The sequence below is a fragment of the Pseudonaja textilis genome, chromosome 5 (assembly GCF_049901715.1).
Source record: "Pseudonaja textilis isolate UNSWEBS1 chromosome 5, rPseTex1.2, whole genome shotgun sequence".
Taxonomy (NCBI): Eukaryota; Metazoa; Chordata; class Lepidosauria; order Squamata; family Elapidae; genus Pseudonaja; species Pseudonaja textilis.
In genome coordinates, this window is record NC_141994.1 from 45164124 (window position 1) to 45407916 (window position 243793).

Below are 243793 nucleotides of genomic sequence, written 5' to 3' on the forward strand. Positions count from 1 at the left end.
TAGAACTATGCCGCCTCCGGTCTGATCTAAATATAGTATATAAAATCATACATTGCAATGTCCTACTTGCAAATGAATACTTCAGCTTCAATCATAACAATACAAGAGCACACAATAGATACAAACTCAAGGTTAGCCGCACCAAACTTGACTGCAGAAAATACGACTTCAGCAACAGGGTGGTCAATGTTTGGAATACTCTACCTGACTCTGTGGTTTCTTCCCCAAACCCCAAAAACTTTAACCTTAGACTGTCTACTATTGACCTCACCCCCTTCCTAAGAGGCCTGTAGGGGGTGTGCATAAGCACACCAATTGTGCCTACTGTCCCTGTCCTTATTTTTCTTATAAGTATCTATCTCATGTCTTCAACACTATATTTATTCTTATACCTGTATCTTGTAAGCGATTGACAAATCAAATAAATACTAAAAAATAAATACTAAAAGATCCCCAATTCCAGATAGAAAGTGGCAATTGCCTCTCAGAGTTATCTGCTAAACAGTGAAGAAACAAGAAGTATTGGAATAAAGGTGAATTCTGGTGCTTGTCGTTCAACTTCCAAAGACAGCACAATTAGCAACCCTATTCAGAACTCTCCCAGGACATTTCCCTGCTTACACTAAGTCTCAACAGGAACATGCCCCTGTAACTTTTCTGCCGTTTTTCATTATATTGCCTTCAACTTATCCTCAAATACCTGAGGCTAGCTTAAAGTTGTTCTTAGCTGTTCTGATGTTAAAGTAATGCTTTCCCTTTAAACAAGTAGCAGTTTGTGGGTACAATCTGACTCATATTACCATTTTATTGTCAGTAGTCCTTAGCAAGCAAAATCTGCTTGGCATCCTAGTAATTGTATGCTGATAAGCACATGCTCCCCTCCATCTAATCCCATAGTTCTCTGGGGTTATTCTGCTTAGGCAGCCACAGAATCCATTTTCTTCCCCAAATCAGGTTTTGGACTGGCCTCTGCTTTGGTCCAGAATTTCAGTTTAGACACCTGAATCAGCTGGAAGAGCAACCAACAATTGGCAGCAATCACAGAGAAGTTTTCAAAGTTTAGAGTAGCGTAAGCATGTGTGTAGAACTGAAAATGCCACTACTACTATTGCTGTATATTTCTGTATATATGACAGAAAATAATACTGCTACATGAGAATATGAAAGTGACAATATCTAGTAACTCATCTTACATAAAATTCCTAGTTACTAAGTGGTAAATTCAGGGACTAAGGTTATACATAATAGATGTTGTTATAGTGAATATTTATTAATAAATGGCCTATCCAGTGAATATTTATTGTACATATTTACTTAAAACAAACTAAAAAAATCTAGGAATTCTCTGCCTTAGGAAGGAACTAATGGCAAATCACCCCCCAAATCTTGCCAATAAAGCTGCAGGCTCCAGGCACATTCAAAAATCCTTAATATACTGTATATTTCAGTTTATTTCATAGTGTTACGTATTTATATGCGTATTTAGCAGTTTTCAAGCATTAAACCAACTGACCTATTCTGCTGCACTTGTTCTTTTGTAATGTCCATAAAATATTTTTACCAGAAAAATTTCCAACAAATTTTTGTTTTTTTTCTGAAAAAAAATCAAAGAAAATGACTGAAAGATAGTGAACATTGAAATTATTTGATCCATCCTTTTAGAATAAGTGTCTATTTCTTGGTGAAAATGTTCAAAGCATTCAAATACTGCCCTTTAGATTTCTTCTGGTAATGTAAGACCAGCACGTTTACAATTTTTCCTGGCATTCTTCTTCAACATTTTATTCTTTTTTACTATGATTATGTCCATTTATTGTTAATTTCTTCACAATTTCTGAGTTCTAAACTTCCAGGAACAAATTTCAAGCCTTGGGCTTGCACTATACATTGTTCGAGGTTGATTCCAGCTGTTTGTAAATATTGTTGTATCTAATTAAGGTAAAGGTTCCCCGCACATGTGTTAGTCGTTTCCAGCTCTAGGGGACGGTGCTCATTTCCATTTCACAACCAAAGAGCCAGTGCTGTCCGAAGACATCTCCATGGTCATGGGGCTGGCATAACTAAATGCCAAAGGCGCACGGAGCGCTCTTACCTTCCCACCAAAGTGGTCCCTATTTTTCTACTTACATTTTTTACGTGCTTTTGAACTGCTAGGTTGGCAGAAGCTGGAACAAGTAATGGGAGCTCACTCCGTTATGCGGAGTTAGGGATTCGAACCACTGAACTGCTGACCTTTCTGATCCACAAGCTTAGTGTCTTAGTCACTGAGCTACTATGTCCCTTGTACCTAATTAATCTCATCTACAGCTTCATATCAGGATCATAGGATAATTCAGGAAAGAAAATCACATATAGCAGGGAGCAAAGTCTAAGCCGTTGACTCTCTTTTGTTTTGGGGGATGGGTGGGAAATCCCACAGCATTTCAAAGGTTGATATTAAGGCTTCAGTGTTTATCTTTACTACAGGTGTAGTTTCATAATGAGCAATCCATCTTGTCTGGGAAAGTCTTTTCACATTCAGCTGCATTTTCCAATGATGAGGTGAGAGTAAAAAGAACGAATTGATTTTTCTTCTACGTTCCCAAAAAGTCGCAAAGAAATGCTTCCAAAAGAGTGAATACCACAAAAAATTGCCAACAGCAGCAGCCCAAGTCCAGCTCCATTGTTGTACTTACATGGTACCATTTACCACTATACAAGTTGCTGCACCAAGTTGTTGGTACAGCAACAACTTCACCTCTTTGGCATCAGCCATATGGTGTGAGAAAAATGACAAGAGAACGGGGCATAAAACTCCTCATCACCTTTGGCCTACATTATTGCCTACATGCAGGATGGACTAAAATCTTTTAAAAAGTATTTTAATGCAGGATTATTCATTTCTAACACTTCATGCAGTTTTGGAAAGCTGTGGTGAAAGCTGCTTATAAATACTTTTTTAAAATTAGGAGATATGGGGAATATACTCATACTCCGCTTTCTATCTATCATTCATAATTCTTAAACCCATCTTTCTTGTCTTAAATTCATTATATTTTTCTCAATAGATTTCATAGAATATCTGCACAAACCTAGGACAGTTTTTTTTTAATTAAAATGAAAACATACCAAGAAAATCAGCTTTTGCAACACTGTCCCAAATCCACAGAGAACAATGAGTAGTCTAAAAGACCAAGGGAAGGTGTTGACACAGAGATTAAGTTTACTCAAATGCAGTATGTGAGCCAGCAGAACATGCTGACTGATTACATGCCATGGAAGCTAAGGTCAGCATCTTAACTTACAATTTCCATACTAAAGGCTTTAACATTACAATGACATTACTCTAACAAAATATAATTAACATTGCAAAGATTAAACAATATTTTATAACCATATTAATATTGTGTTATGGAATTTACAGTGGTAAGCATTTATTTGTGACAGATGATAAACAGATTTAGTACATTGCACTAAGCATTCTCTTTTCTTTCCTCACTGTAAAGGGTTGTTTTGTGTGTGTATGTCTTTGACTCAGCTTTGACTCCTAGCAACTGCCTGGACAATCCCTGAGGTTTTCTTGGCAAGATTTTTCAAAAGTGGTTTGCCATTGCCTCCTTCTTAGGACTGAGAGAGAGTGACTGACCCAAGATCACCAGCCTCTATTGTGTATAAACTGAGACAAGAACTCAAAATCTCCAGCCAGATGCCTCGACCACAATATAAGAGTAGCTTTCGGTAAGGGGATCATACCCATCTCTATTTTTTTCCATTCTATCACTCAAACTAACAGTATAACTTAAGAATACTAAGGTATAAAGTATAACTGATCATTTCTTGAAAATAAACTCAGGAATTTTAATCATGAAAATTTCAACTAATTTCAACTACTTTGGGTGTTTGAAACAATGGGAAAATATGTGGTGGAAAATATTGAAATTTATATTACTGTATGTTATGATCTTAAGAATTTTTTTATAAAGTTATGTTTTGGTATACATCACCAGAAAAATTCCCTAAAATGTATAAAGACATTAGAAATTTATGTTGGAAAACAATAAATGTTTTACTAAGCTTGATGGACTTGTAAAAAAAGTCATAAAGTTTGTATTCAAATACAAACACTAAATCAGAGTGATAAATACAGGTAGTCCTCAATTTAAAATCATATTTGACCCCCAAATGTATGTTGCTAAGTGCGAAATTTGTTAAGTGAGTCATCTAGTCCAACCCTCCGCCCAAGGGGGAGACCCTACACCATTTCTGCCAGATGGCAGTCCAATCTCTTCTTGAAAGTCTCAAGTGATGGCACTCCCACAACTTCGGAGGACAAGTTGTTCCATTGGCTGATTGTTCTCACTGTCAGAAAGTTTCTCCTTGTTTCCAGGTTAAATCTCTCCTTGTTCAGTTTCCATCCATTATTCCTTGCCTGGCTACAGGTGCTTTAGAAAATACTTGACCCCTTCCTCTCTGTGGCAGCCCCTCAAATATTACAAGTCTGCTATCATGTCTCCCCTGGTCTTTCTCTTCACTAGACTAGCCATGCCCAGTTCCTGTAATCGTTCTTCATATGTTTTAGTCTCCAGTCCCCTAATCATCCTGGTTGCTCTTCTCTGTACTTTTTCTGGAGTTTAAACATCTTTTTTATAACGTGGTGACCAAAACTGGATGCAGTACTCCAGGTGTGGTCTTCCTAAGGCTTTATAGAATGGTATTAGTACCTCCCTTGATCTTGATTGTATCCCTCTGTTAATACAACTTAGGATTGCATTAGCTTTTTGGGCTGCTGCTGCACACTGTTGGCTCATATGTAGCTGGTTGTCCACTAAGATTCCAAGATCCCTCTCACAATTACTGATATTGAGCCTGTTTTCACCAGTCTACATGTGTACTTTTGATTTTTCTTGCCTAAGTGTAAGACTTTACTTTTCTCTACATTGAATTTCATTTTGTTAGATACGTCCCAGTGTTCCCATACGTCCCATCTGGATCTTGAGCCTATCTTCTTGGGTGCTAACTATTCCTGCCAGCTTAATATCATGCTGCAACAATCATAAGTGAAAAATGGTCATGTCACTTTTTCAGTGCTATTGTAACTTTGAACTGTCATTAACTGAACTATTTTAAGTCAAGAACTACCTATCAGTTGGGGAAAAGTCATGAAACTTTGTTTTTAAACATGACAACTTTACCAAAATTATTATATGTGCAAAGGTGGAAATATTTGGCTGGTGTTGTGGTTAGCCGGCAGCAGGTGTGGATGGCTGAGGAGAGCAAGGACTCAGATGAGGGGCCAGGACCATTAGGGAGTGGACTGCTGCCTTCAGAGGTTGTGGGGGCTGGCAGCAGTGATGAGGAAGTTCCCAAGGAGCCTGTGCCAAGTGCACGTGCACGCAGGATTGCTTGTAGGAAAGAACAATTACAACAGCATGGGCGACTTGGGAGTAAGGCTGCAAGATAATGGCTCCTCCTTCAAGAAGATAAAAGCCAGCTGTGAAACTAACCTTCTTTGCAGAAGGTAAAGACGTTTTGAACTCAGCCTTGTGGACATTACAGTTGGTAATGATTCTTATAGACTCTTGCATTGTAAACTATTTCTTCTCTGTTGTGTTTTGGCAGACTTGCAAAATCTTGGCAAGGTTCTTTCTTGTCGGAGATAATTAGTTGGAAACAGCCTTTTATCTGTGAATCAACATAATTCTTAGCTGAAACAGAAAAAGATTGTACTACTGTCTTTGTCTTGTCTTTGCTCTCTTGGAACCAGGTTTGGATCAGAACAGCTGGTGAAGACAATGGAACTTGCAAAAACAGCCAAATTGACTTATTAATTAGAGAAAACATAGTGTCTAGATTTATTGCTAACTAGAAACTCCTTATAGACTTTTTGTGAGAAACAGAAAAAATGAATTTGTGATTTATAGTTTTGATGGTGAGTAAGGATAGTTTATGAGGAAAAATAAGATATTTTGCAACCAAGTAATTTATAATTGTACTTATAACTGATGTGAAGAAACCCAGAGGCTACTTCTTTGTACTTTCTTTCTTTGCTTTTGCATTTTAGCTCTTTCTTTGATCTCAACTTCTCTTTTTATATTAGTTTCTATTTGTTTTTTTTTAAATCTACTTTCTGAAAAGTTTTAATAAAATTATATGGATAAAAGTAAATTTAGTTATTTTTAAAAATAATTTCTGATTGAGAAAATTAGAATTTTGAACACTAGATAAAAAGGAAGATGTCACATATTGATTATCATATAATTCTTGACGCTCATTGATAAGACTATTTTTTTCTAAACTACTTCAATTGAGAAATTATCTGATTTTAGAACTTTTGAACAAATCAGTTGAAAATTGTAAATCAGCTTATGACATGGTCAAGGAGTGGAGAAAAATCAATAAATTAAAACAGTTTATAAAACATGTCAGTAGATTGTAATTCATTCATCTTCAAAGAAGGAGCTGTTCCCCTAGTCTTACAATCCCTCTTAAAGAAAAGGTTCATAATTTATAGATATTATTTAATATACTGATATCACCAAATTATTTTAAAAGATATAAAAGTATACGATTTTAATTAGACTATTAGGAGTAAGTAATGCTGCTGTTGTAGGGGCAGAGAGTGGGAGTTGGGGGCGATTATTTATTTATTTCCAGATTTTGTTCTATTGTATTTTATTAATTTATTTGATTCTTTTTGTTAGTTTTTATTGTTTTTTATTTTAAATATGGTTTTAATTCTGTAAGCCTCCTTGAGTCACCATGGGTGTTTAGGAGGCAATATAAATTCAATAAATAAATATAAATAATAAATAAATAAATATTAAACCATTCTTCTCTGGGCATTCCCTACATCAGTGTTTCTCAGTCTTGGCAACTTTAAGATATATGAACTTTAATTCCCAGAAATCAGTTGGTCCACCTATTTTAAAGTTGTCAAGGTTGAGAAACACTGCCTTAGGTCCAAACCCCAGCCCAAATTCAAATACTTAATGATTCTAATTTTAAAGATCCTTCACTCCATTAAGCCAGGATGCTTAAAAGTCTGTATTATGTATCTATCCATCATTTATCAGAGGGTCTTCTTTGCCTTTTGGATCAACTTAATAATAGTTGGCCTTCTTGGTAGTTGTTCCTCTTAGAGAATTCACTTGACACCTTCCTACTTAATCCTTCTCTGCCAGGCAATGGTCTTACAACCATATTTGAGCCCCAAATTTCCATTGCAAGGCAGTTATAGTGAGTCTTGCCCCATTTTACGAACTTTTTTGCCACAGTTGTTAAGCAAATCATTGCAATTGTTAAGTGACTCATTCTGTAGTTAAGCGATTTAGCTTCCCCTATTTTTTTCTTTTTGGAAGCTGGCTAGAAAGCTTACAAATGATCACATAACTCTGGGACAGTTCAACTGTCACAAATACAGATAAAAAGTTTTATGTTACTTATGATCATCCTCACTTGTAAGTTTGCCAAGTATACTAATAACAAATCCTATGAATTTAAGGAAATAGATTCAATGCTGATTGCACACATATAGCTGCTTATGGATCATATCCAGAGATAAAAACATGTATTAAAACAGATACAATAAGTATATGCGTAAAGTAATGACACTCAGGTACACCATGTAAATAAATATACGGTAAATATACTTAACCCTAAGAATCAGCAATTCATGGGGAGAGAAATTCTCTATTATAGTAGCCAATGTATCCAAGCTAGTGAATGCAGATGTGCTGGCTAAGTATGCAAATAAAATTACGAAATATTTTCCCATGGTAATTTATTTTATCTCTTATATATTTCAGCACTCATTAAAATGGAAGTTTATACACTCTCTTAATCCATGGTGCCAACATATCTGTACATATTATATTTTCAGCCTACGAAGCACTTATTTGCTAAAACTTGCTGAAACTAAAGGCTACATGATATATCACAAAACATCTTCACTTCTAATATTGCAGTAATAATTCTTAGGATCAACAAGTTTTCCTTTTCTAATTTGCAATATTTTTTTAAAAAAAGAATAATAATCAAATTAGAGGGCACTAGTCCTACCTTGTGTTTACAAATTTAATTGTAGTTTTCAAAGTTTATTTGGAATTACACTATGTATTGTATACATACTGTAAGCAGTTTTACCAATAATGGAACAGGAATATATTTGCCTCTTGGAACTAAATAAGGGATGGAAGACTTACTGAAAGTTGTATGATTTTTGTTTGTAAAAAGTGTCCCCAAACTCTAAATAATTTCTGCTTATTATTGATTTCAGTTCAGTTCAGGATTTAATCCTAGGAAACATGGCTTTATAATATATGCAGCAAAGAATTACTCCTCAAAAAAGGAGAATGCCGGAAAAAAAAGTGTTGCTCCTTGTTGCTTCTACTATTTTTCCTCATTAGGCAAAAGAACCCAACAGACCTAAAAGTCGAATTCTAAACAGCTCCGTTCCACGTACTATCTATTCTGGTTGTTTCAAAAATACGTTTCTTTTTGAAATTTAGAATAGGAATTCTGGACTTATTTGCGTTGTGCGCCATTTCCAAACGGAGGGCTTTTTGATGCCTTTTTTTTAAAAAAAGGCAGAGGAGACCCGCGAGGAAGCGACGGAGCCAGCCCTCTTCCTCCACAGGGCAGAAGCAGAGGAGAAGCAAAAGCGAGACTTCCTGGCTGCACGGCAACGCGGGGACTGCCGAGCGCCCGGCTCACGCTCTTTTGGCGGGACCCCGCGGAGGGGGCCCGGGAAGCATCCTCCTCTTTGGAAAGCCGTCTCTTCCCGCGGCAGCCTCACCCGAGCCCCTTCCCGGGCCAGCGGCGAAGTGACCGGGAGAAGGGCTTTTTCTTTCCTGTCCTGTCAAGAGGCTGCCTTCTCACCTGCTCGAGTTTCTGCCACGGCCCAGAGAAGTAAAAGTGCCCCCCAGTACCAGCTCCAGCAGCGCTGGCGGCGATTGTCCGAGGAGGCGGCGCTGCCGAAGTGGACCATGCCGAGTCCTCCGAGGCGATCCGAGAGTGGGACAAGATTACTCGCCTGGCACTTCCCGGGCCGCTGCCCCGGGCGGCATGAGAGGTCCGCCCTCTCTTAGGCGGGGTGAATTAGAAAGCGAAAAAGGTCTCCACCTGAGCATCGAGCCATTATCATTATGATTGTTTTGCGGTTGTTACACTGTCTTGACCTATTTGTAATATCCCCAGACTCTTAAGGCGAAGTCATTAACCCGGAATGACCTTTAAGCAAATCTCAACACCTGGCCGATCCTGTCAGTGGGGTTTGGAAGGGAAGGAGTCTGCTTCGTATTTCAGCGGGAGATTTTTGGACACAGGGTGGCATCCTTCTACACACCTCAAAAGTTGAACTCAGCAAGGAGTGTTGTAATATGACACTGAGGTGTACATTTTTGACTGGAGTCTCCGCACCTGAGGGTAATGGATGCTAGCTAATTGGTGTTTTCCCCCCTCCGCTAAATTTCTCTTCATAGATACCGGTATGTTTGAGTAAAAAAACAACACCAGGGAAATATGTGCAACATAGAAAACAGACAACAGAAAAAAACCTAGTGGTCCATCAAATCTTTCCTTTGAGTTCTTTATTTTTTGTTTTCTTTTTAATTTATTTATTTTTTTAATTACAATATGTTTGTGGCACAGTCAGCCAGGTATTCAGACTGGATTTGGCATTTATATCCACCTATGGAGTCCTTTCCAAGGACCTGGGATAGACAGATGTGAATGATGATGTTAAAGGTATTGTGCCAATATGTAAGCTGTTCTATAAATAAAGCTTCCTTTTCCAATTTATTATTATTTTTTATTTTTGTTGAAAGATGTGTTTATCTCAAGAATATTTAAACCAGTTACTGATGATGTGCCTTTCAATATTAAAGACAGCTTACAAAAACATAACAGAAAAGTACAGCGAAGTGTGAAAAGGAAAAGCATTTTCCAAGTGTGATTTAAAAAATGGTGCCAAACGTGATTACATTATCCTGGACACTGCAACTATCGTAAATATGAACCAGTTGCCAACCATCCAAATTTTGATCACATGACCATAGGGATGCTGTAATGCAATGGTCATAAGAATGAAAAATGGTCATAAGTCCTTTTTTCGGTGGCATTGTAACTTCGAACAGTTATTAAATTAACTGTTGTAAGTCGAGGATTATCTGTAATATAGCTAATGCAAATGAAGTTCCTGTATTAATCATGGAGTCTGATTTCTAATGAGGCCTACTTTGAATGGCTGTCACCAATTTTGAAAGCCTAATAGCTTGTTTCCTTCCATCTGTCTTACACTGAAAAGAGTCAAGACAGAGTTTAAATTTCTTTCATGTGCTATTGTTTCCCCATGTCAAGCCAGTGTTTTGCTAACATACTTTGCATATCTTCTCCAAAATAATCTGCAATTCTCTATATAAGCTTATTGATTGAATTACCTGGATTACTCAGTTTTAAATATCTGAATAGTACAGAGTTGGCATTTTCTCAAGAGTTTTGTTATCTTGGGTTATATAAAAAAAATCATTCTGTAATTTTTCCGTCATTAGCTTAGGCTGGTCCAAAAAAGTCAAGCAGTTCTATCATTTTTTTGAAAGGCAAGGTCAAGTTACTTTTTTATGATCTAAAGTTTACCTTAAATGTTTGCTTATTTAACAGTCTCCTCCGTGATCTTAATCATGAACAAAGAAACCACAACAAGCCGTTTGCCATGGGCCAGAAGATACAAATTTCATTGTACAACAAACTAAGGATATCATTTTATTTTTCCCGTGCTAAGTAAATCAGTAATAACTAACGTTAACTATGGCTTATCTATTTGTTTTTCAGTGACATCATCAAAGTAAACAAATCCCCATCGGATGCAGATTCTACCAGGTCATGACCCTAACCAGATATGATATGCATACCCCCTACCATATAGACTTCATCCTATATGGATTTGAACCAAAATTAAGTAAAGTGAATAATTAACAGAACTCAGGGCTCTAGTGTATTTGGGAATTTATAAATACATAATAATAGTTTTTTTTTCATTTTTGCTTTTATGTGCTCTTCCCTTTATATTTAAACTATTCTTTCAGATTCTAAAGTTTATTTTTCCCTGCTATATTGTTTGATAACTTGAGCAAAAATATATTGTAAAATATGTTTTATAATGGCACCGTATAAATAAGATACCTAATAAAGAAAGTACATCCATGTTCTGGTATGTATACAGTATTTGGCTTCAACTAACACTGATATCATACATTTTGAAGAATATTGCAATACTTGGTGGATTTCACAATTATTTCCAGGTGCGATGGTATTTTATTTTATCTATTTTATTTTATCTATTTGACATAAGATAATCTAATTGTCAGGATTCTGGCAGTCACCCAGAAGTGTGCTGGTCCCATAACCCAGACGTCAATAGATCGAAACCATCCTCTGCTACCACAGAAAGGGAGGGGGGAAAGGCTGTCAGGATTCCAGCATACTCCAATTAAATCATGAGTCTTGAGCAAAACTTCCAAAACTTCAAAAGGACTTATTGGGAGTTAACATGTCTGGCACTGCCTGGGTGTAGCCGATTCTGAGACACATAATTTATTGTCCCCCTTGACCCTGGTTTTCCCCCACCTCCTGGGTGTATCATAATTCATATTCTCCAATGACATAGCCAAGAGTCATCAATCATGTTATCCAGTTAGAATTTTGCGTGGCAGAAATTTCAGTCACCTAGTTACTATCTTTGAAAACTATGGAATGCACTTTTGATTTCCAAGCTGTTGCACTGCTCTTTCAAACCCCTTTCCCCATCTCCCTTTCTGTTGGCAACTCTAAAAAGACCATAGAAATAATTTATGAGTTGACACTAATTATTTGATGTAATAGAAAAATAAATGGCAGTTCCATGAAGCAGCTTTTTAAATGTTTTTGTTGCTAACTTCCCATCCTCAAAACAGCTAGTGGAGACCCAAAAATGGGCAGCTTTTTCTTTCTTGCACCATTTTGAATCTGTTGTCTTGCCACACAAATGGTCCTCCAAACAGAGTACAAGTACTCTCGGTTGTATATATATAATAAGTAATCTCAATGTTATAAAATACAAAATAAAATCATGTATGAAAAAAGCTATATAGGACAGCAACAAAATGCCAACATCCACATAACTGTCTGCCTGTGAACTTATCTCAACTATGTGGGTGTGGTTATGTAGGTAGATATTCAAATTTCATCTGTATCATGTGTCATAAAAATATCCCAATAAAGAAATGAGAGACAGCAATATAAATAAAGCAATTCTTACTTTAAGATTCAAATTTCATGAGCAATTTGGAACATGAATAGCCATCATAACATTACTTACATCAATAACCCACTGCGATGAGGTCCAGAGACAATAGCTAAGTCCAGCAAGGAATAGCTACGGCCAGTGGCCCTGAACTCATCCCAAGACATTATTTTTATACTTTTCTGCATGCATTTCACAACTTACTTCCTTGTTCTTTCTTACTGACAGTCTCTACATATACTCGTGTACGTCTCAAACCTCTATCCACCAGCTACTTTCAGTTCCTTATTTCTCATGGTTTTGTTCTTCTATGTCCAATATGTATTTATAAAGCTACATCCTTTGCAAAATCATGTTTCACAATTACCAATGGCTCTGCAGGAGTACAAATAGTCTGGTACATTTTGAAATCATTGTATCTAAAACTATGATTCATGTCACTTTATTCTGGGATCTGCTATCATCTGAATGCCTTATTGAATCTGATAGATCAATAGCCTATATTTTTGTTTCCCACAGTTGCCACTTCTCATTAGTAAGAACAACACAAAATGAAACATACAAAGCAATATCTACACATAAGCTACCGTATATCAATTATGGAAGTAAGTGCAACATCCTTCATTTAAGATGAAAGAGGACAGCTACATTGATTAAAAGGCATTTCAGTTAGGCAAATTATAAGACGGAATAGACAGGCTGAACTATTTGAATGGTGGGACATGCAATCCAGGGTATTGAAGAGGAGCAATGCGGCGGTGGTCCAGACTGCAGGCATAAGACCTCTCCTAATGCAGACTGTTTCTTGCAGTCCTTGCTGGGCTTCCACAAAGCAGTTCTTTTATCACTTGCAATTGCAAGTAGAGATGAGTTGATTTGATGCTGAGGTCTTGGTTGAAGATTGCACGGAGAGAGGGGAAGCAGAGGTTACTAGCACTTGCTTCCTTGTTGGGCAAAGCTTCAGTCTTTGCCTTTCTAGCAATCAGGTGGCCTGAGCTGAGTGTTTGCCTCATCTAGCGTTGGTACCTTCTTACAGTGCAGGAGGGAAGATGTTGACACTTCACAGCAGTATTGGTGGTCAGGAAGAACACACCCTTCCAACGAAGAGTCGGGCAATTTTTCTGTTGGAACACTTGTGCAGAGATGCAATGGTTCGGGCTAGCATGATCTTATTGGGAAATTCTTGTTTTAATTTTCATCCAGGTCCCAGGTCCATGACAAAGATTGTGGGCATTCAGCTTGCAAATAAACTAGAAAGCAGTTGAATCTTCTGTGTCTACAAATGTTATACTGAAAGTTCCAAAAGTTTGGCAAAAGTTTGCATGGTGGCATCTAGGATATCATTACCAAATCATAGATATAACTATTCTAGACCAGGAGCCCCCTATCACCAAGCAAAAACATCTAACAGAAAATGAGCAGGGGAGGGAAGATGAGAAAAAGGCAACACACATTAACCATATGAATAATCAATGTAATTCTAGACAAGGCCTTTCTTATCTATGGAAAAGTGGTCAAGCTCAGTCACTTGTGGTTACATTGATGTTCAGCATCTCATTCATACACCAATCACACTCTGCTTGCACCCTAATGCCAACACATTGATGCAAAGAAAACTGGATCTCATTGTATTTCTATTAGTAATTTGCTTGCTGATCTAAGGCCAGCTACTCCACATTGGATTTCCTTTCTTCTTCTGCTACAGCCAGTGGCCCTGGACTCATCCCAAGACATTATTTTTATACTTTTCTGCATGCATTTTACAACTTACTTCCTTGTTCTTTCTTACGACAGTCTCCACATATACTTCTACACATCTGTATATTTGTACATCTCAAACCTCTTTCCACCGGTTACTTTTAGTTCCTTATTTCTCGTGGTTTCGTCCTTCTATGTTCAAATATATTTATAAAGCTACATATTTTGCAAAATCATGTTTCACAATTAACAACAGTTTAGCAGGATTACAAATAATTCTGGTACATTTTGAAATCATCCTATCTAAAACTTTGGTTCATGTCACTTTATTCTGGGGCCTGCTATCATCCAAAGGCCTTGTTGAATCTGATAGATTTTATAGCCTATATTCTTGTTTTCCACACATGGTAAGAACTAGTGCTACAAGATACTCTTATCCAAAAGATTTATTGTATTTGCAAATGGACTGGTTACACTCCCAAACATTATATAACAAATAAATCATGTAAAATCAATGCCTTAACAGATTTTAAATTGCAGATAAAATTCTTCCCATATAACCGTAAACAATGTACTGAGTCTAAAAGATGTTACTGGTAGTTGACAGGCTCTTCCTTTGTTCCCTGCATATCCAAAAAGCATATGCAGAGAACTAATAAGTCAGCAGAAGCTCTAATAATAAAGGCTCTAATAAGTCAGCCGAAGCAGCTTGCCTTAAATTATTTGCATGTTGGAAATGCAGCGAAGGGAATCTTTTCATCCTTTCATTACTTATATAATGATATGCAAGCACAGAAGATATTACACAGAGCCATGTCAGTCTATGGTAGCCAAGCATTTTTGCAAAATAACACATTCTATTAAAAAATAAACTGTAATAACAAAAACTTGTATGTCTTTTAATAATGCTTGCTAGTTTGAAAAGGTGCCATCAGACCCTTACTAATTAACAGTAAGTGGAATGAGCAACATTAGCTTTTAAACCAGGCTTGCTCTCCTCAATCTTGCAAATGAGTGGCAATGGTAGGAAGCTAAAATCATTTTATTCCTAACATTTGTTCCTATCTAGTTTTACAAATAAGTGGCAGGGTGTTCTGTAGTAGCTAATTGCAGATATTCCAGGGTGCCTTTGCAGTAACTAGTCATGCACGAAATCTCTTGCATCTTGCAATCTCCTGTGGGTCGTTTTTGTAATGAGTCCTTTATCATCTCAGCAAAGTCAGACTGCAAACGCTGCTGATTCTCCCTGGAAATAGCAGTAAATATTTTTAATTATCTATACATTTCTATCTATCAATAATTCTATTCCTACAAATGCTGTTTAAAAGCTAGAAAATAAAGGGAGCTCATATAGCAGTGGCTGTATGAGCTAGTAACGCCTAGTTGATCTTAATAATAGCAGGTTGAGGCTTGGATGGCACCTGGATGACCATCAGAATATCCCAGGACTATAGAAATGGTGAAGAACTTGGGAAATAAAACCAAATAATAATAGACAACAGTAGCAAGCCTCTCTTCTGAATACAACATGGATGTGTGTACACATACACACACCAAGAGTCAAGCTTGCCTGGAGTGAGAATGTAGTTTTTTATGTGTCTCTATATCTTGCAGGGGGCAAAGTTGGCTTGGAAATGCATGAACCTGTCCTCAAAAAGCACCCCACCCTCAGAAAATAACAAATAGAAAGCACATATACTGCAAAAGATCCTTCTCACCTTATCAAAAGGAAAACAAGAATTATCAATCAACAATGCAAGAGGCATCCTGATTTGAACACTGGTTAACATCACAGCTTAAAAAAAAACTTACACAGAAGGAGGCGATGGAAGATTATATTGCTGATCCTTCACACCTGTCAGCCAATAAGTAATCTCAGTTCCTTTGCCCTAATATGAAATGATAGGATTATTATTAATTATTAACTATTATAATTGTTATTACTATATTGCATGTTTTTTTACAAAAGCAAACTATTTAAGCCAGGGGTGGGATTCAAATTTTTGAACAACTGATTCTGTGGGCGTGGCTTAGCTGCCAGGTGTGGCTTGGTGGTCATGTGACTGGGTGGACATGGCTTGGTGGTCATGGTACTGGCTGGGCATGGCCAACTCAGCATCACTCACATCGAGGCATGCATCTTCTTGCCTGGCCTCTCGTGACTGTGGGGATGCTGCAACAGTTGTAAGTGTGAAAAATGGTCATAAGTCACTTTTTTCAGTGCCATTGTAACTTTGAATGGTCATTTCACACAAGCAAAGTACCAGCAAAGGAAGGGGAAAAACTCCAGAAAGACAGGAAGTCTAGTCCTGCCAAAAATGTAATAAGGGTTAACGGAGAGGCAGTTTCTGTAAGCAACACCAGAATGTTTCCTTCCTGCCTTTCTTACAGGTTTAGGCCAGTAATTTCTTCTAACCAGTTCTCCGAACTGCTTAGAATGTTAGCAACCAGTTCTAGCAAATAGAATCCCACCCCTGATTTAAGCCCACTGAAAGTATAAATACATAAAATAACACATTATGTTGTGATTAATTCAACCTCAGGATTTGCTAGCATGACAATTCAAAGAAGGTGAAAGACAATATGATATTTTATAAAGTAAGCAATTTCAAAATTTTTCACCATAAAGGGCAACAGGACTATTTTTTTTCCCTGAGGAGGAAGAAGAAGACACCTCACTTTTCATCCAAGAAGTTTAATCAGTTCTAAAAGGATGGTGGGGACGTTCAAAGGACCATGTTTCTTTGGCAGTCATTGTCATTAGCAGTCTCCCTAAGAGCTCTTGAAGCCACTTGGAGGGTTTATCTGTCAAATGGGGGGTGGGAGAGCATGAAGTTGCTCAATGTTCACACAAATGGCCTCTTTTACCTCTCTTTAAACCCAATGCTGGACCATTATGTAAACACTGAGCAGTCCTCTCTCCACAGAGGGGAGGGATAAGACACCACCTATCTTCGGCCTACAATGCATCCCTTGCAGCAGTTTCAAATAGATTTGCATTCTGGTACAGGTGAGCCTGAGGGCATAGATAAATCCTCCAAGTTCTCCCAGGGAAAGTATTACAATCAGATGACTGCAAAAGAAATATGATGCTTCCAACCTCCTCCCATCCTGTCAGAACTAAACCTTCCCATCAACCCCACCATCCTGTCAGAACCGATGAAACTTCTTGGATGAGAAACGAAATGTCTTCTTCCTTGGGGAAAAAAACAGTCCAGTTGCCTTTTGAAAAAGCACTTTTGAGGTAACTATGACCTGGATGACTGAGAATCTACACAAATATTCTTCATCACAAATTCCTTATTCCATGGACAAAACCCACTCCACCCCCAAATAAAAATATATATCACAAATTCAATACTGCAAATCAAGAATGTATGGCCCTAATCCAAGGTCATATAATAAGATTTATTACAAATAATTCTCATCAAGGGTAACTGGGACCAGCCACTACATCACTAAAGGACATGGTTGTAAGGCCTTTATTTGATAAGGCAACTTGCCAACTTACGATGAATGTTCCAGCATAGTTAGATGGCATCCCACAGTCACGCAATTACAATTTGTGATCTCCTGTCAGCCTCTCCATTGATTTTGCTTGTCGGAAGATGGCAGTGAAGGCCACAAAAGTGACCATGTGATAATGGAATGCTGTGATGTTCTACTTGTGATCTGATCATTGATTACCCAAATTACAATCAAGTGATCACAGGGACTCTGCAATGGGTATAACTATGAGGATCCATCATACAACATCAACTGTTGTAATTCAAATGGTCACTGAATGAGTGGTTGTTAAGTGACGCCTACCTATCTTTAAGTAGTCTGGACACAATTGAGCTGTAAGTTATATTTTAAAAGCTATGTGGCTCTTAAATAAATATTCACTGTAAACAGATTTTTAAAATTATGAATATGTGGGTATAGATTACCTTCAAATATGTTTCTCCTCGTTCTTCATACTGGAACTGACAGTCTGTCCTCTTCAGAATATCAATAGTGGAACCACTTACATGAATCCGCAGAGCTAAAAGTAAAGATAAAAAATACACAAAATTTGTAAGATAGTTTTTTTTATTTTATTACTTTTGAGTTGTGTCAAATTTATATAGTTGATATTTAGTAATTCTTGATTTTTATGTGTGAAAGCAATAGAATTCAGTTATCTGAAAATACCATTGTTTTTATGAGTAATATTTGTAATTAAATATATATGTATATGTTGTGGCCCCGATTCCCAAGCCTATGCTGTCAGAGGAAGAGGACCTGGAAGATGAGGAGGAGGAACTGGGAATGCCTTCCTCCCCAGGACCTTCCGACTAGTTAGCCAAGAAAACCCAAGTGTCCAAAATCAGATGCCGAGGGGGCCCAGAGTCAACCTTCGCTAATTCAGGCGGGTGTTTGATACGTGCCCAGCCTAGGGTTTCTCCCCAGGTCGGGCCTGCCCCGTTTCCTGACTGATCACGCCAAGATTCAGGCATAGGCTTGAGCGCCCCACTTCGCTTTAGAGGACAAGAAATAGCGAAATGTCCACCACCACCCCCACAATACAGGCACAACCCCCCTTGGCGTCTCCACATTCACTCCTGGGCCGTCAGGTGAGGTCTGGCCGCTCCCAACTCCATTGGCTCATCGGCCGCTGCCACAACACATGGGGTGACCCGGGGCGCTGTTAGCACAGGGTGCGGTGGTACAGATGCAGATGGCTGCTCCTGGATGGTGCGACAGTTCTTTCACCATTGGAGACATGCGTCGATGCGCAAGCATTGCACCACCAGAGCGTTGAGAGTCAGGGGTGCTTCCACTCGAACTAACTCATCCTACAGCTCATCTGACAGGCCATCCTGGAAGGCATCCATTAACCCTGCGTCATTCCAGTTGGAGTCCAGGCACAAAAGCCGAAATTAAGAAATAAACTCTTGCAGGGGGCGCCTCCCTTGGCGAAGCTCCTTAAGACGCCTGGCTGCCGTCTGCACTCGTATGGGGTCTACATACATGTGGCGCATGTGTTGCCAAAAACCCTGGTAATTAGTTAATAACGGGCTGTTCTTGAGCAACAAAGGTGTGGGCTATCTGGTGGCTGAACCAGAAAGGAGGCTTATCACAAACCCCACCTGAGCACGATCATCTGGGAAATCCTCTGGCCTCATAGCCATAAATAACTGGCACTGTCCCATGAAAGCCAGGAACATCTCAGGCTGCCCAGAAAACTTATTTGGCACAGCCACCGGGCATTTCTGATGGGGAGGGGGAGGAGGAGCTGCATGAGCCTGCAGCAAAGCAAGTTGGGCTGTTAATTGAGCCACTTGCTGTTGTAGAGTTTGATTTTCATCTTGCAGCTGTTGTTGAAACTGCTGCTGCTGGTGGTGGTGGTGGTCCATCTTAGGTAGAAGATGGTTTAAGTCAGGTATGGGACAAAAAATGTTCTGTCTCGCCTTTCCTCTTTCCCAAAAGATGAAAGAGTACACACACACACAAACACAGGCAGGCAAGCTGGCTCGGACTTCACAGAGTTAATTCTTTGGAACTGATAATATTCTTGGCATTCCACCACATCCTGCCTGCCAAGTCCGAACTGATAACAAATAAAGTTTTACTCACAGAAAATCACAAGGCAGTCCACGAAAATAATCATTCATGAAGAAAATCTGAAGTAAGGTTAAACTTTGTCCCATACAAAGTTTAAAGAGAAAACACACCCACTTTTATCCCCTGTGGGGTGTGGCTCAATGACTTGGCTCACTCTCTGATCCTCCCACACCTCCTACGTTGCTGCTCACATTTCTCCCTATAACACTGCTTGGGGTTGAGCCAATACTCTTCCTCTTTACTCCCTGTCAGGGGCTGCTCCGACATGCCTTCCTCCTGATTAATCTCAGGCTGCTCCTCTCGGTTGTCTGATGGAACCTGAGGCATTACCAGGGAGGAAGGTCCTGGGGAGGAAGGCATTCCCAGTTCCTCCTCCTCATCTTTCAGGTCTTCTTCCTCTGACAGCATAGCCTCGGGAATCGGGGCCACAAATAAACCACATCTTAGTCCTATTACAAGAAGGCAAGTACAATATTACAGCTATTACTGAAACTGGATGGGATGTTCCATGATTGGAACATACTGCTAGAAGGATATAAATTGTTCAATGAGACAGACTCAACAAAAGAGGAGGAAGAGTGGGAACTACAAGTTCTAGAATTTCTTGCCAGCTTGGAGAGTAAAATCATGCAAGAAATGTTTTCAGGCCAATGCTGTGATTGGGCTGGAAATCTAATTACCACTGTCAAAAGCTAGCTATGCTGAGGACTTCCGGTTGACATCACAGTGAGAATGGCTGGAAAATAGTGGAGCTCCACTGGGCTCTGTGAAATGCAGCTGGCAACTGCTTTCTGGGAGACCCTAATGGGGTTAAACCATCCTGGAGGGGTAGTAAAGAAAGGAGAGGTGCTTTGTCAAACATGAGGAAACTGCAATTTCCTCATTGATCTGAAGAAAGCTCTCCTGAACAGCAGCAAGGATGACAGCTATTTTGGTCTGTCACAAGCTGGGACAACTGGGACACTAAGATCTTGTGCAGGAGCGGTGCATGGACAGAACAGTGAAACTTGGTCAGCTAACATCCAACTGTTACATTAGAGATTTAACCAAAGTAAATAGTTCCAGAAAGGACCTCCAAATGTTAAGAAAGCAGCGATTGGATTTATGGAGAAAGATTAAAGACTAAAAATTAAAGAGGAAGATCAAATATTAAAGACATAGAAATAAAAGAAAAACCTAAAAGATGATTTAAAACATAGAAAGCCTGGAAACCTGAACAACATTGTGAAAAATGATTATTGAGAGAAATTTCTTTTCTGACATTTAATCTCTAATCCCATTATACAGTGGTATGTTTCCTGCACACCTCAGTTAACTGTTTTGTGAATAATTCAAATATGGGTGTCATATTTCCTTAGCTTGGTAGGATAGCCTGTTGCACACACTTGAGGAATGTCACCCCCTCCCAATATTCATTATAACTTGAAAGTTATACAATGACACTTGTATTGTACATTTCCATCAAGGAGGTAAGAAGCTATATATGTTTCAGTGCCTTGTAATCTAAATTCACAAAAATTACACGCTTATTTATGAGATAATGATTGGCCCCAGATTTTAGTAATTTTTATCATACCTTGATAAAATGTTTCTTTTTATATATGGAATTCTGAATTTGACCGTATAAAATATTGTATAATTAGAAACTCTGAAACTATTCTTACGTAAACCTGTAGACTCCATTCTTGAAGCTGTGTTCACCGTGTCTCCAAACAAGCAATAACGAGGCATTTTAATCCCAACCACACCGGCTGCGCACGGACCTGAACACAAGACAAAATAGAAATTATCTGAAAAAGTAAGTCCATGTTGTCTAATTAATCTCACTGTTTACAATTCCTCAATCATGTGTATCAGTATTTGTAACTCATAACTCATAGATGTTTACACCCATCATTAATACTCTTTCTCATGAGGTAGAGTATAAAAAAGTTATACCGTAATCAATTAGCAATCATATGAATAGAGTGAACTATAGTCGACCAACCAAAAATTATGCCATAATGAAGTTATTAAGATACCATAAATTATTTGTTATTTTTCTGAATGTGTGTTCATGAAAATATATGGCAGAGGAATGACTGTAGCAGGGTTGATTTGATCAGTTATGTTTATGAATGGAAAGCCCTGGTAAAGAATACTTTCTCTTCCTGCATATATAGATGGTGCAACTGGAGAAATGTTAAAAGATAGATATGAATGACTATGCAATATTTTAAAGATGTGTGATAGTTGCATCTCTGCCTGATAATTGGAAGAATGTTATCACTGTTCCCTCATATAAAGGAAAAGGCAACAAGAGTGGATGAAAATTTCTGGTGGACTGGTTAGATAAATGTGCTTGGGAAGATACTCAGCAGAATATTGACTGAAATATCCAGGCATTGAGCAAAATTTGACAAACGCCTTGTTCCCTTGTTTGTTTTTTTACTTTTTTTAGTAGATCATTAGGAATTGTTTCACTGAAAATTTATTATATGTAAAACAAAGATATGTGATGTCCCTTGACTGTTTAATATATGTATGGGTAAATGACAAAGAAATGTTTATACTGATATTAGATTTGTGTTGCGTACACAAATGTGGATGTGGCTTTGTTCATGGATGATATTATACTGTTGATTGAGAATATAAGTGATATGTAGTGACTGTGCGAGAGAGTGTATAATACAACGAGGTATATCAGTCTCAAAAATATTTCATTGAAATCCAAGACAGATTTGGTCAAACACTCTAAACCAAATATCTGAAGGAAGAGTAGATGGGCTGGGAATAAGGAGAAAATGGAGAATTTTACAGTTGGATGGAACTGATTAAATTCTGAAAAACAGAAAGGTAAGAAGTATGCAGAAAAGGCCGCACATGACTTAAAGACAACACATGAATTGTTGAATGGACATGGTGAGAAAAAGATGGTTTGCAGCACTGAAAAACATGGAAAGATGCAATAAATGCTGCTAAGTTGTGATATAAACTATACTTTAGTTTCCTTTTCTTCTCTCGTATTTCCTTCTGTTAATTTCTTTCCATTACTGATTCTTACTCCTTTTCTGCACTTTGCATAGTTGCTTCTCTCAAATGGGAATAGCATAAGAGCTAGATATCAATATTGGTTTAATATTTTTTCTATTGAAATAGTAAAAAATGTATCAGTTCAATAATTTATTTACAGCCTTTAATACACTTAGTTCAAGTACTCCTTCACAGTCCACATAGTCTGGAAGGAAGGTTTATTACACAAACTACAACTGAACATCTTATATCAAAAGACTATCCACTTTATTAATAATATGCTGAGGGACAGGACTTTTCAAATAATAATGGGAGGGGAAAAAGCTAATGGGAAGGAAAAGTGCTCTTTCAGATCTAAAATCCTCTTATTTCTGAATCAAGCAGAATTCTTTTCCTTTCAATTCCAGTCATATCAAATTGTCTAAGACCTTTTCCAACTCTCTATTATATCATTTTACTTTATCAGTAATTTGTTTTGGTTCTCCTAATTTCTTCAATTTATTTCTTCTTCTTCTTTCATTTCTTTCCTCTTTACAAAATCTTCCATTCTCTTTTCAAATGCAGCCACTATAAACAGATTTGGATACTCCCCCCCATCTTTTCAAACTTTTTTGTAATATTCACAAAATAATATTGTTTTTATTGGCTGTTTTAAGAATCTTCTCACATGACACTTCGCTGCTTTTGCAGTGGTAACCATTTTTGAAATTTGTAATCCAAAAGTAAAAGTGAGTCAAATGAGTTCCAGAAAATCCTGGTGAAGACACTAGAAAAAATTTAATCTTTAATATTTTGGGGGGAATGAGGTACACAGGCAGAGCAAAGTACAGTATGTAGGATTAATATATGATTTGCACAATTTAGAAATATATTAAGGGATATTCTTGTGTACTTTTTCAGGAAGAAGACAAAAGACCAGGTTTTGGTCAGCATTCCAAGATCAGACTGAAGATTAACAATGTAGATTCAATTGTATTTAAAAAAAAATTGATCAAGATAATGACAAAGGGAAGGGAGTTTTTTTTCCTGAAAAATTCAAACAGAAAAAAAAATTGTTTTATTGGGACCAAGTGCATCCTTACTTTTAAAAAACAGAAGTTTAAATTGAATTCAGTACAAAATGCAAGAGAATTTCTGGAAAATTTTAAAGGGGAAAGGGAAGAAATGCAAATAGAGGTCATAAAAATGACTAAACAACAACTACAGAATACTGAAGATGATGCTTCCATCTTAGGCACTACAGGGAGTGACTTTTCTAAATTCTTCATATAAATATGAATGCCTAACACAAAATATAAATGGAGCAAATGCTCCTCAAAAAAGAACATTGTTGATTATTTGAAAAAAATAATAAAACCATATGTATTCTGCTTATAAGAAAACTTATCACATAAAAGGATAAAATATTTGGTTCACACAGATGTAGGGTTTATTTCAATGGAGCTGTTTTGTATATGAATCTACAATTACAGTCAGAGTTGATATTAGCTGATGTTATGGTAGATATGTGAGAATGGAAATTAATTTAAACCGGATGTTCTTGACAGTTCTACTTTATTGTTCTTGATGAGAAAGTCAAGATATCAATAAAATTTGCTTTAGACCAGTGACCCCCAACCTTTTGGGCACCAGGGACCGATTCCATGAAGAAGGTTTTTTCCCATGGACTGGAGGGGGTGTGGTTTCACATGTTGCCTGCATCCCATGGATGGGGTTTTACTTGTTTACGTGGCCAGATTCTGCCATGCCATAGACAAGTGCTGGTCCAATGGATTGGGAGTTGGGGACCACTGCTTTACTCTCTTGCCCCCATTTTTTCTTCTTAGGAATTTAGAGAGTAATATATGTGGTGGCTTAATTAAAACATAACTATTAATAATGCTGTCAACTAAAAAGATACTCCTTTGGTCTTTTTAGCTGCCAAATACTTTCTTTGGGCTTCCTGAAAAGAGCAGTTTTCGTGCACAGTACAGAAATTCTGAATTTTGTATATAAGGGTATATAAAATACAAATTACAAGGAAGTATTGATCAATAATATCAGGAAGCTATTTATGCTTGATATTATCTTTATAATATTCACTATTTTTTTAACAATTGGTCTCCACTGTTAATTTTCTTAAAGGTCACATTTGAAATCCTAAGAAATATATAATACCATTTCTATTATTACTTTGGGAAAACTTAAACATGATATTAAACATAATTGGTTGATTTGTTTGATCAAATGTTTAATAGAATCCTCGTACCAGAATGAATTCCTATTCGAATCCATACAGGAAGGCCAGGAAGATGTTGTAATTCAAATGACCCCATGAAACTGAGTATATCCAGGGCCATCATAGAAATGTCCACTGCGTGACAGTTACCATTTCTGTTTGGTAAACCACTTACTACCATATATGCATCCCCAATGGTCTCCACCTGTTGAAACATGACAAAAAGTCACAAGATATATCTGCTTGGGGAAAACGTACACTGAACAACCTTCAATTAACAAAATAAGTCTATGATTATCTCAAATATACCAACTGGGAGCAGGAATCTAACACTTTTAGAAGACTCCAGATTGAAGAAACTTGTTACAGTGAGACTTCATGAGAGTATGGATTTTTAAATTTTAAGAAAAGTATCTCCTTTTTATTACTTTGGAAAAACATTTTAATTGAGAAGGACTCAGACATAAATAATTGTTGCCTTTTTTAAATTCATTGCTGCCCCCACTACTTTTCTTTCATCTCAAGGTAACTTTTTATATTCTGTTCTCAAATCAGATCACCTTGTAAACATCATGATGATCAAGAATGTGGTCAAAGTTCTTGTAGATGTCATTCAGCATGTCTACCACTTCCATAGGTGTGCTGTATTTACATATGGTTGTGAAGCCCACAATGTCACTGAAGTAGATGGTGACTTCTTCAAACAATTCTGGCTCTACAAGTCCAGTTTCCTTCAAAGATTTTACCACAGGCCTGTGGGGGGGGGGAAGGGGGTGAGGCTTATTAATTTCAAAGTGTGTTTTTAAAAAATAATTGTGGTATGATAGCCATAGCTTTTATCTCTTGTTGAATCGCCTTGAAAGAGATGGCAGCTGTAAAAATGTGATTAATAAATAAAATAAATAATTTGTTAAGACATATTAGTTAATAATTAGTTCACAGCTAATTAATAATTACTTAATTAAAGTATTAAAGCATATATAGAACAGCTATTCATATTCCTTATGCAACACATTGGAAATCAATATTATCAAAATTATCTTAACACTTTGCTGTTGTGAAATTCCTTTACTGTAATATCACACTGTTGTATATATAAGAAGAAGAAGAAAGCAAAGGTAGTACCAATAGTAGTAGGTGCCTCGAGTGCAATCCCAAAACAACTGGAACACCACTTGAACACTATCAGCACTGACAAATTCACCATCTGTCAATTGCAAAAGGCAACTTTACTCAGAACAGCTTACATCCTGTGACGATATCTGTAACAGCATGAACTATCTAGATCTGTCTATCCCAGGTCCTTGGAAAGGACTTGATAGGTAGACAAAAATGTCAAATCCAGTCTGAATGGCTGACTACAACGAACTATATTTTATAAAGTAAGTATATTGGTCTAATTATGTAGAGTTTGAAATAGCATAAATATAATAACATTTAAAAACCATTCTTCCATAGACCAGACATTCCATCTCCACAAATGAACCCTGCATGTGGCAAGCAGGATACAGTATTCCAAAGCAGCACTTGGTACAATACCTGTAGCCTTTCCAAAATCTGCCCAAGAAAAATCAAGACTATACGTCCTTTTTCAACAAAGTTACTTAAAAAGCATAAACTTTATTCTGCCCATTTGTAGAATGATCTTTCTCTAAAAATTGTATTTGCTTCTATTCCTTTTGAAGAGGAATAGAAGAATTTTTTGCATGCTATCCAGACATAACAAGATAAATCCCTCATGCTGTTCAATATTGTACAAGTTTTTGAAAAGACAAATATATTTAACATAGACTTTAAAGCTTATCCTGAAGTATTTGGACAAGAAATCAGCAGAATTCCATTGCAGGTATAGACCATTCCCTGGTGAACAACACTCACCGTGGGAGAAGCATGAAATTTAGTTTGTCAGCTCTATCTCGTTCTGCTTTGTACAGCTTGGTTCTCTCTTCTACTAAGTGCTCCAGGTTTCGTGAATACAACTGCAGACGTCGGATCAATGTGTCCATATAGCTCTCATTGTTTTGGTTGTGGTAGTTGCTAGGAATATTGTAAGAACAAAAACAAAAATTTTCAAGAAAAACAGCAAATAGAAATTGGTGGAAATTAATCTAATCTAAAATGTTATACAATCAAAAGGAACATCCACCAATTCTCTCCCTCTGAATAAAAGCTATAAATAGACAAAAATGACATTCTAGAAATGGTTTTGTAGTTGAGTCTTAAAAGAAAAAAAAGAATATTAGTATTTAAGAGTTTACAATGCTACACTAGATATCTTAAGGAAAGAGAAAGAAGAGAGAGGCAGAGAGAACACATGAATGAGAGAATAGCCAGGGAGGTACTGTATAATATTCAGGGTTAACTCTAGTCAGTAATGATTGGGGGAGGAGAGGGATTTCCCTAACCCCTGCTATGTGAGGCACTGCAAAATTTCAGTTCTCTCTTTATTTACATGAGGCCACCGGATGAGATCATCAATCACAATAAGCTGATTGGTGCCTTGACTTATGATCCTTATGATTTACAACTGAAATTCCAGCCCCAATTGTGCTTGTGGGCTACCTGAAGAGACAGAGAGACAGAGAGACAGAGACAGAGACAGAGACAGAGAGACAGAGACAGAGACAGAGACAACGAGAAGAGCCTGAGTAGAACAACCTATATGATCCAACTGGATTTTTGCATAATTAACCTTTATAATAAATAACCATATTATTTTACTTGATTTCTCTTTATTCACATCTACATGTTCTCTTCTTATACATGGACATTTTTAAAATCAAATAATGGGTTATCATTTACTTTTGCCCATGACCTGAACATTTTGTCATATTACTATATAAAACCTTGCTTTAATGTTTATTAGTTTCTTACCTAAATATCCTACCTAGAGTAGTTTCAATTTTCTTAAAATCTGGCCTCTTTTCTGGATCTTCTTCCCAGCAGCTTTTCACTAGAATGTATATCTGGCAATGCATATTCCAAACCAAGGTTAGTTAATATATTTTAGGTTCTATGATAAAATATCAAAATGGTGTTTTTCCTTCAGATAAGGTTAATTCCTTTCCCACCCAATTTCCACTTCCTTGACATACTATTGTATCAAATATTAATCAGTACCTCAACTCTTTTTCTTTGCAAAACTGAATAACTAGTGAAGCAGTTAATTTATTTTAACATAGCCTGCCTTTCCTCCTGGATCTTAAGACACTATACAATGCCCTGCTTCCAATTTTTCCCTATAATAAAAATTCTGTTGAGCTTGGGAGTGAGAGAAAGTGACTGGCTTAACATCACATGATGGAAAATGAGTACACCTTATCTGAAGGAAAAATTCCATTTTGATATCTTATCATAGATATACTGAATAACAGATATACTGTTATTTCTTAAATGTACATATAGAGCCTATTTGAACAGGAAAAAAACCCGGAATGAATAAATAAGTAAATGAACAGGGTTATAGATATGAACCGCAGAATTAACAAAACAAACATGTAGATCTTCCAGGTATTGTAGCCCAGATCTGGTAGCATAATTATTCCATTGTTCTTACCTCCCCAAAGGAAATTATTACCAGGCCTGTTTTCTCAGTGAAGCACCAAGGTTAAAACCATTTGTTCAGAGGTGGTATTCAGCAGGTTCTGACCAATTCTGGAGAACTGGTAGCGGAAATTTTGAGTAGTTCGGAGAACCAGCAAATACCACCTCTGACTGGAGATTTTACAGTATCCTTCCCCTGCCATGCCCACCAAGCCATGCCCACAGAACTGGTAGTAAAACATATTGAATCCCACCACTGCGATTTGTTAGAAGAAAGTTGGCAAGAAAAATATAAGGGCTTGTTTTCATGTCTGTTGAGGTGTGTAAAGTCTACATTCTAACAGCAGTAATCAACTAAGAGAAGAATTGCAGTTGGAGAAAAATTAATTACATTTTGCAGAACTCCATTAAGTTGTTAGCAGAAGGCTATTACATGGTGAAATTTAAAAACACTGGACCCACAACACTGTTTGTCAAATTTTCTAATTTCAGCTGACATGCATATATTTCACTCTATCAAAAACTCTTGTTTCAGTCAGAACGTACATCTAGCTCTCGCTCCCCTTCTGTCTCCAATAAAAGATCTGGCCGGAATGGTCGTTCTTCTTTGCTGCTTTCTACTCTATAAAGTTTTTCTGTAGTGGGAGAGAAAATGTGCAATACAGATGTATATAAATAAGCATAAAAAGACAATGGATAAGCTTGCCCAACCTGGGGAAACTCCAATTGATCTCCTCCTCTTTGGGAATAATGAGATTGGAAATCTAATACATTTGGAGGATATAAAAGAGTAAGAGCACGAGAACAAGAACTGTTGTAGGTAGATAGAAACCATCGAGAAAATATTTTATGAATAAAGATAGGCTCAAACTTAGCTCTGAATAAACCTATTCATTCTTTGATAAAATCCTATAGACTGATTTTTATATTTGTGAGGTATGCCAGAATAAAATCCCTGCTAGGGTAAACAGAGGAATCAAGAGCAATTGATGCATATTGTTACTATATACAGTATATACAGAAATAAGGAAACAGCATGATGTTGGCATTGAAACAACTTTTTCCTACTCTCCAGATACACTGAAGTAAAAACTAAAAGTTGGGAGTCCCAATTATAGATTTCCTATAATAAGTTATTTGACATTTAAAATAGTATGCCTTGGCTTACAGAAGCAAGTGACACCCCTAGTGAATTCCTTTGAAACAGAAATTTTCCTTTTATATGAGTTGGATGGCTATATAAATTTGTCTAATAAATAAATAACATTTTTGTAACAGGATAAATATAGTAGATAAAAGCCTTTAAAGTTATGTTACATCAGTTTAATATCATAGTCAGTGTGGGGGGGCGGGTTGTATTTGCTTTCCTATCCTGAACATATTCTGTGCTATCAGCAAATGAAATATAAATACAGATTTTATCTTGAAATCTTATTCCTGCTTTCATTCTTCACTCACATTTTCTCCAGTTCTCACAGAAAGAAAAGAGGTCATTAAAAACATCAGTGCCATCTGATAAGATCTTCCATAGTCACTCTCTTAACTTACCCTGCTTAAAATTATAAGGAGAAAGAGTAATGGGTAATGAGTAACATGCAGATGGTATAGATTCCCTCTCCAGCAAAGGCTAGATTGGGAGTATCTGCTACCACCTGGGGTACAGTGGCTGATGCCCTTACCACACACTTGTGAACTACTGCAATACTCTACATGGAGCTGCTTTTGAAGAAATCTTAGAAGTTGGAATTGATATGCAGCAACCAGGCTCCTAATACAGAACCTGCTATTGACGAATAACACCTATATTGCAAGTGCGGCACAGGTTGCCAGTTGATTTCTGGATCGCAATTCAACCTGAGGTCCTTTTGAGAAGGTTTCTTTAAGATTGTGCTTCTGAAAGAGGATAAAGAGTTGTGAGCCAGTTGGCAGGTCTTCTCCATGGTATTTAATATTCTGTTCTCAAAGATGAGCTTTGCTTCTTCTATTTTTGGCATTCAGGAAGATAAGAAAACTTACGTTTAAACAAGCATTAATGATCTATTGATTGATATCAGGCAACTATATTTTACTCATTTTTAATTATGAGTTTATGCATATAATAGGTTTATTTTTGTCAGGTGTTCCATGTTTGAGTTGTAAATTACTCAGATTTGTTTGACTGAGCAACATTTTATATAATAATTATATATGTATATATGCAATCTTGCATCTCTATTAGCCAATTGAAACCTGAAGATATGCTACTTTACTGCAAATAATTATGAAAGTAATCAGCAGTTGTCAGACTAGTTCTAGATGTAGATTACAAAGCCATGATTTTTGAATTCTTAAAAAAGGGCTGCAGTTTTAAAAAGCTGACTAGAAAGAAGATAGATTTTTAAAAACCATATCTATGTAAAGACCATGATAAGAATAAAGATATACTTATGAAAATACGATATTATGTTTTAATTGTATTTATGTATGGATAGGAAGAGTGTGCATTGAAGAGAGATGAGAATTTTAGGTCACCTTTTATTGTTTGCTACATATAGATTTGATTTCCTAGCACTCCTACTTTCACAAATGCTTACACCTCCATGAAATCTGGAACAGTCACATGAAGTATGGTGATATGTCACCGAGTCACCATCAGTCAAAATTCTGCTGAGCATTATAAGTTATTATGAAATGGCTCCAAGTATTATATATAATAATTATCATTAGAATTACATTATAATTATACATACTGCAATTGCTTTACTGCTATGAGCAGCAGCAACATATATTACAAAAATGCTACAGAATCGCAAATTTGTAAGAAGTTTCCAGACAAGAAACAATGGATGGAAACTAATTAAAGAGAAACTTCCTAACACTTAACTTCCTTAACAGTTTTTAAAATGTTAAAATATACTGACAAAACATTAAACATTTTATTATTAAACTTCAGTTGTTCTTAACTATGTATTGTTCAAAATTCTAGATTTCAAGAGAATCAAGGTCAATGTAAATGAAAAAAAAATGGGTCATTCTTGTTATGAATATTAAATTACTCTGCTCTAGAGGGTGTTTAGGCAAAATGCAGCCATTAAGCTCCTTCCCCTTTGTAGTGTTACTCATTCTTCATGTTTTTGGGAAATATATCCATACCAGTTTTCCAGAAGGAACTACACCAAGTTTTGTTTTTTTCTTTTATCACTCTCACCACACAGAAAGCATAAGAGCAGCCAGCAAAACAGAAGAGAGCTGGAGGGGAAAGATTCGCCACAGAGTTTTCTGCTGGAATATGTAGTAACATGCACTCAACAATGCTAACCAATAATATGCTCCGATTATTGGGAATTGGGGGGTGGGGGTGGGAAAGCAAATTCAGAAGGGGCAGTATCCATGTATATTAAACAGGGATCTTCATTCGCAGTCTTTGAAAGTTGCCAGACACTTTTGGCTATTAATAGGTAAGCACAATGTTTTGATCCCAAATCAAACAGAGATGTTTTACAAAATGCATAGGCCAAATAAGTTGACTCATACTAGTTGATTTATAGTGGTTCTTTTAAAGACTGTGCTATTTATTTAAAGACTGTGTTATTTACCTATAACTTCCGCTTGTCAAAATATAAAAGTGAAACCTGTACTAACTAAACAGTGTGGTCCAGATCCTTTAGCAGTCTCAGAGGTACCTGCAAGCTTAGAATCCTTAAGAGGTTCAATGCTTGAACTGAAACCAACAATCCAATCTGAAAGTTCATATCCATTACCTAAATGAACTATGAAATAAAGACTGAAATATCCAATTTTGGAAACTCCAGGATTTAAGAAATAGAAAACATACTGGTGATTTAAGACTGCAATTAATTCATCAGAAAATATTGTTTGTATTTGTTGGATTCCTCAAAGAATATTTAAAAAGAGATACTTTATTTTTTGTGCTAATATTCCATGAAATCTGAAGCTTCTTTAATTGGTATAGTTTGACTATATCCAACTGTAACTTTGTTTTGATTTCAAATTATATCAACAGTTTGGGGGGAAATATTAAGAGTTAAAGTCATAAATACGATATTGAACAATATTGCCTAAACATAAAATGTGTCATTTCAGGAAGTTTTGACCTAATATAGGGCTGGGCAAAGAAAATCTTATGCAAATGAGGTAAACATCTTCCCAATATTAACAATTGGGTTTGGGTATATAATTATCTCTTTTTTAAATATACATTTTATGTGCTAAAAATGAGATAATAAAGCAATATATTTCTACATGGTTTTAATTTAATCATTTAAGATTGAATTAATTCAATTAATACTAATATTAATACTACATGAACTATGAATCTTATTTAGTTCTTTTTACTTATTTCAGTAAATTATTATAACATTTATTATATTATCTATCTTGTACACGTATTATACTTTTTTCTATTTCTATTGCTGGGAATCTGTTGTTTTTTTAAGTGTAAGTCTATAGTCACCCCTCTCTTTATGCACCTTTGTTTACCTTTAGAATTCCGACAATGGTTAGTGTAGAAAGTCTCTTTACGCAGAATAATCTCTTGTGCTATAATTCCATAGCTATACACATCACCTTTCTGTGATACATCACCACAGCGGAGGTGTTCAGGAGCAGTCCAGAGATCTGATTTACAGAAAGAAATCATGATTGTAGATATGGGTGGACAGACAGGCATCTGATAATTTAATCAATTCTCATATTGGTTTGGCTTCCATTAATTCTATGAATTGTTTTATCGTGATCAAAAAAAAATTGTTTTTGTGGAATATAAAGATGACAGAGGATAGTCATCCCGACAGTTAATATCAGAGACAGTGATCTAACATTTGTCTATTTTTAAGGATAGTTGTTGTGCTTAGATCTTGCATATAGGTTGTCTAAGACATTTGGTTAGCCAATGTGAGACCTAAAAATTAAACTACAGAAATCTTTGGTCAGAACTAGTAAGACTGTTCTTCCATTCTGAAAGTGGTCAAGTAAAAGAATTTATTTATTTACTTATTTATTTGTAAGTATAATTTAATCCATTCAATAATTTGATTTATAACATTCTACTTAAACAGGCACTCAAGTGACTAACAACATTTTAAAATGGGATATAAAAGATTAAAAACTTATAGTGCCCATTGAAAGCATTCCATTATGAAACCCTGTGAAACAAAAGAAGATAACTGTTACTGTCATTTTTTTCTGTGGACACACTGGCGCACATTAAAAATGAAATTCTGTTGTTTGTTCTCAAAATTGTGCACATACATAACACACATATAGATATATTATATAAATACATAGGTATATACCTGTACCCTAGGATATAAATACATATAAACATTAATCACTGTCCATCTTGAATACATAGCAGAAAGAGGAAGCTTGAGAGATCACAAGGTTGATATTGTGTGGAACAAAATTGCGGTGACAACTCAGATTTCTTTTGAAGCTTGGCTTGAGACTCATGATTTAAGTAGGGCACCTGTTGAAACCCTGACATCTGGCTGAATCTGAATGTTCTGCTTTGGATACCATGAAGCCTCTTCCCAGAAGGTAACAAGGAAAACAGAAGAATCCTTACAGATTTTCTACATATTGAGCATGTGAAGGCCAAATTCAATTCCCAAGGGTACATGTCCAATAGGAGGTAATACCCATTAGTTGATGTTAAGACCATCTTTAATGTGCTATGCTTAGTCATTTTATTTCCTGAAATATAACTCTTGGTCAGAGGGATCTACAATGGGTCAAAATAGGGATTAAAATAGTTTGAGAAACAAAGTTGGCCTACTTTCCATGGAACTACACTGGCTGAACCAACTCTAAGGGAGAGGAGACTGGAAACCTGGTTGCCAGACAAAAGCATTCTAACTGCCTGGCATTTGTAGCAATTAGAAAAATTATGACTTTTTAGCAAAATCCCTGCCCTCCTCATTAAAAGGAAAGGAGTTATAATTTTTCTAATACATTATTGAAAAGAAATATAAGAAAGAGGTTATCAAGATCAGTTTAAGTATACTTGGATGTAATTAAGAAGTGGACGGTCAAGTCTCTTATTATATTAGTGAGTTCATATGGGACACAATTAAAACAAAGGTGGGGGATGTGATGTTTCAATAATTATCTTGCCTTGCTATCTCAGGATTTTAAAAATGAGAAGTAGTAAAACCTGATTTAATCACAAACAATCATTAAAAAAACACATTCCTGTCTCAGTGGCATCACCTGTATCATTATTATATTTTTTGGATTCTAGAGCTGATTGACTACAAAAGCCAGCATTCCTCGTAATATAACTGTCATCATGCTGCCTCAAAAGCCAAAAGGTAGGTAAAAGTAGTGCATTATCTACCACAAAATATGCTTGCTCCTATTGTATAAGGTATGGTCATGAGGGGCCATGACTTCATGGCCAAATATACCCTTTGTATATGGGTCCTAGTATATAAAAGCTTTGGTATCTCTGCATAAAGCTGGAAAAAACCCTTTCTGCAAATTAACTGCCAGTCAGTGTCAGTATTGGTGAATTAAATGGACCAATGATTTGATTCAGTATGAGGCAGTTTCCTATATTCCCATTCTCAATGCATGGGTTTAAAAAAAAAAAGAAAATAAATGGTTTCTTCCCTATCTCTTAAGTACCTTTTTTAGATAGCAGAAGAGAATTGCAGCCAAAATCAGTGATTTTCACAACCATGCGTTTATCAACCACACAATTTGTGGATTTCAGGCGCCCATGGACCTCTGTTTTGCTTGAATGCAAATAAGACATTCCCTGTGAAACAGAAGGTAACAGCATAATATCATTACTAACAAATGTATGAGATAGACTGGGGCAGAGTGGCATAGCTTGTTTTTTTTTTCTGTACATGTTGTAGTTGTAGTTTTCCTTTAACAATCAACATTTTTTGTGGACAGTGTAATGACTAGGTTAATACATTTTTCACACAATGTTAATAGTAATAATACAATTACATATACAGAGTTTTTATCTTCCAACTTCTAACCTTGATATGCTCATTATAATTATATTCTTTTATGTATAATATATATATTAAGGTGACCAACTTTTTTACAATGAGGAGAACACAAATAAATTGAAGAAAAATAACAAAGCCACTTGCGTGCGGTGCACTCTTGCACATGGTGCACTCTCTCAAAACAATTCTCCTGTGTGGAGCACATGTGTTTCATAATCGTGTCTCGCTGCACTGTACCGAGCCTTGACGAATCATCATGTCAAATACGTTACATCACACACAACAGATCAGATCAGCATTGATCAAATATGGAGATTTACAGATTAGTCTTCAAACATCAAAAAGGAGGACATGTAGGAGGACACTTTTCGAGGGAGGACAGAACTTACAAAAGGAGGACTGTCCTCCCTAAAGGAGGTCGGTTGGTCACTATCTATCTATCTATCATCTATCTATCTATCTATCTATCTATCTATCTATCTATCTATCTATCTATCTATCTACTATTTTCCAATTTATATTTATTTCTTTATTTTCCTCTTTGTTGGGTTTTCTATATTTACCTCATTATCTTTAAACAATACTATTCTCTCTTTTTATCTTTATCACTTTCTCCAAAAATGTATCAATAACATTTCTTCATACAATATATTTATTAACCCCTGTTAAGTCACTAATGTTTTAATATTATAAATATTGCTCCATGTTCCACCATATTTTCAATATCTCAACTTTCTGTGAACACCAGTATAACCAATTATTAATAAGATTTAATCAATCCTGAAATTATGTCTCTAAGTCCTCTGAATTTATAATCCTTGAAAACTATATATTCCAGTATATTTTTACATCCTGTTAATCATAATAATACATTTAAATATACCTAGTCCTAATCTTCCACCTCTTAAACTTAATATATTTGAGGTTATAATAAATTCTATTATATATCTATATATCTGCTACTATTTTCCCAATTTAAACTTTCCACTTATTTCTATTGATTTTTAATATAATTACTGCATTGCAAAATCATCTCTCAATCTTTTTAGAATTTCACCATTTATTGATTTTTGGGTGATTCTTTTATATTTCTCTCTTGAAATCTTTCTAGCTTTTTTACACAAACTGAGTGTTTCCTCTGCCTTACTCTTTATCCCCTTCTGCTGTATCTTTTGAATATCCATCTGTAGCCCTTTCATAATTTTTGGAAAGTCTTCCTTTTTTCTCTATTTTATTGTAAGCTCTTAAGGGATTATCTATTTGATATTTAGTATTTATTGTTACTGTCTTTTCTGTGCTTTTATCTGCTTGTAACTTATTTTTATCTTCTTGTAATTTATTTTGCTTTGTCTCCTCCACCACTTCCTCTAATTTCTCATCTATCTTCTGTGTATTATATTCAGCGGTGGGATTCTACAGGTTCTTACCTATTCACCAGAACTGGTTGTTAACATTCTAAGCAGTTCGGAGAACCGGTTGTTAGAAGAAATTACTGGCCTAATCCTGTAAGGAAGGCAGGAAGGAAACATTCTAGTGTTGCTTACAGAAACTGCCTCTCCATTAACCTTTATTACATTCTTGGCAGGACTAGACTTCCTGTCGCAGGAACTTCTCTGGAGTTTTTTCCCCCTCCTTTGCTGGTACTTTGCTTGTGTGGAGTGACCATTCAAAGTTACAATGGCACTGAAAAAAGTACAATGGCACTTATGACCATTTTTCACATTTACGACTATTGCAGCATCCCCACAGTCACGAGAGGCCAGGCGAGGAGATGTGTGCCTCGATGTGAGTGATATTGAGTTGGCCATGCCCAGCCAGTCACATTACCACCAAGCCACACCCACCAACTAAGCCACACCCACAGAACCAGTTTTTTAAAAAATTGAATCCCACCCCTGATTATATTCATCTTTTCCCACCATTTGTTGAGGGCCTTCTACTTTCACATCTTTATCTTTAAATATTCCCAACAATTTCTTATAATTCTTTGTCATCATTTCTAACATTTCTTCATAAAACTTTATGATCTCCTGCTGAGTCATTTTGTACCAAGTTAATATACCTTTAATATTACAATATCCTAATATCTAAAAACTTCAAAAAATATTATTATTTATAAAATTTAGTCAGCCTCAGAATTATTCCTCCAAGTCCCCTAAATTTCTAGTCCTTAAATGCTATAAGTTTGTACTTTTCAGTCTTTATAATTTCCAATTTACACTTCCCAATTGTCCAGATTTCAAAGTCTTATTTATCTTTTCTTTCATCACTTTTTTTCTTTTGCTTTGTAGGATAATCTGTCACGTGGTGTTATTAATCCAAATCTAACTTGGCCCACCAGGTTTCTTCAGATCTTTCAAATCTACTTTTCAATGCACAGATCCAATAAAGTTTTAGTGTTTAGTTTAGTTTGCCTTATGGATTTTCAAAAAGCTCAGTAAATATTTCCCAGCATCCAAATCCAACACCTTCCTGGTGTTGTTTACTTTCTCTCCTTTCATCACTTTCCTTTCAAATGTTGCAGTGACCTTCTTCCTCCAGTAGATGGCTCCCCTGCTCCCAATTCCAGTGTTCAACAGAGTGTAAAAGTCCAAAACAGCTGATTTTCAGGGGAGTTAGAGATAGAATTTAGAAAAGGAATTTCTCCCAATAATGACTTTTCACTATATTATTTGGCTTTTCCAGGATTTCTATATTTTAAATCATCTTTTAGATTTTTTTTTTACTTCTAAGTCTTTAATCTTTAATCTTCCTCTTTAGTTTTAGTCATTGATATTTCTCCATAAATTCAATTGCCGCTTTCTTAATGTTTGGAGATCATTTTTGGAACTTTTTACTTGGGTTAAATCTCTAAAGTAACAGTTGGAAGTTATCTCACCCAGTTTCACTGCTCTGCCAATGCACCGATCCAGCACAAGATCTTAGTGTCCCAGCTTGTGACAGACCAAAATGGCCATCACCCCTGCTGCCATTCAGTAGAGCTTTCTTCGGATCAATGAGGAAATGGCTGTTTCCTCATGATCAACAAGGTGCCTCTCCTTTCTTTACCACCCCTTCAGGGAGGCTTAACCCCACAGGGTCTCCCAGCAAGCAGTTGCTGTCTGCATTTCATGGAGCCTGGTGGAGCTCTGCTATTTTCCAGCCATTCTTGCCATAACCCCAACCGGAAGTCCTCAGCATAGCTTACTTTTGACAGTGGTAATTAGATCTCCAGCTCAATCACAGCATTGAATTGAAAACACTTCTTGCATGATTTTACTCTCCAAGCTGGCAAGAAATTCTAGGACTTGTAGTTCCCACTATATCTAAATTAAAACATTAAAGAGAGCTTGACTAAAAATTGTGAGCTCAGATTCAGTAGAGGCCCAAGCATGAATCCCCAGCAAAAGAAAATATCCCAGATTTGCAAGACTTACAACCTATTTTTGAAATACATATTAGAACATTGACAAAATTTTAAATGAGAAATGTAATCTTATGCAGTTAATTGAATTGGGAAATATCAGTTGGTAATATTTAATGGAATTATTCCATGCTTGCTTACTGAGGTGATACATATAAAATTCAGAAATGTTAAATGCATTAATTTTAAAAAGTGTGTAATATTTAGGAGCTAAGGTGAATGTGACAAAACTGCTTCCCACTCCATTTATAGTCTGGGTAAAATGAAGGCCAAAGCGAAGTCCTAAAATAACTTGGTCAACAGGTGAATGGCAGTGCAGGATTAAGTGGAATGATGTTTTCTTGATGCTCTGTTGAGCTCCTTACTACTGCACCCATTCTCCACACCACCCAGGCAGCTGGGCCATTTTTAAACACAGATTTACCAGTCTTGCAGAATATTTGTGGTTGCATGTTCAGGAAAAGCCAGAAAGACAGGTTACCAAATAGGCATCAAGTTCATTCACACAACAATTTATCATTCAGCCCATCTGAAAGATAGCTGAAGGCTCTGTCCCTGCCAGTTGCCAAGCGCCCTTCATTACCTTTGAGGATAGTGACCGATGATGAGCTTTCTCCCCAGCCAATGACCTGAATGGGAAGGGAAATAAAGCCAGAGGAATCTACCAATCACTACTCTTAAAATCTTGCAGTAAAGTTATATAGACAAGGATCTTTTACAAGCTTGATAATTGAGGCAGATTAGTGCTCAGCTGTTGGCATATTTTTTGCTAGTACATCTGCTCTTTTATATTTCAGAATGGAGGAGCAGAAGTAGATCAGCTTAGTACTACTATTTTCTACTTTTTTTCTCTCTTCTGTGCCCATATAATAAAATGACGCTTCCTTTTCCAATGTCAGTACCAGTAAGGGATGGGAAGGAAAGTAAAAATATTTCCCACAGATTTGTCTGCATTAACTATTGACGGCATCATGAGAAAGAACTGGCAATCCCATTTTAGCACTTTTTAAATATTGTCTTGTCTTATCTCCATGCCTTGATTAAGCTCTCTTATCTTGCTCTTTTTGTACCACAGAACATTGCCCAGCAGCAAAATACACAAGACAACAAAGAATTCAGGGCAAAGCATTATTATTCAAGCAATGTTTTCTCTTGCTGCAACAAGGGCTGCATTCAACTAAGAATCACTAGTGAGAAATCACTCACAGCAGGCATTGTACATGTACATGTCTATTATTTGTTTGATTCATCAGTCTTATCAACCCAACAGGAAGCAAATGCATTTCTAAAATGCTCATAAATTCAGATTATATCGGTCAATGGATTCCCAAGAAAAACTAAGGGTTCTTTGTGCCTCAGAAGGGGGCAAGGATTCTTGTGATTAGGATTGTGACATGAGACTATAGGTTCTCAAGTTCTATACCAAGAATAGACAAAGATGTCCATAAGATATAATGGGTGATAGTGATATTTACAACAACCACAATTATATCAAAATAATTATATGTACTTCATGCCTTTATCACACAAATGACATAATTATGTAATACTGGCATTATGTCTGACATAAGTCCATAAGTCATGCCATGATGCATATGTCATCATTTGTACCTTATGGATGCCTGCAATGAATGATCTCCTACATCAGTGGTCCCCAAACTTTCTGGAACCAGGTATCAGTTTTGTGGAAGACAATTTTTCCATGAACAGGGGAGGTGGGGTGGATGCTTTCACATGCAACCTAGATACTGTGCATGCTTTACTCACTCTCGCACTGCTTATGCGGCCCAGTTCCCAATAGGCCATGGCAAGGAACTGGTCCATGGCCCAGAGATTGGGGACCCCTGTCCTACATTATCACGGCAAATTACTATTTATCAATGATAAATTATCAATGCTGCCAGCCATATTAGTCAACTCATTTATTTTCGTCCGGCCTCACCTTGTTTGTAAGCAAATCCTTCTCTTTATTTACAGATTGCCAACCTTTTGCATTTAAGCTTTTCTTCTTCTGCCTCTGCCCCCATAGTCTTCATCTGACCCTGATTGCTTCATTTGCTAAAGGAGGCAGGACTTGAAAGGTGTTTTTTTTTTTGCTTCGAATCCCTACCTTTGAACATCTTCCAATTCCCTTCCTCTGTTCACACACTTCCCAGTTTTGAAGCAATAAGTAGACTAAATGCTTCCATATCAGTGGCTTTGTACCTGTCCAAGCATTTAAATGAGCAGGATGGATCTGTGAATTTGTAAATACACAATGTTTTTCCTTTCTGATAGCTTTTAGTTATAGTCTGCCATTAGAGATCCCTACCCCTAGAGCAAAGAACTAAACTCTAAGTTTGCTAAAGAAGAAGAAGAAGAAGAAGAAGAAGAAGAAGAAGAAGAAGAAGAAGAAGAAGAAGAAGAAGAAGAAGAAGAAGAAGAAGAAGAAGAAGAAGAAGAAGAAGAAGAAGAAGAAGAAGAAGAAGAAGAAGAAGAAGAAGAAGAAGAAGAAGAAGAAGGGCTATCCTACAGATTATATCAGAAGGAGAGATGGAAAGAAGGGCCACTCTGTTAATCTGTTGTGAGAGAAGTTCCTTTAATCTTGGTTTGATTTGCATTGTTTCCAATTCAGTTTGTATTGGATCACAGCTTGATAAATTTAAGGATGCTGCCCAATTTATTTATGTAGTCTAGATATTGGCAGTTATAATGCCCTTTCTCCAATTATTAATTCAAACTACCAATCGGAATGCCTGTTCTATAACAATAGAATTACAAAAAATTACCATCATGATCATTTATAAGCCTCCAATGGACAGTTGGACAGATTCTGTTTTATCAGTATCTGCAAGATATAATATAATCCTTGGTGATTTCAATAGCCACCACACAAATCTCAGGAATATAATCAAAGTAATGAGAATGGGAGCAGATTATTCAATTGGATAGAAATAAACAGTCTTATATATGATAGTAAAGATAGAGACACATTTCATTCTGCTTCTTGGCAAAAAGATTATTCTCTAGACCAGGGATTCCACAAAAAAAGTTGTTAAAAAAATATCCTCAAATGTTATACTTTCATATCATGGTGGGGCCACAGGATATCGTACTGCGGGCCGCAATTGGCCCGCGGGCCGCGAGAATGAGACCTCTGCTCTAGACCCTTGCTATGTTTCCTCTGTCGTAGTAAAATCAACATCTCAAATCCAGAGACAGGTTTTGTACAATTTGCCACACAGTCAGTATAGGCCTATAATCTACAGAATAGGACTCCAGATCCCAGTAATTACTGGTAAGTCCATTCCTAAACTTCATTGGAACTTCAGAAAGCAAATTAGAATACTTATACAAAGCACACTGATGCTAATTACAGATGGATCAAAGCAGTCCCTAAGGACTACAACAGGTTTGTTGACTTAATTAAATCTGTGGCTAAAAGGAACATCCCCAGAGGCTACCATAAAAATTATGCTTGGGCTACTGGAGAGCTGGCTATTACAAAAACATCTGTCCATGGAATGACTGGTCTGTGCTTTTTGAAACATATGCCCTGACCAATTGAGTTCCCTCTTTTGAACTCTTTTGAAATAGTACTAGTCCTGGACTATAGAGGTGAGCTTAAATTGGGAAAAAGAGCTGGGTTTTGCCTGTTATTTGTTGCCAATTGTCTCACCAATGAGGGTATTACAGACATCTAACAAGATTTATCTGACCATATGAAGAACATAGAATAACAAGGTTGGATGCCATCTTGGATGCCTTCTAGTCCAACCCCCTGCTCGAGAAAGAGACCCTATACCAAATGATTGCCAACCTCTTTTCGAAAACCTCCAGTGAAGGAGTTCCCATAACTTCTGGAGGCAAGCCATTCTACTGTTTATTGTTCTCACTGTCAGGATGTTTCTCCTTAATTCTGGATTGGATCTATCCTTAATAATTTTCCACCCATTACTTCTTGTAAAGCATCCTGAGGTGTTTTGGAAAATAAGTAGACCCTTCTTCTCTGCGACAATCCCTGAAGTATTAGAAGATTGATATTATGTTATTCCTAGTCTTTCTCTCATTAGACTAGACATACATAGCTCCTGTAACTGTTCATTGTATAGTTTAGTCTCCAGACACCTTATCATCTTTGTTGCTCTTCTCTACAAGCTTTATAGAATCAGCATCCTTTTTGTATCCTGGTGACCAGAACAGGACACGGTATTCCAAGTGTAGTCTTACTAGTGCAGTATAAAGTGCTACTATCACTTTATGTGATCTTAATACTACCACTCTGTTGATGCAACCCTATGACTACATTGGCTTTTTTGGTAGCTGCAGCACACTGCTGGCTCAAACATGATTGTCCACTAGATCCCTCTCACAGTCACTACTGTTAAGACAGGTACCACCTATTCTATATACTATTGCATTCGGGTTTTCCTGCCTAAGAATAAGACCTTACTTTTCTCATCACCACAATTGCATTTTGTTGGATAGTATTCAAGTTTGTCAAAATCCTTTTGTGTCTTGAATCTAGGTTCTAAAGTGTTGGCTATTTCTCCCAGCTTGATGTCATCTGCAAATGTAATAAGTTTTCCCACTATCCTCTCATCTAAATCATTTATAAAGATATCGAAGAGTACTGGGCCTAATACAGAACCTTGAGGTACACCAAGTTCCCATCTCCTTACTTGGGTGAAGAGGTAGCAACATTTTGCCTAAACCTAATTGTTGCTGCTCATAGACACTTAACTGTAGTTCTAATCAAAGATGGAACTTACTAGTTAGTGATTATTCTCTTACACTTCACCTTACACCCCTACTTTATGACCTGTATACTAGGTAGATTGATGGATGGGCTAAACCATTTGCATTTGCCTGTCCCTGCCATACCACACCTTTTGTACTGTAATTTGTAGTTACTTTCTCTGGCAGCAGGTAACCTTCAGTGGATGATGAAATAAAGGCAGGATAAGCCATCAATAACTTTACTTAAATTTTCTGGGATTAAAACAGGGCAGCATCACTTGCCAGCCTCATTACTCAAACAGAAAAGCAATTGTCAGTGAAAGCAGCACAGGTTTTGCCAGCCTGTTTCTCTTCCCAATCACACTTTGGAGCAGTTTCCCCAGCCTTAGCCAATTTAAGATATGTGAACTTCAACTCTCAGAATACCCCAGTTAGCTCGGAGTTAAAGTCCATATTCTGGGAGTTGAAGTCTGCACATCTTAAAACAGCTAAGGTTTGGAAATATTGCTCTAGATTAGGGGTGTCAAACTCACGTTGTCACGGCAAGCATCACATGATGTATTGGGACTTCGCTAATCCAGGTATGGGCGTGGCCAGCGCATGACACATCTGGCCCATGGGCCGGGAGTTTGACAGCTCTGCTCTAGATGAAAGCACTATAGAGTGGTTGTACCCTAAATGTGAACAAGTCAGTAAGTTTTTTGAATGAAAAATAGGATAATTGTGTTTTAAATATTTTATTTTTTTAAAAAAATCTGCTCAGTTAGGGTGAACAAAGATATGCAGCTAGCAGATGCCTTACTTACAGGAAAAACCAGCCATTCTACAGAATTGGTGCCTGACAATTCTCCACTGCCTTTTTAAAAGAAGAAGTTGTGAACTTCTTCTGTCATTAAAAAAAAAACCCTGGTTAAGAAAGATAAAAGAAGAATGTTCCTGTATGCATATGAATAATTCAAAAAGAGAAATAATAAGCCAAATATGCAACATATCTAAATGGGAATTAAAACTGGGACCCAATACTATAATTTACATTTATACTCGTTTTCTTAACACATCTTTTTTCTGGCAGTATTTATTTTCTGGGATGATTAAATAACATAAATTACACCCTCCACCCATGTACAATGACACTGAGGGAGGAAGTGGAATGTATGAATTTTGTCTTCTGAATTACACATTAAGGACTCCTAAGCACTAGTCTTTCATCAGCTGAGAGATAAACAATCAAACAATCAAACAATTTACTTCTATCTATAATCGGTGCCGGACTAAGAGAAGGTTCTGCCTCAGTTTTCATACAGAAATTTTGAGCACTCTGGGTGAAATCTCTGGTTCTGAAAGAGTTCCATCTACTCCTCGGTCATCAGAAATGTACACCTGCAATGACACTGGGCATCTTCCTTGCTAATCCTAATCCTGCCTTTCTTTCAAATCATTGCATATACCTGATTTACTTCCAGGGCAATAAGTGACATAGCCCAATAGATTTTATATACTTTCTGGGTAGAGAATATTAGAAGAAGGGGGGATATATTATCTTAACAGAGCTAAGGACTTCTTAAACGTATTTGTCTCAGAATGTGAACAAACTGAAAGCAACAGAAAAGATATCTTGTCAGGGCATGTTTGCAGTGATTGGTGCAAACCAATGAGGTGAAGAAAGGCCATTTGTAGTGCAGAAGGAATGCAATTTGAATTATCACCAGGCAGGTTGAATACCAGTTTAACTGCAGACACACAATACATTCAGGAAATGAAGGATGAGGAACTACTTTGTGCTTGTCATACTGGTATTGGATGATATTTTTTCTGATTCCAACAAACGCGTGGCACAATTAAACGATTGAGAGATTTTGCTAAAGGTAATCCCTACTGGAAAAAAGTCAAAATTATCATGACCTGAGTTGACATCCAGACATCTTTCTGGCCTCTTCTTTGGCTCCTACCCAGACATTTGTCTCACTGAGATCTTCCTCAAGGCTGTGTTAAAATGTTTCCTCCTTTCTTTGAAGTGACCTTCATTGCTGAGATCACTGCAGTAATGAGCCAGTTCGGTGTAATTATTAAGGCACCAGCCTAGAAACTGGGAGACCATGAATTGTAGTTGCACTCTAGGCAACAAACCAGTTAGATGACCTTAGTCTGGTCACTCTCTCTCAGCCACTTTAAGGCACTTCCAAGAAATCTTGCCAAGAAAACTGCAAGGACTAGCCCATGCAGTTGACAGAAGTCAAAATTTGACTTGAAGGTGCGTGAAGTCTAAAGAGCAGTACAGATATGGGAGAACTTAAGGGAAGTAATTGTGGATCGTTCAGCTTTATTTTCATTCCCAACATCAGTCAACATCTGATAGGAAAACATCCATGAATTGCTCTCTATTACAGAGATTGGGGCTGGAACCTCTGGAGGATAAATAATGTGATATGATATTAAAATGTGAACATGATGATCTCATCTGCCTTTTGGGACCCATGATCTGGGAAAAGGAATTTAATTCTGTCTGACTACCAGTTCCATTTTTAAAAATTCTTCCCATGGTGCTGGTTTTTGCTTATTGAAAGTACTGATCTGTGAATGTGCAGAGATTCCATAAGACACCATGGACACATGGGGATGATTAGGTCAAGTTGGCAGCAGACAGCATCTCTCTTTCTCTCACTCTAATTCTCTCACTCTCCTCCTCTCCCCCTCCCCTCTCTCTCCTCTCTTCTTTTGCCATATGTTCATATGCCGGAAGTTCAGCCTGGTCTCTTCAATTTTCTCTTGCACATTCTTGCTCATCTGCATATTTGCCTCTTGGTCTCCCATTTTGTCACAGTTTATTGCTCTTGCAGACTTTCATCTGTCCCCTCCCTCTCTTCTATAATCAGCCGACAAAAGGGCTGTTGACAAGTTCTGATAAGTAGACTCCCCCCTTTTCCTGCCACCATCGCAACCCACACTTTGTAGTTCATCATAGCTGATCCTCTCTACCACTTCTGCTACCAAAATATAATAAAAGCTTCAGTACTAGTCATTTTGCAAAGGAAAAACTGAACTGCCCAACAATGCCAGATCTGCAAAATATAAGCCTGTTCACTATAGGACCTTCAAGGACCCCATTCTCTGCCCCCCATGTCTTTGCAAGAAGAACTATTTGGTAAGAGGAAAAATTCCTGTCCCCCTCTCTATAAACATAATTTTAAGTTGCCTTTGCATATACACTTTCAGCTATGTAAAAGCTATTGGCTCAACAAATTTCTGGGGACAAGAGTTGCAGATTTAACCTTCTGCTAAACATGAAAGCTTTCACTGATTTACTACCTCTCTGAGAATTAGGTCTATGTACTGTAAATAAAAAGCATTCTGAGAAAATGAATACACTGAAAGATTACTGGAGAAAATTCTAAGTAAGAAACTATGAGCTTCATGATATTTTTAAAAATAAACATTATTTATCTGCATAACTGGATACAGAGTGAAGCCTATTTAATGTGAGTTCAGAATGACTTTTTTCATGCCTCTTTTTAGTTTATAATTTTAATTTTATAAATATAAATATATTTGTTCTCATTCTATAAGGAAATTTCTATCAGTTAGATTACTTTTATTTTTTCTGTACTGAAATGTACCAAGCTTATTGTGGCTCAGCTCTTGACAAATCTGCTATTTCATATTTCCAATTTCTAATGATAGGACTGGAAAGAAACTTGCACAAGCTGCTTTTATATACTGGCAGTTAGGGCAATATAGTAAGCTCCAATAGTTTTCTGTTGCTAGGTTTTATAATCTAAAACTATCCTCATATACTTACCTTAGCAATGTCATACATGACAGAAATTTTAAACTCCCAGTCCATGAAAGTTCCATCAGGGTAGGAGATTTTATCATTTAAGACATCCTGAGATGAAAAAAAGAGACAGAACTGCTGGTAAGAACATAAAAACCAGCTTAATCCTGAAGTTGCTAAAAGTTGCTAAAAGTTGCTAAAAGTACCCAAAAGTACCCAAACCAGAAGTTGCTAAAAGTACCCAACAGTCAAACAATATCTTCATTCAGATCAATTAAAATAACACAGAATAATGAATCCTTGCCAAGCAATTCAGGGCAACTGAATAAAGAAAATTTCCTTGAATAAAGTAGCTATTGGGAAAACTCAATTTTATCTCCAGTTCAGTTCAGATATCAACTTAGTAATTTGTTTTTTCCTGAAGTTACTTTGATCACAGTGGACAGTCCTATCTGAATACAGTGGGAGATGAAATGTTTGTATCCTTTTTAAATGGCTACTGTGATTAAATAATTCAATAAGAGAACAAACCTAACTCTGTACGCCTTAGTACCTGCCACCAGTAACCTAACAGATAATTGACTAAGGTATGTCTGAGAAGGGGGAAAGGACTATACTTAAAACACAAGTGTACATTATTGCTTTCACAATATAGTTAAGTTAATTCCAGCTGGAAATTTTCAGAACTATAGTTCTAATAGCCTGGAGGGCACCAGTATGGAGAAGATCAGGCTTGCCTTTTCATTACTGGTCTGTCTAAGAGGGCTGAACTTTTATCCTAAATTGAATACTGTAGAGTATTTGCTTTGCGGTTAAAAAGAACCTCAGCTTCTATCTGGAATAGTCCCTATTTCCTAACATGCAGGAGCAAGCCCTTTTGGTTTCTCCTTATTACCTCAAAAATATCACAAAATCTAGTTCTTAATAGCAGATTAAAATAAGAAAATTGGTATGTAATAGGTAATAAAGAAATAACTCCATCTAGAGCTATTTGTTTTGCTTCTGAAATCCCAACCAATGTCATTCTCTCTGATGTATTGTGGTGTTGTGGTGTCCCTTTCTTATTACTTTCCTGTTCTTTATTATTAAAGCAAAATCTCATTAATTCTGAAAGATCTCTAAAGGTACTATTTCTCTTGCCGCCACCATTAAACCCCTTTTCTGTTTTAGAAATTCTTTTGTTTTTCTCCCTTCTTTCTTTGTATTTTTATGGTAAAATGATTGTGGAACATGGGGAGCCTATAGTACACTACAATCATTTCATTAACATTTAAACAATCACCACCAAATTAAATGAGTTATAAACAGACTAATATTCTTCTGTAGTGCCCCCCTTGACCCTCACTAATTTTTTTCTTTGAGATGAAGGTTAATGTGCCTTGACACAAACTAATCAGTGAGCTATAAAACTGTTTACCCGCAATGATCCCCTTTCACAGTATTCAATTACTCCGTAGATCATTGTATCCATCTTGACTGTTCCATAGAATTTAGTCAGGTTATAATAGTCAATTTGAAGAAGCTGGAGAAAATAATTGCATTTATTAGAAGCAGATTGTTACATTTAAAGTAACATACAATACTAGAAATGAAAAGTATAAAATCTCTCGGTCTTTCCTATGGCATGGACATAATGTATTTCGTGTTGGATCTTGTAGCTTTTCAACTCTAAGGTGATTAAAATATTTGCAAAAACTGTGCAGCAAGATACATATTTTTGGATATCATTAACCCTACCTAGAATGTTACGTTTATTTTGTGCATGCTCTAAAAAATGCCTGCCATGCTGGAGGTGCATGGGGAATTATAAAATGACAACTGTTTACTGGAAGAGAAATTAAAGTTCCCTCCTTATGTTAAATTATATTTTTCTTGCTTCCAGCTAAATGAATACTTCTTAGCAGTGCACAGAACTATAGTTAATACATTCCCCACTTTCATTTTCTTGGAATGCCTATAGGGTTTATTTAGGATTCAGCAATATTCTTAGAAATAAAGGAGGACAATGCTTTTTTATCAAGCCAGCTTCCTAGTTAAGCTTTTTTTAAAAAAATCTATGTAGAAGAATGGTTGCAAAATGACTCAGTACAATTCAGAAACTGAGCTAACTCATAAATGCTCTTAAATAGATTTGGCATAGGGTAGAAATTTAAGGGATTAAAATCAGTAATATAATCATCAAACTGGGAAAAAGTTTTCAAAATTCTCAGCAGTTGCCCCTTAACAGAGGGATGGGAGGCCTATTAGGTTGTCCTGTCCTAAGTGCCTGATGGACCCAGTATATTGTCAGAGGGGAAATATTTTTTTCCTGAAGCTCTAACATGCAGCTTCCAGCAGGCTAAAAGCTAGGGATGACCTTTGGAGGGCTTGTGATGGAATGGTGTAGCTATCCTGACACTCCTGCATCTTTTGGTGGCTTTCACTACTCTCATGCAGTTAAAGGTTGCTGGTTTATTGTCTTTAAAGCTCTATATGGCATATTGGCACAAGACCTCGTTATTGCGGGACTACCTCTCCCGAAGAATATCTGCCCATTCCACTAAATCAGGTAAGGTAGTCTGGGCACCAGATCCCTTCCCTGAAATCTTGCCACCTAGTGGGACCTCAGAAAGTGTGCTTTTTCTATGGCTGCCCCTGTCTTGGGGAACATCGTCTCCTTGGTGGTTTGATAGGTCCCCACCCATTTAGCCTTTTAAGATTGGGAATGTTTTTAATAGGATAGGATAGGAATAGGAATAGAATAATAGAGTAGAGTAGGAATGGAATGGAATGAAATGGAATGGAATAGAATAGAATAGAATAGAATAGAATAGAATAGAATAGAATAGAATAGAATAGAATAGAATAGAATAGAATGAGGGTAATTGAAGCTTGCTGCAGGGCATCCTAAGGGAAGATTAAAGACACAGTGTTTGTATTTTTGCTTGATTGTTTTTCTGTTTTGTTATTTTATGGTTCTTTTATAGTTACTGGTTTTACTGTTGTTGTGAACCATCCTGAGCTGTTTAAGATGAGAGATCATAATAACATTTTATATAAATTAAAAATAAAAACTACACAAAAAAACTGTACTCCAGCATTCCTTAATATGGTACATTGCTTACCTTATTCAGAGCTATTTTCTGTTTTTCTGTAAAATTTCCATCTTTGTGTTTGAAATCCTTCAGGATTATTATCTAGAAAATGAGAACAATTGGAAGGAAACTGTAGCTAAGTCACAACAACCTATCACTAATGTCTACAATGTCTAGAGTAATAGTTTATAACAATGATTAAATAGCAAATACATCATATTGTATAGACAAATTGATATTTACTCCAATCAATAACAAGCAAATTATTTTAAAAATTCTACACCTGCAGCCCACTTTGTTCATTACTTAGGACTGAGAAGTTACAAAGGAATCATTTAGGAAAATTTTCCATACATTTTTAATGCATTCAACTTACAACAAAATGAGAATATGAGCGACATCATGAAATCTGTCTTGCACAAGAGCATCAGATCATTTTTTAGTGAAGGCAAGTAGAATAGAAAGACTGAGAGTAAGAATACCTTCTTATCATATTTGCCTTGACGCAGCCTTTGAGCAGTATCCCGCCTTTTATCTTCATCAATCTGGGAAACAAGAGGACTCCTTTAGAATTCTTCAATAAGGCCTCTAGGCCTTAGAATTATTATTTAGTTTACTAGGAACTAAAATGCAATACCCAGCTGCTGGAAGATTGTCGGGGGAACAGATTAAAAATACTTCCCAAATACTTTTGAATAATATTAAAAATACTTGAATATTATTTTGATATAATAAGTGCTGTTTCTCCTTTATTTCTCATTCTGGTCTCAAGATGTTCTTTATGTTTTTGTGGAAGAACATAGAATGCATCACACTGATGTAAGAAACAACAAGGTACTTCCAGGTTGAAAGGATTAGCTATGACATCATCATTGCCCAGAGATGCCCAGCAGAAGCTGGAGCGAAGGACAAGAGCTCACCCCACTCCCAAAGTAGTACTCGGATCTCAAACATGGGCTTCCTAACCTCCAACCAGTGTCCTAATCACACAAGCCATCGTGCTCCTTAGAAGAACATAGATGAGAATACTTAATGCCTAAACAAAATCAAAGCCATATCAATTGGTAGTCTGATTCCTAAATGAAATACTGTTGTGTAAAGCATGGAGAGCTAATAGATAGTCTGTGTCCCACAGATAAAATTAATAGTATTGCAACTTTGACACTCACTGTCCTTGGAACTATACATAATTCATGAAAGAGCTGTAATCAGCAAATGGGAGAAAGGGAGGAGAATAAAATTAGATTCCAATTTCAGGTGAAGCTGCAATTAAGAGTTCTTCTGCACAACCTGCTTTTCCAGTGTGAAGTTCCCCACTAACCATTTGTTGAGGACAGGAATGTGTGATGTTATACTCAGTTCAGTCTCCTGCAAAGATAGCCTGTCCCTTCTTGTTCATCTCAGATGAGATAATGCATAAGCCATGAAGTGCATGAATTCTATCCATAGCATTTCATTTCAGTAGAAGCAGTGTTTTTATTCCTACTAGATAATCTAAGTTGTTGCTCTCTTTCCCTCTAGTCAATAGTAGCTGCCATTTTGCCCATGCTGACCATATTTGCATATGCATGGGACACTTGTAGGTGCTGTAGCCACCTGCTTCCCCAATTCCCTTGCAAGATTTATTGGAGATACTTGGCAGGTAGGATGAAATGGCAGGTGAGGGGGAAGAATAATATTGGCCACTATCTGTAAACTAATAAATGTTACTGTTTCTATCACATGGTCCAGAGCAGGGGTGTCAAACTCGTATCATCATGGCAGTGTCATGTGACATATCTGGATTTTTCCCCCTTTGCTAAACCAGGTGGGGGTGGGGCCAGCACGTGATGCATCTAACCCATGAGCTTGGAGTTTGACAACCCTGGTGTAGAGTCTTTTTGAAAGGGAAATGTCTACTTGCTTTATACAATCATGAGAAAACTGTTAATGCACATATAATAAACTGAGCAATTGGCCTTGTCAGAGTGATATCCGATGTACCATTGTGAAGAATGTACAGCTTACTTCATATTTTGTGGGGAGAAACTTTTGCCAGACATGTCTGTCACTTCCTACCTTCAAACTAACATGATTTGACTCATTAGTATTCAATGGTAGTATCTTCTCAGGTGGAATATGGGACCATCTCTTTTGCCGCAATTGATTGGCTCTTCTGTACTTCCTGAAAATTTAGAAGTATTATAGAAGCAATTCTGAAAGTATTAGAATTTGGAATTTTAGGAAGATAAAGCTATGTTAACCTTTTAACACATGTACACATACATACAACATAGCCCTTAATTTGGGAGGGTGGAGGGAAAGGAGAAAGATCAACATGTCCAAATGGAGGATGCTGAGTCTTTGCAGGCTTTAGCTATAGAGCCTAGGCAGTCAGATAGACAGCTAAAGCTTGCAAGGACCCAGCATCCTCAATTTTGTTGCACAACTTTTGGAGATGACTTTTTTTCTTCTTTAGTTCAAGGAGGAAAGCTGCAGAAAGATTTTATTTCCTTGCTTGCTTGAGTTCCTCCACTCTTCATCCTGAAATCAACACTTAATCAGAATGGGGGGGTTCAACAAGTCTGCTTTTGTGTGTGTGTGTGTGTTGCTTTTTCTTTTTTTTAATTGAAGAAATGTGATTTCCTGGATGTGGGGAGAGGGAGGGAATCAAGCAAGGGAAAGGTTTTGGGAAGCTTATCCTGAAGTTGCCTTTTATGCAAGGGCCAGCTTCCCAAAGCCTAGGGAGGCAGGAGAGCTTTGCAGCCTCCCATTGGCCGGTTGATTGGTAGCCATCTGCTAATGCATAAAGCTCTGAAAAGCTAAGCAACTGGTCCTTTTTTTGCCCCAGAAAGGCAGGACACCTTGGCAGGAGGAAGAACAGGGGCAGCATTAGGAAAGGCAGTCGTGGCTACTGTTTTCCTTCCCCATTATTTCTCTCTGGTAAGATAATCAGCTGAGTAGTGGGCCTTCAGGCTGGGGGAGACCTTGAGAGGCCTGAAGCAGGCGGGCTTATGCATGAGCAATGTTGAATATTGTAATGATCTACTCAATAAAGAGCTGTAGTCACTAGTCTTCATGTCCTGCTTCTTCAATCGACTCTAATCTAACAAGCAAGGCCTTCCACGATCTACCCAACTTTAACTTAAGCCTCACTTAACAACCCATGCATTCATTTAAAGAAAGCATTGGAGAGAGCAGGGTTGACTGGTTGTTACTTTAGCTAGTTCATTTAACATTGTTCTGACTTTCAACACTAATGGGCAGGCTCCAAGTTAGGGTCATAACTTGAGGACTACCTGTATTCACATTGAGCCTTTTCATCAAACATATGAAAAAATTATGATATAATTCTGGGTGTGTGTGTGTAAGTTTTAATATACTGTTTAAAAACTGAGTCACAGCTGCAATTAAAAAGATTAATATTTTTTGTTATTTTGACTGAGGTTTATTTTTCTTACTTATGTTAGATTAGCATTTGTATTCTTCATTTTGTTTTGTTTTTATTATACCTCATAACAGGAAAAATAATAAAAGACAAGTAGTAATTATAAATTTGAATCTTGTCCAAAAAAGAGTGATGGGATTTATGCAGTCTAAGATATTTGTGCAGAGTAATTTTTTTTTTGGCAGAAGGAAGACTTGAAAGAAGCTGAAGGTATTTGTGGGCTGATGCTGGCCTTCCCAGTCTGAGGTTGTCTACAATTTCCCTATTTTTAGCCCAAGGAGGACAAGGTAAACAATCATACCTCAGTACCAACAAAGCAATGATCAGAACTAACACCACAATTGCAGTAAGTGTGAAAACAGCTATGGTCAGGATGTGGGGACCTATAAAAAGAGGAATGGGTAAACTGAGTTCCTTAAAATGCAGTTTAAGAGGTAAATCATAGTATAACAAAATTAACTTGTATTTCTCTACACAGCTTGTACAACAAAATAATAAATTTTACACAACAACCATTCTTAAGCCACTGTTTTGAAGATACTGTAATGAATCCAGTCTTTCAAGAAGTTAGCATCAATATCTCACCATCAGAGATTTAGGAAGCAAACTCTCAAACTGATACTTTGTCAGAAAAACAATGTTTGGCCTAACAGTGCTCCTGGATTTGTAGCCACGTATTTTGCCTTAAATGAATTTGTCTAGTTTTGTCCTAATGTCTACCCTAAATAATTGCTAGGTTGATTTTTCACATATTGTGTCAGTCTTGTTTTAACCATGGTTTGTTAAAACAAGAGCTAAACAAAGAACTAAAATCCTTTTCTCCCTGCTCCCCTCCCCGGAGCTGTTCCATAGAGATGGATCTGCAGGGAGAAAAGGATTTTAGCTCCGTGCTAAACTTGAATTTAGCCTGCTTGGATTTTCTTTCCTTGTCTCTCCATTTCTGCACCCCTACGCGTGTTACCTGGGAATCCATTCACGTAACAACTCTTGAGATCACTTCAAACTGAAACTGGCAGTGCTGGGATCATGGTTATTGAGTGAAGTGGTCATGTGATGTCTCACATAAGACTGCTTTGCTCAAGCAGTCTTATGTGAGACATCAACCAAGACTCCAGTCCCAATTGTACAGTTAGCGAAAGCCTGGCTCTAGTTACTTATTCCAATTTTGAGAAAGAGGGAAGGAATGGATCACTACCAAAGCTATAATGATTCTGTGCTAAATTCTTTTGGGAGTTTTTATATTTAGTACTACTTTTGACAGCTCTTGACATTTATTTATTTTGCTTTGATACATCTATCCAATTCATCTACATTTTCAATTACAGATCAGCCCTATTTTCTTAATTCTGTGACAGGATCAAACTTGTCAGAACATCTGGGCTGGCTGTTCCTATTAGAAAAGCAGGATGTTAGGTCAACAATAAATAGAGCAATGACATGCTCATGTACTTGGCAGGTTACAAAAATCTTGCCTGCCCTGCACCCTAAACTAATGACAGGGGACTAAATACCTCCAAGCACATTTTAAATAAAATTACAAGCTCACATTTAGAATATAGAATAGCAAGGCCATATATTTCTGGTATGCTGCTGCCCCCTACTGGCTACAATTACTCCAACGGGACAAATCTGGATGCCTTCCTACCTAATTTTCTTCCCAATTTAAGATGTAATTGGAATATTAATAGCAGGCATTATTATAATATTAGTTTTGTGAATTTCTGATCAAATGGGGAAATGAACTATATAAGGCAAAAACAACATATTGTATTTTCAGGATATCGATGGAGAGGTTCTTCTTTTATTTTCTGCACTGAATCTTATTACTGTTTAAATAAACCTTTTTCTTTTGGGGTGGAGAAAAGTGCTATAAACAGTGCAATGAGAGACAGAACAGCAGTCTCTAGAGCCACAATGGCACAATTTAATTTGGCTATAGACAGGGTGGGATTCAAATTTTGTAACAACCAGTTCTGTGGGCGTGGATAGGTGGGGATGGTCATGTGACTGGATAGGTATGGCTTTCTTCTTTTTGGCAACAATCCCCCCACCCAATTTTTGGACCTCCTAGGCCTCAGGGAAGCTTCCTGGAGGGGTGTTTTTGCTCCCAGGAAGCTTCCCTGGGGCCCAGGAAGGAAAAAATGGAGCCCACCTCCATTTTTTGTCTTCCTGCGCCTCAGGGAAGCCTCCTGGATGAAGCAGTAAGTAAGCAAGGGGAATCCCAGCACAGCTGATCATAGGAACGGATGATTGTTGGGAAGAGGAAAAAAAGAAATACCTTAAGGAGTGACTGGGTGGGGAAGAATGCTGTCAGTGATGTTGGGCATACGCGCGATGTGGCGCATGCATGATAAGGACTGACTGGGAGGGGAGGGGAGAGGCAGGCAGAGAGGGGTGGGGCCATCCAGACACACGATTTGCCAGTCCTCTGAACTGCACAGAATCATAACAACCAGTTCTATAGAACCGCTCCGACCCAGTAGAATCCCATCCCTGGCTATAGATAGAACATTTTATTGGTACTATACTTCAGGAAATATATACCAGAAATCCTTTTGGAATGCTTTTCTGAACAAGATTTTTTTTTAAAAAAAAGAATAGTACTGGTATTACACTGAAAGTATGTAAGTTTGAAAGCTGCACATCAGCTATTGGGTAATGTATTTGCAGTCTGTTCTCAGTCTGCATCCAAAATGCCCCATATTTATCAGAATCTTGACATTTATTGATATACCATATTTTTCCCAGAAAGGGCGCATTAAATACCATAGATCTGTCATATTTATAAGGATGACAATAAAAGCTGGTACGGAAAATGACAGGACCTTTCCATACCTAATGAAAATTATAGCATGCAAGATTAAAGTTTAACAGGAATCAGGAGTGAAACAAACAACTGGAAAATCCCCACCCACCTTGATAAAATTTTGATAACTTCCTGAACTAAATAAATAGCTTTATGCTTATTGAGTCCTCTGTGTAAGGCCTTTTAATAATCTGCTGGGCTCCAGATGTGTGAGCTTAGACAATTGGAGAATTGTAATTTGAGGAAGACTAAGCTAATACTGTAAGTCAGCTATCAGTTACTCCTACCGCTGACATTTAGAGAGGGGGGAGGAATAGGGGATCAAAGCATGTGTGTTTGTATCATTCCCTCTGGGACATCTTATTTTGAGAGCCATTCTAGGTTAGTGTAACATCTGCGGTTAGGAGGATAAGGAAGACTATATAAAATTTTATAAACCCTGCACATTCATTCCTTACCTGTTGATAAATTTATTGAGCAGATCATCAGGGTCACTTTTCTTCTAACACTAGATAATATATATGACTCACAATTATGCTAAGAAGTGAATGTGTTTTTTCAGCCTTGTCTGTTATTCCACAGTAGCATAATCCAACATGATCATTTGTTGTGCTGCAGCAGCACTAGTTATGGTGAGGGGTCCATAATCCTTTCCAGCTGGGGGCACATTTACAATTTTGAGAATATACTGTGCGTGCCTATTCACTAAATATCTAATGTATTCTAGCTTTTAAGAATATTATTGGAAGGGCGGAGCTGGCGTTGCAACGATACGGCATGCGATCTTGGAGGTCTGAGATCGCTGCCGATATCTTTGCTCCTGGACGGTCCAAGTGGATCTAAACCAACCCGAAGAGAAGGTGAATGTAAAGAGCACATCCTGTCAATCCCAGGGATACCACAAAGTCCCTGGTAGATCCAGGAGAAGCTCTTTTTGCCAGCGGCAAAGAGGCAGCCATTAATGCTGCTGAAGTTGGGACAGCTCCGAAACGAAAGAGAACGGAAAGAGAGAGTGTGCCGGTTTGGTGAGAACTTTTTCTTTATTTTAAGATTTGAAAGGACACCCTAAGGAAAAGAAAGAATCTGTAAAAGTTTTGACAGAAGTGATTAAGTGGCGATTTTAAACAGGAATGTCAAAGTAATATTTTTATTTTTATTTTCTCATTACTGGATTTTCTACACATGATCTTCTTATATTTTGAAACTGGACTGGTTTTTTTCTCTTCTTTCATCTATTCTTTTTCTCCTTTTTGACTTTATAATATTTTAGGCTAGAGACTCCCTTTTAGTTATTTTTTTAAAATATATTTTTCTTTTTTTAATTAATTCTTATTATATTTTGCTTGGAAAAGGAGGGGGAAAGTAAAAGCAAAAGAAACTTTGTAACATTGCCAACTAGAGGCTTGGAAATATTCTATTTCTCTTTTGACCAGACAAAGCTGAGAGGGGAACTGATACTTCTTTTCAAGGACATTTCCTGTTTGATAAGATAGAGGGAAGAGCATGGGAGAGTATTATTGCAGGTGCTCTTCTGCGTTTCTATCAACAGCTGGAGTCTGGTGTTGAAGCTTATAGGAAAAGAAAAGGTGATAAGTCTCTGGAGAAGAGAGTTATAACAAGAGCCTTGGATAATTAAACAAAGTGCAGTGTGCTTTTTTTATTTTTTCTAAGCTGCGCTATCCCTCCTCATCAGTTTACTTTTTGCAATAGCTATTTGGATTTTTGGCTCTTTGGAACTTGTCTTTGTTTTTTTTTCTTGTCTTTGGAAGTTAAATTTCTACGCTTGCTTTTTATTTTAAAGGAAAAGCTTTAGTATTAATGATTCCCTTCCTTTTCTTTTTAAGGGAGTAACCTTTTTTTCTCTCTCCCTTCCTGGTATTTTTGTCTTTCCATCTACCTATGAACCTAGCTATGAGCTCTTGTTCATGCAGAAAGGGGATAATTACAGGTTAAACCAAATAAATCATTACAATGCCTGAAAAAGTTCTATGGTTCTGTGGATATGGTAAATCCTCTATGATGTTTTGTATTTGATTTTTATATTTGATTAATTATAAGTTGCTTTGGAACTGAGGTTGGCATTCAAAACAGAAAAAAAACATGTGTGTGTATGTGTGTATGTGTGTGATATTGTTATCTATCCTATTGATACACATTTCATTGACTGTTCTCATGTAACAGTAAGCCCTTGTTTTAAACTGCTATTTGTTGAACAAGCCAAAGGCAGTTATGCAAATCAGCAAAGTAATTATGTCTTATTGGATCAATTCCCGGTTTCTTCCATTTTGTCTGTTCTTGTTTTGCACATCTATAGCTGGTTTGAGATTATGGGAGAAAAATAACAAACCAGTAATTCAGAAAACCAAAAAGAATTTATTATTGCTTGCATTTCATATTGTAGCGCTTACGGAACATAACCTTGTTTGAAATGCAGGTAGTCCTTGTTTAGTGACCACAACTGTGATTGGCAACTTGGTCATTAAGCAAAGCAGTTAATAAACCTGCAACTATTCTTACTTCAACCTTCCCTTGCTTTAAAGACCTGCAAATGTTGTAAATGAGAGGATTAGTCACAAAGTTGCTTTCAGACAAAGACTAGTGTCAGCTTTGGAAGCCATATTGAGATCCGGTGCTCCCACGCTGCCACAATTGAGCCCGGGAAAGTGGGAGGGGGGAATTCATTGGAGCAGATCTAGTTAGACATGATAACATTCTTTTTCTTTTTCAAGGTCAGGTCATGTTGCGCATAGTGAAAGGAAGTCTTACTTTGGGACGGATGGTGATTGGGCCATGTGATGTGGTGCAGGGGATAGATTTGTAGTTTTACTTATTGTAAGGAAGCCGGGAACTTTCAGATTTGGGATTCCACAGTTGTGTGCCAGTTACTGTCCAAATAAAAGGAACTTTTGAGAGAAGTCTGTCTCGGAGTTATTGGCTGGAACGGAGATTTGCTGGAATGCTGACAACTAGCTGTATGCCGGAATTGTTATCTAGGCAAAAGGGGCTGATACATTTTCAACAAGATAGTATTCAGAAGTGGCTCAAACAGCTACATACATCCTCAATACACATTATGAATTATGACAATTGCAAATGAGTGGTTCCATTTTTAGATATCCTTCTTAAGAATTAGATTGACTTACCACTGCTAGGAGTATCTGGAGGTAGCATGTTTTTTTTCCAGATGAATTCAGGAGTCTTTGTCTTCACAACAGTTTTGTTCAAATTTGTGTCAAACCACAGAAGGGGTTTAAACTGGAAGAAGAAAAGAGAAGGAAGTTTCACTCTGATGCTTCTTTTCCCTAGTTTACTGGTGATTAAAAGTAATTTTCTCAGTCTCCTTCTTTGATCTTTTCAGCCTCCTTTCTGTATCCCACCTATTTCATATTGAGCTCTTGTGTAAATTATTAGTCAAAGCATAAAGGAGTCTTTTGCTTAAAGACCAAGCCCCATTGATTTCCTTTACTTGAATTGCAGTAAACCGGAAAAGTCCTAGAAAGGGGATGATGGCAAACCACTTTTGAAAACATTGCCAAGAAAACTGCAGAGACTTGTCTAGGCAGTCACTCAAAGGCACAACAAAAACAATAAGAGGAAAACTCTACATTTCCTATTTCACTTTAATCAGGCAACAGTGTTTACCAGCTTCAAATTACTCTAAATAGTACATCCAGAATGTGCTTTCTATGCAGAAATTTGCAGATTTAATCTCTGGCTCTACAGGTACAATGGGCAAAAATCCTGCCTGATGTACATCTGCTAGTTAATATATTTATCTTAATGTAGTGTCTTGTGTTTTTGTTCTGATTAAAATGAAAATAGTAATTGTAACACAGGCTTTTATCTAATCTGTTTCCTCCCAAAATGTAAGCACTTAAGACATATTTAAAGTGCTACAGATAAAAATAATTGAATAGATTTTTAATTCCTAATGTTGGTGACAAATTTTAACATTTCTGTATTCATGCTACCAAATTCTGGCAATAATTAAAGGAGACACTTCAGGGGCCCAAGGCTATTAGGAAGTCCAAATATTTATGGGCAAAGTACTGTATAATTCTTAATAACTTTATATATAAGGATAAAAATTAATATAGTTAGCAAGACGAATAGCCTCTTCTGATATACACCTGCACTAATTTGTGTACCAGTTGGAACATTTCTGTATCAGAAATATCATTCACACTTTTGGATATTTCTTGTTTGAACCACTGGAATTTACTCTATATTGGGGCTGTTCTTGAAGCCTACATGAACTCCCCACCCCCTTAAAATCAATACTGCAATGTTACATGATTCAGTAGCTGAACAACTATATGATTAACTTCTCCAAGTGATTGAACCTCTACTCAGTGATTGGTTTTGGTTCATTAATTCTTTCTAAAAGTATAGTTTCACAATAAGATTGTACTCACTTCTTTGTTATTCACTGATGTGTAGAGAATACTGAAATTGACATCAATATCCCCATATCCATCTAAGATTTGAGGACCTAAAATACCTAAGCAATAAAAAAAAATCATATTAACCTGTAAGTTTCAGTCAACAAGTGACATTAATTTACTAGTAGTAAATTATAATCAAATTAGTTAGAAACAGAGAATGCCTTTGACAATTTGTACTGGATGGCAGATAAATGGTTGTTTTAACACAACCTATTGGAAAATTATTGAGAATTTAAAATTCAAATCATAGAACAATAGCAGAAAGATATAATTATCAATGGATCTCCTACCTGCAGTTATAAAAATGGATTGAGAGACATACAGAGAATTTAAAAGATTAATATTAAATTGAAGCCAGAACTTTTCCTTTTAGGATTAATGGACAAGTAGTTAGAAAAGAGGAAAGGAAATGTATTTCAATACATGATCACAGCAGTGAGATTATATATGCATAGAGATTGAAAGATTCAACACTAACTACTGGAGAAATGGTTAGTAAAGTTGATAAATTTTGCTGAAATTAATAAATTAGTCTCATTTAGAAAAAAGATTATACTTATGGCTGACTGGAAGCCTTTTATAGACTTTTTGTGTAAAAAAGAAAAGAAAAAATGAACATACTTTTTTTCTTTTCTTATACTATGCTTTTTCCTTTATTTCCTTTCCTTTCCTTTAGCTTATTATTTATTAGTTTGGGCTTATTTACCTACATGTTTAAAAGTTTTAATAATACATAGTAAAGTATAATCAAATTATTTTTGAAAAAGTGTTTCTTTTGTCCTGTATTGTTAAGATGTTTCATCCTCATTATTTGTAAGGTAATGTTAAGAAACCTCTTCATAAACTCTATTTTTGGTACTTAATTTTGCACACTACCAATTTGATCCCTATAGACATTTATGGATTGCAATGCTTAGAAAGTTAACCAATAATCCTAAGAGTTGCTGTCCTATTTTAAGAGGCCTGCATAGCAGTGGTGGGATTCAAAACTTTTTACTACCGGTTCTGTGGGCCTGATTTGGTGGGTGTGGCAGGGGAAGGATACTGCAAAATCTCCAGTCAGAGGTGGTATTTGCTGGTTCTCTGAACTACTCAAAATTTTTGCTACCTGTTCTGCAGAACTGGTCAGAACCTGCTGAATACCACCTCTGCTGCACAGGCTATCCATAATAGCTAGAGCACTTAGACTTATATACCACTTTATAGTGCTTTACAGCCCTCTCTAAGCAGTTTACAGTCAGCATATTGCCCCCCAAAATTTGGGTCCTCATTTTACCCACCTTGGAAGGATGGAAGGCTGAGTCAACCTTGAGCCTGGTGAGATTTGAACTGCCAAATTGTAGGCAGCTGACTGCAGATGTAGCTTGCAGTACTGCACTCTAACCACTGCACCACAGAGGCTCCTAATAATAAACTAAAAGAAACAAGACCTGTAATTACCTTGAAATGTGGTATTCCGGAATTGGTCAAGGAAATCACCAGGACAAACTGATTCTTGTCTAGACATAAGGACTTTCAAAGCATGTCCAAAGAGTAAAACAGCATTCAAGTATCCCACAAGAATGTCATTTTTCAGCTAGAAGCAGTAAAAGGAGAGTTACATCCTAAGACAGTCTTGGATGAAAAGTTGTATATGGTGTATTTTTATTCATTTCAGGATGTGTTTTACTCTAAATTGTTAGGGTATCAACTGAGTCATTGCTTTGGTACTGCTTTTTTTGCTTTTCTCCTTCAAGTTTTATTAGAATACTACATAAATACTCATATTTTGTGTATATGGGTGGACATGCCCACATTTGTCTGTGCCTCTTAATACTGCCCTTCTCCCCTCTGAGGCTCATTTGAAAAAAAATCCCAAGTAAATGAACTACTTAAACAAATTAATAAACCTTGTCCTCTTCCAGAAAATTATATGGATTATGTGAGTATAATTTGTACACCATGCGAAGTATTGGGCAAGGTGAGTAACTTTAGGAGGGGAACCTGTACAGAATCAGATGATAATTGGCAAAGAAGGTTACGGTGGAAAGTGAACAAGACTCAACAATACTAGCAATGTTCAAAGCAACTGGACTGCAGCTGGTAGATGTAGTTCAGCCATCAAGCCCCTGAAACAAGCCAAAAAAGTTCTTGTATACAGGAATGCAAATAAAAGAGTTACCAAATGGATCTTCTCAGTATCCATGATAGTCCTATTATGGTTTAAACTTGAGCTGTAATTTGTTGGTGCAAGAGTCAGAACAAGGACATGCTGCATGTAACTAGCTGAGGGACTATTTTCATAAGAAATGTTACTGAAAAGAAAGCACAAATACCCATATGTGGTAAGTAGCAAGAAGAATTAACAGTCAAACATTATTCAGCTACCACAGAGAGTTTCTCTAGTAAAATAATCATTTTTCAAAGCAGAGAAGCTAGGTTTTTTTAAAAGAATCTACTTGGTAGAAACAATATTTAGCTCATATACATGTGACATAAAGGTAGCATTTCATAAATCAAGATGGGATCTATATGATCATTTGTTCAATACTGAAGCAAGTGAAAAATCAAAGGATTTGATCTGGACATGCAGGGATTCCAGTGTCATGCATATCATATAATAGTTCCATGTTTTTTCATTGTCTCATTCAAATGATAGTCCCTTCGAACAGGGAGCATAAATGGCAATCATTCTACCTACATCTAGTCTGCCCGAGCATCTCGAGAAAAGGCATTTTTAAATTTTCCAACAAAAGCTACCTTTGAAAAGAATAGTGTACCTAGAGGTAAAATATCAGTGTTTCACAGAACACTTTGTCTTAACAGTTTCCCAACCTATTATCATCTCCAATTTTCAATATCAGAGAAATAATTTTTCATGATTTCATTTTTGTTGTAATGGATTTTGTTGCAATATTTTAACTGAAATGTATTAAATTAATTAAATTCATTTGTGTGCCTCTTCATGCATCTAAGAGCTGTTGCAGGAATATAAGAAATGTTCAACATAAATATAACAATACAATAAACATTCAACATCATAAATGTTTATAAGATGTGGAAAACAGCAAGAAATTTATACAAAATATTAGAAATGGAAGATCATTTCAGTAAATCCTTGAAATAAAATGCAAACACTCTTTTGAAATATAGTTTTATAATTATTGTATGTTTTAAATGTGGAAAACATTTAAATGTGGAACACAAATAACCTTTCTACCCCACATAAAAGGCAGCATAACTTTATTGAATTGATTTAATTTATGGTGTAAGTTAGTGTGAGTGCTGTGAACAAAATGCATAATAAAAGACTCATAAAGTACATAAAATTATTTGTCTATATAAAGAAAGGAAAGGAAATGGTTCAAATGCAATTTATCAGCTACGTATGACAACTTCTCAAATGCTTATCTTTCTGTTTTAGCATTTCAAGGCAGCCAGTTAAAGAGGAAGTATAGTGATATATTGTGATCCATCATTTATACACTGTGCATAGTTCACTTAAGAAATTGAGTACATGTACTAATAGCACAATGGCAAGTGACCCTGTACTTCTAACATGCTAAGCATGTGCAACAAAGTTTACAAGTTACTGCTTGAAATATAGGCACAAGTTACCTATCCATTAGCCTTAGGTACCTCCATCTCTCATATCAATAGTGGTCTACATTATAGGGAATAATACACAGAATTTTGAAATAATATTAACTCACTGAACTCTATATGAGCACTAAATAAGTAACAGGATGATAAATAAACCTGCATTTTTTATGCAGATTTGTATTTCATTCGTTAAAATTGCTGGAAGTCTTGCAAGCAGACTGAATGTATATCCCATGCCAAAAGATCTTGTAAAACAATTGCAGTGTCATGTGTAACTTCCTCACTACTGAGTTGAAGTGTTCGCCGCTTATCCTTGAGGCAACAGAAAACTATGCCAGCATGAAACTTGCTACCCTTTATATATATTCCACTTCTACTGCCTCTATTGCAAGTAACTGCCAATCATGTTTTTCTCATTAAATACATGTAGGCATGATAGGTAAAGTGATTGACAAACTTTTCAAGTACGTTTGTCATCATCTAGCATGAAAACAATAATCAGCACAAATGGCACAGAAAAATGATGCCATAGTTCTTTTTTCCTTTGCTAGTTGCCAGACACATGTCAAATAAAGTGTGTGTATGTGTGTGTGCCCATGCCCATACATACAGATGGTATGTAAAAAATCCTTTCAGTCCCCTAAGGGTGGTATGTATCTTCCTCAATCTCAGGTGCTCTACCAGAGGCCTGTGAGTTAGAGGGTTGCATGCAGTATTTTAGCTCTTCCTACCACTTCCTACCACTTACACTTTTCTGGACAGAAAGTTCTGATGCTGTTCCTAGCATCTGTTGGAGCCAGTCTTCAGTTTATGAGTCACAGTGATGTGCAAATTTAGTTTAATTAGAGCATCATCATGATATAAACTATTAAGTTAAGGTAAAACCATAATAAAAACATCATAATATGGAGCTTTAGAATTGCAATGGGATAATAAATGTTATAATTCAATATCTAAGGAAACTAATCATTTAAGTGCTTCTGATGTGGCTGTGATGAGATTGTCCCAAGTGCCTTGAAATTTCCTGAGGAGACATTCTATATGTGCTATAGTTTGCTGTCCAGCACCACAGTCACACTGTGAGCTGTTGGCCATTGCTCACCTAAAGAGCTTTGCCTTGGTTCTTAGCTTTTGATAGTAGTGATAAGGGAAACATTTAGAATTTCTCTTTGTCCTACTCTTTTTTTCATATTGTCACTAACTGCCACATCTGCAATTTCTCCTATTCTGGGATGGGGTTGGGGGAAGAGATCTGTCTTGGAATTTTAATGTTAATATTTGTTATACCTCCTTATATTGTTACACTAGTATACTACGGACTATTTTAGGCACCATTATACTGTTTACCAAAATGGCATCAAGCTCTTGTGAGAGTAAATATCACAAATATAACACACATTTTTGTGGCAAGGTTTCTTTTATCTCTGCCTCACCCTTTTTAAGAAGCCTTGCTTTCCAGGACTTCATTTTTTCTGTTGGCATTCCCTCTATCTCTTTTGCCAAACTCAAGAATTTCTGGTGTATTTCTTTTGCTCTCCGGGGAGTCAAATAATCCTCCACTAATTCTGCCTCTTTCTTTTTCATCTCAGATTGCTGCTCTTGAACCCAAAATCTGTCTGAACATGTCTCTGGGCTGGACAGAATTCTTCTTCTTCTTCTTTTTCTTCAGCGTTTGTCTCGCGCTCGGGCGAGGTCCGCTAATGTCCTTGAGTACTGCTTCCACACCTCTCTGTCTGCCACGTGTGTCGGGTCTGCCTTCGCGATCTCTAGATCGGCCTTGATCGTGTCCATCCAGCGTTGTTTAGGTCTACCACGCGGTCTCGCTCCTCCTCTGGGCTGGACAGAATTGTTCAAGAAATATTTTTTCTTCTATTGCTACTATTACTAATTAGTTGATAACCAATTGGATTCCTGAATAGGATGCAAGAACCATTTGGCTAAGACATCTAAAACCCCATTGTCCACAAGGGATGAGCTGGCCAGCTGGGTAGATGTCTCCTTCATACCTCACTGTAGCATACAGTATATGCCCCTCAAAAAACTGTCTATTTGGTGGAATAGGACGCCATATGAGATAGAAACTGTGTACCATTCAGTCAACAGTATATGATAGCTGTACTCCTACTACAGTGTCCAAAGAAAAACAAGGTTCATTTACAGAAAAAAAAACAAACCCTAGGGATTCCTAAATCCACCAAATGAATCAAATAACCTTTCTTGTGAGTAGCAAGAATGTTCTCTCAATTCCTGCCATGGGTGTACTGGATTGCTTCTGTTGGAAGAAAAATATGACTTGCCACCTGAGTCATCCCTGAGGCAAAAGACACAAACAGTTATAGAGAAATCTAAAAAGCTTTTCATCTTATGAAGACTAAAGATGACAAAAGCATGCCTCCACAGGAAGCTAGCCAGGAAGCAAAATCCCCTCAAGATAAGGAAATCTCATAAATCACAATACTATGCCAGACCCCCTCATAAAATTCCACATCTAGGAAGATATGCACATCAAACATGCACCTCATGTTCCCTGCCCATTTTGGATTTCACACAACCCCATGGCAACAGCACTTTAATTTGCACATCTACCATGCTTCACAATCAAAGCCCATTGTCACTATAAATACTTCTACTCTCAGCTTCCTAACATCATATATAGCATAACAGAGCTGGAAGGGATCTTGGAGGTCATCTAATCCAATCCCCTGCTTGAGCAGGAGGGTCTATACCATTTCAGACAAATGGCTGTCCATTCTCTTCCTGAAAGTCTCCAGTGATGGGTCACCCACAACTTCTGAAGGCAAGCCATTCCACTGGTTTATTCTTCATGATCAGTATTAGGAAATTTCTCCTTTGTTTTAGGAAAACTAAGACTTAGGAACAGCTTCATTAAATTCTCTAATTATTGAACCATAGAATGCTTTCAATTATTATATTCAGTTTTCCGACCTCGGTTCTTCAAGCTAGTATTCTTGTAGCACTGACATAATTTATAAGGCTAGCAACCTTTCTTTGAACTCTCCAAGCCTTTGCTGCTCTTTGTTAAATCTTGGCCTTGGCTAGTGTCAGAAGATTTACAACATGATGATAAAAGCTCTCAGGTCTATAATTGCCTTCTTTCTAGTCTTGCACAGGGCACAAAGACTGCATTTTGTTAATAAACATCTCAGATTAGTAGCAAAACCCTAGGAAAACCAAATGTGCAGGAACATAAATTATATGGATGCAAACTCTATTGCTTATCCCCTTAAATCCTTAAACAAATGGGGGAAAATACCATAACAATACTGAAAAAGAAAAATGGTGATAGTCAAGATAGACAGATCACACCCCTTGTACTCATCTTTCCTGAACCTCCTTAGAGAAGCTGTAAAAATGCCAGTTACACCATGAAATGCTTAGAAACAAAAAGAATGATAATCCTTGAAAGCGAGAAGTGCTATGGGAAACAAGGCCAAGAAAGGTAGCACTTCAAATAAAATCAATAATCTTTATTCCACACAGCCTTTGTTTGCAAATAAACCATTGTCTTTGTAGTTCTACTTTTATTACCTCTATCACTACTGTTCCTAGCCTCACAGATTATATGCATATTTTCTTTGCATAAACCTGGGGGATGGGGGGGGGCAGTCACACACAGGTACTTTTTTAAGCATTGCAGCCAATTTATGCTTCGGATGGAAGGGTGTTGCTGGCTTCTTTTACTAATGAACTTTAGTAGATATTTTCTTCCTAGAGTATATATCTTCAGCCCTGCAGCATCACACCCCTGGGTACATAACAAATCATGCTGGAAATCAGGGATTTTAAAAGAAGTACTTCTCCCCTCAAGCTTTGAGCATAAATACTACTAACTTGGATATCAGGGAAGAAGAAATTATTCTGTCTCTCTCCATAAGGGAATTCACTGATTGAAAAGCAAATATTCCTTTGCATAAGTTTTACAGAAGTTAAAAATAAGTTTAAATTGAGAGTTACTTTGGAATAGAATATATATACAGTTCCCTTCTCCCCCTTATGGGTGGTATTTGTCAATTTAGGATCCTGAGAGTTTGAGGGTTCTGAGTAGTATCTTGGGTGAAGTATCCAGATTTTGTGGCTTTCTTTTATTATTTTTTTATTTGCTTTATAAAATTTGTACCTGTAAAGATCTATCAGGATGAAAACTATATTGTCATCCACCTCTTTATTCCCAAGGGCTATTTTGATATCATCTGGAGTACCACATGTGAGGATTACTGTTAAAAAAAAAGTAAGAGAAGGTGAGAAATAAGCAATATTTTGCTATATTTTAAAAGAAAAATCTTATGTTTAGAACACAAAATAACATTAAAGCAGTAAAACTATTGGGAATCTAATACACTAAAAAAAACCTAATAAGCAAAATCAGAGAGGCTAATATAAAAGTATTTTGATGGTTATCAGGAAAGAGTGTGGACTTCCTCTATTTTATTGTTAAAGGAAGTTATGAAATATAGTTTAGTGGAACCAACAACTACGGCAAAATGAATAGCCAGCAAGTTGACTGGCTCTTTATAATTCTACTCTGGACAAGGGGAAATTTTGAGATCACCCTCAAGTGCTCCATATAATTGCTCTTGTGGGAAAATTATAACAAATCAGATTCTTCTTCTAAACTTTATTCCTTACTATCTCAATCACCCCTTAGGCAGGTCACATACAAACCACCTTTAATCTACCGACAATTCTCAAAATAAAGGAAATGATTAAAAATACCTTACAGCCGCCAACGGGGAAATGGAACCCCTTCAAGATTAAATCATTATACCAGGGGCAGGTCCCTTACAGTAAAATCACAGTTAGAAAAGCTTGTTAACTGATTTTCAGCTATTAGGACCTTTTACAGAACTATAAATGCCTTACAGAGCTTTTTCAATCCTTAGTAAAAGAAGTTTTAAATACAAGTTTTAAGTTTTAAACTTTCTGTGTGTCATATAAACTGTTTTAATTCTTCCCCTCAGGATACCGCTATAAGGCATTGCATGCCAAAACAACTAGACACATGCCATCTCGTGCCATCATTCTGCTAAACACTAATTCCCACAGCACTGTCTTATGTCTAAAGATATTTAGGGCTGAGTTACTATTATCCTTCTCATCTTTCTTTTTACCTTCTACTATTAGTAACTGATGTTTGTACTGAGAGCTTATGCACCAGAGACAAATTTCTTATGTATCCAATCACATTTGACCAGTAAAGAATATTCTATTCTTTAAAAAAAACTGGAATAAACAGCAAAAGAATACCATAGTTAAAATTTTGATTTTAGAAAGTTACAACTGAAGTAAGGATTCAGATAAATTTGAAATAAGATTTTGGAATTAATTAAAATAATATGTCCCATGAGAGCATACTTTTCTTTTGAATACTTTTTTAAAAATGGTAAAATAGAATCTTGAAGTTGGAAACTAGAGAGAACTAGAAGGAACTAAAAATCCCAATACTACCCAATACTACTAGAATTTGACTTATTAATTCAGAGTAAAGCAAAATGTGTTAACACTGGATATATGGAAGGATATTTTTGAACAATGGACCCAGAAGCTAATTTTAAGAGAGTCTACCTCCATAGGTAGATTATGTTTAAAAATGTTATGGAAGAGGAACAAGTTTTACTGGACAAAAGTGAGACTGATTTAAAAATGGCAAGTTACAGAAAAGTTATAAATATCTTAATATTTAAAACAGTTATACAAACAATGAACTGATAGAATGATCTGGCTAATAATCTTCATATATTCAATTTACAAAAGAGGCTTGAAGGGTCAAAGAAAATAAGTAAAGACATTATTTCAAGATAAAGTTTATTAAAAATAAAAGGATTAGACTAGACTAGACTAGACTAGACTAGACTAGACTAGACTAGACTAGACTAGACTAGACTAGACTAGAAAAGAACAGGACAGGACAGGACAGGACAGGACAGGACAGGACAGGACAGAACAGAACAGAACAGAATAGAACAGAATAGAACAGAACAACAAGAGTTGGAAGGGACCCTGGAGGTGTTCCAGTTCAACCCCCTGCTTAGGCAGGAAACCCTATACCATTTCAGATAAATTGTTGTCCAATCTCTTAAAAACTTCCAGTATTGGAGCATTCACAACTTCTGGAGGCAGTATATAAAGCTGACTTATTTGATCAAGGTGTAGCCAGATATGTTGTTGTCTCTGGTAACCCTTAAATGGCTGATTGGGGCTGAAATGACAATATATTAAGGGATTTGTTTATAGATAAGAGATGGGATATTTGCTGTATTTTAAAAGAAGGTGATAAGCACTCTGTCTTAAGTTTCAGTCTCACTGGCACTCATGGTTTTTCAGGAAATTATCAGTTTTACTTCAAGGCTGAAAAGCTATCAATGAAGCAAAGGAATGTAAACAAGCCAAAGACTTATCTGCAAAGTTTGTTTTGACATAGGAGCACTCAGAAGAAGAGTTCAGTCCAAGTTTTAAAAAGCTAGGTCCAGATTATCAGGTAGTCCAAAGGTCAGAGTTTAAAGAGAAGACTCCACATATTATTGTCATACATAGCCATACAGTCAGAAGTTATCTCCAACAAAGAAAGCCTGATTCAGGACTGGTTCTTAAATAAGGCCAGCTGTCAATAGCAGTTTACTTCTTTGCTTGGACAGCAGCGTAATTAACTTCACTGTGCTGCTCTCTTCTCATCTAGTACATGGATTGGAAGGCATTACATCATCCCCATCTGATTTTTCTGGATGCTTGGCTGGTCCCTATGTTTGATCAGTCTCATGTCATTCCTGGCTCTGTTCTTCCAGGCTGAACTGAAGCAACTTCTTCAGGATCAGATTTAGGATCAGAATCTGAGTCTTGAGCCTGGGCCATGCTATTAAGTTACTAAAATAGTTTATACTTTTGAAAAAGAAGAAAGCTGTTTCTTTATATCTTTTCTTTTTATTTACTATATTCTTATTTTTTCTGTTTTCTTTTCTGCACCTTTTATGGTGAGATCAAGATTTAATCTTTGTGATTCTTTGTCCCATCTGCACAGTGCAGTGTCATTGAGACATCCTGTTTCTAGGACACATGAAGGGTTTCCATCTGTCACAGGAACAGAGTATCTGGTTTCAGGTGGTTGGCTTCTGAACTTATCAGAATTAGTACTTATCCCACTTCTATGGTTGGAATTTTCCTTTCTCCATTCCTTTATAACTGGAAAGGCTTAGCAGTTCTCATCTTCCTTTCTCCTAATTCAGCAGCCTTGACAGGGTCAATGACTCTTCCTTTGCTTCTGTTTGTATTTCTGCTGATCCTGAATAGTTCTTTCTATCTACCAACTCACCTATGGAACCTAAAGGAGGAAGGGAATTGGGAAAGAAAGAATATCCATTTCCTCTAGAGCAGGAGTGTCAAACTCGTGATGACACATTGTCATCACGTGACGTATCATGACTTTTCCCCCCTTCGCTAAATAGGGTGGGCGTGGCCAATGTGTGATGCATCCAGCCCACAGGCACCAAGTTTGACAGCCCCACTCTAGAGAGAATATAGCAGGCAGGAAAATCATCCAACATCATCATTTCCTGTTCAGATACTTTCTAGTCCAAACCCAAACATGTTTTCCAAAAGATAACTGGGCTTTCTTAGTTTTTTTTTCCTTGAAAATGTTTCACTTCTCATCCAAGAAACTTTTTCAGAACTGAACATTTTCAAGGAAAAAAACCAAGAAAGTCCAGTTGTCTTTTGGAAAAGCACCTTTGGGATAACCATGACCTGGATGATTGAGAATCTCCATAGACATATTCCCAGTCCAGAACTCTTCCACTATAGACTATGTTGGAGTGTCGTAACAACAGGAAATGTTTTTCATGTCCAATAACCAACAGCTCAAAGTGTAACAATCCCATTCGCTCTAGTTTAAGAAGAATACTCATCTGTTCCAGTGGATCAAAGATATATAAGTAAAAAATGTTCACTTCTGTTAGAGGTGTCTTAAATAATGTCCAGTTTCATGTACATGTGGAAATTTAATTTTCTATTTGTAGTTATCCAATCATAAAACCATCCACAAGCTCCTTAAGTTCAACTTCCTTCTGCTCCAAGTTCAAAGAATTGGTAAGTGGTGAGACACCAATGCAAGGCTTAAACCTGCATGTTTATTATAAGTGGAATGCTGCTAGCTGGGCAGTTCTGGGACTTGAAGTCCACACATCTTAATTTTGCTGAAGTTGAGAAACACTGAGCAAAACCAACACATACTAATCTTGTTACTGCTACCTATGAATTTGGTCAGTGAGGAATGATCTATGTTTTCAAATTAAGGAACAAAATATTCTATCTTGCATGAACAAGTATTAGTCTGTTTGTTTTTTGAGTAAAAATATTAATTAAATTAAAGTTAAAATGAAGGAAAAAAATTCATATGTTTCATCATGCATGACCCTTTGTAAAATGTTTACAGGTTATTTTGTTTTGTGTGGTAGGAGATGAAGCATCTAGAGGGAAAGCTAAACAGAGGTTTCAAAGAGTATCAAAGGTCATAAAGTGAGATGAGGAGGGATTATACATTCAAAACTTGCCATGTCCAGATCTGCATTGATAGTTTTGACCCTCATGAGTGGTTCTGCCAGCTTGGTGAATAAGGCATCTTTGCATGACTACAAAAAATGTCTTCAGACAATGCTGGCTCCCTCAGCCAAGAAACAGAGATGGGCACCATGTCCTAGAATCAGGCACAACTGGACCTTGTGCGTACAATTATAGATTATGAAATTCTTGTAACTCCAAAAACCATCACAATCAGAATATAATAGCAGAACCAGTCTGAGTGCAAAAGTTTAAAAAACATATGAAAAGACATTAGATACACAGCTGGAACACAGGACTGGTCTCAAGCAAAACTAAACCCTTGAATATGAAGTCCAGAAAAATAATGACAAAATATTGTGCCTTCATCCCTGTAAGCAATGTTGACAGATTCTACTTACTAAGAAAAATAGGTGGGCATGGAATATTGCAAGTACATCATATGACTGAAGAAGAAAAAAAGGACAGTGAAGAAGCTAGTATAACAAGAAGGCTTACTGAGTACAAAACTGTCATACAAGGAAGATCAAATAAAGAACAAAAATGAGGCATAGCAAGATGTGGCCAGTACATTAAGAAAAATAACAGAACTTGACAATGGCTAAGAGCAGAAAAGTTGAAGGAAGACACAGATGGGCTAATTCTGGCTACGCAACACCAAGCTTTAAGAAGAAGCTTTAAGATTATGTTTAGAAGCGGCTCAGACAGATGGCTCCCTAATTCGCCATGGGCAAATAGGCGGCAATATAAATCCAATAAATAAATAAATAAATAAATGGGGGGGAGGAGCAGACTTGATAAATATTTGTTATAACCAATCTCAATAAAGTAGTGTTAGGCATACTTAAAGTTGATTTCATGGCCTGATCTACCTAGACCTGTGGATTCTAGATGCAAAGCCCTTACCATTGCTTTGTCGATTTGAACTTTTCACAATCTTTTGCAAGTCTTCTGGGGTCCTTATAATTTCCCTGAATTTCATGTATTTTGAGATATCTGTAACTGAAGCATCTAGAGCATTCATATACCTGGGATTGGAATAAGAAACAATAGGAAAATTAATATTTGGCAGTTGCATGAAGTTTAGCAAAATATTTGGTATGAAGAAGATGATAGTGTTGTGGCATTAAATTCACCCAAATTTCAAGCTGTACATGTCTCTAAAAAGATGGCACTTCATGTGCATCAACATTTTTAGTATTAAAACCATTATATCTCTATTGCAAAATCTGTAATAACTATAGGCTTCCATCATATTAAGCTTACTTTTGAAAATGGGATTGCTTCTCTTTCTCATATCATCATATACAGCTTCCTGGACCATAATTGAGCCTGGAAATGAAATGAATATTTGTGTTTCTATGGTCATTGGTACTCAGGGATTGGGATGTAAGTAGCTCTGGGGAGTTTGTCGTAACTTTGAATGGTCATTAAGCAACAGGATGTTAAATGAGGATTATCTCTATTGTTCTAAATATTCATGTCATATGTCAATGCTTTTGTGTGTAGCATTTTTAACTCTGTATCACATAATAAAGTACATAATGTATAGCTTTATAGAATTGTAAGCTATGACAACCCTTGCAATTCACTTCTGTATCAATGGAGCTTCCTTCTTGTCATGGTGCCTGTGTGTGTGTGTGTGCGTGTGTGTGTGTATACAGTATACATCTCTATCTGTATATCCATCCATCCATCCATCCATCCATCCATCCATCCATCTATCTATCTATATGCCACCTATCTTGTTATCCAAGCCCATGCAAAATATCTTTTTAGTCAGAAGTCTCCTTCCATTTACTGGACAACTTCTGTCCAGTTTCACAGTTTCCCTTTCTAGGGAAGGTAGTAGAGAAAGTGGTTGTGTTACAGCTCCAGAGGGTTCTGGATCAAACAGATTATCTAGACTTCTTTCATCAGGTTACAGGATAGAAACATGTTGTACTTGTCAATGATCTCTTGTGAGAGCAGATGGAGTAGTGCATCCATCCTTGATTTCCTTGACCTCTTAGTTGCTTTCAGTACCATCAACCATGGTATCCTTTTAGACCAGTTGTGGGGTTTGGGACTGGGTAGTGCAGTGTTGCACTTGTTTGATTCCTTTCTCAATGGCCAGTTCCATTCTGTTTTGATAGGGGGCAAGAAGTCCAGGCCACAGCCACTTCCTTGTGGAATGCCACAAGGCTCAATACTTTCTCCACTCCTTTTTAATATCTACCATTGGGTGAGATTATGGAATGGAATGAGAAATCAGTAATATGCTGATACTCAGATTTACATTTCCATCTCTGGTGAGCCAAGTGATGCCGTGTCTGCCCTTTCACAGTGCCTGTAGGCTGTAAGAGTCTGGTTGGGGGACAACAGGCCTCAACTATACCTTGGTAAGATAGAGTGGTTATGGATATGTGGAACCTTGAGATCTAGAGGTTTATCATCATTAATTCTGAATGGGATGGCACCACTCCAGTAAATGCTGCCTATGCAAAGAAACTGAAGAAACAGTGGATCACCTGGTAATTGCTGCAAGAAGATCGCACAGACTGACTGCAAGCAGTGGCATGACAACGTAGCAACAATGATACATTGGAAGATCTGCAAGAAATATAATTTGCCTGCAAGCAAGAACTGCTGGGACCATAAAATTGAGAAAGTCATAGAAAGTGAAGAAGTTAAATTGCTCTGGGACTTTAGAATTCAAACAGACAGGAACCTGCCACATAACAGTTTGGACTTAACAATTGTCAATAAGAAAGACAAAAAAAGTCTGGATGGAGGATGTGGCAATGCCTAGAAAAGCAGACTAGAAGAGGAAGAACTAGAGAAGATAACAAAATGTGAAAATCTACAAATAGAAATAGACCAACTGTGCCAAAGGTAAGCAAGGGTAGTACCAATAGTAATAGGCACCTTGGGTGAAATCCCAAAACTGGAGCACCATTTGAACACCCTTGGCATTGACAAATTCACCATCACTCAATTGCAAAAGGCAGTTTACTTAGAACAACTTCCATTCTGCGACAATATCTGTAACATCATCCAGATCTGTCTATCCCAGGTCCTTCGTAAGGACTCAATAGGTAGACAAAAATGCCAAACCCAGTCTGAATATCTGGCTGACTGTGCAAATAACAACAACAACAATAACAATAATAATTCAAAATGATAACTTGAAAGTTTCCTACCAGTAGCAGTCTTCATTGATGTCATTCTTCCTATAGACATAAACTGTTTCCCACACATCAGTTTTGAATGGCAAATTGGCATTTTTCCAGAAATCAATCAAGAAGTAGCTCACTTTCCTAGTTGGTGTTAACATTCTTGTTAAGTTTTCTTTGAAGTCACAAGCCAGACCAAAACTCCCAACAGAAATCAGAGGGAGGGCCAATACAGGTTCTAATCTAGAAAATAAATAATACACAAATTATCTTACCATTGCCGCTATTGCTGTCAGTATTTCGTAATTGAACTAATGAGAAACACACTTGTAATATTCTTCAGTTTGACTTCAGCTTAAAATCAATATAAAACCAAAATAAAATAAGCTGTTTCTTTTAGAAAAATGATTTAATAAATTACACAAGTAGTTGTAGTCCAATGTTTCAAATGTTACATTGTGGATTGCTTCTGTTGACTCTTTCAATCAGTTATCAGCTATCAGTGCCATTCGTAAGATGGATATTGGGCATGGAGAATCTGTCAATGTACCTGCAATTCTAAGGTTACCAGGTTGGGGCCTCAGAAATATGGATAACTCCTAAAGAGCAGCAAAGAAATAGATAATCTATAAAATGAGAAAGGATCTGAAAGTAAAACCTTGAGCCATGGTGGCACAGTGGTTAGAATGCAGTATTGCAGGCTAATTAGGTTGACTGCTGATTGCCAGCAGTTTGAATCTCACCAGCTCAAGGTTGACTCAGTCTTCCACCCTTCAGAGGTTGGCAAAATGAGGATCCAGATTGTTGGGGGCAATATGCCGACTCTGTAAACCACTTATAGAGGATTGTAAAGCACTGTGAAGTGATATATAAGCCTAAGTGCTATAGCTGTAATATTTTATACATTAATCTCTTAAATGTTTAAATATGTAATAAATTCATTCAATATTTTAACCTTATTCAAATACAGATAGTCCTTCACTTATGACCATAATTGGGACTGGAAATTTATTATTAAGTGGTGTAGTCATTAAGTAAGACATCATGTGATCATGATTGTTAAGCAAATCAACGTGGTTGTTAAGCAAGACATCACATGATAGTTGTTTGCAATCTTCCCTGGTGGCTTCCCCACTAACTTTGGTTCTTGGAAGCCAGCTAGGAAGGCCACAAATGATGGTGCAATCATTGTATAAACATGTTGGTTGTCAAGCACTGAATTGTGATCATGTGTCCATAAGGATTCTGAGATGGTCATTAGAGCAAGGACCAGTCATAAGTCACTTTTATCACAAGCATCATAAATTTGCATAATCGCCAAATGAACGGTTTAAGTTGAGGATTATCTGTATTGGTTGATACTTACGTGACCATTTGATATGTGGCAAATGAACACACAGGACCCAGGACAACACACCCAAGTTTTTTATAGGTCTATAATATAAAAGATCAAAATAAAGATAATATTAGAATATGCCTTTATACAACTTCATCAAGTGTTCTAGTTATAAGCATTACTGGACAAGAGGGCCTACTTTCTCTCATGTTTTAATTACCTCTTAATCGGGTTACTATTACGGTATATGCTTTAAATGGAGCATTTAAAATAGTTATGAGTGTTCCTTATTTTGCCAAGTAGTTCCTCTACTTCAAGAGGCTTCCAGGAGCAATTCAAGGTGCTGATTGTCACCTTTCAAGCTCAACATGTCTTGTATTGCATATTTTCAAGATTTCTTGCTCCCAATGGTTTCTGTCTATCAGAAGACAGGAAGGGAATCACTGTTTTGGAATCCTTATTCTAAGGAAGTTCATTTTATGGGCCATTAAAGCAGGTCTTCAGCTGTGGTCTCCCTTCTCTTAAACAGCATGCCCCACCACAGGATTAAAGTAGCTCCAGTCCTATTGAGCTCAGGAAGGTCATTAAGCACTAGAGTAAGATGAGTTGAAATCTGAAGAGGATGAAGCTGCACTGGAGGAAAATGGTTATGGCACCAGCTTTTGTTTTTATTGTTTTAATTGAACTTTAATTTTGTACTGCAGTTCTGAGCCACCCAGAATTGTATCTTTTAAGATGGGCAGCTACATATAACTGCATTTACCATTGAATTATGTAATAATCAATGCATAATTAGCATGTTGCAAATCATTATAAGATGCCATGGAATAGTGATAATGTTTAGCTTTATGATCTGTACTTAGGTTAAGTAACATATTTGAAAGATGGAACATCAAGTTCCATTCAAAACAAACAAAAAAGGCAGAAAGGTATGTTGAGGAATATTTCATTCTATGCAGTATATGGAGAATAGGCAAACAAAGTATAATCCTTTGATGCCAGCATATGGAATGAATGCAAAGTTAACTGGGCTAGCTAGATTTTGAATCAAATAGGTATACAAAGATGTGTGTTTGAGCAACCTGACAAGTAACTTCCCTCTCTACACACATATACTTCTCCTGCCATCTCATCCAAGACTGGCAACTGATTCTAAGGCTGTTCCCAAACAGATCTTATTTCTCACCGAACTGAACTATTCAATCAGAATGCTGGATGCTGCCATTATTCTCCTGGATTTAAGGCTTCTAATACAGAGAACTGTTTTAGTCTAGTGATTAAGACACTAGGCTAGAAATCAGGAGACATGAGTTCTAATATGCCATAGGCATGAAAACTAGCTGGGTGACTCTCTCAACCCATGATGTTGGGTGACAAGCTGGTTGGTCAATTTCTGTCACAAAAACACATCAACATTTGATTGATTTGAAAAAGTAGCACCTTGGGAAGAAGAAAAAAAATATGTCTAATTCTTGTTCTGACTCTGCTGGGGTGGAAGGTAGAGGGTTTTTTTCAGGATGTCTCCAGAGGGCTTGTCAGACTTTAATCCCTTCTCCCTTGTCAGAGCTCAATATCATACCCTGTAGCAATATTTGTATATATTTAAATTTTAATTAAACTTAATATCAGATAGTAGGACTATGCATGTTTTGAAAATTATTTGGGAAAAGTGATTTGAACTTTGCAAAGTATATCTAGAAGATTTTTCAAGGTTCTACATTAATTTCCAGAAATGATTTGAGACAAGGTTGTAAAAAACAAGGAATCCATTGGTAGCTCCTCTATTTTAATCCTCCTCCAAAAAGGAAGCAGAACATTAACTATCAGTGACAGTATATTCAACAATCTGCATTCTTTGCATTAGATTTTCGATATTTTATTGAAAATGAAGAAATCCTTTGCTCCCTCTTTGACAATTGCTTATTGGATTTAGCATTTTATAATTTGGTATATAACCCCCAAATAATTTTCAGAGTCATGCGTTTTGTTTCTTCAGGTTTAAAAAGTTACTACTGTTTCCAAAATATAATAATAATAACATGGACATTTGAGAACTAGATGGATTGGAATCTAATTTGTGGCTAGCAGGTTTGAAGGAGAAGGACTCTGGTCTGAAAACTGCATGCTGTTTTGAGAAGGCTGAAAGGACATTGATTGTAAAGACTCAGAGTTGACAGAACTGTAGTGTAATGAACTGGATTTTTTAAAGGATATTGATGAAGATTGGGAAATGGACTTACTACATCTAATTGGAAAGCAAATGTTAAGAGACGTTGTGTTTCAACCTATAGTAGTTTTCGAACAACAAATGCTATGGAGATACCCACAACAGACATTTATGATTTTAGGGAATGAAATCCAATTATTGGGAAAGATCCTGGTTAAATTTTTAAGGTGAAGCCTTATTATTAAGAATCAATTGAGGAGGACTTCCGGTTTGAGCTTCTTCAGCAACAGACCGAAACCTCATCTCTGCAAGGCTTCGATCCGTGCTCACCGCTGGAGCACCCCGAGCCGGCTGGTTTTGGGGCTAAGCCACCCCATAGAGGTGGTGAAGAGGGGGGAGAGTGCCAGCAGGGTTGAGGAGAGCCGCATCTCTCCTCCCCAGCTGGCCATTACTCCCTTTCCCGAAGGCGGTTGCAGTGGTGGTCAGAAATGGCCACCACAAAGAAGAACTCGACCAGAAAAGAATGTGCAGGAGGAAGATAAGAAGAGAAAGTTTTGGTTGTCCGGGTCAAAAGCAACAAATAAGGTACCCTGGAACTGAAACTGTTAAAAAACAATAACATTGTTCCCTAAGAAGATTTTTAAGCTGCGAAGGAGAGACAAAAGGGAAAAGATTTGGTTTTCTCCTTTTCCTATACTGACAGCTAAGAGACTTAAGCAAGAAATTGGAAAAAAAATCCTCTTTGACATCAATAGGCATTTAATGCTGAAAATAAAAAGTCAAAGGGATAATAAAGATTTCTGGATAATTAAAAGCTTTTGAAAACAGGAAAAGAGAGAAAAAGAATAAAAGGGCAGGTTCTGGAAGGGAGGAGACTGCCTGGAATTAAAAAAGAACTTACAACAAAATCTCAACAAGACTTCCAAAAGATACATTCTAACTGAAATATCGCAACAAAAACCCCAGGAAGAGAAAGTAAAAAAAGAAATAAGAAGATATAACTCGTGACTATCTGGATTACTTGATGATTTCTGGATTCTTGGTTATTGTTTTGAATGACTAAAATCAATTGGGTGGTTGTTTAAAACTTTTTAAAATGGCTCCACTTTTAGAAGAACTGAAAATGGAACTTAAAAAGTATAAAGAAGATGCACAAAAAGGGAGAGGTTCTTTTGGCTTTGTATTTCAGTTTTTAGAAATGGAGATTTGGAATTATGAGAAAAAACAAGAAATGTCTGCAGAACAAGAAGATTGTGACAAAGAAGAAGCCATCTTTAATGAACAAGTAATCTTAGATGGGGGGAAAAAAGGAAAGGGGAGAAAGAGAATGGAAAGTTTAAGATTGGGAAAAACAACTCCCCCCCAAAATAGAGTGAAAAATAACTATAAAATTAGAAAGCAACAAAAGAGGGAAATGCAGAAGAGAGAATTAGAACTAGAGAGACAAGGGGGTAAAAAGGGGAGGGAGAAGATGAGAGGGAAGAAAGAAAGGAAAAGAAGTCATAAAGGACAGAAGCAAAATATAGAGAAACAGGGTCTATTTAGAGATAATGGGTGAAAACTTAATGGAAAAAGGGATTCTGCAAAGGTACATAAGATAATTTTAGAAAATATGAAACAATGTATGATTAAAATGTCTGATAAAATAATAAACTAAATATATTGATAAAATAAAACCACTGATCATAATTCAGTGGAATGCTTGTCAATAAATAAATGTAACAAAAGGTATATTTAATGATTTATAAAACATATGTGAAGAGAAATAAGGGAAAAATTAATTATGGAGATTATATGTGTTTTTAAGGAAGTATGATACTTAATTGAAAAGAAGTGTTAAAGATGTCATGGTTTTAATGATTATTAATGATAGAACTGAACTGGAATGGAATGAGGGTTTATAATTACATATATTTACAATCTTTCTTTTTTTTTTTTTTAAGAATATAGTGTGTATTATATATTGAAGGTCATAAACTTAAGGTATATATTGAAGTTTAAATAAGAGTTGAATGGATGTAATTAAAAGATATAAAGGTGTCATACTCCAATTAGTAATTACAGGAGAAAATTTGTTTAATGAGAAAAGATAATATGAAATTGAAACAGAACAGACAAAAGTATAAATATAATGATTTGAATTGAGATGCGATAATCAAAATAAAATTGAGAAAATTAAAAGAGGGGAAAAACTATATAGAAAATGTAAAATAGTATAAGATATGGAATAGAATACAAAAAGGAGCATGAAATTGAGTGTTGTGTCTGTATAAAGAAGTTTAACCCGGGACCATGCTATTTTCAAAAAAGATGCTTTACTTGCATTTTGTGTGTGAAAACCCAAATAAAAGTTTATTTAAAAAAAAAGAATCAATTGTGGATACTTGATCTTGAACGGTTCAGAGGAAGTGATTGTGGTGGCTTATGGTGGATTAGAATCCGTTGTAGACTTTCTATGAGTTAAATGCAATAATAGACTGTTAACAGAGGGCCTTGAAATTTAACTCTGCTGTTGGCTTTATCTGTTAATTATGTTTTTTATATATAGTAGATAGATGTCAGGTCAAATGGGTTAGGTAAACAAAGTTGTAGAAATTCATAAATGGTGTGCCTGTTTTGCAATGGTGGAGACTATTATTCTTGGCATATATTTATCAGCATTCAACTAGGGGGACAATTTATGTGTACTTTTTTTTTCTTTTTATGCACATTTATGTTCTTCTCTTTTTATTTTGTCTAGTTTGCTTTGATTTTGTACTTTCTTTTTTCCCTTTTTCAGAATTTGTATTTTAATGTTCTGAATAAAAAATAAATAAAAATATTGAAAATAAAGAGAAAAATATATATACAAACTAGCGGCTTTACAGCAAAGAGAAAATAAAGCTAATCAAACATAATATGAGAAAGAAGCATAATAGTCACTATAAAGCATGTCAAAGCTAGAAATGTAGCTATAAAAGTTCATATACTCACATTGAGTTGTCTAACAAATGCCACACCTTCACAAGTGCTACTGCGGCACCCTTGTGAGGAATAGACAGATGTGTTGAACACATCATATGTAGCATTTACTTTGACAGTCATGTTGTTTTCTGTAACAAAAATGCAAACAAAACACTGAATTGTAAAATAAAATTTAAATGATAAAAAAATCTAATGAACTTTAAAATAATTTAATAAAATATTATGTAACAATTATTTTAATACAGATTTATAGTTATTTTTATTGTATTGGGTGCCCTCACTATATATACATACATTGTAGATCTTCTATATTTGAAATAAATGGAATAGAATATGGGAATTTTAACTGAACTCTATCGGTATGCTATGGAAATGATTATTATTATACTTTCTGTCTCAGTCTTTTGGTAAGTAGCAGGATTTGCTTCACTTGCAGAACGGTGTTCAACTGAACACCTGAATATAATTTAAAGCCTGAATGTTGTTAGTCTTATTTTAAAACAATAGATGAATAGTATTTAAGACAAATGCTTATGTCTAAAGAATTATTTGCAAATTTTTCAACCAAAGTTCCCAAAACTGCTCTTATCCTAATATTTGGAATTAAATTCCCATCATAAATAGTATTCTTCCATATTATTAACATGCTATCATAAGCGCTATGTAACAAGCAGTCTTGATATTGAGAGATGTTTCATTTTAATATAGTAGTTGTAAGATCAGTTGCAACTGATATCCCATAAAAGAAAAATTGTTAGATCCTCCATGAAACAACAGCATGAATTACATTCTCAGTGAGATAAATTTGAGAAAAGAAATTAGCAGGTATGCCTTTACATTTGTCATACTGTGCTGTAATGTGGAAGCTGTTCTTGTATCATTACCAAATATTTTACTATATTAAATATTTTACATTACCAAACATATTAGATTAAATAAATTGTATTTTGATGTTATGCTTCAGAAAGTTTATTTTTAAAATAAATATTATTTTGAAAAATACTATGAATTATGATTTATTAAAACCAACCCTGAACCCACATAAAAGCTGTTAGGACAGCATTGGTTTAAACTATATTGATCAATTATAGCTAAAGGTTTCCCAAGTACTGAAAACTATAGAACAATGCAATTAACATCCTTACCTTTCAGAAATTTATTCACTAGTCCAAGCCCCAGTTCTATAGTTGGTTTTAAATTCTCTGATGTCACTGGATAGTCAGAGTCATTTAGCATCATTACATTGATCACATATTCATCTTCCCCACAACTGGTTTCACAAGTGTGCCACAGCAGCTGACTTAAGATAAATGATGTTCCCACAAACTGATACATCATTCTTGCCTTATTATACTTTGTAGTGGCACTTGGCGTATTTTAAGCAGGAATATCTGCCTTATGTCCACTCTGTTCAACTTTCCTTTTTTAAAATGGGTCCTTCTGTTCTTTTCGGTGCTTCTTTTTCACTCCACGCCCATCTGCCTTACCTGTCACCTCTGTTTGTGAACAATTAACAGGAGCAGAACTCATGAAGATGGGAAGAGACCAAAGGTTATTTTTCCTGTTTGCTGTAGAGAACATGTAAGCTATAAACTGAGGCATTAGCCACACCTCAACAGATAAGCATTCAATATGATTCACAAGAAAAAAGAGAAGGAGCCAATAACAATGTTTTTAAAAACAAACAAACCTGACATAGATTTAAAAGCCCATTAATGTACAGCACAATGGCTGCTGATCTTGCCATTCTAAGTCATAATGCCTCTTAAATGAAGAATACTGAATAAAAACTGTAGTTTGCATCCTTTGTCAAAATATTCTTGCTTTTTATTTTCTTCCACCCTTTTTCTCTTTCATCCAGTGACATTTTCAAAGAACCAAAGTATGTATACAGTTTCCCTTGGCTTATGCTAATTTGTTTTGCACAAAAGAAAAAAAGGGAGGAAAAGGGTTAATATGTGATTTGTTTCAACTTAGTCAATTTGCACCAAAGGTCTGGAAATATGCCAAAACATTTTCCCCATCAAACCCATCTCTGTTCTTATTCATGCATTTACCACAGTGTTATGAAGTTGCTCTAGTTGTACATTCTGTTTCCCACTAATTATACTTCTTTGCCTGCAATAGCCATTACTGTTTACTATGGGGTTAAAATGGCAAATGTCCCCTTGTCCAAAGAAGGCCCTTGAAAAAGTAGTATTGGAAACATCTTTGTTATACTGCAGTGTGCCAAAGCTGAATGATCCACAGCCCTAGGGAAAGCTCTTAACTATAAGGACACTGTAAATTCATTTGGATTACAAAATTTTATACCATATTCCACAACTCTATTCCCTCCCCCCCACTATCTTTTTTTGTGCAAATTCACTTTATACAAGGTTTTGGGGAAATATAATCATACCACAAAATAAGGGAAGACTGTATATGATTACATCTTATTCTATCTATCTATCGATCTATTGATCTATCGATCTATCTATCTACCAACATATATTGTACTGGATTATTTGCATTTGTGATTATGGTATTCCTCAGATCAATTGTATAAAACAAACATCCCGAAATCCAAAATCTATATAGAAGTAACCCAACCTATTGCATTATTATAAGCAATTAGACAGTAAGATCTAAAGGTATTTCCACCCTAGTGAATTTCCATTCCTTAATTTCTCAGTAACCATTTTAAACTGGCCTTTCATGCAAGAAAGAAATGTAATAAATGTTATTGCTCTCAAATCTAAGTATCTATTTGTCTGGTCATTTGCAAAATAGAGATACAGACCCTTATTAAGAAGAAACTGCCAAGTTACCCTGTTACCATTCCTATGTATCTAAGTAATGAAAATAAAAGGATAATAGGCCAGCAGTAAGGTACTCAAGGCTGTATGCCGCTATAAAAAAATAGAAACAGGGAGGGGAGGGGGAATATGTTTTAAATACCTTTTGTGGATGAATAACACTATGCTGAAGATTGCCTAGCTAAGAGAAAGAGACAGTTATCAAGTAACAAAAATTGCCTCTCTATATTCCACATGAAAGAAAAAAGATCAATCTAGCAATCCTCCAAACATAAAGCAGTCACTAAAAACCGAAGGCCCCAAGCAACCTGAGACTTTGCATACAAAGTTAGTCCCCTGACAAAAGGAAGCAGGCACTAGTAATATTCTTGTCAATTTCATTCCTGCTTCCTTGCTAGGGACAGCTAGGAACAGTTGCAAAGCTCTGCAAACAATGGAAACACTTCACATCAATCCTGCCTGCAACTTAATTGGGAATTGTTGAGGTATTCCCCGTTAGGAAAATGAGTGAACTCAGGGAAACATAATGAGAGTGGTGATGAATAACACACAATCAGCACACGGATACACTGAACAGTAAAATGTAAGTTTTACTTCCTGTAAATTGGTAAACAAAGTCCAACAAACAGTCCAAATCATACGTGGTTAAAGCAGTATTCAAAATAATCAGTCCAGGGATAATCCAAAAACGATAATCCAGGGATAATCCAAAATCCTTTTCTTTACCAGTATCATAAACAAAGTTCAGTAAATGGAGTTTGTGAATAGTTGCAAGACTCACAGCAATTCAAGCAGAATGATGATCAGGCAAAAGGCAAAAGGAAAGCAAAGGAAATGCAAAAAAGAACAAACCAGGTTTCTGGCTCCATCTTATGGCTGTTGGAGGAACCTCAGCCAATCACAATTACAACATTCTCTTAAAGATACAACAGTATTAAAGGACTATCCTGGTTTATATATTGCCAACCCAACTGTTAGGTGACTATCATTACTAACAGGAATCAACAAGAATCGTAACTTGGTATCCTTGGTATCCCAGGTTCTGTTAAAAAAAGATGGCTGATGCCAAAGTCTCCTGGCATTTAAAACCACAGAAAACAGCTGTCTTGTGATCTCCTTGTGAAACTCTGGTAGTTATCCAGAGAAAATGTCCTATCCTCTCCTTAGCTGGAGAAGTTCTAAAAAACTCTTCCAAGAAACTGTTCCCTTCACTGGTTCTTGGTCTTTGCCATGGTCATTGGCTCCACATTCAGAGAGTTGTCTTCAATTCATACCTCCTCTGGAAATCTATGGTCAACATTTTACTGATACTAATATAAAAGTAAAGAAAGCAACAATCATGTTAATTGATTTCACATATAATAATATTTTAGTCTTATTTTTAAAAGTGTCCTTCCTCCTAATACATATATATTAAGATTGATTGTACCATTAAATTTTGTTTTAAAATATAAACAAACTATGAGATGTCTCATAAAACAAGTATTATATTTCTTATCTTTCAGAGATTATTCCTGAGCAAAGAAACAGGAAGTTTAACAACAATTGTGTAACAACCCAAGGTTTCAGAATAGAGCAAATGAAAATGATTTTCCATGACCTAGCTCTTAAAAAATATTTACAACAGTCTACAGTTATCTCTACTTCACACAGTTTTTCCAAGCCAAATAGCAAGTTTTTAAAGGATGCAGTTTAGAAGTATCTGAACTATAACTAACCAGTACTTCTGTACTATTTTCTCCCAGTTGATATCAGGGTAGTTAAAGTCTCCGATTACTACTGTGATATGTTTCCTACATACATTCATTAATTGTTTAGCAAACCGCTCAACTATTTCTTCTCTTTGCTTGGGTGGTCTATAGTACAGATAATCCTCGACTTAGTTTAGTGACTATTCAAAGTTAAAATGGCACTGAAAAAGCAACTTACGACCATTTTTCACACTTACAACCAATTGTGGCATCCCTGTGGTCATCTGATGAAAATTTGGATGCTTGGCAACTGACTCATATTTGTGACGGTTGCAGTGATCTGGAGTCATGAGAACAGCTTTTGCAACCTTCTGACAAGCAAAATCAACGAGGATGCAAGATTCACTTAACAACTCATTTAACAATGTTTCATTTAACAACATAATTTTTGGGCTCAATTGTGGTCATATGTTGAGGACTATCTGTATACGCCATAGTAATGTCATTCTTTTTTCCTTTTATATTGACCCATATGGATTCTAGGAGGTTTTCATCCTTGGCTTGGTGGATTTCTGTAAAGATATAGAGATCTTTTATATATAATACACCTCCTCTTGATATCCTTCCATCAGTACAATCCAGTTATGAGTTTCAGTAATGAAAACTATATCATATTTGCCTTCATGTACTAAGTACTTCAAGTTCACCCTGTTTATTACCTAAACTTTGAGTGTTCATGTATAGGCATTTGAGTCCTTTATGAGTCTTGGGTATGTTTCTTATATCTCCTTCTTTGTAACTGGGTTTTCCTTCCTTTCCATCATTCTCTACTCCATTGTGTTTTTTCTTTTTCTTCTTCTTTCTCTTTACACCTTACCTCCTTATATGATTGGTTATGTTGTGGTTTTCGCTCGGAATTAGGAACTTTGCCTACCAGTGCGCTTTTATGTCTTTTTCCCAAACACCACCCATCCAGCAGTCCACCCACTCAGGAGTCCTCCCCCTATGCAAGTTACTTCGGCTTCCTCCTTTGGGGAGACCCAAAGGTTTGGGGGGCATCCCTATAGAGTTAGTGGACTAATGTTAGAAAGGCATTGGATAAAGCCGCTGAGCTATATAAAACTTATGCAGATAAGAAATGTGGTGTCCATAGGCCCTTCAGGGTAGGGGATAAATAATCCATGATTCGCTTCAACTACTCTCCCTTCAGCATTCCTCCAACAGTAAACAAAGCCAATTTCCTCAATTTTAGTTTAAAGCTTTTCTGATATGATGAGCCAGTTGTTTTCCAAAAATATTCTTTCCAGTTCTTGTGAGGTTCAGTCCAACCCTTGCCAGTAGACCTTCATGTAGGTAATGCAGACCAGAGGTGGTATTCAGCAGGTTCTGACCAGTTCTGGAGAACCGGTAGTGGAAATTTTAAGTAGTTCGGAGAACCAGCAAATACCACCTCTGACTGAAGATTTTACAGTAGCTGTCAGGACTCCAACAAATCCATCCCCATTCAAATCATAAGTCTCTAACTGCATCTCAGAGAAAAGAAAATTGATTTATTAGAAGTGGACATGTTGGTGTTGGCTGGATGCAGCCGATACTAAATTACATCATTCATTTCCCCCTTGACCCTGGTCTTCCCCCCACCCCCTGGATGTGTATTCTCCAATGGGACACATACATCCCCAAAAGTCATCAATCATACTCTCCAGTAATTTTCTTGCGCTCCAGATGAACATCTAGGCACTTAAGGAATGCAATGTTTCCCTCCCACTCCCTTTTTCTGGCAGCTAAAAAGACCAAAGGAGTATCTTTTGAGTTGACAGAATCCTTCCGCTGCCATGCCCACTAAGCCACACCCACAGAACCAGTAGTAAAAAAAATTGAATCCCACGACTGATACAGACCATGGTCTAGGAAACCAAAGTTCTCTTGACAACACCAGTTTTTAAGCCAGTGATTCATTTCTAAAATCCATCTCATTGGATATTGACCTTTTGTTGGAAGTATAGATGAAAACACCACTTGTGCTCCTAATTCTTTAACTTTCTTCTCTAGTTCTTCATGGGGGGGGTAGAGGTTTTTGCTCCCAAAGTTTACTAACAGTGGAGGATGGGAAAAGTGTATGCAGGTGGTGAATTGGTTTCATCTTCCATCTTTCCCTCACTTTGAATGGATATCACATTTATTACTCTGTAGAAACTCTGCATTGTCTTTTTATGCTTTACTTTTGTATTAGAAAATGTTACATATTAGAAATGTACAAAATAGACTTTCTAGTAAACAGCAGTACAGAGATTTTTTAAAAAGTTTTTTGATGATTGTTGGGGCATCATTTTACATAGTAAAACTAGCATAACAGTATATTCTAGTGGTGATTTGATGATTTTCCAGAAATATGACAGAAAATTATTTCGGTCCCTAGAATTGTCCACAAGCCATTTCCTGTCCAGGAAAATTTATTTCCAGAAAACAACCAGATAATCTCCAAAACGCCTTTCTGCTTCCCACTCCAAATTAGCTCTACACTGATTATCCTTAAGACTTTGCCTCAATGAGTCTCCATGGCAGTGGTGGGATTCAATTTTTTTTACTACCCATTCTTTGGCCGTGGCTTGGTGGGCGTGGCAGGGGAAGGATACTGTAAAATTTCCAAACTGGTATTTGCCAGTTCTCCAAACTACTCAAAATTTCCACCACCGGTTCTCCACCAGAACCTGCTGAATAGCACCTCTGCTGTGCTGTCATTAATACTGCTGAACTATGGCAGAAAAGACCCTGTGATTTTATAATGTGTTTTCATTTATATAGCTGTCTATCTCACATAAGAGATTCTGGGCAGCTTAAAAGATTATAAAACCTATCAAATATAACCCATGGAACCCCAAAATAAATAGTCAACGCACTCATCAGCAATAGCAAAATAGCTTTTAATCTATCCACATGACCCAATTGCCTGGGTCAGACAGCCAGGTTCTCCAATGCCTATTGTCTGCCTATTTCCAATCTTTGTTAGTACACAGTAACCACATTCCAGAATCTGAATAACTTCTCCATAGCCTTCATTGCTACTCTACCAAGGGCTATGCTGCAACATATTCTTGATCATTTGTCTGTCAATGCTGTGTGAGTGTGTACGTGCATGTTCGCATGTGCCTTCAAGTCTGTTTTTTTTTTTTACTCCAGGTGACTGCCTGGACTTGTCCCTGCAGTTTTCTTGGCCAGGTTTTTCAGATATGGTTTGAAACTGCCTCTTTCTTACAACAGACAGTGACTGGCATAAAGTCACCCAGATGACTTCATTTCTAAGGCAGGACTAGAACTCATAGACTCTAGTTACTAGCCTTAACTGCTACACCCCAAAACTGCCTCTATTACTTTATAATTGATCCTAAAAAGTAAGAAATATTCACTGCTTCAGTATCTTCATTGTCAATTTTTAGCGATGGGTGCTATACCTGTCATTAATTTGCTGTTCTTTATATTTAAGCTTAGTCCCATATTTTTATTATGCTTCTTTACTTTCATAGTCAAAGCTTGCAGATCATTGCATTATAACTATCAGAGTATGTAGTGTTGTCAGCACAATGCAAGTAACTAATATTTCTTCTTTCAATTTTAAAATTACACCTACCTTCTAATCCAATATATATTCATCAATATATATTCCACATATAGTATATGTTGAATATTACCAATCTATTTCACCATGTTCTTCTTCATTTTGGTCAACAGTTGTATCTGGCTTCTTTTCATTTAGTGCACTGATACGCTGAAGTGCTTTACCAATGTTCCTTTTCAATAAACATAGTGTAATGGTCTTATATAATGTGGAAAATCCACTGTAAAATCTAATGGTCTAGCCATCTGGCAAAAATTGTCTCCTCCACAGCCCATATGAAAGAGAAAAATTAGTGGATTTTTTTCTTTTTTCACAGTTGGTGATACTTTGTAGCACAGTACAACAAAACTGAGAGAATCCATCATCTTTGTCATTAAATGTGCAATATACATTGTAGATTAGGATAACACATTTGCAATCTTGCTTGTGGCAGAATTGTGGTAACAAATTTAATACCAGTATAATTTTTGCCTGGCAAAGGGATGGTAGACAGCATTTTAACTTAGCAATAAAGAATATCTATAGATTTCCCTTTTCCTTTGCAATATCTCTGAGAGAAAAGAATCTGGGACCACAACATTTATTTATTAAAATAGTTATATTCTACCTTTTTCTTCAGTTCTAGGCAGCAATCATTGTGAAAACAGAAAACACAGGAAAAAACATTACTGCTCTTGATATTTCTAGTATCTTAAATGAAGAGACATTTTTCATTAATGGTTCCAAAATATTTTTTTGCATTTGTTGAAATGACAAATTCAACGTGGTATATAAATCAGGCATCATTCTTTAATAAGCACACATGAATAAATCATCACTGTCACTGTATGGTAACTCATTAAAGCATATAATTTAATTCAGACTGATCTAGAGAAAACACTTAATTGAAAACAATGAGATTTATTTCCAAGAAGTCATGTATAAAATTGTAATATGATTTCTGTCATAAACTTCCATAAATTGTTCATAAACTCATAAAATGTTATTCTATGTATGCAGTAGTGGTGCAATTAAATAATTTAAAATCTTTGGACCATAAGTATCTGAAAATGATACCAATATAATGATTTTTTTTAGTCCTACTTATTTGGAAATGTTAAATCACAGACTGTGTCAGATCACAACACATTAAGTCAGTTGCCTTCATGTCCTCCTCAGATACTTATTGTGTATTGTTTGGGAATTAGTATTATTTTGTTTTAATATAAAAATATAAACGTGACGCTTATAACTGTATACAAGTCTACCTAACTGTCTCCAAATAAATATGCGATTATACCATATTGTAGTAAGTAAAAACAATATTTGTTGAGTGAGGATATCTGAACCATTATCCGACCCATCGAGTCAGTTGTCGCAGCAACTACAGAAATGCCTATCGCAGTGGTTTTTCTTGCAAAAATGTGTTCCTGGACAAGGTACAGCTAGTCAGCACTTCGTGAAAACGTAGCTTTCCCGTCGAATTGGGACTCTCCTTTCTTCGCCCTCCTAAACCACGACAGGGTTCACGCCTCTTCACGTCACTTAAGCTCTTGGATTTCTGAGATTCTTCCCAAAACTATTTTGTCGGAGAGCCGCCGGAACTGTAAGTATGACTCGCGGTTGCCGCCCGGTCTTTTGTTGCTGTCTCCCAGGCCAGATTGCCTTACCCTAACTACCTCCGTTCCCGCGGTTGCCAAGGTAACAGAGACCTTGGTGAGACAGAACAAGCAACGGACGACCGTTGTTTTTTGTGAAGCAGGCCTGTGGGCAAGATGGTGAGGGACAAGGCGAATCGGATAAGGCTAGATTAAGGGGCTTTTCTAAAGAGACGAACGGGCGACAAAGACTAGCGGAGTCCTTATTATTCCCTTTACCTTGTTCTTACTTCTGTCGCTTTTGCAGATGCTCTCACGGCTGAAACCCGCTGTTGGAGGCGGTCCTCAGTCAGCGGATAAGCGCAGAAAGAAAGGCAAACAGCTGCCGCAGCTGGAAGATTTATTAACTCAGCGAGATTTCACTGGGGCCATTGCCCTTTTAGAGGTACTAGGGATACATTTGGGGAATATGGCGGGACGAGACTTCTGCGAGTGAAGTTGCTGCGGCTGCTTCTGGATTATTTGCTAACATTTGTGTAGACTTCTTTCGGAACAGATCAGTGCTTTTAGGGTTGAGGGCGCGAGGAAGGAAAGCTATCCATCCACCTTCTTGCTACTTTAGTCAATTCAGACTGAGAACACCCCTGCTTTTTGCTTCTCTTATATTCCAGGGTGCCAAATATCACCTCTGCAAAATAGAAGTAAATCTGGAGTCTAACCCAAAGGTAATTTTTCAAGAAGCAACTGGACTTTGAAGACGTTTCACTTCTCAGATGAGAAGCAAAAAGTCTTCAAAGAAAAACCAGAAAGTCCAGTTGCCTCTTGAAAAAGCACCTTTGGGACAACCATGACCTGGATGACTGAGAATTTCTATTGACATCTAGAATCTAACCACTTTATACAGTGGTGCTGGATAATCCACAGATTACAATTGATCCTCCTTGCTATAAATTAAATATAGCCATTATAGCTGATGAATAGACTGATGGTGAGGTATTACCAGTAATAAAAGAAACTACTGTAATCATAGTATCTAAATTACAAGATTATGAACAAGATAGTACTTTATAATGACTTTATCAATTTAGGAATTAGGATTTTATAGCAACCATCTTAATTTGCTGGAGAAGGTAGGATAAACTGCTTGTTCACTTTGTAATAAGCCAAAATTCCTAGGTTGTCATGTGTGAACATGGCCATAAGCTAATGCAGTAGTTCTACAAATCTATTCCTTTTGAGAGCAATGCAACAGAAGCAATATTATTGAACTGCAACATGAATGAGCATTATGCTTGTGCATATATGGATAGTTTAGTGTGGCTTCTGAATGTGAGAATATGATTATTGCATTTGAACAAATTAGGATTAAGTTTATTTAATTTATTAGTTCATAAATTCCTAGCTTGTTTTCTTCAGTTCTATAATACATTAAGATGTAAATACAAAACAGTCAAGTTTGCATCATGAACTGTGTGTGTCAACAATTCATTACAGTAGTTACATGCAGACACTACGCATAATCAAATTACAATGTTGTTGCCTTTTAAAAAACCTACATTTGCAATGAAAAAAGCAAAGTTGGAGTGAATGTATTGTAACCACACTTTGCACTTCACTCATGTTGTGGTTTAATGAGCTAATGAGTACTGTCTAACTGACAGTGAAAGATAGATTGATCATATGGAGACCCTATGACCTTAATATCATCTTAGAGACATTTGTGGTGTTGCTAGTCAATAATCACATATGCATGATCACCTGAATACATTTCTGCCTGCCAGTCATAAAAACTGCCTATCGAAATATTTGTAAACATCTAATTACTTAATTTAAATGCAAGCCCTTCTTTTATACATGAACTTCATATATACAGACTTTTGAGGGTGTCTAAATTAAAGCCCCATCACTGCCTAAATGGTGTATACTGTATGGCTGCAATCTATAAACTTATCATTTTAAAATAATTAAAAATTATATGAACTTGGTCACAGTTGGTTATCATTTTAATTTTTATTCTCCCTTCTTCCCAAGTTTAAGCGTCAGGTTGGAGAACAGGAGGAAGATGCAGATCTCTGGATTGGATATTGTGCTTTCCATCTGGGTGACTACAAGAGAGCACTGGAGGTGAGGTAGTGGTTCTTTGTCCTGAAAAGAAGGATGTTCTCTTAAATTTGTAAGAATGAGGATGAGTTGCAGGTAGTCCCCAACTTACGACTACAATCGAGTCCAAAATTTACATTGCTAAGTGGGGAATTTTGTTGACCCCCCCCTTTTACAACTTTCCTTGCCACATTTGTTAAGTGAATCAGTGCAGTTGTTAAATTAGTAATACGGTTGTAAAGTGAATCTGGTTTCCCCATTGGCTCTGCTTGTCAGAAAGTTGCAAAAGGTGAACACATGACCCTGGGACACTGCAACTGTCATAAATGTGAGTCAGTTGTCAAGCATCCAAATGTAAATCACGTGTCCATGGAGATGCTGCAATGATCATAAGTGTGAAATATGGTCATAAGTCACTATTTTCAGTGCTGTTGTAAGTTCGAACAGTTACTGTTGTAAGTGGAGGATTACCTGTAAATGTCCTTCAAAGTAATATAAAAGCAAAAATACTGGTTATAATATTTTGTGTCCAGAAGCCTAGTGAATAAATTATATATAGTTTATTATTTTGACTTATTTATGAAATAACATGCATTAATTTATGATGTGCTATTTTTCAAAATTCTATGTTATATGAAGAAACTTTCAAGAGAATCATTGTAAGAGAAAATGGAATTAATTTACACATAGTGATTGTATCACTATGACACTATGTAACATTGTTCCTCCAATTTACTATCTGTGAAGAATGAAATTTAAGATTTTAATGTATCTCATGGACCAGAATAAGTAAGATAAAATACCAGTATCTCAAAGGCTTGCATCTAGTTGAATGTATGTTTAAATATTGTAGGACAAAATGATAGTAGTACAAAGTTAGGGCTATGCAAAGCACTTAAATGTTTTGCAAAGCAGATTAATAAGAATGAAGTTTTTCTTATTAAACTGCAGAAGTAGTAGCATCTTCCAAGCAATACCATACAACTATTTTCAGGTTTTCCCAGGTTTCTTTTCCATGTGTATGCACATAAAACATTTCCATTGGTACTTCTAATAGAGCAAAACTGCTGTGTATGAATACACTTGTAGAAATTATTTTGGAAAGCACTAAAAGCTGCAATTAAAAGGATGCAGCTTTTTCAAAATTTTGATGATAGCTGAAATATATCTACATTGGACATGGTAGTCATTTCTGTTTATATTTTTTTACTTATTTACAGTTCTTATGTGCTCTGGCTGGGTTATAAGAAGAAATAAAGCATAAATTTATCTGTGGTGATAAAGCAAGGCTGTATCAAAAATTATTATTTATTTAAGGAGTATGAGGATTTAACCAAGGGATCTGCCTGCAACCCTGATGTGTGGGTGAATCTAGCATGCACTTACTTCTTCTTGGGAATGTATACACAAGCTGAACAGGCTGCTTTGAAAGGTGAGTCTGATAATTAAGGTTGCTTTTTTATATATATTTACTGGCAATAAATTCAGGTGCACTATTGGAAATGAGGGGGGGGGCTTGGTTGCACTGTGAAAATGAGGCATATGAATTAATAATTTTGAAAACTTAGGTATTAATTTTGTTTTCAGCTCCCAAGAGTAGACTTCAGAATCGTATGTTGTTCCATTTAGCACACAAGGTATGTATTTCAAAATATTAAATCAGATTTGGAAGTAGTTGAAGTATTTTGAAATCGAGTTCCCATCATGTGTCCCTTAAAATCTTATAAATACCCATCATATTATTTGTTTTCAGAGCAAGCAGTGTAATGCAAGGTACTTGGAAAAAAAGGAAGCAAAAGATGTTAGAGATAAGAGGGAAGTGGGGAGGAGAAGGAAACCTAACTAAATCTAAAAGCCTGCAGAGATTCTCAGTCATCCAGGTCATAGTTGTCCCAAAGATGCTTTTTCAGGAGGCAACTGGACTTTCTTGTTTTTTCTTTTTGCTTCTCATCCAAGAAGCTTCTTCAGCTCTGACAGGATAATGTGGAATGGAAGGGTTTATATTCCTTGCAGACAGCTGGTAATCTGCATCCTTTTAGCAGGTCATTGAACCACTTGGAGGTTTATCTGTGTCCTCGGGGTCACCTGAGTAGTGCTTCTGGTTTCTGTAGTCTGTAGTTCTGTAGGAGCATGTCTTCAAAAGAAAAAACAAAGTCCAGTTGCCTCCTGAAAAAGCACTTTTGGAACTAACTAAATCTAGTTGACACCAATACTCTAGTTGACACCAATACTATATTTCTCTGTACCATGGAGATTCTGCTACAATTAATTTATTCACTTTTTCTCAGCTTAATATATACATACTCATAATGCTATTCTGAGCTGCATAAAAATACAGCAACGTTTACACCTTCATCTTGGTATTCAAATTCTGAAAGGCTTGTTTAAGTGAGAAAGAAGTTCTCTAGGTAGAATGATGAAATGAAAAACTGAAGTACTAAGTAAACACAGAAGACAAAAGCCTGAAAGTTTCATGGTGACAAGAATTAAGATAACTAAGAAATAAATGACTCTTGTAGACTGCCTGAACTCTGGAAAAATTATTGGTTTCTAATGAAAGATGTTAGAGGAGAAATATGGGTAAATATTATTTTCAGCGGACAAAGTATTAGAATATGTGTAAGGCATCCACTTGTCTCTGTCTTTAAATCATATTTCCTTCTTAGTTTGGTGATGAGAAGAAACTGATGAACTTCCATCAGAATTTGCAGGATATAACAGAAGACCAGCTTAGTTTAGCATCTATACACTATATGCGATCTCATTATCAAGAAGCTATTGATATCTACAAACGCATACTGCTTGATAACAGGTTGGTTCAACTTGTCTCTATCTATTTAACAGATAATTCGGAGGGAAAGGCTAAAATAAATAATTTCATAGGGCTTTTTGATCTTGCAGTGTTTTAGCTATCTTTTGCTGAGTTTAAATATTGCCTTCTGAGATCTTTCTTTAAAATGTTACTGTAAAATCTTTAAATTTTTGATCCAGTAGTGACTTCAGAGTTTAGCAAACATACAGGGAATGTGGACACTTAAGGAAAAATGCTCATGAAGGTGCAATTATAGATTCATATTAGATGTTTGTGATTAGGATTGAGGCTGTTATTTTTATGAATATTTTTTATATTTGAACCTTGTGCAAATTTTAAATGATTTAAAAATAATTTTTAAATAATTGGATAACTCTAGCAGGACATACTTCAACCTAGTGGGGTTTTTTCCTGTTTAAATTAGATTCTGATTAAAAAAGAGAAAGACGAGAATTAAAATCCAAGTTGTTTGTATGAAGAAACCAATGGAGGAGAGAACACTGTGTTCACTATCTTGAGTCTCTCAAGAGAGCCATTTGTTTATCAAATAATTGACAGATTTATTTTCATTTCCTTTCTCATGAATTTTTCACGGAAAACAGCTTTTTCACAACTGTTGCACATTATATCAATCTTCAGTGAGTTATCCACTATAATTCCAAATTATTTTTCTTGATCAGTTAGAAACAACATAATATAAATTTATACCACAGTGTCCATGTTTTTTTCTGATGTTTGTTTTTTTAAACAAATGTAAAATTATATGCCCAGGATACTGGACAACAATTTTAGTGTTCCATTAGCTGAGAGTTTCACACCTATACCATAGATATTTACTTTATCACAGTTTGTAGCAAGATAAAGGTATTAATACCTTGTGCCATTCTGATTCTCATTGAAGTAGTAATGAAGGGAGCTGGATATTCAGGGTATTTTTTAATACTTAGATATATATACTGGGCTTTTCTAAATTTTATATCACTGAAACTTAGTTGAGTTTCATAAAGCAGTAATTATATTAATATGATGATGAACTTTCATTTGGCAGGGAATATCTGGCTCTCAATGTATATGTGGCCTTGTGTTACTACAAGTTGGATTACTATGATGTCTCTCAAGAGGTGCTAGCTGTTTACCTTCAACAGGTTCCTGATAGTACCATTGCTCTTAATTTAAAGGCTTGTAATCATTTTCGACTCTACAATGGGAAAGCTGCTGAGGTATTTTGTTACTATAGTTTAATCTCTCAAATCATTTTTCAATCCAAGTTTAAATTTTGCTATAACATTTCAGTATCTATTTTTGAGAAATGCAAATTCTTTGCAGTTTGTGTATAGCTACTTCTATTAGTTCTGATACTATGCAGGACAAACATTTTAATCCTATAGTATTTTGTATAATATGTTCATTTAACCAAAATGTTTATTCCTTTGGTTACCATTGTTAATAATATGACCTATTGTTTGTTTTTTAAATTTCTTTACAAACTACAAGGCAGAGCTTAAAAGTTTGATGGACAGTGCCTCAACATCATTTGAATTTGCTAAAGAACTCATTAAGCATAATTTGGTAAGTAGCAATGGGGTAGCTCATTTAATGTTACTTATGCAGATCATGTACATCATCAAAGTACTGTTTGGTCAGTTTGTCCAGAAGAGCACTTTATTGATTGGGCATGAGCTATGAAAGTTGCACTTATATTTACGGAAGAGTTCTTGAAAAAGAAATCCCATTTATGAAGAGAAAATAATACATTTATTACACCCCCACATACATACCCCCACACACCAATGCTTATTATATATTTCTTCATGGGCCTTTGATTTTGCTTTTGCTTACCTTATCGTATTCATGCACCATCATTAACCTATTCCTGACTTTTTTCTTTTCCTATCATGTTCAAATATTTATCATTTCTTCAAAAACCTTATGTGTTTTTGAAGAAATAATATATTCTCACCAGCTTCATTTTGATGTAATTTTTCAGATGTGTCATTTTTCAGATGATGTTATCTGTGTAAACTTGGTATGTTTTCCTCTTATGATTCTACTTATGATGATATTTTTTCTTGAAATTAACTTTTTTCACAAGCCAAAATAATTTAAAGATATATTTGTTTATTCCATGCACAATTCTTCCTTGTATCTCTTTTATTAGCTTTTCATTCCCTCCCTTATATACTGTTGTCGTCTTATTCTACAGCTACTAGATATTTTACAGCTTATTACCCTATTAATAACTTTAACTTATCTAAATCAATCATCTTAAGATGTCAGATAATATTCTTAGTTCTGCTTTCTTATTCATGTTGCTATTTGAAACATTCTTCTCTCACAGATCATATACTTGGTCACTTCTTACCTCTTACCTTACCTAAAATCCATGCTTTCTGCAAGGTCTTGTGTGTGATCCTTTTTTCCTTCTTATCAACTGTATCAAAGTTTTGGAATGTATACATAGTGGCTGTGTCTGAAAGTGCTGTATATATTGATAGCATTAAATAATAAAGATGTCACTATGATTTATGGGGTAAATATTTAATCTCTAAACTACAAAAGCAATGGAGTAATAAGTGACATATTTTCATCGTTCATGATAAACTGTCTAGTACAATAAATATATTTAAAACATGCATGGGATTAAATTGTAACTTGTTTGCTACAATACTAATACAGTGAATACTTCTACTTACAGGTGGTATTCCGAGGAGGGGAAGGGTCTCTCCAAGTACTCCCTCCACTGGTTGATGTTATTCCTGAAGCTAGACTGAATCTAGTCATTTATTATCTTCGGCAAGGTGAAAAGAATCTATATATCTCATTTTACATTTTTTATGTCTAAATATATTTTACATATTTTATATTCTGTTCATGTTTTTAGCAATGTTTTTCTACCAAATACAAAATATATGTACTTTGTTTTGAGGATTATTGGGGGAATATAGTTGCTTACTGTTTTTTATTTATGGTGCTTCATGAGCTAACAAATTATGTCAAGCAGGATATCCCTGGAGGAACATATGGAATTCTTTAAGGTATTGCAGACAGATGTTTATGTTTGCCATCTGTACTTCAAACACATTTTTGCTTTCAGTTACAAAGTCCTGTATAGTCCTATTCTTTAATGTCCCTTTTAAAGGAACACGTGATTTTTTTGCTTATGGCAATCCATTCAATTTCTTCTAATTCTCTTCTAATTTAGCTGACCTATGTAGGAACAAAAACTCAAACATCACTAACTTCGGCTATAACAATAAAAGAAATATCTAGTCCCTCCTCCCACCGTGAGATTTATTTTGAATAGCATACTTCAAAACCATATGTTTTGATCTTGGGCTGATCTTAGTTATTGTTATTATTCTGCAATTGTCACATTGAGCCTGATGTGCTATTAAATAAAATCCCCTCCCAAATGCTTTTCTCTGATTGTTTTGATTTGTTACTGTAATAAAATGTCTCATTTAGTAATTAAATACATCCTTTAAGACTATTTTAAGACTTAAAGAACAACATTATGCAAATATTTACCATCTTTTTTGTCAATAGATGAATAAAGTGTGGGAGAGGTATAGTATTATATACTATAATATTGTATACTGTATTGTATTATTTCAGATGATGTACAGGAAGCTTACAATTTGATTAAAGATCTGGAACCTGCAACCCCTCAGGTTAAAAAAAAGTTTATTCATTGTTGCACACTAGAAGAAATTATATTTGAAATGTTATAGGATAGAATTAAATTCTTGTACAGTCTTTTGCATTGCTTTGGAGTGGGCAAGGCACATGATTGCTCACTGATAAGTGGATCCTCCTTTCAATTTCTTTTAGTTTTCTCTTGTGATAATATTGCATAGTAACAGGCCACCAATTGTATAAAGTTAGCACCCATCCTTCTCCTAGAAGAATGAAATACTTTGAGAAATATTAAAAAGGAAGAATATATTTCCCTGAATGGAAAATAGAGAAATATGTTTTCTTAGAGGGAGAAAGCAACCCCCGCTTTCCTTAATAGCCCACAGAAGATGTCAGTACTTAAGAGATAGATAGCTATATTCATGGGCAAAAATTCCCTGCAGCAAAATTCCCTGCAGCAACAAAGGCAGAATGGGATTAGCCCTCACTCAAGATGTTAATTTGTCTCTTTAGCTTGGCATTTTGTAGCCCAAATATGCCCACCCACTTTCTGGAGAGCTTAAATTACCGCTCTGCTAAAGGGTTTCACTTTATGAGTAAGAGTAACTTGGCTGTTGATAGTTATCCTTGTATTTTAACTATTTTAATTCCTCAGTGTGCTCTGGCATCCTGCCTGGTTTGTAACTCTGGGTTGCAGGTATTGCTGAGGAAAAGGAAAGTATTCAGACAGAATGGTTTAAGTTTCCATGATGACTGTGACTCATTGATCTCCAGTGTGGATTCCCCCATGTCTAATCTAATGACTGGTATTTAGGGCAGATTTTTGCAAGCAAAGAAGCTTTTTGTATTTTTGTATAGGTAATCCTTGACTTACAAGAGTTATTTTAGCGACCATTTAAAGTTACAATGGCACTGAACATTTTTCACAGCATCCCCATGATCATGAGAGGGTGGGTGAGGCAAAGTGCCCCTCAACATAAGTGACAGCCCACTCAGTCACATGACCACACAGCCATGCCTACCCAGCCAGTCATCAGGGCAGAGAACCAATTGTTAAAAATTTTGAAGCCCATCACTGTATAAGATATACAATATACGTGGTTTAAGTTTTGAAATTTTATAATGAAAAACTTTATTAAAACAATGGACTTAAATGTTCCATTTAAGTGACTTTTATAGGTTTTTATGGATATGTCCATTTTCTAATTATTTCACTTATTTTGAATTCATTATTGTTACTATTATTATTTAAAATAGTTTCTTTAGCTGATGTATACTTTAAGAACCTGGAAGATGCCAAGATAAATTTCTGGAAGCTTGGTGGTTCAACTTAAAATATATGTTTGTATAATGGAATACACCTACAATTTTAGCAGAAGAATGAAATGGATAACTGATCAGCCTTTTAATGGTTTGAGTGCCTTTTACATTTAACTTGGCTTACTAGATACAATTAGAATCCATAAAGATTTGTATTTGCACTATAATCTGAATAAAAGAATTGCAAATTGCTTTAAGCTTTGGGAAACAAATTGCACAATTTAATTATTTTTTTAAATATTTTTAGGAATATATTCTGAAGGGAGTAGTGAATGCAGTACTTGGGCAGGAAATGGGTTCAGTGAGTATAACAATTTCTGATAATAGTAATTTATGAAGAATCCATAAATGGCCAAATTGAACACGGAAGCTGATTGAAATTTTAACTTGAGCCTTTCTTACATAAATTTCTTATGTTATTTAATTATAACTCTTAGGCAAACTAGAGCTACCGAGAAACAAAAAGGTTCATCTCACCCAATGCTTGGGTTCATCTATTTTCAAAAAAATAAAGTTTTACACAGAAATTTAAAAAACAATTATAACTGAATATGCTCATTAAGATCAAAACATTTTGGAAAGAGACAATGGAAAACAAAATGAACACAATGAAGAATGGAACTAGGCATTCAGGAAATAGAAAGGGAAAAATATTCATCAGTACAATAAAAGCCCTATTTCTATACTGTTCTTTTTCAGAGAGATCATTTGAAAATTGCTCAGCAATTTTTTCAACTGGTGGGAGGATCTGCTAGTGAATGTGGTATGTTTTAAATGTACTGTGTTCTTTTTTCATCAGACATTAATTCTATTAAATTTATTATGTGATTCAATGAAACTTATCTTCTGCATGTTACTGTTTGTATTTGCCAGTGACAAAGGACATTGGAAGCTCATGGCTTCTCTGATCATCCCAGACAAATGATTCTCCAATCTTTACTTGATAAAACCTTCAGTGTGGGAGTAGCCATAATTCCATGAGGCAGTCTGTTCAACTGCTTAATAGCTCTTATTATCAAGAAATTCCTCCTTACTTCAGGTTGGGTCACCTGTCAGCCCTTTAAGGCAGACCAGACCAAGAAAGAAATGTCACATGGGTCTTAAAGCTATATTTATTTTTATTAGAACTGCTATAGCAGCAGTCCCTAATGTTTTGGATGCCAGGGACTGGTTCCATGTAAAGTGGTTTTTCTGTGGATCCTGGAAGGCATAGTTTCACACAGTGCTGCATCCCACACATACATGGATGGGGCTTCACTCATGTGGCCCACTTCCTGGTAGGCTGTGGCCCAGTGCCAGTGGTTGGGGACCCCTGAGCTATAGTGCCAGAATATTACGAGTCTGAATATGCTTACCTCCTCCCTCACTTTATCTTTGTATGGATTAAAGAGGACCCTCTCTGAGGCAGCTTCTTGTGTCTTGGAATGGGTTCAACAGGCACTTGTCTGATTGTTTCCTTGTAATGGATCTCCCCTCTATCCTTTAAGGTATCTCTATGCCTTCTACAGGTTCCATCAGTTGGTTCTTATTCTACTGTTGGAAGCTGTGGGGAATAAAGTGATACCTTCTTCCCTATGACAGCTCTCCAGTTATTTGAAGATTGCTGTTCTGTCTTTGCTTAGCCTTGTATTCTTTAAGTTAAACATGTCTGGTTAATCTAACCATTTTCATAGACTTTAGCCTCCAAGCCCCTCATCATCACTGTTGCTTTTCTAGTCATTCTTTCTAGTCCTGTAGCATACTTCTTCGATTATGGTGACTCAAAATTGACATAGTACTCCTGTTCTCCTCTTAATCAATGCAGTGCAAAATGGAACTATCACTTCCTGTGATCTTGACACTATTTCTCTTGATGCAGCCTAATATTATATTAACTATTTGGTACCTGCAGCAGACTGGCTCATGCTTAATCTATGGTCTACTGGGATGATTAGTTTCTTCCAAGTATTATTGCCAAGCCAGTCTGGTGTTTGTTACTTAAGTACAGAAACCTACATTTTTGCCATTGGACTGCATTATATTGGATAGGGCCTGATGTCCAAATCTATCAAGACCCTTTTGAATCTTGAGTCTCTTTTCAGGTGTTCACAATTTGTCCTTTCCCATCCCCACTCTCCAGTTTTGTATCATCTGCAAACTTGATGCACATTCTTTCTATCTCCTCATTAAGTAAGCCATATTTGACAAGTTTGAAAAGCACTTGAGTTATTCTACTGCATCTCTCTCTCCATGTAATAGAACCATTAATGGCCACACATTGAACATAGTTGATCAGCTGCAAATCCAACTACTGGCAATAGCGGAACCATTCATTCATTGATGAATTTGATGAACAAGGAAGAAATATATCCATAGCATTCACATGGTATATTATTCTAGTCACTTTGTCAAAAAAGCAATAAGATTTGTTTAGAATGATGTATTTTTAACAAAACCGTGCTGGCTTCTACCAATCACTTTACATCATAGTTGCTTGGTACCTTTCTGGACATTTTTTGGCACCTTCACTCATGCTAACATGAAACAGCAGAAGGAATAATGGTCAATAGATTTGATTAATCAAATCTACATCAGTGTCTACATCACATCCTGAATGTTGGAGACAACACACTTCTTTTTATACCTTGTCTGGTCTGTAGAGTACCACCTCAGTTCCTCTCAGTAATGAGTCACCTATCATCACATATGGCAATTCTTTGGAACAGCCATTGGATTCCTCACCTCAGTAGGAGCCAGAGCTTCTGCCCTTTCTGTCCTTGGAATGCTGGGTGAAACCATTATCCAGAAATCTGCTAGTTATCCTCCAGCAACAGACCTGAAATTGACTAGATAATTTCAGCTGTAGGTTCTTTAGGTCTTGTCAGTTTCATGCTGCCAGAACTCCTTTTCCAGGGCTCCTGCTTTCTTTACTGAATCCAGAAATACCTTGCTTTTCCTGATGAGCCTTAGTGTAGCCAGGCATGCCTTTAAACCATTTACTTTCTTGTACAACAATACAATGAGTTTGCAGTTGCAGTCTTCCTTGGTAGGACACAAGTGTGACACAAATCTTATTGGTCATCATGGTGTTGTATCCACGTGTATGACTTTCGGAAGGTGGTCCAGCTTCAAACAGCTGCTCCCTTTAGATACTTCCTTTGCCCTTGAGAAGAAGAAAAAACTCCTCCTCCTCCCATCTTATTCCTGCTGGAAAGTGAGTGGGATGAATCATTGTACTGTAATCTGGCTATTTATGATGGACTCTGTAGTTAGTAAAAGCAAGGTGAAGAACTTAGGTGCTTTATGCAGCCTATGCCTTCCCTAATCACCATGGAATCTGGCATTAAAAAAAATCTAATATTATGACAAACTTATTGATTGTTAAAGTGTTCAGAATGTTTTGCCTCTCTGAAAGCAAATTATAAGGGCTTATTAGTCATAACTTGAAATTCACGCAAGTAACTTCAAACTAATACATGAAGCAGATTCTAAGATTTTAACTTAGATAAGTATTTTACTTAGTTTTTGTTTGTTTTCTCTAGTATCTTTCTATAATGACTTAATCAATTTCAGATTGTTTCCTATCTGTCACCAAAGTAAAAAATATATATTGTGTCGCTTTCTGGCATCTTGGTAGTAGTTCTGAAAACAAATAAAGTAAGTGTACTCTCCAACATTTTTGCTATCCTCAACTCATTTGCACTCTTATTCTTCAGATACCATTCCTGGGAGACAGTGTATGGCTTCTTGCTTCTTTCTGCTCAGGCAGTTTGATGATGTCCTAATATATCTCAATTCAGTGAAGGTTAGTAAAAGTTACAATTGTCTTGTATACATTCATGTATGTCTGTTTTATTAGTATTTTAGAAAGTGGCTATGTACAAACATAATACTAGAGAAGAGAGGAAGACTATTTCATCAAGTGTCATAGAAAATCTGGTGATTTTTAATCTGGCTTTTAATCTGTGATATTTTCAGTGAAAATGTTGCTGTGGTACCAATGATTTAATTTTGGTCTTGTTAGAATCTATATTTGACTATGTGATTGATGCAATCTGGATATCATGGAAGTTTCTATAGCTGCCTCTTTCTATTGTCTCCTTACTGTACAATAGATAGTAAACATAAATATACTGGTATCTATGATGGTAAAATCTCAGTTTTATCATCAGTAGTAGTAACTGGGAGAGGGATCTTGGAGTCCTAGTAGAAAATCATTTAAATATGAGCCAGCAGTGTGCTATAGCTGCCAAAAAAGCCAACACAGTTCTAGGCTGCATAAACAGGGAATTGTGATCTGATTAAAAAATCAGATGGATTGTTTGGTCAGAACCCTATTTGGTCGCAAACAGAAGCGTTCGTGACCCGAGGTTCCACTGTACCACTTTATAATAATGCCTTGGTAAGGCCATACTTGGAATACTGCATATAGTTTTGGTTGCCACGATGTAAAAAGGATGTTGAGACTCTAGGAAAAGAGTGCAGAAAAGAGGACAAAGATGATTAAGGGACTGGAGGTAAAAACATCTAAAGAACGGTTGCTGGAATTGGGCATGTCTAGTTTAATGAAAAGAAGGACTTATAGCAGTGTTCCAATATCTCAGGGGGTGCCACAAAGAAGAGGGAGTCAAGGTATTTTCCTAAGTACCTGAGGGCAGGACAAGAAGTAATGAATGGAAACTAATCAAGGAGAGAAGCAACCTAGAACTAAGGAGAAATTTCCTGACAAAACAGTTACAGTAATCAGTGGAACAACTTGCCTCCAAAAGTTGTAAATGCTCCAACATGAAGTTTTTAAGAAGAGATTGGATAACCATTTGTCTTGTTTAGGGTTTCGTGCCTAAGCAGGGGATTGGACTAGAAGACCTCCAACTCTGCTGTTCAATTCTGTTCTGTTCTGTTCTGTTCTGTTCTGTTCTGTTCTGTTCTATTCATATGTAAAAAAAACAAACTTGACCTATTTTTAAGTCAGTCAGAGCCTTATCTTTATTTATTGTGTTTATATCTCACCTTTCAGCCAGGTTAGTTAGCAAATACAGTTTTCCCTCCCCTGTTCTCCATAACAGCACTCTTATGAGGTAAGTTGAGCCGAGAGAGAATGATTGGCCCAAAGTGAACTCTTGCAATTGACAGTGAAATAGAAATCTATGTTAGCTTGTTCAGCACCTGCATTGCATTAGCTTTCATATATTAGCCCTAGGAACTCTTATTTCTTTATATTTTTCTTTGCTGTAAACTACCTAGAGTCTTATGATTGAGATAGTTTACAAAAATTGTAAATAAATCTCTTTTAAATGCTTTGATTGGGATAGGTTAAAAAACTGTAAATAAATCTCTTTTAAATGCTTTGATTGGGATAGGTTAAAAATTTGTAAATAAATCTCTTTTAAATGCTTTGCATAGCCCTATTTTTTCATGAAATGCCAAGCCAAATGAAAACATATTCAGTCCCTTTACTTGCCAAATCTTCTTTCATTAAGGGATTCTCTGGCATTGGAGCAAAATCTGAGGAAGCAACTGGGGCTGGCCCTCAGATATAGTATGTAATGCCATCTTTGCTGTAATTGATTTTCCCATTTTCCAATTGAAAACTAGGTGTTGCCTTTAATTTACAATATTTGGTGTATCATTACTTTTAGCAACTAGGTAATAGTGCCTGGTAGGTTTTTGGTATTTGTGAAAGGAATGAAAAATTTGGCAACTAAATCAGATTAGAAGTTGAAAGCTCACAAAAACCACTTAATAAAATATACAGAGATGATCAAAATAGTACACAAAGGGTGATGCATTTGTGAAGACTGATGTTAATCTACACATGATGATTCATTATTTGATAATATAATTAATGTACTTAAACATTCCATACTGATTGACACTTAACATTAGTTGGCACCTTTCCATTTTCTGTGTTCTAAACCAGTATGTCTAGATAATGTTTTCTACTTCCCACACAGGTAAAGATATCAGCATAAAAGCAAACAAAATTTTCCACACCACAAGGAGACTGGTATTTTTCTTCCTAGGCTGCAACTTGGCATGAATATGGACAAAATGTTATTATAATATGATCTACATTCCCTTATGCAGCAATGATTTCATTTTATAATTTCTGAAATTCTTAATTATCATTTATGCTATTTAATATATGAGAATATACTGGTAATCAGTTCATCCATGGAAAATCTAAGAAATATAATACTGTATGTTATAGTCTTATTTTTTATTTTTTATTTTATTTGGTTTGTCAATTGCTTACAAGATAATAGGTATAAGTAAAAACATAGTTATGAATGCATGGATGCATATAAGAAAAATAAAAGAAACAATAGGACAGGGACGGTAGGCACGTTGGTGCGCTTATGCACGCCCCCTATGGACCTCTTAGGAAAGGGGTGAGGTCAGTAGTAGAAAATCTAAGGTTAAAGTTTTTGGGGTTTGGGGAAGAAACCACAGAGCCAGGTAGAGTATTTCAGACATCTGTTGCTGAGGTCGTAGTTCCTGCAATCAAGTTTGGTGCGGTTAACCTTGAGTTTGTATCTATTGTTTGCTCTTGTATTGTTATAGTTGAAGCTGAAGTATTGAGAGGTAGGACATTGCAATGTATGATTTTATATACTATACTTAGATCGGACCGAAGGCGGTATAGTTGTAGGTTTTCTAGGTCTAGAATTTCGAGTCTGGTGGCATAAGGTATTTTGCAACGAGTAGAGGAGTGGAGAACTCTTGTGAAATATTTCTGGACTTTCTCAACTGTGCTAATATCAGATACGTAATGTGGGTTCTGGACTGATGAGCTGCATTCGAGTATTGGTCTAGCAAATGTTTTGTATGCTCTAGTTAGTAGTGTAATATTACCAGAGAAAAAGCTACGTAAGATTAGGTTAACAACTCTTAATGCCTTTTTGGCTATGTAGTTACAGTGGGCACTAGCACTTAGATCATTAGAGATGAGTACTCCAAGATCCTTGACAGAGTTTGGATCCTCAACAGGGTTTTGACTATTCAGCCTGTATTTTATTTTCTGATTTTTTTTGCCAATATGAAAGACAGAGCATTTATTTGTTGAGATTTGAAGTTGCCATTTGTTTGACCATTCTGATACATAGTTGAGGTCTTTTTGAAGGGTGGCAGTATTGTCTGTGGTGTTGAATAGCTTTACATTGTCAGCAAAGAGAACGCAGTTGCTCTTGATATGATCACACAGGTCATTTATGTAGAGTATGAAAAAAGTTGGTCCTAGAACACTGCCTTAGGGGACACCACTGTTGACAGGTACAGAATTTGATAGGATGCTTCCAATTTTGACTATTTGTTGTCTGTTTGACAGGAATGCTTCTGTTCAGTTATGCAGTTGTCCAGAGATACCATAAGATTTTATTTTAGGAGTAGTTTGTCATGTACCACTGAATCAAAGGCTTTACAGAAGTCTATGTAGATTGTGTCTATTGCTTTGCCCTGATCGAGTTGTGTTGTCCATATGTTTTTTTCAGTGTAAGAGTTGCAGATTGCAGGATAGTTCTTTTTCTGAAACCAAATTGTTTATTAGAGAGTAGGTTGTTTGTCTCTAAGTGGAGGATAATGGATTGGTTAATAATTGATTCCATGACTTTACAGGTGATGCAGCCTAAAGAGATCGGTCTGTAATTTTCACACTAGGCTGGGGTCTCCCTTTTTGAAGATGGGGATGACCGTGGCTTGTGACCATAGTTTTGGCAAGGAGCTGGTGCTGAAAGATTTTTCAAAGATTATGCTTAGAGGTTCGGCTATGGCAGTGGATAGCTTTTTTAAGAAGTAGGCACATATTCTGTCCGGTCCAATAGATAGTGATGGTTTTAGATTGCATAGTGCTTTTTCAACCATGTCTTCTGTAAAATTGGTATGTATTAGATCATTGTAGTTGTCTGTGGTTCGACTAGGAAATACTGGACATGATACATTGCTGTTTACAAATACTGAGATCGAGGCAGTTGTTAAGTCTAGTATTGTTGGTTACTAGTTGTTCCAGTCCCAGGTCTGTTACAGCATTGTAGAAGGTTGCATATATGGGTTCAGTTTTACATTCGTTTAGCATCCAGTTAATGTGAGGTAGATTGAAGTCACCAAGAAAGATAAAAGTGTGTGGACAGGATGTTGCCCATGTCAGTAGTGAATTTAGCTTGTTTACATGTTCGATATCATAATCAGGGGCTCTGTAACATAGTAAGAATCGAAATGTGATATTTAAGGACAGTTTACAGACGATAGTCTCAGGAAGAGCAAGCTCTTGGGTAACTTGGATGGTTTTTAGATGTAAGGACTTTTTATAGAAGATAACAACACCACCTCCTCTACGGATTTCACGATCTGATCGGTAAACATGATAGTCTCTTACTGTGGTAATGGAGTCAGGGAGAGATGCATTGAGCCATGTTTCACATACAAATATGATGTCGAATTTAGTCATATTTAGTAAGGAGAAATTCAGGTATTTTATTCACAAGGCTTCTTGCATTGAGTAGCTTGCATTTAAGGCCAGTTGTAGTTGGAATTGAAGTAGTTAGGGGCGTGCGTGCCTAGTTTTGAGTGATGGTGGGTTGGATGAGGTAGGGTTGGATGTGGAGTTGTGGGTTGTGTGACTTACTTTTGATACAATCAGCACGGTAGTCAATGTAAAGATCTTTCTCTCCATTGTCTAGATGTCTTTTGAGTTCATTGTGGAGTTCACGGGATCGGATTCTTTGCAGTATGGATAAGTCTGGTCTTGAGCAAAGTTTTTTGTGGTTGGGATTGTTTTTTGCAATGGCGTTTATTGTATGAATGAATATGCGTTTGCTGGACTCATTTTTGCAAACAACTCTACAAAATTTTGGGGCCACCGAGCCCTCATTGTATTTGAACTCAGAGCCATCTCTGGTTATTTCAATGATATCTTCAGGAGAGATGTTGTTGGATTTGAGTTGCTTATGATATTGCGAACTTTGGTGATGTCATCTGATTCGTTGGTGTCTTCAAGACTAAATAAGATGGCAATTGGACCTTTCTGATCACGTTCAATGGTGTCTCTGATGAGTAAGGAGATAACATTTGTGGAATTGTGAAATTGTGGAATTATGAGGGTAAGATGTTTTGTTGAACTGGTTTGCTATGGCTTCTAACTTAGAAATTTGCTATAACAAAATGAGGAAGTATTACTTAATTTAAGTGTGAAAAAAGAGGTATAAAATCCGTTCTGACTTGGCCTGATGGACAGATTGCTTCAAATAGAACTTACTCTCTAGGTCATTCCTTTTCTGCCACAGAGCCTACCTTCTGGAGTAGGCTTCATGTAAAAATCTGTATTTCACAATGCCTCCCAGCATATAGGAAGGATGAAAACTGAGCTGTTTAGAAAATATGTAATGATTATCTATAATTATTAGGAGACATTTATATAAGTATAATTATGGGTAATTTAATATACTAATATACTACCAAGTTCTTTGGGAGTGTGATGGTATATAAATAAGTAAATGTTTCATTCTCTCTGTATAAGGCATTCATTATGAATTGTGGATTTATAGCTGTTTTGAGGAGACAAGCAAATGGGAAATTACATCACAGCAAGATTTTATATGCTTGGGGGAAAGGCAAAAGAAGTTCTAACTTATTAACTTATCCATCATATCTGTTCTAGTAATTCATATACTATGGTATTGTCAATTACAAATGAGAGCTGAAAATAGATACTACCTGTTAAATGTCATAAACCATTAAATTGTTTCTTTATTAAACATGCTTTATTTTTCAGAGTTATTTCTATAATGATGACACTTTTAACTTTAACTATGCACAAGCCAAAGCTGCTACTGGTAATACTAGTGAAGCTGAGGAGGTATGTATATGCTTCTTGAAAAGATCCCAGACAAGTTTAAAAATAGTCGCTGCTTACATTCTGTATCATAGTTTCTATATCTGACCTTTCTGAAACTTCAAGGATTTGTGCATCCTTTTTTAAAGAATGTGGAGGTTGTTGTGAATAATAGGCAATAACCTTTTAAGTATTCAATATATGCTTAACCCTATGTATATATACTCAGAAGGTAACAATACTAGACAGCAGCAAAATGTGTTTTTTTAATACTAGGAACTGTACTGAACCTTGTCTTGGGGTCACACTTCCATAGTATATGAAGTTAGAAAAAAACAAAAAGAGAATGTGGAAGATTGATTAATTGCTAATACAGTATAATTTATAATTAAAAATTTCTCATAATTACAGACAATATAAACAAAAACTTATTTATTGCAATGTAATAGCAGAATCTGATATTTTATTCATGTAACATATTGAGAAATAAAAGTAAATTGTCTGCTGCTGAAATTAAAGGATCTTATGGTTGCTATTTCCCTCTTCAAATTTAATTCTATGCATGAGTTGTACAACTGCAAAAGAATACTCTGTTTTGAAGGATGGATGCATAAATGCATGGATGAAAACATACAGCATAAGATATGCCCCATTTGTCCTTAACCATGCCTCAATAAAAGGGGCAGATTGTTCCAAATAAAATGGCAAAAAAGCTATTTTGAGATATTTGCTTATTTGTTGACTCTATAAATTGCTTAGAGAGGGCTGTAAAGCACTGTGGAGTAGTATATAAGTGTAAGTGCTATTGCTATTTCTAATGAAAAAGTTATGCCCGTTGAAGCTTAGTTTTTCTTTTAAAAGATCAACTTGAATTATCATTTGACAAAGTAAGGATTAAAGGTTAAATAACAATCTATATATTACATTAGAGCAGTGGTTCCCAAACTTTTTCAGTCTACTGCCCCCTTGGTGCTACAAACTCATCCTATGTGCCCTCCACCCAGTGGTAGGATTCAAATTTCTGTGGCCTAATTTGAGGGTGTGGCTTGGTCATGTGATTGGCTGGCATGGCTTGCTGGTCACATGACTGGGTAGGTGTGGTTTGGTGGTCATGTGACTGGGTGGGCATAGCCAGGTGACTTGCAAACAAGTGGTCCTCACTTAATGGCCCATTGTTTAGAAAGTGTTCTAATTTATGACTCGCCTTTCCAGATATACTTGACCTGTTTTTGGAGTTTTGACAGTCATGCACACACATACACACACACTCCTTTCTAACCCTGCTGGAGGAGGTCATTGGACTAGAATCGGCAAAGCATCTCTGATGAGATTCTAGTAGTGAATAAAATGTAGTCAGAGATGCTTTGCCGATTATTGATTTGTTTTATTTGTATCTCTTTATTTTATGTTGCTGAATTGCATTGACATGTGTGTCCCTTCTTGTGCACAATCCAGAAGCTTTTGTGATTCTTTGCAGCAAAAATTACCGACCTCTGGCTTTGCTCTATTATCTAGTAATTTTGGGGAAAGTAGAGCAAAGCCAGAGTGGGAACTGAAGTCCACACAAGTTGCCAAGATTGAGAAACACGGGTTAAATATATCAACCCAACCATTCTGGTTTAGAGTTTAGCATGCTGTTTGATTCTGGCTTAGTCATGGCTAAGATCTTCCTGCTCCTTAATGCAGCTGCCCCTCTGCCCCTTCTCCAGCCCCCTGCCCCAGTTCTTTCTTTGGCATCCAATTTTGCAATGCCAACCTCCCCGGAGCAGCGATGCAGCCGACTTCACCCTCTTTGCTTCAACCCAAGGTCCACTTCCATCAGGCCAAGCAAGGGGAGGTACTCTGCACATGCTCAGAGACTCCCAACTTCGGAGAAGCATTCCGCCCATCTTTATGCTCCACCCAGGAGGAGGAAGGCATGTGGAAGCAGCCCAGACTGGCAGAGGCCGAGGGAACGATCACTTGGAAACAAAGCAAGCAAACAAGCAAGCACAGGGCTCGGTCGGAAGAACCGGGCTGCAGAGGGAGGCTAGGTTCTAGGTCCAGGACAGCCACGTAGAGCTGAACCGAACCGAGCCACGCGCCTTGGAGAGCTGTAGCTGTACCCACCTGCATCCTGCACGCAAGCCCAGCTGGCTGGAGAGGTGGAGGCCGGGTGGGCGCTGTGCGCTCCCTTCTTCTCTGGGGAAGGGGGCCCTAACGCCGGACCACCCACCCCTTCCACTGTGCACCTTGGGAGGGTTTTGCTTTTGGGCCTTCTGGTGCGCCTCCGCCACTTCCACCAGAGAGGGCAGCCTGCAAGCTAAGGTGCCCCCTTTCCACCACCTCCCACCTCTGTCTCACTCCCAGGCTTGGCAAGGCTCACCGCACAGGGGTTCTGCATTTGAGGCGCCGGCTACGGAGTGATGAAACAGTCAATGGGCTGCGTAGCCGGCAGTCAGTGAGCCTGTGGGGCCGGCGCCTCGAACGCCCCCCCTTGCCTCTTAGTGCCCCCCTGCCAGCCCCCTTGCCTCTTAGCGTCACCCTAAGGCATCCCACCGCTCCCAGGGGGTGGTACCACCCACTTTGGGAACCACTGCGTTAGAGTTTTCAGAAAACAATCTAGAATCATTCCCAGACTTAGACATGTTTTGATCCAGGCTTTCTAAACTGCTAATTGTTCCCATTCAAAAGAGCCATAAATATTAGGACTATAAACTTCCTTTTTTACACCTCTGCTTTTGTATTATATCTCTGCTACAGAAATCCTGGGGGTCTTTTGATAAGGCAAATTATTGAATAAATAATTATTGAATGAATTACTTTTTTTACTTAAGAGAAAACTATATTTTCATGTCTTAAACTTTTATAGCTGTTGAATCTTTAGAATGACACACCCTGATTTGATTGAGGGCATGTATTGCAGAACTACATTTAATGTGAACAGAAGCTTAGTTTTCTTTGTTTCCTCTCAGGTGTTCCTCCTGATTCAAAGTGAGAAAATAAAGAATGACTTTGTTTACCTCAGTTGGCTAGCACGCTGCTGTGAGTCACTCTGCTCTGTTATAAAATATGTATTGACCTAGTAATCTCATCCCTTAAATTATTTTAAATGAAATTAAGTATATGTAAATTTAATTACTTTTTAAGCTAGAAAGTTTCTTTTCTTACAAATTCTTTTAAAAACCAATTTCCCAAGGTTTAGAGTTGAAATTTATGCTTTGAAGATAGGCCAGTTCTTTAAGATAATTTATAGAAAATGTTGTCCCCAAAGTGCTTTTTCAAAAGGCAGTTAGGACTTTGTTTTTCTTTGAAGACATTTCGCTTCTCATCCAGGGAGCTTCTTCAATCCACTCCAAAGAGAATAATCAAGTCTCCGATAGCTTCCTGAATGTCATCAGGGTGTGAGATGTCATCCCACTCTGTGGAAATATTCTAAAGAACCGGTGACTAACATATCACTAACACAGTATTCCAACTGTGTGAAGCCTTCACAGTCCAGGAAAAGGCCCAAGTGCCGCACTAGATGTGCCTTTGCAAAGAATCCTTTGGCCATAATTGCCATGGTTGTAGATAATCTATCTCCTTCAGGATCCTCTATAGTTGAAGTTCAATCGTCTTCTCAACACCTTAAAGGGAAGAGTGCGGATAAAAATCATCACGGATTGTTGGGTCCAGCAATAACTTCTTGAGGAGGGGATAGTGTTGTTAGGTTGTATATTTTAATTGGTTTTAGAACTATTTTTATAAATTAACATCAGTACCTATAGTCTCCAGACAGAGTCACTTTATAAAAATCTTTCTATGTGTTATATAAATAGTTATCGGTACCATATTAAGGTTTTCCAATAAGTAAATGGAATATTATTACATTTGCTCTATTCACCTAAAAAAGCTCTATAAGCAGGACCTTAGAGGATACTGAAAACTGCATACGTATGATGTTACAGAACTGCTTTGCATGGAGTTTCTCATATATAATTAAAGTATTTTATCATTAAACATTGGTATCTGTTTACACATCCTTTTAAATATTTAGAAGTAGACAACTGGAACTTCCACTAACCATAATATGTAGACTTATTCTGAAGTAGGTTTAATGCCAACATAGATATTATATATTGTATTCATAGATCAGAAAGAAGAAACTGATAGTGTAAATTAGGAAGGTAACTGACTTTATTTTCACATAAAAACTCACATGTATGATCTGTTCAAATGCTCAGTCTACTGTCGCTCAAACTGAAACTACCCATGATAATCTAGAGCTCATTGTCATATAAAACTTTTGGGTTGGCATATATTTTTTAAAAATCGTTTTTGTAATTTTCCAGTTGACTTAATTGGTGTGGCTATGTTACTTCTCAGCTCACCTGAACAACCAATGTAAAGAACAATACTGCTGAGTAATATGCTTATCCAGATCTAAACACTGTGAAGCAACATGCCTCTACTAGTTCTAACTTTCTGGTGATTGCAGATATTATGAATAAGAAACCAAGATTAGCCTGGGAACTCTACCTAAAGATGGAAACTTCAGGAGAATCCTTTAGTCTTCTGCAACTAATTGCAAATGACTGCTACAAAGTATGTTGTCTTTAATCTATTTTCCTTCACTATCTAAATCAATCCTGTAGAATTATACCTTTTTTTCTTCTCAAGCCATGTATTTTTTTTAATAAATTGACTTCTACACTTTTCTGTTGTTAAATCCCATTTCTTACAATCAGAAGTTATATGATATAGGCCTTATAAAGCAGTTTGTTAGTTTGGAGTTTTTATGATGCAGGAAGCTGTCTCAAGAAATAAACCGTGCTGACTACTTTTCCTATGATCATACTGAGACATCTTAAGAAAATTATTTTTGCCTTTCACTGACTAAATCCCTTGTGCATGCACCCCGCCCGTCTCACCCATTCTTGGATTCCAGGTTGGTGCAGGAGGCCTCCCAAGCCCAAACTGGGTGTGGGGGGTGCGCGCACACACTTGAACCCCCAAAATGCAACATATGCCCTGCCCCCACGCATGCACATGCACTTCCCCACATGCATTCCGCCCCCACACATGTGCAGCAGAGACCTGAAAACCAGCTGGTTGGTGGGAGGTGCGTGCACATGCGCAGTGGAGCTGGGCTGGGGTGATGGTAGCATGCCCACAGAGGGCTCTGTGTGCCACCTGTGGCACATGTGCCATAGGTTCGCCATCACGGTGCTAGTGGCCTGCCCTGTAAGTGTTGGTGGGAATAATCTTAGTGGTTTCCTGATTGAGCTGTTTTTATTAATAGCTTGTTTGGCAGTTCCTTGATTAGGATATTGTTTGCTTCTTGATTGTTGGTCAGATCTAAATCTTGATGTTAATCTCTCATCTGGATGCTTCTTGGTGAAGAGGCGTTTTGGTTCTTTTCTTTCCTTTTCGCTTTTTGATTGTCTTTTTGGAATGGTATGTAGAAGTTGTTTGTGTCTGTATGCTTGTTGATGCCAGATTTGTCTGGAATTATCTAGTGTTTTTTAGACTTGGCTCGGTCTCGGATGCTCACAGTTTCCAAGTTGAAACTATGCTTAAGTCTGTCCATGTGTTATGAAATTAAGGAGTTTTCATCATGTCATCTGACTGCTAGTTTCTCATGAACCTGCTCTGCTAGTCTTCTACTGGTCTCCTAGTCTGATAATAAAATGTCTGCAAGAAAGCAACCAAGCTCAGAGAACACCAAGAGCTCCATAATGGTTCAACATTGAGCTACAAATATTGTATCAATAAATAATGTATGACATTGGAAAATATTTATTTCTTTAATTTGAAAACAAAGCCATAAATTTTATCTGGCTTTCAAATCATGAACAAGAAAAATTCAGTGTCATCATTCATTCCTCCTTTTATGTTCCTATGTATTCAAAATTTGTTTTATGCAGTGTTTCTGCCTTAAGCACGTACCTTTATCTTCTGCACAGATGGGCCAGTTTTATTATTCTGCTAAAGCTTTTGATGTCCTTGAAAGATTGGATCCTAACCCTGAATATTGGGAAGGCAAAAGAGGAGCCTGTGTTGGTATCTTCCAGATGATTGTTGCTGGCAGAGAGCCTAAGTATATACACTGAATTTCTTTCTACTACTTTGGAATACTACTCTGGCTGTTTAATATTATAGTATTGTTGGTTTGTTACTGAATACAAATGCCAATTAGAAATGCCAATTAAGGAACACAAGGCCTTTAAGCTTTGATTCCGGTAAATTGTGTATTATGAATGGAAGCCTTACCTTCATTAAAATACAGGTAGTCCTCAAGTTAAGACAAAGTTCGCTTATGACAATTCAAAGTTACAACACCTCCCAAAGTGCTTACAACCCAGTTTCAAAGTCATGTGTGTTGTAACACCATGGTAATTATTCAGGGGGAATAAAAATAAAAATGAGTAAGTTTCAAAAATTAAAATTAGCTGGTCAACAGAAAAATCCCTGATTAAAAAAGGCAATTGCATAAAAGGCATCAGAGGAGTTAAAGAACATTCTTATGTCACATAATTTCTGGGAATAGCCATAAAGAATGTCCTTTCTCATGTACAGGTTCTTCTTAATGTTTCTAACTAGAAACATCTGTATATAATCAGCAAGATTGACATGCATTTTTAAAAAATGGTATTACTGAAGCTAAACCAAACCTAAGCTGCCCTCACTATTAATCTGCCTGATGTCCCAAAAGTGTTTTTTCAAGAGGCAATTGGTCTTTCTGATTTTTCTTTGAAGATGTTTCGCTTCTCATCCAAGAAAGTGAAACGTCTTCAAAGAAAAACCAGGAAGTCCAGTTGTCTCTTGAAAAAGCACCTTTGGGACAACTGACCTGGATGACTGAGAATCTCCATAGACATTTAGACTGCCTGAGGTTAGATTTTTTTTGAACCTTAACTATATCTCTGATCACCAGAAGCAAATAATTCCCAGGAAAACAAACATTTCCAGACATATTTTGTGACACAATATCCCATGAATTGTATTGAAGACCAATTGTACAATTGTCAGACAAGATTATAGTGGACAAATTACCTGAACCCATTAAAAGATGTTTATAACTACTAATAAGCATACTTGTATATGCTGCCTTGGGCTCCTACAAAAGGTGGGATATTAAATAAATGCGTGTCTACAAATAAAAAGGATCCTGGACCATCCTTAAATGGTGAACCTGGATCATCCCCAAACTTTATCAATGAAAGTTTTCGTCCAGACAATTTTATCTCGCAGTGACTGAAATCATACACCCATGTTGTTTCCTTTGCAACATTAGAAAGGGAGTGCTGTTGCCTTCTTCGTGATTTTTTTTTTACTTCCCAGTTGACCAATATGGAACCAATATGCAAATCGATATAATTTTTAATCATTACTTCCTCCATTTTCCTACTTCATGCTCCAGGCTAAGTGTAGAGTTGTTCTCATAATGCTAACCAAACAGTAATTAAATTAAATTCTACTTTATTGTCACAGTATTAATCATAATAGATATATCTGCTCTTTTGGCAGAACTTCATCCTACATTGATGCTTTTGATATAAAATTTCTTTCTCTCTGTACTGTATTCTAAAATTGAAAATTTTCAGAATGCAGAGCAGAGGAAGAAATTTTACATTCAAGCGCCAATATAGGGTGAAGATAGGAGAAATCAAATCAGCATTATGGATAGCCACTTACTCCTATTGAATACATAATAATTTATGAGGCAGAATTTTGGGCTTCTAGTTCCTATAAAATGTGAAATATCATTTTTTCTGATTCCTATATGAAACTTTATTTTATCCATTACGGTGAAATCAGAGAAATTTAGTTTCTAGCAATTGGACTGAAGAAAATACTCCAAAACACTTCAGGTGTAACATACTTAGACGTTCATAATATTGTCTGATCTATTCTTTCTCTTAAAAAATCTTTATTTCTTTGCTTTTAGAGATACTCTAAGAGAGGTAATGCATCTCCTGAGAAGTACAGGCAACCCCCAGGTAGAGTACATTATACGTATAATAAAGAAGTGGGCTAAGGAGAATAGAGTTCCTGTTTAAACAGTGATCAAGCGAATGGAAGTCTGCCATCTATATTGTGCCCGGCTGGAATACTGTGTCATTTTGTAGCAATACAAAGATTATAAAAATACAAATCTATTTATTTTTACATATATTTAAATGTCTTTCATGAAAACTATATGTCATGTATTGTGAGGAGAATCTTATTTTGATTCTATTATACTTCTCCCAAATTTTATTTTATGTTACTATTACTGTTGTAATATTAGTTGTATGTATTAGCTTTAATCTTCACAATCTTTTCACTGTGTGACAATCAGTACTTTTTGAGACAGTTCAAAAACTTGCAAAATACTTATTTTCCTGGGTCTTGTTTGGAAGCAGAATATCAAAAGAACTCTAGAATTAGATTTCAGATTTTAGTTATAAAAGTTCCTCACAAAGAATCCGAAGCTAAACATTTAAAATGGAACACAATAAGACAATGATAACCCGATTTTGATTATGATCTAATGGACATATGGAAAAGTATTGTAAATAAATAATGTTCCACTTTCATTTGCATAAAATATTACTGTTCATATCTTCATCTGTTTCTATATTTTTCTTTCTGATTAAATTAGGGCTGTAAACTTGTCATTCTGTGATGAAATGCATTGGGAAAGTTAAAAGTTGGTTTCAGAATATATTTAATGCCTAAGGAAAAATGTCTTAAGATAAAAAAGAACATTGGAAATCCATGATAGAATATATGCTTATCTACTTGTACATGTTCTATGTAAATAATATAAGTTGATGCTGTATGTTCATTCTGGAGCAAAATTCCAAAATAAATTCATTTATAAAATCACTTGTGAATTCCTTTTTATTCTTTGGGGATGCCATATGGCTAGGTTTGGGGTTTGGTTAGTTTTTAAAATTCCTTTTCTTTTTGTATTAAACCACTCAAGGCCATTTTAGAATTAAGCAGCATATATCTTGCAAAAATAAATCCATTACATGTATTACTTTATATAATTGGAATGATTTTACATAGTTAAAGCAAGAAGCTTTGTGCCTTTCAACTTTGTCTCTGAAATTAGATATTAAAAGGGAAAAAAAAGAGCTAACTCTAGCTTCTGCTTTGTCTTAGCATCTGAAATGTTTTACACCAGCTCATATTTAAGTTTTGCACTGTACTAAACAAGAACATTAACACTTTTTAGGATGGAAAGTTTCTTCGAATTGCATCTTAAAAACAAATAATGAAATACGGTGTTTGGTAATTAGTTCATGCCATGTTAAAGGAAACTGGTATTAAGATGGGAAAAAAATCATGCACCAAGGATAGAACGCTCACAACCTTTTCAGGTACTAAATGGTTTTTATGACCATCTTCACTTGCTGTAAACTAGAAAAAAAAATATGAACAGGAATGACTAGGCACTTGGTAGCTGCCATATTAGCGCCGCGTTCCTGAGGAAGTTAATTCTTGTCCGGAGACACACAACAGCAAAGAAAAGTGCTCGTTCGGAACTCCGCGAAGACTTTAAAAGTCTTACGCTAGTTCGGCGTACGCATTTCCAAGGCAACTGTGGGCGGAGCCGTGTCGTCTTCAACGTGCGATCGTGGTGACGTACTAAAAAACACCCCACCTAATCTAGAACAACAATGACGTTAGCAGCGCGTCTGTGGAGGATTCCACCTTTGCGCATGCGTGCCCTAGTAGCCTGCTTCTATTTACGTGGGGGGGCTCCAAGATGGCAGCGATGTTATCGGCAAGGAGAGGCTAGTGGGGAAGAGGGGAGGTACTCTGACCTGGTAAAGGGGGAGGGAACGGGCGGAGGAGGAGCTGGGGTTGTGGGTGGCGAGGTTGGGTCACCGAACAGGTGGGAAGGGGGGTGGGGGGGTTGGATGATGGCGGAGCCGCGTCGGGTGCCGTTCATTAGTCTGTCACCCGTGAGGCGACGAGAAGGTGAGTCTCCGGTGCTAGAGCGAGAGACTGGAGGGGCCCGCGAGGCAGAGCAGCCATTAGCGCGTGAGGGCCTGCAACTACCAGATCAGCAGGAGCACCACCATCACCACCTCCCCTATGATAACAGTCGGGTAGAGCCGCCATCGCAACCCTTTGAATCTTGTCCTCGGCCAGAGTCTCATCCTGTGTCATTACCGCGGGAGATCAGTCGGCCTGAGCTGACACCAAAGCCACCTCAGCCGCCACCCCACCGAGAGTCCCCAAGGCCAGAACCGCCGCCGCCGCCGCCCCCTCATCAGCAGCTAAATCAAGAGAACAACCGACAGGAATCATCGCCGCCACCACTGGAGCAGACGGTTCGCTTTGAGTTGATCTTGAAAGATCCCACGGAGGAGAGCTGCGTGGAGTTCAGCTATCCCGAGTTGCTCTGGAGTGGCAAGGCCCGGGTACTAGACCTGCAAACACTCGCTCTTCTCTATCTACCCTTTCTGCCTCCTGTTCTGTCAGTTTTGTCCTATATGGTTCTGTTAGCATAGTCCTTAGCTTGAGTGCTGGAGGAGGAGGAGGAAGAGGGAGAGGGGTATAAGGAGAAAGTAAGGGGGTTTAGCATTAGAAAAAAACCCTGTCAGGATGGATATAAGACCAAATTGCTACTCTGATTCAGTCAAAAGATGGTGAACCTATAAGAGCTGGATTTTCTACTGGTCTTTGAAGACCATTCAATACAAAAAGAGCCCAAAGCAAGTAAATATACCTGTGTCAGAAATATTTTGTTATAGTAAATTAGTTTTTTGGTTATGAATAAGCATAAACCTATGGTTTTCATTTGCAGTGTTCTTTCAATAAATCATTACAAGTACTGTTATGCCTGAGCATAGTTTAAACGTTGTAGAGATTTGAAGATTTATAAAGCAGTGGTGTAAAGGCAAGCAAAAATAGGTATTTGTTTTTTACAAATTCAGGATATTGGGAAAACTAGTTTGTTGATATTGTTGTAAATAGTTTGAGTAAATTTGTGAGAATGGTTTGTTTGTAAGTAGCCATTAGGATGAAAACCTGAGGGTTCAGGTTAAAAAAATCAATCTATATTGAGATTGATTATAATTATGTAAGTTATTAAAATCTTTTAGATATTTTTTTTTCTTTAGATCTCAGTATCTTGAATCTGTTGTATAACTTTTGAATGTGATATTAAAAGATATTTGCAGGAGATTGGGGAACATTAAAGACCAGTAAAATGTTTCTTTGAAATAAGAGAGAGAAGCTGATGTTAGTAATAAAAGAAGCACTATGTATTAATGAAACTGTTAGATATCCCTTCAGTCTTCATAAAATATTTTTATTATGTTCCCTTTTAATATATGTAAAATAGAGGTGGATATCTAAATTACTTTAATCTCAGATTATCACAGTAGTAAGCCTGTACTACTGCTTTGTTTAGTCCATATTGAGAAATTTTAGCACCCTAAATATTGGTGATATTTAGATTGCTAAATTTAGGGATATACATCTAAATATTGTTGGATTGCATTTCACATTGGCTCTTACTTTTGGGCAATTTAGGGCATTGGGAGATGGATTTAACCACTCTAGGCTGTGTTGCCCATTTTCAACTGAAATTGATGGTTACAGTAGTACTCTAATTATTTCAGTGACTATTTGCATTATTTTGCCTACTTATAGTAATTCCTACTTTTGATCACATTTTGGTGAATTTAGCCCCAATAATGCATTTAGAAATGTTGGTGCAGCCTAATTCATAGCAGCCGAGGCCTTATGCCAGAGGTGGGCAACTATGGCCCCTTTATGACTTGTGGACTTCAACTCCCAAAATTCCTGAGCTAGCATGGCTTGCTCAGGAATTCTGGGAGTTGAAGTCCATAATTCATAAAAGGTCCATAGTTGCCCACCCCTGCCTTATGCAGTGTTTTTATTATTGTTTTGAGAAATGGGCCATCTCTATTTGTAACACACACTCCCTTTTATGTTGCTAAGAATCTAAAGTTAATTGAAATATTCTAAATTATTTTTTCACTTACAGGAAAGTTTACTATATAAACAAAGTGATATATTATTTTACTATTTGTGGATTAAAAATAGAGCATTGTAAAAAGATGTCATTGAATTACTGACAATTATTTTTAAGTGTTGACAAGATCTGATCTGTAGCAATTTCTACTATACTACATAGTAATACTCAATACTATTATCAAAATTAACACTATACTTAATATTTATCATTAGGAAATAACTTTTTCTGTGATTTTTTTAAGCAATCTGTTTCTCTTTGTATGTTGTTGGTTGGTATTAAGAATTCTACCAATTGTCCCTCATCCTCCTTCTGCTGTTATAATATGAAATGTAGTACAGATAGTCCTTAACTTATGGCCACAATTGAGCCAAAATTTATGTTGCTAAGGGAGATGTTTGTTAAGTGAGTTGTGCCCCATTTTACGACCTTTCTTTCCAGAGTTAAATGTATTATTGCAGTTGTTAATTTAGTAACACAGTTGTTAAAAGACTCTGGTTTCTTCATCGACTTGGCTTGTCAGAAGGTTCCAAAAGAAATCACAACCCCGGGACACTGCTACTGTCACAAATATGAGTCAGTTGCCAAGGATGTTAATTTTGTTCACATGACCATGAAGTTACAGCAACATTCATAAGTGTGAAAAATGGTCGTAAGTCCCTTTTTTAAAATGTCGTTATAACTTTGAACAGTCACCAAATGAACTATTGTAAGTCAAGGATTACCCATATCCTCTTTTGCTATATATTTTTTCTTTTTGTTGCTATAATTTATCCTTTTCTACATGGAATTGTTCTTAGATTGCTGCAGGCCAACATTAAGTTCATAGTAATTTGGATGTTTTGCTTGAAGGTATATTTCATTATTGTGAGAGTTGTATTAAAAGGGATCAAAATAAAAGCAAGTAATGATAATATCTGAATGCAAATATTCCCATAATTATTCAAATCACATTTTGCAGAATCGTTAGTCTCATATATCTAATATTATCCCAGGTTTAAGAAAATAGGTCTTCATCCTGGGATAATAGGTAAAATAGTCAACAAATGAAAAACCTAGGTGAATACAAAAAATGGTACATAAGTAATAGTGTATCCCTAAGTATAATTTTATCCAAGTGCATTTTGTTCTTATGCTGTTCTATCTATTTCGGAAGGTGAGACTACTGAACTTTTGTAAAGCAATAGACATCCAAATACCATACTATTATTAATACTACTATTACTAGTTCAGAAGAGTTCAGTTAGTTTCATGCTTGTGGAATTGATTCATGTGGAAGTTCCAAATCTGTATTTTTTTTCTTTTCTCACATAACAAAAAATGACAGTGTGATTATCATGAAGTAAATATTTAAACATATTTTTTATATCTATATATTGTTTTATATTAGGAAGGGTAAGATAGTTGTTTTATTTTAAGGTTTAAAAAGTCGTATTTGGTTTAAATAAGATAATTTATAGTATCTTTAATTGCATGGCTGGGCAACCTGAATCCTCAAAGCTGCTTGTGGTCCAGAAATCTTTTGCTGCTCTTAGAGTCCATACATTTTCACAGAGATAAAAGAAGAACATGAAATAATATGATTAAAGAAAAGAATACGATAAGACAGTAGAAAAACCATAGGTTAGTGATTTATGTGAGTCAAATGTGACTGGATTCATATAGTAAACCATGGTTTAAGGAGCAGTAAATTAATTTAAAGCCAATATTAAATTATTGGTAGTTTAGTACAATTTGTAAATAGCCATAGAGCCATAGGGCTTATTTTTTCTACTTTGATGAGAAAGCAATTAAAAGAGATGGTAAGCAACATCTAGTCATAACATAGTCACTGATCCGCAAGATTGATTCTAATTCAATAGATCATTGTTAAACACTCTTTAACAGTTTAATGATTGACTACAGCCACTGAATTTACATTTATGTGCTTGGACAATGAGAAGGGCACATCCTTTCTTTGAAGTACGGTTATATTCTGTTTAAAACAATTCAGCTGGGGATTAATCTGGCTTGTTTCAACAAATAAGGTTTTAATATATTAAACTATGATAAAGATAACTATCATAGTTTAGCATACTTAGCATAGATAATTACATTTGGAGTACTGTGTCCAGTTCTGGAGACCTCACTTAAAAAAGGTATTGATAAGATTGAACAAGTCCAGAGATGGGCAATAAAAATGGTGCAAGATCTGAGGGGGGGGGGGGAAAGAGAGATTGGAGGAACTGAATATGTACAGCCTGGAGGACAGAAGGGAAAGGAGGGACATGAGGGGGGACGTGGTTGAAACCTTTAAATATATTAAGGTTGTAAATAAGGTTCTAGAAGGCAGTATTTTCAATATTAAAAAAGCAATATGGGGGCATAGCCTTAAACAGGCAGAAGGCAAGTTCACAAGTAATATTAAAAGTATTAATTCACAGAAAAGAGTAGTGAAAGGTTGGTGCCAACTTTCTGTGGAGGTAGTTGGGTCAATTAACAGTAACTGAGTTTAAACATTCTTGGGATAAACATGTCCATCGTCCAACAAAAATTTTTAAAAAATAAAGTAATTAAAAAATCTCAAAGGGCAGACTTGGACCAATAGATCTTTTTTTGCAATCAGGTTTCTATGTTTCTAAATAGAAGTGAGAAATAGTTGCTTTGTATCCATATCTAGTGGAAAAACTCAGTACCTTTCTAACAGTATAACAGCCCAAGGCCCAAACTAGCATTTTGTTTCTGGTAATGGCAAACCAGATCTTTCTATGATGAAAGGCAGAAAATACAAATGTATGTGTCTCCTGCCTTGATCTAACATGTAGTATTTGGAGGTATAAAAGTTCCAATGTAGAAATAAGAGTAATGGTTATCCTTGATGGCCTAATCTTTCAATGGTACTTTGATATAACCTCTGAAGTGCCTGATTAAGTTTTAGATTAAAAATCACTAAATTATGTTGGGTCTTGATTCATTTAACATGATAATGAAGATGTATTATAACCCATAGCCATGTTTTGTTGCTATCCAGTTGCTTCTTTTTGTGAGGTGTGAATAAAAAAATAAGATCAAGATAAAATACAACATTGAGCTACAAAATTTCTAGTGGCGGTTCTGTTTCTTTAAAAAGAAGCAGCAGCTAGGGAAGGATTAACTTTTCTATTCTGCATGATTACTACTACATCTGTAAAATTGGAAACAATGAACAGAACTGTGGTTCTGTTTCCTTTTAAATTAAGGCGATTGAAACAGACATTTGGAGGCATGAGAAGAGAGGATACAATTTTGACAGCAATTTGTGGTGATCTACTGGATCCCACATGAATAATTTCATGTTTTGGGGCAGTGGATGAGTCAGTCATGTACTAATCTAAAGAAGTAAAAACTTACATCTCTTATGATGCCAGTTTAGCTTCATTCAGCTGCATCTCTAGTTGTCCTTGCTATACCGCATTAGTTGATCTCTTTGCAATAACATCCAGTGATAAATAGAAGAGATTAGCCAAAGAATCTCTATTTTGCCCATAATATTTTGTGAATATAATTTAATTTACTGAATTTAGCAACATTTAGAAGTAATCTTTCTTTAATGTAGTTTCATGCAATTAGATCAGAAGTAATTGTGATGCTTTTTATTTAAAAATACTTTATATAACCTCCAATAGTTTTGTAGCCATTTTTTTTAATGGCTCTTGCCTGCATAAATGCAATATTTGAAATGTCATGTAAGAAGTAAGAATGCCAATTTAAGTATTTCAGAATCATTTAGTGTGCTGCAGGAGGTACAACAGGAAGGCAATACATTGTAGTGTGATCACAATTTTCCACTGCCATCAGCCAAGTATTGAATTTATTCTGTCATAATGAGAAATAACCTATATCTCAATTTACAACAGTTCATTTAGCGACTTAGTGTTCAAAGTTGCAACATCACTAAAAGTGACATGACCATTTTTTATTACCATTGCAGTATTCCCATGATCACATGATCAAAATTCAGATGCTTGGCAACTGACTCATATTTATGACAGCTGCAGTGGCTGGGGTCATGTGATCACTTTTCATGACCTTCTGACAAGCAAAATCAAAGAGGAAGCCAGATTCACTTAAAGTTGTGTTATTAACTTAGGGATTCAACTATAGCAAGAAAGATCTAAAATGAGGCAAAACTCACTTAACTAATATCTCAGTTAGCAACACAGATTTGGGTTCATTTGTGGTCATAAGTCTAGAGCTACCTGTATTAGTTTAAAACAATTCTAATTTCTATAATTGAGATTAATATTAATCTCTATTAATCTGGAATACATCATTTAAATGATTGGATTATATTCTGAAGTAATGTTTGAGTACAGAAGAAAAACTTAATAATTTTTAGATCTCAAATTTTATTTTCTGTGACTGTTTCTTAAACTTTTTATTTTCAGGATTCCTTCTCACTTTTAAAAATTATTCAAAATCCCAAAGGAGCTTTTGTTCATATTGGTTATTTTTATCAATACTTTCTGTATTAAAAATTAAAATTGACACAATCATAGAATATTTATTTATTGGATATGTAAAAGTAACAATATTAAACCTATTAGATATTATCACAAATAAAATCAAGGAAAACCCTATATTTTTTTTACAAAAAATGAAAAGAATATTGTTTTTAATTTTGTAAATATCTTTCATATCTGCCAAATAATTTTGGTTTTCCATGGATCACATTTTAAATACTGCTCTATAAAAACACTTATTGACTTGATCTCAGAGTTTGTAAAGTTGTAGTTTAGTCTTCACTTATGTTATTTAGTAATAACATATTTAATATATCTGGGGTTTTTAAATATTCTATGTTAAGTTGGTAAAAACATTACATTTTGCTAAGTCCTTTTACAGATAGTTTAAAGCAGTGGTGAACCTTTTTTAACTGAATCATAAGCTTTGAATGGTACGAAATGGGACTATGATTAAGAACAAATGCATTTATTAAATTCAGTTAATATTATTCCCTATATGTTGAATAATTTTCCCAGTCTCTTGCATTAAAATTGCTGTATGGCTTTAACAGTTGGGGTTTAGGGTACCATATTTAGTATTAGGGTCACAGATTGTATATCATTGATTAATATGTCTTACTGATTCCAAAAGGGTTTATTTTAAATTGAGCTGCTTAGTTTAGTACTGATGCATTAGATATTAAACTATACTTGTTAAGGATTCTGTTTGCTTTTCCATTTAAAGTTGGAGACATAGATAATCCCTCATGTATTGCATATTTAAATATTAAAAGTGATTGGTTTCTTGTTTTCTCTCATCAGAAAAAATCACTCATTGAAGACCCATTTGATAATGAAGAGCATGAAAGGCATGAAGTGGAAATGCTGGCTAAGAAATTTGAAACAAAATATGTGAGCAAATCTGTAGAAATTGTTGCTATTACAGGCATGAATCCTGATAATTTTTAGTTGCTTCTAACATTGCTTTAAGTAAATTTAGCTTTTTAAAGAATTTTGTTTTAATCATGATAGCACATCCACTGTCTTTGCTGTCTAATCATTCTGGTTTTATTCATTTCCCCCAGAAGGCTCTCCTGAAAGAAAAATAATCTGTTATGTCTAAACCCAATTGCTGATTTTTTCTTAAAATAGCCTAAGCTAATTTCAGTTTCTGCATTCAGTCTTAATAGAACATAGATCTGGGCCCTCTGGTCAAATGTAGGTCTTAATTTATTTCTCATGGTGAGATCCTTGCTATCTTATTTGCCAGAGAAACCAAGCAGAAAAGATTGGTGAACTTTTGATTTTCCTGTTGTCCTATAATGCTTATCTGCTTTATTTCTGTGTGGGGGGGATTCCCCCCACCCTTCTAAGGTATCAATCTTATTTCGTAGGGTGGAAAGATCCACAAACATCGGAAGGACCGAGCTCAAGATCTGATAGATATGGGTTCTGGTTATGATGTAAATGATCCTTTCATCGATAATTCAGAAGCTGTGAGTAAATCTTATGCGCATATTGTATCTACCTCTGAGAGCTAAAATTAAAATGTACAGTGGTATCTCAGTAGTCATTAATTGGTTCTGGGAGGCGCAATGAGTACCAAAAATGATGCATACCAAACACACTTTTCCTATAAGGAATAATGTAGTGAGTCACCAGACAGCTGACACTGACAAGTCTAGCTTGTGCATTGAGTACCAAACAAGCGATGGGTACTGGGACAAAATGTTAGGTTCCAAATGCATTGAGTCCCAACTTCTATGAGTTTCAAAGCAATTGAGTACCAAGGTACCACTTTATATCTGATATTCTGAGGTGATTTCATTCGGACATTAGGCTTTCTTCTTTCAGCTTAGAGATAAGACTACATCAAGTATTTTTGGATGATTATTTAAACCTGTGTAATTTAAGACATAGCAGTATTTACATTTGGACCCAGCATTAGGTATAGGATGGTGGAATAGTCTGGGAGTAGAATCAGGAAATGCTGCATTTACTTTTAATTTCAGTGCATGATTGATTGACTAACAACAATTGTGTTTTAATATTTTAGTTGATGTGATTTTTGTACTTCATTTAGTATTAAACAGTGAAAAAAGGAGTATATTTTATAATTTATAATTCAGATAACTCTTAAATTTGTTGGGGAAGCAGCATTAAAAGATGTTAAACTATAAAACAACTTATTTGATTAGCCAAAGACAGATATCTTATACAACAATCAGCAAGATTATGTTCTCTGTAGCATAGTACACTTCATACTACTAGATGTTTATCTTTATAATACCAGTGAGATACCCCCACACCCACATACACAAACATACTTTTGCTACATCTCAAAACTTACCTAAAAAGGACAGAAATAAGGACAAAATTGCATATATTTAAATTATGTTACAAAGCTAATGTGATTATATTTGTCCACGTCCTAGTATTAATCAGTAAATGGTAGGCATTAGGAATAAATTTCAATATCATTTAAGAATTATTCTTGAAATTTCATTTTTGAAACAATATTTTCAGATACCAATTTTAGCATTAGTTAATGTCATCACTGAAAGCCTCCTAAATGCTGTTTAGATTAATTTATAAAATATAAAAAACATAAAAAGATATACCATATATTTTTCTCCGTTGTAAATCTTTACACACTTTGATGATATTGTAATTTTTAAATCTTTTATATTCTTTGTAGTATGATGAATTAGTTCCTGCATCCCTGACTACTATATATGGAGGCTTCTACATTAATACTGGAATTCTGCAATTCCGCCAAGCATCTGATTCTGAAGAGGAGGATTTTACAGGAAGCAGAAAGCATAAACCATCTAAGGTGAGTAGACTCAGGGGTGTACTTTAGGTTTTCAAATTCAACCCTCTGCTCAGTGCAGGAATCCAAATGATAGCTTTTCAGTTGTAGGTGCTATTAATTTTTTTAATATCAAAATTTTGCTTTTATTTATTCAGTAAATTTATTTGCCAAGAGTCAATGTGACTCTTAGCTACTTACAATCCTATAAATTAAATAATTTATTAACCAGAATTAAAATACTCAATTACAGGTAGTCCTTGACTTACAACCACAATTGAGTCCAAAATTTATGTTAAGAGAAACATTTGTTAAGTGAATTTTGCCCCTTTTCCGACCTTTCTTGCCTCAGTTGGTTAGTGAACCACTGCATTTGATAAGTTGATAACCCGGTTGCTAAGTGAATCTGGTTTCTCCATTGATTTTGCTTGTCAGAAGGTCACAAAAGGTGATCACATGATCTTGGGATACAGCAATGGTCATAAGTATGAACTAGTGGCCAACAAGTGGCATCTGAATTTTGACCACATGACCATTGGGGATGCTGGAAAGGTTGTAACAGAAAAAAACGGTCATAAGTAATTTTTAGTGCTGTGTAATTTTGAATGGTTACTAAATGAACTGATATAAATCGAGGACTACCTGTATTTAAGCTGTTGTATGCTTCCTCTCCCCCTTTTCCTCCCTAACTTTTTAGTTAGGTAAACTAAAAGATGGTGACGACCGCAACATGAAGAAACGAAAGCGAAAAGAGGAAGAGTCAGAGAAGGAGAAAAAGCCTCGGAAAATTAAAGTTACTAAGCAGTTGGGGTAAGTTTGCTAGTACTTTCTTCTCACATAATAGATTTTGTTAAACTGATAAAAATGCTATTTGAATAGTATTTGCAATAGTATTTTCGTTGTGGGTTATTTAATTCAGTAGAATAAATGTAGATCAAGTGAGGGGCAGTATATTTTTCTTGACATGTTTTTTTAAAATACTGTCACTAAAATGATCAGAGTTTCTTACATTGCTGTCCCAAAACATATACAAGTATGATACTACTATTTGAATCAGTTTATTATGAGAAAGAAATGTTCACAAATTATTTTGCAGTTTTCCAGACTCATGAGTTCTTGGATTACAGCTTGGATTGTAGTTGACAGTTAGTTAGAACCAATGTTCTGAAATAATTTAACATGAAATTATATTGTATTTCTTTCACTATTTTACATTGTTTACTATTCATTGATTTAGTTTAATCTTTGTAATTTGCAATATTTCAGTATTAACTAATACAAAGTTTTTACATTTTTAATTGAGATCCAAGTTCAACATTAATTCCATTCATTTACTTTATTGTTTTATTTGCAGGGTAATAGCATTAAATTCACACAAATCTGAAAAGAAGAAGAAAAAATTATACAAGGATTCTTTTTCATTGGCTGCTATGATCCGAAAATTTCAGAAAGAGAAAGAAGCCTTTAAAAAAGAGGAGGTTAACCTGAATCCCACAGTAGCAACTACCTGTTCTACACCCAGTAAACTTCCTATTGCTCCTGCCATTGGTGGTAATGATGTGTCTGACTTGAATCTCAGCATTACAGATCCAGTCCTTTCTATTTTTGGCAGCACTAATGAACGTGAGCTCCTGCAGGAAGCTGAAAGTGCCCTGGAGATGCTGGGAGACATTGATTTTGATAGGTTGCTTGATGGTACCTCTGATGGAAGCCCAGTATCTGAGCCTTTAGGAGAAAATGGAAGTGTCACTCAGCCCCCCCATACTGCTGAGGTCCTGACTTTGAAACAAGTGCCTGCTCTCCCACAAGGTCTGCCAGGACATCTAGAAAAGCGTATTGAAGACCTTAGAATTGTAAGTCATTTCTTTTTACTAGGCTTTTTAAAGAACTATTAGAATTCATGTATTTAAGGCAATCTTTGCAATCACAATACTTCGGAAACTTCAGGATATATTGAGTACATACAAACTGAAATGAATATTCAAATATTGGACTTCTGGTAGGTCTGATAATTCTTATTTGCTTTGGGAGACAGCACATTACAGTCCCTAATAGCATTCATTGCTGATCTGTATGAAATCAGTATACATGCTATCAAAGATACAGGTTAACCTAATCCATCTGTTTTTGTAAGGCCAAAATTTCAATAAACATACATTTTCATTTCATAGAAGCTTGTTATGTGATCTGTATTTTCCTGTTTAATTAAAATTTATTTGAAGGATATAACATTCCATTTTGTTAGGTGTTAATCTCATTCTGTTGTGATTGATTTTTAAATACACGTTAACCTATCCTGAACCATAAATATTCATGTCAACATAGCCTGAGATTTTAAAAGATATACTGTATGATATTTATATTTCATCTGTAAAATGAGATTTAGGTTTTAGAAAACATCTTGTTGAATGTGAATGTGCAGTAAGTTCTTCTGTAACTTCAAATCTCAACAAATAAAAGCTCCGTCTTACATAGTGGCAAAAAAAAATCAGAAAATAAAATACAGGCTGAATAGTCAAGACCTTGTTGGTGATCCAAGCTCTGTAAAGGAACTTGGAATACTCATCTCTAACGAACTAAGTGCTAGAGCCCACTGTAACTACATAGCCAAAAAGGCATTAAGAGTTGTTAACCTAATCCTACGTAGCTTTTTCTCTGGTAACATCACACTACTAACTAGAGCATACAAAACATTTGCTAGACCAATACTCGAATACAGCTCATCAGTCTGGAACCCATATTACATATCTGATATTAACACAGTTGAGAAAGTCCAGAAATATTTCACAAGAAGAGTTCTCCACTCCTCTGCTTGTTGCAGAATACCTTATGCCACCAGACTTGAAATTCTCGACCTAGAAAACCTAGAACTACACTGCCTTCGGTCCGATCTAAGTATAGTATATAAAATCATACATTGCAATGTCCTGCCTCTCAATACTTCAGCTTCAACCATAACAATACAAGAGCAAACAATAGATACAAACTCAAGGTTAATCGCACCAAACTTGATTGCAGGAACTACGACCTCAGCAACAGAGTGGTCAATGTCTGGAATACTCTACCTGACTCTGTGGTTTCTTCCCCAAACCCCAAAAACTTTAACCTTAGACTGTCTACTATTGACCTCACCCCTTTCCTAAGAGGTCTGTAGGGGACGTGCATAAGCGCACCAACGTGCCTACCGTCCCTGTCCTATTGTTTCTTTTATTTGTCTTATATGTACCCATTTCATGTATTCATAATTATGTATATATTTATACCTATTATCTTGTCAGCGATTGACAAATCAAACTAAATAAAATAAAAAAATAAATATGTTTAGTCTCCTAATTGTTCTTTGTGGAAACCTTAATGCTTATGCATTAGCTAATCTAATTTTAATTGCATATTCAAACACAATTGGAAAGTTTAAGTTTTCAAAATAAAATAGAACTAGAAAGATACCAAAATTTTGTATAATATGCCAATATATCTAAATGATCTAATTGTTATTATTACAATTATTAATGCTTAAATATATTAATTGTCAACTAGAAAAGGTGTATACAAAATGTTTTAATACAAAATGCTCATGATTTAATTTGAGTAACTGCCGGAACCCTGACAATAATGTTATCTCCCAATATTATAAATAGTGAGGAAAGACGAAGTATCTATAGTATTCTAGAATAAATACTTGGTAGAAACTGAAATATTTTTTCTAAGATTGTGAAAATAGAGTGCAACTTGTTAGCAGTTAAATTATTAAAATTCTGGGCTGAAGTGCATTTTTATTGTTGTCTCTAGGCTGCCAAGCTCTTTGATGAAGAAGGCAGAAAGAAATTCTTTACACAGGACATGAATAATATCTTGCTCGAGTAAGTGCCCATTTTGTTTTTCAGAAAATGCTTAGTTTAGTAGAATAAATGTGTTGAGCAATGAGTAGATTTCTAAAGTAGTTCATAAAAATAATTAGATTATTTATTTGTTGAAGAGTATACTTGTCGCATTTAGGTTTTGTATTTTTTTATTCATAATTATATAACATTCCTACACTTGTTTAGCCATGTTTATGATGTTGACATTAATCATATAATCCTTTAAAAAGAGCAGCAAATTAAGCAGTGTCCCTTAAAACAATCAGATTTTTTACATAGAGAAAATGTAAACTTGCTTGAGAATAAGCAATAAGGTACAAGTCTTGTCCATGTGTTCCTTATTAGCTGTGAATTTGTTTTCTGTTCAACAGTATTGAGATGCAGTTACAGGAATTGAATCCTACTTTCCGAAGTGGAGTGTATTCTCATATTGAAGCTTTTGTACCATGCAATAAGGACACATTGATAAAACGTTTGAAGAAATTGCATTTCAATGTCCAGGTAAAGCTACCCAACTGAGATACATTTTAATCAAGACACATCATAGATGGGTCAGAATTGATTCCCTATAGAATGAAGCATTACCTGCATGTCAAGGGTGTTTGTGTCTGTATGTATGTGTGTGTGTGTGGTTATAAAAGATTTGTATTCCATTGTTTTTTAAATAGACAACTTACTTTCCTAGTGTGCTGTAAACTAGATCACATAATTGCTTCGATGATTATTATTCTATTTTGAACTACTTTTATTTTTGTATTAATCTGTGAGTTAAATTTCTAGTTCTGGGCTCTCTCACGCAATTGAATCCCCATTACTTAGAAATTGCAGCCCTTTGGACAGACTTTCCAGAAGTACCTAACTTTTTTCAACTATTGCTGATTTTTAACTATTAATTTAAAAAAAATATTTGAGAACTGTTGTGGTACTATTTTAAAAAGGTTGACTTTAAAAAAAGATGACACAATTGTGAATAAATTAGATTTGTGACTTGTTTTTATGCTAGATCTAAGTGTATGTTTTAATTGAGGGACACTTTTTTTAAAGTGCTATCAAGAAAATAAGTCTTTTAAAATTTCATTTAATGTATCTGATGGTCTGGAAAATTGGTCCATGAATTTCAAAATCGCCTTATTTATCTATTTCAAGGGATGGGGGGGGGGATAATTTCCTTTTTACCTTAAAAAGATCCAGAAGAGGTAGGAACATTGCTGGGTGAATTTGGATGGATGGATGGATGGATGGATATAGATGGTAGACAGACAGACAGACAGACAGAAAAAAAGCTATTTTTGTTTCACATTCCAAGATCACTTCCATTATAGTCTGGCCATTGAATTATTTCCCACTTCTCTGGGTTTGCTTGCCTAACCCCCCCCCCTTTATTAGAGCCTTTCTCTCTCACTATAACAAATTGGGAGTCGAGTGGCACCACTTCTTAATTAGTAGGTGTCTGTTTTATGAATGGATAAAGCATTTGCCAGGAGGCAATGTCTTTGCATTTCATACTCCAAATCCCAAGAAAGTTGGAGGAAACCAAGAGATTCTAAAAAGCAAAATATATCAGATGAATTCTAGGTACCACTCTGCATTTTTAAATGTTCAGATTTCTGTGTATGTTCTTGGGTTCTGTTTTTTGCAATACAGTTAATCCCAGCTTGGCTATAGAAGACAAATAATGAAAAACAACTCTTTTATATTGAATGCAGGACCATACTGGCTATATTAAGTTGTTTCTTATTTGCGTCATTGTCATGGTCTGAATCTTTGATCTTGAATTCTAGATTTAGTACCCTGACTAGGCATGTTTATCATTTAATTGACTTGCTGCCATACAATTGCATTACTGTAGTTTTTATTCTATTTTATAGATACAGATTGTAAACCTTTCTAAGTGATTAAATTATACATATTTCAAATAAATCAATAAATAAATGTTTTGAAAATGGCAATGTAGGCACAGCCCCTTACATCACTTAAGTTTTATTTAATTTGTTTTGCTTATCTCTTGAGGGGGTTTTTGTACTGCTAACTTTATTTTCCTTTTTCTTCTTAACAACTAATAATGTTTTTATTGTTGAATTTTTTTAAAAATAATCAATTGTTTTAGAGCCATGCTAATTAAAAAAAATCAGTTGTTTTAGAGGCAAGCTAATTCAGAAAATGAAAAACATTGAAACGTTCTTCAGGGAGAAAAGGCTAAGCTTCAGAGATTCAGTGTGTGAATGTATTACATTGTTTGTATCACTGTTTTAATGGTAGTATCTTCTCAGGATGATCGCTTGAAGGAACCATTGCAAAAATTGAAGTTGGCTATCAGCTGTGTCATGCCTGAACAACTATTCAAATACCAGGAAGATTGCCAGGCACATAGTCAAGCCAAGAATGCCAAGTATGTAGGCAAACCAAATAGCACTCATTGGCCAATGTGGGGGAGTTGAAAGGGAAACTGTCCTATTTTATTAGAAAATATGAAGTTCTAGATGTGAGGAAATTATGTTTGTGATTGCTATTTTCTGCGTATATTATATATAAATTTTGCTTTTTTGCAGTACATTAATTCTGGAATTATAGTGCAACATTTATGAGATGGATACATCTCTTGCCGTAAAAAAGATACTGAATATCTGTACATGTATTCATTTGGCCTTTTTTTGGAAGCTGTTCCTATTCCTTATAATAGGTTCTATTTACCTAGATATCTATATTTTAGATTTATTGTTTTGGTTTTTTCTCCCAATATGCCCTGCCTGTCCAGTTAGTACTGGAGTTGTAATTGAAAATCTTCAGCACAAGTGGGGTTAAAAGTTGTTTAATTTCTGTTAGAAAAGCTGTAGCCTGAAGTTGCAACAGTGATGTTGCAACTTAAGTGGGGTCTTGCATGTAGGAAAGGAGATGCTATTAGTGATCACTATTTTATTTAGTCCTGGAGGTAATCGTTGGATCCATTTGAAATTCTTCAAGGACCATTCCATTAAAATTGCCCTCCATTTTAAAATTTTCAAGTTTTACTTATGTTCTTTTCACTGTAGGAGTAAACACTTATTAATCTGTGGTTGCAACATATCAGAAGGAATCTGATAGCATAATTTGATAGCATATCAGAAGGAATCTGATAGCATTTCTGACTAAGAAATTAAGAAATTTGATTTAACAGCTATTTTGTTACTTGGAAAAGGTGGTACATCCTGGTTTATATTGACATATTAGCTGATAAATAGTAATTGTTTTTCTTTTTTATGAAACTTAATAGGTAGATGAACTTCTGGCAAATCTTGTACCACTTATTAAATAGTTTTGTAAATGTGATATACCACCAAATTGTTTTTCAACAGCTGAATTCTTCAGTTACTTTCTATGCAGTCATACAACCAATTCTTCTTGTCTCATGAAGGTCTTTCATATTGGTAGTTTTTGACAATTCTTGCAATGAACTAAATGGAATTTGGCTCATTTCAGTATCCAAAAAATGTGTAGACATTCAGGGACTTTTAAGGTGATTGACTGCAAATACCAATTTTGGTCCAAAACATCAACTGCTACAAGAAAAAGAGTGACAGAACCTGAGGATGGAGTAAAAGAGGGATCAGTCCCTATGTGGCCACAAGTGAACTAAATCCAACCACCCTTGAATACCATTGACCCTTTTCTAACACTAAACAGGTGTTAACCCTTTGAATAGATTCCTGTTCATAGACACGAGAAACAATACATCAGTTTAATTGGATCTTCACATAGAGACCTGATCGTTCCTGCCAGCCAATTGCAAATAAGCAACCAGCAGATATCTCAGTCTCTCTGGCAATGTAATGATGAGGAAACAAGCTTACCTCTGTTTCTACTCTTTACAATACTGTGCTTACTCTTTTGCTCCAGAATGCAAGCAGAAGATGAGCGAGACAAGAATGGTTCAGAAGAGGAGGATGACGAGAAACCAGGAAAGAGGATTGCAGGTCCAAGAAAAAAATTCCACTGGGATGAGGCAGTGAGGTGTGATACTATGTTGTTTGATACTCCACTAGTGGTATTCTAAGTTACTATAGCACAGTGTAATAAAACTTATTTCAGATCTGTCAGGAAAAAAAATATTTCTTGGACCTTTTTTCCTGAGATGGAGCACAAATATAAATCTATAATAGCTAACACATGCAGTTCTGGAGTGGAAATGAACCGCATGGAGAAGTAACAGAAATAAGACTTTTGATCTTGATTAATGTGAAGTTCATCTTTCTTACTAATTTACTTGTTCCTAAGTGCTATCTAATATTCACTCTGTAATTTCCCATACCTTTCACTGTGTAAGACTTTGCACACTTGGCAATATTGGCATTCTTGTCCCAGAATCTTTACTTTATTTGTAAAGGTCTGTCCTCAGTATTTGATTTGTCTTGGCTCCTATGTGAGTGATTATCAGAAGAGAAGCTAAAAGGAGTGTCAAAGAAATGGAAATAATTTTGCTTGTAAGCTAGAAATCTGAAATGTGCAGTGGTATTTACTTTACATTTTCCACCAGCTTCATGGGTATGAGAAGGAAGAAACTCATTTTCATCTTCCCTCTTCAACTCTGTATTGGAATGGAATAAAATGGAATACTTGATTTGACCAAGTGTGATTAGACACATAAGGAATTTTTCTCCAGTGCAGATTTGCTTATCTTCATTTCTTAAACCCAATTCTATGTTTAAATAACTCTTACAGTTTCAAGTAACAAATTCTCAGTTGTGGGAAATTAGTATTTACTGGTTGCAGTGTTCTTGGGTAAGAAACATCCAAGAAATGGAAATGCCTATTTTAAGTTGTAGCAAAGATAAGCCAGAGTACAAGAAACTGAAAGACCAGTTGTATTATATCATGCAGAATACTATGGTTAACTAAAAGTTATTTTTGAATAATCCTATTTTTAGAGAAAATGTGAAAGGTAAACGAATAACTTTGACAAGTGATGCTTGATGTATTGAAGACAGCCAAGTTTATTTCAACAGGACTTTGCTGTGTAACCTTGTCAAGATAAAGCTGGATTGTTATGAGCTAGAGCCAAATAAAAGTCAATCTGCAGAAGATTACCTCAAGACATTTATGGAAACAGAGGTGAAGCCTCTTTGGCCAAAAGGTTGGATGCAAGTTAGGTATGATATGTATTTAAGACAAATATTCTTATTCAGTTTTTATGATATATGACGAATTAAATTTTGTCAGAATTCAAGCATATACTATTTTTAGATACTGGTTATAACACATTTTCTGAAATAGTGTATATGAAATCATTAATTAGTCCTAGAGTTTCCAAATTAGTGTTTGTAGGCCTTAGAGTAATATCCTGATGCCTGTGGTGCTCCTATTCTCTTTTCTTTTTAATCTGGTAATGTTACATTGCTGGGAAAGTGCAAAGATGATCCATCCATCAACAAATGGAACTTGCTAATTGCATGCCATGGTGCTTAAACCTACAAAATAAATGTAAGGCGTTGTTTTCTGGAAAATCTAAAGTGTAGATGGCCACTAAATAAATAATGATTTTTTTTTATATTGCAAGTGGGGTGGGAGAAGTCCAGGGAATATCTTGTTGATTAGTTTGATATCATTTAATTGTAGTAAAACATAACCCTGTTTATGGTTGGCCTACATATTTTTAAGACATGTTTTTAAGACATGATTCAACACTGAGTTGAATCTGATTTACCCATCAAATGCAAATAAATCTGGATTTATACAGCTATTCACAATGTAGGATGTGTAAGAAAGTTGTATTTTTTAAACATGAGCAGAAACTTTTTGGTGCCTGAAAGCTACACAACACTTGGACAAGATCAAATGTCCCAGTGAATGTGGTGGGACTCCAGGTAGTCTTCAAGGGCAATGCCTTGTAAAGCTCATTGCGTTAATTCTGTCTGGAGATAATTAAGATAAAGATGACTGTTGTCAGAGTTTCATACTCCAAAAATTTACAAGGCATTCAGGGTTATGTCTTCATCTATGGATCCAAGTATAACCATGAATTGAAGAGAAACTCCATAATTGTATCCCTGGTCCTCCCCAGCTATGACTGCTAGACAGTCACTCTGCTCTAATGCTGTCAACGTCAACATTGGGAATGAGATGAACCCCTGTAATACAGTGCCTCCAACCAGCCATAGGTGGTCCAAGACACTATTGTGATCAGTGTCAAAACCAGCTAAGGTCTAACAGAATACAGTTACACTCTTGCTGTCCAATACACAAGAGCAACCTATTGCTGTTTATGTCCCATACCTGGAATTAAGTTCTATCTGAAAATGACTCAACTAATTAATTTCATCCAGGATTCTTTGCCCAGGATTCCCATAATCTTCTCCATGATGTTCCATAAAAATGGGAGGTTGGAGATTAGGCTGAAGCCATCTAATATGGTGAAGTTGGAGATATTGTTTTTCACCATAAGCATTCCAGCACAATCATTTCATAGGATCTCTGATCAGGGACAGATTGCTAGAGTGCATTCTTTTACTAGCTTAGCAATCTCTATATTCTCTGTCTCCTAATGAATCTTATGGAAGCTACTATATTGCTAGAAATTAAGAATTAAGATTATTGGTGTTTGCCATTTTAAACTTTAATAATAGTTTAAACTTATCCATTTAATTGTTTAATTCATAGCAGCTTATTTTTGGTATAAATAAGAAATGTGGTGTAGACAAGAAGTTTATTTTAGCTGATTTGCAGTATGGTGAAATATGTACAGTTGCTTTGAAAAACAAAATGATGTTTCTACCTAATTTAACCAGCCAGAGTAATGGAGAATTTATGGTAGTCTCAGACTCGAATAAATTTTTTATTTTAAAAATCTTTATTGTGGTAATCAGTGCAAGGACAACTATTATTTCAGTGTGTAACATAATGTTGCATTAAAAATAGACCTAAAGAACTAAATTTAGAATTTTGGGTGGAAAACTACTATTAAAATAACAACAAAGTTAGAAACTTCTGTCTTTAGTCATACTATTCTGTTTTTAGTATATACTACTGCCCAAATGTAGCAAGGTCTAAAGTATTTATGTCTGAATGGCTTTTAATGGACTAACAGAGCTGCTCATTTGGAAGATTAAAAACCAAAAAGCTTCCTTCTCCAGAAACAATGTGGCCTGATAAGGTGAAGATAGTTCATTCATTGCCCACAAGAGGAACAGGCTTTTTTTTTTTTTTTTTTTAAGAAAATAGGCAAAAGAGTACCTGTTCTTTTATACCTCTTCTAGGAATGGTAGAAAAAAGCTGAATAGTTTGATTCAAATGTTGCTGAAATGGATAATATAATATGTGAGCGTGCTTGATAAGCCCTGTCTTTAATATCACTTACTCTCTATTGGCTTTTTGTAGGAAGGAAACCTATGTGCATAGCAGTATTAAGTATTGATTTCCTTGTTAGCCAGAATCTTACATGGGAACTAAAATAATACTTCTTCTGCAGACATTTGAATTGATCCTAAATGCCTGCAAGGAGCCAATGTCACTAGAGCAACATTAAGATTATCATTTATTTCAGTAATGCCTGAACAAGGCTTCAGTTTTTAAAAAAATGAATTCTAAAGATTATAGCACTGGGTAGAAAGTGGTTGTTAAAAGGTAGAGAGCAATACTGATGCAGGAACAACTGGGAACTTGCAAAATCTGTTAAAAAACTTAAGTCACTTGAAGCAACTTTAATTTTACTCAACTATTTTAATGTGCATTATTATTTAGAATCACAAGAATCACAGGAATAATTAACTACCCTTTTATTTCCCTTCAGTGCATGGGAAGTGTCAGTCTATGCAAGAAGAGCAGATTGCTGTTATTTATGTTCATGAAGTCTATGATAAGGACTGGCATGTTAGAATACAAAAAATATTAAGTGCAAGGTACCCTAAATAATTATTTTGATTAGTTCTTTTATTTATAACAAGACAGTCTAATGCCAGCATATTAGCAATATGAATATGTGAACACATTTAAAGTGGTTTAAATTGAAAATGTCATTTTGGCGTAATATTATAAATTATGATCAATTGAAACATCATAGCTTCTATTTGCTTTGTTGTCTTGACTACTTCAGGAAAGTCAACCCAAATACATACAATTCAGTCTATTAATTACTAATCTTTCTTACTGCCTTGTTTCAATTGTTTGTAGCTTGATTGGGACAAATGTGGTTCTAGTTTATACACATGTAATCTTAACAACCCTTTTGAGGATTTAGAAATTACAAATACTGAATTTAAAAAGTTGATTAATCAGTTGTATAATCGCTGGCCAAAAGTTTTATTCAAAAGTGATTAGGTTACAATAACACAATCTTTAATCAACTATTAATATATATTTAGTGTGGACTTATATATTTGGCTCTTTATGAATACTGAAACCTGTTTTTAGCCTTAAAGAGATTAGACTGAAAAGATAAATACAAGTCACAAAACTTTAGTCAAGGTAAGAAAATATAAAAAGCTTGGAGATAGGTGGATAAGAATGAGCAGCTTACATATGAGAGTGTTCTAAGGTTTGAGATCTTTCTTTTTAGTGAGTTTACAAAAGTATACAACTAGCTATTATTAGGATAATAGAAACATAGTTGAACATGGCTATTTGGATCAGTGGGTGATTGCTCCAGGTGTGTTTGTACTATACAATCCCCCCTCTGCCCATAGATCCTGCTTAGACAAGGATCCAAATAAAGTATTCCTGATAAATGATTTTATAACTTCTATCTGAATATGTCCAGCAGCTTAGAGCTACTATCTCTTCTTAATCCTTAACAGACATCTTACAATTTCTACCTTCTCTCACAATCACTTTTTAAAACTTTTAATAGCAGTTTATCTTTTGATAACTCAACTCTATTAAATATTCTGGAATATAGACTAGGTCTTGGTATCAAGACTTGTTCAGTCTTCTCAAAACATAAATTGGAGGCAGGGTTGGTGCATTTCTTTACACAACTTCTGGTTTGTTGGAACTCTTCTCAAAGAATGGCATTCAGAACCGAAACAATACTTGCGTTTCACCTATACAAAGTAAAATAAAACTACTGTTTTCTATAATTTGTAAATTAAAATATTCTTGAAATATCTTAAAATTATATTCCCCCCTCATTTTTTGCATTTATATCATATTATTAATTTGCATTCATTTTGTAATCAAACAGTCTTTGAAGATCTTTTTGAATGGGAAAAAACCCTCTGAAATTTCATCCAATTTAAGCTACTTTTTGTAGCTTTTCAAGATCCTAGTTTTGAAACATCAATTAATTTTTACAAATATTTCCTTCATTTAGAAAGTGTAGGATCTTCCTGGGCATACTTTGTGTATGTGTGTTGTGCGTTCCTTTGAGTTGGTGTTGACTTGGCAATTGCCTGAACAAGTCCCTTCATTTTTCTTGGCAAATTATCGTTGCCTCCATCCTATGGTTGAAAGAGAGAGTGATTGACCCAAGGTGACTCAGTTGCCTTTATGCCCAAGGCAGGAATATAACATGTTATTCCAGTTTCTAGCATGATACCTTAACCACTACACCAAACTGGTTTTCACTGTTACACTTATTGGTCTGATTTTGGGGTCCTTTAATTCCTTTTGATGATAGGTAGAACATTTGCTTTTCTGCAGTCCTCTGGCACCTCAGCAGGGTGTTTTCCAGGATTTCTAAAAAATAGTACATATTTGGTTGAGTCCTCAAACAAGCTTTGTCAGTAAGCTAGAATGGGGATCATCATGTCCTGGAAATGTCAGCTTATTTGAAATAAAGAGGTATTTCCCTACCCCACACCCCAACATGAAGCACATGATTTCATGTGGGGAGAACTGAGATGAAAATACAGTGCCTTTGGTTTATTATCTGTTGCTATTTTGCCACCTTCACTGATTGATTGATTATATGTTGTCAAGTATTTTCAACTCCTAGCAATAGCATAGATTTTCTAGCCTTTATTCCTTCAAGTCTCCCAGTGGTACATTTATCACCACTATAACTAAGTCCATTAATCATGCTACTCTTCTTCTCTTTCCTTCATGTTTCCCAGCGAGATGGATCTTCCTATTAGGTGTCCAATGTACAGGTAGTCTTTGCTTAATGGCAGTCACTTAGCAGCCATTCAAAGTTAATGATGGACTTCCTCAGCTACTTAAAAACCCATTTTCAAAAGTCTTGATTGCCGCAATCTTTCCCATAGTCACATGACCTCATTTTGGGCTACTGTCAATCAGTTTGCATTTGCAGTTGCTTGCAGTGTCCCATGGACATGTGACAATTATTTTTGGCATTTTTGCTAGTTTGTGGTTCCCAATTTCCAGCAAATAACTCCAATGGGGAAAATGGACTTGTTTAACAACTGCAGACCACTTAATGATCACCATTAACCACCTGATTTTATGGTCTTTTTGTGCTGCCCTGCTTCCCCTACACACATGCACATATAGCAAGAGTTCTATACACCGCCGCCCCCAAAAGGTTGTGCAGGTCCAGATTCTAAGCTCAGCACAAGAATCACAGGGTAACCCAGTCCAACAGACACACATGAAGTCTGCAATTCAAACAGGTTAGGATACATGGCACAAGCACACAAGGCATGGAACTGGGCACATTGCTTCAGCAACGCTCAAGACCTCAGGGTGGGATTTAGGCAATGCTGATGCAGCCCTTCATGAGAGAAAATTGCCTCTTCACAAGTAATCTAGCTGACTGGCGTTGTGCTTGTCTCCTCTCTTCTCTACCTGTCCTTAGATCAGGAGGAAGTGTGGACTCCACCTCCTTCTCATTGCTATTGGGCAGCAGCTGCTCCTGGTCCTTGTCTGGAACTTCCTGGCCAACTTGCTGCAGCTGTGGCTCACCTAGCTCAACCTCAGCCTGCCATTTGTCTGATTGACCCAGCTGAGGCTGCTCTGGTAGGCTAGCACTCTCCGAGCCCTGATTCTGACCAACATTTGGCTCTGTGCTTTCCTCTGCTGACTCACTCACCCCTGTCCTCTGAACTCACGTTCAGAGAGGTGACCAGTGGGGATCCATGACACTGTATGACTTATGACTATAATTCCAGGCTCAGTTACTCTCATATATTGAGGACTACCTATAGGCTAACCTGGTCAGTTGTGCTTTGTGTGAGAACAATGGGTTGATTTGTTCAGCAATCCATTAGTTTATTTTCTTGACTGTCCACAATATTCTCAAGAGTCTTCTCCAATACCAAAGTTCAAAGGCATCATTACTGTTCATATCCTGCTTCTTTAAAGTCCAACGTTCACTTCCATAAAACATCATAGGGAATACCATGACTTGCATGATTTTGATCTTTGTAGGTATAGATACATTGTGGAATTTGAATATATTTTTCAAGGCCTTCATGGCTGGCTGCTCTTCTGCTGGTAGTAGCCTGCAGAAGAAGCCTGACTGCTTCTTCTTTTACCATTGATTGATCCTAGTAGGCAAAAGCTGTCCTTCATCTTGTTATCTTTAATTCTATGGTGACTCTTGAATAGATACGGGATATTGGTGGGATATAGGCTTTTCAAACAGTATGTTGATTGTACTTGGGGCAGGGGAAGGTGCTTTATTTCTATTACTCAAAAATCCACAAAAACTGTATTTTTCTATTATACGAGAGGTTCTATATGTAGAGAGGATTGGAAGAAGAAGGGGAAGAGAATTTTTAAAAATAAATTTTATTTTATTCAGAAAATTAAGGTAAAATACAAACTTCAAAAACAGGAAAAAAATTACAAAAACAAATCAAAGATAGAAAAAACATTAAAAAAGAAAAAAGTGTATTAAAAAAGACAAAAACACATAGATATATTATCCCCCCTAATTGAATACCGACAAATATATATAATATAGCCAATTTGACCTGTCATCTATAAAGAGACAAAGTAGTTAACAGATGAACCAACAGCAAAGTTAAACTTTAACACTTTCTGTTAGCAATCTGTTGTATTTAACTCGTAGAAAGCCTACAGTCACTACAGTCATTATCTCTAATTTCTCCAGAATCAAATACCTTCATCTGATTCTTAATAATAAAACTTGTTCTTAAGATTTTGGTTGAAAACTTCCCAACAATTGTGTCTTATTCCCCTAAATTATAAACCTCTGTTGTCAATCCATTCCAAGTCCAAATCATTTTCCAATTAGATTTAGTAAGTCAATTACCCAATCACCATCAATCTGGAAATTGCAGCCCTCAAGATTCTTCTTCCCAGGAAGGTCTACAGTAATTCAAGATTCATCTAGGGGCTTTCCTAGGTGTTCCCATTCAGATCTAGGGAGGACTGCCAAAGAACTGATTTTAGCAAAAAAAATAATCAGCTGTTCATTGGCAGAAGAAACAAATCCCTCAGGCACTCATCATGCCATCTTGGGGGAAGCGGGAAGAGCTTATTTTATGCAAATGATATTAAAACTTTTGAGAGAGAAAAAATGACTTCGTTCCCAGTGGATATCTGGTTTGTGAGTTTGCAGCCAATTTTTGCCCATTGCTATCAGGATATTTAAAAAACAAACTTCTGGTTGTGCTTCTGTTGTGTCGGAGTGGAATCCGCAATTGTGTGTGGTTTCACTCTGTGCTTGCTTGTTGGAAGGTCCTGATTGGGACCAGAACCACCCTGGAGGGGTGGTGAAGAAAGCGGAGACTGCCTGGAGGGTCGAGGGGAGCTGCATCTCCCCTCCCTGACAAGGTAAACCCCATCCGAAGACAAGTTGTAGCAGTGGTTAAAAACAGCCACCGGGAAGCAGTCTGTGAAACTAAGACTGTTCTGGAGCAGTGAAGCTGTGAGCAGTTTGAACCTGGTAAAATACATGGAAATTAAGGTACCCTGGAATTAAGAAACAAAGAAGTTTTTATGAAAGATTGTAGAAGTGACGACCAGAGAAAGAGTGAACAAAATTGGAAACTTCTGAAATTGGCTTTGGACTTTGAAAAGAATTAATTGGGAGGTGGAAAATTCAGAGGAAAATATTGGATTATAAAAGACTTGGAAATTTAACTGGATAATTATTTGTATTTTGGCACTATATAGGCATAATTAAATGCTGCAATTGAATGTGTTAAAAAGAAATAATAGCTAATAATTGGAATAATTAGTGAAATTAATATCAGCTTTAAAAAAAGGAAAAAGTGAAAAGAAAGGGTGGAACGTGGAAACAGAACTGAGAACGCCACCTAATGATAAAGGGAAAATTTCAATGACTCTTTGAAAAGTACTTGGTCTTTTTAAAAGTGGAATTTGAAAGGAAATAAAAGGAATTCCATTATAATAAAATAAAAACCCTGAAAAATTAAATACTAGAATATTACAAGGAAAAAAAGATATGTGAAGAAATTGCCCTGGGATTGTTTCGTGACTTTGGGAAAAAGTTGGAAAAGAAATTAACAGAAGGAACCTAGAAACAAAGATTTATGGACACTGACTGTTGAAATTAAATATAAAAGATGCTAATTATAATAAACTACTGGACAATTGGATTGGACATAAATACTAAAGAAAATGGGGGAGAAGAAGTGTACAAAATGGGAGGATTAGTGTGGAAATAAAAATGGAATGACAAAATATGAAGGAAAAGATGGAAATGTGCAGTATTATACTACAAAAATTAGAAATGGTGACGCAGATTGAAGAAGAACAAAGAGAACCAGAGGGGGAGGAGTTAAATAAAGAGGAAACCAGCCTTAAAGAACAAGTGGAACAACAAACATTAAAACAGGAAAAAATATTAAAGCTAAAAACTTGAGGTTTGATGTGATAATTAAAGGGGGAATAGTTTGGAAAATTAAAGGAAAAGGAAACAGCAGAAGAGGGAATTACAGAGGAAAAATCAAGAGAGGGAGAGGGATAAAATAAATAACTGGAATAAGAAATGGAGAGAAATGATAAAGGAAAAAAGGAGAATTAAGAGAAATGATCAGAAAATGATGAGAAGCAGAAAGCAAACAAAAATGAAGAGAAATTATATAGTCAGGAGGGTGAAAGACAATGGGTAGAAGAAAAACAGGAAAGAGTATTCTGCAAGGTAACGTGTGGTGATACAAAAGAACATGGATTTAAAAATAGAAAAGAATGGAACTGATTTTTTTTTCTAAGGATTATTGTTAAATCAGATATAGATTCAATTGAAATAGATATGGAAATGGGAATTTATTATAACTATATTAATTGATATTTAATAAAGTGATGAATAAAGTTAAAATGAACTATGAGAATTGTAATGGAAAGACTATTATCAGTTTCTAAAATTAATTGAATAGAGTAATATTTTTGAAATAAATAGATGATTTAGAATGTAATTAAGAAAAAGAATACCATGCGGAATCTGACTCATATATATATATATATATATATATATATATATATATATATATATATATATATATATATATTATTAAGGATATTGCTATTAATGTAGAATGTGATAATTTAAAAATGACTATACTATGGTAAAGTTTTATAAGGATTTAAAGAGAATAAATTGAGGGAGTGTATAAGGCAAAGGGTAGCAAACTCGAATTGACAGTTAAAAGGGACAACTTTTGGATTATTAGAATTCGAATGGACCCTATTGAACAATGAATGGAATAATAGTATGATAAAATTGCAAATGTGACAGATAAATATGTGTAATGAATAAAATGATAAAATGTGACAGGTAAATATGTGTAATGAATATAGAAACGAAATAAGAATTTTAGATAATATTGTAAAGCAAGATATGAGAATATTTAAGGAAAACTGAAATAAGTTATGATATGAATTGGAATTGGATAAAATAAGTGTAATGAATATAAGAATATTTGAGAATATTTAAAGGAAAATGGAATAAGTAATAATACAATATGAAATTAAATACGAAAGATGAATATGTAACTATAGTCATGTTTTTATTGAAATGTAAAAACCTGGAACCATATTGTTCACCAAGAGATGTTTTTTAAAATATAAAAATAAACAATTCATGGGGGGAAAAAAGGATATAAAAAAGCTGTGATATACAGTAGTAAAAATTCTACATAATAATTTATTGTGGGATAGTATGTTGCAAAATGGGACCAACCCAAAGAGGTTGACTGTCAGTCATTTCCATTAGCATTGATCTTTCTCGCAACTGTTTAGGTAAATCAAAATGACACACTCTAGTTTTATCCATGAAATTCGTAATTGCACCTAGTCCAAAAGAGCTGAAAGTTGTATTTCTGGGGCTTTTGGGGTGTGAAGACTAACTGTTGACCTTCAGAACTCTTTTTAATTGTTGAAACATTTGGAAGATAGAAGTTTTTGAAAGATGAGTCTCTGGAGAAATTCAAATATTTACTTGTGAGGTGACACACATTTCCGCAAGTATGACTTTTTATAGTCAACTCAGATTATGGAACTTTAGCAGTACAAACCATAGCTAGTTGTGCTAGAGCTCCCTAATAAAAACACAAAGCAAGAGCTCATTTTCTTTTTATCTCTGCTGCAGACAAAGATCTCACTGTTCCTATTTATACAGGTGGCACGGTTGGAGTTTGAGGAGACAACAGGGTGGTGGTGGAGGGATAGAGGTTATGAAAGTCTGTAAAAATGTCTTGATTGTACTCCTTATGCTTCAATTCCTTCTGCTCTCTGCCAATCAGCATGTAATACTGAAATTGCTCTTCTAAATTTTCTAAAGTGCCCTGTCTTACTAATCTATTCTTCAGTTTATCAGAAAGTCCTTCTCAAAACTGGTTGATCAAGGCAAAATACTTCCAGTATCCATCTTTGACATACAACTAAAAATCAACTACCTACTCATGAACGTGATTATTTTCTTGCTTCAGCTTGTAATTCTCCCAATTTGTGATGCCTCTTCTGGCCGCAATATCAAAAGCAGCTCTAAATCTTTGCATGAAATTCTGGTAGTTATCTAAGACTGCATCATTGCTCTCAATGAGCGGAATTGCCCATCAGGCTGCTCCTTCCTTCAACAGGCTGAGAACGAAGGCTACTTTACTCCGATCAGTTGGAAATTCTACTGGTCTCTTCACCATGAATAATTCACATTGAATAGTGAAAGTCAGGAATAGTGATCCTGTGCCCCACTGAACTTCTCCAGCAGACTTCCAGGAGATCAAAGTAACTGTGGCTATGGGGCAACTTGTGGGGCCACTTCCAGCTGAGGTAAGCTTTGTCCCAGATGTTGTGCTCGCTGTATCATGGCACTGTGCAGGTTCATTATTTCTATATCTAGCTGGTGTTGATGCTGCAATAATGCCTTGGCCATGTTGTGCAGACAAGTTGCTTCAAGGATCTGTTGTCATATTCCAGGTCTTGAAGGCAAGTTCTGATGCCTCACTGTTGAAAGCCAATATTGTTGTCAATGCTTTGAGGTAGACAAAATAAAAGAGGAGCAGCATCCATTTCAGGAATGCTCTATTGTGCCAGGATACAATAACAATCCTGACAGCAAGTAAATCTTACTCCAAATAAAATCAAAGTGTTTTGAATTTCTTTCTCATGCTTTCTTTTGCAAGACAGAATAGTCTTTTCTGAACTCTCCCTCTCTTAATAGTTCGTTGATCCCTTCCCCTTTCTCAGGGCCATTTACATTCCATCATATTGTTATGTCATACAATATCTATGAAAATAATTCTCAATTCACTTTTGCAAATTTATTTTTTCAGCCAACAGTGCAGCATTATCTGCATATAGATGTACACATTTATATTATCAGACAATCTGTTATTACCACCAGCTTATTATCAAAGCATTCAATATACATTTATCCATACATTCTTTTCATCATGCCAGACTCTCAATCAATAGCAATAGCAATAGCACTTAGACTTATATGCCACTTTATAGTACTTTACAGCCCTCGCTAAGCAGGTTACAGAGTCAGCATATTGCTCCCAACAATTTGGATCCTCATTTTACCCATCTTGGAAGGATGGAAGGCCGAGTCAATCTTGAGCCTAGTGAGATTTGAACTGCCAAAATGCGGGCAGTTAGCAGAAGTAGCCTGAAGTACTGCACTCTAACCACTGCACTATCGTGGCTCAGTGCTAGATCTGTATGGGTGAGCTTGCAAATGTGGATTACATCATAAAGATCTGGTTTACATAGAGCTGTAACCCGCTTGAAATTTTCCTGCCAGGTTTCTAGCTGCTCCAGTAGCTTTGAAACAGTAATTGGGAAGGAGGTAAAGTGGTAACTGTTTGTGAAAGTTAGTGACTAGAAGCACTTCCCCAGAGCTAGCCAAGTGAATACCTGTATGATACATTGGGCTTTAGGGAAAAGATGAGTGCCTCTTTGGTACCATCTGCTTCACCTCCAATATGTCTGCCCAAGCTTCTGGATCTTTTGGACAGTTTGGTGGTAAAATTCCCTGGATTGCAATCTCTATTTTCTATAGAAGAATCATCTGTAGAGAAGTCATCTCTTCTGTAGAGACCACAGACTTACTGCAGAAGATTTTGGGTCCAGCATGCAAGTTGATGGCCACACATTAAACCCGGTGTTTACCGCAGAACTGACTAAATGTAATCTGAGTATGGAGAACATTGTCTTTACTCATTTTCATATGATTTTCCAGCTAAGAAATACATTATCCACTCAACTAATCTCTACATGGTTGGTAAACCAGTTAAAATAGATTACCCCAAATATTAATGAATTCTCTGAGGATGCGTGGGTAATTTCCAAGCATTCTTGCAATCAGCTATGTGATGTCCCTTGCCAATCTCAGGAATATGGATGAGTGTTGGATGAGATTGCCCTTAAGCAGCTTCTCCTTCCTCACAGAGGGTTACTTGATTTACTGGGGAGCTGTAGGAGGTGAAGACACACCTAGAGCAACAATTAAAACAATGAAGACAATATGTGATTGATGATAGTTGGTTCCCACATTGAGGAATATATTACATCATTAAGACTGATGAATTGGATTTATTTCTTCACTCTTATTGTGATTGCAGTGGCTATGTCCAAGATTATCCTTTCCCTTTTAGGGAGAATTGGAGGGAGGACTTTCAGCAATCTCTTGTGATTTGTTTAGTTGTTTTGTAGGTAAAATTGCTTGCATTCACCAGGAACAAAACTCCACTGGATATTCCAGTGAGATACTTTGAGAGCTACATATCTTCCCTTGTATCTGGGTTTCTTTGGCCTGATTGCCATTCTTCTTTTTTTTAGGCAAGTGTTTAGTGAAGTTGGTGAAGCATCAGTTACAAATTGTCCTAGAAGAATCAGGCATGAATATGGTTTGGAAACGGTGCTGGTCACCCCAGTGGATTACCTCTGTTGAGACATGGATGGAGAGAGAGTATGTCTTGTTAAACTTCTCAATGACCACAACCAAATACCACTGGTTATGGTATATTTCTGACTGCCTATAACAATTAAGGTTTGAAGCACTGCTTGGTAATCAGCCCATTTTTCCCTAAGTGAGTGGTTCCAGTCAGCATGTAAAGACAAAGAATGATAAGTGTATGTGGTTGCTCCAATTTTGGTTAGTGCACTAATTGCAGGCCTTTTTAGACTGGGAAACTTGATAACTGATTCATGCCCTAATCAACTTTTGTATTGTTACTTTGTGTAATATATATGGGGCCCGCCTTAAAAAACTTAATAAGCTTCAGCTGATCCAAGATGCACCAGCCTATCTGCTAATTGAAGTTAGCCATGTATTACAGCCATGTAATACACCTATGTATTACAGTTACAGCATTGATTGCTAGTTGGCATCCTTCCTCATAGCTTCCTCCTGCGGGCCAGATGCGTCATGTGCTGGTCATGCCCATGCCCAGTTTAGCAAAGAGGAAAAAAGTCCCGATACTTCCTGTGACGCTGCCGTGACGTGAGTTTGACACCCCTGTTGTTGAGGATTTTTTTTCTTCCACAGAGCATTTGTGTGCCATTGATGTCAGGGTTGCCAAATTAGTTAGCTATCATAATGTGGTATTTTTAAATGTATTGCTTATTCTGTTGGATTTTAACAACTGTGAGTCTATGAACTAGATGGTATTTGTGTAAACAAATAAAACCATTATATTAATATTGTCCGACACTGAATTTCTGTTAAGACTTAGGCACTGCTGATCCAATTCTTTCTATTCTTGGTTTTGGATATTTTTTCCATTGCATGTGCTACTTGTTTGTAATTTCTGCACATATTTTCAATAATAATCAAGCATAAGAACTCTCAAACCAACTTCAATTTCTTTTCTTTTCTTTCTTCATTGTTAAGGTGTCTTTCAGATCATTGTCTTGCTGAAATATCCAGCTTCTCTTCGGCTTGCTTCCTCACTGATTGTGGGAATTTGTAAATAACTGTACATAAATAATGTGTAATTTCAGATTTGCAGAAAGTTGTATTTCATTTTGTAGAAGTTATAGAAGTTGTGTCAACTTCAATAAATATACAATTTGACAGGGGACCTAGCAGTTTATGTACAATTGTAGATGTCGTAGCACTGAAACAAAACTATGTCATGTTTCAAAGTGAGACTATACAAACTGCCCTCATTTACAAATCCTTTGCTAATAAATAGCTAACATTCAAGCACTGAGATAGGCTAAGAGCCAAGTGTGCAAGTACATGCATGCCTCAGAAATATATGCAAGAGAGCAGGGTCTTGCCTGAGAGCCAGATGACTAGAAAATTTAATCCAGAGTAAAAAACTTAACATGGGTTCAGAAACATCTAATCTACAACAGTCCAAGAGTCAAATGCCAGGGAGGTTACTGAGCTAGTTAAGGTCAAGGAGCTGAGATTCAAGAGGCAGATCTAGATCCAATGACATAGAAAATCAGAAAAATCTGGTGATTGTTCTTCATTGACCCAGATGTAAGTGTGACTCATTTATGGACATTTATGACTTTGCTTCTAAAGGAGTTGCATTGCTTAGCTTTCCAAAGCATCCAATAATCTTGGCATATTATCTGCCAAAATTAGTTTCAGTTGACTGTTTGGCAACTCCAGTGGCTGACAACTTTTTGAATCAGGCCCCTCGGTGTAGGGCTCCTTTGAGATTCTATAAAACTGGAGTAATGATGGCACTGGGCCATTTTGTTTCTCCATTGATCCTTAGATCAAAAGGGGCTTCAATGGGATTGACAGCGTTGGATTTTGGAAAATCCAGGCCATTTAGGAATCTACTAAATTTGATGCTTGAGCAGACCATCTTGGTGTCCGACACACTGATAAGGGGGAATGATGCCTTGAAATGCAATTTCTTGCATGATGGCCTGAATATGATAGCAGGGAATTGTAACTCCCCTAATAGCCCTCTTCACCCAGAACAAAAACTAAAGTGAAGATATACCCTATTAACTAAATGACAATTTGGAATAAAGTCATGGCCATGAAATTCTGAGTTGACCATATTAGAAGAACCTTATTATGAATGCTCTTTGAGGCCTTCAGATGTGCTGAAAAAACGACAATCCTCAGTTGTATGGTTTGGAATAGGAGCATAATAACTTTGGCTGCTTTCTGGTTATATGTGTGATGTAAAGAAAAACAAATTCAAAAGTAGTATATCAAGGAACAGAGTTAAATCCTGGTATTTGTAGTAGAATCTTCACAATATTCCTTATGCCCAAGGGTTGACCTATTAAACAACATTCCTACCACTTCAAAAAAAAATGATATTTGTGATTATCTATTACGTACTTTTGATGAGAGAAAACTTTATCACTGATCATAGTTAGATGAAACAATAGAAAATAGAATTTTGAAGATAATATTATTTAACCACAAAGAATGAAGCATTAGTCTCTTCTCTGTTACATCCGTCCTAAGACTGGTGTCATTAGGCCTTCTATCTGTATGTACTGATATGTTCTTTAAAGCTAGTTGCTATTTGTGATTCAGTACTGTTTTTAGAAAAACTAAATATATATCATATATGGTGCCTTATATCATTTTACAGTAATCCCAACAAGTATGTGTATTTGTAGTTCATTATATATTCACATCTGCCCTTCTATTGCAATTTAGACATTTGAATCCACTTACAAATCATAGTTAAACATTATTGTTTTGCCATACCTACTTTTGGGGAGATTCTGCAATACTTAAATTTATAATATTTAAAATCAATGACATTAATTAATGATATTCTAGGCCAGTGCTTTTCAAATGAATTGTTCAAATGGGAAGCCTGCAGATAATTGTAAATACATACAATAATAAATAATCTTGTGGTACATTACTATTGTTGCTATTCAGGCAACAGTTCTTCTGCTTCTCAAACAAGTTGAGATCTTCACTGATTAATATTTTTCTAAGATTGATCTTGATTGAACAGTTACAGTGCTGGCCTTCATAGCAATGCTGCAGTGAGAATCATGATTTCTTGGATCGTTCTAGAAATTTGCAAAATTACAAAAACTTATTGGGCAAGTTGTATTGCATTATTCAACAAAAACGCTTGAGTTGTTTGATGTTTGACTCACTGCAGCTGAATAGTCAACGTCCTTTGTGAGGAGATGGGTGCTAATATCATCTGCTATTCAAAATTTTCAGGCTTGAGAAGAGAAATTTTTGGTTGAAAGGATATTAAACTTGCAGGATTGTTTGATAATAATTAAACGAATCTTAAAATGCTATGCAAGGCAGGCGTATTTGGGCTTTTAAGTGTTGAATTGTAAGATGTATTAATTTGATCTTTCCACTGTGTAACTAGAGTATAGTTCAAAAATATTAGCTTTGTGGAAGACGATCCACCAACCTTGGATCAAATTTATAGTTATTGAGGGAACATTTTATATAATTATTGTTTTGCAGATAAAAAGATTTTCACCATTTGTGATTTTATGAATTATGGTTGCCGTTTAGGATTTTATGTAATTGAGCTTCACAGAATCTTTGGGATGACATACAGATGTAACAAATTAATAAAGACAAATTTAGGAGGCCAAAAATGGGACGCACAAAGGCCAAAAATGGGGCACACGGAGGCCAAAAATGGTCAAAAGGTGGGGGCTGGTGGGTGGGCGGGGTTTTAGCAATATTCATTCCATGAGATGCACAAACATTTCCACCCTCTTTTGGGAGACAAAAAAGCATGTCTTGTGGAACAAACGGTAATAATTTTTATATTGCAGCCTGTTTCATGTCATCTGATTTAGTTATTGTTTGTCATCTGTAGATATTTATAACTGATTGTTTTTATGGTTTGCTTGCTGCAGCCACCTGCTGTGGCCTATATTGAAGAAGGATATCAAGTTGTAATTTTTCAGTATATTTGTCTTCAGCCTTCTTCTTAAGGTGTATACATAAATAAGTTCATAAAATTATTTGTGAGAAACAATTGATAAATTTAATAAATTATAATTATTTCTTCTCCACATATCTCTCTACAGGATGCTATTTAAAGAAAGCCGAAGTGTTCATAATCATCTCACATCTGCTCCGTGAGTATAACATCAATATATATATGTTTTCTGTTCATCTAAAATTCTTTAATCATGTTTGTCTTAGAATTTCATAATAATTTATGTTTATTACAGTTGTTTTTATTGTTTGGTTGTTATTGGTAATAGAAATTCAAAATTCTAATGTATTATGGCTTATTCTTGACATTCTAAAAACATGAATTTTGCAAACAGGTAATATGCAATATATTTTATTAAATTTATGAAATTATGCTTTAATATGAAAACAGATTCTGGAGCAAGTAGTTAGCTAATAATTTAATATTAAACATATAATATTGCTACTCAGTTGTCAGAAATTAATATTTATTTTTTTACATTTTAAAAATAATAAATACCCACTTGTCAGAGGATTTCCAAACATTACATGATACTATATTTCAAACAATTGCTTTTAGATCTTTGTGCATATTCTTACTCCCAGTTATACTTGTGGAGGGTGTGTGTGTGCTGCTGTAGAGCTGTTTTATATGAAAAACAGACATATAAAGTTTCTAGTGTTTTGCTCTTTTCATGCTGTAATTACTCAGAATCCAGCAAGTAATCTTTCTGTGAAAGACTTAGCTTACCTGTTTGGATATTCCCAATGATATCATCAAAACTATGGAATGAGCTTTTAGGGAAAGGCCATTAATCTCCAGTGCATGTACTGTTTCACCTGAAGATTATTTTGCCTTGTTTTCAGAAGCATTTGCAATTATTCTGGAAATGATTCTGGGTATAATGCTTGTTCAAAGTGGCACCACTTCTGCAAGAGTCACCTGCTAAAAATCCTGAATTTAAATAAGCAATAAAATTAACTAGCAATAAAATTATAGCAGTAAATTTTCAATTGGAACTAGTGGTTGAATAAAAATTGCAGATATTCTCATAATTAGCTTTGTGCTGTCCTCTTTAGGGCAAAGAAGAAGGTGATTCTGGCACCTAAACCCAAAGGAAAGGTAATTAATTACTTATAAATGAAGATATTCTAAATAAAGAAGCATGAAGTATTTTATTGTAGCTGCTTTGCTTGATTGCTGTGGGGCACCCAAGTCATTGGTAGTTGGGTAGTATACAAGAATAATAAATTATTATGGTTATTTGCACAGTCAGCCAGATGTTCAGGTAGGATTTGGCATTTTTGTTTACCTATTGAGTCCTTTCCAAGGATCTAGGATGGCTATACAATAATCAACTCTACCAGAATATTTATAGCTTTATGATTTTCTATGAGCTGACAAGTGCATGGTGGCTTTATTTTACAAAATAAAAAATAAATTATTATCCATTCACAACAATATGAAGTCATATCTTCCAGTTCTTTTGCTGGTGTTGGCCTTCATGCCTCAAGTTCTTCTCAATATAAATTATATTGAACTAATCTACACTTAGATTTTCAGTGTAAGATTATGAAAGCTTAATAATTCAAGTCCTAACCTAAACATTATTAAGGTAGCATCTAAGAATATAGGCAGTTCCAATAAAAGTTATTTTTTTGTAAAATTAGAATATTGAGATTAATAAATGCTATATTTCCAGAGTCCTTTAAGTATTTCTCCAAGGGCTCCAGTCACAATATAACAACAGATTTCTTTTTCCCTAGGCGTTCAGATACAATCTGCAATCTTTTTGCAGTATTGAATATTTTGCAATCCGTCTTTCAGTAACTTTTATATAGGGATGTCTGTTTGGATTTTAACACTCAAGAAATTAACTCACTCATTTTCCAGAACTTTCTCAAGTTGATGGTCAAGTTGATGGTCGAAGTCCAAACCTCTGGCAAAGCTTCTAATAAATAATTCTGGCAACTCAGTCAGGATACCGCTTATCATTTTGTAAAATTTTGCTACAACTATAATCAAATGGTCAATTATTTCATCTTTTTACTACAAGGCAATATTTGCCATTGTTTGTTACATTATAGTTTTTGTTATCTTGCAATTAATTGCCAAAGCATGTTTTTGAGCCACTAAAATGAAGCCTTTGGTTTCTTTCTTTAACACTGCTGTACTTAGCCAACCCATGTTGGTTTTGATCACCATTTCCTTCTATATTCTTTAAGTATTAGCCATGCTTTGGCTTGTACTTCCAATTAACAAATTGGTTTTCAATTGTTTCTTTTCTATATTCAGCATTCACCATTGTTTTTTTCAAGAAGCTTTCCTTGATTGACTGACTACCTTCAGAAAGAGTTCTTAGGAGCATGGTGGCTCACATGGTTAGGACAGTGGGATGGAGGTTAGCGAGCCCGTCTTCAAGACCTGAGCGCAACCATGAGGCAGGGTTGAGCTTCTGTCCTTCGCTCCAGCTCCTGCATGAAAGGACATGAAAGGAGCCCTCAACTGGGCATCTCCCAGGCAACAGTGATGTTACTGGGTAAACCTTTCAACCAGGAAGTGCCTCAGTGCTTCTGACACAAGTGCAAACAAGCGGGGTTCTTGGTTTTTCTTAATGTAGTCATTCAGGTCATGCTTTTCTTCCTCTGCAATTTGTTTTACTTTTAATGTCCTCTATCGCTTTCATCTCTTGGCAAACACAAGCTGATTAATATCACTTTTTGGGAATAAAGTATGATGCATTGTCATTAATTTTCTTGTCTTCCAAGCCAAGTTATCCAGTTCCACCTGAGTCCACTCATCTATTTCTGCTGGATATTGACGAGACTACCCGGATATTGTTTTTAATGATGTTTCCATCATTTAATTTTGATTTCAAAATTTTCCAAACTCATTTGATAGGAATATTTTTCTTTTGATTTGATTCTGTAATAAATTTGGAAGCTTCCAAAATTTGCCATTATATGTAGCCTTCTATGCTACTGCCTTTTTAAAATCTTCATTGTTAAACCGTATCTTCAACAGTTTTTCATGCCTTTATGTCTATGGTTACACGTTTATTGATTCCAAATCGCAGTTAGCCAGATATTTAAAATGGATTTGGCATTTTTTCTACCTATCAAGTTTTTCCAAAGGACCTGGGTAAGCAAGTGTTGTTTGATGATGCTAAAGATACTGTCTCAGGATGCAAACTGCTCTGCAATTTATTGATGGTGATTTTGTCAGTGCCAATAGTGTTCAACTGGTGTCCAGATGTTTGGGGATTTTGTTATTTTCTCCAGTTCTTTCTCTTCTGTTGTCTCCAGGTACTTCAATTTCCATTTTTCTGACTTTTTTGTCTTTCCTGTCAACAGTTGTTAAGTGGCAAGTGCTTGTCTGTTAGAATTTTAAATTTTAGAAGCACAGTTTAGCTTCTTCCTTTGACTGTTTTTGTGGTACCACAAGTTGTTGCTTGCAGACAAATGATATTTCTTGCAGATATTCCAGTGTACCATTGTCACTACTTTGTCATACCATTGTCTGTGTGATCTTCTTACAGCTGGTAACTAAGTGGTCTTACTCTTTCTTCAACTTCTTTGCAAAGGTGGTACTTGTTGTCTGTTGCTACCTTCTGCCTCTGTATTCAAATTTTTAAAGCCTTGCTTAATAATTAGCCCCTCAGTCTCTCTCTTCAACATTTCTGCTCTTACCACTGCCAGGTCTTGTTGTTATCTCTTTTGCCTGCTTTTTTATGTACCGGCCATGTAATATTTTGCCTTGCCTATCTTTTTTAATCTTCATATGGTCTTTCTTGTAGACCAATTTGGTCTCTCCAGTACTCAGTAAGCCTTCATGCTGTATTAACTATACTGCACATTCTTCACTGTCCTTTATATATCCTTCCAATGCTCTTTTTTCTTCTTCAACTGTCTGGTATTTTTACAAGATTCCATGCCCACCTATGTTCTTTGGTAAGCAGAGACTATCTACACTAATGTGTGGACAACTCATGCATGAATCATGTCATTATTTTTCTGGGCTACCTATCCAGAGTTTTTAGTTCTACTTGTGTTCAGTCCATTATTCTAGCTGTATGTATCCAATGACTGAAACTGCCTAGATGCTAGTTGGCTACTGCAACTTTTGTTACAGAATTTGAAGCAGTGAACACAATTGCAATTAGTATTCAAAAATAAGTGATTATGGTTGTTCTGTTTAAACTGGATAGAATACTATAATAAAGCTTTACAGATGAAGCAAATTAGGAAAAATCTATACTCAAACAATGTGGACAAAATGATGTCATGAACATTCTGGAAAAAAGTGCTGTTATTTTAATTGGAGTGATAATTTAAGATCTAGAATCTAAACCCATATGATTATAGCAGGTTTGTGTTTTCAAAAGAGGTGCCTAAAAACCCAAACTTGCTACCACCATATCGATTTGTACAATGTAAGGTAAACAGAGAAGGACACGAATTAAAAAGTCAAAGAGACATATAGTAGATTCTAAGCCATTTCCCCATTGCCAATTTTCCTCTGGTGCAGGCATTTCTATTCCAATTATGTTATTTTTTTGCAAAATTCTTCTCAGTTCATGAAGAAAACATTTTAGAGGATGAATTGTGGGGTTAAGATTGAACAGAGGCTTTGGAATTGGGATGGATAATCTATAGCCCTCCAAATGTTGCTGAACTATTATTACCAATACTCTTCACCATTGGCCATAGTGGCTAGGGTTATTGGGTAATATAGTTTAGCAACATGTGGCAAGTGGTAGGTTTTTCTATTTTGGTTCTCAACTGCACCATTTTAAATTTTACTCCCCTAGATTTAGAATATTAGGTATACCTAAGGTAAAATGTCATTTTGCTACTTCCATGCCATTTGGTGTTTAATTTTATCTGTTGCTATTTTACTGTAATGGATATTCCATGTAAATAATATGAAAACTGCATATGTATAATATTAAAAAATGTGAATCATTATTATCATTGAAATAAAATCAGCTCATACTGATCAAGCCATATACTTGCTTTAACTTATTTTTAAGATTTGCTTTTTGCCTAAGAAAGATTTTTTTACTTTGGAATAAGGCATATCCAACCTATCTCAGATTTTAAGATCTGAGAAAGATTTTAAAATATAATATGCTGTTTTCTTTTTCTTTCTTTTCTCCATAGAATCTTTTGCTTTATAAAGAGCTGTTTCCGATAAAGGATAATATTTGTAGCTGACAGTAGAAATAAGGACTCCTTGGTGCTCTTTGAACTTGGTTGTTTTCTTGTAGATGTTTCATTACACAAACTAGGTAACATCATCAGTGCTAGTAGAATTCAAAAATAAATTCTTTTTTCTCACTTTCTTTTTACACTAGGACTCTAGTCCAAAGAAGGAGCAGAGAGTATGTCCCCCTTTTGCTTCAGCTTGTGTTCCTGCTTCAAGTACTAGCATACCTATCAATGCTGTAACCAGTTGTATTCCAGCTCCAGAGACAATTTGCCTAGATGACTCACTGGATGAAGATTTGTCATTTAATCCTCCTTCACTGGATTCTGTTTCTGATGCTCTGGCTGCTATTAACAATGGGGTGAAGAGTTCTTCTGTTGTGTCCCCTGTAGACACATCTGTTTCAAGACCTCGGGCAGGGCTAAGAGAAGAGAAGTTAGCAAGCATAATGAGCAAATTACCGCTGTCATCCTCCAAAAAAATAGAGGCTGTTCAAACACAACATTCATCAAGTCTTATAGCTGGACATATAGGACCAGTACCAAAGAAATCCCAGGATTTGCTTCAGACTGGTATCTCTTCAGGCCTTATTGCTGGATCTACAATTCAAAATCCCAAGGTTTCCTTGGAACCATTGCCAGCCAAGCTTCTGCAGCAAGGGTTACAGCGGTCAAGTCAAATACAAGCTGCTTCTTCCCAGACCCATATTTCTTCCTCGTGTAAAGGGCAAGCTACAGTTTCTCCTACTTCACAAAGGCCAAAAGATACAGTTATGCTTGTAACCTCTTCAGAGGTCCAAAGCTGTGGCTCCTCAACAATGCAAGTAGCAAAAGTTCATCAGCAGCCCACTGCTCAACAAAAATATGTGTCTCCTCTGCAAGTTACTATTAGTAAATCTCAAACCAATCCTGTGGTAAAATTAAGCAGCAATCCCAAACTTTCCTGTTCTTCCCCAGTAACCAAGACTTCAGATAAATCAGTAGTATACCGCCTTCCTTTGTCTAGTGCCACCTCTGGGAGTTCTCAAATGGTTCACCCACTTGTGTCTCGGACAACATCCTGTACCTCTACCTCTAGTAATTATTTGGCCAAGGCCATGGTATCACATGTTTCTGCCCAGGGTTTCAAGCCTCCTTTCTCCATGGTTGCCTCTCCTAAACCAGCTGTCTCTCCCAAACCCTCAGCACCCAAGCCTTCTATAACATCCAAATCTACTGCATCTCTTAAACTACCCTCATCTAAGTCCAACTCTACAACCAAGCCCACATCATCATCTAGTTCTTCCAGTCCAAGTACGCTAATATCCCAGAACAGTCACTCCAACAACAATTCCCTTCATAAACAGTCCAGTGGAGTAAGTGTCAACCGACAATCTTCCACAATTAATTTACTTTCCTCTAACCGAACCTCAGGCTTTCAACCAGCAAAGAATCCTCAAGCCCCTTCTAAATTATCCAGTTCCTCCGCCTCTGGAACTGCTGGCAAAAATAACATGAGTGGAGTTGGATTGAATGTACCTATTAATAGTGGAAGCCGCTTAAATGCAAGTGGGGCTAGTAGGACTAATCCCTCTGGAGCAGCAGGAAGTGGAGCACAGGGTGCTAATAAACAGTTATCAACTCCACATAGACCATCTTCTGCCTCAGGGTCTACAGTTATACCAGCCAGTGTACAGGTATGTACTGAATCTGAAACTGAGCTTAAGATATAAAATATTGTACATATGGACTATTAAATTGTGAACTGTAGTAATGAATGCAAATGTGTGTGGATTTAGAAAGAAGTCCACTCTGTAATAGGATTTTACTTCAAGGAAAATATTGGAAATATTGAACCCTGTTTTGATGCAGTTACACATTTAAGCTATAGTTTGTTAAACAAGTTACAGTGACCAGGTTCATACATAACAGTGGCCTATAATGAGTGAGTTTGTATATAACATTAAGGCAAAAAAAATTTAAAAACCACTAAGGATTACTCATAAATACAAAGCAGGGTTATGTTTACCAATAGGAGTTCCTATAACTACTAGAAGATGGAATTTATTATAAATCAACTTTATATTTTATGATAATTGCCTAAGATTTAATACATAAAGACAAAAATTGCTAGGATATTTGTATCTTAAGACTTTTTTACTGTGACTGTTATAAACACTATGCAGAGTAAATTACTAGAAAAGCAAAAAAAAAAATCCAATAATTTAGATGGATGAATTACTTTATTTGCAGAATAATCCTAACCCTTTGAAAATTAGAGTTGCTTGAGAAAAGTTGTTTGGTTGGTAAATCTATCACTTTTTTGTGATGCTTAAACTGAGCTTTTCTTTTCTTTTTTCTTTTTTCTTTCTTTTTTCTTTTTTCTCTTTTCTTTTTCTTTTTCTTTTTCTTTTCTTTTTTCTCTTCTCTTCTCTTCTCTTCTCTTCTCTTCTCTTCTCTTCTCTTCTCTTCTCTTCTCTTCTCTTCTCTTCTCTTCTCTTTTCTTCCCTGTCTAGTTAACCACTTCTTGCCTCATTCCTATCTAGTTTCCTTATCTTTGTTTTACTTTCTTTCATTTTCTTGGAGCTATTCCTCCACCTCAACCAAACTCTCTTTAATATTTTTCCTTTCTATGTTTCTGGGGGCCATTTAAAGGAATGTATGTGGGTTTTTTGGGATGTATAAATAGGGTGTTTGAGTTTTGATAAAAATAAAAACACTCTTGAGTCAAACTTGACTCAGTAAGTAAATATACAAACAAGCAACCTTTTGACAATATTATGGAAATGATCTGCCATTCCCTTCACAAAAAATGTTATACTCAGTTGACCAACATTTCCTTTGTTGAATAATGACATTTAGCATAGTTACTGTCAAGTTTTATACCAGGACAGAACAATAAATCTCAAATCTCCAGATAATTAACCCTTTAGCAATTGGCTTAAACTTGGCAGAAGTCTCTCAGGCATGACAGTTGAAGTAGAATATTATAGACAAGAATTAGTGTAGTTAATTTATGCAACAATGATTTGTCCTTTACAGTGTGAAATCAAAGCTTTTATATGGGTGTGTACTCTAGAATTTAAACTAGACTTTTTCCTCCTGCCTTCCGAGTTCATGAATTGGACATAGGGGAAATATTTTTATGTGTAGCTCACTCTCTCTTTCAGCCCTTATGACACTTCCTGTCTATTTTCATCTTCCTATTCCCTCTGAAATTAAACCCTTTCTTGGTCAATATCTGGCTGACAGATAATTGTGCCCATCTTCTGATTCTTCAACACTTTGAAGTATATGAGATTTCCAATCCCTCCTCCTATCCCATGAGTTTAACTAGAAGGGAAGTAGAATTTCCATTTCTTCTTTGGTTGCAGCTGTCAAGATCCCCCTCTTTTAAATGCTTGCATTTCCCCTCCCCCATTCATTCAGCTGAACATCTCAGTTTATCACATAGGAACTGATTATTCATGTCTTGGTTCTTGAAAAAAGACTCATAGCTTGACTAGTAGCTTTTCCATGGCAGACTAGATTGAATCTATATAGGAATCAAAACACCTTATCTTTGTTTATCCAAAATTTGCTAAGTTTTCTCTTCTTCTCACAGTCAAAGGGGATATTTCGTAACTCTTTTCAAGCCTACGGGAGGATAGAAAGCCTATGTTGACCCAAAGAAGATATTTTGTTTGAAGTGTTGGCAGTGACTGAGCAATTAAGTTCTAATCTACTCTTAGCTGTGGAATTTCTCACGTGACTTTGGGTACAGTTCTCCCAATCTCCCAAAAAAGGAAAAGACAAGGGGTTCCTTGAAGGTTGTCTATCTAACCCTGCACTTATGAACCCTGTTTTTGCTGAATTTGATCAGTCAAGGAAAGACTTTCTGTTCTGCCCTTAGGAGTCTGAGACTTAGGACTAGCTAGATATCAAGGAAGGGGCACTGACGTTTTCTGGGTGGAGAATGGAGATTGGAGGGTCATAAGGTAAGAAATATTCTAGCTTACATGATAAAATAGCACAACACTAGAAATTCAAAAGTGCATTTGTCTAGCTTAGCAGAGGGGCTACGTTTCTGAAACCACCGAATGCACTTGATCAATGTAGAGAGCAGGATCCTCTGAGTAAATCAATACATTTCTAGATGCAGAATTAAAGCTCCCCCCCTTTGCCCCCCCAAAACCTATGAGAAATGTGGTTCATAATTTTCATGAAGATCAGTGGCTCCTTAACCAGTCTAAAGGCCACTGTAAAATTCACATTTTATTCTATTTATTCTATGCTCACAGTGGTGAGAATAGAGTAGAATAGAATAGAGAACAGAACAGAAGAGAAGAAATGTGATGGCACAAGGGATAAAACTGCCTTTGTGTCTAGTTGTCTATGCATGCAATGCCCTATTGCAGCGTCCCGAGGGGAGAAGTTGAAACAATTTATGTCCAAGATGTGAGGTGTCTGTAGATATTTCTCAGCGCTCATTCTGACCTGCTGATTATTCAGATCTTCTGTGGAAGGCAGGCTGGTTACAGTTGTTCTTTCTGTAGTCCTAAGTTTCATTTAGAGTTTGTACCTGTCCTGTTTGGTTGCTGTACCAAACCAACAGTTATAGAAATACATATGATAGATTTAATAATTCCTCTGTAAAAGTATATTCACAACTTCTGGGCAGTCTGAACTTCCTGGGTTGACTCAGGAAGTACATTCTTTATAGTGCTTTTCTAATGATGGTTCTAGTGTTAAATGTCCATTTCACGTTCTTGGAGATTACAGAACTCCAAAACTTGAAAGATTCTCTGCTGATACTGGGGTGTCGAACATAGTAAGACGGGTCCCCAACCCCTGGGCTGTGGCCTGCTACCAGGCTTGTTGGGAGTTGGGCTGCCAAAGTGGCAGGTGAGCACGCAAAGCTTCATTTGCCATGCCCCTGTTGCAGACTGACTCTGAGGGAGAGGAGGAACACCGACAGGGAGTGGAAGTGTGGCTCCAGAGGTTGTGGAGGAGGCTGGGGAAGGGCAGAGGCTGGCTGGGCAGTCAGAGGAAGACCCAGGCCCATCCCCTCTCCATCCTAGGGCACGCAGGGAGGAGAGAATAAAGGAGAGATGTGAATGGCATGGTCTATGGGGGAGGAAAGGGCCTTGATCCTTTTCATGGGCTGCAGTTGTGAGAACTGGTTAAAAGGATGGACATGCGTATGGGCCAGTGCTGGAAACAAAGTGTGGAAATATCTCCAGTCTGCTGTTCCTTTCTGAGTTTGGCATCCTTCCCAATGTGTGTTCGGATATCTATGGACGTCTTCAAGCCTTATCTTGCCTGGTTCCCTTAATTGCTTCATTGTGGTTTGTGTTGTTTTTACTCTTTATAATTTATAGGCATTTTTAGTTTAAATGGCATTTCCCCCTTTTCGTAACTGCTTGTAGGGGAGTTTTTTTTTCTCCAGTCAAGGATATTTGGAGCTTTGAAGCAAAGTGAAGGAATAAAAGGGGCTTCACCTGTTTTTGTGACTGCTTATTTTGTATCCCACCCTGGGTCATCACAACATGCATGGAATTTAGGTTGTGTGCGTGAAACCATTCTACCCTGCCATCAAAGCCGCTGCCAAAACTGGTTACAGAACCAAAAAAGTTGGGGACCCCTGTAATAAGAGAGGGTAGAATAGAAGGGCTACTCCTGAAATCTACTCTCATCTCTACAGTTTTAAGCATGTTCAGCTCCAGATAGTTCTAGCTTTAACACAGGGCCAGTTCCCATTTATATGCAGACTCATCACTGTCTCAGGTGAGGTGAGTGATTGCTTTATCATCTGCAAACTTCAGTACTTTTAACAGAGGACTAGAAATGCAATAATTGGTATAAAGCAGAAAAAAGCAAGATGTAGTGCAGTTCCATCATCTGCAGGTCTGTCTGTATTTGCTCAGTAGGCAAACTGCAGAGTCTTAACAGTGGATCTGTGATGACTTTCGGGTGGGTTAGCGCTACAGAGAAACTGGCTTGTAGTCATTTAAGCCTCAGTCAAGATGAATGAGGAAAACCCTCCTGGAGCATAAAAAGGTTTACAATTGATGAATGGTTTCTCTAAGTCCACACCAATTTATTGGTCCAATTTATTTAGTACTGTGACATTCTTACAGCAGCAGGTATTAACATACACAAAGATTCTCCCTCCTCTTTTTTATTGGATCTCTGTAACCCAATCTGCCCTTTGAATCTAAAACCTTATGTTTCAATTGCTTCCCTCATATCCTGGACATAAACTGGTTCAACTCTTTCCTTCGGGATGCATTGTATGCCAAAACAATTAGACACAGGGACAGTTTTTTCCCTCATGCCATCCATCTGCTAAACACCTAATTCCCACAGCATTAGCACTGTTTTATGTCTAAGGATAGTTGCCCATATTGTATGGCTGTAGTATTATTATTATTATTATCCTTCCCATTTTCTTTACTACTTATTATGGTTATGATTATTCTGTTGCTTTGCATGTACCCTAAGAACTTTTGCAGTGGAGACAAATTCCTTGTGTGTCTAATCATACAGTACTAATAAACTGTTCCATTCTGTTCTATTCTCAATAGTGTCACTGAGCCAAGTTTTTGTAAAGCGATATCAGCTGAGTTAGAAAAATTAGAGTTCTTATTTAGAGGAAAAAGTTCATCCATTGACAAACCTACATTCATTATTGAATGTAGATTTGTTAGGTGAAGCAATGGGAGAGAAATCCTAGCCCTCCTCCTCAGTTTCACACCGGCATGCTTCTTCTCTTTCGCTTCCTTTATATTCTCCAGCTACTAAGAGAACTGTTGTTTCTCTGATCATAATATCCACTTAACTTCTGTGTTTGCAGAAACTGGAGGAAACAGAGGAATAGTCTTAGAAAGTTGTCTGATGTTCAGAAGTTCATTTTTGGTGTATGTGATCCATAATGAGTTACAGAAAATAAAAAAGAATGTCAAAAACACTAGAGAGTATTTAATTAAGGCTGCCATTAGTGGCACCATCTTGAGGAACTTGAATGAATCCTGAAGATTTATTTTGACAGTGAAAGGCAGTTTAATACGCATGACCATTTTTCATACAAATCAGATTGTTTACCCCTCTCAATTTTATTTTGATAAAATATGCTTTCTTCAAACATACTAAAGGTTAGGAAATGAGGTAAAAAGGTAGTAACCCCAAACAGTTGCTGGGTTCAAGAATCAGTAATCTGACCTCACGTAGAGAGCTATTTTTCCTAATAGGAAAAGTTAGGATTACTCATCAGCTAAGCAAAGTTTAAGCTACTAGGTCTGTGATGGCAAACCTATGGCACACGGGCCAGAGGTGGCACTCAGAGCATGTGGGCATGTGTGCTGTCGCCAGCTGATCTTCTGCTTTCTGGCATGTGCTGGCCAGCTGCTCTTGGTGCGCTCCAGAGCACTGGAAACACAAAGACCAGCTGGCCGGTGCACCTGCACACTGGAGGGTCTTCAGGTAGTACAGTCTGCAAGCAAATTTGCAGCTTTAGGTAGTACAGTCCGGAAGCATGAGCACTAGCCAGCTAGTCTTCAGTTTCTGGTGCTCCGGCATGCGCACTTATGCGTGCACATCATGCACATTCCAGTTTGGGCACTCAGTGCTGAAAAGGTTCACCATCCCTGTACTAGGTGCTGTGTTGGCTGCTGTTGTGGGAGAACTGATACACCAAAGTGGCCTCAACCTTTTTAACTTTCTGGAGGTCCCTCAAAACCAGATTGGGTCAGCAGCCCCGGAGGCCTCAGGGAGACTGGAGAAATAACTGAAATGACTCCCGTGTAATTGACATGTTTTTCAATTCTATTTTAGTTTTGTGCTTTCTATAATTTTAAAGTTTTTAGTGTTAATAATATTATCAATACGTTGTATATATGTTTTTGACTTGGTTGTACACTACCCAGAGTCATTGATTATGAGATGGGTGGTTATATAACTGTGAAAAATAAATCAGCGTAGCTTTCAACAGTCTTCCTTTGGAAAGCTTCTCCTAGGGTAAGAGCCCAAAGGGAGAAGACTATAGCTAATAACCAGAGTGGGAGCAGTGTATTGTGGGAGAAAGGTTCAGATGAAAGCTAATGGATTAAGGGTCATTGTTTATTATAGCTGGTGAGTATATGTGGAGTGGATGAGCAAGAATGGGATTTGACCCTTTTTTATGCGTGGTTGGTGGGCTTCTACCTTTGGATCTAAACAAACAATAAAATGAAAAAGATTTATAACATGCTTCTAAGCAGGGCCCAATCCAACCACAGTAAAAATTAACTTTAAAGTGTCAATAGTCAAAACTACACAAACAAGCTACATATAACATGTTTTATTTATTTACTTATGAAAATAAAATATGTACTCAACAATAAAACCCTAAATCTATAAAGCTGGCATCCCTACTGTCTTAGGGGGATTGTCAAAATTAGTGGGATTGTCAAAAACAAACAAACCCATAACCATACCATCTTAACTACCAACCATGATTGTCAACATCTGTTCACAACTGTTTTTGCCACTCAGTCTATTACATAAGCAAGTTTTCACACACTTTAAAATGTTGGTAGAGACAATAAAACATCACGGCATTTTATAGGCAAAGGAAGTAATTTTCACATGAATCAACTACTTTACAGAAGACAGGGCACTAACTGTTAAAGGAAGGGCAGTTTGGTCCCATTCCAAGTACCTCTGCCACCTTTTTGGGTTTTGATTACAGGACTGCTAATGACCTTGTTATCCAACTATTACTACTAAATGCCAGGCCAAATTGCTATGTGTTCTCATCCATTTTTGGTAGACCAGAAACTTTGTTGGGTACAGATATTGCTCAGCCATGTTTGGGTACCACAACAGCTATGACTACAAGGTAGTTGGTTCTAGAATTTTCCAGACTTATCTTGCTGGATGATTTCAGTTCCAATGCATTGGAAGTTAGCTCCAGTTCTATTCAGGATTTCATAGTCTCCATGGTGATAATGGCCTTCTTTCAGCTGCTTTATGCTATGACACGTATGAATGACATGGTATTAAACATATTAGATATGGTATGTGATGTTCTGATGACTAGAATTTATGGACTCCCAATTTCTAGCCTGGACCCTTAACCACTACACCAGACTAGCTTTCAGTGATAGAAGTAAAAAAGAGTTAGACTTTATTCCATGAAATGGTGGTAATTGTAACTTTCCAGAAACAGTCCCTTATTCAGCAATAAGCCTTACCTGGTATATAACTGTCACAAAAATTCATGTGTAATCTTTATTATGGAGAAGAATACTTTTTTACAGATTTGTGTCATGTGGAGCAAAGAAGCCAATGTTTTATAAGCCTGTGTTCCAGAGCTTTTTCTCCCAACTTTCCAAGGCAATGCTTGGTGTGGTTTTGATGGCCTTAGGTGCCAGCTGAACTATAATTATATAATGTTTCTGTATAACTGGGGAACCAGTGGTTGCCACCTCACCAGTCTTAGTTTTCACATTTGCATTTTCAGCTATATTTATTGCATGAAAAAAGAGCCAACCAACATTTGCTATCCCTTAAATTATAACATGAATTAAGGAAGAAATAAATAAACTTTGCTATAAAATATGGTTTCTAAGAATGTGAGAGTAGATAATGCTTAAATACCTTTGATATGCTTTTAGTTGCTTCCAAAAGACTTTTAAAACATTTTAAAATAACATCTATCTATGTAGTCAACAACAGGTGCATCATTACTGGCAAATGCTTCACCTTTGACTCTCATGGCATCACCATTGTCTGTAACCAGTCAGAATGTGACATCTACTCCATTGACTCCTTTTGGGATGCTGGGGAGTCTTGTTCCAGTGACTATGCCTTTTCAGTTTCCATTGGAGCTTCTTAGCTTTGGAACAGACACGGCTGGAGTGACAACCACCTCGGGATCTACCTCAGCAGCTTTCCACCATAGTATAACTCAGAGTAAGTAAAACTTTTTTTTTTTACTATTTGTCAGTAAATACTTCTTTATCAATGGCAAATTCTTTGAATTGTCTGCATCTGTTGGGAAATTAGTTTGTTGTTTATGCCTATAATTATTTCTCATTGTTTTCTTGGTGGCTTAATTGTCTCAGTTGTGATGTTGCTGTTAGAAGGTGTTAGATGTCTTGGCTAGATGATTGGGTTGATTGTGCAAAAGCACCCAAACATGCTTTTTTCAAGAGGCAACTGGACTTTCTCATTTTTCTTTGAAGACATTTCACTTCTTATCCAAGAAGCTTCTTCAGCTCTGACTGGATGATGGGCAATGGAAGGATTTATACTCCTTGCAGACAGCTGGTCATTTGCATTCTTTTAGCAGGTTGTTAAGATCACCTGGAAGTTTATCTATGTCATCAAGGTCACCTGAATGATGCAAATTGGTGTGGAGCCATCTTGGAACTGTTGAAAGGACTATGTTGTAGATTGGAGATAGATGATGCCGCATCCCTCCACCTCTGTTGAGAGAGGCCTGTTCAGTTTTGACATAGATGGCCTCTTTAACCCCTCTTTCAAACCAGCTATCCTCTCTGCATAGCACAGCGTAGGTAAACAAACACATCAGGACTAGATTCAGCAGTCCATTTGCATTTAAAAGACACAGGCCACTCTTTTGAAGACAACGAAGTCCATATTTTGGACATTTTCCCATATATGCCTTACATTAGGTACTTTATTTCTCTTAATAAGTCCCACTCTTACTCAAGTTCAAAAACAATATATTCCAGTCCAATGTTAGTCCTCAGCACGTTCAATAATCATAGCTTTACATCTCAGGATTATTAATCAAGTCCATTTCAATAGTCCAGGAAGCTTTCGCAAATCAAAAATCACTTTGTTTTACTTAAAAGTCTTCTATAATAGAATCTTCAGTGATAATAAAATAACTAGGTATAGAACAGTCAATATTACCACAGTCCTCCAGATGAATTTTGTTAATTTTCTCATTAAAAAAAAAATCTAAACTTGAAAGGGTCTGGTATATTCCATTCACCAGTTGATGGTGCCCTCAGCTTAGCTTTCAGCGTTGTTTCAAATCTTAATGATTTAATTAATCCAAATTTAGTTCAATTTATGGAAGCAAAGACAGCTATTCAAATAGATTCAAGTGGAGAGTCCAGCATTTTATAATCTCTTTCCAAAACAATGCCTACCCAATTTAAGAGTCCAATTTTCTATGTTTCAAAGCTTTTCTCTCCTTAATTCCTCTTTTGGGTCTAGGATTTTTCTGTCTATGGTAGTTCATTGCTTTAAAAGATAGTTCTAAGAGTCTTTTCCTGGATTTTCCTCCTTTTTTTCTTTAAAGTTAGGGTCTAAATAAAAAGGAATATTCTTACCCATCTCCAAATCACTGTTCATCTACACTGCTCTTGCACATTTCTTTGTTGCCTCAGCTGTCCCAGCTTCGGGGCAGCCATGATGGCTGGCTCTTCTTGTCAAGGGAGGGGGCAGAAGCCCCGAGTCCAGCAGGAGAGTTGCTGCTCTCCACAAACTGCAGGGCGTCCCTCTTTTCTTCATCATCCCTACAGGGTGTCTTTAGTCCTTTCGGAGCCCTCCAACAGGGAGAACTCGGCATGGGAGTGTGGAAACCCGCTCCTCATGTCTTTCCTTTTAAATTTGACTCAAATTTTCTTCATTTTTTTCTTTCACAGAATTTTAGTTAATGTAAATTCATGCATATCATTGATATATTTATTGGATATCTATAGTTTTAATAGATCTAATCTTTAAGCACATACTTAACCATTTCCTTTTTTTGAGTATTGTTGCCAAATCTTTCCTTCATAGGTAGTCCTCAATTTACGACCACAATTGAGTCCAAAATTTCTGTTACTGAGCAAGACAGTTGTTAAGTGAATTTGCCCAATTTACAACTTTCCATGCCACAGTTGGTTCTTGCCATAGTCAATCACTGTACTTACTAAGTTAGTAACATGATTGTTAAGTGAATCTGGTTTCCCCGTTGACTTTGCTTGTCAGAAGGTTGAAGAAGTACCACATGACTGCAGCACACTGCAACCATCATAAATACCTGCCAGTTGCCAAGCATCCAAAATTTGGTCACAAGGTCACAGTAATGTTGCAACAGTCATGTGAAAATAGTCATTAAGTCACTTTTTTCAGTGATGTTGTACCTTCAAATGGTCACTAAAAGAATGGTTGTAAGTTGAGGATTACCTGTATATAGAGTCATGCCCTGAGTGAGCCATTCTGTTCCACTTTCCAATAAAGGAGAATGTTTGTAGCTCAGAGTTGAAATGGGTTTTTTTTTGGTGCTTTCTGAGCTGTTGTTTTCTTGCAGATACTTCATTACTCAACTTTTAGGCAATACCCCAGTCAAGAAACTGCCAAACAAGCCAATAGTAAACAGCCCAAGCAAAGAACTACCAAGACCACTCCCACAAACACTGACAGAGCAAGGGTCTAAAATATAAACTTAAGAGCAAACCTACTCCCTACTAACACCAATGATGTTACCTAGTTTAGGTGATGAAATATCTGCAAGAAAACAACCAATCTCCAAGCACCAAGGACCCCTCAACTCTTTCACTTAATTTCATTTGTTCCTTAGGCAGAGGTGGTATTCAACCGGTTCGCACCTATTCAGGTGAACCGGTAGCGGTTATTTGGTACGGGTCGCCAAACCAGTGGCGACCCCTGGCTGGCCATGCCCCCGACCTGGTCACCCAGTCGCTCACTTGCCCCGGTTGTTCTCTTAGCTTTCTGTTCCCGACATCCTGTTTCTTCCAGGGGGAAAGGAAGAAAGGCATGGACGCTGCAAGTATCGCTTTCCCCGTGTGAGTTAAAGTGCCTGGAATGAGAGAGAGTGCGGGCTGACAGGGGTTGAATCGAGCCTTGGAGCACTTTTGCAACGTAAAAGAAATGCATTTTGAAGCAGGTCCTTTAAAAGCTTCTCCAAGGATTCCCCATGGATGCTGCAAGTATCAGTTTCCCCTTGTGAGTTAAAGTGCCTGGAGTGAGAAGGAGTACGGTCTGATGGGGTGGGGGAATCCACTCCAGCCTTGGAGAAATTTAAAGGAGCTGCTTCAAAATGCATGTCTGTTAAGCTACAAAAGTGCTCCGTGTGTGTGTGTGTGTGTGTGAGAAAAGTGCTCCGTGTGTGTGTGTGTGTGTGAGAGAGAGAGAGAGAGAGAGAGAAAGAGAAAGAGAAAGAAAGAAAGAAAGAAAGAAAGAAAGAAAGAAAGAAAGAAAGAAAGAAAAAAAATAGGAAGAAAGAGAGAGAAAACTCTGTGCTATTATTTTTAATTGTTCCATTATTTATCATGGGTTAATGTTTTACACTGTCCCTACACCGAGACTGATTTTTCTGCCTTTCTTTTGCCCAGGGCTACCACATATTTTTCAGGGTTTACATGCATTCAATGTCAATAGTCCAGAGCATAAAATACACACGTGTTTAACAAGAGTTGAAAGGGACCTTGGAGGTCTTCTAGTCTAACTCCCAGCTCAGGCAAGAAAACTGAGGATGCCAAACTCTGAGTAGAAATCCTGGGAAAGCTGTCAGAATAATACTTAGAAGGGACCTTAGGATGAACCCTATACCATTTCAGAGAAATGGCTGTCCAGTCTTTTCTTAAAAACTTCCAGTGATTGAGCACCCAGAACTTCTGGAGACAGGCAGTTCCACTGGTTAATTGTTCTCACTCACAGGAAGTTTCTCCTTAGTTTTAGGTTGCTTCTCTCTGTTCAGTTTCCATCCATTGCTTCTTGTTTGCATTCTGCTTCTTTCTGTCCCCCTTTCTTTGTGGCAGCCCCTTAAAAGCCTGTTGCCTATCCCACTCTTGAGTAAAGCATGTGAGCCATTTCCTCCTTTCAGTGGTCCATGAAAGTATATCTATAGTGTGTGCAGATAATAAAGTCAAAAAAGGTGAACAACATTTTTACAGAACTATAGATAAGTTGAGGCTGGGTGACAAGGAATGGCTGGGAGGGGAGGGGCCAGGTGAGGCACCCCTTGATATGAGTGACATTGAGTTGGCCACGCCCACCCAGTCACATGACCAAGCCATGCCCACCAAATAAACCACACCCACAGAACCAGTAGTAAAAAAAATTGAATCCCACCACTGTCCTTAGGCATCCAGTATTGTAAGCTTCATTTCCACTTTGACAATTTTAAGGTTTTCATACTTTTCACATTCTATACTGTGACTGTAAAGAACATGTATTTCTGTTCAATTCAATTGACATCATCAGTGACCAATCTTGTAGTTTTGGACTGGCAAGATAATGATTGGCTTAAAGTCATCCACTTGAATTTGTAAATCCCAAATTTCAGTACTACACCATTAAACAACTAAACTTACTGTCTACAGAGAGGCACCGAAAACTATGATCATGTTAATTTTATGATTATGTATGTGTTTTTTTTTCCTTTTGTGTGCCATGACAGATTTATTGAAGGGTTTACAGTCAGGAGCTCAGCATTCAGCAGCACTGTCTCATACATCTCTGCCTGCTCATTTGCAGCAAGCTTATTCAGGTAAGAAAATACATTTTCTCACTTTCCTAAAGAGAAGCCAGCTGTCTCACAATACAGTTTCTACAGTGATAAAAATTTCTTAAGACCAGTTTTGACAATGCAACAACTTTCTCAATGGCATGGTGGGATTCCCTTTACTCAGTGTGAATCTCTTAGAGATGCTGTAAGTTACAAGTCTAATTTGACTTGAGCATTCTCAGGTGCAGTTGTCAATCTTCCAGTTAAGAAATTACCATTTTAGAATGCTTTAAAGGAAGCAGACTATTTGGATCCCTTTAGTCACGGTTCCAGTTGGGCTTGGAATGAAAACAGTGTTTGTTGTACTGATTATTTACCTTTGTTGGGCCCTAGATGGAAAATACATATTTCTTCGGATCCTATTACACATTGATGGGCTTTGGTACCATTGACTATGGTATCCTAATTTTGGGGGATTGGAGATGTTATTTTATGTTGTTCCATTCCTTCCTAAACAAATCAGTTGTGGAGGAAAAAAGATTGATCTGATGGCCTCTTACATGCACAGCAAAGATGAATTGATTACCTGTCAAAGCAGCAAGCAGAGGTGGAGGGCAGGCACGCGATCTGGACGCGCCTTGTGAGCCGCAGGAAAGCCAAGAGTCAATGGGCTGGAGCAGCAGGCGGCCATGGGAGGTTTGTCTTCATACAGCACCAGCAGCAGATGAAGGCAGAGGTGCAGGGGGAAGGCAAATGATCTGGACGCACCGCACAGGCCATGGAAAAGCCTAGAGTTGGTGGGCTGGAATAGGTGGGCAGCCGCGGGAGAGTCATCTTTGCTTCTCTCAGCTTGTCTGCGGCCTGTGTAGTGTGCCAGGATTGCCTGCCTTCCACCCTGAACCTCTGCCTCTGCCCGCTGCTTGGACAGGGAATCATCTCACTTGCGCTGCACAGGTTGTGCAGCCCAGAGTCCACCGACCAAAGGATCAGTGAGCTGCAGCTACTGTCGGATACTATTGGTCCCCGCGCTCTTGCCGCCTCTTGTGCGGGATTACCCTGAAATGGTGTTTTCCCCCAAAATAAGCCCTGATGCTTATTTCAGAGCCTCCAAAAATATAAGACCAGGTCTTATTTGGGGGAAAACACAGTAGTGGGAAGAGGGAAAGGCCTTGAAGGTCAGGAGGAAGAGATGCTAGGAAGATAATTATCAGATAAAAGGGTCTTGAGCTCAGGTAAAGAAAATAATGTGAGAAAAAAAAATCCTCTCTAGTTCTCACAGAGCTAGAGGGAAAGAGGAAGCAGATCAGATTTGCAAGATTTTTTTTACTGCATCTGTTGCAGTAAGAGTAATGCTTGCTTGACATTAATTTTTGAGCCTGATCTACCCTATAGAACAGACAGACACTTTACACGAGACTGCCTCTAAAAATGACTTTGAAAAAGGCAGCAATCTGCCTGTTAACTGGCAGTAGAAGTCAGAAACACATTGTACCTGTGCTGTGGTCCCTGGTTTAATTTTCTGTAAGTTTCTATGTACAATTTAATTTAATTAATTAAAAATTAAGCTTTTTTAATCTACGAAGCTTAACTTGGCTTAACACCAAGTTACCTTAAGAAAACTTTCTCCAGATAGAGTTGCCCTACATAATATCTACATTCTGCAATTCTTTAGTTTTATAAAGTTGGGGGGACTGCAACTAGGAGAAGTTGTTTCTCTTTCATGACCTCCACATTATGAAATAGACTTCCCATAAAAGCTAGATTCCCTTTGGTATTCAAAAGTAAATTAACTTAAGTATTTAAATGATACTATCATGGGATCTTTTAAATGTTTCTTCAATTTAGCTGGGCTGATGATTGATTGTGGCTTGCTTGTTTATACTTCAGGCTTTTTTTTAACCAAGGATATTTATTTTCTATATTTTGTGTACCATCAAAAGTTGTATGATTGCAGTGATAGGAGAAATTTAATAAATCATCGTTTCTCTTTTATGAATTGCTTTCTCTTTTTCATCTTCAATTCTAGATGGCCAAAGCAAAGTGGATGCTAAGTTACAGAGGAAACCCCAGTGATGTTCTGCTAAGTAAGAGAGTAAATGTGGTTCTACTTTGCTGATGGAGAATGACCAGTTGGGAGAGTGCTTACATGGACACAGAGCTGCTGTTTCTGTCAATGTTTACATATTCTGATCCTAAGCACTGTGGTGAGGACAAAAAAAAAATACTTGATCAAAGAGAGAAGAAAAAGGAGGAAAGTGTTCTTATTAAAAAAAACTCACAGTTTGATTTTGTTTTCAGGACAGTTCTCAAAGCCTTTTATCCCAATTGTCTCAGAAAGGGTTGGCCAAACAGGTTCAGTTGTCAAACCTACAGCAACCCCAAACCTTTTTGCAGGCTGATGTCTGATAAAGGAACTATGAAAGGAAACTAAAGTAAACATCTGTATCCACCATGCAAGTAAGGCCATCCATCCTGTTCAGCCATGTGGAGGCTTCAGGAAAGTCTACAAGCTATAACAGTTAGAAACATTCTCTGCAAGTTTGAATAAGGTGAAGTATAGAGGAGAAAAAATGTTTTATATCAGCCTAAAAGGAAGTACGCATTTTCTCTACCCAAAATCAAGGCCGCTTGTTTGCTCTTTGAAGAGCCTGAAAATTATACTTAATTTGCTTTGGCTAATATTTTCCCTAGATACTGTAACTGATCAGGACAGAGGATTTTCTATTTCAGATAAAGATTTTAAAAATGGAGAGTGTTTTGTAATTGCACATTTCAGTGGAACTTAAAATCTTCCTTTTAGTATCAAAAATTCAGATATAAGATTAGCATGAATTGGCTTTATCAGAGCATACCTTTGTTTTCAGTATCTTTGATGGAAGGTTTATTTTATCACTTTAGATTTGCTGAACCATTTCAGAGTTGCCTTATTTTTCATATATTGATAGAATGTAGAAATATTCCGTTTCTCTCCTTTGGGAAGATAGTTTCTGATTCTTCTTCCTCTTCTATTAGCTTTGAGAAGATATGTGCTGTATTGATTCTTTACAGCTTTTAAGTAAGACCTTTTATCAGAACTGTTCAAAGCTCTCTCCAAAGAGTATAGTTGAGGTGCCTTCTGTTTAGGCTTTAACATTCTTATTCCCAGTATTCTTTAAATTTGCTAAGCTGGGAGATACTTGATTTGTTGTTGCTTGAACATACAACTTGTAGGCTGGCTTTGATTTTGAAACCATTATGTTAAAAGTCTAGGAAAGAAATGTAGGAACTGCTTTATATTGCACTCATTAACTAATGCAGAAGAAATGTATTTGAGGATGTAATTCTGGGAGAAAAAGTCAAAACAATGTCACATTATGTTGTAAACATTTCAATGGAGGTCAAATCTAGAAATCATAGTTTAATCCCCAAACCAAAGTCTTTTCTTTAATTTAAATCTGATATTTTATTTTTTAGTAAGAGTTGGGTTTTTTTAAACATTTCTGGCGATATGGTCATCATCCAGCAGAAATATGTACATATGCCAGCATGTTTTGCTGGAGGCTTCTTTGATTCCAACTACAATCTCTAATGCTGCTCTAAAAGGAAACCACATTTTAAAAAGACAACTAGCTGTGTCTATTGATCAGCATTAATTCCTACAGTAGGAAACTCAGTAATATCTATGGCTTCCTATAAAATTCTACTTCTTATGTGCATATAGTTTTACTGTATGGTGGCCAAGATAATTCTTCTGCTGTTTTGTGACAGACATGTATTTAGTTATTAAGTTTACAGAGATATGTTATTTCATCTTACAAAGCCAGGTAGCTAATCTTACTGATTCAGATTACTTATCATATTTGTAAAACATGTGTATATTTAAATAATATATAATATAAACATAGTAACTGAATGTTGGGTTGACCCTATTAATTTTTTTAAAAAAACTTGCACAAAATACGGATTAAAAATAGAGTCAAATCAATCTGGAATAGAAGGTAAACAAAGGGCTTTTAAAAAACATAACTGATAGTTTCATAGAAGAAACTACAAAGTTCAGAATGTTTTTTGCATTCACAAAGCCTTCCTTTTCCCTTCAATATTAATTGGTTAATTTTATCTTCTTGATTGATTTGCTTTCATTTCAAAGGTAAGCAAAATGTTCTCCATGAGCATATCCACAAATAGCCAAATATACAGTTCTTACTGAAGATTTACTGTTACATAAGTTGTTTCCTTGTGGCAAATTCAGATTTGTGTGTTTAAGCATGTACACACACACGCACATATAAATAAAAAAATACCTTTGGAAGAAAAGACTTAAAATAAAAAATGTATTTGAAACAATGTTTTTAAAATATCATAAAAATGAAATTCTCTTAAAAGAAAGAGGCATACTAGGACCCTGACATTCCATATTGCATTATGAAAACTAAATATTGAGTAGTTGATAACTTTTAGATTTAGTTTTCCCTGATATACAAAGTGATAGAAAGTGTGAAAGGTAAAACTATTTTTCTCTTTTGGAAACAATACACAGTACAGAATAGAATTAGTCAGAGTTATATGTTTCTGATTCTGTTTTCCCATAAATTTAAAGCAAAACATGGTGGCAGAAAACGGTTTATGTTAAAAGAGTTTGAAATTTTTCTCATAAAAGTGGTTTTCTTGTTGCTCATCAATATTTCTTATGTAGAATTTAATCAAAGCACATTAATTGATTTGAATTTATTATTCTTATTACATGGCATGCAATTGGGGCCTCTCTGTTTTGCTAAATATATGAAGAGACTTCAGCTCTTTTCAATTTAATAGCAAACTGGAGTATCTGGAGACATAATGCTATGAAAGAAGTGATAGAAGACAATTGCTCCTGATGTTCTCAATAAAACAAGAATTTTATGATTAGAATAAATCTAATAAAACGATACCTCCATGAGCTTCTCTACAATGGACATAAGGACATAAAGAAGATAATCAGAATTGAAAAGAGTAGATAGAATATTAGTGCCATTACAATGCAAGTGAGATATACTTCCTGCACAGCAATTTTTAATTTAGCTATTTTTAACAGCCTAGTTTGTCTTAAAATGTATTTGGAGAGTTAAATAGCTCTTATGTTAAATCTGTTCAGTATTCACAAGCAATAAAAGGTAAAACTTTCATTTCTGAATTTAAATTGTTTTGAGACTTAGGGCTAAAATAGTGATCATACACTGAGCCTCAAATATAAGCAATAATTTTGACATACAGGTTTTGAATTTTAGAATCATTTAAATTATGTGTTTCTTGTCCAAATGGGGACAGTTAGTAATTCCTTAGGTTATCTTGGATCTTTATGAAGTATGGAGAAAGGATATAAACAATGAACAAAGAAATTTCTTAACAATGCATACTTTCATCCCCAAGGTAATATATGATGGCTTAAAATCATTCCTTTTTCAGCCTTTTATATTGTCTTGTCTCCAGCAAAACAGATGGGAATGTTGAGTCAAAATCTCAGGTGTGGGTGCTGTGGGTTTGACATCTGTTTCCATGAAATAATGGTTTAATTTATTCAGTAGGCTATGAATGGGGCAGGTAATCATGGTTTGCTTCTTCAAACTCTTAGCTGACTAATCCAACCTCCATTTAGCCTCTCCATTTGATCCAAAGCAGTTGATATAAAAATAATTCTCAAATCCCAAGCTACCATCAGTTACATTGAATCATAATCAGATGATAGTTTCTTAGGACTCACAGTTATTTACTATGTTTGCTGCTACATTCATTAAAATATTTTTGATTATATTTATAAATACATTTAAATCTAGTTTACACAGTGATTTTTAGAACTGCCCAGAAAAAAATTAGGATGTTAGTTTTTTGGAATGTTGACAAGTGATATAATTATTACTCTTATTTTTGAACTTTTCAGAATAGTAGTACAGGAAAAAAATCATGTTAAATTTTGGAAAGTTTTTTTACCTAACTATTTGCATAATTTGTTATGTTAGGAGTTCACAGAACACTTTTTATTTTCCAAACACTTTTACACCAAGATTAGAATAATAAATAGATATCATAAAATGTTTATGCAATTATAATTGTATGCCATTTAGGAGATACTTACTTGATACAGGCTTTTGGTTAAGTGCCTTTTCTTTTTGTTCCCTCTTATCCCCACAAAGTATATTCAGAGGTCCTAAAGTGTTTGGAGATATTTGGAAAGTCCTTGATCCTGCCCAAATGACTTTATGTTGTTAAAATAACTTTACTCTTCTGTAATTAGTGTTCAGTACATGTAATGTTGTGACTGCTGTTGCATAACTCTCATTCTTATGTGCTTGTTCTTTGCACACAGCAATATTTTCCTTATGTTAAATTTGTTTTTGTAGTATTAATGTTTACTTCTGAAAATGAACTTTGGCACAATTTATAAACAGTGTATTTGAGCAACTGTAATGAAGTGGTTGGTAGTACACTAAGCCATTTCCACTGGAGTTTCAGATTGTAATTTAAAATATCAGTCTAATAATCATGTTAAACCAGCCATTCTAAAATTTGGCATTTTCCCCTTTGACAGAGAAAGAGCAGAATATTTCTTCACATTAAAAATGTTATAAATAATTTATATTTGAATGGTTACAGACTAGTAGACAATAAAATATTTTATATTTCTGCAATAAAAATATTTTCATATGGCCTCTGATGCCTAAGATGCTTCACCCTAGGAAGCTGCCTGTTGATGGTGACAGTAATTTAATCTTCTAAATTAAAATTTTAGTTTTCCATGCACCTAATACAGTGAGAGCTTCTTTGCATTGCTCAGATACATATATTTAGATACATTGTAAAACAAAATTTTGCTCTAAGTAACAAATTGGCTAAATCAAAGAATAGCAGTATACTTTTAAACAAAAAAAAATCACAGCAAGATTTCCCTGGGTTTTTTTTCCAAATTTGTTACCAAGGTCTGTGACAAATGTAAGAATGCAACCCACCAATCAAAATAAGTATTCATATATTTTAAAATTTTTATTGTATTTATAAAACTTTTCACTTTTTAAAACTACCAGATATTATTATTAAGGTTCTACTGATCTTTAAAACAAAGTTGCATTCTATTTCAAATCAATTCTGAATGGATGGTTGAATACTCAAAATAATATTGAATTCTGCTAGAAATTAAAGAACTATCTTTTGTTCAGATAAAGCAATTTGGTATGATTGAGGAATATAAAGTATTTTATACAATTAGTTAACATGTTTCTAATTGCAGTAACAGATGAATTTCCTGCAAGAGTCTAAAAAAACTTCCTTATAGAAAGAAAATTCTTACTAGGAAGAAAGGGATCAGTTGTCATGCTGAAGTCTATTGTAAACTATATTTGGTTTTCAAAATTGAGTTTTTACAACTTTGAACCATTTGTTCCTAATTTTTAAGAATTATTTTCTGAATGTATTTCTCAGGACACTATTGCTTAGTTTTTTATGTATATATACACCTTTTAACAATCTTTAGAAGTTGGAGAAACTTGTATTGACACTTGAAGAAATCACTTAGAATAATCCATTTAGATATGAATTTGATCTAGGCTTAAGTATCTGGAAAAATGACTGGCAGAAGTGAATGCCTCTATAACAATCATTTCAGATACCACAACTAATATAGATCAGGATAAACTGTAATATGAAGAGCTGACAAGAAATATCTGATGACCTAGAACAATCTTCTGCCAGCCCTCTTGCAGATACCTAAATCTGAATCCATCCCCATATTTAGATAATTACTAATGTTGTCTTTTAATTGAATTATATTTTGTTGAGCCATGTCAGAAAACTAGGATTCTCTGGGGCAATTTTTGTTCAATGAAATATGTTTGTTCTATGTAACAAACACATTTCTGGAGCTTTGTATCCCAATATAATACTTTAATCTTTGCAGTGCTCCTGAAACAATATAAGTAATGTACACCTTATGTTATAAAATTTTGCCTTTTACAATACATTAGACATTTAAATTTGGTGTGGTAAAAGGGAAAATATTTGATTATCTCATCACACATTGGAATAGTTGAGAAAAGTCAGCTAATTTAAAAGTAAAGATTGTAGGCAGAGCTCTCAGACCTTAAAGGCGGTTGGTCTTTAGTACAGTAGCATTTTATGTTCAGCACTGCCTTTCTCTGTAATGCTTTATTTTGATTTTAGTAGTCAGTAAAATTGCTTATTACAAAACTCCATGTTTAGTATTACAGATATTTCCCCCTGGCTACTGTTATTATCTACCCAAAGAAACATGACAAAGCTTTTTGAATGTGTTTAGTATGAAAATATTTTTGTAAAAGTGAAATTAAATTTTAAATAGCAGGAACATTTTCACCAGTACAGTGATAGGGTTCTGAGAGACTAGGAGGTTTTCAAAATCTGATGGTGATATCCTTTTACTAACTATAATCAAAGATGCAGATGTGGAATAAAGAACAATCTCACATTTGAAATTAGTAAATCTGTAAGTAAATAAATATTTCACCTGTACAAAGAGAGGACAATTAGTTAATTAGATCATTCACATAGATTCTTCTTTAGAGAAGTGGTCTGAATATATATCTTCTTTGGCGCCTTTCAACAGTTGATTGAAGAATCCAGAGGATTAAATATCATGTTGTAGAAGCTGGTGCACTTTTTTGCATGTATTTTCAGTCAAGAACATTTGCTTAAAATAAATTTAATTTAAATTGGTGAGCAGTGTTACAAATTGCATCCATCTCTCAAACATGTTTTAATCATATTCTGTACCTAAGTAACACAATTTAAAAATAAAAACATAAAGTTAGGATTTTCTATACTGTAAGATAAATTCTGCAGTTGGACATTGATGTGATTATAAATATGAAACATTGAGCTGAACTTGTCATTCTAGAAAAGAACATGCTTTTCATAAATTGATTCTAACAATAGTGCAGGTTTCAAGTTTAAAAAAATCTAGAAATTCTATTTTAGTATTTTTCTCCTGATGGAAACAATATTTCTGAATATTTTCTCAATATTCAGCAAAACTTAAAAAAATACCTGGTTAGCCATACAAAACAAGGAGATGTCCTTATTGACAAAATTGATCCACTGATACTTGGGAACTTGGTTATAGATTTTCTATAGACTTATTTAAGGTACCTATTTTTATCAAGTTAGTGGTGCTATAATTATCCATGTCTAGGAAACATATCTGAAGCAGTTATTCTGTTCTGTGTATAGCTTGGCTCTATCTTTGAACCTAAGTATTTCTAAAATTAGTGGAAGGTTTGAGCCATGTGGGAAGAATATTTGTCTTCCTTGTGACATGTTTTCCATGCAACAAATATGTAGCTGCTCTCAATAAGAGGGCTTGTATCATTATACACATTTAGTTACTTGTGCCAACTGCTTTTTGGCTTATTTTTTACAGAAGTGTATTCTACCAACCTGAAAAATTTAAAAGAATGAATTGATCTTTTTCTCCTATTATTCCAAACACAATATTTGAATTATTTTTTCCATAATAATCTCAGGACCTGAAAGATTGTAACATAGTGTGTCTTAAAAGATGTACTGCACCAGCCATGAATTTTGTAAATAACCCTTTCATTCTCCTTTTTATAAATATCTGTTTTAAAGTATGTTAGGCTCTTTATCAGACCTGGTGCCTGCTTACTTTCCACGTAAAACTGGAGTACAGAAAAAGGGAAGCTGCTGCCACAAAAAGCCTATGCCAGTTCTGAATGTATATTCAGGTCCTTTCCAGTTTCAAAATAGAGTTAAATTAACTGGGAAACAAATGCTTTCCTCTTCGTACATTTTATCCTATCATGGGCCTGGAAACTAAAATGGTGAATAGCATATTGCTCCAAAAACTCATGGGTTGAGTTTTATAGAAGAGTGGTTTTTCTTCAGTGGTTTTCCTGCTTCTATAATCCAGGAATTACTGTCTCAATTTCACTTTTTCAAACAGGGTGTGGATTATTCTTTTGGCTGGAGACTGAGAATCCATCTATAGTTAATTAGCAGATATTTGATCAGAAGTGATCAGTTTGAACGTTCAAACTGAGAGTAGATGTGCCTGTCTTTAAATGTGACAGGAGTTTCATGAGTGTTTTTCTTTTGTATGTGTCATGTGTCTGTGCTGTATTAAATAAAGAGGAATGTACATACACATTGTGTGGTTGGTATATTATAAACTTTTTTGCATATCTTAATTTGGTAATGTGCAAGATATCTAGAAAACAAACATGCTTATTTTTCAAAAATGTAATTAAACAATTTACAGCAAAAATTAATATAATTTGTTTCCAAAAGAACCAAAATAAATCCACAAAGTTAAAAATAAAAGAGCCACAGCCTATATGATGACTAATGAATTGACCATAGGTATGGTGGAAAATAGGTAAGTGGAAACAAACAAATGTCTTGTAGCTTTTAACGATAGCTGGAAAAGTTTCTCACAGCACCCCTCAAGAATAGCTGGCTGAGGAATTCTGGGAGTTGAAGCCCACAAATCTTAAAGTTGCCAAGTTTGGGGACCCCTGCTCTAGTGACTCTCTAGTAACTTATAGCTGTTAACCAAATAGGTAACCTATTTTTAACAGGCATGACTTCATAATGCCATTTCTATCTCATCTCTAATCCACTCTACAGGCAACCCAAACTTCTCTTTAGCTGCTCCACTGCTAAAGTGTTTCTCATCTTCCAACTCCCTGTTGATCACTTGGGGCTTCTGTCATAATTCCCTCTCTACTCCAATTGCTAGGACTGCACTCTGGCCATTTCAGCTTTGGCTGCAAGTAACTCCATATGTTTGGCTTTACAGACACATCTGCTTGGCTATTGCTTCACTAGAAAGCACCAGTTAAGCAATGCATGGGCTCCATGTTTTCACTGGGTACCAATCTTCTGGAAGAAGAAAATACCTGTTCTTTAAACGAGTTTAACAGTCCCACAAAAGAAAAGAAAAAATACTGAGGAAGTTACTGGCAGTTTGGTCAATTTAGCCTCATAGTAACATTCCAGAGCATTATATTGCTGCTTGTGTAGCAAAAAGTGTGTTACAGATTTTCAATTGCTTTAAAATATCTCACAGAGAGACACCCAGTCAAGATAAAAGAAGTTTAGGATACAAGAATGTCAGCCTTTAGCATGACTTGGCATTTCTCTGGCAAAAGTTAAAAACATATTCCTCTGGGAGCATCCTGTTAAGAGATTTGCATGCTGACTTCACTTGTCAGTTAACCTTTTAGCTAACTCATGCAGAAGCTGTGAAACACTGAAAATGTTCTTGCCTTAACAACCTACGAAATAATTTGATTATAAAGTGATAATAATCCAGTTGTTAAGGCTTTTATTACTTTTTCCAGATATTTTTCAATACATTGCACTCTGGGAGCATCCTGCTTTCTGTTTATGTTGGTTGCCAAATAGTTGACAATCCACAGGTCAAGATGTAGGAGATTTGCCTGCAAGCACAGTTCTGTTCCACTTCACCAATTTCTCAGGTGGCATCTTCAAGACCAGCATTCCCCTGAAAAAAACCAAAAACCATCATATCTCAGGTGACAGATGTCAGGATGAGAAAGAGGAATATTGTCAGCTTGCTTTCATGTCACTATGTCATTCACTGCCCCACCACTCAGGCAGACAATTTTTGAACAAGGGCATTTCAGTCCTTTGAAGGCCTAGCATTCCTATGTGAAAACCTATTAAATGTTGATTTACACATTTCAGTGAGAAACTTGGTTTCAATCTTGCACACATATACTCGGAATTCCCCAATTCTGCTCTGCCATACATTATGGAGAACAATTGGTGGTGTTTTTTCCAGCTGGAAATGCTGTATTAGAGGATAAAATGCTAAAGAAGGCACTAATCCTATATTAAATCTACAGTATAAAGAACCACCACTCATGGGCATTGTGACTGAAGCGCATTAAGACATGGCTGTAGCAGACAGCATAACGTGTATCACTACCTTTTTGCAGTCTTAACTAGAATGAATTTAAACGTCTGGCTCTTTTACTCTTAATATAAACTACAGACCAATACATAAAGGGAAAGGGGATATAAATATAAAGGGGATATTTTATATACATATAAAAAGGTGGGATTAACTAATAATACATGTAGAGTACACGCACCAGATGTTGAAAACTCGGGCAGAAGGTAGACTGTATACCATGCCTAGGAAAGTGTTGGTGTTACCAGGTAAATATGCAAATGTAGCAAATATGAGGACATTTCTGAAAGGCATTTATAAATGAAACAAAAGAACAAGCATTATTCTATTACAATTCCTCCTCGAACGTCGATTCCTACTTATATGCAAATCGGTACCGGAACAAAATTGAGAAGTTAATATTCTGCCCTAACATCCACTGTGAAAGTGGAAGATGCAGGTAGCTTGTTAGAAAGTTTTGAATTCAGTTGCATATGGGTCTTCTAGTGTATTGTGCATTGCATATATATTTATGGCTTGATTTCGAAGGTTTAAATCATAGTGCTACTAGCCATGAATATATATAACATGATCGAAAGGGGTGGGACTAATATGCGAAGGATTGTGATATTAACTGGATGATTGGAAGAAGTTGGCTTGTGTTAGCCCCAGTGGCCTAATGGATAAGGCATTGGCCTCCTAAGCCAGGGATTGTGGGTTCGAGTCCCATCTGGGGTGGTTTGTGTATTTTGATCTTATGTCCGTTTTTTTCTAAGAAGTTGCTGATCCATACCAAAATCTTGCTTCAGAATGCGAAAGTACGGTGAAAATCATAGCGGCGCCCAGACAGTAAATAATGCTGGGGCTCACTAAAAACAATCCTCTGTGAAGAGTTCCTTCTCTATATGATACCCTATAGTTAATAGAGCGGGGAAAACATATTTTAAAACAACCACATCGCTAATTGGAGCACTGAATATAATTAGCTCAGTGTAAAATGTATTTCGTTGGTCATTTTAAGGGTATATTTTCCTTATTACAAGATGTCTATCAACATAATAGTGTATATTTATCTTCTACTAAAATCTCGCGTGTAGGCATGTTAGGAACGACTTACACAGCGGCCCGCACAGATGTATCGAAAATACGACTTCCAGAATAGCGGGTCGCGGAAAGCTCTTCTAACGGGGCGGCACGAAGCCGTTCGAGGGCCAAATAAAGCTGGGAATTGCTTTGAAAGAAAAGGCTCAAAGCTTTGGTTGCCCTTCTGCTCCTATCAAATGGATCTGAAATTCGTCGATATATTCTAATTATTTAATGCTTTGCTTTCCATTATATCATTATTCCTGTCTAATGGATGAGATGAAGCGCCGGCACCTGGACTGATAGCAACTACGTAACAAATATGCCAAGAACAGAAGATTAGATACCTATCAGGTCTGAGCTGCAGACGGGAGCTTAAGTATTGCGCTTCAATAAGGCTGCTCTGAAACACGACCAGGAAAGACCCGGTGGGTCTTGTAAACTTTTCTTTTTGATTGGGCGTTGGGTGAAAGAGAGGCCCTCTGATTGGCTGCATATTACTTTCCAATAGCGGAAGCAAAATGGCGTCTCTCGGGTCTCCGCTTCGCACTTTCCGTGGTTTATTGAGGGAGCTCCGTTATGCTTTAGGAAGGAGCGATGTCTCTTACCGAAACAAGGCAGCATATCGTTACTTGAAGGAAGCTTTCCGCTACCACCGGGTATGTATATTCCGGTGTTGGTACTCGAAATCTTCCAACCTTTGCGTTAATAACGGCTTGCATTTTTTGCCTTCAAATGTAGCGTTTTTCTTTGGGCTTTAGTTCTGTTTCGGGCACTGGCGAAGCTATGGTAGCCCTAATAGTAGGCACCTGGGTTTTATGCAGACATTAACTAAAAGGCTAATATTCATGATACTGTTAAAGTTAAATGATTAAAGCGTACGATAGCAACTTTTTGTGAAGAAGTTTCAAGCCATTTCATGAAAACACTTGCTACACGTTCGCTTCTGCTCCCCCATTCCAATGTTCCATATGAATTTCAAGATACTAAACGCATTACATCAGTTTAACATAATGCAATACAGTGGGGTCTCCAAAATTAGAAACTTTTAAGACTTGTGCACTTCAGCTCCCAGGATTTCCCACCCAGCCTGAAGCTGCTAGATTTGGAGACCCCTGCATTACAGAATGGCAGCTGGGGACCAGAGCAAATGGAATGATGATTGGGCTATAGGCAGAGGAGTTGGTCGCACTTGTGTGTTCTGACTCGTGGAACATTACACTGCAGAAGAGTGGAAAAGCTGCTGAGAAAGGCAAGTTGGAAGGATTTATTTTTTAAAAAAAAAACACTTTACCTTCCATCTTGGTCACATGAAATTATAATGTCCCAAAGGTGCTTTTTCAAGAGGAACTGGACTTTATGGTTTTTGGTTTTTGAAGACGTTTTGCTTCTCACCCAAGAAGAAGCTTCTTGGATGAGAAGTGAAACATCTTTAAAAAAAAAAAAAAAAAAAAAAAACGTAAGTCCAGTTGCCTCTTGAAAAAGCACCTTGGGGACAACCATGACCTGGATGACTGGGAATCTCCATAGACATGAAATTATAATTCAGAGCACATGGGGAAAATCTACTTACAAAGTAGGATTGTGTTATCCCTTAGGATAGGATTCTATTTTAAAAAATGAATAAAAATGTAAGCGAACATTTTCTTCCTTCGGTTTTAATTTTCTATGTGGAACAGTGATTTGCTTGTATATGCTATCATTGTGCTACCACTGTAATAAATTCTAGCAGATTTATTTGGACACACACATATTGGTTCAAGTGTAAGCTAAAAATGTATTTATCTGAATTGAAAACTACAGTAGATACAAACAATACCGTTTCTTATGCATGTCTTTTCTCTGACTCCAGGTAACCAGTGAAAAACTCTGCAAAGCCCAGCATGACTTACATTTTCAGGCTGCTACTTATCTCTGTCTTCTGCATAGTATTCGGGAACACTTAGTACTACATAAGGAATATCATGGCAAAGGAGAACGATCACCAGAAACAGTGGCAGGACTTGTAGGATTTAAACTGCCACAACAGCCTGGAGGAAAGGGATGGGAACCATAAATGTGGTTTAACCATTTCATAAAAATTTTGAGCTGTTTCTCCCCCCCCCCCAAAAAAAATGGTCTGTTTAAATAAAAATGCTTGTATGACATACAGAATTTCTAGCTTGATATATATTGTCCTTAGGTTTCATTTACACTACAATATATTACAGTTATCACTTGTTTTGAACTCTTAGATTCCATTAATAAGATAATTTTCCAGGATTGTGACACACTAAACCAGCTGTCACCAACTGGTGGGCCATAGCCCACTGGTGGTCTGTAAGAGCACCCCCCCCAAAGCAATTAATCCAGGCTGCACAGGAACACAAGGCTGTGCCGCCCACATGGCCTGCGGGAACCCTCCCCACCTACTCACTCCTTACCCAGAAAGCTTGCCTGCTAAATTGCTATTTTTCCTTTTTCCAGTCATCAGCTGTTCTGCTGTGCCGGGAGATTTAGATTAGCTAGAAAGCAGAAAACAGTTGGATTTCTTGCTTTCTGGCTATCTTTAGATCTTCAGCTTTGCTTTTAAGCAGAGCCTAAACTTCCTCAGTACTGAAGCTTCTATTATTCAGTACAGGTAGCCAATGGCAGAAGGATAGATCTCTAAATGAATCTGTGATTCTGTGAGCAACTCAATCTGCCTGCCTGCTTTGCTTGATTTGGGGTAAAAGTTGCTCTTTTTTTACAAAAAAATCAATATATAAGTATAATATTTACATACAAGTCATGCCAAGTCAGTCACATGACCACCAAGCCACACCCACAAATTAGGCCACACCCACAGAACCGGTTAAGAAATGTGAATCTCACAGGATCCTACCTCTGTGTTTGTGTGTGTGAAAGAGAGAGAGAGAGAAAGAGGTTAGATCAGATCTCTCTCATTCTCTCCCACCAATGTCAGCAAGCCACTGTCAGTCAAATTCATATTAGTGGTCCCCGGGATTTAAAATTACGAGTTTGGTGTTCCCTGAGGTCCAAAAGATTAGCAACCCCTGCACTAAACCACCCATTCAGTAACTGTTCAAAGTTTCAATTGATCTAAGTTCAACCATCAGAATGTCCCCACAATCATCTGATAGCAATTTGGGCACTTAATATCTGGCTCAGTTACAATATTGCAGCATTCAAAGGTCATTATTTGCAACCTTATTTGCTTGCTTCCAACAAGCAAAGTCAATGGGAAAGCCAATGATTTTCTTACAAATGACAATTAGTAGTGTTAGAATTGCTGTTGCTAAACTACATGATCACATGACATTGCACTTTGCAACAGCATTGTTTAGCAACCCCAATTCCAATCCCAATTGCTGTTATTAACTGAAGTCTATATCGTAATAAGTGCAGTATTTTCACAACAAAAATCTTGCTATGAAATAGTGTCACAAAAAGGATCACAGAACCATATCTCCACCTGAAATGGCACCAGGGTTCTCTGATCATCTGACTTGCCACATTTTTGTCACCAGAGCTGTATCACCATCTGATTTATTATTAACATTTAAAGTGCCTTGTCATGCAAAACTCAGCTTGAACCACTTAAGGATTGTAGATAATTAAAGGTTATGTATAATGAAAAGTACATTATGATTATTATCCTTAAAGAGAATTATCAAATTCAATTTCATCATGAAATACCTAACCTAGAATTCAAAAGATTTTCTGCAAACCATTTTTGCCACATTTACAATGTAACAATGTTTAACAGTACAGGAAAATTTTCTGTAAAGTATTTAATTTTTCTGTAGAAGACTAAAATTGCTCCTGCAATGATAAGCAAATTGGAACCCACTGAATACATTCTTTCCAGCTCATTTTATAGAGACACTAAACAAATTGTCTCTAGTGGATCATCATTTCCTTACTAGACTCCTCAATGTCTTGAAAATAGTCCATGTTAAACTATAACAACAGTTTGAACAAAAAGGGGGAACTTAAAACTAAACAAGAACTGAATAGTCAAGGGATTGATTTGGCATGATGGCCCATGTGCAAATATAATCAAGATATAAGAAAGATGCTAAAATATATAAAGAACTAACAGAATTGGATCAGATATTAACAGGGACAGATGAAAAACTAATTTTAAAAAATTATAACTTTATTGAGAATTAAAATGGAAGAAGAGCAAGTAAAGGAAACAATAATAGTATGGGCCAAAAAAATCGTAATACTATTAGAGTTAGATAAATGGCAGAAATTGTGGGATAGGAATTATAAATTAACAATGTCAATTGCATATAAAGAAAACTAATATAAAATATTTCATAGATGGCATTTTCAGCCAGCAAGATTGACAAAGGTGTTTAAGGATATGTCTGCTAAGTGTTGAAAATGTAGTCAGACACACCGGGTTCATACTATCATATGTGGTGGACATGCCCAAAGGCAAAAAAAAATTGACTACACATGGTTAGAAAAAATAATAAAGCAACACATAGATCTAAAGCCAGAAATATTTTCAGTATTCTACCTGAAAAATATAATAAACATAATTAACTTTACATGACTTATCTGCAGCTAGAATTGTGTTTGCATAGCAATGGAAAAATGAAGAACTCCCTACAGATGAAAATATTATAAAAATATTAGAATGTGCTGAAATGGATAGATTAACACTTAAAATTAAGAAGAAACTGAATACTTTTTAACATGGGATTTGTTTTATCAATGGTTAACTAGCAGAAACAGAAATTAGAAACTTAAAAGCATAAGGAAATGATTAACTATTGAAGGTTTATTAAAATGGATAAATAAATACATGATTGTCATTAATGTTATTAATGTTTATCAATGCTATGAATATTATACTATTTCTCAAAAACTACTACTCAGACAACACACTGTTCATATAAACATTGAATTTGTATTAAAGGAAAATATTAAAGGAAAAATTATAAAAAAGAAGTCTTCACTTCACTGCCTAGTACATCTTGGAATCTGTTTTAATACTTTGCACAAACAGATGCTATCATTCTATGTCACTTTCAAAGAGTGCAATGGTTCCACCCTTAAAACTGCCTGTTAACTCATTCAATCCTGCATTATACAATAATATTTATATTCATGTGTGAGATTTTATATTCATGTATTGAGAGTTTATGAGGACCAAAGATGTTGCTTAGAAGCAAAGAAATCTGGAATCAAGTCCACCTCAGCCAGGGATTGGTACAGTATTTGTGGGAGTTTGGGTTGGACCTCCCGTTTTTAGGCAAGACCCCCTTCCCATCAGGCCCCCTTAGGTCGGTAAGTTGATGACAAGAACACTGGGATTAAGAGTCTCTGGTTCAAGTAGCAGCTCTATGTACCAACTCTTTGCTTTTGGAGTGAAGAGACCTGGGTTCAAGTCCCCTCAGCCTCTTTTTAGCCTAATCTTCAGGGTTGTTCTGAGAAAAAACAGGTGGAAGAAGTGATGTGGACATCACCTTGAGCTGAAGAAAAGTGGGAAATGAGAAGAAAAAGAAAGATGGAGGGAGAGAGTTAGAAAGGAAGGATATGGGAATGAGAGAAGGAAGAGTTAGGAAGGAAGGACCGACATGGGAATGAGAGAAGTAAGTTAGGAAGTAAGTTAGGAAGGATGGATATTGGAATGAGGGAAGGAAGGAAGGGAGGGAGGGAGGGTTAGAGAGGGAGAGAGAGAGAGAGAGAGAGGTGTCATTGCTTGGTCTTGGAGGACTGTCTTAATATCCTCTTGATGACTGGGGAGCAACTGATTGGTGATAAAATCTGGGTTGATGCAATGGCCGCACTGCCGAAAGACATCTTTCATACAATCAGCTGCAACAAACTTTTAAACTCACCAAGATAAACTTCTTCAGTTTCTTTTGAAGTGACCACATCTGGTTTCATGTACTGAACGCAGCGGCTAGATACATAAAATAAGAAAGTAGATGTTAGTAGAGACGGCTAAATCAACTGCTTTGATTAAAGAAAAAAAAAAACCCACCACAATTTGTTTCTACTTGGGACAGTCACTTTGGGACTTTACAGGATGGTTACAGGAGTTGGGTATTTTTTAGTCTAGTGAAAGGAAGACAAGGGGTGATATGATAGCAGTCTTCCAATATTTCAATCAATCAATCAAATCAACCAACCAACCAATCAATCAGAGCTGGAAGGCACCATGGAGGTCTTCTAATCCAACCCCTTGCTCAAGCATATAGCATTTCAGACAAGTAGCTGTCCAGACTTTTCTTAAAAGCTTCCGGTGATGGAGCACCCATAACTTCTGGAGGAAAACTGTTCCACTGGTTAATTGTTCTTAACTCCAAGTTATTTCTCCTTGATTAGTTTCCATCCATTGTTTCTTGTCTTGCTTTTTGGTGGTTTGGAAAATAAGTTGACCCCCTCTTCTTTGTGGCAGACCCTCAGATACTGAAACACTGCTATCATGTCCCGTCCCCCCACAGCCCTTTTCTCTAGACTGGCCATACCCAAATCCTGCAACTGTTCTTCGTATGTTTTGTGTGTGTGTGTGTGTGTGTGTGTGTGTGTGTGTGTGTGTATGTATGTATGTATGTATTTCCTTCCTTCCTTCCTTCTCAGGACTAGTTAGTCTTCGACTTACGACTATAATTAAGCCCAAAATTTCTGAGACATTTGTTAAATGAGTTTTGCTCCATTGTACCTTTCCTGCCACAGTTGTTAAATGAATCACTGCAGTTGTTAAGTTAGTAACACAGCTGCTAAGTGAATATGGCTTCTCCATTGCCTTTGCTTGTCAGGTCCCAAAAGGTGATCAGACGACTCTGGGACCATGATAAATATTCAGTTGCCATGCACTGGACTTTGATCAAGTGACCACATAGATATGTCATAAGTAACATTTTCAAGTGCTGTTGTAACTTTGAACGGTCATTAAATGAACTGTTGTGTCGAGAACTACCTGTATATGCATCTGAAGTGAACTGTGACCTATGAAAGCTTATTCAATAATCATACAATAAATCTATAGGTTTCTATGGTGAACACAAAATTTTGAAATGCCAAGCTAACATTCCTCCCAGTTTCTGCTTATATTTTCTCTTTTGATAGATTTAGTAAATAGACCCACAAATAAAGTTATTGAGGAAATATTACCAGATTATTTTTTTACTTTCGACATAAACAAATGAAAGGTTCGTGTTGTGTTGCGATCCAAATGAAAAGATCCACGTCATAAAAAGAGACCACACTGAACCACCAATGAGCTCCTATGCGAATCTAAAGGAATAGCGAACCGGTCAACCCAATCAGCAACGGCAGAAATGTCGACGTTCCTGCCTGATTCAGTTTCCAGGTTAACCAATCAGAAGGAAACTAATAGTAAGTGTAGGCGGGAGACAAGCGCACGCGCACGGATGTCCGTTACTTCCAGGCAGCGCGCGTACGCCACTGGAGGGAAGCGTGGAGAGGTCGGGCGCGCGGGGTAATCGCGGTTGTGAGGTAACGCCGGGCGCGAGGCGGTTATCTGTTCCTTTCCGACAACGGAAGGTGCAAGCGCCGTTGTAACCACCCCGAGCTCAGCGAGAGAGAGAAAAAAAAAGAAGAATCCTGCTTCCGCCTTAGGTCGCCTCTGAGAGAAACGACCGCAGCGTCAGGTTCGATTATCTTCTAGGCCGCTGTGGGCGGGGTTTATACGGATTTGGCCGGCCCACTCGGGCCCCGCGCATTTTCAGGATGTCGGCACAGGCTCAGATGCGCGCGATGCTGGACCAACTCATGGGCACTTCCCGTGACGGTAAGAACTGCTGCTTACTAGTCAAGCTAGGGAGTCCTCCCAGAGGCATGTTGACGGAAAACCAGAAAGGCCCCATGTGATGATTGGCAGGGCTTGTGTCTCGATTTTCTTTTCCTCTCCATTAGGGGCGGGCCTCAGACAAGGGTGAGAGAGACTAGAGGCCGGGTTTCGGCACTGAGAATAACGGGAAGGTTTGGGTGTACGGTTCGTTTCAGGAAACGGGAGAAAGAGTTGTGTATTCGGGAACGGAAGGATTAATATCTTTGTTTCCAGGGCATTAGGGCCGAGACAAGGGTAAGCTCATGCTGATCTTGCAAAATGATCTGGTCCTCATTAGCACTGAAATGTGAAATTGTGCCATTTCTATTGTTCGCCAGTAGACTTACCTAATTAGAAGAAAGGGAAAAGGCGCTCAGCTTGTTGCTACTACTGCACACATATATATCTGACCCAAACCAGCATTTCAGGTTAATTCCTATCCCTGATATTAAAATATTTCTGGCGGCACAAAATATATAAAATTCATATTTCAGGATTTATTTTTATGTTTCTTGGCAAATGTATTAACATTTTTACAAGAATTTATTTTTTGAAAAGTTTACTTTGACAAAATAGGTATATGTTGTGATGAGCCATTTATTTCTGAGCAGTATTTAAAGCAGTTTCTGCAGTAAACATTTTAGTCCCTTTGTGAACACATTTTGAAGCAATGTAGTGGAAAAGGGGGAAATGTTGCATAAAATGTGAGGTATACAACATAAGCTTAAAATTGGTTCTGACTGAAGACTAATCTTAAGAAATTTCTAACATATGAATCTGCTTACACAGATGAGTGTATTTCCATTGTGAAATACAGTAATAAACCATGCATGGTAGATTGTTTTTCTATTTTGATTTTCTGTTACATTATAATCATTTTATAAAGTGATAAAATGATTATAACTTTTGATGTAAGTAAAATACAGTGATCTCCAGCATTGTGTTTTGCTTAGGAGCATTTTTAAATCATTAATAGAAAGGTGAAGTTGGCAAGATAATCATTCCCAGGAAAGCTATTTTGTAAACAAGAGACAGATGACAAAGACCTTTAAAGCTGGGAAATCAATAACCATCATGCCATTGACTGAAAGAAGTGGAAAGATGAGATCTAGGATTTAGACCTTGGGACTTTAGATATTTAGAAAGATAGGACTTCTCGGTGGTGGTAGATGGAGAATTTTTAGTAGCAATAGCACTTATATGCCACTTTACAGTGCTTTACATCCTTCTCTAAGTGGTTTACAGAGTCAGCATATTGCCCCCAACATAATGTCCTCATTTTACCCACCTTGAAAGGATGGAAGGCTGAGTCAACCTTGAGCCTGGTGAGATTTGAACTGTCAAACTGCAGTCAGCTGGCAGTCAGCAGAAGTAGCCTGCAGTACTGCATTCTAACCACTGTGCCACAGTGGCTCATAGTATGCATTACTTCCTATTTTTATCCTTTTGGGAATGTGGAATAATTAATTTACCAGGTAGGAAACCATCTCTGCCTTTTTACTCTTACTCTTTACTCTTTTTACTTTTACTCTTACTTTGCAGCATCTCCTGTATTCCAACACTAATATTAAGTAACTACTACAGATTTTCTTGTACTCCCACTAACTGGATCAGGGTGTCAATACCACACATAAAATGAACCATGCAGCCTAATATGTCATAGAAATTGCCCAAGCAGATGGTTCAAGGTTTGTAACTGCTGTCTTTCCAACACTTGAAGACCGGAACTTCCAAAGTATCAACCCTGTATTTAAAGTGAAGGGTGTATGTTTTGGGAACATCTGACTCTAAACATTTTTTGGTAATTTTGATCCAATCTACAAGGGCTTAGAGGAACTCAGTGATGTACCTTAAAATGTCTCCTTTTGCACTTTTTTTCTTAAAATAAGCCATTTCATTCCATGTATCTACCTCCCCTTTGCTCCCAATACAGTCTGCTTATTCAGTAGTAATTGATTCACATTATACTCTTTATTTTTGAAAGGCTGTATTTCATTTTTGAATATATAACTTTGCTTGCCCTGTTTCCATCATCCACAGTTGCAGAAACAGGATACATGCCACTTCCGAACAGTATCTTTATTGGTATATGAACTACCAGCAATTATTTGGCATTTTACCTATGCTTGAATTAACTATTAATTAATTTGTTCATAATTTAAACCCATACGTTGTTATTTTTACACTTGCTACTAATGTATCCCATCCCTTCCTCCTCCCAAAGGCCCTCATTTTTCTCCAGGAAATGTAAACAGTTCAGAGCCTCTTAAAGAATCAGTTGGGTTGTCCCAAGGCTTCTACAAATATCCTTGTAACTGTCATTTCCAAGAAGGTCTCACCAATCATCTAGAAATCGAATTGGGCTTTCTATCAATTTTTTTCCTATATATGATAATCATCTGACAATTTAAAGCTGGATACTATATTTTACTGAAACATTTCCAGTATTTTTACTTTTCCATTCAGTATATCTTTGTTTACCACTTACATACACTGAATACACTTCTGTTCATCTTATAGACTAGTAGAAGAAAGACTTCCAGATAGAAAGTACTTTGCGCTTCACAGAAGGGTATTGTGAAATATTTGTTGGAACAAATATCAATACAAGAAAAGGGTTTATTTTCCTTTCTTTCTCCTCCTTTGATAATTCAATTTGCAGTATTTCATAAATCAAACCTCCTGACCAAACATTTTGGCTCTGGGGCATCTATTAGCAGTTCTGTTTCTGAGATGGAAAAGGCTTGCTTGAAAAGCGGAGTGGGTGACATTATAGTTGCTAGCACTCCTGGAAAAACATCTGAAAAAGGGGCTTATGAGATTTTAAAGAGGGAATTAACTAAAAATGAAGTGGAAATACATTACTTCTTAATATCTCCAGCCAGGAAGAAGGATGAATTGAAAGTGTTAAAGCAGGGAAATGTTGGTAGTTACAGCTATTGAAATAGCAGAAATGAAGAGGACCAACAACTTCACATCTCTGTAAGACCATTTCTGCTATCTCCAGATCCATGGGGAAGAGGAAAATAGGAAGGGAAATGGTATAAGGATTGAAGATGGCAGGACAAGAATCTCTGGTTTCAGCATCAGAAAAAGCAGTTTTAAAAATCAATACCAGGAATCTTCAGGGCAGTGAAATGAGTAAGCTATGGTTGTTGAATCAAAAGGCAGGAGGAAGTGAGCTAATAACCTTGGAATTAGCTTTAAAAGTAGGATTTCTAGGTAGATGATAAATATCTTCTATATATGGTTTTCTAATTCTGTGCAATAATTCTACTTATCTAACCTAGCTGAGTATATTTGAATACACAGAATGAGAAAGAAGTCATCATGTGAGAATTAATTCAAGTGTCAAGATTTTTTTATCATTTAGACTGGTGAGTCTCAAACTTTTCTTCAACATGGAACCCCTTTGAATAGTTGGCCACAACTCATGACCATGGACCCCTAAGACTTAAATCAAGATTTAAATCATAACATTTCTTCAAGACTTTATGGACCCCCTGTGATGACATCACAACCCCACATTGGTTCGCAGACCACAAATTGAAAACCACAGTACTGATTTAGACCAACATAAACAATATTTCATAATGAAATTAAATTGCAAAGTTATTCTTTAAAATTAAATAGGATGTCCTGGGAATCCTTTATTATTGAGTCAGCATTTGAGTAATTTCAAGTTCATGTCAAATGAACTTTTTTTGTTTTTATAAAACGTTTTCTTAGTATACAGTTAACAATGACTATTGAAATGTTTGTGTACTGTTTATGAGCCTACAATGTACTCTTACTCATTTTATCATATCTATATATGATAGTATATAACTGTCTCTTAGATGAATGTTTAAAGATCTATAGGCAGAGATACATTGAGATACAAAGCAGAACCTATAAACATCCATATATTGTTGAAGTAAAAATACAACCATACAACTACAGATAGAATTATTGATGATGAGGCCAGAGCAAATGACAATCATAGTTCAACTATTCCTGGAGAACAATGGGTTTTCTCCACCTTTTTTTAATAGAAGTGCAGCTCATCAAGCTATCAACATTCTTGTGATCTTGATTGCTCAGCTTGTTCTAATGTGTGAATCAAGATTTGGACATATGCAGACAAGCTGGCATAAATACATTATTGCTTCTCTTTATGACAGTGGATCAAGTGACTACAAAGACTATGTAGCTGGCTTGCGATCTTGCTAAAAACTGCAGGAATAACAGAATTCCAGTAAATCGGGCATCTATTTCAGTGGGTTGTGCTCCAGCATCACATTTCTCCTGTTCAAACAAAAACCACACTAAAATTACTATAAAACAAGTGTTTTACAAAAATGTATCTGGTTGAGTCTCCACCACTTGTTAATCCAAAACAAAAATTTTTGCAATTGATTTATACTTGACAAAAATGTCACAGTGCAAGGAGAATGTTTTTAGGAATGATTACATAATAAATGCAGATACAATTTCTATACAGTATATTGTAGAATAAAGTTGACAGAAAAATATATTGTTGAAACCATTGGAGTGATTTTTTTTTTTAAAAAAGTTTTCTAAAACCAAATATTGCATATAGTGAGGATTTGCTGTAGAAAATATACCAAATTGTAGTTGGGGGAAAACTGTCCAGATTTGTTTATCAGACTAATGCTGCTGTTTATGAACAAACATGAGTGGCATTAGCGGAATCATATTTTCAGAACAGAAAATACTCTTTAAAACACAAGGAAAAATATTTAAAAGGAGTAATCATACCTGTAGATGTATATATCTATATATGCAATTCTAAAGACTAATACAAATAGCTATGACCAATATTCCTATCTATAATGAGATTTGTTTAAATGAAAGTAATTGGTAGAATACACATTATTTAAAAAAAACTAGAAAAGGAAGATTAGATATTCCTTCGTTGTGGAGCATGTTTAAAACATGCTTTTATTTGTATTTATTTTTTAGCATAGCAATTTCCTAGCCTTTAAAGTAATATTATAGTAGTTGTTAGTTGCGAAGTCTTGTCCGACCCATCGGGACCACATGGACAATATTCTTCCAGGCCTTCTTGTCCTCTACCGTGTTTCTCCAACAATACGGCCTCCACCAATAGGAAGGCCCAGCATGTTTTATTGGCATAAAATCAAATTAAGCCCTCCCCCCAAATTAAGGCTTATATTAAACATGCAAAATGGGGGGGAATGGTGGGGGGGGCTTGCCGTTAGAAAGTACTGCTGCCTGCGTTGACTTTGGAGTTGGTAGGGCACTTCGTATCGGGAGACCTTCCGCCACTGTTGCTTTCCCGTCTCCCCATGCTGCCGCGCCGTTTAGAGCAACGCCGTGGCGTTTGGTGCAGCCACGCCCAGCCAGCCAGGGCTTCTCCCTGCAACCGGAGCCCGGTGGAGACACTCGGCTTCAGGCGCTCCTGTCGCCGCCTTCCCTTCGCCTTCAAAGGCAAAGCCAATTCTTTTAAAAACAACACCCTACTACCAGTACGACATAGCCTCCCCTGCCCGAGAGGGCAGCCCAACCCCACGTGGGGAGGTGAATCTCCCAGGGCCACAGCGCAGGATCGGCCCACCCCGGGAGAAGCAGCCAGCCGCCATCCCTGCCGGGCGCCGGGCAGAGTGCGAAGAGCTTCGCCTGGGGCGCCCAGTGCAGCTGACAGGCAGGCCCTCCTGCCCGGCAGCAGAGCTCTTGCCAAGGCAGCGAGCGCCTCCCCGCTGGACCCTCTGCTCATCCCGTCAGGGCCACGCCAGAGTTGTGCGGGCTGGGCAGAGCCAGGAAAGCAAGCCGCGGGTGCGCGCCCACCTGCCAAGCGAAAGAGCTGGGCCAGCCCAAGCTTGGCTTCTTTCCCAAGTCCCTCCAGCCCGAACCTGAAGGGGCCACCGGGAGAGGCTGCCCGAGGCAGTGATAGTGCCTACCCATCCATGGACAGAGAGGCAAGGCGACGGCCTGCGCCGCGTCCTCCGAGCTGAGCCCCGCCAAGTCAGCGCCTCTGCCTGATGCCTGTTCCGCTGCAGTGTTTGGAGCTGCCGGCGCATTTGGAGATGTGTGGGGAGGGGGATGGGCTGGGCGAGGGGTGGAGAGGACGGGCGGCTTCGGGCTCTGCCATCACCTTGCCTCCCTGTCCACGGACGGGTGAGCGCTATCACTGCCTCAGGCAGCCTCTCCCGGTGGCCCTTTTGAGTTCGCGCTGGAGGGACTTGGGAAGGAAGCCAAGCTCAAGTCGGCCCGGTTTTTTTGCTTGGCAGGCTGGCGCATACCCGCGGCTCGCTTTCCTGGCTCTGCCCAGACCGCACAACTCTGGCATTGCCCTGACGGGATGAGCAGAGGGTCTAGCGGAGAGGCGCTTGCTGCCTTGGTGAGAGCTCTGCTGCTGGGAAGGAGGGCCTGCCTGTCAGCTGTGTTGGGCGCCCCAGGCGAAGCTCTTCGCGCTCTGCCCGGCGCTAGGCAGGGATGGCGGCTGGGTGCTTCTCCTGAGGTGGGCCGATCCTGCGCTGCGGCCCCGGGAGATTCGCCTCCCCACGTGAGGTTGGGCTGCCCTCTCGGGCAGGGGAGTCTGTTGTAGTAGGGCATTGTTTTTAAAATAATTGGCTTTATGTTCAAAGGCAAAGGGAAGGCGGCGACAGGAGCGCGAGTGTCTCCGCCGGGCTCCGGTTGCAGGGAGGAGCCCTGGCTGGCCGCACGTGGCTGCACCAAACACCGTGGCGTTGCTCTAAACGCTGCGGCAGCAAGGGAGAAGGGAAAGCAATGGTGGCAGAAGGTCTCCCGATACGAAGTGCCCCACCAATGCTGAGGTCAACATCCAAGCTGTCGCTGCCCGCCCACCCGAGGATGCAAGGGGGGGAATTAAGTCACCCCCACCCGAGGATGCAAAGGGGGGGGGAATTAAGTCACCCCGAAAAGACGGCCTTGCCCGGCCTTATTTTGTGAGAAACACGGTACCATCTTCTGGAGTCCATTGCTTCAGTGACTCCATCCAGCCACCTCATTCTCTGTTGTCCACTTGTTCTTTTGCCCTCAATCTTTCCCATTAGGCTGTTCTCCAGTGAGTCCTTCCTTCTCATTAGGTGGCCAAAGTATTTGAGTTTCATCTTCAAGATCTGACCTTCTAAAGAGCAGTCAGGGTTGATCTCTAGGACTGACCGGTTTGATTGTCTTGCAGTCCAAGGCACTCGCAGGAGTCTTCTCCAGCACCATAGTTCAAATGCCTCAATTCTTTGGTACTCAGCCTTTCTTATGGTCCAACTTTCACAGCCCTACATTGTAACTGGGAAAACCATAGCCATGATTATACACACTTCTGTTGGCAGGGTGATGTCTCTGCTTTTTAGTATGCTGTCCAGATTTGCCATAGCTTTTCTCCCCAGGAGCAAACATCTTTTAATTTCTTGGGTGTAGTCCCCATCTGCGGTGATCTTGAAGCCCAGGAAAATAAAATCTGTCATTACCTCCATTTCTTTCCCCATCTATTTGCCAGGAATTGAGAGGGTCGGATGCCATAATCTTAGCTTTCTTAATGTTGAGTTTCAATACTGTAGTAAGCCAGTGAAATAAAGAAAAGAGAAATTGTTTTGTGTTGAAAGAACTGATTTTTAAATGCAGTATTGGTATGATCAATTACCAAGGGCACTTTTGAGTAATTCATTTAATAATATTTAGTTAGCATAGTTTTGCAATTAAAAATATTCAAAGTGGCTTAACAAGTTTTAACATCTGCATAAGTGCCAAGTGTAATCTTTCCACTATATGAATAGACTGATTCTACCTACTTGTTATTCTGTGTGCAGTGATGAGTGCACAATTATGCTAACAGTTCATCAGATATAAAAAGTTATCAAATATATAATTGGTTATTTTTAAACAATCAATGCTTTTTTCTGTAATATTTGATGTCCTACTCTTTTGAAACATAGCTTCTGCTGAAGTAGGAATTTGAGGGATTTGTATAATTTGTTATGGAAGTAATCATTTAAGTGTAGTTACAACAAGAATTAAAGGGTATTTATTTGATATGCACGTGCACACACATACGTAAACACATGGATACACACACACACACACACACACACACACACACAAATAGTCATGTTTGCTTTTCAGTGGTAGGGAAGCAGTAATCTGGACAGCTACCAGGGAGTGAAAAACATAAGGTTTTCCTTTCTCACTTATTCTTTAGTTTATTGCTGCTCCACTAACACAGAAACCTCGAACTATAATTATTGAAAGAGTTACGTGTTGACCTGCATGTGGTCTCTGTGGACATGCTTCTGACATCTTAATAGGGTACTAGATTAAAATATTATAGTGTGATATATATACATGTAGATTGATTCATGTTGACATTTTATTTTTTTGCTTCATTCTAACAAACTTATTTTCATGATAAGATAAAACCAGGATCTGTACAGGTTAAAAAAGATTTCAGTAATAGTAGTAATATCAATAATGTTACTGGGGTAATTAGAGTAGGTGGGATGGGAAGAAAGTCATAGTTTATATATAATTATAATTATATTATTAATATTATATTATTATATATATATAATTATATTATATTATATTAATATATATATATATATATATATATATATATATATATATATATATATATATATTGTTATGTATCTTGATGTAGTCAAATAATTGAATGCTTATGATAGAATGTTACCTGAAAAAAAGGCGCACTTTTATTTTATTTCTGTAGAAGAATATGTAGTTAAATATATGTATAGTGGGCAGATTTAATATTTTCTTATATGTATGGGTAATAAGCATGAAATTTGATTAGTATTTCCATATTCCTCTAAATTATTATTTGGTGGAGAACACATGTTTTAGGGAGCTAATTGTTATTATCATGAAATTATGTTGTAAATTAAAAGATAATATAAGGATTTTTTTAAAAAAGAGATGCAAATATATAATTGCTTCCATATTTTAGAGTGGTGAAATATGGTTTGGGCCAGACATACTTTTTAAAGGAACTTACTGTTTCTAAAGAACGCTAAACTTGTTCATATACATTCATTGTGACAATTGCAAGAATACCCTGATCACATAAAAAAACAGTAAAAAGAAAATGCTAGTTCTGCTAGTTTCTATTTCTCTTTCAGTTACCATTGTTGTTGAATGTTGATGAACAATCTATTTCAAAATGCGTGTTTTAAAATGTTTAAAAATTGATAATCCTTTTTAATACTGATTTTGCATTTTGAGATAAGTTTTATCTGGAAATGAATGGGTTTTTAAAATGAAAAGCATTTTAAACAAGGCTGGAAATATATTTGAAATTCTAGGTATTGGGATAACATTTTTAAGCAAATTCCTAGATTGCTTAAAGTGGATGATAAACAGAACATAGGGGCTTAGTAATCAAAATATTTTTCCAGCTATAATTTAGGTAACTTTTCTTAACAAAATTTCCCTTGAATACAAAGCTGACTCATTGTTCTCAGGCACAAATACTTCAGGTTTCCTATTACTCTTTACCTTCACAATGTATTTCTAGACACTGTAATTAAAATGCTGGCAGAGTTTATTATATACAAACTGAACAATATAGCCCCTTGTTTTATTTATAAAGGTTCAATGTATCTATGCCTGCCAACTTCATTCTGCAAGGGAGTGTCAGAAAGGCCCCGCATTCGCCGAGCCGTGAGTTATTGCTAACTTTTCAGATGTGTTAATGTGGAACCAACAATTTGTGTCTTTAAAAAGAGAGGAAAACTGGTGGGAAAATATCCCAGTTCCTCAATTTCTGCAGTAGTAGGTGTGGATTTTAAAGACAATTCCAAATTTTAATTAGTATAAAATTACTAAATCTAAAAACCTAGCTTCTGAAAACCTATTGTTGAACTACTCTGAAGCTTTGTGAATTGCTTATTTGACTAACCTTGATAAACATTGATATCAGAGACAAATACTTGAGCAGAGTACAGCCCATCTGAAAATGTTACATCATAGTTCTTTTTTAGGGCAAATAGTTATTCTGGAATTGCGCAATAGGTTGATTAGAAATTTGAAGTGTAGAATTGTTGCATAGGCTTAAATTCTTCCAATTTTATGAGAATAGGATAGTGGCTATATTTTTTATTTTAAATCTTTTTCCTTTTTGAAATGAATAATGTTGGGATAAAGTTTCAAAACTCCTGTTTTTTTCCCAGCAGTGATGTTCTGCTTCAGTAATTCACCAGTAGGTTTTCATTTTATATAATCATAATTTAAAATACATTTTAAAAAACCCTGGAAATAAAAGGATTGTATCCGGTTCTACATCTTTAGACTGAAAATACATTTTATGGAATTATCTTTTTCAAATCTGAGACAGTGATTATTTTTCTGCCCATTGTATTGGGGGAAAAATACCTGGAATAAATCAGTAGCCAGTGTTTTGCATATCATTTGGCTAAAACTTTTCCAACCTTGTTCACGGATGTGACATTAAATTTGTAATTGAATTTCAGTATGTGGTAAGCAGGTTGTTGCTTTGGGGTTTATAAAAGTTTGTAAAAAAATTCAATTTATCTTTAAGATGTTATATAGTCAAATAGAGTTCCTAACCAAATATAATCAAATAGATTGATGCTTTGGGGTTTTTAAAAGTTTGTAAAAAATTTCAATTTATCTTTAAGATATTATATAATCAAATAGGTTCCTAACCAATCTAGCTTACAACTTTGTTGTCCAAAAGGTAGAGGATGGAACTAGAGGGACAGCCATACTGGACTTAATTCTTACAAACAGAGAAGAAGTGATAGAGGGAGTTGAAACTGCAGGAACCTTGGGTGAGAGTGACCATGTCATACTAGAATTCAACATTACACAAACACAAGTAATAGAACATAATTAACACCAGAGTCTTTGATTTTAAAAGAGCTGATTCTAATAAACTCAGAGAGAACTTGGGAAAGATTCCATGGATGAAAATCCTTAAAGGGGAAAACAACTCAAGAATCTTGGGAAACTCTGAAAAGTACGATCATAGAAGCCCAGACCAGCACAATACCACTGAGAAAGAAAAACAAGAAATCCAAGAAGAAACCAGCATGGCTGCACAAAGATCTCTCTGGCAAATTGAAAGAAAAAAAAGGATATGTACAAAAAATGGAAAGAGGGACATACAGCTAAGGCAGAATATCAGCAGATAGCCAGAATCTACAAAGATGAAGATAGGAAAGCAAAGGCTCCGAACGAACTAAGACTTGCAACAAAAGTCAAAGATAATTAAAAAAAAGTTTCTTCCAACTTATAAATAACAAGAAAAAAATCAAGAAAACAGTCGATCCACTAAAGAGAGAAGACAACAAGGTAGTAAGGCAACAGAGAGAAAGCAGAGCTGCGTAACTCATTCTTTGCATCGGTCTTCATGCAAAAGAAAAAATAGCTCAACCCACCAAAAATATAACTGTGAAATACAGACCAGAAATAAAAGTTAAAATAAGCAAAACAAATAATAATAGTAAGAGAATACCTGTCTGATCTTGATGTACACAAATCACCGGGGCCTGACGGACTACATCCCAGAGTTTTAAAGGAGTTGGCAGAGGTAATCTCAAACCACTGCACCATATCTTTCAAAAATCCTGGAGCACCGGGGAACTACTAGAGGACTGGAAAAGAGCTGATGTGGTTCCCATCTTCAAAAAAGGGGAAAAAACATACCCAGGAAACTATAGACCAATCAGCCTAACATCAATACCCAGGAAGATACTGGAAAAGATAATAAAAAAACAGATCTGCCAACATCTAGAAACAAGTAAAGTAATAGCTAGCAGTCAGCACGGGTTTGTTAAGAACAGATCATGCCAAACCAATCTTATTTCATTCTTCAACATAGTGACTAAATTAGTAGACCAGCAAAATACTGTGGACATAATATACTTAGATTTCAGCAAGGCATTCAACAAAGTAGACCACAACCTACTTCTTGCTAAGCTAGAAAAAAGTGGGATAGATAGCACCACAACCAGATGGATTTGCAACTGGCTGACAAACTGTACTCAACGGATAGTCCTTAATGGGTCTAATCTACATAGAGAAAAGTAAGCAGTGGGGTGCCACAAGGTTCTGTCTTAGGCCCAGTATTCTTCAATATCTTCATTAACGACTTAGATGAGGGAATAGAAGGGGAACTTACTAAATTTGCAGGTGCTACTAAGCTGGCAGGAATAGCTAACACCCAAGAAGATAGGCTCAAGATCCAGATGGATCTTGACAGACTACAACACTGGGCCGTATCTTAACAAAATGAAATTCAATGTAGAGAAAAGTAAAGTCTTACACTTAGGTAAGAAAAGCCAAAAGTACACATATAGACTGGGTGAAACCAAGCTCAATAGCAGTAAGTGTGAGAGGGATCTTGGAGTCTTCGTGGATAACCAGCTAAATATGAGCCAGCAGTGTGCAGCAGCAGCCAAAAAAAATAATGCAATCCTAAATTGCATTAACAGAGGGATACAATCAAGATCAAGTGAGGTAGTAATACCATTCTATAAAGCCTTAGTAAGACCACACCTAGAGTACTGCATCCAGTTTTGGTCACCACACTATAAAAAAGATATTGAGACTCTAGAAAAAGTACAGAGAAGAGCAACTAGGATGATTAGGGAACTGGAGACTAAAACATATGAAGAACAGTTACAGGAACTGGACATGGCTAGTCTAGTGAAGAGAAGGACCAGGGGAGACATGATAGCAGTGTTCCAATATTTGAAGGGCTACCACAGAGAAGAAGGGGTCAAGCTATTTTCTAAATCACCTGTAGGCTAGACAAGGAATAATGGATGGAAACTGAACAAAGAGAGATTTAACCTGGAAATAAGGAGAAACTTTCTGACAGAACAATCAACCAATGGGACAGCTTTCCCTCAGAAATTGTGAGAACGTCATCACTTGAGACTTTCGAGAAGAGAATGGACTGCCATTTGTCAGACATGGTGTAGGGTCTCCCGCTTGGGCAGCAGGTTGGACTAGATGACCACCTAGGTCCCTTCCAACTCCAATTATCTGTTAAACTAGAGGATTTCAGCTCTCTTGAATAATGCTGTCTGCAAGCATTGTTTTCCCAGTGATACAATACAGGTTGTTTTTTTTTAATCTTTAATATGTGTTGCCTCTGCCAGAAGTAAATGGACCAGTGCCATGGATTAGCTCTTGAAGAATTGACAACGGGATTCAGTAAACATCAGAAAATGTAATGTAAATGTTTTGAAGGCTGTTGATGCTAATATAATCAATTTTAGTGTTTTAGAAGCAATGAATTTCTACCTAGTGTTTAGGTTTTTTTACATTATTTTAGAAACTTGCATCCATTGTGGAAGCTGAAATGTTATAGTGCTAATATTTTTCTTTTGTGAAAAGCAGAATATTCTTTTGAACAAAAGTGAAAGTATATGAAAAGTATAAATGCTTTATACAATATAACATGATTCTCTAATCAGAAATGTATATTTCTATGTTTCAGGTGATACTACACGTCAGCGAATTAAATTCAGTGATGACAGAGTGTGCAAAAGTCATCTTCTCAACTGTTGTCCCCATGATGTCCTTTCAGGAACAGTGCGTATTCTATATTCATAAATATTATAGCTATAAATATTAAATAATAAATTAAGATATATATTTACCTCTGCAGAAGCACTCAAACGAATTTATTTTATTTTTGATTGTGTATTTACATTATAAAATTAAGGTATAAATAAGGTATAAACTTAAGGTATAAGGATTTGCAGCAATCTGCATTAAAAAAGGAAACTGGGATATGGCACAAATATAACCATGCATATTAGACTTAAAAGCAGCAAAGTAAATCAAAATTAAATTTTTCTGAAATAGTGTAATAGCTACTGCCCAAATCCAGAAAAGGACTCTGCTTTTTAAAAGAGTATGACAAGTGTGACATGAGAATCAATATAGGTCCTGCATAATTTTTTGCTTTGAATCCAGATTGCTTAATAAAATTCAGTATGTTGCATTATTTTTATGCTGAAATTGGAAATAAAAATAAATATGAAGCATTTAACAAAAACATAAAACCTGTATGCATCAACAGTTTTTACTCCTCCAATAATATAAATTCTAAATATTACTATAGAAAATTATGTGAACTATTATCCAGAATTCAGTTAAATACAATATATTTGCTTTTTCACCAAATTAGAAACCTCAGCTATTATCTTTCCATTTATTCTGTGTTTTTCATGTACTATTATTTTCTGTTTGTGCATCTTTACAATTATCAGCTTTGCAAAATATTTTTTTTTACATTTGTCAAGTACTGTTCCTTCCATTCCGTTCTTCTAAAAAACATAACTTTAAATAAAAAAGCAGATTTAAAGTCTGAACTTCATAATTGAAGACATCCAGAATTACACACTGAGCATTTTGTACATTTATACTCTGGGTTAATATTAATCCTAATAATATTTAATAATAAATTAATATAATTCATATTTAAGATAAAATTGTTTATCACAATGCGAGCCAATGATTTAAAATTGACCAGACCTTATTAGTGGTAGAATTTATATAGTATTGGAATACTTTGCATGTGTCATAAGTAATTGCATTCATAATTTAAATACTTTATATTAAAAGATAGACTGGAAAACAGTTACCCATGTATTCAGTTGTAAGAAACATTGCACACAGGTTGACTTCAATGGCATCTGATAAAATTGTTCCAAGGAATGTTTTGTTCTTCAAATTGCTATTTGGTTGCCTCTGGGCTATTTATTTTTATACTTTTGCAAGTGATACATGGAATATTCTTGTTAAGTTTTATTATAAAAGTCTACCTTAGTATTTTCAATGTAACTGAATTGGGGCATATAGAATAATTTCTATGATTATTCTATGATTTTGCTGGTCTTAGAAGAAGTCTACTGTTACAACACAGAACTGAAAAACAGAAATCCAGTTTTAATTTTCTTTAAGAAAAATCCTAAATATCTGAATAAATATTATACATCTCCTCAAAAAGTAGAAAAATAAATAACACATTAAATTTGTTATTTCATGCATTTGGAAACTTGTTAATTAACTGCTAAGGAATCAGTAATTCTATAATGTATTATTTTCCTATTATTTAACCAGTTAGCAAATATACATGCACAGAGATGAAATTTGCCTTTAAATGCAGAATATTTAAAGATTTATAGCAAGCTAGAATAGGTTTGTCACCATAAAACATACTACAACTAAAATCTATTTTTTACGGCTAAACCATAACCTAACAGCCCTCCAGATTTATATGGGTTCTGAATTGCAGGTCATCATTTAAGAGTCTTTGCCAATAGATAACTTTTTTCCAAAGGCTGTCCAGAACCTGTCCATTTTTTTTATTGCTTGTGGCTCTAATTTTAATGTCTGCTTTTACTAAAACTGCATTTAGCATCTTTAAGGTTCTATTGCTTCATCACTTTTTGCCAGCCTCAAGTTTTTATTGATTAGATTAGTATCCTACGAAGCTCAGGAAGGCTTTAGGGTGACAATTTGCCTATAGCAATAGCCCACTAAGGTGATCCTGCTGTGAGAATTAGTGACTTGATTGCACACAGTGAATTTCCAAGAGTATAAATGGACTTAGATCTATGTCTTTTCAGTCATAACACAACAACACTGGAAATGAACAAAGTGAACATTGAATCTAGATTAAATTGGCAATGCTACAGTTCTGCTGAAGTCAGTGAGATGCTAATTATTGTTAACTTGTTCTCATTGATTTAAAATGATTAAAAAGTTTAGTTACGACAAAAGATAATTCTGGGGGCATTGAAATGAAGGCCTTTTATTATCCTTACTTTTTATTCATAATGGGAGGGAAATATCTGTACATTTGGCATTTTGTGTTCCCTCTGCCTATTTTGATGTTGTTGCCTTTCACCATCATTTCTCTATAAATCTTTTTTTTTTGTTCATTTCTTTTTAATACTTGAAGAATATTATCCTTGAGCAAATTCACTGGAGAGATATTGAAGGTCTCCATCTATCTTCAGAGAATGATAGCTGGAATCATATTCATTTAAAACCAAATGCATAGCATTTTATAAATTTGTTTAGTATATATTATTGTGGTGGTAATAAACACTACATTACCACTTCTATTTAAAGTACTGAACCAATATTGCATTTTATGTTAGGATAGAGTTTAATGTTTAGGAAAGATTTTGGATTAGTTGTTTTTTGTTTAGGAAGACATGCATTTTCTTATAATGAAATACATCACACATAGCTATAGAAATAGAAGTTGTAAATGCAAAAACATTTTGTGTCACGCTGGCATGCAAGGAGAAGGGAAAGCAAAACAAAGTGAAGAAAATGTACTCTGTATTTTATTTAATATATATAACGCAGTGTGGGGAGGTATGCCTCTGAGTCAATGTTGACTCCTTGGCAACTGTACAATTCCCTGAAGTTTTCTTGGCACAGTTTCAGAAGTGGTTTGCCATAGCTTGCTTCCTAGGGCTGAGAGAAGTCTGAGGTCTTGAACTCAGTTTGCTAGTTTCTAGCCTGTTGGCACTCATGTATCTGATTTATAAAATTGTATATAAATTTTCTTGTCTGCAGCCTAAAAAATTTCTACATATATATATAGAATGTGGCTACTGGCAAGGGGATTTTTAGCCTAGTATTCCATGGTGTTGATAACAGTTCTAGCATGTAATGAACTCCAGAATAGATCTAGATACTGCCTTCACAGATTGCCTAAGCTGTGATTTGCTGAATAAGCCAGTATCTAGATCCATTCTGAAGAATGCATTACATGCTAGAATTGGCTGCAGTTTCACATCTGCCCATATCAAGACACAGATAAATAGTGTCACAATAGGGGGGAAAAAGAACAAATAGTGACATAGGAGGAAATGTGGATAGATTTGCAAATAAAACTGTATGGTTTTATTTTTTATTTATTTGGCACTGACCACCTCTGACATAATACTAACATTTAATAAAGATCAAAACACCTCAGAGCATAGGTGTATTATTGGGGGGGACTTTCAAATAGCTCTTATCTCTGCAGTCTTACATAGTGCTCCCTTCTCTTATTTTTCCTCTACAAGTATCAACATTTGACTAAATTGGGTTGAAGGAAAGTGACCTGAGAGGTAGTTTGGTATGGAAATTAGGGTATCATAGGTTTTAGTCCTCACTTAGGCATTTACCGCTGTCTAGGTGACTTACAATAAGTCATACACTGAGCCCAAACCATTTCATTGTTGGGGAAGTTTAGAATATTAATATGTACATTGCTTGAGTTGACCCAAAATAAAGGCGAGATTAAAAAAAAAAAAGTTACAAGGCTTAGAAGTTAAGCAGACACTTTAAAAAATAGAGAAGAGTGTACCAGGCAACCAGTAGTGCTCTAATAGAAAAGGAGCTATCAGGCAACTGGGCATAACCACATGACTGTCTGTTGCCCGGTCAAGAACAACCTTGGCCTGTGTGGAGATTGCCAGGGTAGGAAGTTCAAAGGATAATCTAAGAATTTGGAGCTTCCTTATAGAACAGGGGTGTCAAACTCACACCATCATGTGACATATCAGGACTTTTCCCCCCTTCAATAAACTGGGAGTGGCCAGTGTGTGACGCATCTGGCCCATGGGCCAGGAGTTTGACAACTCTGCTATAGAACATACTTTTTGGGAATGTGCAAACAATCCATCCCACATATACTACGGTGCATACGACGTTCTTCAACATACACAGAGGAAGACTTATGCTGGTGAGAGAAAATGCTGTTGATGTGGCCCAATACTGGATGAATGTCATCTAGTTTAATTCTATTTATTTTAAGTACTTTTCATATGTGCTATATCTTTATGACCTAATTTACACTTATTTTAGCTGCTCAGTATTGAATGGTATATGCCCTTAATTTGAAGATGCTTCTGACATGAATAAAGAGAAAAGCTCTTAATGTGCATCATTGCTGCTATTATTATTATTATTATTATTATTATTATTATTATTATTATTATTATTATTATTATTATTATTATTACCTGAGGTGGAGGGAAATATGATAGAGGATATAACTTCAAATATTTGAAGTTATATGAAGTTATATCCTCTATCATATTTCCCTCCACCTCAGGTAAAGTAAATTGGGCTGAGAGAAAGTGAATGACCCAAGTTTGATTGGAACTGGGTCTCTATTCCTAGTCTAACACCTTAACCTAAATTGACTCTCAGTTAATCTAAACAGTTTTCTCTATCCTTTTACCAGTCTTAATTTCTCATTAAAGAGTTTTCATTGGACGAGTATTTTGTAATATTACTGATAATCATAAATATTGAAGGTAGTATTTCACATAGAATCATTTTATCATAAGATGTTCTAAAAGTGTACATTCTTTAATGCAATTCATATCAAAAGTCTTCATTTTGAAATCTGAATGAGAGTGATCAATCACTTTTTGTACCATATAACTCTATCATTAGATTGGCTAGTGAAATTAGATAATGTAATGATTTGTAATGTTTTTATTACGGACTGCGCTAAAAATTATCAAGCAGTTTTCTTGTGCAAGAACTTTTTGCAAATGATTACAAGTAAAAGAGAGTTTATATCTCTAAATTGTCTGTTTAGACTTGGATTTTTTGCTTTCTTTATCTTTTTTCTTGTCCACACTTTACCTACCCAGTAGTACTTTCTATATTTTTCTACTTACATTAGAGCTAGAAAAGTATGCAAAACTTTGGTGGTTTTATTTAGTAAGCCAAGGAAGGAAAGAAACTGACAGGGAATAAGGGGAACCCAATAAACAATTCAGAATAACTATCGTGTTTCTCCAAAAAGACTACCAATCTTGAAAAGAAGTCCTATCACGTTTGTGAGCGCATGTGATCAAATTAAGCACCACCAACAAAATTAGCCCTAATTAAGACCCTGCCCATTGTGGTGCAGGGGGTGGGACAAGGCACACAGGTGAAAAATAAGCTAGGATGGGGATGGGGTGTAGGTGCTCTACTTACCAGGCCTTGCATACCCCGAGACCTGCCTCATCACCTTCTTTGACCACTTGCACGCATCGCCCTGGCTCTGTTTCGCCTTCAGGTGCCTGCCGGAAGGCATCAGCAGCTGATAACAGACCTCTGGATCTATCCCAGATGATAAAAACAGACATAAAAACAAACAATTCTTTCCATCAGGGTCCAGACCAAACAGCCTCCTAGCTCAAGCTCCATCCTAGCCCAATGATTTATTTCTTTATGTATTAATGTTTTTGTTTTATAATTTATAATTTTACAGATAGTCCTCGACTTACAACCACCATTGAGCCCAAAATTTCCATTGCTAAGTGAGGCTGTTGTTAAGTGAGTTTTACCCCACTTTACTATCTTTTTTGTTAGTTGTTAAGTGAATCACTGCAGTTGTTATATGAATTATGGTCAATAAGCGAATCTGGCTTTGCTTGTTGGAAATCGGTTGGGAAGGTTACAAATGACTATTACATGACCCTGGGACAGTGCAACTGTCAAAAATATATGCTGGTTGCCAAGTACTCAAATTTTGATCATATAATCGTGGGGATGCTATAAATAGCAATTAAATATGAAAATTGGTCATATGTCACTTTTTTCAGCGCCATTGTAACTGAGCGGTAACCAAACAAATGGTTGTAAGTCAAGGACTACATGTATAAGCCATAGCTGCTTAAAACAAAGTACTGCACCCCATTCTAATTCAGGACATCTGTCAGAGAATAGGATTTTCTATCACTCTTTTCCACCCATCCAGCAAGGAGATTCTAGCAGTCTTTGAGCAGATAGAGATAATATTTCAGAGAGGGCAAATAAAGACTCTAGCATCATTTGTTGTTATGAAAGGACATATATGTAAACCTTGTTTTTAATGGGACTTAAAAGTAATACAATAGTGAACCAGTTTTCCTGGTTTAGTTAAAACACCAGGCTCATGAGTTCTAGTTCACAGACCCAGTGACTGTTTCAGCCTTAGAAAGAAGACAATAACAATCCACGTGTGAAATTGAAAAAAGTAATACAATGGGTGTTATTTATGTTTCCACACTATATAAAAAATTAAATAACTTGGTTTGTAAGTTGCTTTGTTAAGCACACTAGCTTGTAAGGAAAAGTATGCAAGAACTGAAAGAAAAGCTCTTTCTTCCAAAGAAGAAGAATTTCTGCTATGATTGCTGTATTTTTTCTTTAAGTGTATTGATCTACTGTTCCAGTATGGTGTCACTTGAGACTTGGAGACTTTTAATGATGTGACTGATCGCTCGTAAACAAAATTTGTGTAGTAATTTAATATATATTAAATAATAGGTACATATTTGAATATTGAAATAATATAATTTGTATCCATTTAGTATTTCTTATAAAAATGTCCTTTTGTGTTGTCTTGTATTTCAGAGGATGGACCTAGGAGAGTGTCTGAAGGTGCATGATTTGGCGTTAAGAGCAGATTATGAAATTGCATCAAAAGAGCAAGACTTTTTCTTTGAACTTGATGTATGTTCTATCACAAAATTATCTTTATATTATAAAGAATGGAAAGAGAATTGGTACTGATAACATCTGGTCAAATTGTATAATATTGTAAAATATTTAATATAGAATTAATTTAGAATTTCTGACAGTTATTAGTAATGTGTGCAATTATTTGAACCTGAAGTGAGAAAGGTGTTTCATTTTAAATTAAAGTGTAAAGAACTTCAGACTTGCACATGATCTTAGTACCTTGAAGAAGGCATGCATTTTCCTAGTGTCACATAGTAATTACACTGTCCCATTTATCTTCCAACAAAGGAAAAAAGTAGAGCACAGACTAAGGCCAATAGATTGCATAATAAAAATCACAAATCTTTTCTACAATAAAAAGCCACCCAGAATCCCTTTATCAGGGAGATAGGCATCAAATAATTTTAATAAAGATTTTACAGACAAACAGACAGACACACAAACACACAAACAAACACAAAGAGGAGTTTGAAACATTGTTGAATACAGAGCCTTCATAGTAGATTCTCTGAAACCATCATCAAATTATAGCTAATTTCTTGGGATATTTGAATAACTTGATTCTCGGAGATGTGAAATCTTCGTTCCCATTTTAGTTTTATTTCTGTTAACTTGCCAGTTCTAAATCAGTGATATATGCAACTCAATCCTCAAAATGATTGTTCTCATCTGTTTGATTGAATATCTGTGAATACAAATGTCTATGTGATTATTTCCTTGAAAGTAAGAATTCATGTAATGATGATTTCAACTTTGTTTTACATTCTTCCAGAAAAGTATTACGTATGATTAAACCAGCAAATTATACATTTAATATTTAGTTCTACTGTCAACTTTTGCATTCTGGAAAGGTGCTTATTTCTAATCAGTATGATACATTTTTGATTTATATATTAGGCGATGGATCACCTGCAATCATTCATTGCTGACTGTGATAGGAGAACTGAAGTGGCAAAGAAAAGACTGGCTGAAACTCAAGAAGAGATCAGTGCTGAAGTGGCAGCCAAAGTAAGTACTTAATATTCACTCACTATAGGGCTTTCCCTAGGGACTTCCAACCTGATTTTATATATAGTGTTTATATAAAAGAATTTTGGAAGTCCCATTTTGTATAAAATTAGTGGGTAACAAAAGACAAAATGCACAAAACGCAGATTTTTTTAGCTGAGCAAAGATTTGGTTTTGATTTTTAGTTTTGTTTAAGAATGTGTACAACACATAACTATAGATGCCTACATGTACATATTTGTGCATTACAAGGGTCTTTAATTGAATTAAAAATGGGAATATTGGGGAGAAGCAGTGATTGCAAAATGCCAAGTATTTTTTTTTTCTTGGCTGTGAGAAGAGGCAATTAAATGTAGCTTCTTTTTGCCTGTCTGTAAGGATAAACACTGTAGTGCCTTGAAACTACAACTCTCTATTGGCTATTGGCATGGTTGGCTGGGGCTTTTAAAGTTTGAACTTTTGAAGGACACTAATTATCTATCTCCGCCTTAATGGAATGAAGACACTTGTCTGTAAAAATAATCTGAGCGGAAATGAAACACTTCCCATGTTACAGTCATTTATTGAACATTAATTCATTTTCTGTGTTGAAAATTTTGAAATATTGCTCCTTTTTCACATTCAAGTACTATAAGCCGAGGTCACCAACTTCTTGGACCTCAGGGACCACCAAACTCATAATTTTAAATCCCAGGGACCACTAACTAGTTCTGTGGGTGTGGCCTAATTTGTGGGTGTGGCTTGGTGGTCTTGTGACTGGCTGGGCATGTAAATATTATAAATATTTATATAAATATTGATTTTTTTATTAAAAAAGAGCAACTTTTACCCAAAATCAGGCAAAGCAGGCAGGCAGATTGAGTTGCTCACAGAATCATTCAGTGATCTATCTGCCATCAGCAAGCTCAGTCTCTCAAATTTGCTTGCCATGAGTCTGCACTGAATAATAGAACCTTCAGTCCTAAGGGAGATTCAGTTGTGCTTAAAAGCAGAGCCAAAGATCTAAAGACTCGCTAGAAAGCAGGAAATCCAACCATTTCCTGCTTTCTAGCTAATCTAAATTTCCTGGCACAGCAGAACAGCTGATGGTCGGAAAAAGGAAAAATAGCAATATAGCAGGCAAGTTTGCTGGGTAAGGAGTGCGTGAGTGGGGAGGGTTCCTGCGGGCCATGTGGGTGGCGCAGCCTTGTGTTTCTTTGCAGCCTGGTTTAATTGCTTTGGGGGGGTGCTCTGGAGATGAGATTTCTCTGCGGCCCGTCAGTGGGCTGTGGCCCACTGGTTGGCAACAACTGCTATAAGCAACCTAAATAAACATTTCTATTTATTATTGTTCAAAATCTGCATAGAGCATTCATAGCATAATAGACAGTGTACCCTGGAAAAGGAAATGGCTAGCTGAACAGAAGCACTTCATAGTGCAGTGTCTTATTGCTTTATATTGATATAGCTTGTACATAGTGAACATTAATAATATTAGCAAGTGTTAATATTGCTTTTCTCTCTGAAAGGCTGAACGAGTCCATGAATTAAATGAGGAAATTGGAAAACTGCTTGCTAAAGTTGAACAACTTGGAGCTGATGGAAATGTGGAAGAGTCTCAGAAAGTAATGGATGAAGTAGAGAAAGCAAGGGCAAAGAAAAGAGAAGCAGAGGTAATCTGATTATGTACAAAAGTTTATTCTTTCAGTTAGTCCTAGAGGACAAATTCTTATTCATGGAGTTGATAACTAAAAAAATATTTAAACTATATTCATTGTTCTCGAAATTTCCGTAAATACACATGCACCCTCCGACCAATTGTTTAACTTTATTTTATTCTCCACTGAGCCGAAGGGAGAATCCAGGATGGGTAGTCTCTAGCTCTGCAGATTGAGTTGAAAAATTGAGGACACTCCCCCTGGTAACGGTCCCCAGTTCTTCACTCGGTCTCAGTGTGTTCAGACCACCCTTTAAGGGCTCTGAATAGTTAGGATTGTAGAAAAATTTTCACCCCCTGGATTAAGCTTTTTTTCACAGAGAGGCTTAGATCAGGTTTGACAGTTAGCCGGCTTGCCGGTTTAGCACTTTCATTTTTTCACGCCTTTTTTTTCTGGTGTGCGGGTTTTTTTGCTTATTATTTAATTTTTAAACTTTCCTTGCTGGTGGACTGGTTTTTTTCCTTTTCTGGTTGGAATTTGGGTGGAGGTGACCCTGAGAGCCCGTGTGGCCCAGGCTGGGGGCGGGAGGAGGCGTCTTTAACTCGCCTTCTCCTGATCCACTTTCCCTTGACTTGGGCTAGCTGCATCTGCTGCTAAATGCCCCTTTTTTTTCAGCAGCGGCGGCAGTGCCATTTCTCGCGTTTGGGGACAATCTTGCAGATCGTCTCCAGGATAGCCCCTTGGGGGGACAATCATAAAAGGATGGAACATACTCTGTGGTTTCATTTGCCACAAAATATTGTTTCAGTTGGGAAATAATTTTTTAAAGCGAGAGTGAAAAAAATAGTGCAGATGGATAGCCTGCTGTAATCCCTTCAATTTACAGTATATTTAAGGGAACATGGCTGTTACTCTTCTGAACAAGAATTTCAGAAGAATTTTGCTTTTTTACAGATAGCAGTTATTACTCTTATAATACTTTGTTTTATTTTACTTGGGAAAACTTTGTTCATAGAGTAAGAGACATATAATAATGCATCTTCTAGGAAGTGTACCGGAATTCCATGCCTGCTTCCAGTTTCCAGCAGCAAAAGCTACGAGTCTGTGAAGTATGCTCAGCCTATCTTGGCCTACATGACAATGACAGGCGGCTTGCTGATCATTTTGGAGGAAAGCTGCACTTGGGTTTTATTGAAATAAGAGAAAAGCTTGAAGAACTAAGGGTAAGTATATATTACTCTTTTCCAACTGTTGTGAACTGTTCATTATTAGACTACTTCAGTAATGTCCTGTTGATACCACACTTGAAATTAATATGATGCAACTGAAAAAGAGGAGCGTCCTCAAAAAAAATAGTATAAATAGCCCTTTACTGCCTTTCAAACAAGTAATTAACTTAAATTTATATTTAAGTGACTAAGCCAGAGGTGTAGAAGTGTAGTTCCAAAATGTCTATGGAGATTCTCAGTCATCCTGGTCATGGCTGTCCAAAAATGCTTTTTCAAGGGGCATCTGGACTTTCTGGTGGGATTGGGTTTTTGTTTTTTGTTTTTTTTGATGGGGGTGGGAGACCTTTCACTTCTCATCCTGGAAGCTTCTTCAGCTCTCTGAATGGAGAGGAATTGAAGGATTTATATTCCTTGCAGACAGCTGGTCAGATCACTTGAGATAGCTACACGTTCTGAGTCACAAAGGTGCTTTATCAGGAGGCAACTGGACTTTCTTGTTTTTTTCATTTGAAGATGTTTCACTTCTCATCAAAGAAGCTTCTTCAGCTCTGGCAGGATAGCGGGGAACGGAAAGATTTATATTCCTTGCAGACAGCTGGTAATTTGCCTCCTTTTAGCAGGTCATTGAGATTTATCTGTGTCCTCAGGGTCACCTGTGTAGTGCTCATGGTTCCTGTAGTCTGCAATTTTTTCCTTTGGAAATCCATTCCTACTCCCACACCATTCAAAGGGTATTCATCCCAAATTGTATAGCTAAAAGTCTGTAGAGGTTCTCAGTGATCCAGGTCATGGTTGTCCCAAACGTGCTTTTTCAGGAGGCAACTGGACTTTGTTTTTCTTTGAGTGCAGTTGCCTTCTGAAAAAGCGCACACACACACAGGTCCTCCCCATCCTCCCCCCAAGGCAGCCATATCCCTTCACTAACGTGCTTTACAGCTCTGTCCTCCACTGTCACTTGCCAGGCAAGAAAAGTAATCTGTGGGACTATGCTTAATAAAACCTTCCAACTTCACAAGATTTTTTTTTTTTTCATGAGAAGTTGGAAGGTCTGAACTATCGGTATTTTTTTTTTTTTTACCATAGTCCAACAGACTATTCTTCTTGTTCTGAATGCGCAGCGGAGAGTGGAGCTGGGGGTGATGAGGGTTTGGGATGGGTGGCCTGTCTGAAGGACCTTCAGGTAAGCCAGAGCAGGGCCTTTGGTGTAGCTCCGCGCCCCCCCCGCCCCCGGCTGCCTTGCTTCATCCTCTATACCTCCCCACCCCCACTGCCTTGCTTCATTCTTTGCAACATGCAGCAATCTGTATGTTGCTTCTGGGCAGGAGAGGCTTGGTCAGTCCCCTTACCCAGTTCCCCACCATCGTTTCTCTCTCTCTCTCTCTCTCTCTCTCTCTCACACACACACACACACACACACACATACAGAGACATTTGATCGCTTGAACTCCTGTACACTTTTCGCCCAGAGGTTGAATATCTAGTCCATCTATTGTCTCTGAGCTCCCCAGAGTCTATAATGTGAAACACAATTCTGGATTAAGATGACCCTAGCTTGAACTAGCAAAACTATTACCACAGTATTTTTCTTACCATAAAACACACTTTATTACCCCCCAAAAGTGGGTGGAAATGTCTGTGCCTCTTATAGAGCAAATATTGCTGAAGCCCCACCCACCTGGCGCCCCCCACCCTTTGGCTGTTTCAGCCTCCACAAGTCCTGTTTTAGGCCCGTTCCAGGTGGTAATAGGTGGTGGTGGGATCGCCGCCACCTGGAAAAGGGCAAAAATGGGATGTGCAGAAGCCAAAAATGGGGCATGCGGAGGCCAAAAACAGGACGCACAGTGGCGGCAATCCCTGCCGCCTGGAACAACTGATTGGCAATATACCTGGATGCCATTTCAACCTCCAATGCAAGAACCTGCTGAAGCTGACCAGGCTGTTTGCTGCAAGGACACTAGCCAGATGCTAGACCAATGGATGCTGGGATGCAGAGACATTTTTTTTTTCTTGTTTTCCTCCTCTAAAGCTAATGTGCATCTTTTGGTCCAGAGTGTCTTATGGAGCAAAAAATACGGTATATGTTTATGAAAGAATTATAGCCTGACTTTGACATTATAGCAATTTTATTTATAGTCATTTATTTTCCTGCTGCTTTTGGCTACTCTCTGTGATTAGATTTTAATTTTTGGTAACTGGGGGGAAAATTAATTTGCTCTTTTCGTTATGTGAATATAAGGGCAGTTAAACTTTACAAAAGAGATGGTAAAGTAATTGGCAATAATATTGGGACAGTATACCTGTTCCCTACATTTTCCTATATGATATATGTAACATGCAGTGCTATCAGATTAGAATAATGTTGCTAATTGGTGAGAAAAAGAAACTTTGTCTTATAAATATATTCTTAATGGTTTATATCAAGAGTTCTCCAACCTCCAAACCTCCGGCTTTGTGGACTGGCTGGGTGTAGAACCTGGGGAGAGGGAATGGTTCCGTGTAAGTGGCAGGCAAGTGCACGCAGTTCTATTTGCACAAGCAGCAAGCAAGCACACATGCACACTTGCCTGCCATTTGCACAAGTGGAGAAGTGCACACGCCACTTCTGCGGCTCAGTTCCGAAGGGCCCAAGGCCCAGTTTATATAATAATTCAATATTTGAAACTCTTTGTCTTTATTTTAAAAATGATTTCAGAGAATTGTGGCTGACAAACAGGAGAAACGAAATCAGGAACGTTTAAAGCGGAGAGAAGAAAGGGAGAAAGAAGAAAGAGAGAAGCTAAGAAGGTAGAACTCTATTACTTTTTATTGTCGTCCTATCAGTCTGTTCTTTGACTTAGTTTTTATATTTAATAGTCCTGCATAAGTATATATTGATGCTACAGCTTCACGTTGCTGCTAAAAATAAAACTGAAATTAAATATTAGATTGATATTCTCCATGTATTTCATCTTTAGCATGCAAATCGTTTTGCTTTGATGAAGCAAAATATGCACATAGACTTTTGAATGTTTTCATTATGTGTGATTTCTAGATTTATTTTTATTGCTTGAGTATTCAGAATGAAAGATAGAAAACAAAAAGGGAAAGAAAAAAGAGCAAGAACATATTATAATATATATGGGAAGCAACTCAGCTATTATAAACATCAGACCATTGTTCAGTCTTTCATAACATCATTACCCACCCATTTATAAGTGAAGAATGAACAAATTACAAGTAGTCCAAGATATGCATCTGGGGTATTGCTATTTTTGCAAAATAAAATATTTTTTTGTTGTAATTCCATGCTTGACTGATATACAATACAGAATCACATTCATATTGTTTAGATTTATAATTTGGCTTTTGAGGGTTAAGACAATATCCATAAATTGTTTTCCCCAAACAAGTTAGGTTAGAAAAGAGTGACAGTGAGCATAGGTTTGAACCTAGTACAATTGATGCAAATTCTGTATCTTAATTAGTACTCTACATTGGCTGCTTTACTCCTCTTAAAAGTATGTTAACAAATCTATGGACATTAAACCAAAACAGGACAGTAATAGGACCCCTCGATCATTTTACATTTTTTAATTCTGAGGTTAACAAGCATTAAGAGAGAGAGAGAGAGAGATCCGATCTAATCTCTCTCACAGAAAAACACAGAGACGGGTGGGATTCAAATTTCTTCACAACTGGTTCTTGGGTGTGGCCTAATTTGTGGGTGTGGCTTGGTCATGTGACTGCCTGGGCATGGCTTGTATGTAAATATTATAAATATTTATGTAAATATTTAATTTTTTATTAAAAAAAGAACAACTTTTACCCAAAATCAGGCAAAGCAGACAGGCAGATTGAGTTGCTCACAGATTCAGAGATCTATCTTTCTGCCATCGGCTACCTGAGTCTGTCACATAAAATTTGCTTGCAAGCAAACTCACAAAATTAACTCACAATATACCATTGTATGTAAATATTGAATTTTTATAAAAAGAAGAACAACTTTTACCCAAAAGCAGGCAAAGCAGGCAGGCAGATTGAGTTGCTCACAGAATCACAGATTCACACAGAGATTTGTGTTTCTGCCATTGGCTATCTGAGTCTGTACTGAATAATAGAATCTTCAGTCCTAAGGGAGGTTCGGCTCTGCTTTTAAGCAGAGATCTAAAGATTAGCTAGAAAGCAAGAAATCCAACAATTTCTTTCTAGCTAATCTAAATCTCCTGGCATAGCAGAACAGCTGATGGGGGGGGGAATAGCAACTTAGCAGGCAAGTTTGCCAGGTAAGGAGTGAGTGGGCAGGGAGGGTTCCCACAGGCCATGTGGGCGGTGCAGCCTTGTGTTCCCGTGCAGCCTGGATTAATGGCTTTGGATGCTCTGGGGGTGACATTTCTCTGTGGACCACAAAAATTTTCTCACAGACCACTAGTGGGCCGCAGTTCATCAGTTGGCGACCACTGCTCTGGAGTAGCCAATAAAAAAGTTATGAACACTTTATTTTTCTTGCATTAACCTAAATGAAGTAAATAATTATTAATGTTAATACCTATTAGTTAATGATCCGCTCCTTCAAAAAAAATTACTTGTAGTTTTCAAACTGGAATTATCCCTGTGTATATATTTATCGTGAAGAAGAATGAACATATGGACTTCCTGTTTGGGCTTCTTCGGCGATGGACCGAAATCGTGATCGTGTGCGGTTTTGATCCGTGCTCACCGCTGGAGCATCCCGAGCCACCCATATTCGGAGCTGAAGCCACCCCATGGAGGTGGTGAAGAAGGGGGAGCTGTCTGGGGTTGAGGAGAGCCGCATCCTCCTCAGCTGGCCAGTACTCCCTTTCCCAAAGGTGGTTGCAGCGGTGGTCAGAAATGGCCACCTCAAAGAAGAACCCGACTGGACAAGATTGTGCAGGAAGTTTAAAGGAGAAAGTTTGACTGATCGGGTTGAATGGAGAACATCTATTTAAGGTACCTGGAACCCTGAATTTTAAAGACTAATACTATTCCTAAAAAAGATTTTAAGTTGCGAAAGAGAAAGGGAAAGAAAATGGAATTGGCTTTTTTTCCTCTAACATCGACAGTTTTAACTGACTTGGAACATTAAGAAGAAGAGATTCGAATAAGAAATTGATACTAATCCACTTTGACGTTAATAGGCTATTTCTAGCTGAAAACAAAGTGTCAAAGGGATAAAGATTTTTGGATAATTTAAAAGCTTTCTTTAAAAAAAGAAAGAAAGCAGTGGAGGGAAAAAGGAAAAAAGAGGGTGGAATCTGGAAAATGGAGAAGACTACCTGAAACTTAAAAAAAAAAACGATAGTGGAATTTTAACAAGGCTTGCAAAAGATACATTGTAGCTGAAACTTTGTTATAAGATAACAAAGGCCCTGGAAAGAGAAAGTCAGAAAAGAAGCAAGAAACAGTTTTGGATTATTGGATGATTCCTGGAACTTTGGATGGAGGATCCTAATGAAATAAAATAAAATCAATTGGGGGTTGTTTAAACATTTTTAAAAATGGCATCACTCCTTGAAGAGTTAAAAATGAGACTTAAAGAACAAAAAGAAGAAGCTCAACACAGAAGAGGATCTTTTGGCTTCGTATTTCAATTATTAAAAATGGAGATCTTGAACTATGAAAAACAACAAGAAACGCTGGCAGAACAAGAAGGGCGGCACAACGAAGAAGCCATCTTTAACAACCAAGCAATTTTAAGCGGGGTAAAAAAGGGAAAGGGAGTTAAAAACTTAAGCAGTGAAGCAACAACCAAAAAAAAGAGTAATTTGAAAAGTAATCATAATAACAGGAAGAAGCAGAAGGGAGGATCACAGAGGGGAGAATCAGATAGAAAAGGGAATAAAAAGAGGATTCTCCAAGGGTGCATGGGATAGCATTGTTATATTAGAAATAGAAAAGGGTTAGAAAATATGTTAGATGATTAAAGTGATAGAAAAAATTTCTATTGATGTATAGTGGAATATTTGTAAAGAGAATAAGGCTCTCAGTGATTTAAAAAGAACGCTAAAAAAACTGAAAAGAAACATGGAAGATTTTTATCAGTTGAAAAGATGAACTTGAATAAGAATAATAACTTTATTGACTACTGTTAAAAACTATTGTTTGGTTTTTTATTTAAAGACAGCAATGAGTAAAATATGAAATACAGATGATTAAAGTGAAAGACAACTGATATTACTAGTAATGTTTGTTAGAAGTAGAAATGTAAAAGATTGTTATTAATATTAATGGCAGAGCTGTACTTGAATAGAATAATTATTCCATTCACTATTGTTAAACATATATACACATATATATAGTCATATATACTTTTTTCTTTTAAGAATTTAGTGTGTATTTTAAGGGAATGTACCAAGCAGAATTCAATTGAAAATAGGTATGTGTTATAAAATAGAGGTTAGAAAATGAATGTTATAACTGTAAAGGTGTAACTTAAATTTTGAAATAAGATTTGAAAAAAGATACAAAGGTGTTGTACACTAGTCCAGTAATTACAGGGGAAAATTTGTTTTATGAGAAAAGATAATATGAAATTGTAAACAGGACAGACGAAAGTATAAAAACATTGATTAGAAAGATTTTAAAAATTAGAAAAAGATATGTAATTGAATTAAGAAAGGAATGAGATAATTTAAAATAAGGCTATAGGAAGTAAAGAAAGGGAAAAGCTATTGAAAAAATCGCAAAAATAGTTGTAAGATATGGATTAGAATGTATAAGATAAATATGTATTGAGTTTATGTCTCTATGGAGAAGTGATAACCCGGGGCCACGCTGTTCTCAAAAAAAGATATTTTATTTGTATGTTTTGTGAAAACGTAAATAAACATTTTATTTTAAAAAAATGAGCATATGTCCTATCAATTTCCAAATATTGCTTACAAGAAATACAATAGAATTATAGATAAACATGGAATTGTGCCTTTCCCATATCTAAGGAACAAATAATAACATGTCCACATAACGGCTTTTCAATTTGGTCACTTAAACTCCATTTAAAAATGCTAAATACCAATCAATAAATTTGAAAATCTGATTGATATGATAGTTATAATTAGGTTAAAAAAAATCTAGGGGTCTGTTTTCCCATGGAAAATTTCTTATTTGTCTGAGTTATCTTTAAAATATTAACATTAAAATAAAGATACTCTTCAAGTTACAGTTGTAATGGAGCCTGCCTATTATGGTTGAAAGTCAGGAAAGCCTCATTAATGATCCCCCCGCCACTTCCAACCCTGCTCTGCCCAATTCATTTGTTAAAGGAACATGCAGGTTGTAAAGTGGAGCAGGGAATGTCTCAGGACCCTGAGAATCCTAGTGCAGGCACAAGCCCACCTACATCACATTTCCCAAGGGTCACCATAACCCTATGGACTTCCTCCCTACCCCACTCCATTACAATTGCACATTTATGTTTCAGTGATCCTCAGAGCTCAGGAAGACAGCATAGGGAAGGAGGATAGGCCGCGTTATTGCTGGGCCACGTTGCATAATCAAAGAGAAGAAATCCTGCAAGTTTTATCTCCCAAGCGTTAGCTACATTAATTTTATGCTAATGCTGGGGAAACTAAGACAAGTGATGAGAGAAAAACCAGCAGGTTTTCTCCTTGCTAGCACTAGCCTTGGGTCTCCCAGCCTTAAGTCTCCCAGCTTCGCTAATCCTGGGGGAGCCAAGACTAGTGAGGAAAAGAAAAGTGACGGCACATGTGGCCCAGCAATAGAGAAGCCTGACCTCTTTTTCTACCCCGACTTCCTGAGCTCTGTATATCTTTGAAAGGTAAGTGAGAAAACATGACCAGGGGTGGGGTATGGAACCCAGTGGGGTCGCAAAGCAGGCTCTGGGGTGGGGTGCTGTAGCATCTCTGCAGTCAGTTATACGGGCAAATGATTGTAGGGGTGCTGCTGCAGGCATAACTTTGGGACTGGGACAGTACCTGTTTGGGTGTCTGTTGTAACTTTGAACGGTCACTAAGAGACTTGTATGTTGAGGACTACCTGTTTGTTGTTATTAATTGCTTTGTGAGGGAGATGGACGATTTTTAAATTTGATAAAGATGTAAATAACTGTTAAATACACATGTCAATTATGAAATAATGTTCATATTTATATTTCTTTTACAATATGTTCATTAAGATTTATATCATTAATCATAACCATATTAATGTGAAATAAACCATTTGATATATTATTACATTTACAAGATTCCCTACAATAATTCATTTGAAAAGTAAAGCTCCAATTTGTTACAAATGTCTACGGTTATGTTCTGTGAGACATCTTAATAGTACAGGTGATAATTCAATTTGTAATTTATATAAATTCATCTTTATTTTTTCTTTATTCTTAGATCTCGTTCTCATAGCAAGAACCCCAAAAGGTAGGATGTTCTTTTTTTCCTCTGTGAATATAAAGTTATAGCTATCAAACATTAAGAAAGATTTTTCTTAAAGCAAATCATTGTGATTTTTTTTTACTATGATAATTATATGACGTACAGTAAATACTTGAGACAATTATATAAGTCAGATGAGATTTTAAATAAATCTAATAAAACTTACAAAATAGGCAGATTCAGATTTTCTAAAATTTACATTGCCTGTGAATATAAATGCCTACCTAAAAATGAAAAGCCACTAGAGGGAGTGCCAGCTCATCTTCCTGAGGTACAACTGCCTTATTGGTCCAGCCACTAAGAAAGCCATTTTTTGTCTCCTGAAAGATAGAGATTGACACTTTGTCAGATTTCAGGGAGCCCATAAACAGATTTGGAAAGGGGTTTCTAAAATGTCTGTGATCTAGTCATTAAAAGTGTTACACAGCATTATGAATTGGACTTAGAAGCAAACTAGTAACCGGTGCAGTACCATTAGCTGTAATGTATTAGTGAATTATAGTCCAGCAAGAGAGTACTCAGCAGTATTCTTACCACTGCATAGTTTTTGAAGACTCCAAAGACAGCAAGCATCAAGTTGAGCAATTCTGACTGGATGTAACTCAGGTAATTTTTATTGGAGCCAGGTCTCAGTCCAAGACCCCCATCCCCCAAGTATTAGTCCTCTAAAAGAGTTTAAAAATCCATCTCTGAAATCTATTTCTGAGGCCATGTGTTTTCTTAAAAAAGTAGTATCACTGGATTTATTGAAGGTATGAAAATAACCATAGTAAAAATAGAATATGCTTACTTTTATGATATTACACAAGATTACCTTTTCCAAAGTTCCAAAAGCAAATACTTTAGTTAAATGTATGTTAGTGTTTGGGGATAAACCCCCAAGCAGAGTATGCAGCAGCAGTCAAGCCAGGCAGGCAAATGAGAGAGAGAGTGGGCCCAAGAGTATACACACACTGGAGACAAAAACACTGTTTGTGGTTTTAAAATAGTTATTTAATTCACACAGAGATTAAGAAGTGTCATTCAGTCCATATATCATTATCCAGTATATCCATCCAGTTATCAAGTCCATTAACAGTAAATACAATGTCCTTATCTGCTTGTAAATCTTCTCCTCCCGATACCTTTCTCTCAAAGACAACGCTGAATCCACAGCTCACCAGGCAAACAGTTCTTGTGTTCAGTTGAAATGGTATCTGGCACAGTAGCCTTCCAGAAGTAAGCAGATAGACGTTCCAGCAGGCAGCAGACCAGGAACAGAACCAGGTGCATCCAGAAGCCGGGTCTATTACGTTTCCCTTCCTACCTATATTGCTGCCTGCAACCGCACCCACAATGACATTGCAGTTTCTTGTGCTTAAAGCTACAAAACACTTAATCTAGGTTTACATATTTATTCAACCCAAACCTGGTTGGTGTATCCATATACCCAACATTCTCCCCTTTTGGGTGACATAAATATGTAATGCCTTTACATTCTAAACCCATATTTTTCACAACTCTCTAGATGCTTAATAGCACCTTGGGCTTTAGTAAAATGATCAGCTACATTGTCCTCCGACATGCAGTACTCCAGCTGTATCAATTTACTCTGTACAGACTGTCTTACATTAAGATACCTCAAATCTGTATGTTTACTTCTCGTTTTAACTGCAATATTAGTGGCCATTTGAATTGCTGCCTGATTATCTTCATGTACTACTATAGGGTAATTTACAGTTATACCCATATCCTTCAACATTTGTTTGTACATAATCAACTCAGTACACAATAAAGATAAACAGGAGAATTCTGCCTCCATAGTAGACAAACTTATATGCTGTTGCCTTATTGACTTCCAGCCTATTAATGTCTTACCCAGCATTATGGCTGTTCCTGAAGTCGACTTTCTAGTATCTCTTTCTGCTGCAAAACTAGCATCTGCATAAGCACTCAATATGAGATCACCTTTTGGTTCTAAATACAGTGCATGGTGTAATGTACCTTTAAAATATCTTAGGATTCTTTTCAATGCTATCCAGTGACATTGAAGCGGATCATTATTGTGTCGTGCCAGCTGATTAATACTAAAAGCAATATCTGGCCTTGACCAATTGCTAATATATGATAAGCTACCAATCAAGGATTGATACAGTTCCTTATCACATTTGGGACTTTGCGTATCCATTTTGCAAATATCCTGACTCATTGGAGTCTTTGCAGGCTTACAAAGTTCCATCTTATAATCTATTAGCAATTTAGATACCTTATCTTCCTGAGATATCCTAAAACCTTTCTGTGTTCTCATTATATTTAATCCTAGATATCTCTTTATCTCCCCTAATTGCTTGATTTTTATTTTCTTGGCTAATGATGCAATTATTTCATTTGCTTCATCATTAGTCTTAGTTATCAGAGCAATATCATCAGTAAACAACAATAATAATGATATCTTCCCATTCTTTTCTCTCTTAAATAGACATGGGTCGGCTAAACCAGCTTTAAACCCTATATTGGTCAGTTCCTTCACAATATACTGGTTCCATTCATAGCCCGATTGTTTAAGACCATAAAGGCTCTTCTTTAATAACCAACAATCATTATTATTGTCATTGTCATCCTTAAATCCATTAGGCCTTTTCATATAAACAGTATGTCTTAGTGGAGCATGCAAATAAGCAGTTTCCACATCTAAATGGTTAACTATATATTGCTTGCTTGCTGCCCACACTAATGCTGCCCTTAAAGTTGCTGCTTTCAGACTAGGTGCAAATACTTCATCATAGTCTTTTGCACTTTGTCTAAAGCCTTGGGCTACTAACCTTGCCTTATGGATTATGTTTCCATCCTTATCTGTTTTTATTTTAAAAATCCATCTGCAGCCAATGGGTTTTTCATTACTAGGTTTTCATACACTTGCATATCCTTCAATGATTTCAATTCTTTATTAATTGCTGCATACCAATTTTCTTTCTCTTTAGAAGGATATCTTTTAATCTCATCCACAGTATTTGGGATTCTATTTTCCTGGCACACTGTGTTAGCCTGGTATCTATCAGGCGGTCTAGAAATACGTGTAGTCCTTCTGGGTATTACTGGGCTTGGTTGAGTTACTACCTGTTCCTCATCTTCAGCTATTTCTTCCTCTAGGGGCTGTACTTCTTCCTGTACTTCTTCCTTTACATTATTTTTAAAGTTACAGGGATACTTAATGGGATTTCTGTATGATTCAATAATCACCTCGTTATTGTTATCCTGTTCTAACTTATCCCATCCTACGTGCTCTAGAAATTGGGCATTAGCACTACATAACACCTTAGATGTGCCTTTCTCCCAAAATCTATATGCCCTATGGTTAGCTTGGTAACCAACGAAGAAAAATTGTTTAGCTCTATGTTGCCCTTTACGCCTGAGTTGTGTAGGGATATGCACCCATGCTGGTGCACCAAATGTGTGCAGGTAACTCAGATCAGGCTTCCTGCCATGCCACATGGTGAATGGTATTTCACCAGTGGTTGAGTTAACCACGTTATTTAATAAATGATTAGCACACATTGTGGCCTCCCCCCACAAAGAATCAGGTAACCCAGAATCAGTTAACATAGTACGGGTCATCGCCTGCAATGTTTGGCCTCGCCTTTCAACATATGCATTGTGCTGTGGTCTGTATGGTGCAGATGTCTTATGAGCTATTCCAGCTGCCTTTAACCTATTCTGGAATTTGCTATTAACAAATTCCGTACCATTATCTGTCACCAGGGTTATCAGTTGCCGTTTGGTTTTTCTTTCAGCAAACTTTAACCAGTTGAAGAAATGTTGATGTGTTTCAGTTTTGCTTTTCATTAGGTAGCAAAACCCATATCTAGAGTAATGGTCCATAATGCTCAGTATATATCGAGCACCCCCCATACTGGGTTTCTTTGGACCTATAATGTCTGCAAATACTACTTCTAAAGGTTCTTTAGTTTTGAAACCATTTAGCCTATTTGCAGGCATTATTTTACTCTTATCTTCACAACAGACATTACAACGCAAATACTTATCACAGGGTTTTAACCTTATTCCTTCAGATAACTCTACTGTACGTTTTAGCATCTTAAAATTCACATGCCCCAAACGCCTATGCAATAAATGGATACATTCATCATGAGGCTTGATATTATTAAATACAGTCTGTGCCTCCCCTTTCTTACTGTCATGTAAGACATATAATGCTCCATTTAAAGCTGCAGTTACCTTTTTGCCGTCTCTTTCCAGTATGCACTTATTATTCTTAAATGTAACTACATATCCTAGTTTATCTAATACTCTTACAGAAAGTAAGTTCATCTTTAACTGTGGTACATACAACATTTTTATATTCTGGTTTAAACATGGACAATAAGCAATACCTTCACCCTTGGCCTTGAGGTGCCAACCATTTGCGAGTGATATACGTTGAGAGCTTGTAGACATTTTTATAAACTTTGTCTTATCTCTCGTGATGCAGTGGGATGCACCACTGTCCACCACCCATAAATCATTCTTCATATCACAATTGCTAAACATGGCCAGTTCAAAGGATTTCTTTGGCTTCTTTACATTCTGGCTTTTTACTTTCCTGCAGAATCTTGCCAAATGTCCTCTGCCTCCACAATTAAAACACTTTTTAATTGTGTATGCCATTGAAGATAACTTCTCTTCTTCCGGGTGCTTTACTTTACACAGCTGGTTTCTTTCCAGCCTTGAAGATAATTTCTCTTCTTTATTAGGCTTATCTTCTCTCAGCTGGTCACGTTCAAACCTTCTTCTGGCTTCTTCTAATAGCCTGCCGGTTATCTCAGTTACTGATAAACTGTCTTTTGGCAACACCTCTAATGCAGTCACAAAATCATCATAGCTTCGATCCAAAGAAGACAATATGAAGTATACTTGTTGCAACTCATTAAAAATAAGCTCTTTTTCTTGTAATTCTTGAAAAATGCTTTTCATACAGTTTAAATGAGTTAACATGTCTCCATTTATCTCAAGATGTGTTCTAAACAGCTTCCGTGTAAGATTGATATGAGCTCCTACACTGTCTCGAACATAAATCCTTTTGAGATTCTCCCAGCAGTCTGCAGCATTTTCCACTCCACGAATATGAATGAGTTGCTGGTCAGACAGGGTGAGACCTATGATGCACAAAGCCTGTTCATTCTTTCGTTCATAATCCTGTATCAGTTTATAATCCTCTTCATCATTGGGATTTAAGTTAGATACATCTGGTGGGTTTGTTATTATGTCCCACAAACCTTCTCTTCGTAGAAGTAAACTACATTTCATTGACCATGAAACATAGTTTGTTCCATCTAGTCTGGCTATCATGGACAGACTTGGCAAATTTACTTGTGCCATTTCTCTTGAGAAAAATAACTATTTAACAAACAGTTTGTATTTACAGTAGTGTGCAACTCCCACCAGCTCTCACTGCTATATCCTGGTTAGTTAGACTGTGCACTCTGCTGGGCCCATAACCAATGTTAGTGTTTGGGGATAAACCCCCAAGCAGAGTATGCAGCAGCAGTCAAGCCAGGCAGGCAAATGAGAGAGAGAGTGGGCCCAAGAGTATACACACACTAGAGACAAAAACACTGTTTGTAGTTATAAAATAGTTATTTAATTCACACAGAGATCAAGAAGTGTCATTCAGTCCATATATCATTATCCAGTATATCCATCCAGTTATCAAGTCCATTAACAGTAAATACAATGTCCTTATCTGCTTGTAAATCTTCTCCTCCCGATACCTTTCTCTCAAAGACAACGCTGAATCCTCAGCTCACCAAGCAAACAGTCCTTGTGTTCAGTTGAAATGGTATCTGGCACAGTAGCCTTCCAGAAGTAAGCAGATAGACGTTCCAGCAGGCAGCAGACCAGGAACAGAACCAGGTGCATCCAGAAGCCGGGTCTATTACGTTTCCCTTCCTACCTATATTGCTGCCTGCAACCGCACCCACAATGACATTGCAGTTTCTTGTGCTTAAAGCTACAAAACACTTAATCTAGGTTTACATATTTATTCAACCCAAACCTGGTTGGTGTATCCATATACCCAACAATGTAGGTACAATAACAGTTAACAATCTTGAGTTTTAAAGGTTTTTATAAGGTGATAACTAACATTTCTTCCAAATGTTACTTGAAGTTAAAACAGAAGATATAGTCTTCTTACCAATCAAAGAAAATATTTGTAGATCAGAGTTGAACTGGGGGTCCTTGGTGCTCTCTGAGGTTGGTAATTTTCTTGCAGACCTTTTATTACCAAATTAGGTAACATCATCAGCATTCATTGTGTTAATTAGCTCATTGTGATAATGAAATGATTGCAGAAAAACTACCAAGCTCAGAGAGCACTAAGGATCTCACAGAAACTACTTAGACTCACATTTGACTCGTGCTATACTCACGTACGTTTCAAGTATTATTTTTTTAGTAATAGAATAGAATTGCTTTGCTTTGCTATTACTGCCTTTGGGGATTTTTTTTAAATATACAGGTTTTGCTTATAGCCTTGGAATTTCCTAATGGTCTTTCTTCCAAGTGCTGCCTAGGGCTAACTCTTAGTTTGTATAAGATCACTCAAAATTAGTTAGCTGATGTCGCCTGCTATTTAATTGAACCGATTACTGTTTTTAAACCATTGAAAATATGTTTAGATTGTATCTAGATCTAAAGTGTTCTATTTCAATTTCTTTGTGACTTATTTTAAGTTAGAAATTCCTCAGTGATGTGTCTGCTTAATACTAGGGTATGCCTGCCACAGCCTTGCCAGTAGCATCTAACAAGAGTGTTGTTTTTAATCAACCACCATTAATTAAACTTCAAGAGTTTTGAACTTCAATATTAGATACCTCCTTATTTCATATAAAGCATTCCAGCAGTCTGCAAACTTTTCAAAATCTTGGCAAAAGATTGTTCCAGTAAGATATTTTCCTTTTATGAGTGGACTAATATAATTGTTAGGGATTAATTGAATGATTAAGGATTTCTTCTCATCTACTATAAAAAAAAATTCAGATCTAGATCCCGAGATCGCCGTAGACATCGATCTCGGTCATCCTCCCGCGAACGAAAGAAAAGAACCCGTTCCAGGTCCCGTGAAAAGCGACATCGTCATAGGTCTCGTTCTAATAGTCGCAGCCGGAGTCGCAGTCACCATAGGAGCAGTCACAGCTCCAGAGACAGAAGCAGAGAACCCAATTCCAAAAAAAGGTAATATTTTAATATGCAGTTGGCATTTTGTTAGCTTTTGAACAGAAAAGATTGCACCTAGGCCACCAACCGATCTTCAACAGTAGCTAACGTTTTTTTCCATTTTGTTTATTACAAGTACATTGGAACAGTGTACTTCAAAAGATTTTAATTATAATCAACTCAGGTGCAAACTTAGGGTAGCTATAATCAAACAAGGAAATATCAGCATGCTTGGAAGATTCACATTTGCAGAAGTGGGAAGAAATCTTAGGAGACAAATTCACCCCTACCCTTACTCTAATAAGTCAGTGGGAAGTTACATTATCACTTGTCAATTAAAAGAACGAGTTCATTTTGGAAGAACATGGGAAACTGAATAGAATACAGGTAGTCATTGACTGAAGACCACAGTTGGGACTGGTAATGTCCATTGTAAGTTGTGCAGCCACAGATTGAGTTGGACCCGATTTTATGACAATTTTTACAGCAGTTGTTGAACGAATCACATGGTCATTAAGCAAATCCAGCTTCCCCAATTATTATTATTATTTGGGCTGGAAATTGGCAAAAAAGGTAGCAAATCGCAGTGACATGACCCAAAGGATGCTACCAGACATAAAAGCAGATTGGCCAAGTGCTGAATTGTAATTTCAAGGCCAAAGGGGTGGTGCAACAGCCATAAATGGAAATACATAGTGTAAGTCCCTTTTTCTGAGGCCATTGAAAATTGAAACAGCTGTTAAACAGCCATAAGTCAAAAACTATCTGTAGACTGAAATTGAATTCTGGAGATATTTTGCAGCAAGTTCTTTTTTAAGAGTTTAATATAAAATTCTACATTTATCAACTTGAAAGGGAACACTAATAACATCAATAAATTCAAAAGCAATACCAAAAAGTGAATATAAAAAGGTAGTCTAAATTTCAATTTCCTAGCATGATTTGATTTGTAACATATTTAAATTTAATTTAGCAAATATTTTTAGTTTTATATTTCACTTTGGGATTTTTGTTCAGGCTTTAATAATTTCAACTCGTTTAAATGTACTATGTCCATTTATATTCAGTATGTGTTTAGTCTTCACTTAACTAATTAAAGTAGGTAATAAAGTTAAATACCTGAAGTAGTAACTTTGCAATCTAAGGTCTTCAAATCTACAGAAATAAATTGCAGTATTAGCAGAAATTGATAGAATTAAATTTGGCTATGTGATTGTGGTTGACAAAAAACCAGTCTCAGGTGAATTCATCAATTTTTAGGTATTTTTTCAGCATTTGGTCTTCCTTGAAATTATATTTCAAAACCCATTTTTTCTTTTGACCTTTTATTCATTTAGTCAAAACTTCAGGTCTGATCTCCAAGTTCAGGTTTAACTTTTATAAGCATATTATTTAAATGTAAGTTGAGTCTGGCACTGTGGATCTGCATTATTTCTAGTAGCTGAAACTAATTTTAATTACTATAAAAATATACTGGCTAGCACTCATTTGATTTTCTCAACTTTTACACTCTTGAAAAATAAAATTAGTGATTTCATTTTGAAATGTGTTCTAATTATGTCAGGCTCTGTGTTCTTTCCATTTCAGTTTTGTAAATGATACACAGTGATAATTGTGCTCTGTTAGGCTTAATGAACAGTTAAAATCAAATGAAAGGAATGTACATTTTCAGAAGCATTATTTTTTTCTTCAGATCATCGAAAGAAAGAGCTTCCAGAGATCAAGAACGAACCAGAGATCGTAACAGAACATCACGTGACAAAGAAAGTTGCCCCAGAGAAAAATCTCCAAGAGATCGAAACTGCAAAGAAAGGAAGCGATCTTATGAAAGTGCAAATGGTCGATCAGAAGACAGGAGAAGCTCAGAGGAACGTGAAGCAGGAGAGATATAACTGGCTGTACATTCACTTGATCCTTTACCTTCCTATGAAGTTGCATACTGTGGTTTAGTTTACAGTTATTAAAAGGGACACCAGTGAGCAATTCCAATGTTTATCCATCTAGGATAGATGTACAGTGTATAAACATGGTTATAATGAAGTCTGAATTGATCCGTTTCCATTGATAATTCAATTGATAAGTGAAGCAGTTTCCTTTTTCCTTCTCCTCCAGTAAACTTGTAAGACATATTTTCAAAGATCTATCTTCAAGATAGCAGGTTTATATACCAACGTAATAGATTTAAATGTTTTCTTCTCCAATACAGGTTATAGTAAACAAAACTATAGTGTGCTTTTTGCTTTGGATGCTTTCAAACCTTTATAAGCTCTTCTAGTTTTATTCTGTCAAACAGCAGCACTGAATCATTTTTAAAGAGGTTGAGTGGGTTCCAGGCTTTTGTTACCACTAGAAGATTGAGTTCTCAGTTCCTTCTTGAGAACTGAACACGTTTGGCAATGCTTAGGTTGGGGACATGTGCTGAAGAAAATGACAACTTTTAAATTTTATTTTTACAGTGCCTATTTAGACTTGGAAGTCGAACAGCTGTTGCATTTCATCTTTTAAAATTTTTTTTGAAACTTCTAAATCAAAGCCAGTCCCATGTCTTTGTACAATTTAATTGGTCTATGTTCAATATATTTGTTTTTTTCTTTAAAAATGATTTTTCTGTTTTTTTTTTCTTGTGGTGTGTTAAACTGCACATCCTTAATTGTAAACAGCAAACAGTAATAAAGTAAGCAAAAAAATAATTTTTGTCCAGTGAAATAGCTGTGTGTTCCCACTCCCTCTTAACAATTGATGTGCATGCTTCTAACACTGATACTTTTTTCAACTAAATTTGGAAATCTGTTGAAAGGTAATGTTTCATACATATTGTTCATGAGTATACTGAAAAGTTTATGAAACACAGACTAACTCTAAAATACTTTATGTAACTCATATTTCTATACATACGGAATACAGCTTTCTTTGAAGAGGTAAGTTTGAAAAACTGAATTGTATACTGACACTCCAACAGACATTTTACATAGAGTAGAGAAATTTATTATCAAAGATAACATTGCGTAAATATATATCAACAGCCCAAGTATGTATAAACATATTACCTTCCATTGATTTGTCACAAAAAAATTCATATCTAGCTTGAGCTAAAACTGCTTCAGATTCTTTTTTATGGTTTAATAGCTTTTGTAATGGTGAACTTTTTCCTCAGAGTTAAGCAAAACTATATCAATGAAACCCACAAACTAACTTTGTTCTTTCCTTGCTTTCCTGATTAGATGATTAACTAATCCCAAAAAGTTTTGTTTTTAAAATTCTTTGAAATGACAAGTACAAAATTCATTATTGTCAAATAATGCTTAGTTGACCATAGTTAACTAATATGTTAATCGGGGCTATTATGGCATTTTACATTTACAAAGTGAAAGTATGCGTACTTGGAATTTTTAAAATGTAGATATAAAATTTTATTTTCAGTAATGGATATGTACCCTTTCTCAGAATATAGTGCCTTGCACTTATTTCAAAATATACACAATCCAGCATTGTCTAAATGTATATATCCACATATGGCAGACCCATTTCTGCAGGCACACGAGCCCCAGGCAAACTTACCTCACTGTGCATGCACGGGCTTCCCAGCTGATTTTGGGGCCTTTTTCGGCCTGCCAGAGGCTTGAGGAATGCCTTTGCAGGCTGAAAAATAGGGCTGTTTCGTCACTTCCTGTATTTCTGGAAATACTGGAAGTGATGAAATGGGCCCATTTTTTGGCCTGCAAAGCCTGCAGAGGCATCCCTCAAGCCTCTGGCAGGCTGAAAAATGCTTCAAACAGGCTGAAAATCATCTGGGAAGTGCAGTGTAGGTAAGGAGGTGGCGGGGCGGAATAGCGCACATTGCCTTCTATGTGCTGGCATGCACACGTGTGCAATTTTTGGCACAGGAGCCCAAAAAGGTTAGCCACCACTGGTGTATATATAATATAAAAGTAAACAATAGATTTTCTCTAAAAAAATTGTTTTAGAAACTAATACATCCAATATATTATTGTTGTCAAAAATGAGCTTGTAAAATAAGTAACAATAATATAATTGGGTAAATGGTATCATTTTGTAGAATAGGAAAAGATAAGACTTTTTCATCACATCCTTCCAAAAATAGTTTATACTGATCTTGGTGATGGTAGTTCAGCTTAACTTGTGAAAAAGCTCCAGCTCTTTTTTTAGTTTTGGGAAGTGGCTATAGATCAGAATATTTAACAACTCTAAAACACAGGTGTCAAACTCATGGCCTGTGGGCTGGATGCATTACATACTGGCCCCGGCCCTGCCCGGTTTAGCAAAGGGGGGAAGTCCTGATATGTCACGTGACGCCATGAGTTTGACACCCCTGCTCTAAAATTGCTTAAACTGGATTGCCACTTGGTTCAATTAATAATTGAGCGCTCCTTTTTTTGTTTAAATTGTTTTCTGAATTTAGTAGGTAGCAAATGATATCAGTATTTTGTTTAGATAAGTTGTGTTTAAGATGTAAGCTAAATTTGACCATTTACAAGATACATATTAACGAATTAGGCAGTTTTCTGTATATCAGAAACACATTGTTTGCATATTACATTCATAATTTCATAGGTTTGAAATGCTCTTCTGAAAATATACACTCATTATTCCAGAATAGGTTTTGATAGCCTTGTATTGTACATTCTTACAATTTTTGACAGTTTGAAAAAAGAGCTTTTGGGTGACTTTCACAAGTATTGAAAGTAAATTCATACTATATAAAGTAATATCTTTTTCTAAATATTCTACCAGTTTCCTTGAATGATCATGGGCTCTACTATTAAAAAAACTGAGAAAAATCTATTCATTTTCACAATAATTTGCCTTCAGGATATGCTTCATGTTACCTTAGAGGAAAGTGTAACAGGGAAATGTAAAATAATCTATTTTTGGAGTGTTTCAATAATCACTGCTTGAATTAGCTGCATGTAAAAGTATTTTTCATATAGTCAAAACAATTCCTGACTTCAGTAGATTTTGAAATTATGTAATTTGTAGCTTTTTTATAGAATGGCTGAAGTTTGGAAAGCTTGAAAGAACTGCATAAATACAGAAAGACTTAAAATAACAATCGAAAAGGGTTTTTTTTACTCAAAATCTGAAAATACTTTAGAATGGCTTCTAAATACTAATGATGACATTCTTTAGACTTACCTTATAGGCTTCCCTCAGAGGTGTCAGGATGATATTTTTAAACTCCTTGGACAATTTTTCATTGCATTTTTTTTCATGTCAGTCAACATTTCTTATATGTTTTCCTTTTAACATCCTTGCCTTTGTAATTCTGTGGAATTACATGATTCCGACTTCATATATTGGACAAAAACTACAAACTGCTTTTTTCAATTGCAGGAAATGATCTAAATATTTATTTTTGAAATAGCGAATATCTGTAGCTCGGGTGTAGGATGAGGGGAAGTTTCTCTGAGCTTGTGGGTTAGATTCTGAACGTTTTGTTACCAGGTTAGGTAACATCTTCAGCGGAGTTTAGGGGATGTCGGGGTCAATGTTCTATCTGATGTCAATGTGATGATGAAAAGACCATCCTCACACGTCCTCAATTTCAATCACAAAGATGTTGACTCCATTTAAATCCATTCTAAAGACGCACCACCTAGACCAAGAAACAAGAAGACATCAGATAAAGAATCATCCCCAATGAGCAACACAACAGACAAAACACCCAGCCAAAAGGAGAAGAGAAGAGAACATTAAAGATACTGAAACAATGAAAGTTTCATCGTACCAGCAGACAAAGGCAGCCTGATGACAAAATGGACAATACTGCATCAGCAAAGCCGAAAATGACTCCAACACCTACCAAATAATCCACAATGATACAACAGAACAAAATAAAAGACACCCTAAGAAAAATGAAAAAGGAACAACAGCTAGCACCACTAGAGAGAAAGCACATGCAACCACAAGACGACTCCATACCCAGGTTCTAGGACTCCCCAAAATACACAAGACCAGGATCCCCTTATGCCCTATTGTGTCTCTCCCCGATATACAAACTAGCAAAAACCCTAAAGAGGAAA

At 36.4% G+C, this 243793-nt stretch overlaps 5 protein-coding genes, 1 long non-coding RNA gene and 1 other non-coding gene across 17 annotated transcripts in view; 4 read left to right on the plus strand and 3 right to left on the minus strand.

Annotated features, from left to right (window-relative positions):
- Positions 1 to 9164, minus strand: part of PLBD1 (phospholipase B domain containing 1) — a 46758-nt gene extending 37594 nt beyond the window's left edge. The window contains exon 1 of the mRNA XM_087935490.1: positions 8857 to 9164. Coding sequence (XP_087791616.1) covers positions 8857 to 8965 — 109 coding nt within the window. The 5' untranslated portion in view covers positions 8966 to 9164. The remainder of the gene's footprint in view (positions 1 to 8856) is intronic.
- A 3088-nt stretch (positions 9165 to 12252) lies between these two features.
- Positions 12253 to 84037, minus strand: GUCY2C (guanylate cyclase 2C). The gene is made up of 27 exons (XM_026697501.2): positions 83845 to 84037; positions 82709 to 82827; positions 77599 to 77666; positions 76260 to 76475; positions 73984 to 74105; positions 68648 to 68744; positions 63089 to 63221; positions 62368 to 62503; positions 60898 to 60983; positions 59626 to 59737; positions 53978 to 54059; positions 52308 to 52413; positions 50732 to 50794; positions 50280 to 50351; positions 48593 to 48697; positions 47200 to 47286; positions 34944 to 35076; positions 32796 to 32933; positions 28863 to 28951; positions 27648 to 27739; positions 26652 to 26810; positions 25334 to 25526; positions 24804 to 24978; positions 21208 to 21306; positions 17887 to 17981; positions 15767 to 15843; positions 12253 to 15200 (listed from the first exon to the last, which is right to left on the minus strand). Exons 1-27 carry the CDS (start codon positions 84035 to 84037, stop codon positions 15026 to 15028), a joined length of 3222 nt encoding a protein of 1073 aa, XP_026553286.2. The 3' UTR covers positions 12253 to 15025.
- Positions 84038 to 92331: 8294 nt separating this feature from the next.
- On the plus strand, positions 92332 to 120889 carry IFT56 (intraflagellar transport 56). 3 transcript variants are annotated; one of them, XM_087934690.1, is made up of 18 exons: positions 92332 to 92389; positions 92689 to 92826; positions 94413 to 94505; positions 95799 to 95913; positions 96069 to 96118; positions 97148 to 97293; positions 98342 to 98513; positions 98788 to 98862; positions 99989 to 100091; positions 100909 to 100964; positions 102497 to 102550; positions 102949 to 103012; positions 105945 to 106033; positions 111995 to 112078; positions 115009 to 115078; positions 116514 to 116620; positions 117982 to 118115; positions 119967 to 120889. In XM_087934690.1, exons 2-18 carry the CDS (start codon positions 92689 to 92691, stop codon positions 120076 to 120078), a joined length of 1662 nt encoding a protein of 553 aa, XP_087790816.1. In that variant the 5' UTR covers positions 92332 to 92389; the 3' UTR covers positions 120079 to 120889. The 3 variants fall into 3 exon arrangements, with proteins under 3 accessions (XP_087790816.1, XP_026553299.1, XP_087790817.1); XM_026697514.2 differs by lacking the exon at positions 92332 to 92389 and adding an exon at positions 92439 to 92561; XM_087934691.1 differs by lacking the exon at positions 92332 to 92389 and adding an exon at positions 92464 to 92484.
- Positions 120890 to 121756: 867 nt separating this feature from the next.
- UBN2 (ubinuclein 2) lies at positions 121757 to 180888 on the plus strand. Its single transcript, XM_026697427.2, has 17 exons — positions 121757 to 122439; positions 129308 to 129397; positions 129880 to 129981; positions 131184 to 131321; positions 131995 to 132107; positions 132652 to 133150; positions 135087 to 135157; positions 135529 to 135658; positions 137428 to 137546; positions 139031 to 139144; positions 140137 to 140280; positions 157472 to 157522; positions 158442 to 158484; positions 162719 to 164245; positions 172235 to 172481; positions 176953 to 177042; positions 179027 to 180888. The coding sequence occupies exons 1-17, from the start codon at positions 121933 to 121935 to the stop codon at positions 179071 to 179073; spliced, it is 4032 nt and encodes a 1343-aa protein (XP_026553212.1). The 5' UTR covers positions 121757 to 121932; the 3' UTR covers positions 179074 to 180888.
- LOC148125627 (uncharacterized) lies at positions 180612 to 197279 on the minus strand. Of its 3 annotated transcripts, XR_015743865.1 has the most exons (3): positions 197123 to 197279; positions 195844 to 195908; positions 180612 to 188509 (listed from the first exon to the last, which is right to left on the minus strand). It is a non-coding gene; the product is annotated as an uncharacterized LOC148125627 (long non-coding RNA). The 3 variants fall into 3 exon arrangements; XR_015743866.1 differs by lacking the exons at positions 195844 to 195908; positions 197123 to 197279 and adding an exon at positions 190038 to 190434; XR_015743864.1 differs by lacking the exons at positions 195844 to 195908; positions 197123 to 197279 and adding an exon at positions 190351 to 190432.
- Positions 189586 to 189658, plus strand: TRNAR-CCU (transfer RNA arginine (anticodon CCU)). Its single transcript has one exon. It is a non-coding gene; the product is annotated as a tRNA-Arg (tRNA).
- Positions 190473 to 242496, plus strand: LOC113434299 (putative RNA-binding protein Luc7-like 2). Of its 7 annotated transcripts, XM_087934703.1 has the most exons (12): positions 197411 to 197762; positions 207391 to 207461; positions 211270 to 211364; positions 217060 to 217124; positions 218187 to 218285; positions 219192 to 219302; positions 220811 to 220954; positions 221986 to 222162; positions 224861 to 224952; positions 230514 to 230543; positions 237576 to 237770; positions 239446 to 242496. In XM_087934703.1, the coding sequence occupies exons 5-12, from the start codon at positions 218190 to 218192 to the stop codon at positions 239642 to 239644; spliced, it is 1044 nt and encodes a 347-aa protein (XP_087790829.1). In that variant the 5' UTR covers positions 197411 to 197762; positions 207391 to 207461; positions 211270 to 211364; positions 217060 to 217124; positions 218187 to 218189; the 3' UTR covers positions 239645 to 242496. The 7 variants fall into 7 exon arrangements, with proteins under 7 accessions (XP_026553184.1, XP_087790829.1, XP_087790827.1 ...); XM_026697399.2 differs by lacking the exons at positions 197411 to 197762; positions 207391 to 207461; positions 217060 to 217124 and adding exons at positions 190473 to 190662; positions 191856 to 191974 and having other exon boundaries at positions 211268 to 211364; XM_087934701.1 differs by lacking the exon at positions 217060 to 217124 and having other exon boundaries at positions 207391 to 207576.
- Positions 242497 to 243793: the final 1297 nt, after the last annotated feature.

What these genes read in the sequence shown, in the direction of transcription:
- LOC113434299 (XM_026697399.2), top strand. Translation starts at nt 190,525, where the DNA reads ATGGCGTCTCTCGGGTCTCCGCTTCGCACTTTCCGTGGTTTATTGAGG. An exon ending in ATGATGTCCTTTCAGGAACA is followed by an intron (nt 211,365 to 218,186) that starts GTGCGTATTCTA and finishes CTTGTATTTCAG; the next exon opens with AGGATGGACCTAGGAGAGTG. An exon ending in AAAAGCTTGAAGAACTAAGG is followed by an intron (nt 222,163 to 224,860) that starts GTAAGTATATAT and finishes AAATGATTTCAG; the next exon opens with AGAATTGTGGCTGACAAACA.
- GUCY2C (XM_026697501.2), bottom strand. Translation starts at nt 84,037, where the DNA reads ATGATGTATCAGTTTGTGGGAACATCATTTATCTTAAGTCAGCTGCTG. An exon ending in GCCACATATCAAATGGTCAC is followed by an intron (nt 76,476 to 77,598) that starts GTAAGTATCAAC and finishes TTTATTTTCTAG; the next exon opens with ATTAGAACCTGTATTGGCCC. An exon ending in TCCAGATACTCCTAGCAGTG is followed by an intron (nt 54,060 to 59,625) that starts GTAAGTCAATCT and finishes CTCTTTTTATAG; the next exon opens with GTCCCCACATCCTGACCATA.
- IFT56 (XM_026697514.2), top strand. An exon ending in CGCATACTGCTTGATAACAG is followed by an intron (nt 97,294 to 98,341) that starts GTTGGTTCAACT and finishes TTCATTTGGCAG; the next exon opens with GGAATATCTGGCTCTCAATG. An exon ending in CAGTTGGCTAGCACGCTGCT is followed by an intron (nt 115,079 to 116,513) that starts GTGAGTCACTCT and finishes TGGTGATTGCAG; the next exon opens with ATATTATGAATAAGAAACCA.
- UBN2 (XM_026697427.2), top strand. Translation starts at nt 121,933, where the DNA reads ATGATGGCGGAGCCGCGTCGGGTGCCGTTCATTAGTCTGTCACCCGTG. An exon ending in AGAAATTTGAAACAAAATAT is followed by an intron (nt 129,398 to 129,879) that starts GTGAGCAAATCT and finishes CTTATTTCGTAG; the next exon opens with GGTGGAAAGATCCACAAACA. An exon ending in GTATTGAAGACCTTAGAATT is followed by an intron (nt 133,151 to 135,086) that starts GTAAGTCATTTC and finishes TGTTGTCTCTAG; the next exon opens with GCTGCCAAGCTCTTTGATGA.